This window comes from Mus caroli, unplaced genomic scaffold (assembly GCF_978045245.1).
Source record: "Mus caroli unplaced genomic scaffold, Mus_caroli_1 scaffold_7, whole genome shotgun sequence".
In the NCBI taxonomy this organism is placed as follows: domain Eukaryota; kingdom Metazoa; phylum Chordata; class Mammalia; order Rodentia; family Muridae; genus Mus; species Mus caroli.
Genome location: NW_028227262.1, coordinates 133,630,204 through 133,849,047, shown reverse-complemented (window position 1 = coordinate 133,849,047; position 218,844 = coordinate 133,630,204). Strand labels below are relative to the sequence as shown.

At 37.6% G+C, this 218,844-nt stretch overlaps 1 long non-coding RNA gene across 1 annotated transcript; it reads left to right on the top strand.

Annotated features, from left to right (window-relative positions):
- The first annotated feature begins 67,383 nt into the window (after positions 1-67,383).
- Positions 67,384-210,104, top strand: LOC147004028 (uncharacterized). Its single transcript, XR_015047530.1, has 4 exons — positions 67,384-67,512; positions 68,913-69,249; positions 130,117-130,210; positions 210,032-210,104. It is a non-coding gene; the product is annotated as an uncharacterized LOC147004028 (long non-coding RNA).
- The last annotated feature ends 8,740 nt before the right edge of the window (positions 210,105-218,844 follow it).

Sequence of the window (218,844 nt, the reverse complement as noted above, 5' to 3'; positions counted from 1 at the left end):
TCAAATGAACTGTATGAATGGGAAATAAAATCAAATTCATAAAGGTTTGAAAGAACATTATTTTCCTGAAGTCACGAATGCTATGCTTCCCTCAACATGTTAGCTTTGAAGGAGTTTAAAGCAGCCTGACCACTGGTAGAAAGTTTTGCCAAAATTCCTGACTTTGGATGGTAACCATGGCTGCACATGTAGTGGCTTTGGGTTAATCTTAGGAAACAAATCATAATAAAGTGTTCCAATTCTCTAGTTGGCTACTGTTCCCTGTCAGGAGAAGTGCAGGAGTGGGGGGAGTTTAGGATCTGGGAGACTGTTGACTGAGATGCGGAGAGATGGGGTGAATGTGAGACATGTAAAAGGAAGAAAAAGAACAGGGTGACATGGATAGAGATATCCAGAGGAGCTAGCAGAAAAGAGATGCTCAAATTACTGCCTGCTGTTGATGTACATGGTGGAGACTTTAGAAAGGTATGAAATCAGACATAGACTTAGCAGCTTATAAGAGGGATGTGTGATAACAGCAAAGCTCACTACTAGATTATTCACAGCCCTCTAGATTGACCTTTGAAAACTAAGTCAGCTGTCTTAGTCAGGGTTTCTATTCCTGCACAAACATGATGACCAACAAGCAAGTTGGGGAGGAAAGTGTTTATTCGGCTTACACTTCCATGCTGCTGTTCATCACCAAAGGAAGTCAGGACTGGAACTAAAGCAGGTCAGGGAGCAGAAGCTGATGCAGAGGCCATGGAGGGATGTTCCTTACTGGCTTGCCTCCCCTGGCTTGCTCAGCCTGCTCTCTTATAGAACCAAGACTACCAGCCCAGAGATGGTCCCACCCACAAGGGGTCTTTCCCCCTTGATCACTAATTGAGAAAATGCCTGACAGTTGTATCTCATGGAGGCATTTCCTCAACTGAAGCTCCTTTCTCTGTGATAACTCCAGCTGTGTCAAGTTGACACAAAACTAGCCAATACAGTCAGCAAACCACCAACCATTCATTTCCTGGTAATTAATCAATTGACTGAGTAAATAATTCTGTAGCAAATGCAATGTGTAGTTCCATCTCCAGGCATCAGCATTAGGTACTCTGTGACTCAAATCACTGCTTGGCCTCCAGGAGCAATAAAATTAGTGAGTAAAGTTTCCAACTTTGCATCCTTGCCAAGCTTTGTCTTCTTGTGCCACCTGATTCAAGTTCTGAACTGAAGATGTTTCAATTCAGTGTTGGTCTGAGAGGGCATTTACTGCCCAGAAGTTACCTAACTTGCCTCCAGATCCAGGCCTTATATGTTATTTTTCCCGGAGTTATAATAAAATGCCCAAACCTGTTTTAACTATTTAACTTTCACACTAAATTATAAAAAGGACATTGAATGAATTGCTATGGGATTTTTTAAATAATTAACTTTAAATGTAAATATTTAAATATTTTTAAATAATTAACTTCAAATGTAAATATTTAAATTTGAGTTGCAAATATCAATGGAATTTCAAGGAAGTCTTGGAGAACACAAATAATAAGGGCAAAAGAAGGGGAGTTGCCAGGGCAAAAGAAAGCTAATTGTTTGCTTTTGTTTTTGTTTTGCTTTGGTTTTGGTTTTGTTTCTTTTTGGACAGGAAGTGGAGTCAGGAGTCATTTCTACTGAGAAGGGTAGAGACTAGAAGGGATTTAGAATGCAGATTCTCTGGCAGAAACTCAATTTATCTCTGGAAAGTGGGTCATCAAATAGGAACTGACATGTTATTTGTTCATGCAAATACATATTTTGAAATAATTATTGAAAGTATCAGAAGAAAGGCAGCAAGAATTGTTGCTGTCTGAAAACTATAACAAGGACAGGTAAATATAGTGGGCACTTAAAAGGTTTTGTCTTTTGATCCCATGAGTCCTTTTGTTTTGAATGAACAAGTCATAGACTCGAAGTCATATGCTGAGTCTTGGAATTTATTAGGAAGTCAAAAGGGTGCCATTCTTTTGGATGACATCTTCTTTTAAGCAAAATATGTTTTAGATGCTTGGAGGTAAAATAAGACAAATTGTGTTGAAGTATATAAATGGTGTCCATATTAGGTTATTGCAAAAACTATTCACTTTTAAGAGCTCAGTGCTTACTGTTGGCATTTTAATAATTTTTTCTCTAAAGAAGAGCATTCATCTGGGACAAATGACTTTTTCCATGGAGAGCAAAGTTAATATTTAATAAGAGAAAACATTTCACTTTTATGCTTTCTTAAATTTCAGCAAGCATATGATTTTGAAAAGTATCAAAATGCCTGAATGTCTTTGAAATGTAAAGGTTATCGTTTCTTTTTCTCGCTGTATTCTTTTTTTTTTTTAATTCCATTGTTTGTAAGTTGGCAAGCTGTCTTCAAAAACTTTTTCTAAATGAAAAAACATGGTGGGATAATGCATTATGTAATTGCATTCCAGGTTTGCATTAATAAAGTATTAATACTTGTAAGTTTGCAACTAGAGGTAGTACCGTGGCTGTCATATATTACAGTACATGCAATTTGATTGTTACAGAGTAGACATCTGCCAGAAACATTTCAGTTTAGCATGATGAATTTACCTTACCCTGTCAAGAATCACATTACAATGCCAAAGTGTTGCTTTGAATATATGTTGAAAAACAGAAATAAACTTATTGAGGTAGGGTTTCAAATCCCCTCAGGATCTTGTCATTACTGGTATTGTGGCTAGGCACATGTGAGCTCAAGTTACTCTGTGGGGGATTTACCAACAGTTAATGTCACTCACTGAATCAGGATAGCTAAAGAAAAGGTACTGTGAACGGGGGATGATAAACAAGGAGTTTATCAGCATTGCAGCAAGGATTCTGGCACTCACAGCTGACATAAAAGCATGAGGATATTTGAGCATAATCTCTTTCCAGCCACTCATGCATTCACAAGGGAAGGTTGCTTATCAGCCTGTCTTTTTTCTTGCTAGCAGTAACTTTGTATGAAAGATTTATTGTTGCCATATTTACCTCAAAATCTGAATGAGAGCCTTTACTCAACACCAGAAGAAAAAATCGCACACGTGTTATAACGTAGTATACCAGACAAGCAACAGGTAGAGTGTGGCAAACTAACTGTAGCATCCCTCGGAAATACCAGGAAATTGTCCTGCAATCTCTTGAAAGGCCTGTGAATTCTATTAAGAATTTGCTGCACACATTTTCCGGTGGAGACATGGCCACATGATAGGCTTCTTATATCCATAGCAACTTTGAAAGTCTAAGATGAAGAATAAAGACTACTGCTTAATAATACCATAGGGCACAGCCACAGAGGCAAGATTGTGAGCCAGGTTCACAGTTTAACTACCATAAAAATTAGCTGCCGCTTTCATTTGAGAAACATGGTAGATAAAAGCAGTTTCAATATCCCACCATTACATTAATGTAGATATCATACAGATATATTAAATTTTTCCCTCTCAACACCAGGCACTAAGAAAGTAGTAAAAGTATTATGTTTGCATGCAATAATTTGACCTGTAGTCTGGGAAATATATGAAATGTTATATTTTTAAAGGAGTTGCCTTATGAAAAAATCATATTTGAGGGAGTGTGGAATCAATTCTCAGGAATAGTTTATGGTCCAGGAATTCCTATAAAGTAATGGGAGGAACTAGTAAGAGTGTGATCATACGTATTTTTATATTTATATATAAATATTTCTTACAGTAAATTTCACCAAGAATGAAGAATGGAAAGCATGCTTTCCAAGCTTATATTTCCAGTGTGTCACTATTGCTCGCTTACTTCAAAAGTTACGCATATAACATTTTGTAATGTGCACTTTGAATCTTCTTTCCACTTCACTAAACAAAAATTCCATCCCTCTTGGGTGAGCTACGTGAGTATGTGCACACATCTGTGTGTATATCTTTGTTTCCTTGTTACATTATCCCAGGACCTGCCCTGCACGATGGATATGAAGAAAGTTTGCTGGCATTTCTGTAGAAATATGTGAGTATAATATTTCTGTGAGAAATCTCATTCTTTCTTCCCAAGAGATGAGATCTGTGTTAAAACAGCTGTTATACAGAGAACATGGGCAGACAGAGAACAGATTAAAAGTGATCATACTGTGCTCAGCAAATACTGTCAAAGGCCATTGGTAGTATATTGGGGAAGAAAGAAATCCACCAAAGCTCAAATTGTAGTACAATAGACTAGCAAGTATTGTGAGGCTGCAGCGAGGGTACACTGTGCTCAGGAGGAAAAATTGGCTTTTATTACAGATAAGACATCTCCCTTTCCTTAGGAATTCAGAAATTTGGGACAGTGTAATAGTCTGTTATCTCTCCAACATGTCCACTTTATTAAAACCAGAAAGGATTCCAAATCATCTCCAATTGCCTACCATTGCCATGCAAAAGCAATTAGCAGTATAAATCAGAACTGTTCCCTCTAAAGGTGCTTGAGCGATGAAGCATCTCAATTTTCTTATTTGTGAAAGGTTCTCAGTCTTTTTGGCAGCTTAATACTACTACACATTGAGTTCTGGCTTTCCAATCAGGTAAAATATGAGAAAATAGAAATCCTGAAGCTCAACGCCTTTCTCATGTAACAAACCTAGAGCACCAAGATTCTTCAAGGGGAATGACAGTTCATAAAACATTCCTGAGAGAGAGTGACATGTAAATCACCTGAAATTCATGGGTCCTTATTAGCTTTATGTGTTCAATAATTCTGAGAGAATAGTTTGAAATGGTGAACTAAATTAATTTCAAAAAAATACAACAGTCTAACCATGGTAATCCTTTGGAGAATGTAACCATGGTAGTCCTTTGAAAATGTAGCACTAGCCACTCAGAGGACTTTCATTTTCTACTCTAGGGTCTGAACTTGGCCTCCTTTGTCTTCTGGGTTCATCCTTGCTTTGCATTCTGTTTACAGACATTTTTCTCTTTATGTATTCTGGCTCTTCTTCTGTCTTAAAGCTCCATTTTTCACACATTTCTTTTCCTTTCTCACAAATTACCTAATTATCATCTCCTCAGTCCACTCCTGTCTTCTCTACACTTGAGTCTAAGGTCTACTCCATGGGCATCCGCAGGATACCTCAGTTTAGTTTGACACACATCTTTTAAGAGATGGCTTCCTTCAAGGCATTGGTAGATGAGAAAAAAACCCAGTTGGCGTGGCTCTGGAACGTATGATGCTATAGACTGAAAGAAATAAATGATAAAAGTTTATTTGTTATTATGTTTATTAAGTCTATTTCATAGGTATAATTTGCTTGCAAATGTTTATATACACAAACACACACATTTATATATGTTTGTATTTTAGTGTGCATGTGTATGCTTGATGCCCACAAAACTGAGAAGAGAACATCAGATTCTTTAACTAGAGCTATGGATATCTCGAACTACCACTCAGTCTCTGGAAGTTCTGTGGATCATCTGATTCTTTCTGTTTCTTTGAAGTCCCTTCCCTTTGACTTCAGCTTATCAAGAGATTGTCTTCTCTTTCCCTATATCCACGTCTTCCTAATTTACTGTCATAGCCTCATTAGCTTCTGGTGCTAGGCACTCCCTTCCTTTGCTATAGTTACAGCCCAACCTTTCTCCTTAACTTTTTCTCCCTTCTAGTGTTTTCTAACCTATTACATAAATGACCCCACTACCTTCATGTCCTGCTCCAAGTTATTATACTTAGAATAAAATCTGAATTATGTGGCATTAAATACAACAAAACAAAACAACAAACTTTTGTCTTGGTGATCTACCCTTTGATAATGGCATCAGACAAGATAAGGAACATCAGTAAAAATAAAATGTCCAGTGGGTAAGGTGTATGCTCACCATCAAGAGACCCTACATTGAAATTCCTGGCATCCATAAGAAAGCTGAATGCAGTGGTATGCTTCTATATCCCAGCACTGTGGATCTCAGTGAAAGGCCAGCCTAGGCCACCAGTGAGCCTTTCATTCAATGAATGATACTGTCTGGAAAGAATGAGAGAAGAAGACATCCAAAGTAGACCTATGACCAGCACAGGCACTAACCATTTGAAACACATACATGACTGGCCAGCTTAGTGCCACTTGGATATGCAGTACTGGCTTGGGGTGGGGTGTGGGATAAGAGAAAGGCCAGCAGTAGAAATTCAAATTTGAAATATTTGAGGATTATTTTAGCATTGAATAATGCTGCTATCAAAGAAGAACATAAACCAAGAACATTCCGTTTATATGAGGAAGATACTGAGAGATGAATTGAGGAAGTAGGTATGAGACTTAAAGCTATGTTTTATGTTTTAATTACTATACCTAAGACAACCATAAAACAAACATGACTCTAACTTGTAAGTCCCTTTTCCAAGGACAGACACTTCCTGAAATGCCACAGACTGTTGTTTATGGAAGCTCACAAGCCAGGTGTTCTTACTCCCCTAAGCAAGTTTGTTTGACTCAACTACACCTAGTGTGCTTGATGTACATAGGCAGGAAATCAGTCAGGATGTATACTTGCTCCCTGGTTGGATATCAGTAGGAGGTATTCAGGCAAGTACATAAGGATATATGCTTTCCCCTGACTGGACTGGTGGAAAATATGTACCATTATGAATCTGCCTTTATAAGCCTCTATAAAATGTGATTTGTCACCATTTTCTGGGAATGATAGAATGGTCCTGGCCAGAGTCCTTTATCTTGGCCAGCATTTAATTACACCTTGCTTCAAATCTTGCTCAAAATTGTGGTAGTTGGCTTATTCTAGTCTGATGGGACTAACACAAGGAACAGGAGACAGCATCACATAGTATAGAATGGGAAGCATGTAAATTAGCCAGTAAATGCCCAGTAAATGGAGATTTGTTAGAGAAGTAGAATGTGCCCAAGAAGTAGCAGTGATATAGAACCTAAGATCAAAGAACCACGGACAGAGACAAAGACAGTCCTAATTAACAAATAAACAGGATATACTGAAGAATTTACTAAAATTGTATTACTTTTAAGAAAATTCAGAATGCAGTAGTTGGTTTGATGTTCCCAAATATGGACTTCCAAAGCAACTTTACAAAAGAAGCACTTAGACTGTGAGACTTCTCCATTTACACTAAGGAATGTTCAATAATCTATACTCTATTCCCAGGTACTCATAAATCTCAGATTTACGTAGAATCCTTTCACAAGGGAATCTTCCTGCCAAAGGAATTCTGAGAATAAGTTTCCTTCCTCCCAGCAAATACTATTCATCTACTTATGTGAAAATCCATTCAGGAAAGAGATTAGACCAACTTACTTGTATTTAGTTTACATGTATCCGTTTGGTGGGGTTTTTTATCCAGAGGCTGAATGGACCTTAAGTCAGCAGCAGGAATTTTATTCCCATCCCTATTCATTGCTTCCCCAACCTCTACCCTAATTGTTTGATCACATTTCTTTTCTAATACATTAGCAATTTTGTACATTTGTTTGATAAATAATCTTCCACAACTTTCTTTAAATCTATACATGTTTTTTTGTATATGTTGGCATCAAAATGAGATTATATGCATATGTTCATATATACATATGAATGTAAATAAATATGTAGAAATATATATACACATGTATATATAATTCATAAATACATATGTAGCTTTGAGGCTTTTCATAACAGTATGTATGAGAGGCTTATCCATATAATTCTTACAAATTGACCTCCTTGCTTTTACAGTGTTAATGATGAAGGAGGTAAAAGTGTATTTTCAAGTTAAGTGCTTGTTTGTTACAACATCATTAATACTACAGAAGACAGAAGCTTCTGGGTGAGGGACAGAAAGAGTCACAACTAACAACAGTAGGACTGTCTAGGGTATGAGAATTTGTATCAGTTCTTTGACCTCAGATTCCTATGAAGACAGACAAGCAATTCCTGTTCAGACTAACTCTTGAGTTTCCTACAGTTCCAGGAATCCTTTGTGTCTTACTTCTGTGTTGACAGAAGATAACTGATTTATTGGTAAATAAATAAGAATGGCTTGTACTCCAGAAGGAGATGTCATCTCTGTCCAGTGGTGCTCATTATACAAACATTCTTATATACCATGAGTATTAGAAAGTCAATGACTGTATAGCGTTTGCTCTTGACTTCCTTCTGCTTCTCAAGGTATGTGACTTTGAGCCAATTGGGGTTCCAAGTGACCCATCACACTAAGTTTCAATGCATAACAGAAGCAGAGAATATAAAAGAATCCAGAAATTTGTGTTAGGACCCATGGGGGTTCTGATAAGTGTTCTACACTGAATAGAATCTTCTTTCTAAAATTAATGAAGGTTCTGCTATTCTCACTTGCATCTGAAGCATGAGGAACTACAGCCTCTAATTCATTTTCAGTGTTGTGGACTCATTCCATTTTCTTCTGCAGAGTCATAAAGTTTGGTGTTGCTGCTACTGCGGCTGTCGTTTTGATTTAATGTGTTATTTTGCCATTTGGTTGAGTTTGAAACTTTTTGAGACAATGTCTTATTAGCTGGGAATTCACTATACACCCCAAGCTGGCCTTAGTCTCACAGAACCTTCCTTTTTCTGCTTTGTAAACAATGTTCCTTATTTTCTCTTTTTTTCCCTCTGCACAACAGTTTTTCTATATATGGTTTTCCACACTGCTATGTGTTTGGAATAGAAGAATTAGCTTAAAACAATAGACTGACAATATACAAGGGCATCATAATAACACCACAGTTAAAGAAACCATGGAAATACACAGTAGGTATGATTCAGTCTTAAGGCTTCAAAAGATAGCTACATTTTAGAATTCATTCTGAGATCTTCATTTCTATTTAGAGAGTAGATTTATCGATTTTATGACACTATTGGTTATATATCCAACCTCAGAACTTGCTTTCATGCCCCAATAATTCAGTGAATTTAAAGCACATATTTTTGCCATATATCAAATATTATTGTCTGATATATAAGCCGTAATTACACGGATTCCAAATTTCCCTAGAGCAAGAGACAGGAGAGGTTTCAGGGAAGGTTGGGGTAGAAGGGTAGAAGGGATTGACAGTTAGAAAGCTTAGTTTAAAATACATCACCTCTTTCAATACTAAAAGTAAAATTTTGTTTTTATTTGAGACAATCATAACCACCTAAGGATTCAGTATTTTTTAAAAACTAAGAAAAACCACAATACAGCTAGAATAAAGTATACATTTTTAATCATTGACTACATTATAAGCATTTAAGAAAAAGTATTTGTCTTTTTAAAAGTCCAGTGACCCAAAAATATGACGTATAGACTTTAATTGTCTACTGTTATTTATAAATGATGTAAAGCATAATTTAAATAAAAAAATGGTTTCAAAGTTTGAATGGATTGTTAAGCACAATTAGTGAAGGACAATGTAATCAGACCTTGAAGGACTTTCTTTTATAATACTGTGTGCTTTTCTCTCAGATTGTCACTTATTTGTAATGTGAAATGTGTGTGTGTGTGTGTGTGTTAGACCAATATAGCAAGTTAGGGCTAAGTTAGAAAAATAGCAAAGATACATCTTTTAACAAATCTTTACCCTGGGGGAAAAAAAGCAAGCATCTCTTCCCAGCCCCCTGTCCACATTTCACACCTCCTCTTCACCCCTGGTCTCCACAAGGATGACCCCATATCCCATCCTACCTGACCTGTAAACTCTCTGGGGCCTCCAATCTCTTGAGGGTTAGGTGCATCATCTCTGATTGAACACAGAAACAGCAGTCCTCTACTGTATGTGTTTTAGGAGGCTCATATCAGCTGGTGTATGTTGCCTGTTTGGTGGTCCAGTGTTGGAGAGACCCCAGGGGTCCAGATTAATTGAGACTGCTGGTCCTCCTATAGGGTTATATTCCTCCTCACACAAAGATTTTTTTAGAGAATTATATTCTAGGAGACAGTACACATGTTGACATATTAGCTTGTGATGGTAAATGTGAAAAAATATCCACAAAAATCAAACTAACAACAACAAAAATAACAGAAATGGCATAATCAACAAAAATGAGGGCTGAGGTGAAAGAATGACATATACTGCTCTCGTTCAGAACTGGGGTTCAGTTCTCAGCATCCAAGACAGCTCATAGCCATCTGTAACTTCAGCTCTAGGGGATCCAATACTCTATTCTTGCCTCCGAAGACACCTGCCTTCACATGAGAGCGTGTGCTGCACACACACACACACCTAAACAGATAAAATTAATATTCTAATTAAGCAGAATGAACGGAGTAAAGACTACTGTAGTGAAATGGAGTGTGATTATTATTTAATGGAATGGTCAAGGAAGGCACTTCTGGTGAGGTGAGTCTGAAAGATGTGAGGGAAAGATACAGTCTACTAACTAGGAGGAGAATGTTCCTTCCAGAAGGAAGTCAAGAACTAAGACTTTGAAAGAGACAACTGCCTAAGATGGTTAAAAAAACAAAAACAAAAAACAAAAACAAAAAAACAAAAACAAAAAAAACCAGAAAACAAAACAAAACAAAAAACAATTCAGATTCATAAATGGCTTCAGTCAAGTAAACTACAACAACAACAAAAAAATCTTTTATGATGGTTATAATTTTCCAGAGTTTCCCTATTAGAAATTTAAAAGAGATTTTGATAAAGGCAGTTAATTGGCTCATGTGCAAACAGGAAGAACAAAGTCTTAAGAAATCTTATGCTTTGATCATAAACAACATACTCTAAACAAAACCCTTCAAGAAAGATCACACTGCTTTGTACCGTTACAAAACTGTCTAGTTCAACGTAGGGATGAATTTCATAGCTGCTTATGTCCCACATCTGTTGTAAACTGGAATCTTTGTTGGGATGCAGACGAAAATGCAGATTCCTGTTTCTTTATGGAAAAGGAACGAGACTTATATTAGCCTTTGGAGATGAGGAGGAGACAAGGGTAGACAGCTCAGTGGCTAAGATGTTCTCACTGAGGACTCAAGTTTAGTTGGCAGCATTCACCTGATGAACTCAAACTTGAATGGAATAAGTTTTTAGTTGAGAAGTTCGCAAAACCCTGAGTCTAGAATGTGGTGAAAAACTATGTATCAACGTTGGTCTTGGTTTTGACAAATACATCATATAAGAAGTTAACTGTGAGGGCATCTACATGAGAAGCACACAGAAAACTATGGTGTGCCAAACCCCTAAAACTTCCCTTTTGAAATTCTCAATAATTTTCCAGCTTAAAGAAAATTCAAATTTAAGTATTTAAGAATTATTACTTCGAAGATCATATCTACATAGGATTGTGTTTTCTATTATAAATCATTACTGATATTTTAGGTCTGAACACAATGGAAGAAATTGTATAAAAGAGTGATTTATATTCTCGAAAATGTTAATGGCTGAATGCAAAACACAAAACTCTCTAGATTATGGAGAAAATGGCTAACTGGAAAAATCTTACAACAAAATATGAAGAACCAAAATTACTTCTTCATGTAAGAAGTAATTGATTTTTATTTAAAAGCATTATTAAATATCTATTTTGTCTATCTATCTATCTATCTATCTATCCATCTATCTCTTTCTCTTGTCTTCACCTTTCCCTCTCCTTACCCTAACCCTCATGTGTCTCTCAAATGCTCTCAGTCTTTGTCTCCTTCTCTCAAAATCATAATAATGCTCAAGTGTGTTTTTCTCTAACTGGTGAGTGCTTTGTTCAGTTTTCCTTGTTTCTATATTTTGTGAAAGAAAAACTTGCAAACATGTTTATGGACGAAATATTTGTAGTTTTAATTAATAAGTTCAAAATAACGATAAATTGTTTGGGGGCGTCCTCCAAACCTTTACTGCTTTTTCACATTTTGAAGTATATCTTATATAACATTTAGAAAAACAAAGTAATGATTGTTAGCATATTTACAAGTGTCTATAGTTATTAACACTTTCATTTTTTAAAATAAGAATTATTTGATAAATGAAAAATGAAAGGCATTGATTTAAATAGTTTTGTGTAATTTGTATTAATTTAAGTTATTCTTACAACCCTAGTCCTCTATTATTAAGACAAATCAGGAATTATTAATTTCTGATTGCACACAATTTGAAGGATTGGCTTGATAATTAGGATCGCAGAAAAATTTGAGTTCAATTTTCTAATTATGTTCATTTTTATTTCAGTGCAAGATACTAAATGAGAAGGTAATATTTAATTTTAAAATTCTATCAAAAGACAGAATTTACACCCAGGCATTTAAACATATCTGTAATTTCTGATGTTCAAAATTTTAATATATGAGTTTTCAAGGAAAACTAAGGCATTGTATGAAAACTTTTATTGCAGAGAACTCTAGAACAACATCTTTGTTGTACAAATCATTGATCGCACCTGAAAAACACAGTGGCAGATTGAAAATGCTGTTTATTCATAGTTTGCATTAATTTTTTATTAATTTTTTTATTTTTTATTTTTTATTAGTTTTTCTTAACATATAATAATTAATTACCCTCACCCAAATTTCAGCGAGTTCACTCTCCTTCTCGTTTATAGCTGTTTAAGATGCTGAGCTTCAATAGACCTTGAGTGAGTGTTTTGGTTGGGCATGGTTTTCTGGCTTCTTGATATACTCTGCCATGCTGAGAAGTTAAACGACAGGTTTACTAATGACCTCAATTTGCCATGTCTCTAGAGAGAGGGACGGGGGCGGGGGCTGCCTGCTAGTCATTGTGTCTGCATGTTCTGGGACATGTTTTTCACAGAACAGCAGAGGCCTAACAGAACTCCAAGAGGGTCACATTTCTAACACTTATTCTTGCTTTGTTTAAATACTGGGCAAAAAGTACTGTCTCCATATTTCCACTCATACTGGACAGCTGACAGCTCTGTTTCTAATTGGAACTGTCTGTAGGTATGCATCAGATGAAATTCCGTCCTTCCCATCAGACTGTGTATCTTCGTGCTGAAATCTGGCCCCAGTTTCTTGGCTTTTCTTCCCACTGTTCTTTCACCTCTAGCGGGCTCTTTGACTGCTCTCTCTTGGCTTTCCTCAGCATTCATCCAAAAAGGCCACCTCAAAATAGATTGCATTTAGGTCAGGAGTCCCAAACTTCCTTTACGTCCAGTTTGCTTTTCAGCTTTCTTACAAGTCCATTGAGCAAATGCTATGTGCCCTTGAGCAAGTTTGAGAACACAGCTGACCAGAATTATTCATTGGCTCTTCAACACTTGATGACTATTCTCCTAAAACTGAAAAACACTGAGGGAGTTAAAAGGAATTTGTTTCCTTTTTACTTCCTAACTGGTTTGATCAATCTGTCTACCTGTGTGGAGCTGTTAAAGAGGTCTCATTTTTTTTTTGTGTTTGTGTCTTCCAAATAAAACTTTGCGTGTGACTTCCTTCCACTCTACTCCTACATACCTTTTTTATTTTAATCAAAAGCTTTCTTGGAGTGAGTGAAGGCCACCTACGGAGCTAGTTTATGTCTTTAAACGCTTTGTTTATCACCTAGAGAGATAGCGTATCAGAGAAGAGTCATTTGGGTTCAAGGACACATTATTGTCTTGATTGGGCTTGTACATCAAAGGAAAGAATTAAAGCGATCTGATGAATCCCCCGCCCCCACCCCGACACACAGGTGGCTGACCGTCTGTCCGAGCCTTTCTTGGGTCCTTTTGTCCCCTTTCTTAGCTTTCTTGTTTTGAAACATGATAATAGTAGTATTTGAGTTTTCTGGGGATTTTTGTTCTATATTGCATGCTGTGAAAGGATTTTTCTAGGTTCTGCTTCTGGGCTCCCTCTGATCTTGTGATGTTAACCACGCTGCTGTCTTCCCTCGGCATTACTCTCATCATTTTCTTCTCCACTTGTTCGGCTTCTGTCCTGTGTATGTGGGAGGGGGTGGATAGAAGATGTGAGAGGAAATTTAGTAGAATGGCAGAGTGGGGGGGATGTCAGGGAATCACACCGCTGAAAAAAAAAGGCCTCTACAACTTCTAAAGAAAAAAGGACTGTCTGCCCGGGTCTTTGCATTTTTTTTTTCAACATAACTACAAAAGTTAACTTTTTCCAATGAAGCCTTTAAAAAGAGAAATATTGCCCCTTATGTTTGAATTTTGAGACCCTCTATTCCCTAGAATTGTGCCCTAAATTTGAGAAAAATTCATGGTTTGTTTTCTAAACAGTGAGAAATGATTGATGCAACTTAAATCCCCCATTTTCAAGTAAGACTAGTTTCATTTTGACCTTGGCGAACTTTGTGAATTGTAATGAAAATAAATATTGCAATAAAGTATGACATCATATCTTGATTCATTTTCCATTGTGTATATCTAAGGAAATACTAGAACTTCCTTCTGATAGCTTTCAAACCTTGGGAAACATAGTGACTTTGTCTTCTGCCTTGCTCCAGGGTCATATTTGGAAATTCCTTTTAATATTAGAACCAGATTCAGTCAACAACAACAACAAAAAAGAATGTTGAATATTTTTTTGCACTTGATATTACTTTTGTCTTTATTCCATTTTGATGAAAAATATAAATTCTGATAAACATCAAGAAAAGTAAAATATTATTAGTGTATCAAAAAATAACCTAATATAGATCAAATATCTTGTGCAGAGCATCTTTTTTTTTTTCTTTCTGACTTCTAGCACTATGGATTAAACTTTCTTGATTGAACCTGAACAATTGAAATGATCTATATGTGCTAACATAGACTTGATTGTTCTACATCAGAACTAAATTCATCAGTACCTATGATACCAGCTTTGATGATAAAGATCTAGATACTTATGAAGTCATATATTCCATAACTCATAACCATCAGAAAGAGTTATCCTTTTTAAAGAACACAATTTCTGATAAGCATATCTAAAAGACAAAGATATAGCTATAATTATGTCATGTGAATAAATTAAGACCTATACAAAGAAATAAGAACAAATTATTCCTTTTCCTTTCTTTTTTTAAATACAGATTTTGGTTTAATGAGAAACAGTGTTTAAAAACAAATATGTAATAAACAGATGGATGCAAACACTGGGCAAAGCACAGCTGGCAAAAGTCCCCACTGCAAGCACAGCTCTAAAAGTCCTCACTGCCTACTCTCTACTGCAGCTTGAACACAGTGCAGGCCACACCAAGGATGCTGCTGAATGCCGACTTTTGACAGCTAGTGTCTTTGTTGAGGAGCTTGTTTCACAGAAACTCTTAGTTTTGTATTTAAAACAACACAGAGAGACAAGTGTCACAATTGCTCATGTTAACATAGTCATATGCTAGTGGGATTCTCTCTTTGTCTCACTCACTCTCAGCTCTTCCATAATATAATTGCCTTAAATTTTATTGGTCCATTTGTTTATTCACAGACTCCATTCTCTACCTTCCCCCGCCACCCCCAATCAGTCACCTTCACATATATTCTGCTAGAGGAATTCTAATGAAGTTTTGCATATATAGAATGACATGCTATATAGTTTTCTAATCTGATCAAGTTTTGAGGATCTGTTCATGTTGCAATTGAATAATTAGGATTTCTTCAGGAAATAGTAAATATTGGTGAAACAAAAATGAGAAAATGTTTTAAACTAAGGCTCAGATTACTTTATAAGTAGAAAGTGAGTGATATTCTCACCATATAGAATTATGGAAAAATGAAGGGCACAGATACATGACAGGTATCTGGCACATAAAGTATTGATGAATAGGACTTCCTATGTACAAGAAGCAGTAGAGTAAATCATATGTTGATATTATGTTATGTTGAGTTATATCCTTGAAAGTTTTCATTCTTATGTCTGAGTTTTAACCTCTTTAACATCTTAAAGTCAATAAACTCCTGGGTGATAGAAGTTAGATATGTCAAGTATTGAGCAGTCCTCCCACCCTACTTCAAGACTCCTGCTATCCTCATTTTAGTCAATCTCCTGGACGAATAGGGGATAAAAATGATCACTTCTTCAAACCCCTTCAATGCCTGGGAGAAAGCTCATCAACTCAGTAATTTCTTGAATTTATAAATGAACAAAAAAATAAAACTGTGGAGTGATCATTTTAACTATCAGATGCTCTTTGGATTTTTTTTTTTTTTTGAGTTCTTGTCAATGGAGACTCAAGCATTTCAGAACCACGTTAGTCAACTCTGAGCTACTTTGCATATAACAGTTTGAAGTTACTTAAAAGCTAAGTATAATCAGTCCTTCATTTTCTATACTACAATAGACACAAATACAGTATATGTTCCTAAACATTATGTGTCTAGTTGCCAGAATATGAGACTTTCACATCATTGAAAATTGTAACAGTGATATATATATATGTATATATATATATATATATATATATATATATATATATAATCATTCAAGTACCAACTTGAGGGATGCACCCAATAACCACTTAGCAACAAGACCAGAATCCACTTAGAAAATTTTAGAAATAAAGGAAGAGTATCAAGAGTGAGATATAATGATCAGCAGTGTTGAGTTCAGTTAAGTGACTAAGTGAGTTCGAACTAAACTAGTCTAAAACTAGTTCACAGGGCTTGACAGTTTGCTAAAGTCGTTAGCTGCATTTGTCACTGTTGCAAAGATCCTGGTTCGATTCCCAGCACCTAACTCAAAACTGTTTGTAAGTCCAGTCAAAAGTGATCTTTTGAACTTCAGAAACATCAGGCACACATACAGTGTATATAGAAAAGCACACAGCCAGAAAACCCATGAATATAATCAAATAAATAAATATAATGTTTTCTATTAAAAATTTTAATAAACAAAACTAGTTAACTTGTGAAATCTGATTTCACACATCTTTAACTCCAGCTCTCCTGAGAATGAGGTAGAAAGGCTGCAGATTGAACCAGGGGCTGCATAGAAAGTTCCACTCAAGCTTGGACTAAGAGACCCTGTAAGAACCAAACTTCAACAATGCAAACAACACAAACAGAGCAAAAGGCAAAGAAACAGTTCAGTTGTTTGGCTATCAAGAATTATTGGCCACCTGTCAAAGAAGTGTCATTGCTATGATAGAAATCCAAAGAAAATTTGACAGAAAACTCTGGGAACTGAAGCAGGGGACATAGGTTTTAAAGGACTTGATTGCTAGTGGGTCAAGATAAATAAGTCAATTTAAAGCTGCAGAAAGTTTTATTTAATTATGGGTGACAATCACATTTATAGGAATTGAGATCAGGAAATAGGAAAAAGACTTAAAGAGTAGGTAGACAATGTGATGACTTCCAGAATTCAGTAGCAAGGCAATAAAGACAATGAAGTTTCTTTCTGTGTACAAAATGTGATTTATTGAGAAAACAAAAGAAAAATTAAAAAGGAGTCAAAATGACTTCAACAACAACAACAAAAAAAAGCATTAAAAAAAATCTCAGATGCACATTTAACAAGTGTTTTTAAGTGAGCCACCAGGTCTCAAGTGATACCTCAGAGACCAGTTTGGGAGCATTTTGTCACTAATTTCCGAACATCTGCATTTCCTGTCTCATTGCAAACCACAGATACTAAATTCCAAGCCTAAGTGGTTAGCACATGGTTGACTTTCATGCTATAAACTGTGTGATAGAACTTTAGATGAGGGGATGCTGTGATGATCTAAGGGGCTTTTGAAGTTAGAACTCTTCATTTTGAAGGATGTCTGGCATCTGTGAAAGGAAAGCCGTGTAAAAGAAAAACAGAAAAGGAAGACCAGAAGTAAAAAAACACAAGGGAAAATTTGATTTATCAATAGGGAAAAGATTGACAGTAAAAGTCATAGATAAGTGGACAGATCGATATAATAGAAAAATTGGTATCATTAAAATAGCTATGCTGCTTTTCCTGACCTTCATGACTATTTTTTTGGGAAAGATCAAATATTATATGAAAAGTATGTTTTATTCAACATGTGGATTAGACATTGATATTTATCCTTTGAATCATCTTGTATATGTAGAAAAGTATGCATAGGTTTAAACAGTTTGAAATACATTATGGTAGATAAGATAAAGGGCCCCTAAATATGTCCATAGCTTAATATATAAAATCTATGAATATGTTATGAAATATGCCACTAAATTATATATTCATGTTAAGAGAAAATAGAATACAGACATCAATACTACTTAGCTGATCTGGAGATACATTTCTTGTTCTGGAAGCCTGGAATACCTTTGAATTCTCAGTGTAATCACAAGACCAATTAAATGTGGAAGAAAGGGTCAGAGATGAATATAAAGAGTGACTAAGACTAGTCAGGCTATTGTTGCCTTTGGAGATGTAGGCAATATATGAGATAAAGTGTATAGGTGTCTCAGGAAGCTGAAAAGGACCATATCCTTCCTTCAGCAGGTCCAAAGGGGGATCTGGTCTTATCAGCATCTCAATTTTAGACCAATGAAAATTACTTCAAGCTTTTGAACCATAAACAAACTGGTTTATTTTCATTCTTACGTTTTGTCAATATTTTTGTCGATCTATACTTTTTTAAAAGATAATTTCACTTTTCATCAAATCCAAAGAATTGATATCATTCTTTGGCCCTTTAAAGTAATATTTCCAAATTTTTGATTTCTTCTCTTTGAAGAAGAGCTTATACTGTGTACTTTTAAACTTTCTATACATCAATGAGAATGTCGTTTGTTTATTAGCTTTCGGTAAGACGAAGCAACTCTGGTGAGGTAACTGTTGGGAAACTACCTCAGCAGCACAGGAATGAGATGCACTCTGTTTCAGGGGATGGATGAAGAAAACAGAAGATATAGTGCATACAAGAGATGCTGTGGAAGAATCATTAAAACCTTTCAAAGACTGCCAAGGCAGATGAGAGAAAAAGCTGTGGATCAGAGAGGCTTCTGATTTCAGGCTAGAGGAGCTGACTGACTTGTGAACTCTTGACTGAGACAATTAAATTGGGTGTTGACAGGCTAAATATAGGGAGCACTGATTTGAGAAAAATCACACTTGACCAAGTGGAAACTGGCATGTATTCTGAAGCAAGGGATTATAGCCCAGGTTACAGTAAGGTAATGATGATATGGCTTTAAATTCCAAAGGGAAAGAAAATAAGAGCCTGAATTTAAATGAAAATGCTATGACTCTTCGGAGGGAAAACTTCAAGATAATGGAACGGAATCTCTGAGTTTGGATAACATTTTCTCCCTTCCAAAAGATGTACCATATTTTATGTGTTCCTGGATACAAGACAAGCTCGGAAAAGAGGTCTAAGAAACATACCACAGAAGGCATTCCATGACAGCTCTGCTACCTTCTTTCTCTGAGGTGTATTTAGCTTTCTATCAGGTTAGCTTTTAAAATTGTATGCCTATTTTCTTTTATGTTTTTATTCAATGTGTGTATATGTGGGAGGGGAGTTCGGGCAAGGGTGAGTATAGGTACTTGAGGAGCCCAGAAATGGGCGTCAGATTTCTGGAATGGCACTAACAGGCAGCTGTAAGCTGCCGGGCACTAGAACTTGGAACGCAACTCACTGCTATGCAAGAAGTTCTTAACTTCTGAGCATTTCTCCATCCCCTCTAGACGACTTTTAACACAAAAGTCTGTGACAGTAATGTAATTCTTCACCACAAGAGGCAAAGCTGAAGTTTTTAAGACAGCCTCTAATCCTGATTTGATCATGTGATCTGTTTACTCCACATTCAGACCTTCATGGTTGACCTACGTTCTTCTACTCGGTGCTTAGCAATCCCTTGTCTAGACCACATTCCTTGCTGTTCCCAGGGAACCCACTCTGTCTTTGCAGACCTTGGCTCCTTTGCACTCTCTGCTGAAGTGGAAATTTCTGATTTCTTTGGAAACTCAGATGTGTCACATGATGTTTTCTGGAAGCTGACCTCTAGTCAGTGGGTTAGAAGGGAGGCTAAAGCTCTTAAGAACTGTAATTAAAGTAGGTTTTGAAAAATCTAATCCTACACTCTGTCTTCCCATTACACATGGACTAATGCTCTCCGAGTTCCCTAGTTTTTGTTCACACATCACTTTACAGATAAGATTTATCCCAACCACTCTACTTTCTCCTCTCAATAAAAGTAAAACCTTAGACCCTTGAATTTCCTTTCCACATACTAATATATTTACTATGTTCATTTATGCTTTTTTTCTTTAGGATGCAAGTCCTATCAAGTCAAATTGGGGCTTAAATAATTTCATTTCTGCAAATAACTTGACTAGTTATTTATTCTTACTATTTCTGACAAATAACTTTGCCATTTTTAAAACCAGATCTCAATATCATACCTTTAAGAATCTATGGCTTTTATGTTTGTACCCTAGAGAAGGTTCTTAGGCCTCCTAATGGTTCTTGATGTAGGAATTTTGTCATTTGCACTTAAATATTACACAGTCCCCCACTTTCTTGTCTAAATGGCCAGTGTCTGTGAAATGGCACTCAGCAGACACTCAGGCCTGTCTTGTTGATGTCTGATAGCTCAGCTTATTTTGTCAGGTTCACTTCATAATTCCTTGAGAACTCTGGCAGAATTTTCCAGTAGTAGGAGGCACTGTCTGTAGGCTTCTTGATACAGTGATCATAAAACATCAGAAGGACTTACAATAAAAGACTGAATCATTCTCACACTTGCCAGCTTCTAGTGTTGCACGTTGTCAAGTCAATCCTACTGAATCATCCATTCACTTTATCTATGTGCCTACACTGTGGAAAGGAGATCTGAAAATAATTACCAAAAAAAAAAAAAAAAAAAGTGTCACTTTCTGTAGTGAGTGTCTCACATTTGTGTGAAGCATAAAACTTCTTCTGTAATTTCTCTAAAATCTATCAAAGAAAATCCTGGTCCTCTAAATATGAAAATGGAAACAAAATGCTTAGAAATATTCTAAAAAAATTAGAGAAAGAGTTTAAGCTGCCACGTCAAGGGTTTTTATACAAGCTTGGATGAAGAAAGACTCAAGGAGAGTATTCTAATTCTTTTCTTCTTAGATCCAGGCAGTTATCTTCAACAACTTGTTGGAAATTCAATGTGCTGATTACCATTAATACCTTGTAATGGTATTACTTCCTGAAAGTTCTATATAGCATGATGCTTACTTTACTCTCTAGAGCTCAAAAGAAAATGGGATGTTACTAATCTAATTCTCACGCTGCCTTTGTTTGGGTTGCTGTGGTACAACACCATAATTGATGAGCAAATTTACTTCTGTTTCAGGGACTGGAATGTCGAAAGCATTACAGACTGAGTGTCAGTACGGACATGTTTCCTAGCTCATAGCTGATACCTTCTTGGTGTAGCCACACATAAGAAGGACCAATGAGTTTTATAAGGGCACTAATTCTCCTTGTGAGAACTCTGCCTTAGTCAGTTAATTAATTCTCAAAAGCATCACTTAATACCTATGGATAGCTTAGCCTGAAAGGTTAGAATGCATCCATGCCATAACATATATTATGAAAATATAAACAGAATCAGGAGATTCAGTGATCATAGAGTGTCACATTTTATTTTATTTTTTGAAGCTAGATATAAAAAAAAAAAACCCTAATAGTCTAGCTAGAAATAAGGTGCAGATATAAACAGAACTTTCTTTTTTTTTTAATTACGTATTTTCCTCAATTACATTTCCAATGCTATCCAAAAGTCCCCCATACCCTCCCCCACACTCCCCTACCCACCCACTCTCACTTTTTGGCCCTGGTGTTCCCCTGTACTAGGGCATATAAAGTTTGCATGTCCAATGGGCCTCTCTTTCCAGTGATAGCCGAGTAGGCCATCTTTTGATACATATGCAGCTAGAGTCAAGAGCTCCGGGTACTGGTTAGTTCATAATGTTGTTCCACCTATAGGGTTGCAGATCCCTTTAGCTCCTTGGATACTTTCTCTAGCTCTTCCATTGGGGGCCCTGTGATCCAACCAATAGCTGACTGTGAGCATCCACTTACGTGTTTGCTAGGCCCTGGCCTAGTCTCACAAGAGACAGCTATATCAGGGTCCTTTCAATGGAGGAACTTCAAATGGCTGAAAAAAACACTTAAAGAAATGTTCAACATTCTTAGCCTTCAGGGAAATGCAAATCAAAAGGACCATGAGATTCCATCTTACACCTATCAGAATGGCTAAGATCAATAACACAAGAGATATCTCATGCTAGCATGGATATAGAGCAAGGGAAACAGCCGTCTATTGCTGGTAGAGTGCAAATTTGTATAGTCACTATGGAAATAGTAGGCAGTTCCTCAGAAAACAGGGAACCAATCTACCTCAAGACCCAACTATACCACTGTTGGGCATATATCTCAAGGATGCTTCATTCTATCACAAGGACACACTTGCCCAACCATGTGCATTGTGGCTTTATCATAATAGCCAGAAACTGGAAACAACCTAAATATCCCTTAACCAATGCATATATAAACAAAATGTGATGCATTTATACAATGGAGTATTACTCAGCTGTTAAAATAAAGACATACTAAAATTTGCAGGCAAATGGATGCAACTAGAAAAAAAAATCATCCTGGATCAGGTAACCCAGACCTATAAATATAAAAACTGTTATGTACTCATTTATAAGTGGATATTATCTGTTAATGACAATCAAGATACAATCCATAGACCCAGAGAGTTCAGATACAAAGCAGGAGCCTAGTAAGGATGTTCTGATCTCCTTGGGAGGAAAAATAGAATAGATTGTGCAGGTAGATTGGGAGCAGTGGGGACTGGAGTGAGATGGATTAGGTAGGGGAGATGGGATGGAAGGAGAGTGTGAGGAGTGTGGTTAAAATTGGGGGGGGTAATTGAGGGACTATGTGGAAACCTAGTATAGTGGAAACTTCCTGGAATCATAATAGTGATCCTAATGATGACTCCTAGAAATGGGGGATATGGATTTTTCCACTGGCTATCTCTTGAAGCCAGGCAAGGCTTCCACTGGAAGGACTGAGTTGTATTCAACAGATTTGTTAGTCAAGAGGGAGCCATGGAAATCCCCAAGCAACTCAGGTTGATGTTAATACAAAAGGTTGCATTCTCCAAAATGACAGCAAGCCTTCATTGGTATGAACAACACCAATGCAGCTCAAAAAACATGGAGAAGTCAAGCTGGTGCCTGCATGGAGACTTCTAATCTCTTCTGTGTGAGAAAATACTCTGTAGTCTACCAAAAGTGAAAAGTGGACTTGAACCCAGCCACAAAACCTGCAGTGTTTGATCTGCAGGACTAACCCTTTCACACTCACCAGCAGTTCATAGATGAGGTACATCTGGGGGTGGGTCAACTCAAAGTCCTAGATCTGGGCCTGGGTAGTAGCTGAGTTGATCATTCCACCTGCTTTCCTGTACCTGCACCATTGGGAAGAGCTCTTCCACACTGCACTGGTTAGCTTACACAATGCTGCAGCTAACATGAGGCAGGGGCAGCTCTCTGGCATTCATGCCCTTGGAATTGGCTCACCAATACCCATTCTACCAGAGCAAGATCTACTGTTCTGCCCAGCCAAGAAACATGGTCTGCTCTTCCATTGTTACAGCTGGTGAGGGTCTGGGTCAGCTCTTCAGCTATCACACCCTTGGGCTGGTTCGTTGGTTACTGTTGCTTGAGTAAGGTGCAGGACCGATTCTCCTGAGTGCTGCAGATACTGAGAAATGGCATCAGCTCTGCAAATCCCTTGGACATCTGCATCCTCTCAGACCAGGGACGGCAGGTCTATAATGGTAATATGAACCACAGACATTGACACAAATCCCTGCTGCTGCATGGCCAGAGACTCACACATGGACTTTAATGGCAGCATGGACTGGGATTCCACTCTAGCATCAGGTGGCAGGGCAGGCTACTCTCATCAGGCTATTCCTTCCCACCCCTTCCATCTCCAATTCCACTTCTCTTCCTAAAGACTAAACTCTTCTACATCTCTTCTTCTCCCATTTGACCACCACATAAAAGTTAATTTAAATACTGTGCTGGGAAAAATTGTCCCACAGGCTAATGTAAAAATGACACTTTTTATAATAATATTCTGATTATAGTCCCCCTCCCTCCCTCCTTGGACATTGTAGTGGCTTCACCTGCAAGTGGGCCATGAGACTTGCAGGCCTTTGGGTGTTCTCTGCCCACCCATGCTATATGGCGGTGCTGTGTAGTGTTCAACAGGCAGGCCACTGTGTGTCTTCCACCTGTCCCTGCTAAGTGGTGGCAGGCTTCTTGGTGTCTGTAACCTGCCTGTATCATTTGGTGAGGCTATAGGCAGATTTCCCTGTGTCTACAGCACACCTGTGCAATGTGCCAGTGGGCTAGACTTTAGGTGTCCTCTGCTCACCAGTGCCACTGTGGAGGCAGATGGGTTTCTGGGTGTCTTTTACCACCTGTATTGCATGACACGGGGCACATCAATCTCTGGATCTAGCTTTGTATTTTTATGGGACACTTAGCTGTGAGAACAAGTAGATCTCTGACTCTTTTGCTTGCTCTTGGGACTCTTTTCTGCCTGTTGGGTTACAATCTTTGTTTTTGTATGAAAGATTTTGCTTCATCTGATTATATTTTATCTTGTCTTGTTTGGTTGTTATATCTTTGAAGCCTGTTCTTTTCTAATGAGAGACAGAAAGGGAATGGATCTGGAGGAGAAGGGAGGTGGGGAGAAACTGGGAGAAGTAGAGGAAGGGAGACTATAATCAGAATATTATTATAAAAAGTGTCATTTTTACAACAGCTTGTGGGACATTTTTTCCCAGCACAGTATTTAAATTAACTTTTTGGAAATTTTGTTTTTGTGATCAATGTACCTGGATGTCACTCACTTCCTATTCCTCTTAAGTCCAACTCCCTACCTTTGTGCACACTGCCCAAGAAAAACCAAACCAAACCAAACCAAACCAAACCAAACCAAACCAAACCAAACCAACAAATCAAAACAAAACAAAACAAAACAAAACAAAACAAAACAAAACAAAACAAAACAAAACAAAACACCACGTCCAATTTGTGGTCCCATGAACTCATAGAAGAATGCAGTGTCCAGTCCCTTAACCTAAACTGAGTTATTTACCTCAACTCCACCAGAAGCCACCAACTGTGATCTTCGTCACAGTGTTTAAAGACTCTCTTTAGCATGTTCCTGTCTGAACTGTTGGTTGTTTCGCGGGAGTTGTGCTACAGAAGCCCTCCAAGCGTCTCATGCTCAGTCACCAGTCTGCAATCATCCATACTTTTGCAAAAGACGCTTCTTTGTGCAGATGCCATGGATGTCAACATGGACTCTGGCAACAGCAGGGACCACAGAAGTCTTTCAAGAAGACAATAAACTGTTCTTCACCTCAGCTATCTTGTTATTTAGAACCAGGTTGATAGTGCGGTTAGGCATTGTGTCTAGGGGCAGGACTTGAGCCAGCTCTAAGCTGCTATACATCACCCTCCCTCAGAGCTGACAGCACCGCCAATACCCAGGGTACGACCATCATGCTGGCAGCCCACAAGGGCAGCACCACATACTCTTCCTTCTCCACAGGGGCAAGCAGCAGAAGCAGGGTCTCCATTTGAGATTGATTGGCAGCACTGGCCTAGTGGGAAGCAATAGAGGACTAGGCGAACCTTGGTAGCCTGACAATCCCAGAAGCCCAAAGACCAGCTTAATTAATCAACAACATGTTATTTTATCTGCTCAGCTATGGTGGCATCTCTACTTCAGCTTCGTACTTCTGAGTACCACTCTATTCTGCCTTTTTTTTTTCCAATTCCACGAAACCACTTTCTAAAAAGACATCTTCCCATAATGCCTGCCTTTCTCACATTGTTCTGGAGATACTGTGCTGGCTCATCATCACTGCTTAATCCCCCAGCATGGGTCTCTCAGCCTCCTTGGAGCAGTCCCAAGGCTCATGGGGCATACTGATGGATGTTACTTTCTTCAGTCCTCTGACCAAGCAAATCTATTTTTAATACATAAAAAAAAAAAAAACAGAACCTTGCAAGTGAACAGAACAAAAGTAAAAAAAAAAAAGCAAACCAACAAACAAAATAAATTGGTGAAATATCTGATTCAGACTATTGCCTTCTTCTAATTTAGTTTTCCACACAGTAAATTTTTAATCTTATTCTTTCCCAAACCTAGCTTCTCCTAGATCCTCCCACTTCCCTACCCATCTACTGCTGTTTACTCTCTCTCTTTCTCTCCCTCTCTCTCTCTCTCTCTCTCTCTCTCTCACACACACACACACACACACACACACACACACACAAACACACACACATGCATACATACACATACACACATGTACACAGAAAATATAAAAAGAAAACTAGAATGGAAAAATTAAAATATTAATAATACAAAAATGTTAAAATAACATGAAACAAAATGTACACAAAATATAGTTGTGTTGGATAACTACCCCTAGAGAGAAGGTCTGCCCTCTAGTGTGCTTAATATCCCCAGTGACACTCAATTGGAGAAAACAGATTGTTTCTTTCCTAGCATGTGTCAATTGCAAATACCTTCTTGATCATGTAATTCAATTTTTCAATGATGAGATTTTGTCTGGTTTGAACCTACAGGGATTTTGTGCATGTTCTCAGTTTCTGTGAGTTCATATATGTATCAATCCTGTTGTGTCTAGAAGATTCTGTTTTCTTGGAGCCTGTCACAACTAGAAGCTTGGCCCCCTCCTGAGTAGCATTCATGGTGCTGCAAGGTACTTTGTACACCAATGGAATAAAAGTAATCCCCAATTTCATGGGGCTACAGACCCAGGGACCTACAGCAGAGACTTGCCTGCAGGAGATAGTACTACAATAGTGGCACAACTGTCCAGGGTGCAACCAGCCCCCTTTTGATTGGATCTAAGGCCCATTTTGTGAGATGGCACTCATACATGACATTCCCAAAGTGACTATGAACTGGAGACTAGATTAGTCATATACCTAGGGAAAACCTAATACTAATTCTGCTAAGGTATCTTAGCAAGAAAATGACTTTTAATTACATACTGCTGTGCTTGTATATCAGTACATGACCCGGTCCTTAGCAGAGAAGTTTTAAATTGCAGTAGGTGGTAATTAATACAGAGACCCAAAATCCAACAACATGCAAAGGATAAGACTTTGTAGTACCCAGCCTTAAATGGGATGTCTTCATCAGACTATTATTGTCATACATATAAAGCATTCACTTGGCTTTTAGGTAAGACAACTGAGACCCAGAGAGTCTTTGAAGCCTCCAACATTACAATTAAACTGCTCTAAAATTCATGCTGCTTGATTCCGCAAGCCCTTCAGACCATAATTACATAAACAAAACTACTTAACATTAAGTATAATTGAAACTCGTCTTAATTAATCTGATACTCAAATGGATTGTTATTTTATTTATAAATATTTAGAAAAATGATTTTTACTGGTGAGAATCTAAAAGTTGGGATTTCATATGTTGGAACCATGTCTATTCTTCAAAATGTTGGCTCTATAATTTTTGGTAGTTCATGAAATATTTATTAATGCTAATGCCAATAAAATAATGCCATGGTGATTATTCTCTGCAGTCATTAATTCCACGAGAAAAGTAATTTGCAAATTGGTACACTGTCATTCAAAGTGTTAATTTACCACATGTGGGTAACAAATTACTCCAAGAATTGGGCTAGGAACAACTGTCAAGGCTCTGGAAATTTTCTTCCTCAATAGCTGTTATATCCAGTTAGTTTCCCAGTCTTGTAGAATTGTTTCCCTAAGTATCTCAGACATTCTCCATGTTCTCCAGACAGTGTCACTGCTTCCACCTGAATCCAGGTCTTTGTTGTCTCTTATTTCATGATATTCAAGCAAGTAGTCTTTCATTCTCTGCTTAAAACCAACCTATTGCCACATAAGCCATCTAAAATGTGGCTCGATTCTTCATCTGCTCCTAAAATAAAGCTCAAGTTTTGGACCTTCTCTTACACACCTGTATTTCACATATGCATGAACAGACATACACAGTGTCCTCATTTTTGTGCACTTAAGAATATACTAGATAATTCTAAGTATACTGATTCTGAATAATTGATGAAGCATTGTGACCTGAGTATTGGGACTTCATAAACTTTCTGTGGTAGTGCAAATGTGCACTTAGGGCTAAGAACCACATTTTTAACATACAAAAAGAATCAACTTCTCATACAAGAGAGTGAGGAGGCTAAGTACTCACTTCTGTTTTTTTGCCATTAAACAAAAGCATTGTCTATGGTACATCAAATAACACAACCAAAGCCCATTTCCTCATCTGTAAATGCAACACGAGGGAGATAGGCTTGGTTAATTTTTAAACTGATATCAACAGCACTTACTGTAATCTTAAATCCTGAATTTAAAGCTCAAAGTTTATGAACTTTTAAAGAACTTTAAAAGTCAGGAGGTAATACATGAGTTAACAAAAAGATTATAAAATGACTAAACAAAATCTGTGGACAAATAATTTAAATAACATAAAACACTTATGGTAGGTAGGAGAAAACACAGAAATTTTCCCTTACCTTTGCCTTCTCTCCTATATTTCAGTTATCAACAATTGCTACATTGTATTATATCACATCTCAAATGCATTAACATAACTTTTATTATAACACATGGTTGTAATCATTGTTTTACTACTAATTATGGTGTTTAACTTGTTACTATTCTAAATATATAGATTAAACTTCACTTGTATGTATATGTGTCCAGGCATGACCATTTGGTATTGGATACTTAGTTGTATGTTCTTCCTTGGGGAAGGCTATTCCTCCCACTCTCAGCATCCTTCATCATCCTGTAGTTGTTTGTCCAGGGTTGAGGTCTCAGGAGCTTTCTCACTTGCATGTCCACTGTGGCCATTCTTGTTCAGGTTATGTTTAGGAAGCCATGTTGGGGAGACTTAATGGGTTAGTTTCTGGCATTTCTAGAAGACACAATTTCTTTTAGTTAATAAGCACATATAGACACACACACACTTACACACACATGCATGCACACACATAAACACTTTACTGTGGACTTGTATGTATACAGAAAAGCAGCATTTTTATATACTCATGGCATCAAGCATCTAGGAATGGTCTGTTCATGTACCCACTGCCAACAAGTTTGCTACCTTAATTCAGGAGTTATTGTTTTCACATTAGTTGATTCTGGTCTCATTCTAGAACAATAAAAAATGTAGGGCATATCTCTAGAGTAGTATATATAACTCAAGGGTCTGTTACTGGTGTATTGGTGTGTATTATATCACAGAGTGTAAAGCCCTGGCAAAGTATTCTCTCTCTCTCTCTCTCTCTCTCTCTCTCTCTCTCTCTCTCTCTCTCTCTCTCTCTCTCTCTCTCTCTCTGTGTATGTGTTTTTCACTTGATGGACCCAGATTTTGAAGAAGTTGTTAAAAATAGTACATTTTGGGAACTACATGAGAACAACAAACAATGATTAGACTCAAATAATGTCCTTGTCATACTGGGTAATAGGACTCTAATGGAAATATGCAAACCAGTTGGAGGATTGGTAAGAGTAGGCTCCATTATTCTCAGTCAGTACATATTTCACCATCCTTATGTTGGTGATCCTTGCTTCAGTGGGTGGTGTAGCAGCAGCACAGAGATACAGCTTTCCTACAGAGTTTTCCTACAGCTGTTTTAATGGATAAACAGTAGACTTTTAAGGATCATTTTGAACTGCAAGAGGCAATGCTGGAGACAACTCACAGAGTTAAGGTAGTGCGTGCTTTGGAAACTATTCCTGAAATGGACACTTGAAATATTTGTTACCAAGTCAAAATAGAATAAACTGAGAAGTATGGGTCAAGATTCTGTGCCAAGTCAGTCTGGAGCTGTGAGAGGCTGCCAATGAGGAATTTCTTGAGCCAAGGAGAAAGCAAACAATCAAAGGAAACGTAGAAAGGAATCTGAGAGACTCAGGACAAGAGCAGGTGGTGATTTTTTTTTTTTTTTTTTTTTTTTTTTACTTTTCATATAAGCAGGAAAACTTTGCTGAAGTTCTTCCATTCACCATGAGTTCCAACTGTGTATGTCAAGATTATAGTGTATCAGACTCTTCTGAAGACAAGATTCCTTTAAGGTTATTGAAAAATTCTTGGCAGAAAATGCCTTTGTTCTTCTAGATCTTTTGAATCACGATGATGAAGAAGATGATGATAAACCAGCAATTGTTATGTATAGAACTTAACACCTTACTGGTAATTCGTCAACCCTTTTAATCCTTTGGCTCCCTTGCTTGATTTGATTTTGAGGACTAAACATGACATGTAGATTTTAAAGTTCATTAGAGTCCCCTATTTTTGGAACCGACAAGAATGTCTATAGCGAGGAGTTTACAAAACTCCACTGCATTCTTCTTGTATATTTTCTTAGCCGAGTCATGGATGCCATTGCAGAACTGCATGGTCATCAGAACTATAGCAATCCTAGGCAAATTGTTCAATGCACCGTGCAAGTAAAGCAGACATCATTTCCAGAGTGGCTCTGCCACTGCGTGAAGGATGATTAGTGAGAAGAGAAAGCAGAAGAGTTTTGGGTCTTAGGAAACAAGAAATTAGAAGAGGTCAAGCCTTGGGATAGGTAATCTGAGAACCCCATGTAAATGTACACTGGTCTTGTTTGGATCAGGAAGCTATGCTTGCCCACTCAACCTGATTGGTCACTCAGGACTTTGGATTCACCACTCTACCTATGTGGGATAAGAAGCTATGAACCCATAGCTAACGAGAAGCAATGAACTACTGCCCCTGCTCTTTCTGACACATTTCTCTGAAGACAAAGGTACAACTGTGTTGACAGAACTCCTGGCACCGATTTGCTATTTTGGTTCAGATGTAGACCTTCAGGGTATAGGCTTCCCTCTTGTTAATATTCAGACAATATGGATTGTAGCTTAATGGTCCAAAATGGTAATCTTACTATAAATGAAATGTTTGCTGGGCATGGTGATCCATACAGAATCCTGACACTCCAGAAACTAAGGCAGGAGAATTCTAATTTCCAGGTCAGTTTGAACTATGTTTGGAGACTCTACTTAAACACAAAAGAATGATACAAAGATGGATAGGAAAACGAAATGCAAAAGTACAGTCCTTATTTTACCGCACCCACGTTTGAAAGAGCTCTGGATACCTGAGTCATTCAACCTTCTTAATAAGTTCCTGAGACCGAGAGGGAGGTGCAACAATAGACCAGACTACACATGCAGAAAGTGGTGTTTAGAAAGAAGAAACTACACCAGAGCACAGATTCACTTTACAGGAGGGCCAGGACTTGAACCCAGAATGTCCGGTTTGATCAGATCTGTTCTTAACAGCCCCATAGCTCACTAGATACGGTTTCAGAACTTTGTTTGTTTCTGTACTGCTCTTCTGAGGTGCAGGAGGCAAGGTTTTCCCAGTCTGCCACTTAGGCACAAGATTAATGCACTGAAGCACCATTAGGGTCGATGTCATGCTGCTTTGCAAATTAACCTCCTTTATGCTCTTGTCAGATGGTATGGGGAAGTGAAAGGTTTTTCATCTTTGGACTTCCCCATTTACTCAGCATCAATGCCAGCTGTGGCCAACAGGCTTTTTTTTTTTTTTTTTTTTTTTTTTTTTTTTTTTTTCTTGACTGCATTGGAACAAGCACTTGTAAAATTGCTTATATTTGGAAGATGGAAATGTTGGCATTACAAGCTTTGAGGATACAAAAGTCCAACTCTGATGAATTGATGGCTTTTGCCGATATAGTTTAAAGAGAAATTAGTTTTTTTTAAAAAGCCCTGTGAGAGCCACATGATAGTTACTCAGAAAGCACCTGGCATTCGGCCTTTCCTGGTGCTTATTCTCATGACAACACAAGCTGCTCTGGACGTACAGAGAGCAACGCTGTTGCATCAGTCAGTGGCTGCCTAAAGTAATTACTAATGACTTCAGTCCACTGTGTCTATTCTCAGCTAATGGTGGCTACTTTTTTTTTTAATTTTTAAATTTTATTTTATATATGAGAGTACACTGTACACTCTCCTCAGACACACCAGAAGAGGGCATCGGATCCTATTACAGATGGTTATGACCCACCATGTGGTGGCTGGGAATTGAACTCTGGTACCTTAACCACTGAGCCATCTCTCTAGCTCCACCTAATTTAAATATTAAAGGATTTTTTATTTTCTGTAGAACAGCTACAGAGTGCTTAGCACCTATGAGTTAAAGGTGTGTCATTACAAGCACAGATAAATATAGCAGAACAGAACACTAGTTTAGAAGACTGATCATGATACAACTTGTGATGGTTTGTATATTCTTGGACTAGGTAGTGTCACCATTTGGAGGTGTGGCCTTGTTGGAATAGGTGTGACCTGGTTGGAGTAGTGTGTCACTGTGGGTGTGGGCTTAATACTCTCACCCTAGGTGCCTGGAAGTCAGTCTTCCACTAGCAGCAGCCTTTGGATGAAGATGTAGAACTCTCAGCTCTGCCTGCGCCATGCCTGCCTGGATGCTGCCATGCTCCCACCTTGATGATAATGGACTGAATCTCTGAACCTGTAAGCCAGCCCCAATTAAATGTTTTTATAAGACTTGCTTTGGTCATGGTGTCTGTTCATAGCAGTAAAACCCTAACTAAGACACAACTCAATGTGTTTCTCCATAAATAATCTGTCATTCATTAATATGGCATTTATTTCAGTGAAGAAACTGGGTATGCTAATTGTACCTATTAGTCTCACTTGAAATTCTCTCTTCTATTGTGGAAAAAACAAAACAAAACAAAACAAAACAAAACAAAAACCCAAACCAAACCAAACCAAACCAAAACAAAACAAAAAATAAACCCAAACCACAACCTTAAATTATTGGCTATAAATGGCATTAAGTTCAGAGACTTTCAAATGTCCCTTTATAAGAATGTCACCTTCCTATCTTTTGCATAAAACAGTCATTCTTCGATCTGAGGTTAATGAAACTGTTTTTCATTGGTATGTCTGTGTCACATGGTACTTGGAAACTATTCAGCAACAGAATTGGAATAAATAAGATGCTTAGATACAACCAAGGATGAGTCCACTGCATAGCTGTTCTTAAACCTTGTCATTATTTTGTTTTACCATAATTAAAAGAAAAGATATAAACCTATAGGAAATTCGAAACATGAATGATAGAAAGCTAGACAGATGCCAATAAGTTAAAACGAAGGACAGCAGGTTAAAAGTAATGTTGATAAAACTAAAGGTTGATATATATGCAATAACAATAATGAAAGCAACTGAGGCCATCAAGAGTAGAGAAGATGGCAGGGCTTAAAGGAAGAGTACCTGGGAGAGACTTTAGCAAGGAAATAGTGAAGGCTCTATGACCCAGTGTGTAGGGGAATGCCAGGGCCAGGAAGCGGGAGTGGGTGGGTTGGTGAGCAGGGGGAGGGGGGGAGGGGGTTTTCAGGAAAGGGGATAACATTTGAAATGTAAATAAAGAAAATATCTAAAAAAAAAAAAAAAAAGTAGAGAAGATGGCAGGGCTTGAAGGAAGGGTACCTGGGAGGGGAAGTTGTAGGAAGAAAATGGAGAGGGGGAAAAGTGATCTAACCATATCTCAATGAAAACATTTTAAAATCATAAAATTCATCTTTTAAAATGTTACTTCAGAGAGTTTAACTTTATTCATAAACTCACACAGCCATGGCCACTATCTACATTATGACATTTTCTTTACACCAGTATTTAACTTCATTAAAAAGTCAAAATTTATGTTTTAGAGATTGTTTTTCAAGTATTGCAAAGCACTATTCTTAAGAAAAAAACCTCCAATAACATAGATAATCAAGTTCATCTTGTCAAAATTAAGGACAACACACACACAGAGACAATGTTGTAGTAGTTATGTACCATTTACTTTTTCTTTTCTCTTCTCTTCTCTTCTCTTCTCTTCTCTTCTCTTCTCTTCTCTTCTCTTCTCTTCTCTTCTCTTCTCTTCTCTTCTTTGCTTTTCTTCTTTCCTTTTTTTCTTTTCTTCTTTTCTCTTCTCTTCCTCTTCCTCTTCCTCTCCTCTCCTCTCCTCTGCTCTTCTCTTCTTTTCTTTTCATTTACTTTTTCAGTATCTGCAACCAGAAGCTCCAAATTTCATTTGATGAATTCTATTCACATTCTCATCAGTTTAAGATCAGCCTACCCAATTCTAGAGAGGGAATATGTCACTTCAAGCTAACCCAGTCAACCTGGTCTACAGACAGACAGGACAGTCTGTACTATACAGACAGAGATGTACAGACTACATAGGTACTCTACAGGCACATGCCCAGGTAGCTCTAAGAGAAGCACTCTGGATATTTGCAGGGGCAAAAGCTTTTGCTAGAAATGTCTGATCATGGACAATCTTAGCTGCTAGAATGTAGAGAGGTAGTAGGTATGAATGAGACTGATTTTATATGGCAGATGTTTGTTCCATATATTCCTGATCAATAACAATGGACTGAGACTATGAACCAAAGTAAATTTTTCCTTCCCTGAATTGATCTGATCAGACATTATCACAGCAATTAAAATTCATCAACACAATTACATGGTAATGATAAATGCTAGAAAAACACAATAAAATGTTTTTACACCATTTTCTTATTGTCATAACATATTTAATACCCTCTGAGGCATGTCATCATGGTAGAGGGGATCATGACATCATGCCTGGCTCTGGAGCAGTAGCTGAGAGATACATCCGGATCCAAAGGTCAAGAGAGATGGGATATGGCATGCCTTCAGTGACACACCTCCTACAACAAGACCATATTTACTCAACACTTCCTTAGCCTTAATTCTTTCAAACAGTTCAGCCCCCTGGTAACTCATCATTCAAATGTTTGAGCCTGCTACGGCTATTCTTAAACCACTACAAATACACTGAAATTTAAGTAATCATTATAGTTATCTTTCAATTTTTTCTTAGTAAATTCAGAAATACGTTGTAAATGTATTAGGAGATAAGTTTTAAAATTATATTACATCTCTACAGTAGTTATATAGGAAGAATAACTTAATTTGTATTAGTAGTATTAAATAAAGAATTTATGATTGTTTTCTCAAATTGCATCTTTTTCTTCAGAATGTTATATATAAGTATGTATCAAGTTTTAGGACATTGGAAAATATGGATAAAAATGTCATTAGAAGAATAACTATGGGGCTGGGGAGCCAGCTCAAGGGATAAAGGGCCTCACATTAATGAGGACCCAAGTCTGCTCTCCAGAACCTGTATGGAATACTGAATATAGGTTTGTCATCCTTTCACTGGGGGGTGGACATAGGAGGATGTCTGAGGCTAACCAAATGAGGAATTTGATTTCCAAAACAATCAGTAACTGCCTTGAAAGAGGTACATGGAGGAGTTTCATAGGATGTTATCTGAGGCTTTCCTTCTCTCTCTCTCTCTCTCTCTCTCTTTCTCTCACTTCTGTCTGTCTCTGTCTGTCTCCACAAAACACACACACACACACACTTAAAAGAAGGCAACATGGCCAAGAATATATTAAATCATCAAAACAAAAATAATTTTAATATGCAAATATTAAGGATGAAGTACCAATGACTAGTTAATGTTGTTCAACTGTAAAGTATGCAGGACTACATACATTATAACATGTATGCACTGACACCCCACACATATGTACACACACATGACTTACTTGAACATTCTCTTCTTACCTTTGTGTTCTGCAGTGCTTTTTTTTATGGTCTAATGTCTGCTAGCTTCTGTCTAAATTCAATCCTAGAGAAGCACTGGAAAGAACACTGGTCTAGGAGAGAAGCCAAGCTCTATTTCCCAAAATCCTTACTTTCACCCACTCTGTACTTAGGGGGAAGTGATTCTGACCTCTTCTCTCTGTGTCTCGGGGGCTCTCTGGGGAAGCTCTCACTTGGTTCCAGTTTCCACCAACTGACACTAGCTTCTGAATTCTAAGCACATCTCCTTTTGTTACCTCTTTTTTTTTTTTTTTTGGTTTTTACTTCTCCATGGGCACAATAAGAGTTCTGAAATGGGATTACAGTGAAAATTTTCTCTTTTTTGTACTTAAATCTTTAGCACAGAATGAGAAACACAGAAATTACTTAAGAAGTGCTTTTATTACATCAAAACCGTGCTAAAAACTCAAATACTGCCTTTGGAAATGGAAAATTACCATAGAGAAATTTAATAAGTTTGGAAATATGTACACAACAGAAGGCCAATGTAAATATTAAAATGTTGCCAAGCAATTTTTTTTTTCAAAAAATAAATCCCTGTAAAAAGAAAATGGATACACAGCATACATAGAATTTCAAAACTGGTTACAAGTAATTATTAATGAAGAAAATGGAGCAATAATTGAAAAGCTGTGTTTAAACTATACAAGCTAGGATTATATAATATTTTTATGTATTTTCTGCAGAGTATTAAAGAATAATGATTTCAGATATTTGTTGAGGTGGGTATATATGAGCTCTCATAAAGTGTGGAATAAACAAATCTATGTACTTTTTCTAAAAATAAATGGGAGAAACTGGATCAAGCCAAGAATACAACTAGTATACTATAGAATTATCCTCCCAGTATATTTAGAGTGGCATGTTCTTGCGTGCACCCAACTCGCCAGCAAGAATGACGCTGCAACAGGATCCTTCTGCACACGTTTATTGGGAGAGCTTGATTGCAGAGGCGAAGTGACCCCAAGCCCAGAACTGGTGCTGCTTATATAGGCCTAGGAGAGGCGTGTCTCACACCCGGATTGGTTATGCATGGGTTATGCTTACCACCTCATTTGCATGTCTACATCTGATTGGTTAACTTGTCTCTCATCTGATTGGTTAACTTGTTTCTCATCTGATTGGTTAACTTGTCTCTCATCTGATTGGTTAATTTGCCTCTCATCTGATTGGTTAATTCTCAAAACCTCATCTTGGCAAAAAAAAACTTTACTGCCTATGTATGCGTGGTGGCCAGCGGTAGCCAGCGCCACCCTGCAATGGCACATGTGGCTTCCCACAGCATGTGAGGTTTACAGAGTAAAAGATGTACATTCCAGGATATTATGTATGTATGATAAACCTGCAACATTGTAACTCTTCAGAGCAAAGAATTAAGTAAATCACAGTCCATCATAACATCATCCTCAATTGCTGACCTAAAAAACTCCGTGGGTATTTGAATGAGAATTGGCCACCATAGGCTCGTATATTTGAATGCTAGGTGCCCAAATGTTGGAACTGTTTTGAGACTATTAGGAGGGCATGATCTTTTTGGAAGAGGTGAGTCACTGGGGGCAGCCTTTGACAATTTGAAAGACTCTGAGTTCGCCATCCCACTTCAGGTGCCTGTGTTTATACACCAAGAAACCAGCTCTCAGTGTTTTCTCTGCTCTAACACCACCAGGGCTCAACCCTGCTCTACCACCATGGATGTTCAGTCTTTGACCTGTGGGCCAAACTCAATGCTTTCTTTTATAAGTGCCCTTGGCTGTAGTTTTTATCACAGTGATAGAAGGCTAAGGTGCTACTAGTAAGTTAACATTTTACAAACTTATCCAATTCACAATTAACAATGACTGAACTGCAGACAGATTAAAAAAACAAACAAAAACAAAAACAGAATTAAAGCTTCAATTTCTTATATTTTCTTTTACTTACTATGTAGGGTTTTTTTTTTTTTGCTGTTGTTGTTGTTTTGTTTTGTTTTGTTTTTGTTTATTTTCTATCAAGTAAGAAGCTGTATTTGTTTGCCTCTGAGACAGATTTCACTGCCTAACCTCTTCTGGCTTCAGACTGGCCATCCTACTGTTTCACTCCCGAGTGCTAACATTAGAGGTGTGTACCACCAAACCTGGCTAAGTGGTTATTTTTAAAGAAAAGCTGTATGTTAAATCCTGTGTTTTCACTGCTACCTTATTCTTTTCTTTTCCAGAATTTAAAAATGAGACATAACACATGAGCTTCTCTGCAAAGTGGATCAACAGACACGTGAAAAAAAAAAATCTGTGAATATTGAGAAGTTCAGTTGTGTGCTTGCAGGGCCTCGAGATAGAGAGAGGGTGATTGTTGAAATTGCCATTGTTATGAAGTTGTTAATACCTCCCTAAAAGCATTCATTTGTCCTCCTCACACGTGTTTCAGTGGCTGTCACAGGGTTGGACAGCTCCCAAAATGAAAGTAGGTTCTGTTTAGTCTGTTTAGACAGTCACTGCTTCAGGTGAAATTTAACATTCCACATTGGTTTTGTTTTTTTTTTTTTTTTTTTTGCTTTTGCTTCATGCCTTTTCTTTTTTTTTTTTTTTCTTCTTCACAGTTCTGTGTAAGACAAAGAAGGAAAAAATCCTAAAGGTTAATGTTACAAGCTTTATCTCTCCGAGTGAATAAATCTAGTGATTCTCCTAGTGATCTCAACTGGGAAGAAGTCCAGGTGTGTTTCTTGGAGAAGCCTGATGATGTCTACTGCCTTGGCTCTCCTGGTATTCTACCCTGCACCAGTCACCTTTCCTCAGAGGAAAGGTGAGTCTTTTCCTCACAGGAAAGTTGATCTTTTGCTATCCTGTGGTTATTGAGGGATATTCTGGGAATCCCTACAGCCGTGTTGCTAGTGATTTGTTCCCAAAGCTTGCCTGGCCTAATTCTGCCCATTAATTGCAGTTGTGTCTTCTTTGTCATTTTTCCTTCTTTGCTCTATTTCCATCCTTGCTTCTAAGTGAAGTCTTGGTTCCAAATCTCCTGTACAACTGATGCTAAGCACACTGCTTTGATCTTTAATCTCTTAGTAGAACACTCTTAGCTGATATTATTTCTTAAGCAGAGGCTGTGTGAAATTGTCATTTATTTATATTATCTCCATAGGAAGACATAAACATACACAGGAGTCAGGGACAGAGCTCTGTTTTCGATTTCTTGCATCTAATTCAACAACTACTGGTGCCTATTAAATCCTGGGCACTGACAGGCAATATCTTTATTTATCCCTGTGACTTGATGGCCATGAATGTGATGGGGTCCAGAACGGAAACTCAAGTGTTTGTGCCTGAACGCCTTGATGGGTGAACACTGGAAGTCACTCTGGTAACCCTTATGAAGCTTCCACTCCACTGCTTTCAATCTTTTCTCCATCTCTGCATTGGTTCACATTCACAGCACTCTCCTGCATTGGCTTTTATTGGAAACAGTACACAGTTGTTGCTGCTATTGCTGTTGTTGGTGTGTTGTGTGTGTGTGTGTATGTGTGTGTGTGTGGTATCAGGAGTGTATATGTGTGTGGTGTGAAATCATATGTGCCCATGCACCAGGAGGTCCAAAGTCGAGGTGGGTATCTTCTATGACTTTCTGTTTAATATATTGAATTAGGGTCACTGCCTTGAATCTACTTTGGCAATATAGCCAGCCTAGCTGGTCAGCTTGCTCTAGGAATCCCATTTTGTCTGGGATTAGAGGAAGGTTGTCATGACCACCTGACAATTACAAAAGCACTAGATACAAACTCTGGTCTTCAAGTTTGTGCAAAACACACTGTGACATCTGAGCTGTCTCCTCAGATCATGCAAATACTTTTTAACAAACTATTTCAAGCATTTTGTTTCAGAAAATAATAGACTATAGTAAACCACATTATCAGATCTTGACCTAGAGTAATAGTCCTGATAAGGTTTCTGGTGGGGAACTTGGGACTGAATCTTGACAGTGGCAGAAGACTTAACCAGTTGAACAAAGAAATGATTAGCAAAAGAGAGCAAGCTCCAGTCCCATTTAGGAGACAGACAGGTCACAAAGTGTAAGAAGTGACTACTTAGGTGGGTTTTGAGCCAGGACTAGTTAGTAGACTGCAAGCCAGTCCTGGCAAGAAGAGATTGATACAAGGCTGCTTATCATGACAAGCAGCGTCCCAGGATGGCATGATGGAAGCACTGGGACTCTGCAGAGCACAGCCACATTCCCAAGGACAGCATGGTCCAGCCTCAGTGGAAAAGCTTGTCTCATCCATCATGATTGATTCTCTAGAGAATGCTGAGTAAAGTTGAGCTCATCAAATGTAAATACTCTTGGACAAAGTGAAAGAGCAAGGCTCTGTCCCCATTTGGAAGGCACACCATCAGTTTCATTTCTGATCTTATAGCCTCTTCTCTTCAGATGTTAATGGCATCTGCTGAAAGGATGGTTGTTTGTGAGGCTGCTTTCAAGTATTGTTGGAAAAAGTAATGGTTCTGAACATGCTTCCTATTTTTCTACATCTGATTTCTATACAGTGTTCATACTCTTTAGAAATCGCATCCTTATTCTGAATGATCTCACATAGTAGTAACAATACATCCAGCCACCTGGGAGTCTTAATAACAATGAGGAAACCACCCCTCTCTGTGGAACTAAAATCCCTAGGATTTCAAAATTAAAATCCACACTTCCAAAGGATCCATGTATATAGATGATAATGACTATATTAGTCTATGATATTATTTGCTGTATTTTGTGACAGGAAATCATGAATAAGAATAAATTTTTAAATTGAGTTTATGTGCAGTTTGGTGCATTCCTCAAATCTCATATATATTAAAAAAATTACATAAAAACCAGGATTACCAGACTAGAATATTACTTTTTAATCAAGAGTAGAACTAATTAACAAATATTAACATAAGTGTAAAATGTACTGTGAATTATAATTTCTCCATAAATTATATAATGCATTTATGTATTTATATATAATAATGTATATGTATTTCATTTGTGACATCAAAGTAGACAATAAAGGATAAAAAAATCATTGAAAATATTGGTTTTTCTCTTCATTCAAACACCAGTTATTATGCATAAGTATCACTGGTGAATATTTATAAACTCTTTCTTAGTTCTTTGCATATTATCTAATTTTCTTTAGTTTGAGAATTTCACACACATATAAAATGAAACATAATCATATCTACTTCCCATTTTCCCACTTCCAACTCTCTTTATGTGTCCTGAATCTTGTCCCCTTCCAACTTTATGCTTTTCCATTTAGTGATGTCCATATGCATGTGGGTATGTGGTCATTTACTTGAGCATGGAAAACCTGCCATTGGCTATCTCCTAAAAATTAAAAACAAAAAATTTCCTTCCCTCCAGCAAATACCTACAACTAATAGTTCCACTGTACCATTTAAACATGATTATCAAATATTTCGTCTAACCTGGCAGTTTTGGCTGACTTGATATTGTATAAGTTTTGTACAGGTAACCATGGCTACTTTAAGTTCATGATTATATTTGCCAAGTCATGTATAAAAGACAGAAATTCACAGTATTCTTCCCCATTCTTTGGCTCTTGCATATCATCTACATCATCTTCCCCATTATTCCCTAAGTCTGGGTAGTGGGGTTAATACAGGTATCCCATTTAGGTACTGGTGTGTTGGGTCTCTAATTCTCAGTACTTTGACCAGTCATAAATCGCTCCATTGATTTTTGTCCACTGCAAAACTTCTATGACCAAGGTTGAGAGCAACCTATGTTTTTGTGCATAAGGGCAAATACTTAGAAGGAAATTTGACAACGTGGCTGTTTAGCAAAGTAACAATAATAGCTTCTAACCTAGGGCTGATGACCTTCCCAGCCATGCGTATTTGACCATCTTATAGTATCAGGCATGAAAGTCTCTCCTGTGGAAAATACTTCAATTCCAATCAGAAAGCAGTTAACTACCCAGAACAGTTATGTCATTATTGCACTAGTGAATAGGCACATCTTGCCTGGCAAGAATTATATTGCATCACATAGAGTCCAGTGCTGGGTTAGAACACTGATGTAATGTGTTTTCTCTCCTAATAGATGGTATAGTACTTGGGAACTCTACAAAAACTAAGTTTGAGATTGATTTCTCTTTATGTTCTTGCTATGTAGTTATGGAAGGTGTCTTAGGGTTTCCATTGCTGTGAAGAGACACCATGACCAAGGCAACTCTTATAAAGGACATTTATTTGGGGATGCCTTACAGGTTCAGAGGTTCAGTCCATGATCATCAAGGCAGAAAGCATGGTAACATCCAGGCAAGTATGGTGCTGGAGGAGTGAAGAGTTCTACATATTGTTCTGAAGGGAGATAGAAGACTGGCTTCCAGGCAGCTAGGAGGAAGAGCTCTTAAAGCCTCCCACCTGCTCCCCAGTCACACATTCCTCCAACAAAGCCATACCTCCTAATAGTGCCATTCCCTGTACACAAACCACCACAGTAGGCAACAGAAGACTACGTTGATAGATTATTTTATTAGATCCTTCTGGTTACTTCCTGATCAGTAGCTTCTAGGGAGGTATTCCTGGTGCTGCAATTTTCATTTAACAATCTCTGACTTCTAGAAATGACACTGGCCTTACATACAGAGTAATTTTGGTAGTGGGTGGATTAATCAAACTAAAGATTTATGGAAACCCTTATGAAAACTCATTAATTAGTAGTTAGTTTCAGAACACAATTTTAGCTTTTAAAACAGAATAATTTTCCTAATAAGCAATAAATATTGGCCTTGTTAATTTTTTCAAAGACTTTGAGTAAGCCATTTTAGGCATTCTTTGGAGAAGTCTGGACAATTATAATCATATAACAATGAGTGCATTTGAAACAAATGGCATTGTTCATACTTGATTATGGAAACTTTTGAACAACTTTTTTTCTCTAAATGTTTTACAACTTTGGTTACCGTAACAACATAGTATTGGTTCTTTATTCTTCAGGAGAAAAATTGCTATAAATTTTTCTTTACCTTGGAGAAGCTTAAAACATGTTGGGTAAAAGGTTACATATCATATCCCCAAATTTTATGCAATGCAAGGTGACAGAAAAAGTAAATACCGGTGGGGTCTCCTTAGTGATATCATCACTTCCCTTTCTCCCTTAATATATTCCAGCATGTTTTGTTAAAACTGCATCCTATATTCAAATTGTAAAATTATTTTACTTACTAGTTAATAAGTTAACATATTAAATTCAAATAATTGTCATGCCCACTTGTGTGTTATGTGAAAAGTTGTACATGTAGTACAGGAAGTCACAGAAAGAGAGGGTGAGAGATAATTTTATAATAGACAGCATTTAAAAACCTTAAATTCAAATATCTCTCCCATTCTGACCCAATCTTTTTTGCATAAGTGAACGACCTCACAATAAAGGATGGAAAGGCATGGAGTTCAGTGCTGACACCGAGGCTATAAAAGAAACTGCTCATTTTAGATGTTAGATCTCAGAGAGCAGAGAGAACCATTTTGGGTAAGAAGGTCATGTAGAGGAATTTTCCTTTCATTATCTGATTGGCTAATAAAGATGACAAATAACCAATCATTGGGCAAAAATGAGGAGGCAGGTTTTCCGGGTAAGACAGGAAGAGGAGGGAGGAAGAAGAGTTGGAGGAGCCAGTGAACAAAGGAGGACAGAAGGAGAGGATTTAGAAGGAAGATGAAGCAGAAGTGCATGGCCTGGAGAAACTGCGAGTAGCAGGTATTTCATAGCTGGGGAAGAAAGTGGTGTAGAGGCATATCTGCCCAATATAGATGTGCAGTTTATAAATATATAGCTGAGTTGCGGTTTCCTTGCATGGGCTTATTGGGGTTGGAGATTTAACGCAACAAGATCATATGAAGATATGTGGTTATGATAGAACAATATGGGATTGAGCCATAGGTATAGCAGACAAACTGGTAGGCTTAAACATTATCTATATATCTATATATATATTTGTGTCTGTGTAGTGTATATGTGTGTATCAAAATATTATGTTACTTACCTTAAGTTTAAATACATACAATATGTAATCAAAAAGTTAATGTATTTTAAAAATTATTCTTCTAAAAACTTATTTAAAATTTGAGGCTATAATTATATTATTTTTGCTTTCCCTCTGTTTACCCAGAGTAGAAAGTCAAAGTGTTTCCTATGTAACCCTTCTGGCTGTTTTTCAAATCATGGTTTCTTTCTTCATTTCTTGTTGTTACATACATACATCCTTAAATACATAAATAAAACCTGCTCAGTTTGTGTAATGTTGCTTGTATGTATATGTTTTCAGTGCTGGCCATTAGAAGATTATTTATCCTGCTTTTAGTACTCCTTAGTTGACGGTCTTTGTCTAAGGTTGAGGCTTTGTGAAACTTTATGGATGTAGCTTCTGACATTCATAAGAGGCACAATCTTGTAGAAATCTCCATATTCCTCTGGCTTTTAAAAACTTTCTGTTCTCTCTTTCATAATGATTCTTGAGTCTTAGGAGTGGGACATATATTGTATCCCTTGGGACTATATTCCACAACTCTGCATTTTGATTGATTGTAGTTTTTGTAATTGTCTCTGTTGCAAAGAGAAGTTTCCTTAATGTGAGTGTTATTATTTATTTGTGTATGAGTATATGTTAGTGTATATATAGGTGTCTGAGTGTGTATTTGTGTGTGCATATCTGTACATGTGTGTATGTGTGTTATTGTGTGCATGTACATGTATATGCATGTATGTATATGTGTGCTCATGTGTGCATATGTGTTTGCATGTGTATACATGTGTGTATGTGAATGCTAGTGTGTGTGTGGATGTACATGCATGTTTGTATTAGTGTGTGTGTGTGCATGTGTGCATTAGTGTGAGCATATATGTGTACATGTGTGTTAGTGTGTGCATGTTTGTGTAAATGTGTATATATGTGTAAGCATGTATGTGCATGTGTGTGCATATGTGTGCATGTGTGTTAGTGTGCATTTTTGTTAGTGTATGTATGTTTTAGTGTATATGTGTGTGGGTGTGTGTTAATGTGTGTGTGTGTCTATTCACATGCATGCAGATGTTAAAGAAAAGAAGTGTTAGTTTCTTCTTTGGAAGAGGTAGTTGAGATCATTTTGATGCAGTTTCTGGGAACAGAATTTGTGTCCTCTGTGCTCCTAACCTCTAATCCAAGTATTCTAACTAGACATTAATTTTAAGTAAAATGTAAGTGAATATTTCTGCAAAGATAGCATTATGCAAACAACGCCTAAATGAATAGTGGAATAAATATAAATTATGAAGAAGACACCTGACCCTTTGCATATCTGACTATCACACTCCTTGTAACACAAAGGTAAAACTTAGTGACTAGAATGTCTTTGAATGGACTTGACCTTAGAGACTGAATCTGAATATTTCCACAATTTCTATTTACATTCTCTATTATTTAACCTATCCATTATTCAATGCTTTTTTTGAATAAAACACCCATTTGTATTTCATAGGGTAATTACAACTGAATGGTGAACTAATATAAAGTAACTACTATTACATGATGAACTGATATGAGGTGTGCAGTCACACTTTGTTAACCCATCATGGTAGGTACAAGAGATGGTAAATTGACAGATTCATATTCTGGGTGGCTAACATCACTCAGTAAAGTCTAGATCTTCCAGGCTACCTGTGTTCTCTATGGGACAATTCAATACTGCTTATAATGAGAACTAATTCTTCACTTGATTCTCTTACTCACAAGTCTCTGTGTCCTCTGGGACATGAGATGTGGGCTCAATAATTCAGTGTCCTCTTAATTCTAAAAGTGAATGAAATCTATATTCCTGTTGAACTTATCCTTTTCATATATCATACTGCACATTTTTGTGGGCCAGACCTCATTCTCTCCATTCCTAGACTTTAGAACATAGGGCATTCTAGTCAGATTTTTAATTGTTATTTCAGATATCAAAAAGAAAGAGCATAAAGGAGGGACATTTCTTTGGGCTCACAATTTTAGAAGTTTCTGTTCATGGTCATTTGATTGCCCTGATATGAACCCATCCCATAGGCAGAGCATTCTAGGAGAAAGATTATATGATAATACACTGTCTTTTTCTGGTTGTTTCTCACCTGTGGGAAGCCACATACGCCATTACAAGATGGCGCTGGCTACTGCTGGCCACCACCTGTAAGGTAAACAACCAATGTGCGCATGTGCATAAGGGTTTCGAGCCAAGTCACAGCCCATCCCGGGGAATGTAAATGAGGTACTGAAAGCACAACCAATCAGGTATAGACTTGTCACTCCTAGGCCTATATAAGCAGTGCCAGTTCTGGGGCTCGGGGTTTTTCGCCTTTGCTATCAAGCTCTCCCAATAAACTTGTGCAGAAGAATCCTGTTGTGGCGTCTTCCTTGCTGGCAAGTCGGGCGTCCACACTCACCTAATTGTAAATGATATGGTACAGATCATCCTGTCTTGCGTCTTCACCCCTACCTCCTGCCCTGCTGAACAGTTGTGTGATTTTGTCCAGTTGGATCATATTTTAAGATATAATTTACCTTCAATTGCATAGCAAAGGTGGAGTTTAAGCCCAACCTCTACAAAACCCCCAGTCTTTTATATTTCTACCCATCTGGTATCTCTGCATGAGGAACAAAAAGGCATTCCCAGCAGCAGCCATCTCGCAAAGAATTCTTGATTTCACCCTCACTAATTTACTCCTCTCCAGAAATATCACCAAATCCATTCACTAGTAAAATAATAATAATAACAACAACAATAATAATAACAACAATAATAAAGCAGCAAGCAAACTCAGAAGCTGTTTTTCTTCTGTTTTCTTCTTGTCCTGTTTTCTTTGGTTGTGATAAACACTGAACAAATCCAATGTGGAGTGAAAGGAGATGTGGCTTGTGGTCCCCAAGCTGCAATTCATCCTTGATGGATGTCTGCACAAGAACTCAAGTAAAAAACTTTTGGGCAGGAACCATGAAAAAATGCTACTTGCTGCCACACCCTGACTTGCTCACATACTGTCAAGGGATGGTACCACTTACAGTGAGCTGGGTCCTGTCACCTCAACCATAAGTGAAGACATTCCCCCACAGTTCTGTTACTGAATTGGTTTAGTAGAAGTTGGAGACCCATTAAATATTCTTGTTTCATTGCTTACTCACATAGCTACAAAATAAACAAATGATGCGATTAAAAACACACTCTTCCTGTGCACAGGTATAACTTATTCAAATATAGCTTATTCTGTGATGGTGCCTTTCAGTAAACACGTGATTCCTCAGTTCTTTTCCTGAGCATTCATTCAATTTTGCTGTCTATAATATTTTTCCTTAATGCTGTTGTTTCCTTAAAATTAAACTCCTTAGAGAGAAATCTTGTGATACTATATTATTATTCTTTCAAGAGTAGATTTTTTTTATTTGTCCTTTTTGTTTGTTTGGTTATTTTGTTTGTTTGTTTGTTTTTTCGAAACAGGGTTTCTCTGTATAGCCCTTGCTGTCCTGGAACTCACTCTGTAGACCAGGCAGACCTCAAACTCAGAAATCTGCCTGCCTCTGCCTTCCAATTGCTGGGATAAAAGATATGTGTCACCACTGCTTGGCTTATTTGTTCTTTTATGCCATTATTTTCGGTGTACATTTTTTATAGTTTCCATGACGTTTCTTTCTTCCCATTTTTTTTTGCATGCCTCCTACATGTAACTCTTTTAGATATTATTTTTCCTTTTTCCCATATGATTTTCCTAACATGAAGCTCATTGTTTTGGTTAAAGTGACTAGTCAACATGTTGCAGAACTCTGCCCATCTTTGCCTTTCCAGCAGTAAGGTTAATAGACATGGGTCATCGTACTTGTCTTTTCTGTGGGTCCTGAGGACCAAACTAAAGCTCTCATGCTTGCACAGACTTTCCCCACTAATCCATCCCTCCAGCCTCTCCTTGAAATTTCAAAGTTATCCTTTTTCTTTACATGTAGATAAGCCTATTTCAATTTTCTGAAAGGAGCAAATTTATTTCTATGTTTTCTCTAAATAAATTTACAAATCATAAATGATGGCTGTACTGGCTAGTTTTGTGTCAACTTGACACAACTGGAGTTATCACAGAAAAAGGAGCTTCAGTTGAGGAAATGCCTCCATGAGATTCAACTGTAAGGCATTTTCTCAATTAGTGATCAAGGGGGAAAAGCCCTTTGTGGATGGACCATCTCTGGGCTGGTAGTCTTGGTTCTATAAGGGAGCAAGCTGAGCAAGCCAGGGGAGGCAAGCCAGTAATAAACATCCCTCTGTGGCCACTGCATCAGCTGCATCAGCTCCTGCTTTCTGACCTGCTTGAATTCCAGTCCTGACTTCCTTGGTGATGAACAGCAGTATGGAAGTGTAAGCTGAATAAACCCTTTCCTTCCCAACTTGCTTCTTGGTCATAATGTTTGTGCAGAAATAAAAACCCTGACTAAGACAAATTGGTACCAGAAGAGTGGGGTATTCTTGTGACAACGTGACCATGTTTTGGGGAGGACTGTGGAAGGACTTATGAACTTTGGGCTAGAAAATCCATTTGGTGTTAAGAGCTCTGTCAGATGTTGTGTAGGAGCTTGGAAAATAATGTTGAGAATAGTGCAGAAGATGGAGGCCTGGCTTGTGAAATTTCAGAGGGAAAATTAAAGACTCTTTTCAGGGCCATTGCTGTTTTGATTGTGAAGATTCTATAGTTCTGGTTACCTGGGCCAAAGAATCAGCTGTGATTAACAAGATACCAGAACTACTAAAGCAAAACCTTTGCATTACTGGGACTATTGATGCTGGTTAGCTGGAGCTAAGAAAGTAGTGGTGAATAGGAAGAGACCAGCATTGTTGAGGTGACATCTTCTGGGAAGTGTTTTCTGAAAGCACAAAGAGGCTGTGTTCCAGAGATAGCCAAGGTTGTACTCCTGATGCAGCGGGACTTGGTAATGTGTAAGGGTCACACAGGTGGTACTGGTTTTGAAGGCATGAAGGGGTCACGCAAAGCAGCTGAGGCTCTGCACTGTGAGCGGCCATGGAAGGCCATTGGTGAAGGTGCAGCCTCAGTTGCAATTGATGGCCCAGGACTGAAGGGCCTCATGCAGTGTTTTGGAGATGCCAGTACCATGAGATGACCACCAACAGCAGCAGCAGCAGTGGAGTACAGGCATCTGGAGCCTAGAGGACGATGCATGTGCTACAAAGGGCATGGCTGGAGAAGTGACCCAAGCCCTTGGAGGAGCCCAGAAGATCATGAGTTGGATCCCAGACATTGGATGGTTAGAGATTGATTTTTGCTTTTGATTGTGACTGTGCCCTGATTTTCCCTCTTGAAGAAAGAAACTATTTTAATGGAACCCACAGTTAAGAGACTTTTAATTGTAAAAAGACTTTGGATTTTAAAGGAGATGGATATTTTAAAGAGATTGAAAATTTAAGAATATGTAAAGACTGTGGGACGTTTAAACTTATTTAGACCTTGGGGATGAATAAGAATGTAAGGGTTGAGGCTTACTAGTGATGTGTTTGTGTATCAAGTTGACAAGGGGTCAATTGTACTGGCTAGTTTTGTGTCAACTTGACACAGCTGGAGTTATCACAGAGAAAGGAGCTTCAGTTGAGGAAATGCCTCCATGAGATACAATTGTAAGGTGTTTTCTCAATTAGTGATCAAGAGGGAAAGGCCCCTTGTGGGTGGGACCATCTCTGGGCTGGTAGTCTTGGTTCTATAAGAGAGCAGGCTGAGCAAGCCAGAGGAGGCAAGCAAGTAATAAACATCCCTCCATGGCCTCTGCATCAGCTCCTGCTTCCTGACCTGCTTGAACTCCAGTCCTGACTTCCTTGGTGATGAACAGCAATGTGGAAATGTAAGCTGAATAAACCCTTTCCTCCCCAACTTGCTTCTTGGTCATGTTTGTGCAGGAATAGAAACCCTGACTAAGACAATCATGTTTATTAAGTAGATTAAACAGTAAGTGAGCAGGGGCAGAATATTACATGTTATGCTAGTGTAGATCTCAACCCATCAAGACGACTTCTTTCTGCAGCACATAGAGACCATTTCAGAGATCCATAATTAGTCCAGATGCACAGACTAAGTTACTGTGTAGTATCCAACCCTGATTGATACATTGTTAGTGTTTTTTATTATGACTTTAAAATAAAGAGATAATTTCTACATTCTCAAAAAAAAAAAAGACCCACTCCAAAAAATCCCATAAAACCCCAAATCCACATCATACTTATTTGAACATTACCCTGTGCTGTATACTACATAATGTTTTCATGAAATAGAAAACCTAGTTTTGAAAATTTGCCTGTGTTTTGTATGATTATTGTGAGTATGACTGTTAACGATCAAACTCTGTGAAGAGAGGCACTGACACATCCAGGGAACTCGCTGACATGATTCTCAACAAAACGTCTCCCCAAATGAATTCTTTAATTATGTGTTGTTTTTTTTTTTTATTAGAGAAGTCCCTAATTGATCTCTGATATCACCCATTATAACTGTAGTAGCTTTTCATCTTATGGATTTGTCTCTGTTTTATTGTTTTGCTCAAAGCTACCCCACCGAGATCTCCTGATACTAGGTATTTTCTTCTTAGCCATATTTTATTGAAACCACAGCTCGCACTAGAATTTTCCTTTCCTTGAATTTTTGAAACTTGGAGCAATCTTGGCTTTTACATGATACTTTAATAATGTTGCCAATCCCTTGATAAGTTGTTCACATCAGCTATTTAGCCCCAGTACCTAAAGCTTGGGAACCGAAATGATTCTTTGCACTTTCTGTCTCTGCAATCCCAAGGCTTATGAATATTAAGCTGTAGTTGCCCCAAAGCAAAAGTGTATTCACCAAGATATTTGCTGAGATCAGGAGTCTCTGGGCCTCATTTTAAAACAATAGCATTAATAAGAAAGCACCGCAAAAGATGTGACATTTGAAAAGTAAAAAAAACAGGAATTAGGAATTTTTTTAATAAAGTTGAAAACATCCATTGGTAGAGGGTCACCCTGAATGATGAAACAGACAACTTCCATTAAGCTGATGGCCCATTCTCCCATACCAGGAGCTGTTTACCGGATGGAAGGCCTCTTTGATCTTCACTCAAAACACGAGTTTTGCATTGTATTTGTAAGGATGGACTCTCACAGATTTTACTTCAGTGTCTGGTGTATGTGTTGTTATGTGCTTAAGTATATGTGGTAATATACTCCCATGGTCATTGAGGTCAAACATGGTATTCTCCCTTATCATTCTCTTCATTATTTCATTGAGACATGGTCCTTATTGTGTCTGAAGCTAGCTGGTGCTCAGTATGTTACAGCAATCCCTGTCTCTCTACCCTACCAAATGTATGCACTGGGTTGATAGGTTCAAGTGGCCAGTTATGCTTGTGTCTTTTCATATGGGTTCTGTGGATTTGAACTCATGTCCTCATGCTGCACGTGCAAGTGCTCTTACTCACTGAGCCATCCTCATCTCCTCAGCTGCGATTTTACTTTTACACAATAAACCTTTCAGAAACTGATTCTATATAGTAAGTGATGATCCTATTATTTCCTTTTACTTATAAAATAAATTTATTTTCAAAGTAAATATCAAACTAGCCATAAAAGCTATTCACTGTTACTAGAAGTTCAAGATTATAACACAATCAAAACAATATGCTAAAATAGTGTAAATCTTTGCAGATAATGATGATGGTGGTGGTGGTGGTAGTGGTGGTGATGATGATGTGTGTCTGCCTGAGGCTGTATGTACATGAGTACCAGCATCCAGAGAGTCCAGAGGGTCTTATATCCCCTAGACCTGGAGTTATAGATGGTTATGGGGCACCAGAAGTAGGTGCTGGGTATTGAGTTCAGGTCCTCTGCAAAGTTCTCTTAACCACTGAGCCATTACTTCAGCCCCACAAAATTGCTTGCGGGAGGAAAAGGAGAATTATTTCAAGTCCAGCCCATGCTCCTTAGCATATCTCCGTATCCTAAGAAAATGAAAGTGAATGATGCAGACGGTGGAGGAAAGCCTATTTCACTATCATAGAAGCAGCTATGAGCTTTGCTTGACTTCCTTAAACAAGTGAAGATTTTTATATTATTCAATTAACAAAGGAAAACTAGATAGTACTTAATTTTTTTTGTCTGTTTGAGTGAATACAGACCATTAATTTGGTACTTTTTCTAAATACAGCAGCAGATATGAAATTTAGGTTACATTTAAATTTAAATTGTAAATGATGTACTTTCTACTGAACCCTAAATTGGCCTGTAATTCTACTGTCAGATCTTTCCAGGGGAGTCTGGACCACCCATTCTCAGGGCCTCTTGAGTGTACAAACACTTATTCAGGCAGCTCCCTCAGCTAGTACAATTTTAACTTTTCACACTCTGGGAGAAATCTTTGGAGGTGATGTGTTACTTTCAAGTACAGGTCTCTGATTTAATTCCACAGACATCTAGAGAATCTGCCAATCAGGAAAAAAGAAAGTTAATCACCAAGCTCACTAAACTATTTGACTCAATTACTACAATGTTTGAGACAGATATGAAGAGAATCTTACTAACCACCCTAGAGCAAGCAAGAGGGACATTATTAAAATATAAATATAACTTGGGAGAAAGCAGGCAAAGACAGCATGCTTTGTTTCTAAGCATGATAATCTGAGTTACATCCCATGGGCATACATGGTAGGGGGAGAAAACCAAATCCTGAGAGATGTCTTCTGACTACAAGTGTTCAGCTGATACAGGCATACAGATGATGTGTGCAAGCACACAGAGATGCTAAGTACATGTAAATACATTGGGTCTAATAATTTCTTTTAACTCTATAAAATTTTTATAGTTATTTACTTTTCGTTGAGTTGCCTCTCATCACTTAAGTGATATTAAGAGACATTCGAAAACTTGTCAATTTGTTTTAAAGATTTATTATATGTAAGTTTTCAGACACAACAGAAGAGGGCATCCAATCTCATTACAGATGGTTGTGAGCAACCATGTGGATGCTGGGATTTGAACTCAGGACCTTCTGAAAAGCAGTTAGTTCTCTTAACCACTGAGCCATCGCTCTAGCTCAATTTTTTTTCCAACTTCATTAAAACAAAATGCTTCTTAAATTATTCTGTTCAACTACATCTGTTTGTAGAGAGAATAACAGCATATATGAGAGGTCTGCAATTCCTAATGCAGCTACTTACCCCCTTATCTTAAGCAATTTGTGCATTAGTTCTTTAATTAAGTTGGATTGTTTTGAAATTCATACACTAGTACTGTTTTTCTTTCATTCTTTATACCTCTTCCTCCTTCCTTCAATTCCTCCTATGTATCCTCATTCCCTTCCAAATTCATGATTTCTTTAACTATTTATATTCATAGATTATGTTTCTATAAACACAGGAAACATTTTACATAGAACATAAATACAGCACTTATAACATGCCCTGGTCGGGAATCTGAGCTGGGGCGTTTTATTTGTGTGTTGCAGTGTGTAGTAGCATGCCCAGTGGGAAGTTCATGTGTTGTACGTCAGAATCCAGGTGACAATGTGAGTGAGGTGTGCCAGAAACACCTTGCCTAGGTTTGATTTTTAATTCTTTATATTGAGAAGCCTTTGACTGTTGCCAAGCTTTTCACTGGTCTCCTGTTCAGTTGATTCTATGTTTAAAGTAGCTGGAGCAGGTAGGACTGGATTGCACGACGTCTCCTGGATCTCTTTCATATCTGTCTGGATCACTGTTTATTGTCTTTCTTCATTCTTCTTGAAATGTCTCTAGTATCCCTAAAAGCCCCTAGAGCTTCAGCTTTCTACTGACCCCTCGCCTCTCGAGTATGTGCACTGCTTGGCGTTTTCTGCTCTTAAAGTTCTGTCCAGCCTGCTTAAATATTACTCCTTCCACTGTCAGAGGAAACAATCTTAGGTAAGACTTTAAACTTCATTTCTCTCATGGTCCCTGTCTGTCACCATCTCTTTTTTCTCACTCATTCTCTCATATTTTCCTTCTTCTCTTCCCTCCCTCTTCAGTCTCTCCCCTGCCACTCTCTGGTATGACTTTGTCTTCTCTCCCAATCCCCATACTTCTTAACTTTGCTTCCTCTTCTCTCCATCTCTCTTTCTGTTCCTCAGTGCCTCTCTTTTTATATTGCTGAATATTGAATACAGGACCCTCCCCATTCTAAGCAAGTACCATGCCGTGGAGCTTCATCTTCACTCCTTCTTCCACTGCCTTAGGACTTGTGTTTACCTCTTTTGATGGGCTAGATCGTGATACCTCTCAGTAGCAGAATCAAGCTTTTTCACCTTGGATAGAATCTAATGAATCACACTGTTTCATTCCTAAGATGTTGTAACTAACAAAACGGCATGGTGAAGTCTGGGCAACAAAAATTTATAATTGATGTTACTGTTTTAATGAAAGCTTTGTCTAGAACAACTAAATCCTCCCACAGTAAATTACAGTAAAGGTTGTTGAAACTTGATCAGGAATTTGCTCTGTGCCTTTGAACAAATAAGAAGTGGGTACCTGGTCTGATTGTCTATAACCTTGTGTCAGGATGGGAAGAGTATGGTATGACAGTGACTTGAGTTTCCTTTGTATGCTCTGTGGCTTGGCTGGCTGTGCAGAATACAGCCTGTTCAACTTGCACAACCATGTGCTTTGCTGTTTTATTTTCCCATTTCTTAAGAACAATTTAACTGTAGAATGTTTGAATGCTAGTCCATTCACATTCTTCTACCATACCAAACTAAATTGCCTATTCTGTCAGGACATTGTGGAGCTTTGTAAACAAAGCTGAGTCCCTCAGTTTAAAAAGCACATTAAGATGGAATTTGATCTTTCACTTTCCACTTTAATCCTTGCTTTATAGCCTAAATTTTAAACTTGCTTTGAATTCTTTGAAAAATTTTCAGCATGCCCAGCAGACTATATCAACTTGAGCTTTAGCCATTAGAAAGAATTTCTTGTTCCTTATTAAGAAAACAAACCAATTTCATCCCATGACTGTGCTGTAGAAGCACAGGACTCAGTCTGGAATAATACACTGTGAATCTGAGGATCTTCTGACCTTTCTATCCTCATTACCCTCAACTTCCTCCCTCTCTCAGCCCCTATCCTAGGTTGCAATCCTCAATGCTATTCATTCCCATGTAGAATATCTATCCCAAATTATCTTTATTTTATTCTTAATAAGTTCATGTTTGTCTTTAAAACTCACCAAAACCTTGTTAAAATATAATAATAAGGGCTAGTGATATGTCTCAGTGGTTAAGATCATTGCCTGCTCTTCCAGAGGTCCTGAGCTCAATTCTCAGCAACCACATAATGACTCACAACCATCTGCAATGGGTTCCAATGCCCTCTTCTGGTGTGTCTGTGAACATATACAGTGTAGTCATATAAGATAAGTAAGTAAGTAAGTAAGTAAATAAATAACTAGGCATTATAAAAGATATAATAAAAAACTCCAATTTTCACATTTATACAGGAAGAAAGGGGATCCATATTTCATCTCAGGGGCAGTGTGTGGTAGTATGATGTTAGAAAGAGCTTTTTATTTCTTACTGTTCCAGATGGAATGTGACACAACCATGAACAAGCCCAACTGGCACATGCACAGCTGATACCTCCTCCCTGAGCCAAACTGGAGCTGCTAGCATGGCTGAGGACCACTGACTCTGGATCAGGCCAGAGAATAAGCCAAAGAGAAAGAAACAGCATCACATCTAGCTACTTGTGAGCCAATGAGATACTGTGAGGGGGGTAATAAAGGTTTGCCCTGCTCCTGCAACAAATGAGTCTGCTTTTGCCACTTGCCTGAGCTGTGTCTTCTTACCCCTGTTCCCAAGGGACTTGGTTGGCATCACCAGCAACACCTGCACTAGTCCTTTCTGAACTGTTTTGCTTTGAATCTGTTTGTAGCAGGTATGGCTTTCTCTCCTGTGCACTAAGAGGACATACTGTCCTCAGGACAAAGAACTTACTTCCAACATGCTAATCTAAAACTTTTCTATATCCCAATTTTCTGATCTCCAAAGAAATAGAACCCTTCATTATTAGTGTCTATTTGTAATTATTTCCATATTTTGTGGAAGCAAGGATGGAATATTGAGAAACAGGGGCACAAAGGAAGTTGACTATTGTTATTGTTCTAAGCCATGATCTATATACAATATATCTTTTGGAAAACACCTATTTGGTTCTCTTGTTGTACAGCCATGGGTTTGTTGATCTTGGAATCTAATCTTTACAAAGTCATAAGTAACAATAATAATTCTACCATGATAGAGTTAAAAAGTGTTGGCTTCTACTGTACCCATCCATGTGTTCTCCGATTATCCTAGATCCTGTAGGCAACCTCTTCTATAAACTTTTCTTCATAAACTACCTATTCTTGGAATAGAACTATTAGTTGATGGACTTTCTGTCTTCTTTAAATGTTGTGGTTACATTATATGCTCTTACATTTTCCATATCTCCAAAGAAATCGATCATGTATATCACATTTGCTTTCATAGCAACTGTGAGACACACACATACACACGAAAACAAAAAGACTCAGAGTATCAAACACAAAGCTTTAAAAATAAAATCTATTGCATGACAATATATGTAAATGTTATTTATCCATTGACAAAAGAGAATTTCAAATAGGACCTTCATTTGGTTTTTTTCTATATTCCCTGTTCCAATGCACAAACATTTTACCATCACTTGTGTGGCCACATTTACAGACATTCCATTAACTTGTAGATTACCAGAATCTAAAATTGAAGTTGAGCTGTAAACCATGACACCACTCTAAGATTTCTTCTGACCCAATCCAGATGACATTCCAGCTTCATGAATCACCTTGGCAGTGTTTTGACTGTTGCCTTTTCTCAATTGCATTCCCAGCCTAAAGTGCTTTTATTTGACCAATCCAATCATTTCCATTTTCATTCACTAACAATAGCTGATTGCTCGTGTCAAAAAATCATGTCATAATAACTGTGCTCTAAACTCTTAACCTGCCTGGCAGTTGCATACAAAGAGCTGTTGAAACTGAAGCAATCCTACTGTGAAATATAAGTATTTTAAAAATTAGGTTAAAATAGATTAAAAAAGAAAAAGAAAAAAAGGAAAAGAATCCTGTTAGCTTTAGCTTTCTCTCCTTTTTTGGGAAGTACTTTTTAATTTTTTTTGTTACATTTCTGACTGAGGCAAGGTTTTGTGAGTGTATTTGCTGCCAAAGCAGCAATCTCCATTTCTTCCAGTACTTCACTCCTAGCGGGACGTTTGAGACTTCATAAATTAGGTTCGTTATCAAATGGGGGAGCAAGTGCTACCCACACATTGCTCCTAAGATGGAATTTTCATTGTATGCTTTTGGAGATGCACTGAAGGTCATTTTTATTCTTAGCAATAATTGTTATGATGGTGGCTGTATTTTAGAATCCACTCTCCTGGTAAAGTGTCTAATTCTTATAGCCATGCTGCCAAATAGGAATTCTTTCCCATTTGCAGTTGACAAAACAATTATGTACAGAAAAATTTCATTTTCACAAATCAATAAATAGTATGATCTAGATTAAACAATGTTTCAATTCTCCTCCTCTCCCTCATCATTTCCTCATGCACCTTATATAATTCTCTCTCTCTCTCTCTCTCAACATTTTAACCATCAGAATTTAAATCTCTTTCTTTATTCTTAGATGCATCAACAATTCTAACGTAAGGATCTAAAAAGTTCTCAAGGTTTACTGACAATATGAATGATTAAGAAGATAAATGTAGGAAAGACTGTGTAGGTTAAACTTGGGTCTAAGAATCTTACCATTAAATACCTTCTTGTACTGCAAGGTGTTCAGTGTGTGCACCAAGTTTTAGAGTGAACGATAATTATGGGTCTGTGTTCTGCTAAGTTTATAGAAGTATTTTTTATTTGTTAATGGTTTTGTCTCCAACTGTTGAACCCGATCACTGAGAGGTGATTGTGTCACAAAAAGTCTGAAATAGTTAATGAATTAACCCAGGGATGGATTTAGAACTTGGTGTTTTTATTGAGAGATGGTGAAGATGTTAGCAGGTGGGTCATTTTGATGGAGGTATAATTCAGGTTGTTGTATGCGAGAGACATACCCAGGTAACCCGGAAGGATAGTTTTGATTCCTGCCCATTCCTCTCTGACTCTGTTTTCCACTCACTACCAGTTGAGATAATTCGCTGTACCACATGTTGCCCATTTTGACATTCAGACTCACTGTAGACCCAAAGTAATGGGTGAAACTGAACTTAACTGATGAACCTGAATAAAAATTTTCTCCGTCTACAGTGTTTCTTTGGGTACTTGTCACAGATATACAAGCATTAACACATATTCTGGAAGAGCAGAGCTGAGTCTCTGCTTCATCAAGGCTTCATCCTTTTATTTATGATTAAATAAATTTTAAGGTGTTTGGATAAATAGAAATCAAGTAATCTTTAATGCTGCCAGATTGCTCAAGTCAACAGTAAGTATGAACATGTTGGCACCTATTTCTTAACTACATTAATTCGTGTGTGTGTGTGTGTGTACATGCTCTTGTATAGAACAGAGAAAAAACATGGGTTTAGTTCCTTGAAAGGCATCCCCATTATTTTTTTGAGACAAGGGCTCTTATTAAAGCAGCCCAGGCTGTATCATAAAACAATTATAAGAGAGCTGATTATCCAGAAAAGGTGTCTGAAGTACCATGGTCAAAGATCATCTTGTGTCCACCTCCTCATCACTGGTATTGCAGGCACATGATGGAGGTTTAGAGAACAATAGGAATTCAGGAACTATGCTTCTGTAGCAGGTACTTTACTGGCTGAGTCATCATCCCAGCTCTCACATTGTATGATCTAAGATGACGATGCTCCCAAAAATGGGGAATTTTAGACTGTGTTAGAACACGTAGCTCTCCTTCCAAATGCTTCTAAATGTTATAATGCATTGTTACTGATTTTCAACTTAGCTCTCTTGCTAAGTGTTTTTAATATTTTGTTGTCTTTCTTTTTTATATAATCTGTTTGCTTAACTTATAAAAACAAGAGCAAAGGAAACCATTTCAGGATATTTCTTTGCATCTGATTGCATGGCAGTGTGTCAGGCAGAACTGTAAGGAGTGTGTGTGTCACATAAACTTGGCTTTAAGGTATCCTCTGTATTATCATAAGCTTGAATTGTAAGCTGGCTGCTCTGACATTTCCTTCCTTCATTGAAGGCTTCATGAGACCATCCTGTAGAAGAGAGATTCTCATGTTAGCTCAAGATCAGGGTTACACAGAGAGATTTAAAACATCACAGTGCCCAGGCTGTATCATAAAATAATTATAAGAGAGCTGCTTGGTGTGGAACTCTGGCAATGGTATTTTATGAAACTGCTTAGGTAGTTCCCAGATAAAACTGGGATTGAGGATAATGCTTCTCTGTAATCAGTTGCCATTTTCCATTAGTCATACATAAGGTTTGCTTCATATATAATTGTACAAGTCACATGGGGAACATTTCTGAAAACAATACCTGCTGTGTAGTTAGTTCCTCCCAACTGAGAACTTGGCATTTTTCTTCCTTTCTTCAAGAATGAAGACATTCTATAAATGGTACAAAAGCTGGGTGCTCAGTGTAATATAAAATATTCACTCATAAATAAACTCTAACCAAAAAAAGAATATTTAGTTAACAGAATAAGCAAAAATGGGAAACAATCAGAGAAAACTGTTCCTCAATCCTAACAAACATGGGTCCAGATACACACTTGATAACTCCAAAGCTTTATCCTATATTACTCATCTGGGTTAAAACCAAATACCAGCACCAGCAATACCACTACCACCATCACCAAAAACACCACCACCACCACCACCACCACCATCACCACCACCAAACAACAAAACCTTCCTTCCTTAATTTACTCAATATATTTGTATCCTTGATGAAATCCTTTTCAAGACAGGGAACATATGATATACCTTTAAAAACTAAGCAAAACCATTTTGTTTGTTAGCTGGGCATATACATTTCTATATCGTTTTATACATCACAAATGGTCAATTAAAGATATCAAGCATGTCTGGTAGATCCATAAAATAGAGACACGCAGGGCATAATTAAATTAGCAAAAAAAATTAGGATGATTTAGAGTGAACATAAAGCATGCATTTTTCATAAAAGTAAAATGTTCTAATTGATTTTTTTTCAAAAAGTTTTTATTATGTTTCCTGGTCAAATATCATTAGCATATAATAAAGGTATCAAGTGGCATACATCTGTGTCAAAATTACTGTGGGCTTTAGGGTTCCCTCACTGGGACTAATACATAGCTGAGCTAATTAGTCTTCTATTGTTCTTTTAACAGCAAGGCCAATGAGATATTCTTATTTAGAATAGCAACATAAGAGTTCTTTTCTCTCCAGTGGTCATATTTCATAAGAGGTAGTTTTGAACATGATATTGTAAAATCAGGTATCTTTTACTACAGTTAATTGTAGATAATTTTGTAGGACTACGAATGTACAGAGTAAGCTGCAGATTCTACCTTAATGAACAAATTACACACAAAAAAAATCCTTATTCCTTTATTAAACAGGAAAAGGCTAAAAACAACACAAAACAAGAAAAAAATCTGCAACAACTTTCACGGCTCTGGCCAGTGCCCTTTTGACTGTTACAATTTAAAAGATAACTTTAGTCAGCTGGAAAGTACATGTTAAAAGGGAGCAGCTCAAGTGAAACAAATTCTTCTTGCCTTTGTCTCCAAGTGAACTGCACTGTGAAAGGACACAAAATGCGTTTGCATTGCCTGAGAGAATTGCAGCGAGATAAGGTGTAGCTGTCTAGTAACTGAAAACCTTGTCCTGCTACCAGAAATATTAAAAAAGAAAAAAAAGAGGAAAACCCTGTTAGTTTCTCTTTTCTAACAAGTGAAACAAGTCATTTGGTTAAAAGAAAAAGTTTCTTTGTAGGAGTATACATTTTTCATGTGGGGTGTCCTGGTAGATTTTCTAAAAGCTGATGCTGGAAGGCAGATAGGGCCAAGTGAAGAAATTTACAATTATTCAGGTGTATGGAATAGGGTTCAGCTAAAAGCACATTTTAAAAGAGAAATCTAAATGTAAGAAATGAAGTTATTCATTATTCTTATCGTCTCTATTAAAAGTTTTCATTACAGCATGAGGTATGTTATATGAGGTACGTTATAGCTCCTCTCTGACACTGTTGTTCACTGAGGCTAGTACAACACTGGGTAATGCCCCTTCTTCCACTGCCTCCTCTCTGTTGATTTGAAAGATTTGACTTGTGTTTTATACATATATGACTTGAGACAGGTCACTGCTTTCAAATGATTAAAGAGTGTTTTCATACAATTGAGATATCAAAATATCTGTACATAATGCCAGCCTTCACTAAAGGTCACATTGTACAGTCAGATTCTGAGCAGAAACATACAGAATAACCTCTGGATGTATCCTGTGTTCTGCACAGCAGAACTTTGCTGAGGTACAGATTTTATTGCTTAAGTGTAAACATCTTTGGTATAAAATTGTTTTTCCATATGCAAATTATCCAGGAATTTGGTGTGCATATCGTATTTATTTGATGATCGTTAAACTAGGGATAGCTACTTCAGATAACAAAACCAAAACTAAAACCAGTGCATTTTGAACTTTGTGATTTTCTTTAAATAATAGGTATATAATGTACTGCTTTTCTTTGTGTGAAGTCGATAATGATGCTCTAGGTTGAGGGTTTGGGGTGTTTAATAATTTTTTTTTAATATTTGCTGATGAATTCAGTATACATTTCTCAATTACCTTTAAATTTACTATTCAATTCCTTTTCCCATGGCCATGGTTTCTGTCTGTCTCTCTTTTTCCCTTCTCTTCTCCACACCTAACCTAAATGAAAACAAGCTTAAAAATGTTTGGCCAGGGAAAAGTTAATTTTGATAAATATTTTCATTTAAAAGGCATATACTTTCTTAGGGTCCCTTTACTGTCATCAATTCAGAAGAGAGTTTTTTGTGTATTTGGAAACATAGTGCAGGTACCCAGGTTATGGCTCTTTCTTCAATATTGAACAAAGAAACTTGCAGTTTCTTCATAGGCACATATTTCAAATGATTACAGATGTGTACCCCAGAGTGGTTTGAAAAATTTACTTTCTGAGTACTAATAAACTATCACAGAGGAATATTTCCTATGCCTAGTGTATTAGTACAACTATCTATGTTGTACAAGGTGATGTAATATTGGTCAGAAGAGGTTATGTCTTTTCCAGACCAATGTTCCCAAAATGGAAGCAATTTATTATCTTTACCTATTTCAATAAGATAATATTTTAGTTTATCAAGTATGTGGATTACAAATCATAATTCATATGATCAAAGGTTGCATTTTAATGTGAAAAACTGGTACTTACTTTTAAATTGTGTATGTATGTGCATGCACTCCTACACATGCCATGGTGTCTATGTGAAATAAAAACGGTAATAAGCAGTAGTAAGCTCTCCTACGGGTCCTTGAATCAAACTCAAGTCTTGAGGCATTACAGCAAGTGCCTTTACCTGTTCATCCACCTCTTCAAGCAACTTCGAAAATTCTCATCTTCTAATATGTTTTGAGCCAATCTCTCCCTTTACTTATCCCCCCTTTCTCTTTATGTCTGTGATTGGCTACCACAAAGGCCATATCATCTGGTTTGCAAGTGTTTGTGCATTCTCCTGGTCTGCATCTCATCTTCCTATAGAAGCAATGGGATTAGAGACATGTATCACTGTGCTGAGCCTACCTGAGTTGTCGAAACCTGGAGAATTTAGGTTGCTGGCTTGTGTGACAAGCCTTTTTCCTACTGAGCCATCTCCCTAGCCACATAAAACAATTTGATACTTTATCTTGATACCTTTTATTAGCTTTCTTTATTTCATCAAAATCAGCCAACTCCTTCGAAAGAAAATGTAAACAGAAATTGTGACATGTCAAATGCTCAGCATTCCAGCAGAGAATGAATGCTTTTTAATTTGAAAAGGAATTAAACAATGTCAACTACTAAATTAGAGTTCATCTCTCATTAAGAATAAACCAGCTAGAATAATTTTACAAATTGACATACTGATAATTATTAGCTACATGTTAAAGCAGCTGAAGAGTACAACCTTATGTTTCTCTAAAGTATTCATAAAAATTTCAAAGTTACTCTCATGGCCATGAGTAGTCAATATCAGCATCCACTATAGTCTCTCCCCCCAAATCTTTTATTTGAAGAACAAACCCTGCTATTCAACTATTGCAAATACATTGCCTCCAAAGTACTAAGAAACTTGAGGACTAATACTGAACCAAACTGGTATACATCAACACAAGAATCAACAACAGTTCATGATTAGCTATAAGGTACCTTACATTATATAGTATGTCTTAATTATCTCTGATTGCCTCAGCTTTTCTTCTTCCTGGATCACTGATTTCATCAGGAACAGCCAAGGAGTTGTTGGTTTTGAGATTGCAAAGACTTTCCTCCTTGCTAATTCTGTGCAATCAGCATGAGCAGTAACCCTATTCTCAGACTCAGGTTCACTTGTCACCTGAAACCAAATAAAGTGTTTACTTTCATCAGTTGAAGTCACCTGGTACAGCCCAGTCATGTGATAGTGTTAACTTCCTTTTCAGTAGACTTAATTCATAGGGAATTGGGAGGCAGTATGGGCTTGAAAAGAAGTTTTATCTTCTTCAGTTCCAAGGACAGTTCCCAGGTCTGTTCTGAGAAAGCTCTTGGGGTTTTTATTGGTTGAGACTTCTTCAGAGGGATCATGGTAGTGAAACAGTGGTTGACATGGTAACAGATCACTTTGTATTCTTTAATGTGATTCCTTACCTCGCCTTTGCTCTACCTTACTGCTAATATTATGAGTTCATGAAGTGCTAAAGTCTTCTCTCATGCTTTGACTTCTAGAGAATCTGGGATTGAGCAGAGGTGAAACTAGACTCCCATGAACTGTTAAACTGATACGATGTTGATTCCTTTGCCTTCATCCTATGCTGGAACTTTGTTTTACTAGCAGAAAAAAACATTTTCACTCAGTTTCAACTGGATAACTGGAAAGCAAGAAGTAGTCACCACTCAAAAGTGCGTACTTATGCCTGGCAGGAAATTCATTAAATACCTCAAATCTACTACAATAAATAGCAATAAACCCTCAAAGGAAACATATAAAAATAGAAATCAATTCATTAATGACAGAGATAGAAGAGTAGTCTGGACATGTGATTTCATACTGTACAAGTGATGGAAGAGAGCAGGAAGCAGAGACACTCAAGTATCTCACTTTAGACTTGATTGATTTAAAAATTTGGGGAAACTGAGAATTGGATTAGGATCTGAGCACACATTGTAGTTAAGGTGTAGCTAAAATGATATTTGTTATACAAACAATCCATACACTCATGAGTGGAAATATTGAATTAGATGATAATAGGCCATTTTTTTGCATAGATCTTAGAAAAATACCAGAGCAAGAGATAATGAAAATAACATTTGTAGGATGTTTACAAAGCATGAAATACTTCCAAAAATTATATAGTGAATATTCTCATGAATATAGTGAATATAGTGAAATAAAACATGGCTGGCCTGGCAATAAATTACCATGAGCTGTGATGTTTCTGAAAAGGCTTGACATTTATAAGAAAAATACAAAGCAGATAGCATATCAAAGGAATAGGATGAGAGGAAAAATGGAAGACACAATAGGAAGAATGTTATGAGCTTAAGAATGGTGGCAGGAGATGGCCACTTCAGGTTCCATATCCCTGTTGCTAGGAGACTTAGCTAGGATCACCCCCATAGATTCCTTTGACTTTCCATTGTCCTAGGTTTCTGGCTTAACCCAGAGATTCCTCTCCCTTTCATGGATTTCAGTTCTTTCTCCCAGTTCTGTCCCTCAGTCTTCCCTACACTTGATCCCTCCTGTTCCACTCCCCATCCTCTCTCCTTCACATTTCCTCCCTCCATTCACCTCCAATGATTATTTACCCTTCTGAATGAGATTCATGTGTCCTCCTTGTCCCCTCCTTGTTACTTAGTGTACTGACTAGTTTTTGTGTCAACTTGACACAAGCTGGAGTTATCACAGATAAAGGATCTTCAGTTGAGGAAATGCCTCCATGAAATCCAGCTGTAAGGCATTGTCTCAACTAGTGATCAAGGGTGGGAGGGCCCCTTGTGGGTGGTACCATCTCTGGGCTGGTAGTCTTGAGTTCTATATGAAAGCAAGCTAAGCAAGTCAAAGGAAGCAAGGCAGTAAGAAATATCCCTCCACAGCCTCTGTATCAGCTCCTGCTTCTGAGCCTGCTTGGGTTCCAGCCTGACTTCCTTTGGTGATGAACAGCAATTTGGAAGTGTAAGCTGAATAAACCCTTTCCTTCCCAACTTGCTTCCTGGTCATGATGTTTGTGTAGGAATAGAAACCCTGACTAAAACACTTAGCTTCCTTGGGTCTGTGGATTAAATGTGCCACATTTTAAAAAATTTATTCACCTGTTGAGGGACATCTATGTTGTTTCTAGTTTCTGGTATTACAAATAAACCTTCTATGAAATGGCCATCTTCTATAACAAGTCAAGTCCTCCAAATGTAGGCACGAGACACCAACCCAGCTATAAAATCTTGACCCACAATTTTCCTGCCTACAAGATATGCAGTGATAAAGAAGGAACACAAATTGAAGGAATGGATAACCGATACTGTCACAACTTGAGACCCATGCCATGAGAGAGAGCCCACCCCTGACACTGCTAATGATATTCTGTTATAATTGCAGACAATAAACTAGCATAACTGTCCCCTCAGAGGTGTCACCCAGCAACTGATAGAAACAGATGCCGAGATCCACAGCCAAATATTAGAGAGCTTGGGGAATCCGGTGGAAGAGGAAGGACTGAAAGAGCCTAAAAGGTCAAGGACAACATAAGAAAACCAACTGCCATGGGCCTATAGGGGCTTACAGAAATTGAACCACAACCAGAGAACATGCATGGAATGGACCTAGGCTCCCTACACATATGTAACAGATTTGTATCTTGGACTTCATGTGTGTCCCCTAATAGCAGGAGCAGGGGCTGACTTTGACTTTGTTGTCTGCCTTTGGATCCTTTTTCCCTAACTGGGCTTCCTGATTGAGACACAATAGGAGAAGATGTTCCCTGTCCTACTGCAACTTGATATGCCAAGTCAGGTTGATATCAATGGGAGGCCCCCCATCTCTGGGGAGAAAAGGAGAGGTGAATAGGTTGAGGGGATGGGAGAAGGAGGGACTGGGAAGAGAGGTGGGGGGAGGCAGTGATCAGGACATAAAATAAATACACTAACTAATAGAAAAGAAACTAAGAATGCCTTAAGGGGCATTTTGCAGACATGATGCTGCAGAAGGCTGAATAAAGAGTAGAGAATGTATATTTGAATGGTTCTTCTTGCCATCAAATGAAAAGAAAATAAGGATGAATAACTGGAAGACCTAGACTGAATAACTCCATGTCTACTGAAAACAACCCCCCAAGTCACAGATTATAATACACTTGAAAGAGTTCCTGGATTTCACACCACATAATGCAGGGCCTGTGGCATATATTAGTAAAAATAAAATTATTCTAGAGATAAACAGAGTATATAAACCTAGTGATAACAATGTAGCATTCAATCACTCCTCTGTGATACTAAATCCCTAGTGATTGTGGAACAAAAGCTGATGAATTTGGAATTTAAAGACAACTATAGCCCGAGATTTTCGTAAATATTGAGTTGCTGTTTATTATCTAAAGCAAGGAAATACTTTTCTCAGATTTATCTACATACAAACTGTGTACAGTTTTAGCATTAAAATGATACAAAGACTTATGGAAACTGATCAAGATTACAAAGGCAAACAAAACTAAACAAAACAGCCATATAAGGCATGGTATACCAATTATTAAGCTTGTCTTTCAGCTCTGAGCCCAATATTCTGCAATCTGTCCAATGATTCTGGGACCAGGACTCTAGAAATTACATGTCTTATTTGATGGTTACTCTGCTGGTTGCATCAGTGGGCAGGGCTTGGGAGACTGCAAACTAGGGCTCAGAGGAAAGGTATGTCCTTCTAAATGCCTACTGTGCCCCGCTGGACTTCTTCTTCATATCATAAAGTTGGTGTATTCCAGATGGTAAGTTCTTTCCACACTCCGATGCTACCTTTACTGAGTCACACAGTAACTCTCTCTCAAAAGTCTCAATCCCAGCTTCTGTGATTTCATTTTTCTCTAAGTCACTGGAGAAGTGACATGGATCAAAAATATAGAAAAAAAAAAAGAAAAAAAGAAAAGAAAAGAAAGAAGAGAAAAGAAAAGAAAAAAACCCAGTTTTTCAGCTCTGTGGGTTCAGATACCGTTAATACCCAAGGCATAGGGTTGATTGCTGTTTCCTTCAATTACTAGCTCATGTTGCCTCTGTCTGGCTTAGTTAGTCTTCAACTACTTTTACTGTATTACTTTCTGCCAGTAGAAAGAACTACCTTGGTTTGCACATTCCCAAAGAAACTCTAAGGAGCAAAGCACTCAATTTCATATTAGAACAGAGTCAGGCTTTTAAAATAAAATTGAGTTAAATGTTGTGGCTGAGCTAATCCTTTAAGAGAGTCAAAAATTCAGACAACAGTAACTTTTATGAGGCAATAATAATAAAATGGAATGTGTGGTGATATCACTGAAAATAGTATTAACAGTGAGATAAAGAGATGTGCTGAGGAGGAGGGCAACCCTGTAGGAGGACCAGCAGTCTCAGTTAATCTGGACCCATGAGGTCTCTCAAACACTGGACCACCAAACAAGCAGCATACACCAGCTGATATGAGGCCACCAACACACATGCAGCAGAGGACTTCCAGGTCTGTGTTCATTCAGAGATGATGTACCTAACACTCAAGAGACTGGAGGCCCCAGGGAGTTTAGAGGTTAGATGAAGGGGGGGGGGCATCCACATGGAGACGGGATGGGGTGAGGTGGAGGGATGGATTGTGGAGCAGAAGGAACATGGATGGGGGGGGGATAAAATATGGAGTGTAAAAATTTAGTTAATTAAAAAAGAGATGTCCTATCTTGTGAAGGGTGAAATTAAAAATTAAAATAATTGATCCTCTTTTCTATTTTGATTTTGGAACTCACATATATTATGGAAATGTTTTGTTGTTTAGCTGTATTCCCACACATATTTTACTTGGTTTTGACATATGTTCTCACTGATTTTTAGTGGATCTCAAACTTTCCATCTTCTTACCTCAGCCTCTAAAGTAAGTGGGATTATAGGTGTGTACTACCACTCATGGCTAATAAAATTAGGATAGGACTATCATTAATCATTCCATGCTGAAGCATATGGAATATAAATATGTACTTCATATTAGTATGTGCATATTATATTGGTATATTGGTAGTGTGATTTAGTAACATGGATGTATTATATACAAAACTTGAATATAGACAGAAAATTAATATTATTAATGTTACACAGAAAGTTTTCTATGGTAAAGAGACACTCTATACTCTGAAATGCAAAATTAAAAACGTATTAGTTTTGATGTTTTACTTTGTTTTAGATGCTTTGAAATTCTATTTTATAAAAATCTCAGGACTCTGAAAGCAGAGTCAGGCAGATCTCTTTAGTCAGCTTGTTCTACAGGACAGACAGGACTACACAAAGAAATCCCTTCTTGAAAAAACAACATCAGTGGGAGGGGAGGACCTTGATCCTGTGCAGGCTCAGTGCCCCAGAGCAGGGGAAGGTAAAATCTGTCAGTTGGGAGCCGGTGGAGAAGCACCCTTAAGGAGGCAAAGGGGAGGAGGGAAGGAAATGCGGTGGTGGTGGTGGGGGGATTGTGGAGGGTAATCAGGAAGGGGAATATCATTTGAAATATAAATGAATAAAATGATTAATTAAAAAAGAAAAAAAGATAAAATCCAAACAACAACAAAATCTGATTTGGACCTTCATTAATTCTTCTCTTTTCTATTTTTAAGTTCTATTTTCCATTTGAAGTATTATGCCTATAAAACATTTCAATGTATTATAAATTTGTATTCTATTCTTTTTGCTAAAGAACTTCCTTATAAACGTAATTCCTGAGGCTTTTCAAGATGAGTTATTTTCTGCTTCGGTTTCTTCACTAAAGCCCATGCTTTCCTTTTTCCTTGAATACACAGTAGTAATTTAAATTATATGTGGTCGTGATTCTGGAGTCTGCATTTTACTCTTGGAGAACGGTGATTTTTGTTGTTGTTGTTCTTGTAGGCAGGCCAATGACTGAATAACAACAATGAACATGTGTGGGTTTGATAAGATACTCTACTGGAACAGTTCTGTGAAGACCCAAGGGTGCTTCTGAAACCTCTCCAAATTAAATTAATGAAATGACTCAAACACTGTCCCTGAGACTTCCCAGGGAATGTTAGGCCTTCATTGATCAAGCTTTTAGAACATGCCTAGAAGAGGTCCCACTCCTGCATTTGATCTTCACTCTTCAGGCGAAGCTTCCTGCTTTTCACCTGCATGGCGATGCATGGACTGAGTGTCTGCTTCCTGGCCAGATCATAGACATTTTGTCACATCTCAGACCTGCAGCACCCTGGTAAGCTTTGTATTAATTCTGTATATGGACAAATCGATCCTCAGCCAGAGACTTATGATGGATCTGCCAAAGAACTTCTGCCTCATCTGCACTCATTTCTATGCAACTCCTACTTTTCTAGTATGCTCCACGAATCTCAGTCACTTTAGGTGACTCCTGCTTGGTTTGGAGCCTCTGCCCCTTCTTCTCAAGAGGACACCATGCCTGGCTTGTGTTTCAGGCAGAGAACTGGAAGGCAGAGGCGCTGCATCTCACGAGCTGGCCCTCTCTCCTGGCTCCTATGTCAGTGCCTTCTTCTATGCAGAGATTATAAGTTGCTTCATGTAATTTCCCCCCTATTTTCCTAGTTATTTTTGGTGACAGACTGTCAGTGACATAGTTATTTTCTAGTGCTGAAATGCAAAACCATGACCAAAAGCAACTTGTAAAAGAAAGAATTTAATTTGAGGATCATGGTCTAAGATGATTAGAGTCCATGACAATTATGGTGGGGAGCATGGCAGCAGGTGGCAGAATTGGCACTGGAGTGGTAGCTGAGACCTCAAATCTCAATCCACAACCTGAAAGAGAAGAGAGAGAGAGAGAAAGGAGAGGGAAAGAAGAAAGGAGGGAGGGAGTGTTGCATCTGCCCTTGACCAGCAAGAAGGATAGGACCACCAGTTCTTCTAACAGCAGTTTATTCAGCAAGCTTCAGTCTTCATCTCTCTCCCCCTTCATCTCTCCCCCTTCATCTCTCTCTCCTGAACCCCCAGGCCTCTCACTCTTATATACTCTCAGCCCCCATCCACTCACGGCAGGCCACATCACCTCACCAGACATGTGGCTTCAGCCAATCAGGGTGGCAGGGGCAGTCTCCACCAAATATATACTTGTTTACACCACCAGCTCTGCATCCAGCAGGCGCCATCTTTAGGCCTAAGGGGGAGGCTACAGCCTCCTACAAGGGAGGGAGGGAGACAGAGAGAATGGGAATACTATGAGTACTATGGGTCTTTTGAAGCCTCAAAACTCACTCCCAAGAACATATCTCTTCCAAGTCTCATCTGCTAATCCTTCCCAAACAGTTTCACCAAATAGGACTCACTCAAATGTGTGAACCTACGTGAGCCAGTCTCATTCAAATTACTACAAGCATGTGCCTTTCTCATCAAGCAGATAATCAGCAGAACATTTGTTTTCTTTCCTATTTTAGTTTCTGATTGAATACATTTATAAAATTTATAGCTATGCATTGTGAATTAATTCAAGAGAAAATGTTACTCAAGTCAATAGAATGTTTTAAGAAATTTTAGAGAGATTAAAAAACAATTTCTGTTTGAATTTTCCTTAAGAGATATTGCCTTATTGCTCATTAGTAGTGTGTGTGTGTGTGTGTGTGTGTGCTGTGTTTCTGTAACTTTTGCAAAGCTACATTAGAATCTAAGGATGATTTAAAAAGCAAAATAGTCCTTAGGGACAAGGACTATATTATATTTGCAAAACAAAATGCACCAATATGTAGTCATTTTTCAAGATCTCTCTCCCTAAGTACCTCTAGCTGCCTTGAAACTAACAATCTTCCTGATATACTCTACTTACAGCTATAATACCCCATAAATGCTAGGCATTTGTACTGACATTAGTCTCATGAGGTAACATACTTAAGGTAGTAAAAAAGCTACTAAAACCCTTTACTTTGGTAACAATTTTTTTTTCATTTTTCAATTTTTTTAACATATTTATGTGTGACTTCACAGAAAAAAAACATGGCCAATATTCATTTATAAAAGACCTCACTCAACAGTAAAATCTATTATTCATCATATTTCAATATCCTAAATAATTGTTATAGAAGCATATCTACAGTATTTCCATTATTTATATTTAAATTTATATATTTATCAATGATGTTTAAGAGCCAAGACCTGGGGAACAAGCTCCATATTTAAGATATTTGAAGCAATTGCAATGCCAGCACAAAGACCTTTGAACCCATATAAAATGCTCAGTGGATGTGGAATCCCCCTGTAATTTCAGCCTTGGAAAATGGAGGCAGAGGATCCTAGAGAAAGCAAGCTAGCTGTATCAGGGAGCTCTGGGTTTGATTGAGAGACTCTGACTCAATGAATAAAGCAGATTATTAATGGAGAATTACTCTTGCTATCAACCTCTGTCCTGCACTTGCACAGGCACACACATTCAAATATATCGCCACACAAATGTGGCCACAAACCTACAATTACACATGCACACGCGCACACACCATAGCCACAGGTGGAAAAGGGGAAAATTAACACCTGTAAGAGCTAAAAACGAGTTTCAAGAGAGAAGCTCTGAAACTTAGGCATTAAGCATCCATCCATTCTATCACTAGGGTCTCAAATAGTACTCAGGTGGCTTTGATTATTTTGTGAGATGCATGTGGCATGTACCTCTGCCTCAGAATGGATATCATACCTTGATGTCAAAAACTACATTAGAAACAGAAGCATCAGTCTTCCAAAGCAAATTTGTTGTCCAGACTATGTGGATAAATATCCCCACGTGTGCAAGAGTCAACTGTTACTTGAATTGGAAGAGCTGAAAAGGCATTCCGGAAGCTATTATCTAAAGAAACCTGAATGAATAAAACCATCCCAGTCAGTGGGAAACCTGAAATATCCTTCTCCAAAAGTCATTAAAATTTCTCCTGACTTTGCCTGGCAGAATGAAAAACAGATTAGGGAAAATAATTTTAAGTGCTTTAAGATCCTATGTTAATTGGACACAGTCTTCCAACATGGCTGCACTATTGTGGCCAGAGCTTACTCACTGGTGCTAAAACTGAAAGCTCATGCCATTTCCCAGAGATGCACATCTTGTTGGGTAAAAAATTCAGCTTAACCACCTCACTGTATTGCCTTGAAAGTAACTAAACACATGAAACAATACTTGGATAATGTATTTCTTCTTAGTCATTTGTTCACATTTCAAGGGAAATACACTCTTAAGTTAATGTTGCTGGTCACATAGGTTATAAAGCCACCACAGTGGCCCCTTGCCCTTATTTCTAGCCTCATTTCTTCTAACATTGTCCTACTTTGAGCCCACTGAGAGCTTCATGGTACCCAATCTCCACAAGCTTTGAGAGGGATCCTTGATTCATTCCTGATTTAAAGATGTTTTAGGTTCGAAAACTTCAATTATGTCATGAATGGGGAAACCTCTCTTAGGATTATAAAGGAAAAATATAGTGATTTTAATTTTTTTTTTACCCCTTGAAACAAAAGAGAAAGAATAAGATTATTTTTCAATTAAAGGCTCTCGTCTTGGCCTAAGGATTTAAGATATTCAGTCTCTGAAGAGCCTGGCTTCCCAGGAGTGGGGATGTTAAATTTAAGCTATAGAATTCACCTGAATTAAAGAAAATCAGCCAAATGCATAACGTCCCTGGGTTTGCACAGTTCCCTTCCTGGAGAGATCTCCTTGTCTGTAGAGATCGCTCTTACAATGAAGTCCCACACATGCTTCTAACCTATTTACTGAGTACTCAAAACAGGTTTGTTTTACTTTTACCACAACAGTTTCAGTTCAATTAACCCAAGCCAAATTCTACCAATTCCTTTTGGAACGAACAGACTTATTTTTACAATAAGATAAAGAAAAGTTAAATAGCAAAAAGAAGTGTCACATTCTTGGAGGACACATTGTTTCATGACATTGGTGTCAGTATTGTTGTTGTTATTATTATTATTATTTAAATGCAGCCCTCACAGTACTCGAACACAAGGAACCTGTACATGAACATCAGAGTCTATCTGTTTTTCTCCTTAGACAGGTGGTCTTCTTCCTGTTCTTTCTCATTCAGCTAGTATTACTAACTGGTTTCTTTTGGGGCAGGAGGTGTCTCATCAAAGTGTTACATACTGTTCTCATTGCTACAACCAAATGTCTGACAAGAAACAGCTTTAAGGAGGAAAGACTTCCTCTGGTCATGGTGGGGTGATAGAGATCATCATGGCGGTATTGGAAACAGGGCGGATAGAGGGTAAAGCAGCGGTGGCCCCGGATAATGAAGGTGCTCACGTCTCACTGTACCAAGAAATGAAGGCAGGACAAGAAGCAGAGAACAGGCTGAGAGTGAGGGAGTGAGTGAGAGTAGCTAGAGACACAGTGAAAGTCTCTAGCTACCTACTTCCTCCAGCTGGATCCTGCCTACCAATGGTTCCATAACTCCTCCCAAACAGTGGGGCTTCTGGGGACCATGTGTCCACACCCTTGGAGCCTTTGAGATAAAGTTGTACACAAAATCCACAAAAGCTATTGCCTTTTGCTCTCAGTTATCTCGGTGACAATGAGGGGTGGTGGAGCAAGAGCTCCAAATGTGCTGTAATTCACGTTTTTCAGATTACATGACTAGTTGGGTGATCACAAAATGTCTTGAAAATGTTAAATGGATCGGAACTTTGGGACTACAGGCGAAAGCACAGTTGTCTTCAGCAAGCCCTGATGTTTCGTGTAGTTTTCTTTGTCTGAGTACTGTTAGTGGTTCCGTCGATGGCTAAAGTCCTATGTTGTTTCTAAGATACCGTCTTTCCTTCTCCATAACTTGGATTTTAACCCACTGATACCTAGACTTTGCTATGGCTTTCAAATTGGTCCAGTTATCCTTCTTGCTCAGTAGAGGTGCCCTCCCCTGCCTTGAACCTCAGCATGAGATCTTGAGATGTTTACATAAGCTCAGCCATTTTTATGGTTTCTCTTTTTCCCCTGTCATTCTTTGTTCTTGTTCTTTTGTTTCTTACTCAGCAGTGCAGGGAATCAGACCCAGAAGCCATGGCTGTATATCCACCTCTGTTACAGACTTCTAATCTAGTAATAGGTATTTACATTTCAACATCAACTAAGAGGGTGAGGCCTGACACCCTGGACTGCGAATGCTGCTTGTTCCTTGAATGGCAGCTGGCTCGGGGATTGTAACCCTGTTTATCCCGGTTTTATCTGCAACTGTACAGTGCAAACCTACTGGCAGTCTGTTGCCTCATATAGAATTGATGATGTTGACAGGCCATTCATATTGTTACATGAATCCTTTCATTCCCAGTCCTTAAGACTTTTATAACAATGTCAACATCTGAAGTAAGACTCTTAGGACAGTTGTTCCATGCATTTGTGGGTGATTTTATGCTGTTTTACTATCTTTATCCATGTTCCCAGGGCATAGATCATCCAGACCTACGTCATGCTGTCCATTAAAGGTCAGATTTTCTAAGTCTTTCAATGCTACAATGCTATGGTAGTTATTATTTGGAGTATAAATATACCCTTCCTTTTGGTAGGATGGGCTACATTGATTGAAACAGGATGCATGGCGAATATTTTACTCCAACATGGCGATGAAGAAGATAAAAATGAAATTACTAAAACAAAGTTGAGAACTGCTTTTTATGCAGGATTGGATCCCTTAAATTTTACTGATGGTTAGGCAAGTGACTTATCTCTGAAATATCTAAGTAAAATAGTAAGTATTGCAAGGAAATCGGGGTAACAGGTATAATAGGATGTAACTACATGATACTCTGTAATACTCTGGCTCCTGGCCTTGCAAAACAGATACAATCATTCCTCCTCAGCTGAGGCGTACATCCTTCAGTTCCCAACTTACCTCTGCAGTTGGAACTGAACTTGACTGAAAGAAGCTTTTTCTTTCTTTCTTTCTTTCTTTCTTTCTTTCTTTCTTTCTTTCTTTCTTTCTTTCTTTCTTTCTTTCTTTCTTTAATTTATTTTTTTATTAGGCATTTTCCTCGTTTACATTTTCAATGCTATCCCAAAAGTCCCCCATACCGACCCCCCCAATTTCATCCCTACCCACCCACTCCTCCTTTTTGGCCCTGGGATTCCCCTGTACTGGGGCATATAAAGTTTGCAAGTCCAATGGGCCTCTCTTTCCAGTGATGGCCGACTAGGCCATCTTTTGATACATATGCAGCTAGAGACAAGAGCTCCGGGGTACTGGTTAGTTCATATTGTTGTTCCACCTATAGGGCTGCAGTTCCCTTTAGCTCATTGGGTAATTTCTCTAGCTCCTCCATTGGGGGCCGTGTGATCCATCCAATAGCTGACTGTGATCATCCACTTCTGTGTTTGCTAGGCCCCGGCATAGTCTCACAAGAGACAGCTATATCTGGGTCCTTTCAGCAAAATCTTGCTAGTGTATGCAATGGTGTCAGCGTTTGGAAGCTGATTATGGGATGGATCCCTGCATATGGCAATCACTAGATGGTCCATCCTTTCGTCACAGCTCCAAATTTTGTCTCTGTAACTCCTTCCATGGGTGTTTTGTAGGACTGTGCTGTGGAATTTGGTTAAGGCTATGTTATAACCTAGCAGGTTCAGCCATATTCAACTCTTGTAACTATGTCAATATATACTATATTAACAATAAATCTATATTTTGAAAAGGCAATCCATGTTTCTTCTTTGTCCCTTTGTCTCCATTTGGGACACCTTGATAGTCTGTGCCAAGCATATACATAGAACTGGTCAATGAGTCTTCTGAAACTTGGTTGTTGTTCATCCACTGATTCTTTCTATCCACTCCCTCATTGAAGAGCAGACTGGAGAAACACAAACTTTACTTCTAGTGATACTTGGATGTCTGACTTTGACTTTTGGCCATGACTAGGGCAATCAGATTTATCACATACAGTGAAAAATATGTAACTTCTGTACCAATCCTTTGGGTAATTTATTTTACTGATGACTTCCAAATGGCTCAGCTAGGTTAAATAGCTTGGTTTGACAGCACGGCCAGAAGAGCATTAAAGTTTTATTGACGCTTCTACTTTGAGGTCTCCCAAAGCCACAATTTTATACATAGATCTTAGTTCAGTCCAGAAATACAGCATGGTCTGTACATGTTGAAGAGCATTTGTGAAATGGCATCTGGATGTCTTCCTGACCTCAGTGTTTACCAGAAATTGTTTTCTTTTGTGGCAATGCATCCCCTCCTTTTTTTTTTTTTTCTTAAAGTAAACATGTTACATGACAATACTTTATAAAATCTGGAGTTCTTTAAATATCTCTACACAGGAAATCTTTCCAATTCCTTAACAAACTTTTCCAACACAAACCTCAGCCTTATTGCTTCTTTACAGGGGGTCCCTGTCCTGTGAACATAATAAACTCTTGAAAAGTATAGTAATCTGGTGTGTTGGAATCCACATGGTCTGAAGTCTCTTTCTTGGGAACAAACACTGACCCAGATGTGGCCCTGTAACTGGAAAACTGCAGGCAGGAGATAAAGCTTAAAAGGAATGTCTTCCTGAGGGCAAACAATGCCACAAGGGGAGAAAAGCAGAGAAGGAAGAATCCAGAAATGGGCTTCAAAGAGATGTCGGCTTAAGCTTTGTTTGCAATAGTGTCTCTTGTAGCTAACTAAACCATATGTAAACAAGTAACAAGGAGAATAAAAACTGCAAATTTTTGAAGTGGAGTCAGAGTCTTGTACTTTTCTCTGCCAGCATCCTACTCTCTGGGTCACTGTGGTCCCTCTGGCTACATTGGCTGCATCACAGTTGGCTCTGGATTTGTCAAGGGGCACTTGTGGAGATTATCTCTCTAGGGTTTTTAATGTCCCCTTTTATTTATCATTTCTATGAGTTCTAAACCTTGTCTGTCAAAATTCTTGTGTTAAACTTCTAAGCACCAGAAACTCAGACTGAGATTTTAAGAGGCAGGGCCGTTACAGGTAAAATTAGTTAAGAGCTAATTATGCTGAGAGTAAAGTAGACCCTTAATCCAAAACAGCAAGGGTTCTTACATAAAGAGGATATATGGATGCACACATGTACACACACACACACACACACACACACACACACACACACACACACAAAGAGAGAGAGAGAGGAGAGAGAGAGAGAGAGAGAGAGAGAGAGAGAGAGAGAACATCATGTAAAACTGACAGTAAATATCACGAAAATGCAGCAGAGGCCCAGTAACACCAAAGTACCAGGAAGGAGGAGAGAGATGGGACACACATTCCCACAGCTTTCATAAGCAACTGACCTTGCCATCCCTTGATGTCAGATTTCTATTCTTCAGAACAGTGAGACAGTGAAATTCTTTTGTTGATAGCAGCCCACTTTGTAATTCTCTGTGATGGTAACACTGGCAAATGAATACAATCTTTGCTTAAGATTCAGTCCTCAATGAGTTAATTCAGATTTCGTGTGTATAAAAGGCTCTGTCTCTTTTTTTGGTTTAAACAAACCAAAGAAACCCAATATTGTCAATAGCAAGAGACAAAGCATTGTAGACTGTCTAAGATGACCTTGCAGTTGTGGGCCTGTTGGTTAGAAGATGGATATTCCCTTACACAGAAAATACTTCACTGGCATTCCATCAAGTTCTAAGAAAGATATAGCATCCTCTGGGTAGTAGTGGAATATCTGTGTGTAGACAGATACACAGGCTCTGAGCCTTAGGAAAGGGCAGGGTTTATAGAAATATTGATTACACTTGAGAAAGTTAGATTACTAATCATTAGTTATGGGTTTCAGCAGGAGTGGACACAACCACAATGTATGAGCTGTGCCATGAGCTGGTGTGATGGCTTCTGGTGCTTGAGGAGCCGAGAGACACTTCACACTGGTGACCAGTAGCTAAAGTTTCCAGCCCCCAGGGAAGAAAGAAATGCTGGGTGTCAAGTTTTATAGTAAAACAGGGTATGCCATAAATATATTCCACAGGGAAAAATTCAGCAAGAGGATTGAAATTAAATTCTTGAGCCAAGACAATTCACTGAAGGTAAGAATAGACTTTGCAGCAGATGCTTTTAAGACAGCTGGAAATTTGGATGCCAGAGAATGAAGCTCCATTCTTAGTTCACACCACATGTAAAATTAACTAAAAGAGAATCAAATACCTAAAATAAAAAAAAAAACTAAATTTATTATAGTTTTTGGAGAATAAGTTGGTATAAATTTTTAATCAGGACAGTAACAATGCAAACAAGAAGATACAGAAATATCAATAAAATAAACACTTAAAATGTCTTATATTCTCAGTGGATATAGTGGCACACATATTTTATCCCAACACATGGATTTAGAGGTAGGCAGATCTTTGTGAATTTGAGTCCAGATTAGTCTACATAGTGAGATCCAGCACAGCCAGGGCTATGTGGGGAAACCCTGTCTTGAAAAATAAAAACAAAAATAAAATATCTTAAGGACACCTCTAAAACCTGTCATAAAAATTATCCAAATATTTAAAATAAAGGTTAAGGATTACATTTACATGTTTCTCAAAGAAGGAAGGGATAGAAATATGTTTGAGTAAATAAAAATATTTGTATGTAACTAACAATAAGAGAAATGCAAATCTAAACTACTGTGACACCAATCACATGAACTAGAAAATCTGGAATAAAAGGAAGTCAATAATAATTGACAAGTAAAAAAATAAAAACAGAAAAAGAATAAAAAATCCAAGGAGAATAAAAAGGAATGAAAAGAGGGATGTCTAGTTTGGAAAATAGTCTTTTCCTTAAAAGAGGAGGCCACTATATAAGACATATCCACCAGGAGCTATATCATTACAATTAGTAAAAACATATGTCTATACAACAAATCACACACCAGTATAAAATACAGCAGTGTTCATAATAGCCCAAAGAGGGAATCAAGTCAAATGATCAACTGATGAATGGATATAAAATTTGATACATCCTTTTATGCAATGTTATATGGCAATAAAAAGCTTAGATTCTGATTCATGCTACCTTCATTAGATTATGTGAACAAGGATTCCATGCTAAACTGTCCTGAATAGATATACCTAAAAGACAAAAGGTAGCAAATAACTGGGGCTACTGAAGGGTTATAGAGCAGCATAGGACAGGCCATTGTCGCTATGGAGTGATGGGCTTCTCACTGAAGTAAACAAAACAATGAAAAGTTAATTGCAATGCTGTTGTGCTACTTTGTGTCATACTGAGTCATTTAGTTACAGATTTGTGATGAGTGAATGACATGGTATGAAAGTCAACACTAAATAAAGCCGCTAAAAATCTGGGACAAGGACAGAGTTCTTAGGGTAGACATAGGCTTAAGAAATGAGACACGGTTTTACCTGTGTGAAACAGCAGGGTCAGATGCACAGCAAAGGCATAGAGTCATCCTCTTCAGGGAGGACCCTCATAAAGCATGGAAAGACTTTATTATTTTAATAAATTTGAGCTGCTTGCATAACTTGACACCCTCGGAAATGGTGTCCTTAACAATGGTTTTGGTGCAGAGATTTTGCAAACTTAATTTTTTTCTTCTTCTTTTTAAAAACTATTTACAAATCATCCTATTATTATATTATTTAATTTATGCAAGCTATATTGCTAGGAATAAAATATAGTATGGTTTTTAAAAATTAAATTTAAACAATTATGATAGCTACGACATGTTCTCTATTGAACTATGCCTTTGTCTTTCTTTCACTTTATCATAACCAAATCCCACAAGTTTCCACAATTTTCAGGAATTTGAAAAGCATCAATTCTTATGGTAAAACATCAGTTCTTTATTTTTATTTTTTTAAATTTAAATTTCAAATCCTATGCAACTATGCAAAGCTTTCTTTTGCTTTGTTGTTATGGTTGTTGTTGTACCCCAGAATATGCAAGAGAGGTGCAGGAGGGTGCTCCTGTTTAGTTTCCACACATTCTTTGTCCCTTCTGTTGCAGTGTGATCTCTCTGGGCCAGGATGGGAGGTACGGCTAAGCAACAACTGTGCCAGGCATCAGCAAACACTGCCAGGTACACACACTAAGAACCTATGCATAGTCGACAGTATTCTGAGAAGCAATCAAGAGGCGGGATGATCCTCAGTGGATTTCTGGAACTGTGTATATTAGAGACCTTGGAAGTGACTATGCTTCCCAATGCATACGTTCTGATGATAAGCTGCAATTCACTTTTGCAAGATACATTTACTTTAGTTTTATGTGTGTGGGTGCTTTGCCTTATATAGGTGCACTGTGTTCTTGCCTTGTGCCTGCAGAGACCAGACTGGAACTGGCAGTGGAATTAGAGTTTGGGTAGATTCTAAGCTGCCATGTGGGTACTGGAAACTGAACTGAGTCCTCTGTAAGAACAGTGATTGTGAATTACAGTCTAAAGATGTCCGGAGTCATCATCTCCCCACCTCCCCCAACACACACCCAACTCTGTAGTCTGTTCTTTCTTCCTTACTGCCTGTATCTTCTGTTTCTCTTGACTTCGTTTTCCTGTTCTTTGTTGCTTTCTTCAAAATACCAAATACCATTGGCATGTCATCAAAACCCTCCAAAACTCTTGGGACTGTGTGGATTGTCTCCTCATTGATAATTTCTTAGAGTTAGACCATACTTCCATGTGGTGGCATGCTCAACAAAAAGACACACTACGTTCTAAATAATTTACCCCAGTGTTTTGGCAACTTGGGAAGCAGTAGTGACTATATTTGTAGTCCTGTCATTTCTGGTAAAACTGACAGTGGCTTTTTTGACACCACTAAAAATAATAGTGACAGGACAGAGTCTTTGGGGTGGGCCACCTAGTATATTTTTTATCATCATTATCATCATCTTCATCATTACAATCATTTTTAGAGAAAATAAATGTCATAAGACAATGGGAACAATTATATTACTGCCACTGAAAATCATACCTTACTGTGCCAAGGTTAAAAAAAAAAAAGAACTTGGTAACAACAGATCTGGCTTTGATTAAGAAACCTGGAAAACAGAGACACAAACTGTTTCCACTTAAATTCTTCTTGCTTTCTCAATCCATCTCTACAGGGTGTAGCTTATGAGTGAGTGGTCAGACATGAAAATTGCATGCTTCCATATTGTTTTCTTCTTTCCATATAACTTTAGATCTATAATTTGTATCTTTTTAATATGTCCTCTTTCACAGATTCCTTGAAACCTTTTCAAGTCCCCAGGGGATAAATGTGGATACTGACTTTGAGAGAAAATGATGAAATACCATTTGACCAGAGAATTTACAGTATAACTCTTTTTAATCATCCAAGGTAGAGTGTACATTAGAAGAGGCACACAAGTGAAAAATGGAAACAAAGAAATGAAAACATTGAATGATTTCCTTATTTTATAAATACAAAGTATTTTACTTAACCACTCAAGTTTAATTGACCATCATATAAATAAACTTGAAAGAGAAACTGAGTCTCCTTTCTATAGCATGACTATCATTTTTCATCATAAAACAATGAAAGCAACAACTCAGAGAGAGAAATTGTGACATGAAATGAGGTAGAGATATACTGAGTCCTTAGAATCAGGATGCACAGTAATCTATGAACTGTGTCACCATGCCAATGGGCCTGTCATTCCAAGACCATGCCTGTATATGTGCAAGGGAGGGAAAACTGCCAGACAAGGCCTGGCTATAATAAATCAGTTTATTTTCACAGATCTGAAGTGATAGCTTTGTAATTCCTATCTCATTTTATATTTTATCTCCATGGCTGGCTCACTCTGTGTTTTGCCCAAAGCTTTTTTTTTTTTTTTTTTTGAGGAACTTGGTATTTTTTTTGTTGTTGTTGTTTCTTTAATTTTATTTTTCCCACATTTTTATTAGATATTTTCTTCATTTACATTTCAAATGCTATCCCAAAGTCCCTATACCCTCCCCCCTACCCTGCTCCCCTACCCACTCACTCCGACTTCTTGGCCCTGGCACTCCCCTGTACTGTTGCATATAAAGTTTGCTAGACCAAGGAGCCTCTCTTTCCAATGATGGCCGACTAGGCCATCTTCTGATACATATGCAGCTAGAGACATGAGCTCCAGGGGTACTGGTTAGTTCATAGTGCTGTTCCACCTATAGGGTTGCAGACCCCCTCAGCTCCTTGGGTACTTTCTCTAGCTCCTATCTTGAGGGCCCTGTGTTCCATCCTATAGATGACTGTGAGCATCCACTTCTGTATTTGCCAGGCACTGGCAAAACCTCACAGGAGACAGTTATATAAGGGTCCCTTCAGCAAAAGCTTGCTGGCGTATGCAATAATGTCTGCATTTGGTGGCTGATTATGGGATAGACCCCCGGGCGGGGTAGTCTCTAGATGGTCCATCCTTTCGTCTTAGCTCCAAACTTTGTCTCTGCCACTCCTTCCATGGATATTTTATTCCGTATTCTGGGGAGGAATGAAGTATCCATGCATTGGTCTTCATTCTTAATTTTCTTGTTGTCCCAAAGCATTTCTAATTCATCCATTTTCTCCATTCTCTGGTTTTCTTTTCTCTTCTGTACACTGATACCAGAAAGACCGCATCTCCTTGGTGCTTCTCATTGCAAAACGCCCACACTCCAGAATCATGAGAGTGTCCTTTGTCAATCAACAACTCAAATATAGATTTTTGGCTTTTGTTTGTTGTCTTTTAGGATCTCAGAGTGACTGATGCCTCTCTTACTTTCCACGTGTTCAGCTTTATTCCCCCATAGCTGGAGAATTTTCTACTTCTGTCCTAGCTCAACTACTAGTGGTGCCCTCCCATCCCTCCAATTCATCACTGTGAGCCCTCCTATGCCTGTGAGCTCCACTGTGAGTCCACCCATCTCTGTGAGTCCTCCCATCACTGTGAGCCCTCCCATGACTGTGCTCCCTCCTATGAGCTCTACCTTCACTATGCTCCCTCCCATCACTGTGCTCCCTTCCATCACTGTGAGCCCTCCCATCACTGTGCTCCCTCCCATCACTGTGCTCCCTCCCATCACTGTGCTCCCTCCCATCACTTTGAGCCCTCCCATCAATGTGCTCACTCCCTTCACTGTGAGTTCACCAATCACTGTGCTCCCTCCCATCACTGTGCTCCCTCCCTTCACTGTGAGTCCACCAATCACTGTGCTCCCTCCCATCACTGTGCTCCCTCCCATGACTGTGTTCCCTCCCATCGCTGAGCTCCTTATTTGATATTTCCCAGGGCCCCAGACACTCCAACTCAACCCTTCTTTTTTACTCTAGGAGTTATAACTTCTGTTTATCTGCCATGTTCAGATTTATGAAATTTCACTTAATTTGACTTTAATAATGAAAGAAAAAAAGGTGTTTTGAGTCTTATTTAATGCAAATAAGCTCTAAATTAGCTAAGTGTTAATTAAATCTGACCCTATCTCTTTTTTTTCTGTCTCTCTGTCTCTCTGTCTCTGTCTCTCTTTCTCTGTCACCCCCACCCCCAAACACACACACTTGAAGAGACTGATATTCTCTACTCCTTGGAAACTCTCAGACACAGCAGTACCCTAAACTTTTCAGTCAGCCTGACCTTACCCTCTCTGAAATCATCTCCATTTTCCCCTCTTTGAAGTATAAAGCATGCATATGCATGCATTCCTATTTATTGTTTGTGTGGGATTTTTTTTTATGTATTAATGAAATGTGTAAAATTTTAAGTCTAGTGCCCATGCCATTTCTCACCATCTCTGTCTAGCCTAAGGCCAGACATAGCACATGCATAAGGTGACATTGCCCTCGCCTGCTGCTCAACAAGTTGACATGTTTTGCCATCTTAAAATGTGTCTCTTGACTTATAACTGTTAACCAATGTTTGTAAAAACCAAATACTGTTAATCCATGTATATTTGTTATAGAAAGAAAATTACAGTCTTTGGACATATTTTTCACACATGCAAAAATAATCAGAAATATAACTTTAGAGATAATGATCTGTATGTTTTTGAGCTGTGTGAGGCTTTCAATGTGATCATTACCATATATTTTGGGACAATGCTTCTCAGTGCCTTACAGTTTCTGAGTCTCTGTGGTAGTTCATTAAGTGTTTGCGTACAATCTATCATAACTTGTTTTTCCAACACTAATTTAGCCTGTCACAAATTATCACTTGTTCAGAAAAAAATGGGAGTGGGTGGGTAGAAGAGTGGGGAGGGGGGAGGCCATGGGGGACTTTTGGGATAGCATTGGAAATGTAAATGAAGAAAATACCTAATTAAAAAAAAAAAAAGAATGCTGAAACATAATGGGAAAAAAAAAGAGCATGAGTAACAGTTTCCACTCATCTTGCCAAACTTGTTAGGAACATTCCATCTGTTCTTCCAAAGCTAATGTTTACCTGTTACAATAGACAAGACTTGCATCTGAAGCCTGGCGTTTTGTTTTTGTTTACTGCATTAAGGGAGAGTTTCACCTATGATGCTTACACAGACACCCTCCAGCAGGACTTCCATTGACCTTTGTAGAGAACTGTGAAACATTAACAGAAAACCCAATAAAGATAAATTCTTTCTTTACCAATTTAACATCCAGCTGAAGTATCTTCTATTTATACAGATATAAAAAAAAATGCTACACCCTTAGAGAACTAACTACTATTTTAATCAGGAAAAAGAAATAAGTTTTGCTTTCTAAATAAAGTTAAGCAACTTACTCAAAAATTATATTCTACCACTCTTTGGTTTTAGAATATCTTAGGAAGAACAAAAGCCTTCTGGAATTTTATTTATTCAAAATGGATTTTGAAATATATTGCTCAATAGCGGCTAAACATTTTTTTTTTTTTGAAAAAAAGGAGTCAACATGTTCTTTCATTTCTCAGTAGTTCAAGCACACCAGCTACACACCGACTTGTTCTTTCATGCCATACCAAGCTGGCCTCAGACATACATAATAAATGATCCTCAAAGATAATGAATGTTTTGAAGCGTTTTCTTGATTTATGTTACTGGCTCACCAACTATTCCCAGGGAAAATGAGGTGGACTACTTCCAAATATGCCCTCCTCACCTTCCTGCTCACACCTCTCTGTCCTGCCAACATCTTGTTTTCACAGTTGTACTGTGTTACCGATGCTCACTCTGTGTGGTCCTTTTCTAACAAGGAAATAGAAATAGAGCAATTCCCTGATTGATTTTTCTCTCTTACCGTAATCCTGGCCTCCTGAGAATCTGGAGGTCAGTGATTTACTCTCGGCATCCCCTCCTTTCCCACTTTCCCCCAAATGGCTTTATTGGATGGAGAGCAAGCTCAGGGCAATGCCTCCTGACTCCAAGGTGAAGAAGATGCCTGGCATAGCACTTTTCCCTAGGTGTGCACCTGTAGTTCCAGCTCTGTGGTTCAATTGTCATGCTGAGAGTCCCTTTGTTCTTTTTTAACCAATTAATTGGGTGCTTCCCTAAAATACCAGGCCACCATCCTGAGCTGACAGGGCAAAATGGTCATCTACATGAGGATAACCTACATGAATAGCTCACAGAAGATTGCTGAGCACAGCCATGACCAGTTTGTGACTAGAAAAGTACCTTAGAAAGTACCTTTTGCTGTGTCACAGACTGATAAGGGAAAAGAGTCCTCGTTTAGTCATATCATTCGAAGATATTGTAGGAGTAAAGGTTTAAATGTAATGCCTCTAAAATATTACTACAGGTGTTCAGCTAAATTCATAGAGCTATTGTGGGAATTTAAACCAGTTTGGAAAAACAAACAATGAGCTTATTGCACTTTCAGGCTGGCATTAATACTTGCTTTGCAACATTAGAGGACAACACACTCTCATTTTGCTCTGGAATCTTGGGCCTTAGAACCACAAATACATTAAAATTGGCAACAGGGCAATAAAGTTCCTACAGACATTACCGTATAACCCTGAAAGTAAAACAAGTTAGCTTAAAGTTTAGGAGGAAAACTTAGCTCTGCAAGCTTGCTGTATTTCACGATGTTAAACGAAATTGCATAACTTGTGACTCCATGTATTTTGAAGTAAAAATTTAAAAATGCTTTCCCTTTGGTTAAAAATGGATTCTTTTCTCATACAATATATTCTGATTACAGTTTCCCCGCCCTCTCCTCCTCCCAGTGTCTCTCATTTCCTCTATCATTGAGATCCATTCTCCCCCCTTTTCTCATTAGAAAGTAACAGGCTACAAAGGGGAAAAACAAACGATAGAACAAAAGGCATTGAAGTGAAGTTAGAAAAGGGAAACCAACAGAAGGAAAAGAGCCCCAAGAGAATCTACATACACATACATATATGTTCTCTCTGCTTCGCTTTCTCTGAGTTCATGTGAGCCTTGCTTAGTTAACTTAGAGGGCCTTGTTTCCCTGGTGTCTTCCATCCCATCTGGCTCTTGCACTCTTCCTGCCTCCTCTTTCATGGGATTCCTTTAGTGACTCCATATTGAAATCAAGTTAGAATTTGGTTGGTAACAATCACAACAATAACAATTGTTTATTTATTCATTATATGCTGTCACTAGGAGTGGAACACACATCACTTTCTTCTGTTTTCACAGTGACTCCACTAGATAATGTATTAGATTCTTAAAGCTGTAAGAACAAAGACTTCCATAACAAATTATCATGTCCCTGGAAACTTAAAACAATGAAAATTTATGATGCCATACCTCCTGAATCTAAAATATCCAAATCCAGCAAAGCATGTGGTACTTCTGGCTTTAAAAATTTTGTCTTTGAATCTCTGTCTTTGGTAATTCCTGGTATTATAAAGGTGGAGCTTCCTCACCCTGACCTGTTCCTGTCACTTTGGTGACTCCTGCCCCCTGTAATTTTATCCTAAGTAAGTTTTTTTTTTAATAAAATGTCAATAAATTTTATTAAATTCAGAATTGAAAGTAAATTCATTATTAAATGCTTTCTATAAGTAAAATTGATAATAATGCAAACAGTTGTGAGAATTAAAATCTAATGAGTAAATCTCTAGAAAGATATACTGTATTTGCTGATTTTCTGTGTCAACTTTTTTTTTTCCTTTTTTTATTGGATATATTCTTTATTTACATTTCAAACGTTATCCCCTTTCCCGGTTTCCCTCCCTTTTGGAAATACCCTATGACATCCTCCCTTCCCCTGCTTCTATGAGGGTGTTCCTCTACCCACCCACCAGATGTCCTTCAAAGGAGGAATGAATACAGAAAATGTGGTACATTTACACAATGGAGTACTACTCAGATATTAAAAATGATGAATTCATGAAATTCTTAGGCAAATGGATAGAACTAGTGAGTTAGATAGAACAAATGGATCATCCTGAGTGAGTTAACCCAATCACAGAAGAACACACATGATATTCATTCACTGATAGTATATTTTCCCCAAAGCCCCAAATAACCAGGATACAATTCACAGACCACATGAAGCTCAATAAGAAGGAAGACCAAAGTGTGGGTGCTTCGGTCCTTCTTAGAAGGAGAACAAAATAATCTCAGGAGCAAATATGGAGATAAAGTGTGGAGCAGAGACTGAAGGCAAGGCTACCCAGAGACTGTCCCTCCTGGGGATTCATCTCATATACAGTTAGCACATAAGTCTTAAATAGAGAGTTGTCATTCAATTTAGAACCTACCCAGATAGTCCAGGATAATCTTATTTCAAGATCTTTAGCTTAATTACATCTACTAAGTCCTTCCCTCCTCTCAACTCAGTGAATATTTCCAACTTATCTTTGATGCCCATGAAACACTCACTGCAGGTAACTGGAATTACCATTTCAAGTTTACATTTTAAGGAGGGAAGCATACTACATAACATTTATGAGTATGTGGCAAGAATGTCATACCAGGCAAAGTCATTTACGTATACTGTATTATCTACTTAATTGTCACAGCAACCTGCTGTCAGGTAAAATTGGAACTACTGCCATTTTACCTATACTAAAACCCTTCTAATTTGCCTAAAATTCCATATGCAAATGTACTCATTCATTTAAAAGGATTATCTGACAAAATTCAAGAAAAGTAAAACCATTCAGCAGGGTAGATTGTTTTAAGAGGTAAGAAAAATGTAAAGGGCAAGATAGAATACTATAAGCAGACAACATTTTTCAATGCATGGTTAGAGAAGGTCTTATAAAGAAGAAATGAAGGGAAAAGGCTATGAGTGGAAGAGCCATAGAGAATGCCAGGCATACACAATACTTGGATGGAGCACAGGGTCCCCAAAGAAGGCACTAGAAAAAGTACCCAAGGAGCTGAAAGGGTTTGCAGTCCCATAGGAGGAACAACAATATTAACTAACCAGTACCCCCAGAGCTCCCTGGAACTAAACCACCAACCAAAGAAAACACATGGTGGGACTCATGTCTCTAGCTGCATATGTAGCAGAGGATGCCTCATCAGTCATGAATGGAAGGAGAGGCCTTTGCTTGGTCTTGTGAAGATTCTATGCCCCAGTATAGGGGAATGCTATGGCCAGGAAGCAGGGGTGGGTGGGTTGTAGAGCAGGAGGAGGGTGGAAGGAATAGAGGATTTTGGGGGAGGAAACTAGGAAAGGGGATAATATTTGAAATGTAAACAAAGAAAATATCTAATAAAAAAATTCTGAGGCATGGTCTGTAACTACTTGATAGAAAAGGGAATTCATAGTATTGGGTATGAGTGTGTAGATTGTAGTGGGAAACATTGATCTTTTGTAGGAAAGCCAAGGAGGAGATACTAAAAATAAGAGTTGGGTATATCTAGAGCAACATAAAATAGATGGAAGGTCTGAGGAGAAAAAAAAAAGGAAGGCATTATCACTTAAGCACCCCAAATCCAGTGCTCATCCCTCCATGCCAGGATGAAATTATTAAAAGAAGAGCACTTTTTTTTATGTGAAAAGTGCCAATTCATGTCATGTTGACAATTGCATTTTTAAAAGGAAGGATTTAGATTTTAGAGTTAGTTTTGATAGTGGCACATTCAATGGGTTGCACAAAGTGAAAATACATGCTCATAGAACTATAACGTAAGCTTAGATGGCTTGAACCACTCACTCTAAAATCTTAGACTCAGATGTGGGATGTGCTTGTTATCAAAACATCATTTGTTCCCTGTCGTTAGCCTGGAGGGGATCTGAGTCTGGTTCTCCAGCTGCCACTGCAGCCAAGTGAGGAGGCCTAATGCTGGCACATCTGGTTAAGCAGTTCAACAGACTCCAGAAAGCAGACAATCTGAAAAAACACACCCAGTATCACTCCTTTAACTGAAAGGGACTGTTCCCCCCATCAATTTTGACATTTAATAAAATAGGAAATTCCAAACAGCAGACCATAGAAAAGCCTTTTCAATATATTAGCTTTCTTGACAGTGATTATCATCACACTATACAAAATACGTGCTGAGTCAAACAAAACCAGGCAATTGGTGACTCTTCATGCCATTTTTGAATTTGTGTTCTTTTCTGCCGTCTAGGGAACAAAGATTTTGATACAGAGATAATTCTTGCTGGATACTCTATATGGACAGGCTTTTAGAACTGTCTTTAGAGAAGCCAAGTGATCCATCCAGAATTGTCTTACTTCTTGACATGCATTTATTCATTTTCGATATAGGAAGAGGATAGAGAACTCAGACTGCTTTGGAACCTAAGTTTTTGGAGAATTGTGTGTAGAGATGGAGATGATACAGAGATAACCTGAGAGAAAGTCTTGCTACACTATCTCTGGAAAGTAGGCTAACCCACATCCAAGCTGCCCAAAGGGGAGCCCAACTCTTGATTCTAGCCAAGGCCAGGCGAACATGGATACAGACCCAAAAGTCTGAATCCTGAGAGGGAGTCTGAGTATCACTAGCCAATGACCAACAGGAATTGATTGGTTTGGACCCCAACAGCAATGCCAATGACAGCCATCACTCATAGCTTCTGAAAACATGACTTTTTCTAGCTCACATGTTTACAGATGTGATCATCAATTGAACTTCTTGGGGAAAATTATAAATATTGTATTCTGATGTTCAGATATCAATGGTCTGGGTAGGTTGATGGTGTTTTCAGATAGCTTTTTGTTCTTAACAGAGTTCCAGTTGGGGAAATGATAAAGTACTATTTATAAAGAGTAAAAGCTGAAAATGATGACATTTCCCTTAAAGTCCTGTTGTCATAGCACATTCAATGAGAGTAAATACTGACTACTCATTATAGCGTGCACATGCAAAAGGACAAAAAACAAATGGCCCCATCTAAAGTTAGATGTGTTAGTTTTAGTTTCAATTATGTCTGTTGCCTTTCATTCAAAAATAAAGCTGGCTAAATTTGACTTCTGGTAGATTTGGGGGGAAGAAGGTTGTGAGTTTGACTGTAAAATTTAGCCTTGTGTCTTTTTCTGTAGGAGTCTTCCTGAAAGTTACTTAATTGGGACTGACCCAGTTTACTAAGCTTTCTCAAAGTAAAGTTTATAGAAGTCAGCAGTAGTGAGTTGATGTGAATGACAAGTATATAGTTAACATAGTTTGGAGGCTACAAAGGTGTTTGTGGTCTACAGCGCCATGCTACTATAATATAATAAAATTCCATCCTACTATTCCAGAGAAAGTGATAACCTAACACCGTGAGAAACTTGATCAGTGGAAGAACAAGAGTTCCTTAAATTTGTCCAATTGAACCAATGAACATTTTCACTGTAACTTTAAGAGGTTGGAAGAAGAGGTCTGGCGAAATGGCTCAATATATGGTACTTTCTACTCCAGCATGAGCTTCTTAGTTTATATCTCTTGGACCCACATTAAACATCGAGTTTTGTGCAACATGAAAACCACTGCTCACTGGGAAGATGGCAGAGACAGATTCTCAAGCCTCACTTGCCTGAACATCTATCTGAATCATAAGCTCCAGTCCAATAAGTGACCTTGTCACCAAAAAGGTTGAAAACAACGAAAAGAGATGCTTGACAAGTACACTCAGAAACACACACACACAAACATGCACACACACATACACACAAACATACACACACACATACACACACATACACACACGTACACACACACATACACACACATACACACACACAAACACACACACATACACACACATACACAAACACATACACACATACACACACATACACAAACACATACACACATACACAAACACATACATACATACACACACATACACACACATACACAGATACACAAACACATACACACATACACACACATATACACACAAACATACACAAACACACACACACATATACACAGACACACACACACACACAAACACACACAGAGACATACACACATATACATACACACATACACACACATACACACATATACACACACACATGCACAAACACACACACACACACTTTATCCATCCATTATTGGAATGAGTTACATCAAGGCAAGAAGAGTTCTGCTATTATATTGTAATGCTATCACCCATGATTTTGGAAAAGAAAAAAAAAAAAAAAAACAAGATAGCTCATGAAGGCTCAGGGATCATTTGTGTTGAATGTCTGTGTTTTAAAAGTGAAATGGATTAAAGCCTGAGATATCCTTCAGCAGCCAGATCTACTATGACTTTTGATGAACTGAAGGCCTCAGTAACATTCTTTCCCTAGAAGTTTAGATATCAGAAGAAAACTCATGAAAGGGAGCAGGGGCTCACAATCACCAGTGAGAACTAGTTAGTGAAGGGCTGGATGAACAGCACTAGTTAGTGAAGGGCTGGAATGAACAGCTCTCACGTGCTGGGGTGTGATGTTTCTAGAATTAGCAATATATAGCCTCTCTGGTCTGACTTTATCTCACTAATGACCTAAGTTTTTTCAGTTTCCAGAAATGTAGTGAATCTAACCTAAAATGCACTGAGCACATGAACTTGAGCTTCATTTGTCATTTAGTGGTCAAGACTCATGAGTATTAACTGGTGAGTGGGTAAGACTGAAGATGAGGAAGTATAAGGAAGAGTTTAAACCTTTCACTTAACATCCAAGGCTCCTTATGGGCAACAGGGACATGTGAGTTGGGGAATGGACACACTGGCAGGGATAATAAAATACAGTAATATACATTTTCCCATATTTACTTAGTCCTCAAAGATCTTTTATTCGGTAGTAAGCCAGATAATTTGTTTTACTTTCCATTGATTTTCGTTTTTCCATGTTAACGAAGGCTGAAACTATGGTTGTAAACTCATGGTCCCATGAACTGATGTTACTCATGAGTCTACTCTCTTATAAGGAAGGAAACCAGGAAGGAGTGACATGGGCATTTTAGTCTTCAAAGGCATAGATAAAAATGAAAACATCACCCAAGATGTACTGGTGTATGAAGAAGGGAGTAAATTAAAAAATGCTTGCTAATTTTGCGTGGGTAATATAAACGGCCAATAGGAATGGGATTGACTGGTAGTGATGATAGATTTTTCTTTTGAAGTAATAATATACTAAGGTGTAAAACTGTATATAACTTGATATTTATTGATCAGTAGATACACAATTAACTATGGAAATCAGTAGCTGAATGAAAAAAATGGTATATTTCCCCATCAAAGTAAATAGGATTGGGAAAATCTACTGTTTCTTTTTATGTGTGGGACACAAAGAGTGGTATACCTTATCCATAGTTCAGCTGAGGCACTATGAGAACCCTTCTTGGTAAATATCTCTACTATGTGGATTTAAAGAGATATGACCACATTTTTATCAGCAGGAAATATGAGAAGCAGCAGACAGGTGTTCTCTTGATACTTACAGGAGGGAACAAACTAGCACATCAAATGCTTCTTTCTTTTTACCAATACCTCTGAAGATGTTCCAGGTCTCAGAAGTCCAGAATAAAAGCCGTAAGCATTCCGCAGATGATGCATCACAGACCCCCTAACTCTGATGTCCACTTCTTAGCAAGGTGTGCAAATAATTTACCAACTGCCACATTATTTATAGGTCCAATTAATGTATACATTAATCTCATGAATAATTTATTTGGGTAGTTGTGAATTTACAGTGTACTATAGAAAACTAAAATCTGTTTTTGTTAAGCTAACATCAATTGCTAACTGTAATCCTCTTCAATTGCTACTTTTGGGACAAGACTAGGCTTATGGTTTTGAATCAAGATTGGGCAGAACGAAGTGTGGAATATAATTATTTAGGGAATTTCTGGAATTTTCTGAAATATGCTGAGAATTAAAACAAAAGAGTGGGAATATCAGCTGCAAATTCTTTTCTTTTTTTTTTTTGGTTTTTCGAGACAGGGTTTCTCTGTGTAGCCCTGGCTGTCCTGGCACTCACTTTGTAGACCAGGCTGGCCTCAAACTCAGAAATCCGCCTGCCTCTGCCTCCCGAGTGCTGGGATTAAAGGCGTGCGCCACCACGCCCGGCAGCTGCAAATTCTTGAGACAAATACTTGGCTTTCTCAACTCGCTTTGGATATATAGCTAGAAACACCAAACTAAACAGAAACTCTTAATGTATAAAAATAGTTTGCCTCATCTCTCCTTTGAAGTTCTGAAATACACACTTAAAAGGTAAAATAGTTTGATAACAAAGACAGTTGAGTCTTATCCTGACGGAATGGCAGGCTGTCAAACTGTTTTACCAATCAAGAGCGAATCTAACTAAGACTCCTCATAATCCATTTTTAAACTTGAAACAGAAACAAGAATCTTAGTTCCCCACAGTAAGACATAAGAATGTCACTGTGGACCTAAGAGAAAGACAGTCTCAAGTTTGTTTGCTGGTAGACTCCTAGGGAGCTGAACACAAAAATCCAATAAATAATTAGCTCTCCTGTGACAGGCTTCTGAATTACTGTGATACATTAATTGGACAAAATTAGCATGAATTAAGGCAAATAAGTATAACATGTAATTTATTACTTACTAAGCATGGAGCTGCAGTGGAAGCCTCAGATTTCCCTTAAGATTGCTTTAACAGCTATAATGCATTCCTTAATTTACTCTGTGGAAAATCAATTTTTTCAGAGTTCATTAAGCACCAATATGTTACAATGCAACCCTCTAGAGCATAAAGCCTCAATACATTATGCAAATCCATGCCAGTGTAGTACCAATATGTAAATAGCAGTAAGACTATTATCAGGTACCTATTGATGAGACTGACCAGAACAAAAATAATGCCTAAAACTTCTTTTAATACATATTGGTTTGAGTTAGTGAACAGAAGCAGTATTGTCTCAGTTTGGGTTCTTGGCTTTTATTTTATCCTTACTAGCTAATAAATCAACAAGTGTTTATGAAATACACAGAATAAACTTATCACATACTCTTATTGAACAGTGAACCCAATGGCATCGTGTTTTAACTGATACCAGTCTGACTTAACTTTTTTTTTAATATTTTTTATTACATATTTTCCTCAATTACATTTCCTATGCTATTCCAAAAGTCCCCCATACCCTCCCCCCCACTCCCCTACCCACCCATTTCCACTTTTTGGCCCTGGCGTTCCCCTGTACTGGGGCATATAAAGTTTGCGTGTCCAATGGGCCTCTCTTTCTAGTGATGGCCAACTAGGAATCAGAGAAATGACTAGCTACTTAAGCCACAATTTGATGGGGTCACAACTCAATTGCCATTGCTTATGTAAGCCACTGTGTTTGACCTAGATCACATTAGACACAACCCTAAAAGTTGTAGTATAGGGTTTGACTGAGTATAGTTTTTAGTTTTTTATTATAAATATAAAAAATATACTCAAAAGAAAGTTTTCATTGATTTTAAGATTTGATAGACTAGCAAGGCATGGCGAGGCATACTTTTAATCCTAGCACTCAGGAGGCAGATGGAGGTAGAAGTCTGAGCTGAATGACAGCTTGTTTGACAGAGAGAGTACCAGGACATCCAGGGCTAAACAGAGAAATGCTTTCTCGAAAGACAAAACCAAAACCAACCAACCGAACAAAAAATATTTGATCAAGAATCGAAAACTCTTAATAAAATGTATGATGTCTTAGTGGTTGTTGATTTTGATTTTGGCGTCCCAATAAATATCATTTATGATTTTATAACTATTTTTAAGTAACATCACTTTATTTTTAGTTAATTTTTGCTTCTATTATTATTGTAATTATAATTATTAGAATAATAATTACTATTTCTAGTTCTCCCAAGGGTTATGCACAGTGTTTAAATTAGGTGAGTCTAGGGCTGGTGAGATGGCTCAGTGGGTAAGAGCACCCGACTGCGCTTCCGAAGGTCCAGAGTTCAATTCCCAGCAACCACATGGTGGCTCACAACCATCTGTAACGAGATCTGGCGCCCTCTTCTGGAGTGTCTGAAGACAGCTACAGTGTACTTACATATAATAAATAAATACATCTTAAAAAAAAATCAGGTGAGTCTCAATCTCACAGATTGCTGTGGACTGAACTCAGTTCTCCTCTCACTCATAACCGACAGGCATTCTTCATCTCTGAAGATGTTTAGAAGTGAGGCCTGTGCAAGGGAGATTCACTTGATGATTTAACAGTAGAAACCTCAGGACAGGATTACTCTGACCTCACACTTTCCCCATTGAAAACTAGGGAAAATGTATATTGTTTGAGTCATAGTATTTTTATGGCAATTTTTGCACTTTTATGATTTGCAACAACATAAATGTAGGTTGTTTAATAAAGATATTAGATAGAGTTTTAGCTATGTGGGGAGGTGGAAAATTCCCACATGTGTGTAAAAAAGTTACTTTCTCCATGGCACCTGGATAAAATATCTCTTCATCCATTTTGCAAGACATTAAGAGACCTATATATCACACATACCTAGATCAAACAAACTTCTATCTCCCCACCTCACTTAATCTGTCTTACTTTATCTCCTTACAAAATAGTATGTGTCTGTGCCATAGCTAGACTACAGAATGTTAATAGCCTTATTGTTTTTTGTCTACTTCTGTTCACAAATACTGTAACTCTATGAAATGAGAGAATTTTGTTTTATTCACAGACAAATCCCAAATGTCATGAATAATACCTGGTATGCAGTGGATGCTTAGTAAATATTTTCCTCGATGAATCAATACAGTTTTTCCACAAATATGATTCTGCTTCTTGAGTTTCATTTGTACATATGCACACACAAAAAGAAAATTATTACTACCAAATGAAGAAAGTATCTTATGGGTTATAAAAATTAACTTAAGTAAGGTATATACAATGCTTATCATAGAATATGAATTCGTAAGCATTTAATAACTAGTATTTTTCAAATTACCATTTTATTGTACACCTTTAGAAACAGTAGGCTTTTTACTTTTAAAAAATTATGATAATTTATTTCATCAAATGCTACTTAGAATATACTTAATTATTTTATGTTAATACCCTTTCCTGGACATTTAAATTATTCCCATTTTTAGCTAACAGAAATGTGTATATCATGTTTTTCTCAAAGCTTTTGCATGTTTGTTTATCCTTTGCCTTCATGGCACTTAAAAGTTTGTGGTTGCATATTTATTAAAACACAGCATAATGTTTGTTTTCTATGTATCATAACTACTGGAAAAGCAGGTATTCATACATTGCAGTTGCCTTGTTGGAGACCGGGAGTGTGCTTTTCCACAGGTTAGTAATATATGTGAAGTGAAGGACACACCATAGAATTGAACAACATAAAGTGATAAACTGGATGGAAATTACCAAGAAAACTCAAGAAATGAAGACATTTCTCACAGATTCTTGAATTGTATGCATGGAATGACAGTCTTATGAACTGATCTCCCTCCCTCCCTCCCTCCCTCCCTCCCTCCCTCCCTCCCTCCCTCCCTCCCTCCCTCCCTTCCTTCCTTCCTTCCTTCCTTCTTTCCTTCCTTCCTTCCTTCCTTCCTTCCTTCCTTCCTTCCTTCTTTTATTACTATCCATGTATTGTAAAATACCAAATAAATTGAAATATGTTATTCTCTTCCTTGATTTTGGCCAAACTATATACAACCAATTGCCTGACCCAATTGCTATTTGTGTTTTTTAATTCCAAAACATTTTCTTGTAGTCAAATGAATTAATAAGGACTTGCTATTCAGCAGCCTATAAATTGGTCATAGTGATAGACATAGAAAGAGATTACTGTGTCTGTTTTATTTTTCTTCAGTGGGGGAAAATACACCAAAAACCTTTCATAGATTCTATGTTGAAGGAATTTTTTCATCAACTTTTAAAACCAGTATGCTGGGGAGCTGTCTCTTATAGGCGTTTCTTTCTTTTTATTACTGTTTATATTATGTTAATTGGGCTCCCAAATTATATGGGAATCTGTACATCTATATGTAAGATGTTACAAGTCCCTGTCTACAGTTGTCTTTAGTTGGTAAATAAACTTGTCAGAGGCCAATGGTCAGACAGGAATACAGAAACCAGACTTTAGATTTCCTGCGCAAGGGAACAATGGGAGAAAGAAAGGCTAAAATCTTCATTGTCAGGAAAGAAATAAAATATGGAATTGAGAGCAATAGAAGAGAGAGCCACAACTTGTAATCCTTCTTTAAGCACTTCTACTAAGGAGGGATCAAGCATTCAAATATACACGCTTATGGGGGCCATTCTCATTTAAACTACCAAAATGGTATTTGCATATTCATGAAAAAGAAAAGGTATTTTTCTGTAGACTAGAGGATACAAATAAAGTGTTAGCTCCTTATGTACAGTGGGTGTGTCTTTATGGTTTTGCTGATTGGCATGTGCATTGTTAGGAATATATTAATTTACCTAGACTAAGAGGAACCTATACATTCTATGTTAGTTCTATGTTAATGTGCATAACCAACCAGAGTGATGGACCCTTCCTTTTCTGAAAATTTCCCTGTGAAAATCCTGGCCTGTACTTTGAGAAAGCAGGGGAAAATATTTAAAGAGCATCCATTTAAAGGACATGGTTGGACTCAAGGCCTGCTCTAGCATAACACTTTGTTCATAGTTCTCTAGTCTCCCGAACAGCAACTACCTTATTAGAGTGGCGGAGAAAGTTTTCCTCTGATTTAAAAAAAAAATTACTTAAGAATGTGGCAGGGGATGCATGTGTTTGTGAAAGATTGGATTCAATGTCTTTGTGACCTCGCACTGTGAGGAAATATTTTGGGATCTCTAAAATGTTTTGACCTCAGCTAGTTAAATTTTGACAACAACAGTTCATAAATATTTATTGTACAATCCAGGTTTTGTGAGTGTTTGATAAACACCTATGATGGAAAGGTCAACAAAGCATGACTCAAAAAGATTTTACGGGACAGTGTTATGATATATTGAATCAGAGCTCTGATTTATAAGGAGTACCTAGAAATGAGTTTACACAATAAAACAGAACAGTTACTGCCTGTAGCGTATATAAAATACCAGCCCGATTGGTGCTGCAGATGTTTGTGTGACTGTTATTACAGGTACTGGATGGTTTCTATCTGCTTCACTGGTTATTTTTAGAATCTTTATAATACCTACTTTAAAAATTAATATTCCAAGATGATAGCCTGATTATCTGGTAAATATATATTGTGAAGGAGTATGTTGCAAATAGAAACATTTTCTGAGAGTATGCTACTTATAAACTAGTGGTTTATCATCTGAGGAATGCTTCTAGAATAAAATGCCTGATTACACAAACATTGTCCAAACAATTTTGTGTCTTTTACATTCTATCACTATGTGTTACAAACATGATTTAAATAGTAGGATCTAGTGCCCCAAGGTTAATAGCTCCATCTGCTGCTCTTTCACTTACATGTTTGATAACCATCTTTTATAGTACTTTTTAACATGTTTTCACGTCTATAGAAGAGTCTTTGCTTACATCAGTCAAACAAATAGAAAGCATTTCCCAGTGAGGACAACATCATTTGAATTATTCCTATGTAAACATTGGCTCAAGTATCTGAGTTCAAGCTAGGGGCTAGCTTTTCACCTACGGAGAAGACAGATGAGTTGTTTGCCCCAGGTTCCACAGCTTGTAAATGACAGAGTTAATATCAGGACAATGGCTTAAATGTAAAGCCTGGCTTTAATCACAGACCTGGAATGAACCCGTTTAAACCACAGTTCCCACAGCATAATGTTTTGCATCAAGCAGCCCATTTCTTGGATAGAATTTGTGGGCTTGTTGAAGACTCATGGACAGCAAAATATTAACTTCTTTTTTTTATAGTCATCACTTCCTTATGAGAGGTAGTTGTTTTTGTCATTATCTAGTCTAGTGCTGTTTATAGCAAATATAAGAGTCCTAAGAATAAAATGTTTATTAAAACATTTTCTAGTGTTTCTTTCTTAATTTCATGGGGAAACAACCCCACCTCCACTCTCACTGCTATATTCATTCAGAATGAAAGATTCCAGATTCAGAACTGTCTTTTAGAAATGCAAGGAAAGACCATGGTTTGTTGGAGAAAAAAAAAAAAAAAAAAAAAAAAACCTAAACAGGAGTGTCCAAGGAGACACAAAGCAAGGGAGGTATATTATGATGCCAAGCAAGGAAGCAGGAAGTCAGAGCCAATGCTCACTTCTGACTAGGAAGCACAAAAGAATGTGAGGACCATAAGAAAGCCATGTGTGTAGGGAAAGGACAGAAGAGAATGGACAAGGCATTTAGATCTATGATAAGAGGAACTATTTACACATGCGGTAGACAACATTATTAGAATTCTGACTTGTCTTGATTCTGTCCTGTTATTACAGTGAAATGAATCTTTACCAAAACCAAGCATAAGGACACAGTAACAGTAGGAAATGCTCAGGGTTTTTCAAGAAAATGGTTGTTGGCTTACCAATGCATCTATTATAAACCTTACTTACTTACAATAAGGCCTGATATGGAAATCGATAATAGAAATATTGATAAATTCAAGTATTACATGCTTTACAAAGTTTCTGGTTTTTCAGGCTTTGTTGGGTCATCTAAACTTTCTGTCCATTTTCTCTCCTGACACTGTAAATAATAATAGCATCCCTTTCAGAAATCTTACTGTAAGGAACTTAAAAGTAGGTTAATGTCTAAAAGAAGACTGGTAATATGACCTAATAATTGAATTAGAATAGAGCATTAGAAATAACTTCTTTGAGGGAGGAATTATTTGGGCTCACATTTCAATGAGGTTTAGCTTCTCCTGGTGGGGAAGGTCTGGTGAAGCGCTTTCATCAGGGCAGAAAGAAAAAAGAGAGAGAGGGGAGACTGGCAGTAGCTAACTTTCTCTTCTTCTCTTTTCCCCATCTTCATGACACTTGAACTCCCAATTCATTAGATGGTGTCACACATTCTCAGGATGGGTCTTTCACCTTTGATTAATCTCTCCCAGAATCACATGCACAAGAGTTTTACTGAACTTCTGTTAATTCTATACCCACTTAAGATGATGTATCTTCACTTACAAGGATCCAAGAAAAAGAGGCATTGATATTTGTAACATCAGACACTAAATACCCTGGTTATGGTATCCCGTATACCAGTTGCATATGGTCATGCTCTCTGCATTTAATTCTGCATTCATCCCAAAATGAAGCCTTATGGCAGTTGTTACTGCACTGGCAAATATTTTCTAAGATTTTAAACAAGTGAGGCATCAAAAATACCTCAACTATATGGAAAATATTTAACCAGAGTTTTCAGCTCAATTTCAGATATATGACAGATTTCAAATGACAATAATAACATAGTGGCACCAAGTCCCTTTTGGCATGGTGTTGCACAGAGTCAACATACAAAAGTCTGACCTAAACCAGGATTGTCTCACAAGCACTGCTTGCTATGTGTCTTGGGCTGCCTGGTCTCCATCATTTGTTGCTTGTCCCCCACAATCCTCAGAACATCTTGTGGTTAACCCTGGCTTTCCCTGTTTCAGCATCTCCTAGGGACTCTTCAGCACTAACCATCATCTTCTCACAATTCCCATAGATCCTGTCTCTCCTGATAATGCCCTTACTCCAAATGCCAGTGTTCTCCAGTGACCTTTCCTTCAGCTGAGTTTTTTTCTACTTTGTTCTTGAAACAGAATCCTACCATAGATACTTCATATATTGGACCACTTTGACTCTTTTCTAGACAAATATTACCAATACTTTCCCACTTCTGATACTTTATTTTCCTGTTTTTGTTTTTTGTGTTGTTGATGATGTTTGTTGTTTGTTTGTTTTTGTAAAGGAAGGGGCTTCATCTACTGTTCCCTTAACAAAACCTCTGGAAGGCATCCTGGGAAGAAATACTGTTGAGTGAACCTAAAGGAAATATTTTCTATTCTTTCATTATATAAAGTGCATCAAAAGGTTTTGCTAGTTGCTTCCATGTTGAAATCTGTACGAGATATTAACCATGGCTTAGACTACACATACATTTAAATAAATTCTTTATTTGTTTTGGTTAAACCTGAAAGAAAAAATTGAGAGATTTGCCATAAAGGAAGCATCATGCGAAGGAGGGAGGGTATTTCTGATATGAAAAATGTAATATGTATTATTTTTATTTAATCAGGTTTTAATGAAATGTAGTAAGAATTCACATCTTATGGAAGTACAGAAATTAGACTTGAGTGCTTTTCTAGTCTCCCCCTCCACTACCCCCCACTGTATTAAGACTAGGGACAGAGGAGCCAGACCTGACTTGGGGGGGGATGAATCATCCATGATTTGGAAAGGGGGCCTGGATCATACAGGTCTTCTCAGAGAACACAGTGACCAACATTGACAAACATCATTTTATTTTACTTGGTTGTTGTTCTTTCTAGGTTGGTCATCATCTAGGATTGTCTAGCTGGTTATCCCAGTCCTCTTTTAATAGGTTAAGAGTTCAACAACTTCTCACACCTTAGACAAATCAACAAAGTTACTGGTTTCTGGGGTGAGGGGGGGGAAGAAAGTAAAAAAGAAAAGAAAGCTAATCTAAACCAAAATTATTTGTGTCATCCCAGCACAGCCCTGAGAAGACGTAGAGGAGGCAACCAGGAGAGAGAAACTCTTAGGCAGCAACCACGATGAAAACAATTCTCTGTTAAGAGGAGTTCACAGTGTGTGTGTGTGTGTGTGTGTGTGTGTAAGGGTGTGTATGAGAGTATGTGTGTGAGATTGAATGTGAGGATGTGTGTGAGACTGAACTTGAGGGTATGTGTGAGGCTGTGTGTGTGTGAGGCTGTGTATAAGGGTATGTGTGAGGCTGTGTATAAGGCTGAGTGTGAGAGTATGTGTGAGGATGTGTTGTGGGTGTGTGTAAGGCTGCATGTGTGTATGTGTGTGGGGGGATGTGGGTATATGTGAGGCTGTGTGTGTGTGTAAGACTGTGTGTGTGGGAGGGTCTGTCTGAAGATGTGTGTGAGGGTGTGTGTGAGGCTGTGTGTGTGTAAGGGTGTGTACTAGGGTATGTGTGAGGCTGTGTGTGAGGGTATGTGTGAGGCTGTGTGTGAGAGTGTGTGTTAGGATGTATGTGTGTGTGTGTAAGGCTGTGTGTGTGTGTGTCTGAAGGTGTGTGAGGGTATGTGTGAGGCTGTGTGTATGTGTGTGTGAGAGTCTGTGTGAGGATGTATGTGTGGGTGTATGTAAGGCTGTGTGTATGTATGTGTGTGTATGTGTGTGTGTATGTGTATGAGGCTGTGTATGAGGCTGTGTGTGAGGTTATGTATGAAGGTGTGGGTGTGTGTGAGGTTGTGTGAGACTGTGTGAAGGTAGATGGGAAGGGGTGTGTGGAGGAGATATGTGGAGGGTATGGAGTGGGTAGATTTGGCTTGGTAATTTCTTCAAGCAAACTACCATCAAAGGTCTCCCTATGTGTCGGCCTAACATGCCAGTAATACCTATTACAACAACCTAGCTCTGAACATGATTGGTTAGTCAGCTTTTCTAGTCTTTCTTCCTCTCTCCCTCCCTTTCTCTCTCCCTTCCTCCCTGCCCCATCCTTTCCTCCCCTTCCTCCCCCTTTCCTTTTTCCTCCCTTCCTTCCTTAGTTATATTCTTATCAAAAACCACATAAATTATCCCACAATGATATTATACTGCACAGTATTTATTTGTAGAATATAGCTTACATAATGTTTTTAACTGTCCTGAGATTCAGAAGAAAAACAAAAATTCAGTTCTTTGTGAGTAGTCTAGGGTTTCTTTTGGTGTCACCTGCTGTGTCATCTCCTTAATGGAAGCCTGCACCCCCAGGCCCAGAGATTTAGCATTTACTGTATGTGGACTGAACAATTGCTAGAGGTTCCAGGCAGCCCCCTTCTGGGAAATCCACTGACCCTATGACTTCTCAGTGGGAATGTTACCTCAAGCTCTTCTTTGTCATTGCCCACTTGACTGGGTGCTTCTCAGTGCTGAGAACATGAAAGGAAGAACACTTAGCCACCTTGTCTATGAATTCTCACAGTGCAAAGTCCACTTGTGGGTAAGTTCTCCAAAGTCGGGTACTACTCTAGCCACAGTGCAACAGAATAACAAAAACTAGAATTGAGCACAAGCTACCCTTCAAGTGGGACATTCTCTACTGCAGTCAAAGGAAGACAGCTCAAGCTGCATGCTACCTTACAGTTTTCAACAAGCCCCTGTGGCTGAGGCAATAGTAAGAAAAATAAATCTTCACGATGTCAAGAACTGTGATTTTGAAAATACAAAATACAATAAATGTAACGTGCATAATTGTTGTACCTCACAGATTTTGCTTCTTCTTTTTTAATTACTGAAAATAGATCATATGGCTCCATGAATGCTGGGCAAGTACTACACTATTTGCGCTATTCCTCTAACCTCTGCTCCTCCCTGAATTCTTGGAACAAAACTTCCTCTAGAATCATATTGGGATTAAAAAGAAAACAAAAAAACAAATTGCATATGTCAGGGTGTCTTAGGATTCTCCAGGAATGTTATCTACCAACACTACGCTGGGGGTCTAACTGGTCCTAATTTTCAAACATACCTTGGATGTTACTAAGGGTGTGAGTATATGTTGTATCACTTAAAAATTAATGAGAGCTGGGTAGCTAATGAAGAAAACCATACCTATTTATTTGATGCCATCTTCCAGGACCTTTTTAAGTGATACTTCACAAATTATAAAAGCTATTTTGGGAAAAAATCTAAACAAAAACCAGCTGAAAAAATTTCCAATCTCACCAAAATAACTGAACTTGAGACATTATACAACAGATAAAAGTCAATTCACTGTGCGTGGCTGTTATTTTGAGCAGTAGGAGGCTCAGCTATCCCTGAACTTCGCTTTTCCCTCAAGCCTGGGTTCATGTTGCTTGTTTTGAGGGCTCCTGACTCCTTCTCTGATTAGTCTGAAGAATATAGCTATTGAAACAGCGTTGCAGCCCTATGTTTGTCTTTCAAAGTTCTATATTCCTGGGATATCACAAAACTTCTGGAAAATACATAAAGCATTTTTGTTATGCTTAGCATGAGCCATGTAATACTTCCATTTGGGGAATTTATTTTGATGGAAATAGCTCATTAGACCAGAAAATACATATTTTGTTTTCATTTCATTTTTTTTTAAAGAGAATCTGTGCTTTTTTGGCATAGCAGGAACAGTTAAAAGCTCAGTGTAGCAAGGCTTTAGCTGTTTTTTCTTGCCTTTCAAAAACAATAACAGAAAGTGTAATTTATATAAAATATGCCATAATTTGCTCAAGTATGAATACATATAAATTTGCATCCTCCTATATTAATTATAGTAGAATTTATAGTAATTTATAATGCATTAGGAGGTTATTTTTTGAAGAGAAAGTAGCCAAAGCCAATGGCTTGTTTATAGTAATGAAGTAACTGCATGAAGACTTGATTTTTTTTGAATTCTAATCATATAATTGAAAAAATAACACTTAACATTCCTCCAAACATGATGAACTCATTAAAAAGCTTTTTATTTGTTATTTTACAGTATTCAAAATAATTATGTTTTGAACAAAATTTAGCCATTATTTTCTTTGCTAGTTCATAAGGTAACAAAAGTAGAGTTGTGTCCAAATTAACGAGAAATCACTAGACTGGATCCAGGATCCTGTTTAAAAGTTATCTCTAGTTGAAAACTTGCATAATATTGTGCTCAAAAATTAATGGTTTGACATGTTCCTTTGTATAAAAGAATAAAACCCAACTTAAAAAAATGCTGTTAAGGATATTGAATTCTTTGTTCAACAGAAATGGGTGAATTTCACATCTTTTTAGCAATTTTCTCTTCTTTAACCTGACTGTATTAATTGTCACTATGGACTGAAGGTTTTAGCAAAGCATGAGCCATGGTGCTTTGAATGTTCATTTGACCCAACTATAGTCCTTTCCTGCAAAATCTGTAATGTCACTGAAATCAGGTATTCAGACGGGACTTCTTCACTCAAGGAAAACAAAAGCAGCATTAAGGAGTCAATTTGGCTGAGGTGATATGACATAATTTTAGCTTGCTATTTACTCTGGTGTCACTATCTTCTTTTGGAGGGGTTCCCACATGCTTGTCCATAAATAACAAAAGATACTTACTACTGCCCCATAGTAAAACCCTTTGAACAAGCAGAACTCTTTGTGTCAGTGGACAGAGCTAGAGGTAGAAACACAGTGCATCTTCTTCTTTAAAAAAAAAAAAAAGATTATTTTCTTCATTTACAATTCAAATGCTATCCCCAAAGTCCCCTATACCAGCCCCCACCCTGCTCCCTAACCCACCCACTCCCAATTCCTGGCCCTGGAATTCCCCTGTACTGGGGCATGTGAGTGTCACAAGACCAAGGGCCTCTCCTCCCTTTGATGGCTGACTAGGTCATCCTCTGCTACATATACAACTAGAGACATGGTTCTGGGGGGTACTGGTTAGTTCATATTATTGATCCTTCTATAGGGTTGCTGACCCCTTTAGCTCCTTGGGTACTTTCTGTATTTTCTCTACCTCCTTCATTAAGGGCCCATTCCATCCAATAGATGACTGTGAGCATCCATTTCTGTATTTGCCAGGCACTGGCATAGCCTCTCGAGAGACTTGCTGGTGTATGCAATAGTGTCTGGGTTTGGTGGTTGTTTGTGCATTGGATCCCCGGGTGGTGCAGTCTCTGGATGGTCCTATCTTCTGTCTCAGCGCTGAGCTTTGTCTCTGTAACTCCCTCCATGGGTATTTTGTTCCCCATTCTAAGAAGAAATGAAGTATCTACACTTTGGTTTTCCTTCTTCTTGAGTTTCATGTGTCTTGCAAATTGTATCTTGAGTAGTCTACGTTTCTGGGTTAATATCTGCGTATCAGTGAGTGCATACCATGTGTGTTCTTTTGTGATTGGGTTACCTCACTCAGGATAGTATTACCAGAAAATCCAGCAATACCTCTCCTGGGCATATACCCAGAAGATGTTTCAACTTGTAATAAGGACACATGCTCCACTATGTTCATAGCAGCCTTATTTATAATAGCCAGAGGCTGAAAAGAACCCACATGCCCCTCAACAGAGGAATGGATACAGAAAATGTGGTACATTTACGCAATAAAGTACTACTCAGCTATTAAAAACAATGAGTTCATGAAATTTGTAGGCAAATGGATGGATCATCTTCTTGTTTCCCACTAAAGATTTCCCTGTTCTGTGAGTGACTGGTTGAATAACCTGTCTCTCTTGAGACCTTCCTTTGAATCAGACCTTTAGTTTATCCTTTAGTTCATGCAGTCTTCTCATAGAGAGAAGGTGCTGTTAGCCCTTTTGATGATGGATAATTTTGAAGGGGTCCCCATTAAGGGAGAATATTCATACATTCAAATAACATGTCAGAATCACTTTGGTTATATTCATGTCTATTGAAATGGCAAAGCCATACCACGTAATAATGTCGCTCCCCAGGCCAAGTATATTCAAACCACCACAAAAATCTGACCATCTCTATATATTCTTCATGCAGTATTGTGATGCATAGGAGTTGTTAGGATTGAAGAGAGCTAAAGCACAGTGAATAACGTGTGCTTGGTATAATACTCTGCATGGTAGAGTAAATTCCGAGGCACATACTTTCATGCAGTTATTTAGAAATCAGGGGTTTCTAGATACACGGTTTCAAGTAAGATCAATCAAGAAAATCGGGTATTGAATCCAAGAAAGCAAGTCTATGTCTGAAAACCTTGAGAGCTCCTTCTATTGACATCCAATATTCTGAAAAAAAAAAAAAATCTCAACCTTCTTGAGGCCAGTGATGATTTCTAGAGTGAGAACAAATGTCCCCTAATTTCAAACATTATGCTAGAAAGGAAGCAGAAAGATTTACATAAAATAATGCACAGAAAGCCAATTAGCAGACAGCTCTTTTGCTGAAAGCCAATTTGGTGAATGACCAATTTCCTTAAAGCTAATTTGCTAAAAATCAATTTGGTGAATGACCTATTCTGCAAATTATCAGGAATCAACGTAATTTTGGGTTCTTCCATTGTTTCTACCTCTACCAAGATCCATGGTTAAGTTATCTTTGCTTCAGGTCAGGCATTTGGTCTAGTGGCAAACATCGCAAACTACCAAGGCTTGTTTTCAGGTATCTTACACCTTCTAGGGTTTATGTCGCCCATTTTGGAGAAAAGAAAACTGAGGTTTATACAGGCTGATTCAGATACTTATTTAAGTCAGTTAGTTCCCAGTATGTTACATACACAGTTTTCTCTTGCTGTGCAGAGTCAATGCTTGTTTGTGAGTATGCAGTGTGTGATGAGTGATCTAACCCACGCTAGTATGCTTCTTCCTTCTGTACCAGAGAATAAATAGTTAAGGCAAAAGAAGCTCTTAATGACTATAGTTTTCCATGAGAACAAGAAAACAAATGAATAGAGAATGTCAAATTAACAAAATGTGAGATTCAGACTAATTAAATATTTGAAAGATTTGCATTTACAATAAATTGATAGACATGTCTAAACATAGCAACATATGCAACTTTGCATATATATATAAAATTAACAACAGAGCTTTATTATTTGATATAGACTGAATCCAAACACTGATGAGCTTTGAGTCATTGCTTTGATAAAGAATAGGTTGTACTTAAAATTTACTTGGAATCAAGGCCATCCCAGACATGGAAGAATCTTTGAAAGTTAAACATTTATTTCAACAAACTGTATCAGTCATCCATCAGAAATAAACTTTTGGAATGGAATGATTGGGTAGAAGGAATGAGTTCACTAATTAATCCATTGTCAGAAGGCAATCCTATAACACATGAAGACTGTTCATGCTCACAGTGGAAGAGGTGAAGGTACATTTCAGCTACAGACAAGCAAAAGGAAGTGAGGCCACAGTGGTATAGATTTGATATGCTGAGGTCAGGATCAATTACTGGGTGTCAAATAATTTAAGGTCAATGTAATGGCTATTCTTGGTTGTCAATTTTACTATATCTGTAAAGAACTATAATCCCGAATTGGAGGGCTCACATGTGATCCAGATCTAGAAGTTGGAGAACACAAGTTTCTTACCTGGATCTTGCTGTGGAGATCTTGAGTCATAGTGACTATGAAAAGCTTAGGCACAGGCAAGGTAGTACATACCTTTAATCCCAGGAGACTAAGGCAAGGAAATCTTTGAGTTCAAGGTCAGCCTGGATTAAAACAAGACCCAGATCCAGGCTTGACACACCTTTAATCTGGGCCACACCTTTAATCTGGGCCACACCTTCTACTGGAGACCTACATTACAAGAAGAAAACTTTGCTCTTCTTTGATGCTTGCATTTACTTGCTAGCACATCTGTTGACCAGCTGAAACAACTAGCCTTATGGGACTGAGCAACTACTAGATTCTTGGACTTCCCATTCACAGGTGATCATTGTTGGGAAAGTTGGACTACTGACTGTAACTCATCATAATAAATTCCCTCAGTATAGAAAGACATTCCATATGTTCTGTGACTCTAGAGAGCCCTGACTAATATAGTCAGTTACTCATTAAGAAGGATGGGAAGTAGACATTAAGTTAGGGTCTTTCTTGACTTGACCTAGGGTCATGCTTTCTAAAACTTTCAATGGTATGACATTTTTAAGCAATTTCTTTCTCTCCAGTTTTTCCTTTGGATTTTCAGTGGATATTGTCATAGACAACTATATCGCTTTTAAATTCATTTTACTAGGTGGGAATTCCATATACTCTTAGGTAACTCAACTAAAGCCAAGAATAGTGTTAATGATATGGTTTCATTAAATAAGGTAAAATTTTACTTTTGTCATACAATTGGAATATATAAGGAAGCAAAGGCATCAACTCTTACAATATCTTGAATCCTCTTCAGAACACATAATGACATCTTCTGTCTTCCTCTTATAATTAAAATTTTAATTTAATTTACCTTAAGTTCCAATATTCAAAGGAAATTTCTTATTAAATTTTACTGTACTTGCAATTTCCAAATGTATATATAAACTTTTCCTAACTTTATATGAAAGTATTTTAATTTTTCTTCAGAGTTCTTTCTCCGGATGACTGCTTCCTTAAAAACTTTATGTACAAGATGTTAGGTATGCTCACAAATGCAGCTGACTTCTATACAGCTGATTGCTTCTCAGACATTTCCTTACATTATTCCCACTCCTGTCTGTGCTTCATGACTACACAGGTTATTTAAATGCTTTCTCGGTCAAGGTTCTCTCATCCCCTATTCTACTTAGTTTCCTTTATTTAATTTCAGCCTTCTACTGTACAACATGCATTTATTGTTTAGACTTATTGGCTTCTAAAAATATGATATTAAGAAAGTTTAATTAAAATATTAGCTATAGGGTATAAAATTTTGCTATCATGAGTATTTGTATGTGTATGTGCACATGCAGGTAGAGATCATAGGTCAATGTTAAATGTCACTTGTGGTGGTGCCTTGAAGATAATGGAATGAACCTCTGAACCTATAAACTATACCAGTTAAATGTTGTCCTTTATAAGAGTTGCCTTGGTCATGGTGTCTCTTCACAGCAATGGAAATTGTAACTAAGAAAGAAGTTGGTGCCAGGAGTGGGGCATTGCTGTGTTAGGCCTGACCATGCTTTTGTTTAAAAGAATGCGGCTTTTGGGATTTCAAATTTGCAAAGTAGTAGAACTTGTTAAATGGAGATTAACTGGTTATCCTAATAGGAATACAGAAGATTTTGTTGCTGAGAGTGATTTGAATTGTGAAAACCTGCTTCTAGAAGTTTCAGAGAAGAAGAATTATAGTATGTTACATAGAGATCATTCTTACAATGTTTTTGTGAAGAAAATGGCTGCTTTTTACTCTTATCTGAAAAGTCTGCCTGGTAAAGAGATTTTGATTAATTGCTTTGAGAAAGGAAGTCTCAGAAAAGCCCAGGATAGACTTTGTCCTCTAGTTTACTCTCATGAAGTGTTTTGATAAAGGGTAGCCAGCTTAGAAAGGAAAGATGCAAAATGTATGGTACACATAATAAAAGGTTACCAAGAAGTGCAATGGAAATAAATCCTGTGTTAGAGGATAAAAACAGATTAAGAGAGTGGTTGACTTTGGGGACAAAATCTCACCCTGTTGTTTAAGCATTGCCATTGAACAAAGAATAGCTATGTTATGTTAGGTGTTATTATTACTTGGTTATTATTTTATTTTGGACTTTTAATCTGAAAAGAATTTCAATCCAGAAACAGAGGACAGAGGCTTTTAATCTGGATCTTGATGAATAGTGACCATAAATTGGTTAAGCCCAGGCATGGTAGTACACACCTTTAATCCCATGAGACAGAGGCAAGCAGATCTGAGTTCAAGGCCAGGTTTGTACAGAACAAGATCCAAGAAGAGAAAAGCTTGGTTCAAGGCATGGTGATATACACCATTAATCCCAGCATTCAGGAGACAGAGCCATGCAGATTTCTGAGTTCATGGTCAGTCTACAGAGCAAGTTCCAGGATGGCTAATCTTAGGTAGTTTATGAGTTGGAAACCAGAAAGCTGGTGACAATGTAATAGAACAAGGGGCCATGTTCCAGTGGATAGCAGAAATCAGCAGCTTTGGCCATGTAGCTCTGGCTTTAAAGTCAAGAATAGAAGGGACTACAGGGAAAATTAATGCTAGTTATCTGGTGCTAACAAATTAGTGGTTGACTAAAAAGAGCCTAGCATCACTGAGGTGAAATTTTCTGGGAAGTGTTTTTTAAGAGTACAAAGAAACTGTGTCCCAGAGATAGCCAAGGTTGTGCCTCGTGCTGCAGCTGGACTTGATAATGTGTTAGAATTACCCAGGGGGTACTGATTTTGAAGGTATATAGAGGTAATGAAGAGTAGCTGAGGCTTGGCACTGTGAGAGGTCAGGAAAGGCCACTGGTGAAGGTGAAGCCTCAGTTGCTTCACCTCAGATGGTCCAGGACTAAAGGCATCATGCAAAGAAGTTGAGGCTTGGGATCATGAAGGGAGCCTATTAGAGAGTGATGGTTAAAATCTAATTGCATTGAGACACCCCAGCATGTTGAAGATACCACTACCATGGGATGACCACCAAGAACAGCAGCAGCAATGGAGTAGAATCAACCTAACACTGGCGTGCTACAGAGTACAGAGTTGGAGATGTTATCCAACCAAGCCCTGTGGAGGAGCCCAGATGATCATGTGTAGATCCCCGACCTTGGCCCATGAACCTGTACTATTGCAGTTGCCTTTGAGTAGCCAATGTGTTTGAGATACCAGAGCCATGGGATACCTGTTTAGAAAAGGGCTAATGGAGCATAGAACCAACCAACGTGAATTGTGCTACAGTTAACAAAACAGGAAGGAGTTGGAGATTTGAATGGTGCTTTCACATCAGACATGGAGATGCAAATTTGGAGTTTGCCCAGATGGCTTTCAGTCTTGGTTTGGTCCAGAATTTCGTCACTATGAGGTTTTTGATGGTAATGTATATTGTATGATATCGGAGGTATGTACTCTGCTTTTTGATTTTGATTTTATAGAGGATGACAAATGTTTGGATGAATCTTCGAAGGACCTTTGAACTGTAGACTTCTAACATTGGAGAGACTTATAGATTATAAGGACTTTTGAAGTTGGACTAAATATATTTTGCATTATGCTATGGCTAGGTATTTCTTCTTTAGGCTCATGTGTTTGAACTAGCCTATGAGGGTCAGGAAGTGGAATGTGGTGGTTTGAATATTCTTGGCCCAGGAAATGGCATTATTAGGAGATGTGGCCTTGTTGCATTAGGTGTAGCTTTGTTGAAGGAAGTATGTTACTGTGGGAGTGGGCTTTGAGACCCTCCTCCTAGCTGCTTAGAAGACAGTCTCTTCTGTTGGCTTCCTTCGATCATGATGTAGTACTCTCAGCTCCTTCTCCAGCACTATGCCTGGACAGTGGACAGAACTTCTAAACTTGTAAGCCAGCCCCAAGTAAGTGTTGTACTTTATAAAAGTTGCCTTGGTCATGGTGTCTCTTCACAGCAATGGAAACCCTAATTAAGACACTGTTCTTCATGTGGCATTTACCTTCTATTGAGACAAGGTTTTCCACTGGTCAAGAACTGGGCAAATATGCTAGACTGACTGTAGAAAGGTCCATGGTTTTCCTGTCTCAGGCCTCCCAGTGCTTGGATTACAAGTACACACCAAACCACAGCCAGCTTTTTAAAGTTGGTTTTATGGGTTGAACTCCTGTCCTTGTGCTTGTAAGGCTATCACTTTACATGCCAAGCTATTTCCCTGGCACTCATGTAAAGTGTTTTTGATAATATTGCATGTCTCTAGAGTCCATGATGAATATCCAATACACTTTATTGTTTATCTAAACATTGTCAGAATTATTAATTTTGTCAGGGACCTGGCATGAAAGCTTCTATCCAACTCTGTTCCTGACACACAAATCAGTCAAAGCTTTTTTTTTTTTTTTCAGTAGAATTGAGAAATGTGGGATCTATAAAATCCTACCCTTGGGGATAGAAAGATGACTTATCAGTACATTGGTTGCTCTTGCAGTGGATACAGGTTTACCTACATGGCACCTCACTATCATTGGCAATTCTAGTTCTATATATGTGTATGTATATATGTCCAACAATATAATTCAGATTTCTTCCTCACTGTCTACTCAAGGCATAGTTTATAAGTATTTATTTATTGTTTTTTTCTAATGACCCCTTAAACATGAATGTGGAGATACTCTGGTGGCATGCTCTAAATAGTGACTGGAGATACTCTAGTGACATGCTCTAAACAGTGTCTGTCTAGCCAATGGTTATAGAACTCAAACTTTGACAGCACCTGTCTTGTTACTCTCTACAATCACTACAATAACTTATTTACACATTTTGACAAATTGTTGGAATTAATCAACTTCCTTATTCCTGAAAATGTCATGGATGAGAAATAATATTTTAATTTTAATTTGCATTTGTCTAGTAATAATTCAGATCTACTGTCTCTTCAAACACTCAGCTGTCTGTGTTCCCTTGTGTAAGTTCTTCTCCCTGTCTTTCACTCCTTTTTGTGTTTTAGTGAGTTTTGTTTTTTTTTGTTTGGAGTGTTAAAGAGTTGTTTTCTGATTATAGAAATTAGTTCCAAATTCATTGTTTTTGTTTTAATAAATGTAACATCTTTCTTGACTGTGAGTCTATTAGTCTTTGTTAACAATGAAGACCTTCTATGCAACTCCGATTTAGCCTTTTCTTTACTGAGTGTTTTGGGTCTTGACTCATGAATCTTTATGCACTCCAGAGTCAGAAACATTGCCACCTACATTTCCTTTATTAGTTTCCATTTTTTTCTATTAAATTTTCATATGAAGTTTTTATTGGAATCCCCAGAGTAGGTGGTTGAAAAGCATGCATGAGATGGTAAATCAAGTTCAAAATTCGGCCAAAAAGTAGGCTATGGGAATGCTCTAGATTTTCAGGTTTAGCTAGATTTTTGACTTAGGCATCAACTCTGTGTACGTTTGAGAGGCACTTATATATCAGTACACTCATTAAACTAAGAGAATACTGTGCATTTATCATTCTTGGTCTGTTTTTGTATCAAGAGCCAGGAGGCAGAAGATGCCACCTAATGTACCCCAATAAAGAGGCTCTGGGCATGGGGATGAATGATTGTATTTGTGGGGATGTTATAAATCTCACACAATAGCAGGAACTTAAGTGGCGTCATTATGGTGTGAATAGTGCTTTGTTTTGAACATTTTCCATTCCTTCCAAGCCTTCTTTTACTGCATACTTCCTAAAGAACTACAGAGCTGCTGTTTTAATGTTGACTTTGTGACTTCACGGAAACTCTACCTTTTTTTTTTTTTTGTACATTTGTTGTCTCCTTTGGATCTTAAATTAACCTAATTTGTAAATTGAGCTCTATTAGGCTTCATTTATTTTCTATTGCATCAAATTTGTGTCAAAAAAACTCCGAGGATACAGTCCCAGAGGAAACAGCCTATTTCCCAAATTTAGATATTAATTCACCACTAAGTTTCATGGGTTTTAATTTGGTATTTTATTTATCTTTTGATCCTACAACTCACCTTGGATGGGAGGCCTGAAAAGAGTGGTATCCTGTGTTCTGAAGACAAATACAGAGGATGGATACATGTATGGAAAATGTTTGTCATTGGTCTGACCACTGGCTACTGGAGAGTGATTCCTTTATTCACCTGCCATTCTTCACAGTCAGTGAGAGCAATAGGAATACTGTCTTAGTAACCTGCTAAGCCAACTGTGAGATCACCATTAATCTGCAGTCACTTTCCAGCTGTGAGGAAGAAACTAGGCAACTGTTCATCAGCAAAGCTTGGTCGGCATCCAGACTGGCTCAGGCAGGTGGCCTCTTTACTCTGCATCTTGTTCATTCATTCACTTACTTATTTATCTCTTATAAACACAGATGCATAATCATATGTGAGAATTGTGTTCAAAGGACATACCAGGATGAAAAGCAACTCTTAAACATTATGATTCTTTAGGTTTCATTAATTTAGTAAATAACCATGTCACTCAGAAAGGATTTCTGATATTTCCTTGGATTTTTTTCATTAAGTTTGCAGTTAGCAGCATTCTTTTAAAACTATGTTTTCAATCTTATAACATTTGTTATCTTTAAATATATATTTTATCAAACTGCCCTGCCGTGGCTGATGCCATAAGTAGCTTGTATAATTGGAGGGTGTAGAAAGGCCATTTTGTTCATAAATATTTCACTAGCTTGTTATGAAACCTAAAATTCCTCCTGGGGAGGCATTTCTTTTGTTAACACATTCTTTCCAGTCCACTTCATGTGTACAAATCGTCTTACAAGACAATCATTTTATTACAACCCTGCTATAAGAGAACCCTGCGGTGAACTCAAGCTTCTGTTGACAGGATGAGGTTCCTTCTCCTCAAGGGTGTGCAGCTTGTTGGAAAAGCCAGAATACCTATGTGGACAGTATAATAACAGTATACAGGAGCATCTACACACGTTGTCACGTTTATGTCTGAGACACTTTTGTAAGTCATTACATTTATAGGATGTGAGAAAAAAATCTCCAAGGACTGATCCTTGAGGAGTGTTTATGGATAATTGAACACTAGAGTGTGATCTTGAGGGAACACAGGGCTTGGGGAACATGAGATATTAAAAAACACCCTATCTTGGCATGGCAACAAACATCTGCAAACCAGGAACTCTAGAGCTTGATTATCCCAGGGAACATACAGTGACAAACTTTCAATAAATATCATGCAGAGAGAGAGAGAGAATGAGAGAGAGAGAAGGGAGGGATGGAGGGATCAAAATAGAGACAGAAAATTGAATAACATGTTCTGGAAACAAAGAACAGACTCAGGCTACTAAAATGAGTGTGGTAGTCTTAGGTTGCCATAGTGAGAGGATGCTATGACAAGCCCTGTGTGACAAGGCCAAATAAGTGGACTGTGCCTGTCATCTACATTAAATCTAGCATATGAAATGTCTGATTTCTAAAAATACACATGAGTCAAAGCGACTCATTCTGTTTTTTGTTTGAACCTCAAAAGAACTAACAAACGCTATGCCCAGATGACAACCAGAGACCTTCCTAAACAAAACTGTAAACTCATACAATCTGGTTTTGATTCTACTTCATTTTTTTTTAAGTCTGATTTATTTCTCTATTTGCTTCTCTTTGCTACTTCTACTTTGCTTTGTGGTGGGAATGATATGAATGACAGGCATGTGTCCACTGTCTAGCTAATCCTGCAGATTTCTTCTGGAGCTTTGGGAAAACAGCTTTTTCCTCTCATGCTGCATCCCTACTATCAGTGGATACTCCTGGACTGAGTCCCCTTATCTGTCTCTGGTGTCCCCATGGCCACCCTTAGCTTCATCTTGTTTGCCACCTCTATCCACCACTCTTCTCTCCTGAACACTTTACTGACCACTTGAACTAATCATGAAAGGCTTCCTTCCCTTGTGGTCCTAGAAACTGACCAGTTCCTTCAAGTAGAATTTACATAGCTACTGTTTTCTCTATCACTGCAAATGCCTGTGGGTAGTTGCTGCACTGTCTTCACTTCCTGTGCCAGGTAGGTTGCCTTCCCTGAGAAAGATCACAGTGCTTTTGTCTTTTGAAGTTTTCTGTTTGCTTTTACCAATTAGTGGACCCCCAGTGGTCAGGCAGTTTTCCTTTCAAGCCCAACTTCTAGAGGCATTCAGGGTGACTTAAATGCTTTCTTTACTGGTTTAATAAAATACTTTAGCACATTTCTTCTTACTTTCCTCCTAGTGACTTTGGTGCATAGTTTGTTTCAGGAGCCTCTGTATGTTTACCTTGGACATTGCAATCATTTGTGGTAATTTCTTCTTTAATACTATGAAACATTCTATACTGTTATTTTTTTTCTGATCTTTTTTCAAATTACCAAACTCCAAACTCACATTGACCTTGGCTTTCTGCGACATTCACTTTCTCTTTTCTGTTCTGCTTCTTCTCACGTATGTGTATAAACCTGAAATTCCGATTTTCCCTGATGCCACAGGGTTGCTGTCATCTAGTACTTCAACCACAGGGCATCACATCCTCAGAAATCTAAAGGTGTAGTCCTTCGGTGTCAACCACCAAGTAGCATCCTAATTCAGATCAATAAAGCTATGCCATTTCTTCAGTCTTGGATCAAGTCACAGAAGTTTGGAATTACCCCCATGATACAATGGCATGAAGTGTTACCACCATGAGTGCTTGGATCCTAGCTTCAGCTCCACGTTGGCCCTGCTTGGCATTCTGTCTAGTGCCCTTGTTTGGCTTCTCTCTACCTCATAAATCCCCGACTTCTGCCATAATTCTTATCAAATTCTCATTTTAAAAGAGAACCTTGCCCTTGTCCTTACAGAAAAAAGAATGTTCTTGTTTTCCTTTCCCTGAAAATTTAATGGCAGGGACAAGGATCTCTTTTCTTTTGGCTCCAGCAGAAAAGTTGCCCTTCTACTTGAGCACTACTCCAATAGACTGATTTTCTTAAGTGAGTCTCATATTACGCCATTATTTTTGTTAAAATTAAGCAGCAGCCTCTGATTGGTTTTATGTTTTATAGAAAAATAAAAAACAAACTAAGTAAAGCACAGAGGTCCACTCTGGTCTCATCACTGCTTTCATTCTGGTAGCTGCTTTGACTGCTTATTTTATGTCTTATTGTTGTTCCAAATGAGGAGGTAAAGCTGACAGTCAGTGAATGCTATCCATGAAACTAAAGATCAATGATGTATATAGCTCAGATTTGGTTAGGCACTTTAGAGGTTTTATATATATATATATATATATATATATATATATAAAATATATATATATATATATATATTATATATATATATATATATATCTTTTTTAACAGTTTTTTTTAAATTTTTAAATTAGATATTTTATTTATTTACATTTCAAATGTTATCCCCTTTCCTATTTTCCCCTCTGAAAATCCCCTATCCCTTCTCCCCTCCCCCTGCTCCACAACCCACCCACACTTCCTTCCTGCATAAAGCATTCCCCTATACTGAGGCATATAACCTTCACAGGACCAAGGGCCTCTCCTCCCACCTACTAGGCCATTCTCAACTACATATGCAGCTAGAGCCAAGAGTCTCTCCTTGTGTTTGCTTTGATCAATGGTTTAATCCCAGGGAGCTCTGGAGATACTGGTTAGTTCATATTGTTGTTCCTCCTAGGGGGCTGCAAAGCCCTTCAGCTCCTTGGGTACTTTCTCTAGCTCCTTCAGGACCCTGTGCTCCCTCTATAGATGACTGTGAGCATCCACTTCTGTATTATTCAGGCATTGGCAGAGCTTCTCAGGAGACAGCTATATCAGTCTCCTGTCAGCAAGCTCTTGTTGACATTAGGAATAGTGTCTGGGTTTGGTGGTTGTCTATGGGATGGATCCCCAGGTTGGACAGTCTCTGGATGGTCATACCTTCAGTCTCTGCTCCTAACTTGGTCTCTGTAACTCCTTCTATGGGTATATTGTTCCCCCTTCTAAGAAGGATCAAAATGTCCAGACTTTTCGTCTTCCTTCTTGAGTTTCATGTGTTTTGCAAATTGTATCTTGGGTATTCTGACATTCTGGGCTAATATCCACTTATCAGTGAGTGCATATCATGTGTGTTCTTTTGTGATTGGATTACCTCACTCAGGATGATATCTTCCAGATCCATCTATTTGTCTAAGAATTTCATGAATTCATTGTTTTTAACAGCTGAGTAGTACTCCATTGTGTAAATGTACCACATTTTCTGTATCCATTTCTCTGTTGAGGGTCATCTGGGTTCTTTCCAGCTTCTGGCTATTATAAATAAGGCTGCTATGAACATAGTGGAGCATGTGTACTTATTACATGTTGGAGCATCTTCTGGGTATATGCCCAGGAGTGTTATAGCTGGGTAGTCAGGTAATACTATGTCCAATTTTCTGATGAACCGCCAACCTGATTTCCATAGTGGTTGTACTAGCTTGCAGACCCACCAGCAATGGAGGAGTGTTCTTCTTTCTCCACATCCTCACCAGCATCTGCTGTCACCTGAGTTTTTGATCTTAGCCATCTGACTGGTATAAGGTGGAATTTCAGGGTTGTTTTGATTTGCATTTCCCTGATGATTAAGGATGTTGAACATTTTTTTTTAGGTGCTTCTCAGCCATTTGTTATTCCTCAGTTGAGAATTCTTTGTTTAGCTCAGTCTCTCCCTACCTATTCAATATAGTACTTGAAGACCTAGCAAGAGCAATTAGACAATGAAAGGAGATCAAAGGAATACAAATTGGAAAGGAAGAAGTCAAAAATCACCATTTGCAGATGATATGATAGTATATATAAGTAACCCCATAAATTCCACCAGAGAACTTGTAAGCCTGATAAACAACTTCAGTGAAGTAGCTGGATACAAAATTAACTCAAACAAATCAGTGGCCTTTCTCTACACAAAGGATAAGCAGCCTAAAAAAGAGATTAGGGAAACAACACCCTTCAAAATAGTCACAAATAATATAAAATACCTTGGTTTGACTCTAACTAAGGAAGTGAAAGATCTGTATGATAAGAACTTTAAGTCTCTGAAGAAAGAAATCAAAAAAGATCTCAGAAGATGGAAAGATCTCTCATGCTCATGGATTGGCAGGATTAATATAGTAAAAATGGCTATCTTGCCGAAAGAAATCTAGAGATTCAATGCAATCCCCATCGAAAACTCCAACTCAATTCTTACCAATTTAGAAAGGACAATTTGCACATTCATCTGGAATAAAAAAACCCCCACCAAAACCAAAAACAAACAAACAAACACCCTAAGTATAGCAAAAACTATTCTCAACAATAAAAGAACCTCTGGTGGAATCACCATCCCTGACCTTAAACTGTACTACAGAGCAATTGTGATTAAAACCTGCATGGTACTGGTACAGCGACGGACAGGTAGATCAATGGAATAGAATTGAAGACCCGTAAATGAACCCACACATCTATGGTCACTTGATCTTTCACAAAGGAGTTAAAACCAACAAGTGGAAAAAAGACAGCATTTTCAACAAATGGTGCTGGCTCAACTGGCAGTTATCATGTAGAAGTATGTGAATTGATACATTCTTATTTCCTTGTACAAACTCAAGTCTAAATGGATCAAGGAACTCCACATAAAACCAGAGACCCTGAAACATATAGAGGAGAGAGTGGGGAAAAGCCTCAAAGAAATGGGCACAGGGGAAAAACTCCTGAACAGAACAGCAATGGCTTGTGCTGTAAGATCAAGAATTGACAAGTGGGACCTCATAAAATTGCAAAGCTTCTGTAAGGCAAAAGACACCGTTAATAAGACAAAAAGGCAACCAACCAATTGGGAAAGGATCTTTCCCAATCCTAAATCAGATAGGGGACTAAAATCTAATATATATAAAGAACTCAAGAAGTTAGACTCCAGAAAACCAAATAACCCTATAAAAATGAGGTTTTTTGTATTTATTGATTTTAAAAATATAAATGATCTGTGTATTCTTTGTCTAAATGTGGTCATTCCAGGTCTTTACTGAAGACATCTTTGTAAGTATTATTTGGGTCATATGTTATTTGGTAAGGGGATCCAATGCCCTCTTCTTTCCTCCAAGGCACACGACACACACATGGCACACATACATACATGCAGGCAAAAGATATATAAAAAAGTACTATGTACAAAGTTCACCTTTAATCACTTAAATTTTCAGATTGGCATGGGATTGCTATGCACTTTCCAAAGAACTGCCATAAAAATATGATGGACAATTACCAAGGGATGGTTACCTGCTTCTCTCTCTCTCTCTCTCTCTCTCTCTCTCTCTCTCTCTCTCTCTCTCTCTCTCTCTCTCTCTCTCTCTCTCTCTCTCTCTCTCTCTCTCTCCCCTCTCTCTCTCTCTCCTTCCTTCCTTCCTTCCTTCCTTCCTTCCTTCCTTCCTTCCTTCCTTCCTTCCTTCCTTCCTTCCTTCTTTTCTCAGATTTATTCATTTTTATTTTATGTTTGGGTGTGTTTTGCCTACATCTATATATGTATACCATGAGTGTGTCTGGTTTCTGTAGAGGTTCAGAAGGGGGCATCAGATCACTTAGAAGATGAAATAAGGATGTTTGTGAGCCACCATGTGAGTTCTGGAAACTGAGCCTGGGCCTGTTACAAGAACAACAAGTGTTCCTAACCTTTGAGCCAGCTTTCCATTCCCAGGCTGTCCCCATTTCTGTGTGAAGCCAAATTACTATCTGATTAGGGAGCTAACAGCCTAAAACTTGACTGAATATTAATCGACTTATTTCTGTTTATAACTCATGATTTCCTTACAACACCCACTTCAGAAAACACCTGTAATTATACATGTTTTCTCTGTGCCATTGAACTGGAAGTCTTCTCTATTAACCCAATTATCACCAATCTTTTAGTCTCTGTTGGTAAAGTGAAACCTAGCTGTCATAAAGACCAAACAGCAAATACATGATGGTGTCTTCAGATGTGCAAATGTTTTCTCTAAAGGCCTCTAAGTATTTTCTCAGCACTTACAAACTCAGTGTAATTGAGTTCAGTCTTATTTCCTTATTGCCATAATATTGAATAACTTCCTCTATGCCAGTTTTAGCAGGGTTCTGGTAGAATGTTGTATTTATACTGCTCACTTATAAAAGCATTAATAAAAGCACACAGCACAATACAGATACTTTTGGTTTTTTTTCATCTCACTTGCTAAAAATAATTTCCGAGGTACGTCATTTGCAAACTGGAGAACATAAATAGTTAAAGATCTTGCATCCAGTCCACAGTGTGTTGATTTGTTTATATTCCCTTAAACAGATCCTGGCAAAGCTTTGCAGTTTGGCAGAAGTTGCTCATTATTTTCTGGGAATTATAGATTATTTTCTGTACAACATTTTCCTTAGTATAGTAGAAAAGACACCATTGTTTTCCATGCTGATTGTGCCGTGAGTTATTTTATGACATGGTTTCATTTGTCTCTCTAAGAGCAGAATATTGAGAAGCATGAATATAAGGAGAGGCCATTCGGCCCACCAAGCACTTTCCCTTTCAATGCACCCTAGAGAACATTTAATTGCTTCTTCAATGACCCCCAAGGTCTTCCTAGAATGAGCTTGTTGTCTTCTTTGTGGAGAAGACCATCCCCATTTCATTCGAACTCATTGTGACTTAATTATAGGATACATATAATAAATTGGAGGCAATCAGTAATCCTTAATCAAACAGGGTAAATTTGTTTCACATGCAAGACACAATGGACCCTTGTGAAATAGATGGCACACTTTCATTTACTGCACGATACCCCGATTAATTAACTCACCTGATAGCTGTGGTTCCAATTTCCCAACTGCAAGTCAAGTCTATCTTATGGTGTCTCTTTCCAACCTTTCCTATCTTTCTATGAAGTAGACCTTTAATAGACATTTGCTTTCAAAGATTATAATTTCTGCTTATATATATATATATTAACTTATCTTTACATGAAATAAAACATTTACTCATCAAATGACAGGGGAGGATGCACATACTTCACATTCTATTATATATTACATATGCATACACACACCTGCGGGCATGCATGTGTATATGTATATTCTACACAATAACTCATATTCATTAGAGAAAAGGACAGTTTCTTTTCCTCCAGGATGGGTCTGAGATCACTGAGTGTATTTTCCAAATTTTATAATTTCTACAAACCTCCAGCAGTGCCTAATCACTTTCTAGAGCAGAGATTTTCAGCTGTTTAGTTTCTGCTGTGTGTTTTCCTTGAAAATTAATGTGAGAGATTTAATTGATTTATTCATTTATCTTGTAGAAAGTTGAGGATTTTTTTTTTACTAAATTTAAGTGGCTGTTTAGTGCCTCTCGTTGTGTGTACCCTGATTACTTTTGGTGACTTGATGTAACATTTAATAACTATTAGTTTACTTGTGAAGAGTTCTTAACCAGGAAACAAGAGTTCTTACAGCTACATAGATAATTAACTTGAAGCTTGTCTGTCTCCTGAGAGACATCAAATATGTAAATGAGGAACTTAAGCCTTAGCAAGACATGGTAAGGAAATCACTAAAGTTTTATCACATGAAAGCCAAAATCCACAGTTAGAAAATATCAATATGCTTTGAAGAACTAATATATGCTTCCTGCTTAGGATTTGTAAAATGCACGTGCATTAAATTCCTTTTCAAAGCTTCAGGAGCTGGGCAGATCTGTTAACAAAAAGCTGAAAGTAGGAAGAAAAAAAAATCAAGAACAGAAGCCACTTTCAAATGTTCCCCAATGCTCACCATATTATTGAGCTTCACAAATATTTAATCACCCTACATAAATTTTCTCCTCTATTTTACAAATTCCTCATTTGTAGTACCTAACATCCATTCAATCTTTTAATCATACTGCTTTTCAGAGCTACCAATAATTGATATCTTTGGTCTGTTTTTATTATTAAAGACATAAAGAGGAGAGAGTCGTTCATGTTTAATGTTTTAAATTTGATTAACCAAATCTGTTCATTTTTCTGTACATGCTTATATTACATAATGTAACTACAAAAATAATAAGAAAAAAGTGGTGTTTATTTTCTGGATGCTTAATGGGTAGAGAAAATATTCTCTTATTACTAAAAGTTTAAATCACCAGAATTACCCACACATACTATATGTAATATATAATACTATATATTATACATATAGTGTGTATAAGTGTCATATACATACACACACGGAAACGCGCACACACACATATTTGTGTATACACACACATACACACACAAACACACACACATAATGAACAGATTTTCTTTTCTTGTTATGCAGCAAAGCTAGTGAATGAAATTCATGAAAGTAAGAATCTATTTGCCAATTCTAAAAATGATTGTTTTCTTAAGTAGTAAATTAACTTTTGTATGCTTTTTTTCCTATGAAGTGTTTTAATTAAGACAACTTATGTGCTTCTCTGTGGACTGTGCCCTTGGAATGAAAAGCACTCCGATTCTTTGGTGAAACCTTCAGTTGGGTGTGTAGTTGGAATATGTGTTGCCCAGGATTGTCAGTAGGGGATAACATCCATCACATAGCCTTGACTACAACCTGCTTCCATGGCTGAACTGTGATGGTGACATTTATTTTGTGTTCCCCTCAGGCCACAGTGCAGTGGCCTTTTCCTCTTCAAGGCTGGGTCCAGTCATCCAGGTCTAACATGAGCTACAACCAGGATTCATCTGAAATGTGCAGCCTTTCTTTAGGGACATGTCTTGATGGTTATGCAAACATATTAAATAGAAATTGGGCAGACAAAGAGGTCTTCTCTGTGCTTGGTCTGTTTCAAGAGTCACAATTTAGTGAGTGTTTCCTATACTAACTGATGTGAGCTTTATTAATGGTGAAATGGCCCATCAAGAAAGGCAGCACAGAGCAAGGTTCACATCATGCTTCCCTGTGCTAGTAATGCTTCCGTTCCCTATTGCTCATCCTGCAACTTTCTTAGGATTTCTCTATACCTCAGTGTTTCTTACTGTCTCCAAGGATAAAACACAGGATTTTATTCATAATGCCACTATAAATTTTAAGAACGATTACTTCTTTTAAGATTGTATCAAGCATCTCATGAGCATGGCACCCTGAGCAGTGCTGTAGCATCCCTAGGCCATGGGCTGGTTGTGACTGAGAACCATGCTCCTGATCTCTGCAGGGGCTGGAAGATGTTTCTCTCCTCCAAAGACTTTTTCAGCTTTACAGGGAGATAAAGCTCAAGTTAAATATATTCGCTGACTATATAGCACAGACCAGGTTGCCTCTTGATATCGAACCTTTCTCTGACATCTTTTAGATATCTTAGTATTACAATACAACCCCAAGCAGCAGCTGGCATCTATACAACCTTTTCCATTCACAAAGCTGGAAGGAATCATGGTCTCCCATAATCCATATTTCATCTTCTCTTCTCATCCTCATCTACCAAATTAGTTATGTCCCCTTAGAATAAAGTGAACCATGCCATCCTAGTAACAGCAACAGCTATAGCTGCCAACAACAAGGACAACAACAACAAAAACAACAACAAAACCCACAACAATGTTTTCTTAGAGCAGAGGGACCTACATGACTCTGGATAGGCAGTTCAGTGAGGTGAGATCATAAAAAGGCTGACCATCGATTTGTGTGTTGGTATATAAACAGCTGGACAGATCATCTGATTCTTCCCTTGAATTTAAGCATCAGAGCTGAAGGCATAGTGTGTCAACTCACTCCTATGAGATAGGAAGATATTAAGGGAAATAAAGGAATTGTTGACTCTTTGTATTTATTTATTTATCTGTTTGTCTGAGACAATTGCTTATTATGCATCTCTGCCTGCCCTGGAGCTCAAAGAGATTCCCTGGAATCTACCTCCCGAGTGCTGAGATTACAAACCAGGTACACATGGAATTGGATTACAAGCTGTTAAGGCTTCTGGTATAAGGGATGGGAAATGATCTCCAATCCTCTAGAAAAGTAGCAAAAGCCCTAACCAAAGAGCCAATTTACCAAGCCCCAAGTTAAATTTGATTTTCTTAGTAAATGTCATGTACATGTATTTCTTACTAAATATCTTAGTAATATACATGATACTTTGTAACCATCCCTCCCCTTTTCTCCTTTCTATCTTCTTCCCTCCTTCTTTTCTTTTTTCTTTCCCTTCCTTTTTCCCTCCATCCCTCCTCCTTCTCCCTTTTTCTGACAGAGCTTCAGCTAACCTCCTGCATCAGCCTCCTTTGTGCTACTATTATCAGCATGTGCTTCTAATACCCCAGGCTCTTCTCGAAAATAGATGCTTTAAAGGGAGTCTTGTGTTTGAGAAGAAATAAATTTTAGAATAGTTCTGGGCTAGTTTCAATTTGTTGAGTTCAATGAACTGTTTATAATTGCTAGCACAAGAACAATTAGTCAATAAAAGGTTTCTCCATTTTTATGAAAAATTATAGCTGTCATTGGCTAGTCTCAGTCTCCTGCCATATATTTCTTGCTTAAGACAATCATTTGCAAAGCTTGTATTTTGATAAATAGAAAAATGAAATAGGTTTCGCAATTGCATTTAATATAATCAAGCTTAATTACAAAAAGGTAAGGGCAACTATCCACGGGGTTGGGGATTATTTCCTGACTGAGAACGTGATCATTTCAATTTTAAAATAGATGGCAAAAACACTTAAAACACATTGAAATTTATTTGGCAAATATTTATTCATTGTTATAGTAACCAAATTAATTATCAAGCAACACCTTTATTTCAGGACCCTAAAAATTAAATGACAAACAGGAACTTGGTAATTAATCAAATGCTGAACCCACTTTTTATTTTATTTTGTTTGTTACTGAAAGTCAAGAGGACATTATGCAGGAGTAGAGATGAGATCCCATTTCTTCAGGTTGATTTCTCATTGAGTTTTCCTTATAATCTCAATATCTTCTACTAGTAAAATAATATTTCTTAGTGCACAATGACTCAAACCAGGAATTTGTCTAATAGACTTGCTTTTGAGCTTGCTTGTGTACAAACACTATCTTTGATTTGATTTTTTTCCCTGACACAATGCCCAATGTAGCATATAAGAAAAGTGTAATTGTAGTTTTGTCCTTTATAAAATAGGACAAATAAATGTCAAAATCAAATGGTGGTATCCCCCAAGGGCAAACACACTTCAGTGATGAAGTACACTTCCTTCCAATTGTCATTCCTCTGAACATCCAGGTGAAACTGCCTCAGGACCTAATCAAATGCTGTTTATTTGCATATAATAAAAATTCTGCTTTAAGATTTTTAGAAAGTCTGAAGAAAAAAAGATATAGTCTTGAAATGGTGAATTATGAAAATATGTGTGCACCAGCTCACGTACAACAGCTAATAATCAGGACAGTTTGACTGGATCCACTTCTAATATGTACATCTGCTTGCGCTGCTGATGGGTTAATTGCCAGTTTAATTCTTTGCTTCATAAACCCCCTCAGAACTGGCATACTGTTATTTCCTATGCTTCTTGAAAATGCTGTGATATTGATAAAATGTCATCCTCCTCCTTGGGAATAACGATAACAATCAACTTTGCAGGATGATCATTAAAGTATCTGTGAAAGGTAGCAATCCGAGGACACAGTTTTGCGTTGGAATGGCTTGTGCAAATTCATAGAGCAAAGGCAAGATTCTCTCACTAGGATTCCTTCACTCCAGATAATTTGAAAGGCTATATTTTAAGTTGTATCATTTATTTTCAGAGAAAACCCTTAAACTCTGGTTATTTTGATTTTTGGTTAGTTTATCAGACAGGAAAAACATGTTGCAATATTCTCCAAGAAACTCTAAGGCAAAATGAAGCATTTTAAATTCCCATTATATAAAAGCATACAACACACACACAACACACACACACACACACACACACACACACACACACACACACACAAACTACATGAAAAGTTCAGAATGGCTTCTAGTAATAATAAAAATTCCTTGGACATTTGATATGCTGCATTCTCATTTCTTATTGTTTTAAGTACCTACCTCCCAAATAAAACTCCACAAGTCTGCCTCTTTAAAATTGAAATTTTATGCTTAAATGGTAAGGGAGTATGCTTGAGTTCCAATCATCTAGCATCATATTAGTTGTTAATTTTTATTGGATTTGGCATGGGGACACAGCACATATAAGTATGTCTCATGCAGTCATAATAAATATTGTTTGTAAGCACAAAATAAATGAGAACCAGTGATTGTCTGTTTGAAATCCTTGAGGACAGAGGGAAGAAGGGCTAACTGAAGCATGCGAAACTGACGGAAGCTGTGAGCTTGTTGTGTATGTTTAAATGAGCGAAGGTCCTAGGGGAAGCTCTGAGTTTCTGGTATTGGAGTTCTGGAAAGAGCAGTTGTTCTCCTTTGCTGGTGACATCCTACCTGGAGGGATAGGAACAGCCAGTGTGTAGAAATGTGTCAGTGGACATGAATGTAGCACAGCTGATCTTTGCAGTAATGCATTTTTTCCATCCTTAAGATGGCGACTTCTGAAAAGTACTGATGCTAGAGATTACGACCCTGTGTGGATGCAAACATAATAATCACAACCCTACCAAGACTTGGTTCTGTTACCAAATAACAAGATCACAATGACAGCTGCATTGCTGTCATTTGATGCTATCTTGAGATTTCTCATTGCTAGTAAGAAGAAGCAGGCTTTATATATCTGAGAAACGGAAGTTCCATCTTTCAATTTGGAAGAGAGGGATGGAATATGCCAAGAGACACTAAGTTTTACACTACGGGATTTCCAGGCAAAATCTTTTCCTCAGGAGGCTGTTAACTCACCAAGACACACTCGAGTCTCCTATCTCTGTCTTCTTCCTGTTGCCTGGTCTACGTGGGGCCAAGGGAGTATTCGAGGCCTATCATCAATGTGGTTAGATGTATGAATAAAGTTCATGTCAGGGTTTCTGATTGTTCTGAGACCACATTTCTATTTACATGATTGAAACTATAGTTTTATTTACTCATGAACTGAGCACAAATTAATGTGAAATTTCTGATGACAGGTGCCCAGACCCACAGTTGGACTTACCTGATCCAAGTGATCAGACACTATAGAGTAAATTATATCACTTTTTTTCATAGAGAATTATCTGGCTACCCCCTTGACTTAGGTAAGCCCTGTTCTGGCTTTCAGAATACGTAAGTGTTTGTACTGTTTTATTTTCTCTTGTGTGTTTCCATTTCCGAGGGAATCTGACTTTCCTTAGTGACAATATTGGTAAAGTTGTCTTTGGGTCTCTGCGTTCATCCACCTGGCTGGGATGAAATCATTTACCATTGCCTAGAGGAAGAATTTGGAAGTTGTGGTGACTGATTTTTGCAATGCACACTGTGAAAGAATAGGGAGAGGATGTTCCATTTCAATCGCTGCATCTTTGATAAGTCCTTGCTAGAGCCAAGACCCAATAGGCTAGAAGGGCTATTGATGTGGAGAAATTCCAATCTTATATTATTTCAATTATGATTGCATATCTTTTTAAAGATAGAACAAAATATACAGATGCGGATGCTCGAAGCCAACCATCAGATTGAGCACAAGGACCCCAGTGGAGGAGTTAGGGGGAGGACTGAAGGAGCTGAAGGGGCATTATCTGGCATCAGTGGGAGAGGAGGCTCTTGGTCCTGAAAAGGCTTGATGCCCCAGTGTGGGGGAATGCTAGGGCACCAAGGCAGGGTGCGTAGGCAGGTGGGAGAGCATCCTCATAGAAGTAGGGTAAGGGGGAGGGGGTGGGGAAACCAGGAAAGGGGATAACATTTGAAATGTAAATAAATAACATATCCAATTAAAAAAACGAATACCAGTAATGACAATTAAATATAAAGTATAGAGTAAATATATCTTTCATTTACAATATTTGATATTATATCTGAACTGAAATGCAATTGCATAAAACATCATTTATAAATCTGTATTAATGGGCATGTGTTACAAAAAATGTATCGGATAAGGGGAATAAAGACATACATATACAAAAAAATAAATAAAAATTAAAGGCAGACTTAGATGAGGAGAGGGACGAAGGATGGTATGCTAGGTTAGAAGCTACAGGACAGAGATTAGAGGATCTGGAGTCTATAACACCAGCAGAAAAGGTTGTTACAGTTGAAAAAGTCCACAAAAGCTTGATTAAATTAGAATGGCAACCGTAGAGATACAATATATCGAGTTAAGAATTCTACTTGTTGATGCTACACTAGAATAATGATATGTTTCATTTTGTAAAGTTTGGAGGATTAAGATATGTACACCTGTTGGTGCATCAAACAGTTGATGTATATTCAGAATATCCATGAGATTTTGCTTTGAATTCTGAAAAAGCTGATTCCGAGATTGCACATTTATTAGAGGTGATAGCTATCTTGGAGATGCCTTTACTGATTTAGGCTGATGTATCCGTTCGTATACAACATTTTCTTTAGACATTATGGTATAGAAAATGTCACAAATATATCTTACAATCATACAAGTTGAAGAATTAAAAAGAGCTCTAACAGGACTTTAAAGGAAATGCTCATCAAACAGAAGGAGAATATAGGATCTCCCAATGATAGATTAAATAATGCTTTATTGACTTTAATTTTTTAAGCGTCAATGAGACAGGAAGCATAACTACTAAAATAAATTTGATTATTGAAAAAAACCCTGCTAAACTAAATCATCCTGTTTACATTAAGGATTTCCTAACTTTAGAATGGGTGGCAGGAAAGATGTTGCACTGAGGAGGGGATTTCGGTTTTATTTCAACAGAAGAAGAAAAGCTGTTGATTCCTCCCAAATTGGTAAATCTCCTGAAGATCCAGCATACAGACAGGAAGAAAGAAATCAAGGAAAAGCAAAACAGGTAACTTTCTGAGATGTCAAAATCTCTCCAGCCAGAACTTCAGCTAAGAATGGCCAACAGATCTTGTTGGCTATGGAGTCCTCAGGAGTTGGGCAATCCTTTTAAATGGAATGCATGAAAAAAATTAAAGTACAGTTTCATTATATAGTTCAAACATGTATGTATATTCACAAATACACACACACACACAACCACACATGTATGGCAGATGCCTTACTAAGTCAGATGGAATTGTGCACACTGCTCATTCCATACACATATTAATGAAGAACTGTATAATGAATTTTATAATACTATAATGTTATAATAAAGTTTAGATCTTTACACGAAAAAACAATTAAAGAATCAGCACTGACAAGCTTCACATTGAGAATGCTGAGACGCTGAGACAGGCATATTTATTCCAGCACACTGCTTCCACCCACTTTGGAGTGCCTTAATAGCTGTTGCATTAAAACATGCATTCAGAAAAGCTTCAAGAAGAGCTGCTCATCCCAATTGGTCTAACATAACAGACTGTTCTAGTCAGGACTTCATTTAAGCCCTGAACTTTCTCAGCACACAGAGACTGGACAGCAAATATTACAGGTAGCTTTCATAAGACTCACCAATACTTCAAAAATTTAAAGGAGCTCTTGAAAGGAAAATGATGCCCCAAATCAGTAGAAAGACATTTTAAGAGAGCTATGCCTCCATTCACAAGAAGTGGGAGAGATGGTTTTTGTTGTTCAATGGATGATGGATGCTCATCATCATTTAAGCGGAGTGATTACAAGTTGTTAAGGGAAAAAAAAAACAAAATGTAGGAGGTTAGATTCAACTCGTGGATTTCTTTTCTATCATCTATCCTTTATTCTCTCCTATCTACTGTTGCGGGGAGAGAGGGGAGAATGTATGAAAAGAAAACAGGAGGTTATAGGAATAACAGGACAAAAAGGTATAGGTTATTTAATTTACATTTACACCCAACAACATTAATAAGCGAAAGATCTTACATTGGTATACAGGTGTGTGTACTGATATAAAATTGAGGTTATCTTTGGTTACAATATACTATCTATAAACTCTTTTTAAGATGTTGTAATTACATAATTCTTAAAAATGCAATGTTAAGTTCTACTCTTAAAAAGTTGGTATTAAAATCTGTGTGGGATGACTAAGAAATGCAATAGCTAATTGAACTTATGTTCATATTAGATACTAGTCTAGTTGATTGCAGAAATATTTTTTTCCTAGGTTGACCAGATAGTAAATAGTTAGGAACAAGCAATATCTGCCTATTGATATACACTACAGATAGATGGTCTCCAAAAACCTCAGAGATTCACAGAAAAATGACATTTAAGGGTGCTGTATTAATAAAAGGCTTTTTAAACAATGAGTTAGTTCTGATATTGGCAGCACCTCCATTATACTTCAGAGAAGATGATGAGCATTGAAGAACCTCCAGATGAAATTTGCTTCAAAAGTGGCAACCTAGGCACTGGGCAAGACTGTCCTTGCTTTAACTGCTGATAGTAAGTTGTCCAAACTGAATGAACAAGATGCAGGGAAATTGACTGCTGAACTTTGCCAAAACATGGTAAGCAGTCTTTCAAATTTTCTGCTTCACAAAAAGGTCTGTTAGATACTCTGGGCCAGAAGGTGAAAGATGGATGCTCCTATGATCCAGAGAAACCTTTGGTGACTGTCCAGTTAGCCAGCAATTCTGTCATTTTTGTAATTTTGGAAGCTGCATTTTGTATATACTCACATAATATTTATTTCTTCTAAGGTACTTGATGGAGTTGATGACTAGTTAGCTATAGTCTCACAATTAAGCTTAAACTGTTTAGGATTTAGGAAAATGCTTTGTGTTCTATGAAAGTTATAATAAAGATTGGTTTGGGTGCAAAACCCTGAACTCACCATGATAAAACAGAGAGTACTTTCTTCTAAGTTGCCAAACACAAATGAACTGGACAATATGATTGGTTTCAACATTGTTATTATTGTGTATAGTTTATTATTGTAAGGGAAAGAGACTTTTATTGGACTAAGAAGGGTAAATGTAGAGATAAATTTGTGTACTAAATGGAAGCATAACCTGTCAATTAAAAGCTGATTGGTCAGTGAGCTGATGCAAGATTAGAAGGTGTGACATCTGATAGAGAGAAGAATTCTGAGAAAATTGTCAGGAGCAGGCAATTCATTCCAGACACGGAAGAAGATGGTTTTATGGAACTAAGGACCATGTAACCAGCCATGTGGCATGACTTAGAATAAAATAAATGTGTAATTAAGATATGAGTTAGTTGGGAAACAACGCCAAAATTATTGGCTTAGGCATTCGACTCAGCCACTAAAAACAATGACTTCATGAATTTCACAGGCAAATGGATGGAACTAGAAAATATCAGCTTGAGTGAGGTAACACATTCACAGAAGAAAATACATGGTATGTACTTTCTGATAAGTGGATATGACGAAAAAAGCTTGGAATGCCCATAATACAACTTACAGACCATATGAAGGTCAAAAAGAAGGAAGACCAAAGTGTGGATGCTAGACCTATTTAGAAGGGGGAACAAATAATCATGGAAGGTAGATGGTGAGAGGGATTTGGGAGGAATAAAGGAAGGGGGAGAGGAAACAGGGGGTAGGGTCAGGTATGGGAGGAGATTGGGGAGATGTACAGAGGGTCAGGAAATTGAATAGAGGTGTAGAACAGTGGGAGATGGGGAACTGGGGTTAGCCAACAGAAATTCCCAGATGCCAGGAAACCAAGCGGCTCCCAGGACTCAATAGGGATGACATTAGCTGAAATATCCAACAAAGGGGAGAGGGAACCTGTGGAGGCACAGCCCCCAGTTGAGGGATGGGGCCACCCACTCTTCAAAATTTTAACCCAGAATTGCTTCTGTTGAAAGGACATACAGGGAAAAAGAGTGGAGCAGAATCTGAAGGAAAGGCCATCCAGAGACTACCCCATCTGGGGATCTATCCCTCTGCTAGAGCCTTATAGATACAGATGAGGATGCTTGCAGCCAATCATTGGACTGAGCAAGGAAACCCCAATTGAAGCATTAGACGAAGGACTGAAGGAGCTGAAGGGCTTTTCAACTCCATAGGAAGAACAATAATATCAACCAACCAGATCCCCCAGAGCTACCAGGTACTAAACCACCAAACAAAGAATTCACATGGAGTGATCCATGGCTCCAGGTGTATATGTAGCAGAGGATGGCCTTATCTGGCATCAGTGGGAGGAGTGGCCCTTGGTTCTGTGAAGGCTTGATGTCCCAGCATAGGGGAATGCTAAGGTGGTGAGGCAGGAGTGGGTGGGTAGGGGAGCACCCTCATAGAGGCAGGGGGAGGGGAGAGGGGATAGGGGTTTTTGGAGGGGAAACTTGGAAGGGGGATAACATTTGAAGTATAAATAAATAAAATAACCTTTAAAATTTAAAAAAATAAAATAAGAAATCTTAGAGTCATTATTTTGGGGAACAAAGTGGATGGATAGAAAAGGGTAGAAAATCCGCATTATTACAAATGGCTTTTACTACAATAAACATGCAAAAATTGTCTCAGACCATATTATTAATAAGGGATCATAGATGAAATTTGCTAAACCTAATTTATCAGTAACAAAGTGCTAATTAAAATAAAGTATCTGTATATCATACACCTATTAAACTGACAGTAATAAAAGAGTCTGATAACACTAAGCTCAGGTGAAGATACAAACGAACTGAATCCCTCTCAGGTTTCCAGAGTGGTTGTAAAATGTAAAGATCAATTATTTTAGAAAATATGTTGGTATCCACTTCAACAAATAAAATATGACCTTACTGCATAATGTAGTTATTCCATGTTTGGGCAATTACCCAAAGGTAATAACAGTGAGTGTTTTATAAGGACTCACACAGAAATGTTCACTGCTGCCTTATTTAGCAACTCAAATGTGCATCAGCAGGTGATAGGTAAACAAAATATAGAATACCAGTTAAAATGAAGTATCACATGACAGAGTGAAATATTGGAGTGACTTTCACAGTAACTGCATGAGAATAAAGGAGATGGATTAAAAAGAAGTCTGTGAGCTCCATGATTGCATTTATGTACAATTCTAGATATATGGGAGGAAAGCCAGTACTCTCCCAGGGCAGTTTATTTGCATTACTGAATACAAACCTTTGTGGATCATGTTTTCCTCCATTTTAACATGTAAGGAGAGAATATTAACTATGGGGAGAACTGGTAGAAATTAATTTGCAAGTAGTGCAAGGAAAGATTTGGAGTGGTAATATTTTCATTTTCTTGGTTTTGATGATAGTTTTACTACTCACTTTTCATCCAAACTTATCAAAAATTTCCCCTTAAACATACACAGTAAACTGCATACCAATCAACTTATAAAATTTATTTTTCTCTAATTGACTATGCAAGTCCTGGCCATTACATTTTTGGTAATGTTTGGAAATGAAAAATATAGGAAGAAAATAAGTGTTTTTTTCCTTCTTCCTCTTTATTTTTAGTCTAATTTGTCAAGGATATCACATTATTGGGAAAAACTAGTCAGTAAAGATATACTAAAATACATGAGGGGAAAACATAAATTATGATATTTCTTAAGGGGAAACTATGATCTTTGGCTGCCTGGGAAATCCATTTTTATGGAAGCTTTCACTACATGTGATACCTCAGAGATTACAGACTTTAGCTACCTTTTATTTAAGACATGTTTACTTAAATTACAGCAAGTTATTGTATGGCTAGACATATGAATGCCACGTACTAAGCAAATTGTACATCATGTAGCAAGAATGTTTAAAAATACCCTGAAGTTGTGGAAATGTGAGGTGCATATGGAGAATGATAATTTAAGCCACTTCAGTCATCTCGCTGATGTTAAATGGAGCTTCCTGTAGTTCTTGTAGCAGAAAAGACTTGTGTCTTGAATGTATTTTAAATATACGCCAAAGCTAACCCCTTTTAAGGGCATCATTGAATTGATAATTTCAAACAGTTTGTCAAACTCAGACATGTTCCAGAGAGGGTAGGGGAATCTTGAATGCATCATTTGTATATTTTATAATGTCTTTTTTTTTTTTTTAGAGAATTCATGTTTACTTTGACTGCCTATCCCACTGCACCCAAACAATGAATAAATGAACACTTAGTTCATACATCCTTTCAGTACACTGTACTGAATGGTTCTTAAAGTTAACGTAGTCAGATGCAAGTCATAGCCTATTCAATGCAGTGTTAATTTGATGATTGCCAAGCACCATTCGTGATGAAGTTAAAGTGCATGTGATCTATAACCACAAGATACTTCTGATATAAAGCAATTTTACTGTAAATCAAAGAAGAATGATATAGCTACACATATTAACATGTAAAGTAGTGAACAAATTTGCTTGAGTTTCAGGATATTGCTAGTTCATTGAAGAAAACCTTAATTTCTTATAACAAGTCTTGATTTCCCAGTTCTTTACTTCAGTGAGATTACCAAGCATTTTGATGTGTTGAAAAACAGATACTTGTTTGCACACGCTGTCTATGTGGCATTCTTACATGATTTCATGCTTTGCCAATGGAAAATTAGACCCTTGTGTATTCTAAAAGAATAGAAGATAGCTATAGAATCGAGATGCAATTGCCTCAGGACATTCTGTTGACAGCTAGAAATATATACAGACAAAGCAATGTCACCGGATGCTAATGTGAACTATACCCGTTGATAAGTACTGTAAATCCCTATAAAAGGAAAAGCCAAACCTTTCATTGAACTGGGTTTTTTTTTTTTCTTTTTTCCTTAAACTTTGAGTGTGGAGTGAATTTCCACACTTTCATATAAGGAAACTGTAATGAATATTTCATAATTACATTATGTCCATGAATTCATAAATATGATCCCAGTGGCTGATTTATCCAGATAAAGCTACTTATAGATATGGGATAATTCATCCCAGTTATTTATGTATTAGACTAATAATAAGGTGTCTTTCAGAATACTCAAGATGAATCATTTATTTCTTGGATTTCTTTGTACCATGCAAGTTCTTACATAATAATTTCCTTGTCTGTTAGAAGTTTTCAATTTTTCCCAGTGTGAAATTGAATGAGAGGCATACTGTAATTTAGCTAACAATACTGTGCACCAGTAATAATATCTCTGATCCTACCTCATAGAAAATTGTAGTAAGCGATGTCAAAACAGTGATAGAAGCCACAACGACTTCCTTGGCCTTTTTTAACTTTCCAAGTCATCTTTAATAACCATCACAAATCCTTGGCAGAGTAAGCTTCCAAGCAAAGGAGCAATGTGGAGGCCAGCGGACTAAATTCTGCACTGATTACATGGCTGCATTCCCATGAGAAACTATGACCTTGCAGTCCAGGAAACTTCTCTTTGCTTATCAACAGTGAGTGGGGGCTCAAATTGAGGTTGACTGATCCTGTCCCATTTCCAAGGGCCAGTGATACTTTTTAACTCTTGGCTGATCTATTCAAGTAAGGAGAAATTCACACTAAGTCAAGTGCAGAGGCCTTTGGTGTTGTGAATGTTGCTGGTGGGTTTGGCACCCAAAGCGATTTTCCATAACTATGCAGCCGTTAAGAGCAGTGGAAACATTTTCTTTAACCAAACAAGCAAGTAGGCAGGCCATGTGTAGTGTTCCTTGAAATGAGTCTGGCAAAACAAAACAAAGCCCTTCCTTGTTTCTTCTAATTGTCACCCTCTGAAATGAACTGTAAGTGAAGCCTAGTAAGTAGAAATGTCAGGACTATTTGGTTTTCCTACTGAAACTGCTTCAAAGTTCTCAGCTTCAGAGAGCTGTGTCCTGCCAGGATTAAGAACCGCCTGAACAGAAAGAATATAGAACAGTCCTTGAAAATCATAGCAGTGATTCACAGTTAAAAAAAAAAAAAAAAAGGCCTAGAAAGTTTAGTGTCAAGTGGATGGTTCTGGAATTTTTTGTCCAGGGACTGAGGAAAACAAATTAAAGATGAGCTAGGGCTAGGGCTAACCCCCATAAGGGAAGTCTTGGGGTGCCAGCCTGGGCTGACCCCAGTTTGGAAGCCTCCCAGAGGCAACTCTCAGAGCACAAATTGAGCGCAACAAATAGTGAACCACAAAAATGTGGGATAAAAGATCAACAGTCTCAGGACCATTATTCCCTATTCTAAATCTAATGACATACTAAAGTAGGATGATGTCTGAATACCCATACGTTCCTATAAGAAAATCAAGTTCACGCACATTGATTCTTTTTTTTTATTTGATTTTTAATATTTTTATTACATATTTTCCTCAATTACATTTCCAATGCTATCCCAAAAGTCCCCCATAGCGCCCCCCACTTCCCTACCCACCCATTCCCATTCTTTTGGCCCTGGCATTCCCCTATATTGGGGCATATAAAGTTTGCAAGTCCAATGGGCCTCTCTTTCCAGTGATGGCCGACTAGGCCATCTTTCGATACATATGCAGCTAGAGACAAGAGCTCTGGGGTTCTGGTTAGTACATCATGTTGTTCCAACAATAGGGTTGCAGATCCCTTTAGCTCCTTGGGTACTTTCTCTAGCTTCTCCATTGGGAGCCCTGTGATACATCCAATAGCTGACTGTGAACATCCACTCCTGTGTTTGCTAGGCCCCGGCATCGTCTCACAAGAGACAGCTATATTTGGGTCCTTTCAGCAAAATCTTGCTAGTGTATGCAATGGTGTCAGCATTTAGAAGCTGATTATGGGATGGATCCCTGGATACGGCAGTCTCTAAATGGTCCATCCTTTCATCACAGCTACGAACTTTGTCTCTGTAACTCCTTCCCTGGGTGTTTTGTTCCCAATTCTAAGAAGGTGCACAGTGTCCACACTTTGGTCTTCATTCTACTTGAGTTTCATGCGTTTAGCAAATTGTATCTTATATCTTGGGTATCCTAAGTTTTGGGCTAATATCCACTTATCAGTGAATACATATTGTGTGAGTTCTTTTGTGATTGTGTTATTTCACTCAAGATGATGCCCTCCAGGTCCATCCATTTGGCTAGGAATTTCATAAATTCATTCTTTTTAATAGCTGAGTAGTATTCCATTGTGTAAATGTACCATAATTTCTGTATCCATTCCTCTGTTGAGGGACATCTGGGTTCTTTCCAGCTTCTGGCTATTATAAATAGGGCTGCTATGAACATAGTGGAGCATGTGTCCTTTTTACCGCTTGGGACATCTTCTGGATATATGCCCAGGAGAGGTATTGCTGGGTCCTCCGGTAGTACTATGTCCAATTTTCTGAGGAACCGCCAGACTGATTTCCAGAGTGGTTGTACAAGCTTGCAATCCCACCAACAATGGAGGAGTGTTCCTCTTTCTCCACATCCTCGCCAGCATCTGCTGTCACCTGAATTTTTGATCTTAGCCATTTTGACTGGTGTGAGGTGGAATCTCAGGGTTGTTTTGATTTGCATTTCCCTGATGATTAAGGATGTTGAACATTTTTTCAGGTGTTTCTCTGCCATTCGGTATTCCTCAGGTGAGAATTCTTTGTTCAGTTCTGAGCCCCATTTTTTAATGGGGTTATTTGACTTTCTGGAGTCCACCTTCTTGAGTTCTTTATATATATTGGATATTAGTCCCTTATCTGATTTAGGATAGGTGAAGATCCTTTCCCAATCTGTTGGTGGTTTTTTTGTCTTATTGATGGTGTCTTTAGCCTTGCAGAAGCTTTGTAGTTTCATGAGGTCCCACTTGTCAATTCTCGATCTTACAGCACAAGCCATTACTGTTCTATTCAGGAATTTTTCCCCTGTGCCCATATCTTCAAGGCTTTTCCCCACTTTCTCCTCTATAAGTTTCAGTGTCTCTGGTTTTATGTGAAGTTCCTTGATCCACTTAGACTTGACCTTAGTACAAGGAGATAGGAATGGATCGATTCGCATTCTTCTACATGTTAACAACCAGTTGTGCCAGCACCATTTGTTGAAAATGCTGTCTTTCTTCCACTGGATGTTTTTAGCTCCCTTGTCGAAGATCAAGTGACCATAGGTGTGTGGGTTCATTTCTGGGTCTTCAATTCTATTCCATTGGTCTATTTGTCTGTCACTATACCAGTACCATGCAGTTTTTATCACAATTGCTCTGTAGTAGAGCTTTAGGTCCGGCATGGTGATTCCACCAGAGGTTCTTTTATTCTTGAGAAGAGTTTTTGCTATCCTAGGTTTTTTGTTATTCCAGATGAATTTGCAGATTGCACTTTCTAATTCGTTGAAGAATTGATTTGGAATTTTGATGGGGATTGCATTGAATCTGTAGATTGCTTTTGGAAGATAGCCATTTTTACAATGTTGATCCTGCCAATCCATGAGCATGGGAGATCTTTCCATCTTCTGAGATCTTCTATAATTTCTTTCTTCAGAGACTTGAAGTTTTTATTATACAGATCTTTCACTTCCTTAGTTAGAGTCACGCCAAGATATTTTATATTATTTGTGACTATTGAGAAGGGTGTTGTTTCCCTAATTTCTTTCTCAGCCTGTTTATTCTTTGTGTAGAGAAAGGCCATTGATTTGTTTGAGTTAATTTTATATCCAGCTACTTCACCAAAGCTGTTTATCAGGCTTAGGAGTTCTCTGGTGGAATTTTTAGGGTCACTTATATATACTATCATATCATCTGCAAAAAGTGATATTTTGACTTCATCTTTTCCAATTTGTATCCCTTTGATCTCCTTTTGTTGTCGAATTGCTCTGGCTAGGACTTCCAGTACAATGTTGAATAGGTATGGAGAAAGTGGACAGCCTTGTCTAGTCCCTGATTTTAGAGGGATTGCTTCAAGCTTCTCACCATTTACTTTGATGTTGGCTACTGGTTTGCTGTAGATTGCTTTTATCATGTTTAGGTATGGGCCTTGAATTCCTGATCTTTCCAAGACTTTTATCATGAATGGGTGTTGGATCTTGTCAAATGCTTTTTCCGCATCTAACGAGATGACCATGTGGTTTTTGTCTTTGAGTTTGTTTATATACTGGATTACGTTGATGGATTTCCGTATATTGAACCATCCCTGCACCCCTGGGATGAAACCTACTTGGTCAGGATGGATGATTGTTTTGATGTGTTCTTGGATTCGGTTAGCAAGAACTTTATTGAGGATTTTTGCATCAATATTCATAAGGGATATTGGTCTGAAGTTTTCTATCTTTGTTGGGTCTTTTTGTGGTTTAGGTATCAGAGTAATTGTGGCTTCATAGAATGAGTTGGGTAGAGTACCTTCTGTTTCTATTTTGTGGAATAGTTTGTGAAGAACTGGGATTAGATCTTCTTTGAAGGTCTGATAGAACTCTGCACTAAACCCATCTGGTCCTGGGCTTTTTTTAGTTGGGAGACTATTAATGACTGCTTCTATTTCTTTGGGGGATATAGGGCTGTTTAGATCATTGACCTGATCTTGATTCAACTTTGGTACCTGGTATCTGTCTAGGAACTTCTCCATTTCATCCAGGTTCTCCAGTTTTGTTGAGTATAGCCTTTGGTAGAAGGATCTGATGGTGTTTTGGATGTCTTCAGGATCTGTTGTTATGTCTCCTTTTTCATTTCTGATTTTGTTAATTAGGATGCTTTCCCTGTGCCCTCTAGTGAGTCTTATTCTAATCAATATTAAGCCTTTCCAGGTCAATTGAGCAAGCAACCTCCTCAGTTATAAAGCAGGGAATTATTTACTAATAGGTAAATGACTTCAAACATAAGCTAGATAAACCAGGCTCCTATGAAGTCACCTGAAATGCTTTTGCCTGGAAAAAAAATCTCAATACAGAAAGAAGGAATTTGCAAATAATAATGAAAGAAAATGTCATTCAAGAGATATAAAATTATACCTCTAGTTCAATGCTGCTATTCTTTGATCAGATCAGACAGTTGAATGGGCCCTGCTACAGAAGACGAATCTTCTCATGGTATTTCCAAGCTAAGTCTTCCTTGCAATGAGACTAACACCTCATAGGTCCCTTGCTATCAAAGCTAGCAAAGCTATCAGTGATATTATTCCGAACTGGTACCTGCTTCTGTCTGAGCTCACCAACTCCCACCCTAATCTGGTGTGTTATTCCCACTTAGCTTTCTTAAAATAGTATGTTATTATGTCAGTCTTGTTAGAAGCATTCCCATTACCCCCAGGCAAAAGTCAAATCACCCACTCTAGAGGGTCAAAGCCCTCCACTGTCAAGCATCATGTTCCCATTTTGAACGCTTCCTTCTCATCCCGCTTGCTTACCGACGTGTTTTTTTTTTCTTCCAAGCGTTGATTAAGCCATAGTCTTTTCAAATTGCTTTCAGTCTTCTTTGCCTTAAGTAAATATATTCATTTACACATTGCACCAAGAAGATATTTATCATCAAGTATCTTCTACTGTGTGCCAGCATTTGTATTAGACAGCAGAAGCAAAGGATTAGACAAAGACAACATGGTCTCACATTTCTTTCTTTCTTTTTTTTTTTTTTTTTTTGATTTTTGTTTTTTGAGACAGGGTTTCTCTGTGTAGCCCTGGCTGTCCTAGAACTCACTTTGTAGACCAGGCTGGCCTCTAAATCAGAAATCCACCTGCCTCTGCCTCCCAAGTGCTGGGATTAAAGGCGTGCACCACCACCCAGCAAGGTCTCACATTTCAAAGAGGGAAGGTCAGAATAAATCACTTACATGAACTATAGAACTACTGCTAATAAATTTAAAAAATGATAGCATTCAGTAATATCAGGGAAGGACCCCATGGAGGCTGGTGGGTAATAGATTAGAAATCATAGAAGGCCTCAAGGAGGAAGTGTCACTTGAACTGATACATGGATGCAAGAGCCAGCTAATACCTTACCCATCGTGCTAAGGTAGGAGAGATTTTCAGTGAGTGGCAAACATTAAATTCAGAAGCAGAAAGCAACTTGGCATGGTTCTAAAAGGAAGAAATAGCAATAGAACTTGAGGGGTTGGTTGAATTTTTAACTAGTTAAGTTTTCCTATATCAAACATTTGAAATATTCTTACAGATTTTTTTTCAGCATTTTTAAATTGATTATTTGGGAATTTCACAGTGCACCACATCATGACTGTTTCCCATCAGTCCCAGGCCCACCCTCCTACCCTTGTGGGCCCCCATCCTCCATAAGAAAAAAAAATAATGAAAAATATACCAAGTACAGTTTGTGTTGCCTGTATTCTTACTGTGGCAAAGTCAAACTCCCAATGATCAGCCCATGAAAGATGCATCCTTTCCCAACCCCTGCCAGAAGCCAACAATGCTGAAAAGTTATACTTCAGTATTTTTTTTTTATCACAAGCTTTAAGGACTTCCTTCAATGGCTTCCTGTTTAGTTGACTCTAGACCCACAGCTGAAAATGAGTTATATTGAAGGCTTCTACAATAACCTCCCTCACTCTCAGCTCTTAGAACAATCCTAAATTATACAGGTCCTGTTTGCTTTTCAGATGCAAGCCTCACTGCTTCAGTTATGTTTTGAGTTTAATGTGTGATTAAAAACAAATCAATGACTAGTGTGATTCAGATTTCCACGATGCTCCTGCCATCTCCCAAGATGGACCTAAAGCTCCACAAGATGGTTCATCATGCTACACAGAAGCAGACTTTGAAAAATCTCCACCCTCCACAAACTAGCCATAGCCACTAGAAAGCCCCAGGTGTCATGGAAACAAGAAGCTCCCAGGACCCAACCTGGATAACTTTAGCCAAAATTCCCAACAAAGGGGGAGATAGAACCTATAGTGACCACCTCCCGTAGATAGTCATGGCCCCCATTTGAGGGATGGGGCTACCACCCATCTCAAAAATTTTAGCCTAGAATTGTTCCTGTCCAAAGGAAAGACAGAGACCAAAAAAAAAAAAAAAAATGGAACAGAGACTGAAGGAAATGCCATCCAGAGACACCCCCATCTTGGGATCCATCTCATCTTCAGACACACAACCCAGACACAATTGCTTTTTCCAAGAGGCGCTTGCTGACAGGAGCCTGGTATGGCTGTGCTTGCTGACAGGAGCCTGGTATGGCTGTCCTCTGAGAAGCTCTGTCAGGACCTGACTAATACAGATGCAGATGCCCACAGCCAACCATTGGACTGAGCCCAGGGACCCCAATGGAAGAGCAAGGGGAAGGACTGGAGGAGCTAAAGGGTATTACAATTCCATCAGAAGAACAATATCAACTAACCAGAAGCAGCCAAAGCTCCCAGGGACTAAACAACCAACCAAAGAATATACATGGAGGGATCCATGGCTCCAGCTACATATGTAGCAGAGGATAGTATTATCTGGCATCAATGGGAGGGTCTTGTGGAGGTTTGATACCCCAGCATAGGAGGATGCTAGAGAGGTGAGGCTGGAGTGGGTGTGTGGGTGGAGGAGCACCCTTATAAAGGCAGAGGAGAGGGGAGATGGAATGGGGAGTTTTTGGAAGAGAAACCTAGAAAGTTGATATCATTTGAATTGTCAGTGTGTAAAGTGAATATTGAAATATCTCTCACCCAAACTGATACACAGATTTAAAATAATTCACCAAAATCCAGGCAAGATATTTAGGTAGCTATAAAAGATAATTCCAAACTTCAAGTGGAAAATGAAGTAGATTATATAATGCAGAAGGAAAAGCAGGGCTCCCCAGGGTGCATTTTATCCAAATTCATGGTTTGCAGATCCCTCGTTTTTTATGTCTTATGTATCTTTTACATATCCTACACAGGAACATTGGAATTATTGAGGTTCCTTATATTGGTATATAATGATATGGCTATATATTCTGGGTATTGCCATGGGATCAGACATACAAATCAGTGAAAATGGATACCTCCAAGAAGAACCCCAAACAAGCTTTGACACCTTTTTTGACAGAAGCACAAAATCAATATAATATAAAACCATGGACTTATAAAAAAAAAAACAAAAAAATGGTGCTTGGAAAATTGTGCCTTGTAAGATGTTAATTAATAAATTATCCTCAATATAAAGGTCACAATTTTCATAAAATTAAACACAAGTTTTACCCCAGATTTTGAAGGAAAATGTAAAGCCATATACTTCTAAGAAGACATTGTTTGCATTTGGGCTAAGATTCCTGGACACTGGAAGGCCAATCCACAAAATGAAGCAGGTAACGTGGACTGCATTCAAATCTAATGCCTTTGCACAATGATTGTCCCTGATGAGAGAAGAGGCTGGTGAGTTCTGATCAAAGTATCTTCAAAGCAATTAAGGACTAATACGTGCAGTGTATTGAGAATATTTTAAACTCTAAAGTTAAAGTTAAACATGGCATAGAAGCAAAATACATGGCAGACCTTTCACTGAAGTACATACATACATGAAAACTAAGCACACTGGACATGACAAGTCCATTAACTACTATGGAACTACAAATAAAGACAATAATAAGATATTACTACGTATTTCAATGCCAATAGAAGTATAGGGAAACTTAATAACTCATATGGTCCTAGTTGCAATATTAAATGCTATAGACACTTTGAAGGTAATGAACCCGTTTGAAAGAAAAGGAATATGCACCTATCATATAATTTATCACTAAAAATTCTGTTCTAATCATCAATACCAGATAAATGAAAAATTGTTATAGATACAAAACCCCTTTTTAACAACATAAATTCATATGCATATATATGTGTGTGTGTGATATTTCTGTGCTATAAAATATTATTCAACAACAAAAACAGAAAGCATGGAATATGGGAAACCCAATGAAATGCATACTATTCAAGCATGAGGGCCTAAGGATAATCTATAGCACCCATGTTAAAAAGTAGATTGTGTTGACATATGGTTGTAATCTTAACATTGAAGATGCAACAATAGGTAGACTCCAGGAGCTTTTGGCTCAGGGTAATTGAAGGGTCCTGAACCTTAGTGAGAGAGCCCATCTCTAAAATCAAATCAAAGCAAAAGAAAACCAGAGACTCACCCAGGATTGACACCTCTGGAGTCTAAACCTGGAAACTCACTCCCACGAGGGGTAGACAAGTTCTGTATCTTGACTGCATATCTATTCTTAGTTGTGACTTTCCTCTATAGCCTTATACAATGTTATTGCTAGAGAAATAGAAAGAGTGCCCCACTTCTCCTCCTGCACCAATAACTTCCCTACCCTGTCACCCTCTGGAATTCATATTTCTATCGAGGTAGTTTATTTTGCTATTATTTTATTCACTATCCATTTCTTCTACCATTTAAATTTTTATGACAGTTCTTTCTCTTCCTGCTGGCTCCCCATGTGTGTGTGTGTATGTTTACATTCTTTTGATTCACTAAATATTTTAAAATCTGCCTTTATCTGAAAGAAAATTCCTTTTAAATTTCGTTTTGAAATACATCCCATTGTATTTAGATTGGTATACTAATCAGTTTCATTTTAAAGATGTTATGCTACTATTTAGTATTGCAGATATTTACGCCAAGAAGTCTGATCAAGTAGTTTCCTGTTGTGTGGTTTGAATTGTAGAGGTGTGACTCATGGCCTGTTCACTTTAGATAGGGCACCAATAACAGACTAAGGAAAAAGGTTGCCTAAGTCTATCTTAGTAAGCCATTCAGTTCAGTGCGATAGCTTAAAGGAGCAGAGGGCAGGAATTACCTATAGGTTGTATATTTAAATACAGGTACATCACCAAAAGGCTTATCCCATCATAGTACTGTCTCATGAAAGAGGAATCCTTGAAGCCCCTGCACAACTTTATGGTTTGCAAACAGCTCTCCTTAGCAGCTGTCACTGCTTTTATAATTTTAGGAAGGAGACTGTAAATCCTTCAAATTTCAGGAGCTTCCTGAACCATGTGAATTTTGTTCAGTGTTGAGTAATGCTTGATCAGTAAGCTGCTTTACATTGCTCTCCTCAATCCAGTCTGTAAATCTGAGTTCATGACTTTGAAAAGTAGTAATAATATTTGAAGGAGATTATTTCTTGCACATGTTATTTTTGGATATTAGGCTTTGGGGGGAAATGGCATTATTTGTGAATACACAAATAAAGAGTGAGTCCTGTTTTTATGGTCCTGGATTATGATTGGTCTTGGCAGGTATTCACTGTAAAGGAACAGATTAGTATTGGCAAACTGACTGACTTAAATGAGCAAACAGTGATGCTATAAACTGCCAACTTTGTCTTCTTTAAGCAATAAAAGCATACAGTTTTTCTTCCCTACAAAGACTTTCTATAAAGCTCTAAGGTAATGGCATGGAGTAGGATTTGTTGTTCAGTAATCACACCCCAGGGGGAATGAAAGGGACACCATCCTTGCTTTTGCTTTGTAATGACCCAGGGGTGTGATTATCTTACGATAACCACACTTCCTGTCATGCCTTATTGCTTATATAGTCCATGCATCATAATGAGTCCTGAAGCACTCTTCCAGCTTTCACAGCAAAAGCAATGACTGAAATACAGGAAGTTACCTGCTTTTCTAGGTGCATACTGGTTAATGTTGTGTTTCGTAAAGGCAATTATTAATGGCCACTTTTACGTGACATCATAGTCACAGATATTTGGGAAATTTTGGCTTTGTGCCTTAAACAATTTTTACCTTGGCTACCTGCAAAAAAAGTTTTTATCCCTTTGCCATAATTTTTATGACAGGTAAACTCTTCTGTCCGTATATGATACATTATCATGCTCCAAAAATCATATGGGCATAGCATACATAGCATAATTGTTTATGATTACCTGTTAGGATGTCTTACTATGGAAACAGAAGAATGATAAACTCTCCAACAAAAAGAAATTAGTTTCATTTGATGTTAAAGAATAACAATAGTTATTTCACGGATTTGTACATCTTCAACTGGAGCACTGGAGGCAGGGTTTCTGCAGACCAGTTACATTCACTTCACGTGATTAAAAATGTTTTTTCAAGTGCTAGAATTGTGATGTTAGCTCTCATTATAGTGTTGATTTTATATTACTTGAAATACTGATTTAGTTTTGAGATTCCTCATTGCAACTGCTCATATATTCAAATTAAAAGGACTGAGGTTAATGGTAATCCCAGGGAAAGGAGAGAGATATCAGCGTGGGGAATTTTCTGAATCTAGGGTGAGGCTTTAATACCGGAAGACAACAAGGTAATAAACAAAGCAATTATTTTTGATGCAAGTTCCATGATTTTCACAACACCGAGTGAATATGCACCCCAGGGAAAGGTTTCTCAGTAATTTTGTAACCTTTGAGATGCACAGAGCAGTCAGCACTTACATCCCTCTGTCTTTTGCTGAGAAGAAAACCTACAACATTCTAGTCTGTCACTGTAACCTAGGTGATGAAGATAGTGGCCTTTCACTGTGACCGCTGATGAGTTGATTCAATGTCTGTGTCAGCTTCAGGATCAAGCATGTTAACCTTCGGTCACTTCAAGGAAAACTGTGTCAAAAGTGACGATTATTTAGCCACCTACTGCATAAGCGGTGATGCTTCTGATTACCATAAAGGTCAAATATGCACATCTTGACTGGTGGTAATGAGTAGTTTTAAAGATGTTTTAGCCTTTTCTTAATCTTACAGTGTCACTAAGGCTTCTATTGTTATGCACCAAGGAACTTGCCTCTAATTGTACCATTTGCCCTATTCTAGCTTGTACATAGAGCCAGTAGTGTGACGTTACTCATGATAAGCGCCTACCACATGTCTTAGTAATTATTGGCTTTCAATAAATTATATAATACGGTAACTTGAGTCTGGAAAAGCCAAAGGTTCTGAGAAGTCGAAAGCAGTATTTAAGAACCCCATGTGTCAGATTCTAATAATAGCAAAGAGCAAAATAAAATATAAAAGTATAAAAGCCTTTGTGAACTGGTAAGCACCTTAAAAGACTCAAAATGTAGATACATGCGTGATGCATTTATATAGGAGCAAAGAAGCAGCAATGCACATACATGTGTTACATGCATTTGCATTTTGTACCTTTTGAAATACTTTTCTTAAAAGGCTTTCACGATAAGTTGATTCATTCACAATTTCTTATCTAGAGTACAATTCTCATGAACAAATAAATAAACAATACATACAAGTATCAATTTCTGAGAAGTGATATCAGCATTTACTATATTGAAGAAACACGGCACACATTTCCTCTTTTAACAAACTTGAGCTCAATTGTTTGGACACCTACAAAGAAACCAACTTTAAAGCTGGCAAGCATAAATAGGTAAAAATACCATTGCACAAAGGAATACTCAATATGAAACAGATATGTAAAACATGACTTAAAACATAAATCCCAACCCCAATCTGTTGTTTCTCAATGAATTCAGTAGGAATGAAACCTTTCCAGTTCTTTCTTTGTATTTCAATGTCTCCGTGAGTTTTAATAAGGGCACTAACTAACCTTCTTGATATTCTCCATTTTAATAGCTGTCAAAGTTTTCAAAATCTACTGTAGGTGAGTAAATACATAGGGTAAATCAAAAGTGGCTTGGGAAAACACAAATTGGGATGTATGACAAATCTGAAACCATACAAATGTGGTTACTGCTCCAAGTTGCCATCAGCTTTGGTTATATTTAAAAGGTTAAAGACGGTAAGGGCACAGATGTAAGAATGTAAAAAAAAAAAAATCAGCTTCTAATAAATCATGAGATTGTGGATTAAGTTTTGGATGTTTTCCCATCTTAATGGCCCTAAATTATGATTAAATGCTAAGGCTAGTAATGGAGTGATTTCTAAGCAAGACAGTAAAATATATATTTAGTAGCATTACAAGAGATTTTAGCATTTGAATACTACTGGTTTTACAGTCATTATCAGAAGTCAAACTAATTAAATATAATGTCATAAATGTTAATTAAATTAACCCATCACTCCTTGCTTTCTGTTATAGATAGCTATATGACCCAATATGATATATATACATGTGTGTATACACAGACATAATTACAATGTATTAAAAAAGCATGGTAAAGTCTGTATTTGTGACTAAGATAGTGCATACATTTTATTTATGCTTTATGTCTATATTTTCTTGTTTTATGCAGAAGAAAACTGTAAAACAGGGCTTTCATTATATTAAATAATAGTTTTCATTGATCTTTTTAATTTTCATGTGTGTATGTGAGGGTGTGTGTATGAGTGAGGTGGTCATGTGTGTGTAGACTAGAAGGATAAAGAAAAGCTCCATTGGAAAAACATATTTTTAGTTGTGCCTTTGTTCTCTAGTAGTATTTTATTATTTGTATTAAAAATGATGACAGAATATTATGTATGCTTACAAATTTTAGCAAATTTCTTTTCTTAAGTTACATAGTATGTTGTAAAAACAAGTGACAATGAGAGTCCCCAACTTTGAGTGGTAGTCTTTTATGGAGTAACTATTGGGAAATAATTTTTTAAAAAATAATATTTTAAGTCTAAAATTTCCTATTTGGTGTGTTTTCCCCAAAACTCAATCTCATAGTTTGATGGCATTTTATGTGACTAAAAGAGAACAAAGTCTATAAATTAGTAAGCTCACAGGAGAAATATAATGAATGTTTCTGATACTTCTAACAGTTTATCTTCCTTTATGTATTTATCTTGAGTATGAGGGTTGGTATAGGAGTGTAGGTGTATATCTGGCCATGCTTATGCCATGACTTAGGAATGCCCGTCGGGAGGAGAGGTTTGAGTTTCTCGTTCTACCTTCTTGGATCTTAGGAATCTGACCTGTCTTTAGAGTTGGCATCAATGCTTTATCTTCTAAGCCATTTACTGCACCTTGATACAGACTTTTAAATACAAAGCACAGTGCAGTCTGACTCACTCCCATTATCTCAGAGATAGGACATATTCCTTGTGTCTCTTTGGTGTTCCTTCTACTTTGCCTTCCAAAGCATATGCTTTACTCTGTATGTAAATACATTTCAGTTACAGAATGAGGTGTTATTTTGGTGCAGTGCTTAATTTGTATACACGATTTGATTTGTAAATTTTCAATAATTTGTACAGTCTTAGTTAACTATATCAGCCCCCTAGGTGGAATAACCATATGAACTAACCAGTTCCCCCAGAGCTCCCAGGGACTAAACCACCAACCAAAGAGTACACATGGTGGGACTCATGGCTCCAGCTGCATATGTAGCAGAGGATGGCCTTGTCAGTCATCAATGGGAGGCCTTTGGTCCTATGAAGGCTCGATGTTCCAGTGTAGGGAAATGCCAGGGTCAGGAAGCAGGAGTGTGTGGATTAGTGAACAGGGGGAGAGGGGAAGAGATAGGGATTTTTTGGAGGGGAAACAAGGAAAGAGAATAACATTTGGAATATAAAGAAAATATCTAATAAAAAAGAAAAGTAAAAATAAATAAATACATAAACCCATAATTAAAATTAAACAAAACACAGAGTAATCAAGATTTAAAAGTTATCACACCTTGATTATTTTACTGTTTATTATGCTTTTGAAGTTATTTGGATAGTAGAAACATTCTGTCATAATACACAACTGCTTATTTTTGTTTATTCTTCCCTTAAATGTTCTAGTATCGTTGACTATATTATAGCCTAAAATTCACAAGGAGTGAGTATTTACACCTTGGAAATTGTTAAATACCAATAACCAGAAATTGGAAGATTGTTTTATGGACTTTCTGGGAGTTATGTAATAATAGAGAAAATGTGATATTGCATTAACAAGTGTCATGTTCATAGCTCTTTGATTATGAAAAGCATTGCAGTTGAGAAATATCCTAACATTCAAAAGTACTGCTGAATTAGAAGAGCAGTCATCCATGTTTGAAGAATGATGTCCCAAAGAAATAAATAGGTCTTCATGAATTATCACTGTTTTATTTTCATTTGGAAAGCAATTATGATAATTATTAATCCAGATAATACTTATCAATTAATAATCAATACCAAACTTGAATCTCTACTCACCTGCAACTATGAGTTCACTAAAGACACATAAATCTGGGAAAGTCTGTCAAAACAAGTTTGTTTATTTTTATCTATAAGTTATAATTTCATGTACTTCCATATGTTTAGGCATTCTACTTATCAGAAAATTCAATGATTAAAAGGTTCCAAGATGTTAGGAGAATTAACAAACCCACCCTGAATTAGATTAATTTTTATTAAGTTGCCGCTTAAATGGTTTCCACACTTATATTCTATGGGAAAGATCCGTTGTTTCTCAGGAAAAAAAAAATTACTTTTTGGAGAACTTTCTCTAATTCCTCTACTATTCAAGAATTGATTTATAGTAAATTCTAATTTAAAATACATCCTTTGCATTTGTTTCCATTTATCAACAATATCCTTATGTTGATTTAAAAAAAAGTACAAAAATGATTCTTTTAGAAGAGTAAAATCTTATACTTTTACCATGGTAATAATATTTCTACCACTTCCATATTTCTTTGAAAGAAGTGGCATGATTTGCCAAGAAGTATGCAGAATGTGAACTCTAACCCTAACCCTAACCCAAAGCCTAACTCTAATCCTGTCTATCAACTCTGCTTTGGAATACTCCTCCCATTAAACCATCTTGTACCTTTTAGGCTGGTTATCCAAAGCCCCTGCAGAGAAGCCATACTGCTCTGGTAGAACCTTTATAAGGGTCCTTACCCCCAGGACCACGGGATTGGCATTGTTTTCCTCCTCACAGTGAAGTCAGAAGTGTTTGATCAAAAAACTCAAATGATCCAATGACAAGGAATCATATTTTAAAAACATGAAATATTTCTCAGCCTTAAATTCACACTACAATGGTGATTTGTATATAAAATTATACACATGTATATATATATATATATATATATATATATATATATAGTTAAGATTTCTTGAAATCCTTCCACAATCAGATGTCATCATTTATGCTAATGTTAGGATAGTTTTCAAGCATTTCTTTGATATTACACATAGTCATTAGCATTTAGCAATAATGGGAACAGAGCACATATTTAATTTTATTCTTGAATCTATTTTCCCAAAATGCTTTAGTATTATTTTGTCTTTCATTTCACCCAGTCTCAATTTTTTTCACTCATCTGCTTTCCTTCTATGATGCTTATCTTTAGTTACATACTCCACACAACCTCGAACTACCAGGAAAGAGATTCTCAGTAAGAGTGCGCAGCACCTTCTTCTGGTTGGCCAGATTTAAAAAAAAAAAAAACAAAAAAACAAAACAAAAATCACATGAAAGAGGAGAAGCTTTTTTTTAAAAAAAAATGGATATTTTATTTATTTACATTTCAAATCTTATCCCCTTACCTTGTTTCCACTCACAAAACCCCCTATCCCATCCCTCCCCTGCTTCTATGAGCATGCTCCCCTATCCCCTGGCACACTCTGCCTCCCTGCCCTTGTTTTCCCCTACACTGGGGACCAAGAACCTCTTCTCCTACTGATGTCTGACAAGGCCAGCCTCTGCTACATATGTAGCTGAAGCCATAGGTCCCTACATGTGTACTCTTTGGTGGGTGCTTTAGTCCCTAGGAGCTCTGGGAGGTCTGAGTATTTGATGTTGTTGTTTTTCCTATGTGTCACAAACACCTTCAGCTCCTTCAGTCCTTTCTCTAACTCCTCCATTGGGGACGCTATGCTCATTCCAAAGGTTGGTTGCAAGCATCTGCCTCTGTATTTGTAAGGCTCTGACAGAGCTTCTCAGGACATAGCTATATCAGGCTTCTATCAGCAAGCATTTTTTGGCATCTGCTATAGTGTCTGGGTTTGGTGTCCGTATATAGGATGGATCCCCAGGTGGAGGAGTCTCTGGATGGCCTTTTCTTCAATCTCTGCTCCACACTTTTTCTCTGTCTTTCCTCCATTGAGTATTTTGTTCCCCCTCCTAAGAAGAACTGAAGTATCCACATTTTGGTCTTCCTTCTTGAGCTTCATGTGGTGAGTGAGTTTTATCTCAGATATTCCTAACTTTTGGGTTAATGTCCACTTCTCAGTGAGTGCATACCATATGTGTTCTTTTGTGACTGGGTTATCTCACTCAGGATGATATTTTCTAATTCCATCCATTTGTCCAAGAATTTCATAAATTCATTCTTTTTAATAGCTGAGTAGTACTCCATTGTGTAAATGTACCACATTTTCTGTATCCATACCTCTGATGAAGGACATCTGGGTTCTTTCCAGTTTCTGGTTATTATAAATAAGGCTGCTATAAACATAGTGGAGCATGTGCCATTGTTATATGTTGAAGTATCTTTTGAGGTTGATTATTTCCTGCCATCTACTCCTCTTGGGTGTATTTGCTTATTTTTGTTCTAGAGCTTTCAGGTGTACTATCAAGCTGCTAGTGTATGCTCTTTCCAGATTCTTTTTCAATGCACTCAGCTATGAGTTTTTCTCTTAGCACTGCTTTCATTGTGTCCCATAAGTTTGGGTATGTTGTGCCTTCATTTTCATTAAATTCTAAAAAGTCTTTAATTTCTTTCTTTATTTCTTCTTTGACCAAGTTATTATTGAGTAGAGTGTTGTTCAGCTTCCATGTGTTGTTTTTGTTGTTATTGAAGATCAGCCTTAGTCCATGGTGATCTAATAGGATGCAGGGGATTATTTCAGTCTTCTTTTATCTGTTGAGGTCTATTTTGAGACCAATTATATATTCAGTTTTGGAGAAGAAACCATGAAGTGCTGAGAAGAAGGTATATTCTTTTGTTTTAGGATGAAATGTTTTATATAGATATCCCTTAAATCCATTTGTTTCATAACTTCTGTTAGTTTCACTGTGTCTCTGTTTAGTTTCTGTTTCCATGATCTGTCCATTGCTGAGAGTGGGGTGTTGAAGTCTCCCTCTATTACTGTGTGAAGTTCAATGTATTCTCTGAGTTTTAGTAAAGTTTCCTTTATGATGTGGGTGCCGATGCATTTGGATAATAGATGTTCAGAATTGAGAGTCCATCTTAGTAGATTTTTCTTTTGACCAGAATGAAGTGTCCTTCCTTATCCTTTTTGATAACTTTTGGTTGAAAGTGGATTTTATTTGATATAGAATGGCTACTCCAGCTTGTTTCTTGGGACCATTTATTTGGAAAAATGTTTTCCAGCCTTTTACTCTGAGGTAGGGTCTGTCTTTGTCACTAAGGTGCATTTCCTATATGCAGCAAAAGGCTGAGTCCTGTTTAGATATCAAGTTTGTTAGTCTATGTCTTTTTATTGGGGAATTGAGTCCATTGATGTTAAGATGTAGTAAGGAAAAGTGATTGTTGCTTCCTGTTTTTTTTGTTGTTGTTAGAGCTGTAATTATCTGTGGCTATCTCTTTTGGTCTTGTTGAAAGAAGATTACTTTCTTGCTATTTCTAGGGAGTAGTTTCCCTCCTTGTATTGGAGTTTTCCATTTATTATCTTTGAAGAGCTGGATTTGTGGAAAGATACTGTCTAAATTTGGTTTTGTCATGAAATACCTTGGTTTCTCCATCTATGGTAATTGAGAGTTTTGTTGGGTATAGTAGCCTGGGGTGGCATTTTTGTTCTCTTGGGGTCTGTATGACATCTGCTCAGGATCTTCTGGATTTATCCTCTCTGGTGAGAATTTTGTGTAATTCTGACAGGTCTGTCTTTATATGTTTCTTGACATTTTCCCTTACTGCCTTTAATAGTCTTTCTCTGTTTTGTGCATTTTGTGTTTTGATTATTATGTGAAGGGAGGAATTTCTTTTGTGGTCCAATCTATTTGAAGTTCTGTAGGCTTCTTGTATCTTCATGGATACAAGTTAAGTTAAGGAAGTTTTCTTCTATAATTTTCTTGAAGATATTTACTGGCCCTATAAGTTGGGAATCTGCTGCAGACTAACTTCATTTGTGTCTCCTATCTGCGCAGAACGGGTTTCTGGTTGCAGGTGGGCAAAGAGTTGGCAAGAAGAAGGGGTGACAAACAGATGTGACACAAGGGAGTGTGGATCTGAATGTAATTTGTCAAATCGAGCATCAAACTTTTTATACAGAACAGGAAAGTTAGGTGACACACTGGCAAGGTACAATGAGGTTACCAGATTCTTACATAAAACAGAGGAATGCAAACAGGGAAGGACTGGCAGGAACCAGCTGGGATAAAATTCAATGTTAACAACTGGGATCAAAAGCAGCCCCACCTAAGGTCAGCTTAATCTTAGAAGCCAGGGGCAAGTGTTTTATGCCCTTGCCATAGTTCCTATTCTAGTCTATTGTATAATCCACCTTCCCCCAGGCCATTGCAAATTCCTGTGTATGGGTGTAACTCAGCAATCCATAGTTCTAAGTATCTACTCTGGTTCCTCCTTAGATCACAAACTTCCTTCTTCCTAGATAATGGTAAATTCCTGTGTAGGGCAGTGATTTAGTTCTCCATGCCCAGGGTTGGCTCAAGGACTGACTGCCTAGGACTGGTAAAGAATCTAATTTAGCTATAAGTCAAAAATTCAATCCTTAGAAGCACTTACAATAAAGCAATATTAAGGGAAGCACACAGATCCATTTACCAACTAAAGCAAGGACACTGGAGCTTTCGTTATACAGGATTCCACGATTCCAAGTGACTAAGTTTCCGTGAACTTTTAGCCTCGGGACCTTGCCCAGGCTTTTCGGCCTGTCAGGCGGATCACTACTGGAGTGGACGTAGCAGTAATCTTTGCTCTCTTCTATATGTATTGTACATAGGTTTGGCCTTCTCATTGTGTTTTGGGTTTCCTGGATATTTTGGGTTAGAAACGTGTTGCATTTTGCATTTTCTTTGACTGTTGGGACAATGCTTTCTATGTATCTTATGTACCCGAGATTCTCTCTTTCATCTCTTGTATTCTATTTGTGATGCTTGCATCTATGACTGCTGATCTCTTTTCTAGTTTTTCTATCTCCTGGGTTGTCTCCCTTTGTGATTTCTTTTTTGTTTCTATTTCCATTTTTAGACCCTGGATGGTTTTGTTCAATTCCTTCACCCTTTTAGTTGTGTTTTCCTGTAATTCTTTATGGGATTTTTGTTTTTTCTCTTTAAGTGCTTATATCTGTTTACCTGTGTTGTCTTGTATTTTTTTTAAGGATGCTATTTATGTCCTTCTTAAAGTCCTCTATCATTACCACAAGATATGATTTTAAATCAGAGTCTTGCTTTTCTAGTGTTTTGGGTATCCAAAACTTGCTGTGGTAGAAGAACTGGGTTCTGATGATACAAAGTAGTCTTGGGTCTCTGTTGCTTAAGTTCTTATGCTTGCCTCTTGCTCTCTGGGTACCTCAGGTGTTAGTTGGTCTTTCTGTCTCTGACTGGAGCTTGTCCCTCCTGTGGGCCTGTGAGCCTGCAATCATAGGATTGTCAGCACTCCTAGGGAGACCAGCTCTCTTCTGGGTGGAATTTGGATGTGGAGGGCTGTCAGACAGTTCACAGATGGTGACTGAAAGAATCCTATCCCCAGCTGCTCTGCTGTTCACAGGCCCTGTGTGTGCCTTGTGGATCCTTCTTTGGACAATTATTGGCGTGAAAGTGGTAATCTCACTTCTGGCCTTAGGAGTGAGAACATTCCTGGGAGACCAGCTCTCTCCTGGCTTGATTTGGGTGCAGAGGGTTTTGATACCAAGAAAAGCTTTTTTTATTATGTTCCTTGCTTGGTCTTTTTACTCATGGGGAAGTTCATCTATACTCTTACTCTCATTACCATATCCTTTCCTGATATTGACGCCTCATGTTTTTGGGCTTGCAATATAGACGGAAAACTACAGGATTTCCAGGGATTCTCTAGACGTAGTGTACCGGGTTAGACCTGCAGAGGCACTCAGCCTCATGGACCTAGCAACTACTAGGTGCTAAGCCTCTCTGGTATGAGACAGTGATTGTTGAACTACTCTGACTACACTTTGGAAGTCAATCCAATAAATCTTTTACTATTCTGTGTTTTCATATTCAGGGATGCACTTAAATCTTATAGAGCAACATGAGTCATAACAACCAAAACCAGCTTGAAATCATTGAGCATTTGATTTTAAATTAATTTTTCATTGTTTTCAAAAACCTTTTTACTATTATATATACACACACAAATACACATAAAATACACATACACACAAATACATACATACATACATACATACATACATGCATACATATATTTGGAGCAGTGAATGTCAGATACATGACTTCCATGTGGGATTAAAACTCACAAATTAAAAGACCATACCTTAGATTAAGACAACACAATATGATTTTACTCTCACAACAGTATAGTCAAATGTTGTAAACTAGTAACTTCTCTACAAAGGATTATCATAGAGAAGGATGAAAGAAAACTTGGGATTTCCAACACCAAATCTATACCAGTTGTACACATTTTATGTAAATACTTTAGTTCAAGGGATAAAAAACATGTCCTCGAGGATTAGTGTGCTTTTCCAAGAATTTTCATAGCTGGTCTCTTCCTGTTTTGCACCCTTAAATCCCTTAAGAAGAGAGGGCTCTGTCAGATGCTTCTTCATATTTTGTAGGAAGTCAAAATCATTTTACCCTCCACTAATTTAAATGCATGTTAAGATTATAATGATCAGTTTTGCATGGAAAGAGATAAAATGGAAATAAGCACAAGCCAGTAAAACAGAATGCTCATGGGTCCCTGTGCTTCAGAATGTCCGCATAATGCTTACAGGCTCATAGGCAATCATATAGGCTCTGCTTCATTTTAGAGAGTAGTAGATAGATAGGAGAGGTTGTGAAGTAGTTGGAAAACAGCTTCCTCTCTGCCTTAATAAAGCATTTTCAGGACTAGCCAGATAGCTTGAGTTTGTAAAGTGCCTATCACACAAGATCAAGGTTTGGTTTTGGTCTCCAGATATCATGAATAAGATGCATGTGGCCACATATGATTGTAGTACCAATACTTGGAAGGCAGAGGCAGGTGGATTTTTCAGGCTCTTAAGCAACCAGCCTAGGCTACTCCATGAGTTCTGGGCCATGGAGAGCATTATGTGATAATGCCTGTCAAACAAGACCTCAGGTGGATTTCTGAATTCCATTATGCACACATCTGAACCTAGGCATATGCGAATACACACATGAGCATTCTGTTCTAATTCATTCTGTTATTCACAAGAATCTTACCTTTCCTAACAGTTACACACATTTTTAGAACAACAATAAAAAAAAAACCCACAACATTAATTCTTTTTTGAAATGTATCACTATTGTTTTTGTTTATATGAATGTGGTATCTTGTGGATACATCTCAAATGGAAACATCTGTTTCTGCCTATGTGCTATTTCATGTCTAGTGTATACTAAGACTAAATAAATATTCGATATTATGAATAATGGTAATCTTTTTGAGTTAAAACACAGATGGTTAATTAGAAGAAAGGTAGCAGCATATGGTACATCATGAATAGATTACCTTCAAATTTACCAAGTAATTATCTTGTAATGCTGGATGCAATAGTACAAATAACCAAGTTTAACTGAATGTACCAGAAATCAGTAAATGTGCAGTTCAAAGGTTTGGAGGTTTTTTTTTTTAATATGACTACATAAAGAGTTAATATGAAATTTGACACAAATCAAAATACATTGCCAATTTCATGTTGTTGATATAGTTATTTTTTAATTAGGTATTTTCCTCATTTAAATTTCAAATGCTATCCCAAAAGTCCCCCATACCCTCTCCCCCACTCCCCTCCCCCCACTCCCACTTTTTGGCCCTGGCGTTCCCCTGTACTGGGGCATATAAAGTTTGCAAGTCCAATGGGCCTCTCTTTGCAGTGATGGCCGACTAGGCCATCTTTTGATACATATGCAGCTAGAGTCAAGAGCTCTGGGGTACTGGTTAGTTCATAATGTTGTTGCACCTATAGGGTTGCAGATCCCTTTAGCTCCTTGGGTACTTTCTCTAGCTCCTCCATTGGGGACCCTGTGATCCATCCAATAGCTGACTGTGAGCATCCACTTATGTGTTTGCTAGGCCCCCGCATTGTCTCACAAGAGACAGCTACATCTGGGTCCTTTCAGCAAAATCTTGCTAGTGTATGCAAAGGTGTCATCGTTTGGAGGCTGATTATGGTATGGATCCCTGGATATGGCAGTCTCTAGATGGTCCATCCTTTTGTCTCAGCTCCAAACTTTGTCTCTGTAACTGCTTCCATAGGTGTTTTATTCCCAATTCTAAGAAGGGGCAAAGTGTCCACACTTTGGTCTTCGTTCTTCTTCAGTTTTATGTGTTTTGCAAATTGTAACTTATATCTTGGGTATTCTAAGTTTCTGGGCTAATATCCACTTATCAGTGAGTACATATCATTTGGGTTCTTTTGTGATTGGGTTACCTCACTCAGGATAATGCCCTCCAGGTCCAACCATTTGCCTAGGAATTTCATAAATTCATTCTTTTTAATAGCTGAGTAGTACTCCATTGTGTAAATGTACCACATTTTTGTATCCATTCCTCTGTTGAGGGTCATCTGGGTTCTTTCCAGCTTCTGTCTATTATAAATAAGGCTGCTATGAACATAGTGGAGCATGTTTCTTTCTTACTAGTTGGAACATCTTCTGGATATATGCCCAGGAGAGGTATTGCGGGATCCTCCAGTAGTACCATGTCCAATTTTCTGAAAAACCACCAGACTGATTTCCAGAGTGGTTGTACAAGCTTGCAACCCCACCAACAATGGAGGAGTGTTCCTCTTTCTCCACATCCTTGCCAGCATCTGCTGTCACCTGAATTTTTGATCTTAGCCATTCTGACTGGTGTGAGATGGAATAACTATCTATAAAACATCTATGATATAACATAACCTAAATTTTATGAAGAGTGGAAGTTATAGTTTGGGTGATGTACAGCATGAGGCTTAATTATTAGGAAATCCAGGTTTTCTTTCTGTACCTTATCTGCTGTTAAAGCTATACAATCAGACTACAGTTAAGGAGAAGGAGGGTACTGCAAAGGTTGGAAAGGTTGGGAAATAGGCAAGAATCTAGGATGTAGGCATACAAGTCAAGTAATCATAGGTGACAAGGTAACTATGGACAACAAGATGAGAAACACTTGGGAAAATATTGATGTGATTGCTTTGTGATAGTGAAATTATTGAGAAACTCCCTTGTGAGGCCAAAAGAATGGATATACATGCATTGGAGTAAATAGGAAGTGAAGCTTGTGCTGGAAGGAAATAGAGATACGCTTCTTGTGGTCTGTGAATTATATCTTGGGTATTCCAAGCTTTTGGGCTAATATCCACTTATCAGTGAGTATATACATACCATGTGTGTTCTTTTGTGATTGGGTTACTTCACTCAGGATCATATTTTCTAGTTCCATCCATTTGCCTAAGAATTTTATGAATTTATTGTTTTTAATAGCTGAGTAGTACTCCATGGTGTAAATGTACCACATCTTCTGTTTCCATTCCTCTGTTGAAAGACATCTAGGTTCTTTTTTGCTTCTGGATATTATAAATAAGACTGCTATGAACATAGTGGAACATGTGTCCTTGTTACATTTTGGAGCAGAGCATTTCCTGTGAACAAGCTGCTGGAGCAAACCTTTTGGGAATTTATGGCCACTGATAGGTATAAAGTTTGACCTCAGTAAAGGCTTTTAGTGACTTATGAAACCACATCCTGTTGTCATGAATCTTTGATCTGTGATGTCCAAAGACCTGAAAGTCCCTCAAATCTTGACAACACATCCCTTTACATCAAAGAGCAGGGAGCTTATGTTCCAGATGTTCCTGTCTGGAGGATTACATTTTCTGTATTACTTAAGAAGTTTATATGCTGGAAGTTATTGGTAAAATATTTCTGATGATAAATAGTAGCTGATAGAATTAAAAAGACTTCCCCATATACTGGCTTAACTATACTGTCTATACCTTGAGGGTATATTGCCTGTTTGAAAACAACAAACATCTTTGCAAATGTCAAAAGGAAAATATTAGCTATTTTCTAACAAATCCTAGCATCTTATTTAGGAAATTGATGCTTTAGCTTTGAAAGGACAAGAAAAGATTTTCAGTAACAAGTCCAAACTACCATATCTATTATATTTATAATGTGCCCCTAACATGGAAGTTAGTGTTTAGTATTGGAGTAGAACTTACAAATTATGTATTCTTCAGACATGGGTGCCTGACATGCTAGGCATTTGGTCACTTGTTTTGAGAAATACATTAGAGATAAAATAATGCTAAGAAGACATTTGTGAGTTTCTTTGTAGACCCTTCTCTCTCACCCATTATTTCTACAAATTTGATGACTCCTTATCCTTGAATACTTACTCATTCATCTGAAAGCATTACAAGACACAATGCTTCATTGATTCTTCCTTTTACAGATTCAATTTCCTGCTTAAATTCTGGCTTTAAAATGAGTTTGCTCAAAGAATGACTGCTGGGCAAATGCTGTGATGGTCTTAGTAATTTAGGATCAGTATGCGATGTTAGACGGCTTAATACTGTTTTTCTTAAACTGCAGATATCTAGAGAATTCCTCATTCTGGTCAAGAAATTTTCATGGTAATGATTTTGAGTTTTAAAGAGACCTACGTATTTCTTTTAAAAGAAAGACCTAGAAAAGTCCTCCTCTATTATTAATTCTCAGAAAATAATTTAATTGAAACTTACTGAAGCTAATTAAAAGGATAATTTCTCATTTTGCTTTGTGGTCCCAAGGACTTAATTCAACTAAAGAATATATATATATATATATATATATATATATATATATATATATGCCTTTTTGAAGGTAACTGTGCTTTGACTTAGCACTGGGGAACAAGATGAGATATATCCTTATTCTTTATATTTCTATTATTCCTTACTTTGAACAAAAACATTTTGTACAAGCATAAAATATTTCTTAAACGTTTTGAAAGCAAATTTTGTTTGTACATAATAAGAGAGTGCAATATAATTTAGGAAGTATTTGTTCACTTTTATCTAACACAGTTGAACTATTACTACACAGAGGTCAGGACTCCAAATATTTCATAGATTCATTCAGCCATGCTCTATTATACATATCACATTTTCAAAAGAAGACACTAAGGTACAGAAACATTAAACCAACAGTGATAAAGTATATGCCAAGTGTGGTCACACTCTTCATGATTATAGGAGATATTTCTCACGCTTTTGCTAAGGTTGTTGAGGTGAATAAAATGTCAGGAAGGCTCTGAAGAAACTTGTTTTACAATGTACAATTGATAAAGACAACAGTATTTATTGATATATATGTGTACCTATGCTTGGTTGGAGAGATGGCTCACAGGCTATGAGAATTTGCTGCTCTAACAGAGGACTCAGCTTTAGTTCTCAGCTCTCCTATGGAGGCTCATAACCATCCATTGCTCTAGGTCAAGAGGATCGGATGCCCTGTTCTGACCTCTGTGGAAACCAGGCAGGTACTTGGTGCATATATACATAATACAAAGGCACATACTCATACGTGTAAAAAAATAGTGCTTTACAAATGAGCTTCAGGAAAACATTAAAGGGACTTGAATAACTGTGGGACTATATTTGAATTCTCTAATAATGAGTAGAGGTTTATCTACACAGAATATCATATAAGCAATAGCTTTTTTTTAGTGTAAAGAAAGAAATACGCTTCCAAACGCTGACACCATTGCATACACTAGCAAGATTTTGCTGAAAGGACCCAGATATAGCTGTCTCTTGTGAGACTATGCTGGGGCCTAGTCTACCTGCATATGAATCAGAAGATGGCCTAGTGGGCCATCAGTGGAAAGAGAGGCCCATTGGTCGTGCAAACTTTATATGCCTCAGTACAGGAGAACGCCAGGGCCAAGAAGTGGGAGTGGGTGGGTGGGGAAGTGGGTGGGTGGGGGAGTTGGTGGGGGAGCATGTGGGGGATTTTTGGGATAGCATTGGAGATGTAAATGAAATAAATACCCAATAAAATATAAAAATAAAAAAAAAGAAAGAAATACGAATGCCACTTATAGAAAGAACAAGCCAAAATCCTGGAAATTGGTTGCTGTGTTGTGACTACTGGGTTAGGAAAATCTGATTTTACAAAAGAACATATAGAGTTTATAGTGCCAAATTACAAATAAAATTGAAAGTGAGAATCCAAGTTCCATCTGAATTCTATGGGGAGATTTTCTTTTTATATGCACTTTGTTTTTACATATGGGCATGGCATGATCAACTTTTAGCTTTTCCAAGGTGAATCCAGCAATAATATAGATAGATTCAGATGAAGAACAAACTACTGACAAGGGATATTGCAAAGTCCTTGTACAATAAATATAAAGACAAACACTAGATCCTAGTGGTGAGAAAAACAATGAGGAAAATGGAGATAAATAAGGAAGACAGCTAGCTTTTAGGATAGCATGAGTCAATCTGAGAAATAGTGAACTTAAAGAAAATATGGCTGACAATGTTTGAAAAAGAGTTAGGATGCCTTTTTTATTAATAAACATTGGAGCTGAGAAGGAAGGAAAAAATAAGTTTGGGTTATTAATAAAAGAGTAAGAGTTTAAAAGAATAAAATAAAACAGAATAGATTCTAGCAGAAGACAATGTATTTGGGAAGACTGACTGCAAGAAAGAGGTATCTGAAATCTGATACGAGGAAGTTTTCAAAAAAAGATGCAAATGGACCCTCCTTATACACACTGGAGAGTGTCAGTGTGATGAAGACCATGCATTTTGTACCTATGAGGTCTGCTAGTATAACATCTGTTCTAGGTCTTCAATTCTGTAGTTTAAATGTGATTTTCTAAATAATGAAATTTACTGATGTCTACTTTTCAACACTTGATATCTGTGAATAGGACCTTTTATATAAAAAAGGTTTTTACAAATAAGATCAATGCTTTGAGATTCTTGCCCTGAATTACACATTTAGGGTTAGAGGTAAGAACACTTAGAAGGGAACAGGAGTTAACAGTTAGTGAAGAAGGTAATTATGGGGTGGAAGAAAGTTACAGCTTCTGGCTTTGAAGAGTTAAGAAGGGGTGATAAGTCAGAGAGGTGCAAGGAAGGCAGCACTCAACAATAGATGGAGGGAAGGATATGAGTTATGCACAAGGAACACCCAGGAAGAGGTCATCCTTGCTCTTTGATGTTTCTTCTCACTTCAGCCCAAAGTTAACCTTCTCTAGAGGGAAATGGGAAAGTTTCATCTTAGAGTCCATTAGACTCATTGGTACCTGTCTTAGTCAGGGTTTCTATTCCTGCACAAACATCATGACCAAGAAGCAAGTTGGGGAGGAAAGGGTTTATTCAGCTTACACTTCCATACTGCTGGTCATCACCAAGGAAGTCAGGACTGGAACTCAAGCAGGTCAGAAAGCAGGAGCTGATGCAGAGGCCATGGATGGATGTTCTTTACTGGCTTGCCTCCTCTGGCTTGCTCAGCCTACTCTCTTATAGAACCCAAGACTACCAGCCCAGGGATGGTCCCACCCACAAGGGGCCTTTCCCCCTTGATCACTAATTGAGAAAATGCCTTACAGTTGGATCTCATGGAGGCATTTCCTCAACTGAAGCTCCTTTCTCTGTGATAACTCAGCTGTGTCAAGTTGACACAAAAATAGCCAGTATAGTACCTGTGGTTAGTACTAAGTGTCCAGTGTGTCTGACAACAGATGAGTCAGATGCAATGTGAGGATTCTGTGTGGATGCTCCTAAAACAGGTTTATTCAGGAAAAGTTCTCAGGAACAAGTTGTAAGGAACAAGTTCAATACAAAGCCATGATTGTAGAGTAGGTATGAGTAGATACAAAGTAACCAATTGCACCATGAATATTAAGGAGAATGAAAAATGTAAGGCCATGCACAGAAGGACAAACAAGATGAAGCATCTAATAGAGGCATGGGAGATCAAAATTAGTAGAGCCCTTGGGATATCAGAAAACATATGTCTTCTAAAGGAAAGATCTGTAGTCAGTTGTTGCCAGAGCAAACGGGCAAAGGGTTCAACATCATTAGGTTTTACAAATTTAAGGGAACCCAAACTCTAAAAATTAAGTAAGTGTGAGAATTTTATGTGAACCTTTTAAATAATGGATTTAGGCAGCAGGATTGGCTTCCTGTTACTATTGAGATCTATACTGGTGCTTAGTGACTTAATATTGGTTTGCCTTCCTATAGCTCTGCAGGTCAGAAACTATAAGATTAGTGAGGTTGTGCTCCTTCTGGCAGATTGAGAGAATTCTCTTGTGGAACAACACATTGCAAAGGTCCTCGACATCTTTTGGGTCTCTAGCTGCATATGTATCAAAAGATGGCCTAGTCGGCCATCACTGCAAAGAGAGGCCCATTGGACTTGCAAACTTTATATGCCCCAGTACAGGGGAACCCCAGGGCCAAAAAGGGGGAGTGGGTGGGTAGGGGATTGGGGGGGTGGGTATGGGGGACTTTTGGGATAGCATTGAAAATGTAAATGAGGAAAATACCTAATAAAAAAATAAATTAAAAAAAAGAGAAAATGATGTGAGATGTTTAACAATAAAATCACCATTCAAGACTGTGTAGATGATTCTAAGCACAATGCTATGTTGCTTGTATTTCAGAAGCCATTTTTGTTTGTAGCAGAAGAAAAAGCCTTTGTTGCCTTGTTAATTACCTCATTATATGGTAGGTACATAATTCTTTCTAGAGAAACCAACAGACATGAAAGGAAATCACAACATATTGTGGATTATATCTTCCAATTCCATAAAAATATTGAGGACAATGATATATAATAATGGACCCATATTAATGTGAAGGCCTTTAAGCTGAGCCAGCCAATATTTCAGTAATGTGTTTATTTCTGCTCACTTAAAAATTGCCCTTTGTTTGTAAATAAAAGAGGAGATATTTCACTGTGGCATGTCCATCTGTTACTTGAACAATCACTGAGGACTTGTGGTTAATCACAGGATTTTCTAATATGAGTTAAATTTAGAACTGCAGGATTCAGCTTTTTATATGTAGATATGAAAGCTCTAATAACCAGATCTGATTCATTCTCTAATTTTCGTGTTTTGGCCCATTCTTCTGTATGGGCCAGCACAGCACCTGAAAATATGGGTTTCCTACCAAGTTGTATTTCTACAAATGTCTTTCTTCGATGAACTTTCTTCCACAAAGTCTTTTTTTATTAGATATTTTCTTTATTTTAATTTCAAATGTTATCTCCTTTCCTGGCTTCCCTTCCAAAAAATCTTCTATCCCCTCCTTCCTCCCCCTGCTTACTAGTCCACCCACTCCCACTTTCTGGCCCTGGCATTCACCTATACTGGGGCATAGAACCTTCAAAGGACCAAGAGTCTCTCCTCCCATTGATGACCAGCTAGGCCATTCTCCACTACTTATGCAGCTAGAGCCACAAGTCCCTCCATGAGTTTTATTTGGTTGTTGATTTAATCTCAGGGAGCTCTAGGGGGTACTGGTTAGTTCACATTGTTGTTCCTCTTCTGGGGTTGTAAACCCCTTCAGCTTCTTGGGTACTTTCTCTAGATCTTTCATTGGGACTCTGTGCTCCATCCAATGGATGGCTGTGAGTATCCACTTCTGTATTTGTCAAGCACTGGTGGAGACTCTCAGGATACATCAATAACAGGCTCCTGTCAGCAAGCTCTTGTTGGCATTCACAGTAATGTCTGGGTTTGGTGGTTGTATATGGGATGGAGCTCCAGGTGGAGCAGACTCTGGGTTGTCATTGCTTCAGTCTCTGTTCCACACTTTGTCTCTGTAAGACCTTCCATGGGTATTTTGTTCCTCCTTCTAAGAAGAATCAAAGTATCCACACTTTGGTCTTACTTCTTGAGTTTCCTGTGTTTTGATAATAGTGTCTTGGATATTCCAAGCTTCTGGGCTAATATCCATTTATCAGTGAGTGCATATCATGTGTGTTCTTTTGTGATTTGGTTACCTCACTTAGGATGATATCCTCCAGCTCCATTTGCCTAAGCATTTCATAAATTAATTGTTTTTAATAGTTGCGTAGTACTCCATTGTGTAAATGTACCACATATTCTGTGTCCATTCCTCTGTTGAGGGAATTCTTCTGGCTATTATAAATAGGGCTGCTGTGAACATAGTGGAGCATGTGTCCTTATTACATGTTGGAGCATATTCTGGGTATGTGCCGAGGAGAGGTATTGCTGGGTCAACAAGTAGTACTTTTCTGAGGAACCACCAAACTGATTTCCAGAGTGGTTGTACCAGCTTGCAATCCCACCAGCAATGGAGGAGTGTTTCTCTTTCTCCACATCCTAGCCAGCATCTGCTGTGACCTGAGTTTTTTAATCTTAGCCATTCTGATTGGTGTGAGGTGGAATCTCAGGGTTCTTTCGATTTGCATTTCCCTGTTGACTAAGGATGTTGAACATTTTTAGGTGCTTCTCAGCCATTCCGTATTCCCAGTTGAGAATTCTTTGTTTAGCTCTGTACCCCATTTTAAAATAAGGTCTGGAGTTTAACTTCTTGAGTGCTTTGTATATATTGGATATTAGCCCTTTATTGGATGATAATGATCTTTTCCCAATCTGTTGGTTGCCTTTTAATCTTATTGACAGTGTCCTTTGCCTCACAGAAGCTTTGCAATTTTATGAGGTCCCATTTGTCAATTCTTGATCTTATAATACAAGCCATTGGTGTTCTGTTCAGGAATTTTTCCCCTGTACCCTTGTGTTCAAGGATCTTCCCCACTTTCTCCTCTATAAGTTTCAATGTATCTGGTTTTATGTGGAGGTCGTTGATCCACTTGGACTTCAGTTTTGTACAAGAAGAAAATAATGGATCGATTCACATGATAGTGGCCAGTTGAACCAGCACCATTTGTTGAAAATGCTGTCTTTTTTTCCACTGGATGGTTTTAGCTGCTTTGTCAAAGATTAAGTGACCATAGGTATGTGAGTTCATTTCTGAGTCTTTAATAATATTCTGTTCACCTACCTGTCTATCTCTGTACCAGTATCATGCAGTTTTTAATCACAATTGCTCTGTAGTACAGCTTGAGATCAGGGATTGTGATTCCCCCAGAAATTCTTTTATTGTTGAGAATAGTTTATGCTATCCTGAGTTTTTTGTTATTCCAGATGAATTTGCCAATTGCCCTTTCTAATTCTGTGAAAAATTAAGTTGGAATTTTGATGGGGATTGCATTGAATCTGTAGATTGTTTTTGGCTAGATAGCCATTTTTACTATATTAATCCTGCCAATCTATGCACATGGGAGATCTTTCCATCTTCTGAGACCGTCTTTGAATTATTTCTTCAGAGACTTGAAGTTATTATCATATCAATCTTTCACTTGCTTAGTTAGAGTCACTCCCAGGTATTTTATATTATTTGTCATTATTGTGAAAGATGTTGTTTCCATAATTTCTTTCTCATCTTGTTTATCCTTTGTGTAGAGAAAGGCCACTGATTTGTTTGAGTTAATTTGTATCCAGCTACTCCACTGAAGCTGTTTATCAGGTTTAGGAGTTCTCTGGTGGAATGCTTGAAATCACTCCATAAAGTCTTAACTGGTTAAATTTGGGATCAATGAGAGGATCAAGAGTAAAAATTGTAAATTTTCAAAATATTCTCCCACTCATTTGTGTTCTAATATATAAAAGGTAGATAGGAAGAAAATCTGCAGAAAGTACCTACATTTATATGAACTCTAAATTTTTCTTTTATAATCCCCATAGTTGTCTCTTCTCAGAAGTATGAAGCATGTCAATCTAAGAATCTCATGTTCTTTAGCAGAAACTAAAGTGAGGGGTCTTCTGCTTCAGAGCTGACTTACTTGGCGAGTGAGAACATAACAAAACAAAGGAAACAAAACACAACTGTGGTGGTTTGAATGTGTAAGACTCACTATTAGTAGGTGTGGCGTTGTTGGAGTGGTGTGGCCTTGTTGGAGGAAGTGTGTCACTGTGGGGAGGAGCTTTCAGACCTTTACCTAGCTTCCTAAGGTCAGTCTTCTCTTAGCTGTCATTGGAACAAGAAGTGGAACTCTCAGTGCCTGCCTGGACATTGCCATACTTCCTGCCTTGATGATAATGGATTGAACTTCTGAAGCCATCCCCAAATAAATGTTGTCCTTTATAAGATTTGCTTTAGTCATGGTGTTTCTTCACAGTAATGAAACCCTAAGACAACAAGTAAATAAAATGTAGGAAACACCTAACATGTCTTGCTCTAAAAATATTCATCTACAGCAGGAAATGTGAGCCATCCATTTCAGCAGTAGACTACTCTGTGAAAACTGGCTTTTACCTTCCCAAGAGGCTGCCACTTCATCTAGTCTTGGCCTGACCTAATATGTCACAAGTGCTACAGTGTCACACTTTTATTTTTGGGAATCCCTAAGAAAAGCAATTTTGCTTCTGAAGCAATGAAAACAATAATTGCAGATGCCAGACACATTTATTTTCTGCAGCTTCAAAACTGGAGTGTTAAACAAGGTCTTTCCTGAACTTTTAAGTAAGGACCATAACCTCAATCAAGAAGTAGAACTAACCAAGTGTGTACTTGCCATGATAGATAACTGTTGCTGAACACCCATGGTAGCTAATAGAGAACGGTTAACTATGACAGAACCCTATTGGAACATTCACAAACTCTAATGTGATTTGATAGATATAAAAAAATTATTTTAACTCTTCGTTGACAGCTCTCCCAAGTGCTGTAGTAGGTGAGGGACTGGGACAACTCTCCTGCCCTCTGTGCTGGTTCACCAGACATCCCCACAGCAACCAGGACCAGCTCTACTGTGGTACCCAGGCAAGATGTAAAGTCCAATCTCCCAAGTGTTGCAGCTAGTGAATGACAGGGCCAGCTCTCCTATCTGCCATAGGTGGCAAGGGGCTAATGGTGGGGAGATCGTTATTTCTCTCTCATCATGCCACTACATAGCCAACAAGTTGTTGGATCATCTCTCTCATGCTCTGTTGGATCATCTCTCTCATGCTCACACCCTCTGGGTGATTCAGTCATGTCCTTATCACCAGGGTCATCTCTACTGAGATGCCCTGGAGAGGGACAGGGCTCATTCTTCTGAGTGCTGAAGGAGGTGAGAGACAGAGTTAGCTCTACAACTCTCATGATTTGGGGCCAATTCTTCCACTGCATGTCAGATGAGTGTCAGGGACAACACTCCTATGCTCACACTCTCTGGGCTGGGTCACCAGCAACTACCATAACCATGGCCAATTCTATTGTGCTTTCTGGGTGAGGTGCCAGGATGCTCTCCTGAGTCCTGTACTTGGATAAGACTCGGGCCAACTATACAGCAATCACACCTCTGAAACCAACTCTCCCATGATGCCCAGGCAATGGCCAGGGCCAATATTGCACAGCTTTTAGACATTGTCTTAGTTAGGGTTTTACTGCTGTGAACAGACACCATGACCAAGGCAAGTCTTATAAAAAACAACATTTAATTGGGGCTGGCTTACAGGTTCAGAGGTTCAGTCCATTATCATCAAGGTGGGAGCATGCTAGTATCCAGGCAGGCATGGCTCAGGAGGAGCTGAGAGTTCTATGTCTTCATCTAAAGGCTGCTAGTGAAAGACTGACTTCCAGGCAACTAGGTTGAGGATCATATACCCACACCCACAGTGACACACCCATTCCAACAACCAGGTCACACCTATTCCAACAAGGCCACACCTTCAGATGGTGCCATTCCCTGGTCCAAGGATATACAAACCATCACAGACATCAACATAGCTCCAGGCAATCGCCCAGACTAGGGACATCTGCCTAGCCTTTGGTAGCAACAGAACGTGCTACTGCAGTGCCTTGAACCCAAAGATGGCCCCTGATGATAGGACAGTCCAGATCTTCACTATGGTCTTAGGTAACATGACCAGCTACTCACATCAGGCTGTTCCTCATTTCCCTTAAGTCTCCAGTTGTCTCTTTTCATTGTTCACGCATACTTCTTTTCTTTCATTTCTTATCACATATTTGCTTATCTTAGTAGTATCTGGGGTCCTCTCAGGAGTGCTGTATGGCTCTAGGCAGGAGTAGTCTCAAGCATGCTGCTCATCTGAGACAAAATATGCATATTGGTATGAATTTATTGCAGGTCTTTACGCATCTAGAATATTCTGAAATTTTACTGATGACATAATGATCAGGAATTTGTGAGGGGAATGTCTAGCTGATTTCTTTATAGAATACAGACAACACATTTATCATATCTTTGTAACAAATGAGTTAAATTTTATATAAGAGTGAAATAATGTAATTGTAATATAGACTCTAACTCTGAATGAATTTAAAAAGAAAATTACACTATTTTTTTATTGAATTCCATCCTAGTCGGTAAATAATAAAATTAAAATATTGGTCTTCATTGCATCTTGGACAATGAACTATAAGGGGTAGAAATTATTTGATATCAACGGCCATGCTTTATGTTTTGCAAACTTATGTCTAACAAAAAGAGCTGTAGAAAATAGGGGTCGAATAGAATAATCTGTTAAATGCAGATTTTGAAGTGATTTTGCTTATCTGATGCAGCCAACTCTTCTTGCTCAGACATTGAATAACATTACTTAGCATCTTGAAATTCTTCTGAAGATCTTTCTCCACCTCCCATCTCCTCATCTCCCTTTTATTCTCCTGTTAGTGATTTTTATCTTTCACCAAGACAAGCATGTAGCACCACACCGAACACCAAAGAGATGATCAATCTACCAGGACATGTGCAGAAATGATGTGATTGGTCAATGTGGTCAGACCACTCTTCACATTAAAATTTCTCAATAGTTTCCATTGTTGCAATGTTATTCCTCTGCATACAGGTGCTCTTGCTAGAGGTGTAGGATGTGTAAGACAAGTATTGCAGACATGAAGACCAGAGGGTTATAATTCAAATTCTACCTTTGGTCCTATTAGCCTGATTGCCCTGAAAACTTACTTGCTTCCTATTGAATGCTGTATTAATCCCATAGAGTAGTTAGGGCCAAGACCTCAGTCCAGAGAATGGTCTATCTCACTGTTAAAGTTAGTTTTCATACACCAGTTAACCAAACCTGCATAGATAGTATTTCACACACATGCTGACGCTTTCCTCCTAGTCTGTTCACTATCCTTAACCATCATCCTTGGTTATGATAGCTCTAAATCTTCTCACACTGTTCTACAACTCTGAGACAATATGCATATTCTTTTCTCTGTGTTTATCTTATGAGTCTCCAGAAATCTAGAAATTCAGTTTTCTTTCATTACTTTACTGATTGATAGACATATTAATTTTTGCTCATTATAGTTTTTACTATGCTGTATCACAATTGCTTTTCTGCTGCATCTTGTGTATTAAGAGGTATTCATAATGATTATTAATTATACTATCCATTGATAGACATTAAATGTTATCTATAATTATTGATGTTGGTTGATAATGATAATAATTAGATAATGATCATGCTGTGCCAAATAAATAAGTAAAAGAAATAGAACACTAGTCAATCAATAATGATCATACCTGATTGTATATCATTTACTATCAATACTGAGTGCAGAAAAGAATGCAAAGAAATATGAATAAAAACACAGTGGGGAGTCAATGAAGAAAAAAGAAAAAAGATAATCAAAGAATGAGCCACACAGAAAAGTCAAGTATATAATACACTCTGCCAGGGTGACCCAGGCAGTAAGAGCTATGTATGCCGGTGAGAGGATAAAGAATGGGCTGCATTAACAAGATATTGTTGAGGTGGAACTGCAAAGACATGTTAAATTTGAGCTGTGAGAGAGTGCGAGGATGACAGCATGATTTCTGGGCTTGGTAACCGGAACAATAGAAAAATATTCAATACAGAAAACATTAATAATAAAAGCTAACAAAGCCTGTTTTAAACAGCTAGAAAAACTAAATCCTTTAATCTTTACAACAGCCCTATGAGGAGCATTCTAACACCGTGATTTTACATATGCAGAAGTGAATGTCCCTAGAAAGTCATGGGATTTTCTTCCAAGGACACTTTACAAGTGAGTAATAGATTTAGGATTTAAGCAGAAGCGATACACTTTTCATGACAGTCTCTTCTCACTATGTTACACTGCTGTCTGTCAAAGTGGGCTACAGGTCAGGGGCTTTGGCTGGGGCAGGACGATAGTAGCAAGAGAAATCATTCTTAGAATATGGTGCATTGTCCTGCTGACTTAGTCTCCATTACCTATTTGCATCTCTTACTGACATCAGTAAAGTGACTCATGTAGGCAACACATGGGACAAGGAGGGACAGCTCAGGACCTGCCAGGCATGTGCAAAACAAAACCTGATTGTCTTTTGTATACACTCAAAAAGGAGAACAGTCACAACCACAAGGCAGGTTGTGACATGACTTGAGGTGCGATAAAGATAATGTCACTACTGGAGTTCTTTTCCTTGGGGGTCAATAAAAAGCTATCAGCATAATACAAGTATAAAATAGTGTGTCAATTTGGTGACTTACAAACTTCCAGCTGACCTAGGTCCCGAATCACCTTGATTCAACTGTGAACCTCAACCACTTCTGAGAACCTAGCTGTATGCCAGGGATAACCAAACGGCATATGCCATTTGTCAAAAATTAAATAAGTATGGACTGGACATAAATCACCCTCGTATTTCAATATTCAATTGCTGGAGATAATATGTAACATTTTGCTACTAATTAATAGAGCTCCTGTATAATTGTGCCAGTTGAAATGATAATTTATAGACATGAAGACTGTGTTGAGGATTCAGGAATTATTTATTATTAAATTTAGGAACTTGGAACATCATAGTGCAGAGATATGGAGAGCGTAGGTAGGAAAGGTCCTGGCGGTAGGAAAGGTCCTGGAATTATGTCTGACACCAATCAACTAGTTAGGTTTTGAGTAGCTATCAGCTCAGAACTGAGAAGTAAGAGCAGTCAAGAATGACACAACTTCATCTTTTTTCAGAGTTCTCATCCAACAGATCTCAAAGCTAAGGCCCAGAAAGTTCAAGCCACTTGACAAAGAGGTTACCTTTAGGCACATAAAGTCCTCAGGAAAATTCTCCAACAAATGAGTAATAAATAAATAATATTAAGACTTATGATTTTGAAATTCTATAATCCTATGAATCCTATAATGAGCCTTTAGGTTTGAAAATTTTTCCCATCTATATTAAAAATATAAAAATGTGGATTCTTATGAAAACCCACATTTTCCTGTGACTGTGTAGATGTACTTAATAATTTCTAAAAATTGACAGTCTGCCTTAAGTGATTAGGCAGATAGTCTCTAATTCATCTTGCCTGGGGTAATTCCCACTGACTTCAAGCTTTAAATGAGGTATGGAGGAAAATGAGAAATGAGCCCATAGAGTTATATTATTAAAGAATCACAGAGATTGTAACCATAGAGGATTTTGACTAACTCACATTAATTATCCAATTTGTGAAAGAAATAAAAGAATTATAGAGAGCTAAATTTCTGAAAAATGAATACTTCTAGCCTCACTAATGAAGTCATATCTTTCTATTTACAGCATTCACTTAAATTTCACATAATTTTGGAAGGTTGTGGTCTTGTTTTGACATTCCTGATCTTGTCTTCATACACAGCATGAAATATAGTCTATTCTCTGAAAGAGAGTTTTGTCACTGGGGAAAATTATATTAATATGGAAATTGAATTTCTAAGTCAAACTAAAGAAAACAAAAGCTATCCACATACCTGTGTTAACAAATGCCTACTTCACACATGAGTTACATACCTTACATAGATATATAAGCATACATATAAACACATGTATGCATATGTACTCATACATACTTTCAGGGCTAAAAATAGAACAAATAAGATTAAAAACGACATCTGGTATCTTCCTAAATTGTTAAGAATATTTTGAAATATATTTTATAAGGCTTAAAGACTCACAAGAGTGTATCAATTTGGATTAGAGTCAATTTTTAAAAACTATTAACTGCATTCATTTTCTTCATTGTTCATATTATATACTTTTCCCTTTTGAACATGTATGTTATGTTTTTAAGTCTAGAGTTATGATTGTCATAGTAGTAAAGGATTAGTCAGTCTATGGTGATTTGAGTGAGAAAAGCCTCCACAGGCTCAAGCATTTGAATACTTCCTTAGTTGCCACTTGGTGGAGCTGTTTGGGAATGTGTATGTAGCTCAGCCTCTGAGGAGTAAGTCCCTAGAGGAAGTAAGTCACTGGAGGTAAGTTTTGATGCTAAAAGCCTTGAACAGATTCCAATGTGTTCTCTCTGTTTTGTGCTTATGGTAAAAGATGGGAGCTCTCAGCATTCCTCTCTAGCATGCCTTTTGTTATACTTTTCCACTCTCATCTCTCTGTAGCCTCAAGGCCAAATAATAACAACCTCTTTTCTATAAGTTGCCTTGGTCATGTTGTTTTATCCTAGCAACAGAAAAGTAACTAGCATGCATTATAATCCATAAGCAATAAATGATTAGATAACTATTATGAAAGAATTCATTAAATCATTTTATTGCCAAAGTAAAAAATACAAATATGTAAGATGTCAAATCATTCCTAATCTACCTCTGTTTTCATGGTTTTATGTGGTTGATTAATAATTGGCTCCTCCTTTAAGACCTGTAAATTTCTTGAAGTTCTTAAAAGTATGGTATACAATTTATAAAATACAAAAATATATTAAGCATTGGTAGCAATTAGAACATACTAGAAAATAGTTTAATATTACCTATCACTTTAGAGAGAGGAGTGAGCTACAGATAGATAGAGAGAGAGAGAGAGAGATAGAATTTACATGTATTCTTGGGCCATAAAACTTGAAGTTTGACACTAAAGTAGGTGTTAGAAAATCCATAGTGTAGAAGCTGTATGAGATTTCCTGCCCTTATAATATAATAATTACATGTATTATGAGACGCATTCACATTCAGTATGAATTGATTTAAATAGGACGATGTCTAAGATGTGGGTAGTCATCAACCTATTCATTAGAAAATGGTATGATTGTCATTTTATTTTGTTTTGTTTTGTTTCTTGAGACAGGATTTCTCTGTATAGCCCTGGCTGTCCTGGAACTCACTTTGTAGACCAGGCTGCCTCTGCCTCCTGAATGCTGGGATTAAAGGTGTGAGCCACCACCGTCCGACTGATTGTCCATTTTTAATCTCTTGGTGAGACTATGGATCATGAGTAAGTGCATTATAAAGGACTCCCAGGAAGTCTTGAATGAAGGGCTGTATACAACAGAAAGGATGGCAAGCAATATAGGCATTGTCAGTACCAATATGGCATTACAAAGAAATGTGATGCCCAGAATGAAGTAGTTATCAGAGATACTGTTACACACAGTGTAAACACTCTTCAGAGAATTGTTTTGCATATTTGGACATAAAGGTTTGGATGTAATTTAAAAATAGTACTACCCCCTGAGGAGCTTTCAAACAAAACTCCTAATAAAATAAAACTCCTTTAAAATTTTCCTTATTTTTATGTGTCTAAATGTAGTGTGTGTGTGTGTGTGTGTACATATGTGCATATATGTACATGTATTCGAATAAGCACATATGTGTTCAATAGAACTTGGAATCCCGAAGTTGGTGCTGTAAATCTTCCTCAATCGTTTGTCCTTCTTCCTCATCCTCTGGGATAGAATATCAGACAAACCCAGAGCTCAGTGCTACAGCTAATCCCACCAGCCAGCTGGCTCTGGGGAATCTTAAGCCTTCATCTTTTTCAGCTGGACATATAAGCAGCCACTATATATGTGGCATTTATTTGGGTTCTGAAATCTAAAGCACTTGAAGTAATGAACTTTCTCTATAACCCCTGAGGCATGGGACCCTGAACACAGAAGAGTGGGAAACTTCACTGTGCCAGTGTTTAGAAGTGGGAGAACAGGGACTTGGATCTTTAGGTGACTATGATAGAAGAGGATACCAATTCTTCCTATTCGGATGAGGCACAATGAGGTTTTTTTTTTTTTTTTCTTAGTCATTCATGAACATCTTTCTATTTTAAATCCATGTGAATTAAAGAGCATTAAGTGACAGTAGCAGGTTTATATCATAGCTTAAAAAATGAGTCTTTGCATTTTAATTATCACAAGGTGATGGAAAAATTTAATTGCAAAGCATAGGCTCTTGAGTTAGAAATGCATGCACCCAAATTTATCCTCTAGCTCATTTTCTTTGCTCTCTTTGCCTCAGTTTCCTCAAAATGAAAGTGGTTATAATTATGTTTGTTTTTCTGGGCTGTAAAAATGAATGAAAATCACATATGAAGTATCAGGCTTATGCTGATGTCTCAATAAAATATCAGGAAGCTATCATTAGCTAATCCTGTATGTAGAAGAATATTAATATTCAGTATTATTCAGTTTAGTACTAAACTCTTAATTGGTCAAGAGCTGTACTCATCTTGTTTGAGAGCTTTAGATTTTTGGAAACACCTGTATTCCAGAATTTAAAAGATCAACAGGAGAAAATAAACATCACTCTCAGGTACATAGCAAATTTGAGACAAGCCTGAGCTACATACAACTCCGTCTCAAAAGAAAAAACAAACAAATGAAAACAGCAGCAGCAACAAGAACAACAACAAGAAGAAAAAAAACTGTAAAATACAAAACCAACTAAAAAAACAAAATTCAAAAGCTAACAAACAAAAACAGAAAACCAAAAAAAGGTCTGGAGAGAAGGTTCCACAGTTAAGAGGGGTGCTCTATTTTGTGGGTCAGTTTTCATTCCAGCCATTGCCCATATCAGGTGGCTCAAAAATGTTCATGCCCTAGCTTCATGAGATTTGTTGTCTTTTTCTGGTCTTTGAGAACACCTACAGACATATACATAAAATATACATACATACATACATAATCATAAAATAATGACTACTTTCTCAGATTGACATGTGATTTATGATTTTTATCTTTTACATTAAAAAATATTTATTTATATTGATTTTATGTATTACAATGTTTTGCCTGTATGTCTGTATGTATGAATGCATGTATGAATGTATATATGTATGCCATGTGCTTGCATGTGCCAAGGAGGTTAGAAGTCATCAGATTCCCCAGAATTAGAATTAGGGATGGTTGTGAGCCTTGATATGGTTACTGAGAACTGTATCTAGGTCTTCTTCAACAGCAGCCAGTGCTCCTATCCACCAACACATCTCTCCAGCTCCTATTCATGGTTTTGACAAAAAGGGGACAGAAAATCTATAATTCTTAAGTTGTGCATAATGAGATAACATTTTTAGGTGGGAACTGACGTTGAAACCTTTTAGATTATAATACAGCACAAACATTCACTCCATTCTTTCTGTGAATTACAGTATTAGTCTCTTGTGAGAAATTCAGGCTGGAATAGGCCTTCCAAACTGATGTTGAACTTTGGCCAAGCTGGCTTATAGCACACAGAAGGCATTTCTATAGTTTTACATGGAACATTTCTTATGCCACGTCTTTCCACACAAACCTTCTACAGAATGACTACTGAGAGCTCACTGGCTTTTGCATAGGTATTTCACAGTTACACAAGCTAGGTTTTTAAATGGCCTCTTCAGACCAATGCTAGGAGAGCTCTGCCCTTTCCAGTAACCAAGAATGCTGTGTTGCTACTTTAAACTTCATCCTCATACATGTTTAAAATATGTCACAGGAAATACAAGTTGCTCCTGAGCTTATAAATGATCCAAAACATGTAATTAGAAACATCCAAAACATGTAATTAGAAAGCCTCAAAAATCCAGGTGAATTTGTTTTTATTTCACCATGACTGGTATCCATGGGCTGCTTCAAGTTTGCTGTTTCATGAGCCATACATACACTAAAAACCCATTTTATGAAATAGATTGAGGAATATAGTGAATGTTATATCACTACTGCCACTGGTGAGTTGAATTCCTGAGATGGCTCTGTACCTAACTAATGATCTCAAAACAAACTAGATGTATTATAAAGAAGAGAATGGCCCAATGCTGAATGGAAATTAATATAGTCAGAGAAATTGAAGGGGATGCTTACATTAATAGGCAAGAAAGTAAATGTGCTATTTATACATGTAAGTACTTAGCTAAAAGGAAACAGCTGCAGTATGGAGGGAATGGCCACAGAAAGATCAGACAGCCTAGCATTATCTAGAACAAGGAAACAGACTCAAAGTGGAAGAGAGAGTGAGTGAGTTTGCTATGTAAACTGGAGATGAATACGAGCTACGTTGCACAGGTTAGGACCTAGGATGGGCTAAGTAGGTTTATGTGTTTGATTGCAGAGGTAAGAGAACTTTTATGGGTCCATAGCATTTGATTCTGAGAAATAGTGTTCGAGTTCTAGAACACCCTAGGAGGGTTAGACTTAGCGATTTCCTCTATGTGCTAAAAGATAAGGCCATGCTTTTAAAAGGATTGAAAAATACTTACTGAAGGGAAAAATACAATATGCACAAAACTCTGCTTTCCAGACAGAACAGTATTCACATTCTATTCCTCTTCTTGCAAATGCCTGAAGGCTGCACTCAACATCATGGGCTAATGATTGCAAATGAAATTTTGTTTAAGTCATATGAAGGCTGAAATGAAAATACCACTTTAAAAATCCCCAAATGAATTTGCTTATGTAGGGTAAAATGCTGTCATTTAAATGTAGCTGAGTGATTTTATTTTTTCTTGTAAGTTTGTTTGCAATAAGTGTATTTACAGATCAATCTTTTTTACTAGATATTAATGCAACCAAGAAGGCAGAAAATGCCTTTAATATAAACACTGGCAGTGGTGCACATGATAATCTTCTGGTGTCATAGCATTCTTATGTACCCTGTTACGTCAGCAGAAGTAGCTATACCCATGTTATCAATAACACATTACTCCGATGCCCCAGTGTATGCACACACTGCATCTGAAGCTCCTTTTTTATTTTTCCATTTGAACTTCTGAAGTTGGTGTTGCTATGTTTTAAGGCACTTTCGTCTCTAATACATGTTTTCTTTTATGGAAACACTGTGGCTGGGGGTCATGGCATGGCTTTTATTTTTACTCAAGAAGACACTGTCAATACTGTCCTTGTTCAGATGATACCTAGGAATGAATCGAATAATAAGAATGGGACTCAGATGGTGCTGTCCTCAGCGTCGGATCATTAAGGCATCAAGGGAAACAGCTGAATGCATTCTCTTCCTGTACTCCTGAAGCATTAGAGAAGAATGACGGCCCCTTTCACAAAAGTTTATAAAAGCAAATTTCATACTGAATTCTTTTATCATTTGAAGGGGACTGTATTACCCCAACACTCAAGAAAATCTGCAGAAGATATGCTTAGAGAGAGACTGGGGAGATAGAAACAGAGACAGACAGAGACAGACAGACAGAGAGACAGAGACACAGAGAGATGCACACGCAGTCACAGAGAGACTATATGAAAGCATGTACTTCTGGCAATCCTCTCCTACCATGTAACTGAGTCCACATTTCCTCAAATTAAATAAGTCCATGAAGGCTTTATGACCACTCACCCAGAAATGTCACTTACCGATTTAGCCTCCGTGATTGGGGCACACTAGGTGAGAGACATTGAAAAGGACAAAGAGACAAGTTTAGAAGCCACTACATTCAGAACTCAGACTCTGAAGCCTATCTCCTGTTAGGATAAAATTCTGAAAACAATTTGCAGAGGTATCACAGAGGCCTGAGTCTAAAGAGGAATGATGCCCTGCTGAACGCCAGGACTGTCTGAGCCTTTTCATGGTAATGAAGAAATGTCAGTGGAAGTTGATAGTGCGTGTGTGCATGTATATGGATGTGGTGGTGGGAGGGAAAGGTTGCCAGACTGAATTCTTACATTGAAGTAACTTAGAAATCACATGTGTACTCCAACTCTTGTTCCCCAACTCTTCCCCTACTATTAAAATTGGTCAATACATGGTCAGTCTTCTGTAAAAAATTGATTTGACAAGAGCAATTTTAAGTCATTGATGCTTTAACATTGACAGTGCTTCCTCATGCTCAGATGTGGTGTAAAAGGGAGGATGTTTTCTGTGATTTGTGCAATAGTCTCAGGCAGAGCATATGTAGACCCTATAATAGGGTCTTTCCTATTTTTCCTCTAAATTGAACTCACCTCTAGTCAGGTGACAGTACCTAAGTTACTGGTCACTGCAAACTATAAATTTTATTGCTTAATGTGCCACCAATGCTAAGTGTTTGTGGGATCACAGTCACCATTAGTGGCTTCCTAGATAACCCTCCTCAGAATAAACTGTGAACTATGAATTGTGACAAAGAGAAGAAATTCAGAGACTACTTGGTGCCATAAGTCCAAACCCATTAAAACTGCAAGTCCTAATAACTGTTTCATGAGATGATGTAGTTCAAACTGTCATGCGTAACTTTTGAAGCATCTGCCCATTTCTAATCTTGATCATGATAATCACAGCCTTGGATATTATTTTGGCAAGGAGACACCAAAGGAGGAAGTGTGTGCAGTACAGAAGAGTCTTGACCTGAGAGAGCCATGCATACGACAGGTTCACAATAACGTTCTTTACTCAGGTTCTGTGGGACTTGCTTCCCTTCTTCACCAGAAGATTTTTGTCCTATCTAAGTCAACTTCCTGAAGAGTTGAACCTCTGTGGCTTCAGAAAGCCAGCTCTCTAAAGGGCCTTTGGAAAGTGGGAAGGAGGCAGTGATGGGTTTTGACCTGCTTTCACACAGTTCTGGTAGGAGATTATGACCATAAGGAAATATAAAACGCAGAAACTCAGACTACCCCTACGTCTTGAGGTTTGCAATTTTTAAAAATGGCAGCTACTAGAAAGACAAATATTTATGCGAGGTTTGTGGGCATGTTATGATAGACATTCTCTTTACCAAAATGGTGACCTTTACTGCAGCAAATTACTTCCCTCATTGGTATTAAAACTTTTTTTTAAGAACTCTAAATAGCAAATGACACAGACTGTATACACAAGACTTGCATATCATGGAATTACAGGTTGTTGGTAAATTTTTAATAATAAATTATTAAATTTTTATAAATAATATTTTCCAAAGAAAGTAGAGTAAGAGGCATATTGTCTTTTAATGTTTCATCTCACTCAAAGGGAATACAATTTTTATAAGGTATTTTAAAGAAATCATTATGCAGAACTCAGAGTAAGCCTTGTTGATAAATACTTCTGTTTTGAGAAAGCTGGGGCTGTAATAGAAAATGAAATAAAGAGCTCACGTGGGAAGAACTTTTCGGCGTGCTGCAACTTGATTGTTCACACTTCAAAGCAATCCTAAGAAAAACTGTAAATAAGGACTAGGCATAAAACACTGCAATCACCTGGGGATACTCAGCCCACTGCACAGCAGAACAGAATCTGCACCCTGGCAAACAGCCAGCTTCTGTGGATAAATCTGGAAAGACTTAATGTGCACTGAAGAACTGATAGACTCAGAAACTATGTGGGTGTACTTAGCTTCTTGGCACTTAGAGAATTCGTTTGACTTCCCTGAATACAAAGTAGATCTGGTCAATGTCTGCTATGCCAGATTCCAGCCCTGCTGGAGCACATGCCATAAAATGCCTATTTTATAGCAAGGCCACACCTTCCTCAAGAGATACATATCCCTCCCAGCCTTCTGCTTTTTAATGCTCATTTGAACTTATTAGAATCTCCAGAGCAGTTTTTAAACATTTTAACAACATGATGGTATATTAGGGAAAGTAATTGAGTGAGTCACATAATAGCCTAAGAAATGCTTTTGGTGACTCATCTGCACAGTTGCTATAGCTAAACACACACAAAACAACACAGCCATTGTCTTGTGGGACAGCCTTCCTTAATGCCTATCAGCATCAATAGCAAGATATTTTCATCGCTCGTCCTGTCTTAACATGTTCTTCATTGTTTATATACATTTTCCATACTAAAGCTCATTGGAAGAGAAACTCGTAACACAATAGGTAATAGATCACTTGTGTATTTTAAAACAGGAAATTCTAAGGTAGAGGAGGGATGCTCTCCTTCATGACAGTCACATAATAAAAATTGTTAATACAAAGCCCTTTCATCTTCAAAGGGATCTGAGAAAAGTAATTATTCAATGCAACAGAAACTGTTAGATTTCTATTAAGTTAGCTCAATTTTCCAGTTCCTCTATTCCTTTCCTCGGCATATGTTTCCCTATTGCTGGCTTTGCCAGAAAAATAACAGCTTCGAATTTATCCCTGAGCTAAAATCCTTCAGATGATTTACAAAATCTTAGCTAACTTGAAAAGTAACTTACATAATACCTGGTTTGCTACTTGGGAGCATATTTTCCTCTTAGTAAAGGAATGTACCTTTCTCTACATTGATCCGTGGCAAAGAATAGGCATTCTTCAAAGGTAACACTTTCCTGTCAAGCTAAGCATCTCTTGTGCCGCAAGACTCAGACTTGAAGGTGTCTCTTATTCCATTGTGATTTTTATCAGAGTTGAAATATTTTTAAAAGATTTTGGAATTTTCTGAGTAAGGTTTGCATAATATAGCCTTCTTTGCATTTTTAACAGATGATCTGGGGACTAACGTAGAGCCTGACATACCATTTTCTTCATGTTTAATCAGTCAGCTTTCAACTTGGAAAGATAGCAATGACTTAGACACTGCAAATGAACATAGACCAGTGGGGATGAACTTAAGACCAAAAGATACAGGTAATGAAACTAAAACGCATTGACTAGGTGTGGCTGATGCTTCCCTTTGTTGATAGATTCTTATCAGAATGGGAGTCAGTAAATAATTTGAGGCACATATGTAACAAGACTGATTGATGTTCTCTCAGTGTCACCAGCTATATTAAAACACTGGTAAGTTTCTGCCCTGGTTGTTAGCCATTGACTGCTGTACACACACACACACACACACACACACACACACACACACACACACATCTATTTCTCTTGTGTGCTGGTTCACTCCTAGGACAACCATTTCTTTTTCAGCTATAGCCGTGTAGCATTTCCTTACATGGTGGTGGCTGTTAAAGCTCGGTTTCTAGCATCTATTTCAGGTCATTGTTGCCTATGCTGCAAAACTATAAAATACCTGAAACTCACTTCTACTCATGTACACGGAAAACAAGAGTCAGACTGTCCAGGTTGCATTCTGAATTCTGCTATTGGTTTTGTTTAGTTCTCCCAATTATAATGCCTCCCTTTTTCCTCAGCAGAATTAGAATGATAATGAAGTTTTGTTCACAGCATTTTCATACACATTAAACAAGATAATACATCGGATGCTTAAAATAGTGCTTTTCAACCCGAGTTCCATGTTGTCAGCCTCGGTGCCTGACAGGAATGAACCCACAATTCCTGAGTTTAAGTTTGAAGTTTTTAACCAGTGAAAGAAACATCGCTGTCTCAAATATAGCAAGGTCCTATATTGCAGTGACCATATGAATGATAAATGATAACCATCCTCAATTTTCATTGATCTAGGAACATGGTTTATTTGAAAGTTTTGCATGCTGATCATGGTTCACAAGAATTTTTATGCAAAGAGCAAGCCAGAGAGGTGTTATAACATAATTATTCTAAGCTACATAGAATATAAATTTGACTAAAGAAGGGATGCCAGGGAGCACTTAGGTTTTGTGGAACACTGACCATTCAGAAAGAGTTCCAAAACTCTTCTTTGGTAAAGCCATCTCATTAGCTGACCCACAAGTAGTCCTACTGTGGGAGCAGTATAAAGAGCTGGTTGGGAGGCTAGGACAGACTGAGGGGGTGAAGGGAAACATTTTTGTTTTATCCTCTGGGTGGTATGTAAAGCTATCTCAACTTGTTCATCTTCCCATGGAATGTAGCATTGTGGGTCTCATATTTCTCCTTAGTGAAGCCAAATTCTTCATTTAAAAATTAGCCGCTTTATTGAAGTAGTCACTACTATTCCTGATTTTGAGTTATACTATAGAGACTTTGTAATAAAACAGCATGGTATTGTCATAAAAATAGTTATGTAGATTGGTGGACTTGATTAGAAAACCAAGATATAAGCTCTCACATCTAGAGGTACCATTTATTTATTTATTTATTTATTTATTTTTGTAATAAAGATGCTAAAAAATGCACAGTGGAGAAAAGAGCATTTTCAAGAAAGGTTGCTGTTCAAACTAGATAGCTGTATGTAGCAGAATGAGACTAAGTCCTATCTCTCATCTGGCACAAAACTCAACTCTAACTGGATCAAGGGAATAATATAAGGCTGGATACTTCTGAAACTATTAAAAGAACAAGAAGACAGTACATTTCAACACATAGCCACAGACAAGGAATTTTTTGAAAAGGACCCTGGCAGAACAAATGGACTCTTATGAAACAGAATGCAAAACATGGAAGAAAAACCTTCACCAGCTCTATATCTGGCACCAATTTAATATCTAGAATACCTAACGAACTAAAATAATGAACAATAGATCATAGATCTTACTAGAGACTCACAAAAAGAAATACACTGGTTAATAAACATTTTGATAACTGTTCAACAACCTTAGCCATTGGGAAATTGGAAATTTAAACTACTATGAGATTCCACTTCACTCCAGTCCAGAATGTCGTCATCAAGCAACCAAAGGATAGTAATTATCAGTGAGGATGTGAGGAAAGATGGACCATTATTCACTGACAGTGGTAGGGTAAACAGGGGCAGCTAATGTGGAAATCAGTGTGGAGGGTCCTCAAAATGCCAGAAGTAAATCCAAACTATGACCCAACTCTACAACTCCTGGATATGTTTCTAAGAACCCCATATCCTATGAGAGAGATACTTGCCCAACTATGTCCATTGCTGATATATTCACAATAACCAAGCAATGCAATTGGCCCAAATGTCCATCAACTGATAATAGATGATGAAAAGGTGATTAATAATCACACAATAAAACTATGAAACTTGCAGGTAAATGGATGAAACATAAAACAATGCAGACTTAGTGAGGCAAGAAAGGCTCAGAAAGATAAATGTCTTGTTTTTTCTCTCATACGTCGATCATAGCTTCAAATCTTTATATCTATGTCCTTAGGACCTATAGGATTGAGGACACTAGAAAGTGGGGGGGGCTGCTTTAAGCAGAGTACATCAAAACTTAGATGATTTGAAAACAGATGAGGAAAGTTCTGAATGTAGAAATTTCAATCAGGGATGGGGGACAAAGGACTGGAGGAGATAAAGGAGGAGGCAGAATTAACCAAAAGATATATGAAAAACACATGCAAGCATATTGCTTTGTCACTCAATTAAAAACTTAATCATTGGATATATACATTATACATATGTATATACATATGTATAATGTACACACATATATGTATATGTATATATATGTGTGTGTATGTGCGTGTGTGTGAGTGTATATATGTGGTATGTGTATGTGTGCATGTATACTGACATGTGTGACCTTCTGTACTAGGATATATGCACGTAAGTGTGCAGAAACCACAGGCGCCAGAGGAAGGTGTTATATCCCCTGGAGCTGGAGCCACAGGTGTTTGCCAGCCTCCTGGTCAGGTACTAGGAACTGAACTCAGGTCCCCTGGAAGAGCAGGAAGTGTTCTTAACAGCTGTGCCATCTCCACAGCTGAAACATAAGTTAAAAAAAAAAAAAACACAAACAATAGTTGAAAGGAGATCAGCAGCGTTAGATAATGCTACTCCATAAAACAATCTCTTAAACAAAAGTTTCAAAATTGTTGACCAGGGAGGACCCTAGGCTTCCAGAACATTACAGGTTCTTGTCATTGTTTATTGCCTACCAGAAGTAGATGATAAGACCCAATTGCTATAGACATCATATATTTTAGTTTCAAGACAAAAAGAAACCAAACTGAAACTGAGTTGGAAACTTCCTTCTTGGGAACAAGTATGCACAGTACCTGATGTTACTACTAATGCTACCTATAGACAAAGTACACCAATGGTCTTACCCAGCTGTGAACTTTGTAAACTGCAATACTAACATTCCAAGCAAGATGTCCCCACTGGTACAATACTAGTATATCTGTTGAGAGCATAACAACCTGTTCTCTGAATGAACATGAGGCCTCATCCACAATGAGGAATCCATGCCTGATCCTATAAACTTAGCCATAATTCATGACTGAAGATTGAACTTACTACCACTGTTTATCCAAATAACATGGTACCAAGCCACCTTGTAAATGTTTGTTTATAACCTAGACAAATGCTACTCTCAATCTTAATCAGAAAACCTTCTTGTAATGAATAATAATGAATGCCAAAATAATGCTCAGGGTATTCAAAACTATACACAACATCCACACATCCCTTCTAAAGCATGGATAACATTGTAGAAGAAAAAGGAAGAATAATGTGAGATGCAGATAATACAGATAGGGACTATTAGATGCTATCTTCTGGACATGACATAGCCAGTGCATTCATCTTATGGCAGCTGAACTTGTCAACTTGATTGCATCTAGTATGAACTACAATCCAGAAATGGAGGGCACACCTGTGATACAGATCGTGAGACTGGAAGACACAGGCTTCTGACCTGGATCTTGAGAAGAAGATCTTGAGGCATAATGGCCATGAAAAGCTTAGACCCAGGCAAGCTAGTATATGCCTTAAAACCCAGGACACTGAGGCAAGCAAATCTTTGGGTGTAAGGCTAGCCTAGGACAAAACAGGTTCCAAATCCAGGCATGGTGATACATATAAGCCTTTCTTCTGGACCACACCTTCTGCTGGAAGCTTATGTAATGACACTGGAAGAAGAAAGACTCACTCTTCTTAGCCTGCTTGCACTTACTTTCCAACACATCTGTTGGAACCTTCTTCAGGATTCCACCTTATACAGAAGACCAACTGAAACAACCAGCCTCATGGGACTGAGCATCTTCTAGATACTTGGACTTCCCATTCACAGCTGCCCATTGTTGGGTTCGTTGGAATACAGACTGTAAGTCATTACAATAAATTCCCTTAATATATACAGACATTCCATGAGTTCTATGACTCTAGAGAACCCTGTCTAATATAATATCTATGTACAAGTCAATAGTAAACATGCACTCTCACTCTCTCTCTCTCTCTCTCTCTCTCTCTGTCTCTCTTGTGTGTGTGTGTGTGTGTGTATGTTCATATACATGCATCACACATTGTTGAAAATTGAGAATATGAGATGAATGCAAATAGCTGATATAATTCTACGGCTTTTCCTTTTATGGATTGAGCTTCACCTTTTGTCACCGTTGTGTGTGTGTGTGTGTGTGTGTGTGTGTGTGTGTGTGTGAGTGTTTGTAAAAAGAATCACAGGAGTAACTGTCAATTCTACTGATACATTAAGAGATGCCATAGGCTATAGAAAGCATATACAGTGCTGAACTCTGAATTATAAAAATAAATTTGGATATGCTTGGTGAGTGAACCTGGGTTGGATAAGAAACAACCAATATATAAACAAAGAAAGGATAGAGCAAGTAAATTGTTATTGGCCATATTCTTAAAATTAATTTCTTTTTATAGCTAGGCAAACTCAAATCACTCCTAGGTCAACTAACTAACTATACCTATGTTAGCAATATTTATTTTCATAAATTGTTTGAGCACATTGCCTATTTATTGTAGCAAATATGTACATTATATTTTTTCATATCTTTTCAAAGCAAAATAGTTCATTTTGCTTTATACTCGGGTAGTATTCCATTGAATGGATATACTACAGTTTATCTATTCTTCTATGGAATATTTTATTTCCTTTCGGTTTAGAATGATCAGAAAGACAGTTGCTGCAAACATTTAAGTGTAAGGTTTTGTGCATACTTATCTAGTCAAATAATTGGTAATTACTGACAAGCATAGTCACATTATTTGGTAAGGTTGTTATTCCATTTCTGAGAATCTTCTTTAAAAAGTGTCTTATACTTTATTGGATATTTTCTTTATTTACATTTCAAATGTTATCCCCTTTCTCAATTTCCCCTCTGGAAATCCCCTATCCCATCCCTATCCCCCTGCTTTTATGAGGGTGCTCCCCCACCCACCACTCCTGTCTATATCATGCTACTTTCTAGACTGCAGTGAGTAGAAGTTCTTGGTGTTTCCCTGCCCCATGAGCTGTTTATTTTGCTATTTTTGGATTTTAGTTGCACTGATGATAGATAGTAACATCTCAGTATTGCTTTAGTTTGCAATTCCATGATAACAAATAATGTTGAGAATATTTTATGGATTATTTATAATATTTCTTGGTATGTTATCTGCTCAGATCTTTTGTATTCCTAAAATTGTTATCCTCTTATTGTGAACTTGTTTTGTATATATTAAATACAATTCAGTTGTTTGTATTGTGCAAATAATTTTTCCAATTAAAGCTTTTAAAAAGTATTCTTAGTTTAGTCGATCACAAAATAGCTTTAATTTTAATAAAATCCAAATTATTTTTTCTCACATTATGATTTGGGATCTCACATGTATATTCCCACACATCAGAAAACAGAAGGTGACTTACATTGCTTATTTTCTTGCAAAGGTGTTACAGTTTTGGATTCTTTCATCCATGATCCACTTTGAGTCCATTTTTGTGAGCGATGTGAAGTTGGTCCATGTTTCTATTTTTGTATATGGACATCTTATTGTTCCATCACAATTTGAAGAATGGACTGTCATTCTCTTGGATTGCTTTTTGCTTCTTTGTCAAAGATCAATCAGTTGACCATATTTGTATGGATCTATTTTGGGGTTCTCTTTTCTATACAGTTGAATTTGTATCTGTTCTTTTGCCAATACTGTCATGTCTTGGTTATTATGGCTTCATGTTAAGTCCAGAATGTGTATTTTGTAGCCAGTAATTCTACAGCTCATTATTCATTGCATTTATTGTATTAGCTCTTCAAATTTATTTTTCTCTCTACATAGTTATTAAATCAAAGTTGTAGAGATCTACAGAAACATTTTGCTGGTGTTTTGATTGAGGATAGAATGTCAAAATTTTAATAAATTGTACTGTACCAAATTTTACTCTTTCATTCCATACACAATACATTTCTCTCAACATATTGAAGGATTTGGATACATTTTTGGAATATGTTATGTAATTTAATTGGTTTACTTCTGTTAATTTTTTATATTAACTTTCATAGTACAATTTTTTGATTCAAAGAATTTAAACTTTCATTTCCCCCCTTGTTCAATATGACCTTTATTCAGGATTATAGTCCTGCTCAGTTAGAAACGGGAGGTGGAAATTTTGGTTGTTGATCTTGCTGACGATGATGAAGATGATGACAACTATGTTTGCAGGAATTGCTATAGAAAATCTTGTCATCTGCAAACAGATATGGTCTTATTTCTTCTGTTCCATTTTATATAACACTATTCTTTCCTTGTCTTACTTACTGACTTAGCTGGAACATCCACCATAGTTATTGGGTAGATTTGTTGAGGAAATACACTTTTATCTTGTTATCATTCATAGGAAAAAAATAGAATTTTTTTTAGTTAAATATGGTGGATTTTTTTCTTATTCTAGTGCCTTGGAAAGTGTGGTTTATCAGATTGCAGAAGTTACTCACATGAATTTCTTATTAGTTCAGAATTTAGACCTGAATAGTATATTTTATCTATTAATTTTAATGTGTCAATTGATATGGTAACATGAGTTTCTATTTTTATCACTGCAACATTGGAAATTTGAACCCCAGATTATTGTGAAATCACACAATATTATATACTTCTGAGAAATTTTCTTGCAATCGCTTAGTTGTATACATATCAATATATTTATAAAATTTACAGTTGGAGAGAAAGGAGAGAATTTTTTAATATATTTTAAAAATTAATTATTTATTCACATTCCAGCCATTGACTCCCCTTCCCAGCTCCCCTTCCCACAGTTCCTCATCCCACTCCTCTTACCCTTGTCTCTGAGAAGATGGTTCCCCACTACCAGGGCTCCCTCCTCCCAGGCCTCAAGTATCTCTAGGATTAAGCACATCTCCCACTGAGGACAGACCAGACAGTCCTCTGCTATATATGTGTCAGAGGCCTTGGACCAGCTAGTGTAGACTGCCTGGTTGGTAGCTGTCTCTGGCGGCTCCATGGGGTCTGGGTTAGTTGAGACTGCTGGTCTTCCTATGGGGTTGTCTTTAGCTTCTTCAATCCTTCCCAAATTCAACCATAAAGGTACCTTACCTCAGTCCAATGGTTGGATATAAGTATCTGCATCTGTCTCAGTTGGCTGGTAGAACCTCTCAGGGGAGAGCCAGGCCAGTCTACTGTCTTCAGTCTCGTCTCAATTTTTGTCCCTGTAGTTCTTTTAGACAGGAAAAATTCTGGGTCAGAAATTTTGACTGTAAGTTATTAATCCTGTCCCTCCATGTCTATCTACTGGAGGTAGACTCTTCAAGTTCCCTCTCACCATTGTTGGGCATTTTGTCTAAGGTCACCCCCCCATTGAGTCCTGAGAGTCTCTTACATGTTCACTGGTACATTCTGGAGGGTTCCCCCACCTCCAACCCCCTTACCCCCAAGACTGCATATTTAAAAGGGGAGAATTTTGAAGACAAAATATTTTCTAAGTTTTGCAAGTTGTATTTACAAGGGAAGAATCAAACTCACCAAGAAGACATAAACATGATAGAAATCAAGTATGTTTCAGAATGGCTAGAGTAAATCAATTTTGTCCTTTATCTCCCTCTAGCTGCGCCCGCCTCCCCACATCAGGCTTGAGGAATAATAAAGAAATAAAGTGTGCCAAATAGTTTACCTGTCAGGCAGTGGGCAAACTTTCTGTATGGATAGATAATAACATTCTGTCTTATCTTTTCCTACTCTATGGCCAGAAGCACCTGCTAGTCATGGGAGAATTTGAATTGCTCTCTACTATCCTGTAGATGCACAAGTGTCTGGAGAGAAATGGAAGACTTGCTAACCAATCTTCTTGACAAGAAAGCTTATCCCTAGGCTAAAACAGCTTATAATTTATAAAGCTGTACAAGCTATTCTTGCGATTTTTATACATCTATATCCTATGGAATATAGCTGTGGATACACTCAGCCACCACACTGTCATATTGTGTGAGTAAACATGCCACCTCAGCTGTGCTTATGTGTAGAGGGAGTATATATATATAGAGAAAGAGTGCTTCTACTGCATACTGGTGGATAATAAATAAACCATTATGTCAGAAGTAGATCGCTTTATAAAACCGTAGGATATAGAAAGTAGAAAGGATGCATTCAATTTTAAATCTCAGGTTCAAAACTTACCAGAGTTAAGCATAATAAAGTTAAAATTTTCATACAGAGTAAGAAAACAAACTTTCTCATACAAGCTACCTCTATTTAGATGTTATATGCCAAGCTTGGGGAATAATGGCAGAATCTCAGTAACTTTGAACATCAGGTAATATTTCTTAGGTGATAGCTCCTACTTGATATACATTGAATATATCATGTGTATTAATACTTTTATAGGTAAAAACTGATATAAATTGAGATAGGGAAGATTTAAGAACTGAAAAGTTCAAACTTGTAAGTATTGATTAACAGGTTTTAGATACAATAATATTTGTATCTGAGTTCTATGCAATTTATTTTCAAGGGAACTTACATTATATTGCAGTGGAAATACACACAATTAAGGCATCAATGTTGAAATACAGAAGAAATATAATTTTAGCAACCACCATTCAGCATTGACATTTCCATTAATGAAGGGTAGTACAAGGCAATATGGTTGCATGTTTCTGAAGGTTGGAAGCTTTAAATTTCTTCCCCTCCCCCCTCTCTTAAACACACACACACACACACACACACACACACACACACACACACATTTTCTGACAGTGTTTCCTACTTAATAAAACCCAGCAGCCAAATGGAAGTGTTAGATACCTCTCTGAATTCACCAAAATACATATTACTAAACACAAGACAAGCAAAAAAAAATAAAAATAAAAAAAAATCTTTAAGTTGCTGTGATAAACAGCATAACTAGAAGCAACTTAGAATAAAAAAGAAATTTATTTGGGTTTGCCCGTCCAGGTATGATCTATCACTGAGGGAATTCAGAGCAAGAACTCAAGGCAGAAACTGTTGCAGAAGCAGTGGAGGACTGATGTGTCTTGACCTATTTCCTCTGGCTCATTCTCAGCCAGCTTTCTTATACAAGCCAAGACTACATCCCTGGGGCTGACACCAACAGTGGGCTTGTCTCTACTCTATCAAACAACAATAAAGACAACTACAATAGACATGGTCATTAAATGATGCATCACTGAGGTGAGAAAGCTTCTGTTATTCTCAGGGATCCCTTTCTCCAGCTTATATCAGTAAGAGAAAAATTGCTTAAAACCCTTATTTATTGTTTAGGTGTATATTAAATTATTTCAAGGATTTGAAGATTTTCAGTTTGTTATTTGACTCATTGGTGTCAAATTATATTTTAAATAACTTTTTAAAGATGTATTCATTATGTGTTTGTGAGTGCTCTGACGTTCATGTGGAAGTTATAGATTACAATCTGCAAAAATTGTTTTTTTTTTCTTCAATTACATGGGATCTGGGGATTAAACTCAGGTTGTGGGGCTTAATGTAAAGGACCTGTATTTGCTGAACAGTCTCACCAGACAATAATATTTGTAAGGTAACAATTTTTCATTTTTTAAGCAAATTAGTAGTTTCCAGATGCTAGGATTGGCTCTGTATGCAAGAGAGACCAGTGAAGCCTGCATCAGAGGCACTTTCTCAGTAGCTTTAAGAGAAACTTCTGATTACTGGAAAAATCAGCAGTCACCTTGATATCCTATAACACTTATATATCACCTTTGGAATGCAATAATCAAGGCAGGGTATGCTATTAAATCTTCCATAATAATCTCTAGATTTAGACTAACTAAATAATATAATGGTCACATTTTCTTATTTGTAGAAATTAGTGTTAGTTACTGTCTTAGTCAGGGTTTCTATTCCTGCACAAACATCATGACCAAGAAGCAGTTGGGGGAGGAATGGGTTTATTCAGCTTACACTTCCATACTGCTGTTTATCACCAAAGGAAGTCAGGATTGGAACTCAAGCAGGTCAGGAAACAGGAGCTGATGCAGAGGCCATGGAGGGATGTTCTTTACTGGCTTGCTTCCAGCTGTGTCAAGATGACACAAAACTAGCCAGTACAATTGGCCCCTTGTCAACTTGACACACAAACACATCACTAGTAAGCCTGGACCCTTACATTCTTATTCATCCCCAAGATCTAAATCACAGTCTTTACATATTCTTAAAATTTCAATCTCTTTAAAATATCCATCTCTTTTATAATCCAAAGCCTTTAAAATTCAAAGTCTCTTAACTGTGGGCTCCACTAAAATACTTTCTTCCTTCAAGAGGGAAAATATCAGGGCACAGTCACAATCAACAGCAAAAATTAAACTCCAACTGTCCAATGTCTGAGCTCCTCCAAGGGCTTGGGTCACTTCTCCAGCCCTGTCCATTGTAGCACACAACTTTCCATCTAGGCTCCAGATGCCTGTACTCCACTGCTGCTGCTGTTCTTGGTGGTCATTCATGGTCCTGGCATCTCCAAAACATTGCATGACCCCTTCAGTCCTGGGCCGTTAATTGCAATTGAGGCTACACCTTCACCAATGGCTTTCCATGGCCTCTCACAGTGCCGAGCCTCAACTGCTCTTCATGACCCCTTCATGCCTTCACATCCAGTACCACCTAGGTAACTCTTATACATTACCAAGTCCAGCCACAGCACAAGGTACAACCTTGGCTATCTCTGGAACACAGCCTCTTTGTGCTTTCAGAAAACACTTCCCAGAAGATGTCACCTCAATGATGCTGGTCTCTTCTTAATCACCACTAATTTCTTAGGTCCAACTAACCAGCATCAATATTCCCAGTAATACAAAAGTTTCACTTTAGTAGTTCTGGTATCTTGTTAATCACAGCTGATTCTTCAGCCCCAACTAACCAGACCCACAGAATCTTCCCAATCAAAATGGCAATGGCCCTGAAAAGAGTCTTTAATCTTCCCTCTGAAATTTCACAAGCCAAGCCTCCATCTTCTGTACTGTTCTCAACATTATCTTCCAAGCTCCTACACAACATTTGACAGAGCTCTTAACACCTTCTGGCCCAAAGTTCCAAAGTCCTTCCACAGTCCTCCCCAAAACATGGTCAGGTTGTCACAAGAATACCCCACTATGCTGGTACCAATTTTTCTTAGTCAGGGTTTCTATTCCTGCATAAACATCATGACCAAGAAGCAAGTTGGGGAGGATAGGGTTTATTCGGCTTACACTTCCATACTGCTGTTCATCACCAAGGAAGTCAGGACTGGAACTCAAGAAGGTCAGGAAGCAGGAGCTGATGAAGAGGCCATGGAGGGATGTTCTTTACTGGCTTACTTCCCCTGGCTTGCTCAGCCTGCTCTCTTATAGAACCCAATACTACCAGCCCAGAGGTGGTCCCACCCATAAGGGGCTTTTCCCCCTTGATCACTAATTGAGAAAATGCCTTACAGTTGTATCTCATGGAGGCATTTCCTCAACTGAAGCTCCTTTCTCTGTGATAACTCCATCTGTGTCAAGTTGACACAAAACTAGCCAGTACACTTTTTATAAATTAAAAATCCTTTCATTTGTTAAATCTTGAATTTATTAAATGATCAACAACATATAATTATTGGCATGTGTTCATGTGGCAAAAGAAAAAAATAAGATTGGAAGATTTTTCTTTCAACTCTGGATAGTATCACCTACAAGGACAGAGGCGAGCCTAGAGATAGCGTGGCCTTCAGCTGCACCATCTCAGCAAAGAGGGTACATAGTTTGCTCTTTCTTATTTATGATTCAGTGTTGTGAATAAATAAAAATTTGTTTACTTTTTTTGAATTTTTTGGTAACTGTACTGGCTAGTTTTGTGTCAACTTGACAGAGCTGGAGTTATCACAGAGAAAGGAGCTTCAGTTGAGGAAATGCCTCCATGAGATACAACTGTAAGGCATTTTCTCAATTTGTGATCAAGGGGGAAAGCCCCTTGTGGGTGGGACCACCTCTGGGCTGGTAGTATTAGGTACTATTAGAAAGCAGGCTGAGCAAGCCAGGGGAAGCAAGCCAGTAAAGAACATCCCTCCATGGCCTCTGCATCAGCTCCTGCTTCCTGACCTGCTTGAGTTCCAGTCCTGACTTCCTTGGTGATGAACAGCAGTATGGAAGTGTAAGCTGAATAAACCCTTTCCTCCCCAACTTGCTTCTTGATCATGATGTTTGAGCAGGAATAGAAACCCTGACTAAGACAAAACGTTATCATAAAGATCATAAAAGTTATGATTCTGTTGAGGTTTCAAGTGTTTATGTTGTACTCAAGATTTTAGAGATAGCTGGACATTTTGGATGGTATAGTCCACTGTATCATTTACTAGGTTAAGAGAAATGGGTAACATATCCTAGGTCACAAAGCTAATTAACTGTGCAAACAAGATTAATACCTGGGTCCTCTGGGCATGTGTGAGCAAAATCCAGGGCTAGGATAAGTGAGATGTTCTAGTAAGGATGCCTCCAATATAAAATCACGTTACTTTTTCTAATCAGTTTTCTTACTATAAATTGACCAGCTAGTATTTTACATATAGAGAGCTTTTGATTCAGAACAGATGCACCTTTAATCAAAGCTTAACTTAAGACTTAAGTTGATACTCATATTTTGTAACTTCTGAGTGTGAGCAACATCTTGGGATTGGAATTTAGATAGCTGGAGTTATTTGGTTTTGTTTGTTTTAAAAAACACTTCATAATCACAGTTTATACAACATAAGCCTTAGGATTTCAGTATAATAATTTTTACATGACTTATGAATTCATATTGCTATGTATGCATTAAGTCTTTGCTCATACCAAGAGTCTTCTTGGCTCTTGTGAATAAAGATTCTCTAAACACAAGTTTCAGACATTTGCATGGAACTAGTTTCAGTTCTCTTATATGAATAAATGTTTCTCAAATTGACATGTGATATGAAGAAATCTGTTACTCTTTTAATGAAACCACTAAACGATTCTTTGAGATATCATTTTATAATTTTAACCAGAGAGGTAAGACAGTTTGCATTGTCTTATATCTTAAACTGGTTAATTAATCTTTAATTAACTGGCATCACCAGACATTTTAGTTATTTTAATGAATGTAGACATTTTTATTTTCAAAATTATTTCAGATTTTCTAGATATTTTATCTCCATACAAACATAAAAATGGACTGTCAAGTCCATTAAATCCTAAGATCTTACAGAAAATAAATGGAACCTATAGATGCTTTTATGGAAAATTATTCAGTCTTATGTATTATTACATGTGTTTTTCTGCATAAAATTCGTTTAACATTTATTTTTTATCATATACCTTATTTTTCTTGCTTTTTTATTTCTTATTGGTTATTTTATTTATTTACATTTCAAATGTCATCTCCCCTTCCCAGTTTCCCCTCCATAAATCCCCTATCTCCTCCCCTCTCCTTCTGCCTCTATGAAGGTGTTCTGCCACCTGCCTACCCACTCCTGCTTCAGTGCCCTAGCATTCCCCAACTCAGGGTCAATAGTCTCCACAGGAACAAGGGCTTCCCCTTTCTTTAATGCCAGATAAGGCCATCCTCTGCTACTTGTATGCAGCTGGAGCCATAGGTCCCCTCATGTGTCCTCTTCAGTTGGTGGTTTAGTCCCTGGGAACTCTGGGGGTCTGGTTGATTGATATTGTTACTCTTTGAGGTTACAAACCCATTCAGTTCCTTCAGTCCTGTTTTCAATTGAGACACAGAAGAGGACCAAATTGAACAGATAGCTGGGGTTGTCATATGTCCTGGGCCCATTGTCTGCATTGCCTTCCAGAATGTTAGCTCTCTATTATAGCAGTACTGCAATTGATCCACCAGTGACATGTCATTATCAAGGTCTGTAGTTTCATGAAGATTTAGTCTTATTTCTGCATTTATGCCTTTCCCTGACTGTCTGATTGTTAAAACCATACAATGTATAGTTTTATCAGATGCATCATACTACTGATTTTATTTTAATGTCTAGTCATTCATGGATAGTGTGCACTAAAAAAAAAAATGTATGTGTGATGTGTGCTGATTCATGGAACAGCTTAGGCTACCTACCCTTTTCTCAAAATACCAATAATAATTATCATTATCATGAATACTTATGTAAATTGGTCTTTTACACAGAGTTTATTTTTTTGTTCAAAATAGTATATTTTCACTTCAGTTTTGGTAATTTGTATCTTTCAAAGAATCATTTCATGTCCCATAAATGACTAATCTTCAAGGTGTTTACATTTGTATGTATGATTTTTGTTGTTACAATATCCATACTAGCTACAAGTTTATCACATATTTATTTTTTATCCCAAGGCTCAAACTTTGGGTTCCTTTATTCTATAACCGTTTATTTTAAGGCATTTTGCTCTTGTCTCTTTAAACTTCTTTTCCTCAATTTTCTCCTTTATTACTACTTTTGCATAGCAGAAGCTAAGAGTCTCGTTTGAGGTCATGTTTCGTTTGAAATACTAGTATTTAAGTGTATGAAGTTAGTCCTATTCATTGCATTATATAAATTCCACAAATATGGATGTATAGTATATTTTTTTTGTCAATAAATGAAAGATGTTTTCTAGTTGTCTTTGAAACTGCTTGATTCATGGGGTATTTAGAAGTACTCTATATTTTCAGACATATAAGGGATTTTTCTAAATATCTTTTAAAATGATTTTTTTCTAGATATAATTTTTAAATTAACAAAAGAGAATTAAACAAAAACTTAAGAGGGGGACCTGTAGGCCGGAAAGCTATAAATCCCTGCAACTACGCAGAGAACTGAGAAGAGAAGAAAAAGGGTCTTGTTTGAGTTAAGTAAGCATGGAAGCCAGCCACATGGCACTAGGAGGCCTGATGGTAACAAGGGGGGATTTATAGAAAAACTGAAGAAATTACTAGAAAATTACTAGAAAAAAGCACCCCTGGGTTTCAGCCATCGTCCAAAAGAAAGAAAGGGAAATGAGAAAGAAAATTGCAAATTTCTACGTCAGGACACAAGAAAGTGGGGCACACCCAGCTGAACCTCCTGGAAAATTCCAGGAACTGTAGTGGTGCAGAAATCCTGAGAAGGAATGGTACACTGTCCCCATTAAAGGAATAAGTATTCCGCTAACACCTTTAGCATGGTTTAAGATAAGCATACTTTCCAAGAAATGGCTCTTCATTCCTGTACTGATTTGTAAGTAAGGCCTATGAGTAGGGAATATCTGTATACATTTCTTGAATTGTCGCATAAAGGGGACTTTTTCATAGCCTTATTACTTACTTAGATCAGTTGTTTAAAGCAGCATATTTCAGGTATGAATTTTATTATTTGGGGGTATGAGTGAAATATCTTCAATTGGTGTTATCAGAATTCCTCCAGTTTCGATCATGATCTTTGGTCCCGTCACCTTTTCAGGGCTTCAGACTTGGACTTTTTTTTTTTTAATAATTTTTAAAATTATTTTATTTATTCATATCCCAAATGTTGCTCCTTTCCCAGAGTTCTCCATCCCCCAAACCCTTCCCTTTATCGCTGAGAGGGTGCTCCCTCCTATGACCCCCCCCCCCCCGTTCCCTGGGACATCAAATCTCTACAGGATTAGGTGCATCCTCTACAACTGATATCAGTTCTCTGCTACATATATGTGGGAGCGGGGAGGAGGGACCTCAGACCAGCCTGTGTATTCTTTGGTTGGTGGCTTAGTCTTTGGGAGCTCCTACAGGTCTGGGTTCTTTGATGCTGCTAGCTTTTCTATGAGGTGGCTATCCCCTTCATCTCCTTCAATTCTTCCCCTAACTCTTTCATGGGGATTCTCAACATCAGACCAATGCTTGGCTATGTATATCTGCATCTCAGTCAGCTGCTGGTAGAGCTTCTCAGAGGATAGGCATGCTAGGTTCCTGTCTGCAAACACACCGTAAGATCAGTAGTAGTGTCAGGGTTTGGTGCCCACCCATGGGATGGATCCCAAGGTGGCTGGTCTCTGGATGGTCTTTCCTTCAGTGTCTGCTCTATATTTTCCCTACATTTCTTCTAGACAGGAACAAATCTGGGTCAAAAAGTTTGAAGTTGGGTTGGTGACCCCATTTCTCCACTGTGCCCCTGTCTATCAACTGGAGGGCGGTCTTTTTAGGTTCCATCTCCCCATTGTTTGACAATTCAGCTAAGGTTGCCTCCATTGAGTCCTGGGAGCCTCTCCCATCATAGGTCTCTGAAACTTTCTAGAGGTTCCTCCCAACCCCATTAGCCACATGTTTCCCCATTCATGCTCTTGGCCCTTTGGACTTCTCTCCCATCTCCCCCAATACCTGAACCTAGTCTCTTTCTCCTCACCATCCAGTCTCTCACCCAGGTCCCTCCCTACTTCTGCATCTTCTGATTATTTTCTGCTAAGTGGAATTGAAACATTCTCATTTGAGTCTTCCTTCTTGCTAAACTTCTTAGGGTCTGTGTGCTCTATCAGGGGTATTCTGCACTTTTTGGCAAATATCCACTTAAGGGTGAGTGTATCCCTTTTGAGATTGGGATAATTTACTCAGGATGATATTGTCTGGTTCCATTTATTTGCTTGCAAAATTCGTGATTTCATTTTTAATAGTTGAATAATTTTCCATTTTATAAATGAACCATATTTTCTGTGTCCATTCATCAGTTGAGAGATGTCTGGGTTGCTTCTAGTTTCTGGCTACTATAAATAAAGCTCCTATAGTAGAGTGCCCTTGTGGTATGGTAGAGTATCCTTTGGGTATAAGGCCAGGAATGGTATAGCTGGGTCATCAGGTAGAACAATTTCCAATTTTCTGAGAAATCACCAGATTGATTTCCAGAGTAGTTATATCAGTTGGCAATCCCACCAGCAGTGGAGGAGTGTTCTTCTTTCTCCACATCCTCACCAGCATCTGATGTCACTTTAGTTTTTGATCTTAGTCATTCTGATTGGTATAAGGTGGAATCCCAGATTCATTTTGATTTGCATTTTTTCTGATTACTAAGGATGTTGAACATTTCTTTAAGTGCTTCTGGGCCATCCAATATTCCTCAGTTGAGAATTCAGTTTAGCTCTGTGTCCCATTTTTATATTGGGAGATTTGGTTTTTTGGAGTGCAACTTCTTGAGTTCTGGTGTAATTCTAAACAAGGAAATGAAAGGTCTGGATGACAAGAACTTCAAGTCCTTGAAGAAATAAATAAAAGAAAGACCTCAGAAGATGAAAAGATCTCACATGTTCTTAGTTCTATAGGATTATCATAGTTAAAATAGCCATCTTACTAAAAGCAATCTACAGATTCAATGCAATCCTCATGAAAATTCCAACACAATTATTCACAGACATTGAAAAAGCAGCTCTTAAGTTCATAAAGTAAAACAAAAATCCTAGGACAGGGAAAACAATTCTCAGCAATAAAAGAACTTCTGGAAGAATCACCATTCCTGAACTCAACTGTGCTACAGAGCAATAATGATACACACACACACACACACACACACACACACACACACACAGACACACACACCTGCATGGTATTGGTACAGAGAGAGATAGGTTAAAAGAATAGAATCAAAGACCAAAAAATAAACCCACACACCTATGGACACTTGATCTTTAACAAAGAAAACAAAACTGCACAGTGGATAAAAGAAAGCATCTTCAACAAACGGTGCTGGTCTAACTGGCAGTCTGCACGTAGAAGAATGTAAATTAATACATATTTATCACCTTGCCCAAGCTGAAGTCAAAGTAGATCAAGGACCTGTACATAAAACCAGATACATTGAATCTAATAGAAGAGAAAGTAGGAAAAAATTTCCTGAACAGTATACTGATGGCTCAGGCTTTAAGATCAACTACTGATAAATGGAATCCCTTGAAACTGAAAACCTTCAGGCAAAGGACAAAGAATATTGTTAATAGGACAAGATGGCAATGTACAGATTGAGAAAAGATATTCACTAACCCTAGATCCTATGGAGAACTAATATCCAAAATATATCAAGAACTCAAGAAGTTAGACTCAAAAAAAATCATCTTTGTACTTTCTACATTTCCCTTATTTTTCTGATACTACAAGATGCTTTCAAATCATTTTATGTTTGCCTTTTCTTCTGCCCTCTATCCCTTGGAAAAGCCATGTCTCTAAGGACCACTTATTTCTAATGGAGAATGTTCTTTAGAACCAAAATAGAGGCTCCAAAATGTTCGTTTCTGACAACTTTTCCCCATAACTTCAGTTTAATGGGTTCTACTGTCTTGATTTCAACTTTATATTTTTTTCTGTTTCCAATTTTCTAAGACTTGAGTGAAATATCTAAGTCTGTGTATTTTCATCAGTGATTGATTCTCTTCAATGTAATTGCATTTTCCTGTAAATCCCTGACCCACTTTAAGGTAGATACATCAACCTTTTGTCTTTGTAATTCTATTATTTTTGGCATTCCTAAGTCTATTTCTCTGAACTTCCCTGTTGCCTCTGAATGCATTTTTACTCCTTATTCTTTTATATTGCTTGGAATTAGATGCAATATATTTGTAAATGCTGTTAAACTGTATTTCCTTAACTTTTCCCTAAAGATTTGGATATTATTTTGCCGGGCATTAAAGTCAGTTGTACAATAACCTGAACCTTTCTTTTTTTTTTTTTTTTTTTAGAGATTTGTTTTATGGTCCTTTACTTTTGGGGTTGTTTTCTACATTGGTACTCTCTAGAGAATACTGTAAATGCCACAATGCTTGGCAACAGCTCCACAGAACTTGGCTGATACTTGAAAAGCTCTGAGCTTTGAATTCTGGAAACAGGCTGATATATAGCTCATTTCTGTTTATTCTCTGTCTGGCTTTGTGTGATTCTCAGGTGATATGACTATCTTACTATTAAGAATAAGACTCAAAGACATCCCTCCACAGATTTGGGGATCTCCCCACAGCTTGTTGATTTTTGTTAATTCTGCTTCACAAATGGCAAAATCCTCATACTCTTTAAACCAAAATCTCTGTCTCCTCAGCTCAGCTGGGCACAGGCACTGTTTGTGATTCTTTTTCTCTAAACCCTTCTGAAGAACATCATTTCGGATGAGGAATGTTATAGGGATTGTTTCATTCATTCGTTTGTTTGTTTGTTTCATCATTACCACTACTATAGAGCCTATTGAGAATTCCTGATTATAGTGGAGTTTGTTTAATTTATATTTCTCAATTGGTTATTTTTGGAGAATACCAGATAAATCATCAAAGCTTTAACTGGAAGAAATTTTAACTAAGATAAATATTTTCTTATTTAATTTTAAAATTATCACTTGATTTTTAAGGAATTTCTTATATATATATATGTTTTTGTTTACAGTTGGGTAATGAGACACATAAGCATTTGGTACTTTATTTAATACACAATATCTATCTAAATAGATAAAACATAATATAGGTGTAACTACATCAGGTTTATAAATAACATATGTATACATATCTATACATATTGTAAACATAAACAGTTTCAGACTGGTGAATTGTCCTTAATGTAATTTAATTATACGGAACACAAAAGGAGCTTAAACTAATGGCCTTAATTTGTAGGTGTATCAAAACTGTTTAAATAAATCAGTGTTTTAAAATAACCAACAAGTCTCCCTCTCTGTTCTCGGTCTCCCTCAGTCTCTATCTCTGTCTCTGTCTCCTTGTCTCTCTTACATACATACATACACACACACACACACACACACACACACTTCTTACTTTTCTTGTTAAAGTGTCTTTTTTTTCCCTTTTTCAAGACCCAGCTATTTGTTAGGTAAAATTGAATGCCAACACCTTTTAAAACATGATATTTTAAGCCAAAAAGTTAAGCTGTGGGAGTTTGGGAAAACTTGCTTTAGAGATATAATTGCTTTCAAAAACATTTTCTAGGACTTGAATGTCACCAAAGGAATAAAAAACGAGGAGAAAAAGTAGACTATGATCCTGAAAGTATTTGAGGAAAGAAAAAGAAAGTGTCTCTGGTTGGAGTATTAAACACATGGATTTCTCTAATTGGGCTTTAGTGTATCCCCTCCATGCCTCTCACTTGTATAATACCACTAGTTAAGAACCAGAATTTTGATTTTAGCAGCTAGAAACAAAAAGAGAACAACCAAAACCCTGTTTGGTTATAGTTTAATTGATTCTACCGCTGTCCTTTAGCACACAGTGGATGGCAGGGAAGTCTGGCCTGTCAAATGATGATATGGTGTCAGGGGAGTCCTGGTCCAATCTTTCCCTAGAAGGCAGTCTCTCATATTAGTCTGACATTCTACTCTACTTGGCACTGTCAATGTCAGAGGAAGTGTCATTATTTGAACACTAGCATCTTGCAGTAGAAAAGACACCATGTTTATGCTTAAGAATGTCAGCCGTTGTACGTTTAGACGCCTTTTCTGGGGTTAGCTGAAACACTTTTTGACTGGACTAAAGGCAAAACTCTTTTTCAGTGTTAAGTCTCACAGCCTAGAGACTGAAAGGCCTGGAAAGCTCTACTTAGCCCATTCTCCAGCCTTCAGGAGAAGACAAGGTTTTTCTGCCGGCTTTTAAAGGCTCTCTGTGACGTATATTCCCTAATGATTGAATTATTTCTTGAGGATTCAGGTTTGTTAAATGGGTTTCTCATCCTACCAGCTTGCTTTCTTAACATATTGATCACATATAAATTGTAGCTGTCAAATATGATAACCACATATTCAACTACCTTGATCTGTAGCCCCAAATTATGTCCACTGATCCCATTTGGATGCAGTTGGTAGCATTACACTGCAGGAACTGTCAAAGCGTTTTCTTGAAAGGGTTAGGAAGTCCTGTTGCACTGCTCTGTGGAGGATCCTCTCACACTAGAATGAAGCTACCACTGTTGCATGAACTCATCCAAGGAGAATAAGAAACAAAAGGCCATTCGCGTATTCCAAAAAGTATTTATTTTAAAAGCCAGCTATGAGGTGGGGCTTAAAGTTAGACGTCTGCCAACCCCCATTTTACCACATTGATAAACCCACTGTTGGGACATAGTGTCGCGTGTGTGAACATTTTCATTCCTATACAATTGCATAAGACATGCCTTTAGGCCATATCTTTTAGGGAATATCATCACTGTTCCAGACATGTGCATCTTTGGTTAGGCTTAAGTTGCATGTCATGTGACTCCTTCTCAAGCTCATTATTGTTTCTGTTTCAATAGGAGAACTGGGTCTTTTCCTTCTAGCAAGAAAATGATGAGAGTAGACCATCTCCCTATTTTAGCTGCTGGATCCACCCCACAGGCTATGGGATGCAATGTCAATTAATATTGAATCTCATCTTTTTCTGCCTCTTCTATCTGTGGGTGATACTATTATACCAAAAGTCCTTATAATTCATGCTTTTCTTGATGACCCTGACCTTTGAAAATTATGATGGAGAGACATGCTGGGTGGTGCTTCTGGTACAGGCATTATTGTATAATTTCTATTCTTTTTTACATATTTGCTTTATGTCCTTCTCATTTTTCCCTTCCCACAATCCTTCCCCCATCCCTCCTGATTTCTTCTGAGCAGGTGAGGGCTCCCTTGTTATCTCCCAACCCTGGCACTTCAAGTCTTTGCAAGGCTAGGTGCTTCTCTCACTGGAGCCAGATAGGGCAACCCAGCTAGAAGATAATATCCCACTTAGGTCGGCTGCCTCCTGTGGACAGGCAGGAACACTGATGGAAAGATAGGGACATCCAACCCACCCACAAAACTTTCCACCCAAAATTTATCCTGTGTACAAGAAATGCAGGGGTTGGGGATGGAACAGAGACCAAGAGAATAGCCAACCAATAACTGGCCCAACCTAATACCCATCCCAGAGTCAAGCACCAATCTTTGAGATTATTAATTATACTCTGTTATGCTTACAGACAGAAGTCTATCATGACTGTCCTCTGAGAGGCTCCACCTACCAACTGACTCATGGGGGGAATATTTATATATATTTGAATAATTAAACTATGTACATACTGTGACTGACTAAATCAAACCAAGTAATCACATATATAAATTTTGTGTTTGATTTTTAAAATGTAACATGTACAATTATTGTACCTCCTCTTCTGTGCTCTGTGCAGCTTATTCTTCCTAACAGACTGCACTTGCTTGCACATGGCCTCTTGTCCCAGTCTCTGATAGCTTCCATTCCACACTATATGATTTCACCAATTTCTCCTTCCAAATATCAGCAATATCTCCTAGTATTTACCTTACTGTGCCTCCTTTATTTCACTTAGTCCGGGGGGGTTTCAGATTTATCACTGTACTTGTGTATACTCAACATGCTTCATCCAGTCTATTAATGATGGACATCTGATTTATGTTTTTGTCTTGGCTGTTATGAAGAAAGTAACAATGAACATAGGAGTACAGACATCTTTTAAGTATAATGATTTAATTTTCATTGGACAATATGTCTGAAAGGGGCAGGTTTTTTTCTTAATATATTTTTAATAAGTATTTTCCTCAATTACATTTCTAATGCTATCCCAAAAGTCCCCCAGACCCCACCCCAACTCCCCTAACCACCCACTCCCACTTTTTGGCCCTGGCGTTCCCCTGTACTGGGACATATAAAGTTTGCATGTCCAATGGGCCTCTCTTTCCAGTGATGGCCGATTAGGCCATCTTTTGATACATATGCAAGAGCTCCGGGGTACTGGTTAGTTCATATTGTTGTTGCACCTATAGGGTTGCAAATCCCTTTAGCTCCTTGGATACTTTCTCTAGCTCCTCCATTGGGGGCCCTGTGATCCATCCAATAGCTGACTGTGAGCATCCACTTATGTGTTTGCTAGGCCCTGCATAGTGAAAGGGGCAGTTTTGATGCTAAGCTTTTGTTCCCCAATTGGTTCTTGATTTGTCAGTAAAGAAAGCTGGGGACCAACTGCTGGGAACAAGGTACAGATGCGACTACCAGATCCCAGGGGGAAAAGGCAGACACAAGGGAGGAGAGAGGAATTTCTGTCATACTTTGGAGGGAAAAGAGCACAGCAACCATGTGAGGTCTCAGAGGGAACTGGGACCTGTGGTCACTGATACTGGCAAGTGACAATGAATATTTGACAGGGACTAGGTGGGTCTAGCCATTAAAGTTTAGGGCAGGTAGAGACATAAAAATAACATATTAGTAAGGGCACACTTTTCCAGGTGGGAGTTATCGGTGCCTAGCAATTGAGTCAGGAGGACAGGCTGTAAAGGAACAAACTGTATATGTGTCTTGTATCCACAAGTTCAGGGAAGCTGGGAAGAGGCGGTAGTGGTGTGCTCATCTTCTGAAGCTAAACACAGGTTTACAAAAAGGGAAACCAGGTTGGGACTGGTAGTGTGGCCAGTCCTGGAGCAAAGGCAGTCGCTTAAAACTACATGCAGCAGATGACACCCAACATTTTTAGTTTGTATTTTAAAGAATTCCCAATTGTCTACAGATTAAAGACTTAACTCCTATATAGGTTGTATATCTATTAACAAATGTGGTCTATAACAAGGCTTTGGATTATGGATTTGTGTCCTTGAAAGGCCTTGGCAGATCCCAGTCTATTCCTGTTATCCCCTTTGTACATGAGTTGAGTATCTTTTTTCTGCTATGTGCTTCCTCATTATGAGCTTCTTCAAGTGTAAGGAATCACTGTGACCAGTGTATGATGAGCTGTAGCTTCCAGAGGTGAGGTAAAATACGCATTTTCACCTTATAAGTTAATTCTCTTAAGTATTTGCTATAGTAACAGAAAAATACCTAATACATGTATGCTATATTTTGTTTTCTGTGGAACTTCTCCACTTTTTCCATAATATTCCCACCTATAGTGGATCCTCTTTGACTCCTGTTATCACTTGTCTTATTATTAGCAGTCATTTTAACAAGTTAGAAGTCACGTCAGAGCTTCATCTTAACTTACGTTTTTCTAACAATCAGGAACAAGGAACAATTTAATGTTACCTGCCTGCAACTTCTCTGAAGAATTCTCTTGTTTGGTCTCTTGCCCATTTATTGATTTTGTCATATTTTTTTTTTTGATGTTGAATCAATCAAATTTCTTCCTCTTTTTTCCACATAGTCCCTGGTCACATGAGTGTCTTGCAAATGTTTTCTTTCAATCCATCTCATCTCTTCACTCCGCTGTTGTTTTTGCTCTGAAGAAGCATATTAGTCTTGGTTTCAAGTAATACCATTTGTTTTCTGCTGTTGTTGTTCCTCGTTGTGCATTGTGGCTTTGCTGTTTGGGACATTTAACTCTTTGTCCAAATCAGTGCTGTGGAGTGTGTACCCTAAGTTTGTTCTAAGAGTTTTATAGTTTCACATCTTCTGTTTTAGTCTTGAATCCATTACAAGCCAATATTTTATATGGTGTGGGATGAAAGTCCAATTTTGTTCTTCTCTTTGTAGATATCTAGTTTCCAGAACTGGATATTAAGCAGCTGTCAGTTTTCTGTTATGTGTTCTTGGCTCCTTTGCAGAATATCAAATAACCATAGCTATGTGGAGTTTTCTCTGGATTCTCTATCTTCATCAATTCACCAATGGGTCACTTTTATGCCAAAATTGTGCTTATTTTGATTATGCAAGTTTTGCAATAGACTTTAAAAACAGATGGCATGATGCCTCCAAATTTGCTTGTTTTTCTCAAGAGTTCTTTGGCCATTCAGAGTTTTTTGTGGTTGCACGCAAATTTTATGATTGCTGTGTCTACAGTTAAATTTCAAAGTAAGTGCTTTATATTTTAAAATTTTGATTTCAAGGCCTTTCAGTAAACTTTAGGTTATCAGGATAACTTTTTCTTGAGATTGTTTTATTGTAGAATTTTTAAGTCAACATTTGAATTATTATATTTTGAAGAAACTTCATTATTGATGGGGATTTTGTAACATTGAAAAATAGACAGAAGCCTGACAAATATGTTCTTAAAAATACAGGTAGATATATTTTAAAAGATAAAAATTTATGTCTTTTTCCTCTGGGTTCATATTCTTTCTTTAAATTTTCACTGAATTCCCTGTTCATATTATACATAGAAAACTGAGTATAATCTGAAAATATCTGTAGTTCTTTTGTTCACAATCAAGTGATACTCTAGAATTCTTAAATTGAATCAAAAAGCAACCAGATATTTTTGGAACAAGATATATATTCTCAGGTGGTTGACAATTTAATTCACCACTCTGAGTCCCTATGACAACCCTGGAATAGTATTAATAAATCACAGAGTAAAAATTTCTTAAGATATGATGAAATAGAAAATCTTGCTTCCAAGAAATTGTGGCTATACTGAGCAGTGACGTTCAAATCCATTGTTTGAACATGAAAAAACAACAGTAGTAATTTTTTGCTCATTAAACAAAGAAACAAACAAGGAAACCTGTGGGTCTGACTCTTTCGGTGGAAAGGGAATATCTTTCTTTGCAGTTGCGTTAACTTAGGCCACTAAGGGACCATTTAGAACACTGGATGAAGTAATTTACTAACAGATCCCCTGGCAACATGAAAGAATTAAAAGACTCCATAAAAAATTAACAATGTATAATCTACTTTTATTGGTAAGAAGAACAAATGTGTGATATCATATTTGGAATGTTGAACTTTGCTGAAGTCTTGACAAGAAGAATGCATTATGATATTAAAAATAAGCTAATTTATAAAACCTTGTCTACTTCTGTTTTTAAGGTTTATTGGTAAATTCTTGATAGGTTTTTACATTTGTTAAAAAGTCATGCTATGATAAATGAACAAAAACAAACAATTAAATGTCCTTATTAAAGTAAACATTAATAAAATTAGTGTTTGTAGAAAATTATGCACTCTATCAGGAGAATGCTATCATACTTTCAAGAATTTTTTAAAAAAAATACTGTACTTATTTATTTTCTGTGTGTGTGTAGGGATGCATGTGTGAAGACCAGAGGACAACTTTAAAGAGACGATTCTTTCCTTCCACCATGTGGACCCTGGGAATTCAACTCTGTCAGGTTGGTGACAGACACATTTCTCCTCTGGGCTGTCTCACTGGTCCTAATCACACAGGATTGTATACTGACTTAATATGTTTCTTATTTCTGTTATCTCATATGAAGGCTTAGTATAGGGAAAGATCATTTGTACTGGGGCATAGTTATGTGGCTGCATCTAGCTGGCTTCTGGTGATTGCCTTGAGGTAGTTCAAGTTGTAAAAAAATGAATGGGCAATGAAGGAGCAGAGAACTAACAGAATAGCTTGAGCACTCTCCAGAGTAGAATCTTACTGTCTCCCCAATGGTATTCACCTCATGGTTCAGCACCTAGTGAGGGCATCACTACCTTTTCACACAGCCACATTAGCAACTAAATTTCAGCCAGTTTTGGTATGAACAAGCTACTGTGAAACCATACCAAGAGCTTTGGCAAATGAAGTTGGTCATGTTTCCCATTAGGACTTCATTGTTAGGTACATACTATATTTCATTGACACCTGAATAAAGACAATAGAGAGATTTTCCCAAAAAGAAACATGTGAGCACTCTGCTATCATGACATTCACCAAGTCTTGATCGCACAGAACATGGCAATAGTTACGTAGCGATTTTACTTCATCTGCTACAAAATTGGTTGCATCTGAACGTCAGGAGCCATCTTCTTGTTGCTTGTGCATTACAGGCATTGCCATATGAACTGATGAGAACAGAAATAAGATAAATTCATATCAAAATAGGGTATGCACTTATGTAACTTCCATTTATTTTATTAAGAACAAATTAACTTTAATTTTTCTATTTTATTATCTCTGATTTCATGTTAAACTGGAGTACTTACAATTATTTTCCCTAAAACTCTTAAATGACATTTGTAATTTTCTTGTGTGTATTTGTTTGTGTATGTGTCTATGTGTGTACATGCATATGTGTGTGCATGTGTGGTACACGTGTGTGTGTGTGTGTGTGTGTGTGTGTGTACATGCATATGCCATGGCACTTTGTGAAGGTCAAAGGGCAACTTGTAGGAGTCAGTTTTTTCTATCATGTGGAACCTGTGGATCAAACTAAAGTTGTCAGCCTATCTTGCAGGCCAATACATTTTCTTTAGTAAATATTAATTATTATATTTTTTTTTTACCCTGAGAATTTGATACATGTATACAATGAAATATGATCATATCAGTCTTCCATTTCCATCCTTTAGATTCTTGAGAGTTCCTGGAATACATCCCCCTTCTTAACTTTATATCCTTTCTGGTTTTCTTTTCCTTCTCATTCCCCTCCTCCTCCTCCTCCTTCTTTTATTTCTTCCTCCTCCTGCTTCTCCTTCTCTTCTTCTTGTTCCTCGCCTGCCCATACTCCTCATTTTCCCTCTCCTTCTTCTTGATAGTAACTCACCAAGCCAAATAAATACTGCCCATATGTGCATGGGTGTGGGGTTATACACCAAAGCAGAGATAAACAGCCAATGAATAGACTTTAAACAATGAATTTTTCTCCCCTAGCATCTTCTACTTAGAATGTTGACATTGTTAAGGTTTCCCCTTGAAAGCACATCATTTCCTGTTGAGGAAAGTGGTTTCCCCTAAAAGGTAAAATTCTTCAGTGGCTCAGTGAGTGAAGATGCGCCTAAACCTCATGAGGCTGGAGGCCCCAGGGAGTGGGGAGGGCTGGTGGGGTGGGAGGGATGGGAACGCCCTGTGGAAACAGGGGGAGGCGGTACGAGAGTTGGAACTGTTAGAGGGTGGACTGGGAAGGCAATAAAGTCTAGAATGTAAAAAAAGAATAAAAAATAATTAAATTAAAAAACGAGTATTAGTTACTCCATTGTGAGGCATTTAGATCCTGGAATCTACACCAGACATTCACAAATCCCTATAACTTTTGTTCCAAGAGATCCTTTCTAAACTTTCTGGCCTCTGTTGGCACCTGTACACATAAGAGTGCACACATTCACAAAGATACATATACACAAATATATGAATTGAAAAAATTTGAAAACTAAAAAATATTGCATTTATTGTCATTGTAAAAAATATCACTTCATCAATAGTAAGGGAAATATTTAAATATAAAACCATTCCACACAATATACCTTTTTCCAATGCTTTGTGTTCATGTTTTGTACTGTTTTTGTGGTTTTCAAAAGTGTCTCAGACAACTGAGGCTGGCTTTGATCTGATCCTCCATCTCTGAAGTGCTGAGAGTATAGGCATGTACCACCATACCCAGCTAAACTTTGCTTTCATTCTTAAGATTTTTCTAGTCACTTTCTCCCTATGAGCAGAGTATTAATTATTTTTGACTGCAATTAAATGAATTTTACTTCCAGAGATGTAATTGTAACCATTATATAATACTGCAATTCATTAAAAAACTAAACTTTGCAGTCTTTACCGTAGTTTTAAAGTGCTAAATTTTATTAACATAATTAATGTCATATGCAACAATCTGTAGGTAACATTTTTCAGTGTTTGTATTATTTAGAATTTCCTAAATTTGTAAGTATGGCAAAGTTCATGGTGACCCCCATCTGTTGTCTACTTCTCTACTGTCTGATTATACTCCTGTGACCTTCACAGTGTCACTGGAGGAGGCATTTATAAATGGGCTTTTTTTTTTTGGTGAGATACTGGATGACTCTGTTGAGGCAACAAGATGTGAACTAGCTGGACAGTGTTACGGACTGGTGTGGAAGTTTAAGTCAGTATGGACTTCACCTTGGCCTCATTTCTGCTGGAAGAATAGGAAGCCCTAGAAAACATGTCTTCTCTCATCCTGCAACCTAGATTAGGTGTGACCTCGAGGAGTAGCCCGCTGCAATGGCAATAGAGCTACAGTCTACACAGACATCCACCCATATGGCCAATAGTGTGATTTAGGCTTGGTTTGTGCTTACAACCAAGGCAGGCTGATACTTGGGATTCCTGGATCAAAGTACATGATCTTGTTTGTGCACACATATTGAGCTGCTTTACAAAATAATTTATACAAATGTACATGAATTCCAGTCACATATGAATGTACTAGTTTTGCTACATCTAATCTGGATAAGGTAAGCTGCTGTAAATTTTAAGAAACTAGGTATTTTAAAGGAATAAATTCTTATAACTAATTCTTTACAAAGTTTGCGGTGGGGCTACATTTCCGTGATAGTATTGGAAGGCATTATTCTCTGTACTGGAAAGAAACAAAACATTTACTTATGTTTGAAAGGATAAAAAAAAGCAGAACCTTAGAAAGCAAGGTTAATAACTGCAAAGACTAGCTTTCTCAGGCTATATATGACACTTTGCCTATACTAACATCAATTGTGATATTTAAATAAGAAAATGCTTCCAAAACTGGGTCCATATGGTTATAAGTCTGTTTACAACTAAAACTTATACATTGACTATCAGTATTTCTACTGTCCTTAATAACCAAATGGATCAGGTAAATCAGGCTTGGAATTAGCTTTCTCTTTTACTTTTAGTGCCTTCGATCAGATTAAAAAATGTTCCTCATTATTATATAGTTCATTCACAGCATAGCAACCTCAGCATACATTAGGAAAATCAGTCTCTTTGAAGGTCACATCCAAATTTACAAATCTGTTTGAATCGTTTGACTGATCTGCAGTCAAATCATTCTAAAAGCCAGACATCACTCAAAAATGTGCCAGTCAAAATAAAAACTCCTAAGTACTTTTTCAGCGTAAAGCTGTGATATGACTTTTGGCTTTCTCGTCTTAGCTGTTTTATTTATTCATTCTTTTAAAATATTTTTACAACTGTGTATTTTGTATATGATGCTTATTGATCAGAATGGTCACAACTAGGTCAGCGAGTCATGGTAGAAAGCTGATTATCACAAGCTCATGACACAGAACACAGTCATCTTTCTCTTGGATCTTCTCAGTGTGCATCCTGGTCATCAGCAATATGTTGTCTTGCCTATTGGATTATATGATGCAGACAGATTTACAATATGTTTGCTCTCATCTTTCAGATTTCTATATGTTTTATGATTCTTTGTGGACTCACCTATGTGTTTAACAAATGTTAGAAAGGCTACATTACATCACCAACATCATCAGTTAACCTTTTAACAATAACAATTTTTTATCTTGTATAGTAATACAAGATAAAAAAAAAGTCTCATCTAAATGTTTACCATATCTTATACCAAGTATTTATTCTGTAGGATGGAATTTCCAATAGACATCACATTTCCCTGTTTTTGAACAATGGATACAACTCTCTTTTAATGGAGCTCTGAGTGTAATTAATTGTCTTGCTGTACTGACGCTGAAAAGTTCACTTGTCAATGGCTTTTTACTGGCTTAAGAACTCTTGACTAAGGTTTTCCTATTGTTTTCAATTTTCATCAACTCTTGAAAGATATGTATTCACTGACTTCTCTGTGCTTAGCTTCTGCTAAAACTTTGGCAGTGTGTTTTACATTTCTTGAAACAAATTAAGGTGCCTTTCTCTCTGGTTGCCTCTAAGATCATGCAATTCCCAGAAACTTGGTTAAATGATACTAGGAGTCATTTTGTTCATGTTTGTTGGCTTGTGACTGGTGAGGTTTTTGTTTTTAATTTATAAATGGCACAGTCATGTTACATTTCAAAAACTTTTAGCTATCATTTCTTCAATATTTTTCTTAATCTGAAATAGGAAGCATAATACTTATTGTTGTCTCAAAGAATATCAGTATTTGGTTATTTTTCACAGATTTTTTCCTGTCACTCATTTTTGCATTACTTACATTGTTATTCTTATAGTTCAATGATTTTTTTTTTTCTATTCTATACCAGCTTTGGTTGTTAATGTCAAATGTTGTGTTTTTCATTGTACTTTTTAATCTCAGAAGAACTCATTTCTCTTTGGTTTTATGCTAACTCACTCCAAGTTTTTTAACATATGCCCTTCTGAAGGTATTTTCTTCTGATACTTTATATTTTTTGAGGGCTTCTCACTCGTGCGGATGGAGATATGGACTGTCCTTATCCCTGTGTTAAACTTTTGGGCGGTGTGCATCTTGCTTTCTTGTTTCTTCCTTTAGCCATACATAGATTCCCATTAAAATCTGCACTTGAGGGCTGGTGAGATGGCTCAGTGGGTAAGAGCACCCGACTGCTCTTCCAAAGGTCCAGAGTTCAAATCCCAGCAACCACATGGTGGCTAACAACCATCCGTAGCGAGATCTGGCGCCCTCTTCTGGAATGTCTGAGGACAGCTACAGTGTACTTGCATATAATAAATAAATAAATCTTAAAAAAAAAAATCTGCACTTGAGCATTTAACAAGAATTAAGGAGCATTCCTATAAAGAATCAGAGACCTCTATATGTCTCTTTACTCACCAGTACTTGGTGTTATATAAATCTTTTATTTCTCCATGCAAAGTGATTTACAGACACTGTATAGAAAAGCATTCTTTTGAATACCTTCCTCCAGTGAACTGAGCCACATCCTTTTTCAAGGCCACACTACAAATCCTTCCCAACAGTGCCACTGACTGAGTACCAAATATTCAAATATATGAGCCCAGAAGTTATTCTCAGTCTAATCACCACATTGTGCAGCAGAAATAACTTCTCCTGGTTCACCCTGCAAGTGCTTAATGAAATCCAGAGTTAACTTTGGCTCTTCTATCTATAGATCATACCAACAGCTGCTATCTGATGTTTGTGAAATGATTATTTATATTAGTCCACTTTTCTAGTTGATGATGCCAAACCATAAGACTGACTTCTGTTGCTTACTTTAATTCATAGTGGATTACTGTGTGATTATTAATGTGATTTTTTATTGGATATTTTCTTTATTTACATTTCAAATGTTATCCCCTTTCCTGGTTTCCCCTCCGAAAAACACTCCCCCCCACACACACTGCTCATCAACTCACCCACTTACGCTTCCTGGCCCTGGTATTCCCCTACACTGGGGCATCAAGCATCCACAGAACCAAGGGCTTCTCCTCCCATTGATGCCAGACTAGGCCATCCTCTGCTACATATGCAGCTGGAGTCATGAGTCCCACCATGTGATTTTAATTTTAATTAATTAAAACTGTCTTTATACAATTCATAATGTTCATATACACAATGAATAATAATATACAAAGTTGATTATTTTAAACCAGTAATCTATAACTTTACTATAAATGGTAATAATATTTTTGACAGTGTGATAAACATTACACAATCTACTATTATTTGAATAAATTATCAATATTTATATAATGAAGTTAACATTTTATTGTAAATTCTAACAGACTGTAAGTTTAAATGATGTTATTGGAAAATCAAACACACAACATAATAATTTTATTTTAGGCCCCACTCAGAATAAGCTCTTCAGACAATGGGTACCTATAAACTTCTATAGAGTGTCTGTGTCTCAAACAGTATGTACAGCTTGATGAGAGAATTTAATTTGAGTTTCATCTTATGCACCATTGCTGCAATCAGCCCATCTATTCTCTCTCTCTCTCACCCTACCTACTTACCTATCTATCCATCCATCTATGCATCCATCATCTATCTATCATCTATCTATCTGTCTGCCTGTCTATCTATCTGTCTATCGATCATCTCTGTTTCTGTCATGTACTATCTTATATTCTCAATAAACAATTATAGTGAATGCTGTCAATCTTTGAATTTCAGTAATTGTTTTCTATGATTTCTTTTTTTTATGATTGTAGTAAAACTGTATCATTTCCCTGTCCCTTTCTTTCCTCCAGATCCTCCCATATAAACTTTTTACTATCATTCAAATTCATGACTTCTATTTTTATCATTTGTTTTACCATATATATGTATATGATATAAATATAAAAATACAATCTGCTCACTTTGTTATTTGTATATTTGATTATAGGGATGACCCTTTGATGTTGGCTAAAACATTGGTCTGCTCTTCTCTGGGTAAGAATCTTTGTTTTGTGTTTCAGGAATCTTTAATTGATGGTAGTTCTCTTCACAACAAACAGAAATCATTAAAACAGCATAACCAATTAAAATGCAGAACTGTAGACTCTGGTCCCTATGGATATGTATACTTTAAAATAGACTCACAAGAAACATGTTATTTGCTATAACTTAATTTAGGTGTTTTCCTTTTTTTATTCTTTTCTTCCATCAATTATTTATTTCTTTTATCATTTTTCCCCATGCCTTTTATTTCTTTACAATAGTTCCCAGATCTTTGAATTATGTGAAATTTTAGTTTCAGTGTATCTGGTGTTATGTGGAGGTCCTTATTCCACTTGGACTTGAGCTTTGTACAATAAAATAAGAATGGATCAATTTGCATTCTTCTACATGATGACCTCCAGTTAAGTCATCACCATTTGTTGAAAATGCTGTCTTTTTTTCCCACTGGATGGTTTAAATTCCTTTGTCAAAGATCAAGTGACCATAGGTTTGAGGTTTCTTTTCTTGGTCTTCAGATCTGTTCCATTGATCTACCTGCCTGTGTCTGTACCAATACCATGCAGTTTTTTTGTTTTTTGTTTTAATTACTATTGCTCAGTAATACAGCTTAAGGTCAGAGATGGTAATTCACCCAGAATTTCTTTTATTTTTGAGAATAGTTTTAGCTATCCTGGGTTTTAGGTAACTCCAAACAAATTTGCAAATTGCTCTCTCTAACTCTATTAAAAATTGAGTTGGAATTTTGATGGGGATTGCATTGAATCTGTAGATTGCTTTTGTCAAGATGGCCATTTTAACTATATTAATCCTGCCAATTCATGAGCATGGAAGATCTTTCCATCTTCTGAGATCTTCAATTTCTTTTTTCAGAGACTTGAAGTTCTTGTCATACAGATCTTTCACTTGCTTAGTTAGAGTCACACCAATGAATGTAATATTATTTGTGACTATTGTGAAGGCTGTTGTTCCCCTAATTTCTTTCTTAGCCTGGTTATCCTTTGATCAGAGGAAGGCTACTGATTTACTTGAATTAGTTTTATATCTGGACACTTTGCTGAAATTTAATATCAGGTTTAGGAGTTCCCTCAGGGAATTTTTTGGATCAATAAAGTATACTATCATATCATCTGCAAATAGTGAGAGTTTGAATTCTTCTGTTCCAATTTGTTGACCTCCTTTTGTTGTCGAATTGCTGGCTAGGATTTTGCATACTATATTGAATAGGTAGGGGAAGAATGGGCAGCCTTGTCTAGTCCCTGATTTTAGTGGGATTGCTTCAAGTTTCTCTCCATTTAGTTTGATGTTGGCTACTGGTTTGATATATTGCTTTTTCTATATCTAGGTATAGGCTTTGAAGATTCCTAATCTTTCCAAGACTTTTACCATGAAGAGGTGCTGAATTTTGTCAAAAGCTTTTTCAGCATCTATTGAGATGATCATGTGTTTTTTTTTAATTTGTTTATATAGTGGATTATGTTCGTGGATTTCTTTATATTGAACCATCCCTGCATCCCTAGGATGAAGCCTACTTGATCACGATGGATGATTGTTTTGATGGGTTCTTGGATTTGGTTTGCACAAATTTTATTAAGTATTTTTTGCATGGATATTCATAAGGGAAATTGGTCTGAAGTTTTCCTTCTTTGTGTGGTTTAGGTATAAGCATAGCTGTGGCTTCCTAGAATGAATTGGGTAGTGTTCCTTCTGTTGCTATTTGTGAAATAGTTTGAGGAGAATTGGAATTAAGTCTTCTTTGAAGGTCTGATAGACTTCTGCACTAAACCCATCTGGTCTTGGGCTTTTTTTTTTTTTTTTTT